At 33.9% G+C, this 288,358-nt stretch overlaps 1 protein-coding gene and 1 long non-coding RNA gene across 5 annotated transcripts; one reads left to right on the plus strand and one right to left on the minus strand.

The window, feature by feature from the left end:
• Positions 1-72,321: 72,321 nt before the first annotated feature.
• On the minus strand, positions 72,322-90,705 carry LOC116866986. Of its 2 annotated transcripts, none has more exons than XR_004382539.1 (4): positions 90,546-90,705; positions 89,158-89,343; positions 88,464-88,513; positions 72,322-72,332 (listed from the first exon to the last, which is right to left on the minus strand). It is a non-coding gene; the product is annotated as an uncharacterized LOC116866986 (long non-coding RNA). The 2 variants fall into 2 exon arrangements; XR_004382538.1 differs by having other exon boundaries at positions 89,158-89,358.
• A 1,095-nt stretch (positions 90,706-91,800) lies between these two features.
• Positions 91,801-241,907, plus strand: NOVA1 (NOVA alternative splicing regulator 1). 3 transcript variants are annotated; one of them, XM_032856220.1, is made up of 5 exons: positions 91,801-92,041; positions 93,782-93,925; positions 203,277-203,443; positions 213,611-213,682; positions 236,352-241,907. In XM_032856220.1, the coding sequence occupies exons 1-5, from the start codon at positions 91,906-91,908 to the stop codon at positions 237,354-237,356; spliced, it is 1,524 nt and encodes a 507-aa protein (XP_032712111.1). In that variant the 5' UTR covers positions 91,801-91,905; the 3' UTR covers positions 237,357-241,907. The 3 variants fall into 3 exon arrangements, with proteins under 3 accessions (XP_032712111.1, XP_032712112.1, XP_032712113.1); XM_032856221.1 differs by lacking the exon at positions 213,611-213,682; XM_032856222.1 differs by lacking the exons at positions 91,801-92,041; positions 93,782-93,925 and adding an exon at positions 139,198-139,293.
• Positions 241,908-288,358: the final 46,451 nt, after the last annotated feature.

Here is a 288,358-nt window from a genome sequence, read left to right on the forward strand (position 1 = left end):
CATTTGCAATGATGTAGATAGAGCTAGAGAGTATAAGCAAAATAAGACAGTCAGAAAAAGACAAATACCATACGATTTCACTCTTTTGTAGATTTTAAACAACACAACAAATAAGAGAAGGGAGAAAAAAATGAGACAAACCAAGAAACAGACTATAGAGAACAAACTGATGGTTGCCAGAGGAAGGTAAGTGGAAGTATAAGGGAAATAGGGGATGGGGATTAAAGTGTACACTTACCATGATGAAAAAAAAAAAAAGAAAATGATAAAAATTATAATTGTCGGGGGCGCCTGTGTGGCTCAGTGGGTTAAGCCCCTGCCTTCAGCTCAGGTCATGATCTTAAGGTCCTGGAATCAAGCCCTGCATCGGGCTCTCTGCTCAGCAGGGAGCCTGCTTCCCCCTCTCTCTCTCTGCCTGCCTCTCTGCCTACTTGTGATCTCTCCGTTAAATAAATAAAAATCTTAAAAAAAAAATTATAATTGTCATAATTTTATTAAATTGTATTTTCAAAATATAACCTTATACTGCAAGACAGTATAATAACAAGTAATGGTGAGATGTCATTTGTCATAAGACTGACAAAGATGAAAATACTACCAATAAACAGTGTGGGGAAACAGAGTTGCTGTAGTATAGAACATGAACATCTTTGTGGGGAACAACATGATGGCAGCAGTGAAATGTTAAATATAAATATTCTTTAATCCAACAAGCCCATTCCTAGAAGTTCATTCTAAATAGAGATTATAATATGGATGTAAAGATATACTCATAGTAGTGGTGCTTGCAATAGCAAAAAAAAAAAAAAAAACCAAAAAAACAAAAAAACAGCAACAACAAAAAATGGACCTAAATGTTTCATCAGTGAAACAGAGTTCATTAAATGGGATGGTCAGTATTCTTTAACAGTGGAGATGCCTTATTCATTGATATGTCTTAAGGAGATCTTCTTAAGAAAAATAAAATTTATATATACATTTATCATGTTTGTATATACATATGTATTTGCAAATGTGTGTATGTGTGTGTGAATTTTATTTTTCTTCTTTTATTATACCTTTTTGCATTTGCATTTTATACAATGAGCATATATTTACTTTTCTAAACAGATAGAGTAAAAAATAAAAAGAAACAAGATATTGTATTGTATACATGGAATCAAGAAGTAGAGAGAGAATGACCTGCTTCAAGGTTCACAGGTAGTTAACAACAGGACTAGTACTAAGGCTCAGCTTACTATGATACCTCAACCTGTATCCAAGGAATAATAGAAAGGTTTGAGTTTGTCCCCCATTAACATGCATTAATATACAAGATTACACTAAGCTATAACACTTCCATTTGAAAACAGATAAGAAAGAGTCAAAAGAGGGTAAAACAACCATAACATAAATCCTAGAGATCATCATTAATTCAACTTTGAATTTTTTTATATGATGATTATAAAATTCACTCTGTGCCTATTATATTAGCAAAACCTCATGTTGCTGATAGCCAGCAAAGGAACCTCAAATAATATAATATACAAAAAATATATATATAACATATAAATATTATATATTTGGTTATTAATATATAAGTATTATATATCAATATATAAATATAAATTAATATTATAAATTAATATGTAAATATTACATATTAATATAATATATAATATACATAATATATAAAAAGAAAAACATTATATAAAACACAAGAAGAAACTGAGGCTCAAGCTTGATTTCTTCAAGCTCACAATAAAATAGAATACCTGTAAAATTGGAATTATAATTGAAATGGCAATCAAAGGAGTATAGAACATATTATATCTATCAATAGTGCATGTTATTCAAAGACAAAAATTTATTAAGCATCTGAAGCTGCAACTCCAGCCTGTTAATGTTTATTGGTGTCACTCTTTTGCTTTTGTAGACAGTTCAACAACTGACAGTTCTACAATTTATCTTTATATCTTCTCTGTCTCCATACCAGCACCACAGAACACAAATGATTTATCTGCCTGAAGGAAAACCACTCTAAGTCCCAAATGCAGATACTCGGTTTAAAAGAAAAAAAAAAAAAAAAGGTAGGGACGCCTGGGTAGCTCAGTTGGGTAAGGTCATGATCACAGGGTCCTGAGATTGAGCTCATCAGTTCTGGGATGGAGCCTCATGTCAGACGCCCTGCTCAGTGGGGAGTCTGCTTCTCCCTCTGCTCCTCCCCACTGTTTGTACTCTCTCTCTCTCTCTCAAATAACTAGAGAAAATCTTTTTTTAAGTATCTTAATGTCATATTCCCTCTAAGACTTTTACCTGTGAGAATTTACAGGATCATGGCATACAATCAAAATAAATTAATACACACATTGGGGCGCCTGGGTGGCTCAGTGGGTTAAAGCCTCTGCCTTCAGCTCAGGTCATGATCCCAGAGTCGTGGGATCGAGCCCCATATCGACCCCATATCGGGCTCTCTGCTCAGCAGGGAGCCTGCTTCCTCCTCTCTCTCTCTCTGTCTGCCTGCCTCTCTGCCTAATTGTGATCTCTGTCAAATAAATAAATAAAATCTTTAAAAAAAATAAGTTAATACACATATTAACAAAGTTGAGATTTATAATTAAATAAAACAAAATTGCATTAAACAACACTAAAATAAAGTACCAGAAATACGACCAGATATTTAGGCATAACTGGGGCAAAAGCGATGCTAACAGTAAATTTTACTTTTACCTTACTAATGGCTCAGTTACCCTAACCTTGCCCAGACGTCACAGGATTTAACTCTGTGACTTAATAGAGTCAATGAAAGGTGGCTGCCAATACAAGAGTTTTCTCTGCCAGGATTTTGCCTCACTTGAACATACAGCCCAGGGAATCAGAAAGTCAGGGCAATGTTTACCTCGTTAGTCACAGGATGACTTGTGGGGGGTATTTAGAAATGAAATAAATCATCTGTGGCTCTCGCAGTAGAGGAGAGGAGATTCAAAAGTACGTCACAACTTACTCAGATCCATATACCAGGGAACACCTATGACTCAGTCTCCTGATTTGTCTAGAAAGGAGCACTAGGTATTCCTTAAGGTGACTAAACCCCTTGGATGATGTCTTAGCTTGGACTGCTATAAACAAAATGTCATAGAGTGGGTGGCTTTAACAACACATATTTATTTCTCACATTTCTGGAAGCTGGTAAGTCTAAGATCAAGGTATAAACAAATGCATTTTCTGCTGAGAGACCTCTTCTTTTGCAAACTGGTGTCTTTTCACATGGCAGAGCTAGGAGAAGAGCTCTTGTCTTCCTTCTCTTTAAAAGGACACTAATCCCATCATGACAGCCCTACACTCATGACCTCATCAGTATCTAAAAACCTCCCAAAGGTACCACCTCTAAATATCATCACACTGGGGAATGGACTTCAACATACACATTTGGGAGCCGAGGGAAGGACATAAACATTTAGTCTGTAATAGATTACAAGTGCATTCCCAATTGGTTATTGCATACCAATCAGAATGGTTTGTTTCCTGGGACACAAAACAATTTTGGTTGAGGGAGAGACTGGAAAGGAAAGCAGAGGTGCTTACTCCCTCAGACCTGGAAGAAATAACAAGGCTGTAAGTGCTTACTTCCAACACAAATGTTACCTAGGGATGACATAATCACAGTATAATTCAAGGGACAACAAGAAAGCTTCCCAACTATACTGTTTTCCCCACACAAATTCAAATAATCATTAGGTGGAAAGTAAACATTCCAGGAAAGGATTGGGGGAGGGGGATGATTACCAAACATTTCAACTTAGGTTGTGTTTACTCAGATTTTTCCCAATAGTTAAAATTCATGGGAGAGATTTTTGATGAAAGGGACTGAAGAAAGAAAAGGTAGTTTTGGATTGGGAATACTACAGAGAAAAGAAAGCATATGTACAGGGAGGTCACTGGGGAGCCAATGACAGACAATAGGAAAGCATGTATGTGAGGAATAGCGAGTGGCCAGAAGGAAGAAAGAAATGTGTGAGGGAAAATGTGAACTTTTAGATTCTACTGATTAGCCCAGCTCTCTCCCTGCATGAACTAAAGTGCTGCACTCACTGAACACTTGCAAAGAACCCAGCACCCAGAAACCTTGAGATGCACCATGGTGCAACATAACCAAGAACAGAAAAAAAAGTGGGGGGCGGGGGGACTTGGTTAGGACTCAGAAGACTATAAATCAATCTGGTGATTCTGGGATGTCATATTCCTTCTCTGGGGCCTTGTTTCCAAATTGCACTCTCTCAGGAAGGGTTTTTCAATCTTGGAACTACTTATATTTTTAATTAGATAATTGTTAGCTAGGGGAGGTTATCCTGTGCATTGTGGGATATGTAGAAGCATCCCTGGCCTTCACTCAGTAGATACATTAGCATTCCTCCAGTTATAACAACCAAAAATGTCTCCAAATGCTGCCAAATGTCCTGTTAAAAAACAGAGCCTCTCTCAGTTGAGAACCACTGCCCTGCTACTTATAATTTTTTCATTCTTTAATTGTATGTGTTTAATATGCCAAAGTAATATATAGTAAAGCAGTAAAGAGCATAACGTCTGTAGTCAGAGTACCTGGGGTAAAATCTCTCTTTACCACTTGGAAATTACTTTTGGCAACTTATTTAATTCGTTTGTAAAATGAGAACTGTAATAGCTACCTCAAAGTGTTCATTAGGGGATCAATGTATATAAAGTACCAAGAACAGCAAGTTCCTCTTTGCACACAATTTTATAAGTGTAGCCATTTTAATTATTATAGTCCCAATCTTTCACCTAAAACATTGGGCTGGTTGAGCAACTGCTTTCGGCTCAGGTCATGATCCTGGATCATGGGATCCGGGATCAGGTCCCACATCGGGTTCCCTTCTTGGTGGGGAGTCTGCTTCTTCCTCTGACCCTCTCCCCTCTCATGCTCTCTCTCTCTCAGATAAATAAATAAATTCTTTTTAAAAATAAAAATAAAAAATAAAGACACTGAATGCTTAAATTCTAATATAGCTGTTCAAATCCCCCTACCCCCTTCTATCCGGCTCTCTTGCTTTCACTCTCACTCTCGCTCTCTCTGTCCTTGCCAAACAGCTCTACAAAGGAAATGGAAAAACTGAGAGTAGAAACTTGTGAAATATAATTCTCCCAGCAATAAGGATTTTTATTGTCAATCTAAAAACAGCTGACACTGCCTGAAAGTAGGACCATAAAAATAAAATACAGCACACATCCTCCATTTGCCTACATTTGAAGGAAATGAGACATTCTCACAACTGTTATGGCAGTGAATGTTAGCACGTTTGGTAGTTTGCAACAATGGAAAAAGGGGGGCAGAGGGGGAGATCTCCTGAGCCTTAGGATACCTCCTTGCTTTTCAAACTGAAACAGCTTAATTTAAGAAGCTATACATTGAAAATACATCTTCATGATGAAAATGTAGTTCAGCTTCTTCATAGTTCTTACTCAAAAATCATTATCTGCTAGTTATAGGAACAGAGAAGAAACTCTTGCACTAAGATTGTTGAAGTCATTTCCTTTTCTACTGTCAACATTAAAATTCTTCAGAATCAAAGTTTTTTTATTCCCTCTCTTATTGGTCTCCCCAAATATTCCAAACCTTCACAACTCTTACCTCTACAGAAACCTTTATTTCTATTTCCCTGAAAAATGTAGTCAACTATGCATTAAGTGCATCAAGGTCCTGATTAGAAATGTATCTGTAATTCAGATATTCTCAGATTAGCTATTTCTTATCTCCTAAGGGACTGTGATCTATCAAATATTCTGTTTCTACCCAAACCTATACCCTCCTTCTTCTCACTGGACTCTTTTCTTCAGAATCCAAATCTGCATAATTTTTTCTAATCATAAACTTTTTCCTCTGAATGTCCCTCTAGATTCTCTCTGACTATTGCTCTATTTATGCATTCCTTCAGAGTTAACATCTTAAAGGAGTAATCTGTGCTCTTTTTCACAGCCTCATTACCAACATGGATCTACCCATTCTAACATAGCCTCCGATCCCATTCACTAAAATCATTGTTGGGGAGGTGAGTAACAAATCCTACATTTCCAAAATCTATATTCTTCATGTGACAAATCCAAAACAATTACCTGATGAGAATTATTAGGCTTTTCCTTCCCCAACCAAAGATGTATGGTTTTGCCCTGTTTCTCTTACCTTCCCTCTAAAGAAGATTCTTTCTTGCCAGATGGGTTTCTTTGGGATTTTATGACAGAGGATCAGGAAGGAAGAAGTAGGAATACAGGCTGAAAGGTAAAGAGCTAAAGATGTTGGCAGAAATTTGGGAGAACATTTTTTGAAAAGGTGCTATAAGAGCAGTCATACTGAGAGAAATAGATGAAACAGAATAAAGAATGTGATTATAAATTTACTCCATAATATTAGGCAAATAAATGGAAAACCAAGTTGTTTTGAAATTATTTTCCATAATGCTCATTTTTTTTTATTACGACATTTCTCAGAGAGTGGACAATTGTTACATTTATCATATCTGACTTTTCGTCATTTGACATGACCAATTAAACCTCCCTGAAGGTCTTGATTTTCTTCACTCCTATCACTTTTCTTCGATTTTTCTTTGACCTAGTTTTGTATCTCTAGCATCCTGATTAATACCATAAATGAACTTCTCTTCTCTCCTATCCAAAGAAGTCCACGATTGGAGACTGACCTAAATTCTCTCCCCTCTTCATTAAGCTACCCCACCCCTTGCAATGAGAATATACTTGTTATGAGCTGAACTGAATCCTCACAAAAGTCATATGTTTAGATACTAACCCCCAGTACCTGGGAATATGAATGTATTTGGAGACAAGGTCTTAAAAAAAATGGTGAAGTCAAAATGAGGTCCTCAGGGTGGGCCTTAATCCAAACTTACTGGTGTCATAAGAAGAAATTTAGACACACAGAAAGACACCAGGAGAAGGACCATGTTAGGGCACAGCAAGAAGCAAACACAGAAAAAAGACCATGTTAGGACACAAGAAAGCAGCCATCTACAAGCCAGAGAGAGACATCTTAGAATGAAAACAACCCTTGAACTTAAGGGTTTAGACTCCAAACTGTGAGAATATGTATTTGTTATTTAAGCCACCTAGTGTATGGCATTTTGTTACAGCAATCCTAATGATACAATACTTAAATATTTGTTTTGGTACTAGACCAAATAAAGATTAAGTTACTACTAAAGTCTGATTCTAATTCTGTATTCTGAAACAGACTTACACAATACTAAAGCTGAAACTTCTTAGAGAGAATTTAGTTGTCTTTTTTTTTTTTTTTCATTTTGGGGGTGTAGTAGTTTTTCATCTTCTGAGGATGACTAGATTCCTTTGTAACATTTATGCAAGCCAGAATCCCTTCCTCAGCATAGTGAACATGAGAACATATACATAACTTTGTGTAAATTTTATCTTATTTGGAACTGATTTTATTCTCATATGAATAAAATTTTTAATTTTTTTCTTATATGAATATTTTTTTTGAAATTTATGAATAAATAATTCTCTAATTTTTTCATGAAAAAATTAAAAGTCACTTTCTGAAATAAAAGACAATGACTTGTATTGGTTAAATAAAAAGAACACTAATCTGGCTCTATAGCAAATTTCAGTAAGAAACCTGATTTAAAAGTTTTAGTTTACTTTAATATATCAATATCTTGGATAGTCAACAGATTTATGACTTTGTTGTAGTTTGGGAGCAGGAGGAAGTGTAGCTTACTATATAAGACAGCACTGCCATATTACCAGAATTAGAATTAGAATAATTATTACTCTCTTTGCCAGTCAAGGATAGGACTGTATGAAGAAACAAAACACTTTCCAAGACCCTTTGAAGAAATTCTAGTCACATCATTTCCTCCAGTCAATAAGGTCACCTTTGGCAAGCACTGCATCACTGATCCTGCCTATTTCAATGAGAAAATAAAATAAATCCATATTTTGATGTTAAGGTCATTGAAGCAGGGGTAACTTTCAAAGAAGTTTTTCAGTACTTTGATATATTCAAAGATTTCTGCCAATGGATAAAATGACAGGACTGTCAGTCTCACCTCCAGGCTCTATAGAAGCACTAGGCCTGGAATTAGAAAGTTTGTATATTTGTCAACTCTGTCTACCTCTCATGGTATGGAAACATGGCCAAAAGAGCTCCTTCTTTTCAATATCATCCACAGGCAATGTAAGAATCTTAAATCAGAAGATCTGCCCTCCTTTCTTGATCCAAATCATCTGACAGTGAGCCAATCTACAAATACATTTTTCCCTGTCAACTTTTTTTGTGACTTGGGCTTTTTTGTTCTCTCAAAACAAAGAAACCTTCTGTTTAAAGTTTAGCCAAACACTTAAAAAGGCAGCAAACTTTTTGGTACTCAAAAACTTTATATTATGCTTGAATTTGTGACAATTTCTTGAAAAGACAATGACTGAAAAATCTGGCTTTGAAAAAAATGAATAATCTGACTTTGAAGAAATTGGCATCATTCATAATAAACAGAATTCTTTTTAAGATTGCTGACTGGGTCTTTGATATCAGTGCATCCTAATGTCAAAAAGCAATGAAAAGTCAAAATGATGTGGCTTCTTCAAAGTAGGAAATCCAGATGGTAGCCAAGCCTGTTGATGGTTGGGGTACTAAAAGCTAAGATGTTGGTTTTTGCCCCTAGTCAAAGGCTTTCTCATTGAAGAAATTCTCACCATTTTGAAAGTGTCTATGGTCTTTGACATTTTTAAAAGTAACTCAAAAAATTAGAACATTCTTTTTGATAGTTTTAGTTTGTACATAAATTAGAAAACCAGTGTTTGGTAGCACAGAAAAATAAAAGTAGTGTCATCTGATTTTATACTGAAAGGAAAATGGCACAGGTATAAATTCCTCTTACTTCAGGGTATCAGAAAAAATGTCAGCAAATCTGATGTGTATGATGTCATTTGTTAAAGATCCTGTTTCCATTTTCTTTTGTGGCTTCAATCACAAACAAACTAAAAAATTTCAAGAAGACTATGCCAAGTGTCTCCAGTTTTATGTAGCTTCTCGTTCTTAGCAATGTCATAAGTGAAATCTGACCTAGAGAAAACTATGTAAAGCCAAAAACCTCCTCCCAGTGTCAAAGAATCATGAGGAAAAAATCATCAGTAAAGAGACAGCATTGTGCTCATGGACAAGCTCTTCTCAACCACCAGGTAGTACTGGCCATTTTTCTCTCTCTGGCTCAGACTCCTGAAGCAACCAGAGGTAATGGTGTGACAGTGCTGCTTATGCCTATCCCGGCCATTTTGCCATTGTCCACATTATATATGATGTCCACCATTATGTGTCAAGGTATCTCCTCCTAATCTCAAGAAAATGATATCTGCACCAATTGGGTTCTTCTCATTGCAGAAGCTATTCGCATGGCCAGCAAGCCCAAAAAGCAATCCAAGGCAGGCCCATGTTCTCAGCTGAGGGAAATAAATCCTTACAGCCTTGCTCTAAGTTATACGTATGTTCTCAATACTGGCCAGAAACTTAGTGTATTCATTATTTACTTTCTCTCATAACTCCTATTGAAGTATAATCCTGCACAGATATACAGGAACCCTATGTTCTTCTGGATGTATTGTCAGGGCATTACATTTTCCCTAAAACTGACAAATTAGAGTTCATTTCTCTTGCTCTATAAATTAAACTGCTTTACGTTGTGAACTGCTAAATCAGACTTTGAAAAAATTTGTAACAGCATTTTTTTAGCTAGTTGAGCTGAAACTGAATAGCTAGTTGAATAGCTAGAAGGTAGAAGCTACACTGAGGTAATAGCTAGAAGCTACTAGTTAGTATAAAGTCTCCCTATGCTCTAGGTACTGGTATCCATTTATATGCATTAACAAGCATACAATATTTTTTTATTTTGTAACTGTACAAGGATGCAAAAACTTTGACTGGAGTCAGGGCATTAGAACAGAGGAGGACAGAGAGGGGATGACATGGCATTTACCCCCAAACTACTTTCTGTGATTACCTTGGAACTTCTATGGACAGAGAGAATGAGGCAGAATCTGACAATATATTTAGGTGTTGGACACAAGTAAAACTGCTTTGGATCCAGGTATCAGGATGGAGTACAGAGTAGGCAAAGAAACCAGTTCCCTTATGTATTAGTCAAGGTTCTCCAGAAAAACAGAAATAGTAGGGAATATTAAAAAAAAAATATATGTATATGGGGTGCCTGGGTGGCTCAGTGGGTTAAACCCTCTGCATTCAGCTCAGGTCATGATCCCAGGGTCCTGGGATCGAGCCCTACATCAGGCTCTCCACTCCACAGGGAGCCTGCTACCTCCTCTCTCTCTCTGCCTGCCTCTCTGCCTACTTGTGATCTCTGTCTGTCAAATAAACAAATAAAATCTTTAAAAAATATATATATATATATATTTAAATATATCCATATCAATTAAATATATGTATATATTTAATTATATATAAAATACTATTTTACATATATATGTATCTATATATATACATATATACATATACTATATATATATATGTATGTGTGTGTGTGTGTGTGTGTGTGTGTGTATGATGAAATATAAGGTATTGATTCACAGGGTTACAGAGGCAGAGAAGTCCCATTCTGCCATCTGACTGGAGAGGAATGCTGGTGGTATAATTAAAAGGCCTGAGAGCCAGAGTCAATGATGTAGATTCCAGTCTGAGTCTGAAGGCCTGAGAATCAGAAGCACCAAGCAAAGGAGAAGAGCAATGTCCTGGTTCAAGTAATCAGGTACTCAAGTAGTAAATTTAACCTTCCTTTGTCATTTTTTTCTACCCAGACCTTCAATGAATTTGATGATGTCCACCCACCTTAGGGAAGGCAATCTGCTTTTCTCTAAGTCCATCAGTTCAATTGCTAATATGTACTAGAAAAACCCTCAGACATATACACAGAAATAATGTTTGGGCTTCTGAGCATCTCATGGCCCAGTCAAGTAAACACATAAAATTAACCATCACACATGGAACTATGAATTGCTCAGGTGTCTTGAAGATTAGAAGTTTGGAATCAACTGAAACAGTAACTTTGACTTTATACCTGTGCCCTGGTGCTCTTATTCTGGGTACTGATAGCAGTGAAGTCTCTATAAGTAGTTCTGTAGAAAACAGAAAGTGAGAAATGAAGTAGAAGGAGCAGAGAACAAGGACACTGTGTCATGATAAATTCTTCTGATAGCTAACTTAGGACCCATGAGATATTGCTTCTAAAGGAAACTCAGAAATACATGGGAGACATTTTGAGGATGCTATTAGCAAGCACTCAATACAATGGGGATGCATCCCATTACACTTTAAAAAGAAAGTGCTATCTTACCTTATAGTCACATGCTGTTTGATCTAGAACATTAGGATTATATATACAGTACCATATAAGGTCTTGATTTAGCATACAGAAAGACAGGAATCAAAGAATCCTGAGCATAAACATAACTGAGGTGATTTAGAAAACAAGCAGGATAGTGTAGCCATACTGTTTATTCAAAAACAACTTCTTTTTTAGATTAAGACAAAATGATAATGCAAACAAATCATGAGCCAGTGATAATGAATAACACAATTTATTGCCCCTGAAGTTGAAATAAAGAAAAATAATCAAAAGATGACTTGAAGCCCACTAGGGTAACTAGGGTGTAATTGTTTACTTACATATTATAGAGTTATCTTTTCATAAACATTAAGCATTACCTTCATGATAGGTATGAATCACATACTGTATAGCAAGTAAAATTTATAATTATTTTAAGAATTCATGATATAAATATTGGACTTAGAATGAAAATAATATACATGTTCTGAAATACTGAAACAAAATGTTAGTACCATTTATTGTTTGATCCTATTTTCTTCTTTTTCTTATCTTCTGTCTTCTATCTTTTCTTCTATCTTGTTTTTCCACATATTATCATCAAAATATGTTTTGTTTCCCCAGCAATTTTTCAGCTACTTTGCCCCTAAACAGTAATAGTGACAGTCTTCATGAGTTTTTGAACAGTGCACTAGAGTTTCAGCACATAAAGAGATGAAGAAGTCAACAAAGAAGACTTGATACCCAATTTCTATTTGCTGGGTTCCAGTAAAGGCAAATCATTCTGCAGTGATTCTAATAAAATTACACTGTTCCCAACATCCTACAAAGTCCCTGCCCATACACACCACCACAGGCATCATCATTGCTTCCACATTGTCAAGTGGCGTAAGATTTTTTGTATAGGAGAAAGCTGTTCAAATGCTCAGAAAAGGCACTACAGGGCACCATGTATCTCACAGGTCACTTCAGGAGATTATTCTGGATAAGCCCCAATAACCTAAATGGTCCTTGGAGCAGCATCAAGTAGTTTTCAAGAGCTTATACTTCCTGCCAGTGACTTGAGTCAAGTTTTGGAACACCTCCCAAGGGCTTAGAAACCTCTAAGAAAAACCTCCCTTGTATTTGCCAGCTTTGTTTACAGTGCATTGATAAGCACTTGGGTATCAGTCTGTTATGAATTTGAATACATGTGCATTTCCCAATTGTTGGTCATTAAATGTGCCTTAATTTTGACTGCCAAGTTTACTGGCTTCCAAGTTCTAGGCCTGAATAAATTACTGGATTTAGTGACCCATTATTTAGAACAAATATTTATATATGTATGTATCTGCCAGGTTCTCACACCTATACAACACTGATACATTTCTAATATCTAAATATTAAAATTCATCTCATCCAGAACAAAGGCACACAGCTATTTCATAAGATGATGGCATGGCGGGGAGGGAAGAAGACTTGAGAGTTGGAATTTATACCATTGTGTTGCATCAGATCTAATATTATCAAAAAAGTTGTGGTTTCATGTTGTTTTAATATTTAGGGTTTTTTTTATTTGAAAAAAATTAAATGTACAAAAAGCTGCAAGAACTGCCACATGTCTTTCACCTAGAAGCCCCATTCAAGTGTCATCAACTATGTGACAGGATCTTAAATCTCCATCAGTCCAGGATGGCTGATGTGGGCCACTTCCAAATCAGTCACCTTCCTCAAGAAGGTTCCAACCCTGTTGTGTCATGCCTTTCAATCACCTTCTTCCTCTGGACCAACATCTCACACAAGGCCACTTCTGTGTTCAAGCCTTGACTCCTCCTCCCACAGCTACTTTCCTCACTCATTAGTTTAGACTGAATCATTTGCATGATACTATCTTCCTTTAAAGGGTGTCTAGTCCTGATCTGGCTGGCAGTTAAACTAGTGGCAGGTCTTCTTGATCATAAAGGGTTTGTTTTATTCTTTGTTAAAGAGGGCCTATTTTGGCTTTATCCTTAGTCCTGGAGTGTGTTCTTTATTTTCTAGCGGTTATTCCTAAAATAGGGCCTTTCTGCAGTACCGGCTACATGGATACGGTGTTTCCCAAGGTCCCTCACTCTAGCTAGTCATGAACACATGCCACTGTATAACCTTTGGTACCTCCCTTCAGCTATCAGCCCTGCAGCAGATGTTCTCAGCTAGCCACAGTCTTGCCCTGCACAGAGGCAGCAATATCCTCATAGAGGACTATGTCCTCTACGTCCCACTGCTGACTTCTGGAGCTCTACTCCATAAAGCTCTTCCTCTAACAAATTCTAGCTACTTGAGCAGTCTCAACTCTGATATCTACCTGTTCAGCTCAGTGACACTGGCTCTGCTCAGGATCCATCTCTGCTCTTTAATAGTGAAAGTGTTCAGGCAGAAAGACACAGTGAACCTGGAGTGCACTTTGTAGGTTTCCCTTTTTCCAAAGATTGGTACTGCCTATAGTACCATCCCAAAAATGGTGCATCATGGACTTCATCCAGTGTTGTAGCTGTTTACAGCAGGAGAGTAATCTTGCCACTAGTTATTCTGCTAGAAGAGGATCAAGTCTGCCGTTAAAGGCAAAATTAATTTAGTGAAAAATACAGTCAGATACACTAATCATAAATTAAATTGAAGGGTACGAATTTAGAATTATTTAAAGAGTCTTAGCAAAAGGGATGAGAAAATGCTTTTTAAAATATAAGTGAATTCGAATGACTACAGCAGTACTTTATTTAGTACAGCTATGTAGTTATGATTCTTCATAGTACTGATCAGCCAATATGGCAGAATTTACTCTCATGCAAATAAATGCTTAGCCCCTTTGCTGCAATTTCTAATCTCTTTCCTTTACTCCACAAAGGTCTCTTTTAGTGCTAATACATTCTATTACCTGAAGATACATTGATTATTGGGCAAAGAATAAGCAATCAAAGGTTATAGCATGGATTGCATTAACATGTCCTTGGAGCACCTGGGTGGCTCAGTCGGTTAAGCATCCATCTTTTTTTTTTTTTTCCAAGACAGAGAGGGCAAGTGGAGTTGGCAGGTGGCACAAAGGAAAAGGGATAGAGAGAATCTCAAGCAGGCTCCTCCACACTCAGTGCAGAGCCTGATGTTGGGCTTGATCTCACGACTCTGTGATCATGACCCGAGCTGAAATCAAGAGTCAGACACTTAACCAACTGAACTACCCAGGTGCCCCAAGAGCCTGACTCTTCATTTTGGCTCAGATCATGATCTCAGGGTTGTGAGATTGATCCTAGTGTCCAGATCCACACTAAGCAAGGAGCCTGCTTGAGATTCTCTCCAGCCCTCTCCCTCTGCCCCTCCCTGCCACTCTCTCTTTATAAATAAAGAAAAATAAAATAGAACAAGATAAAATAAAATAAAATAAAATAAATTAAATAAAATGCCAGTTTGACTATGAATCTATCAAGTGTGTTCTCCCATTGAGGTACATAATACATTAGTGCTAACAAAATCCATCAATAGAACAATTCTAAACAGTAATGGCAAAATCCACAAATAGAATAATTCTAAAAAATATAGAAACACAAAGTCATCAACCAATACACCCATAAATGCATCTTGATTGATTTGAATAAATGATGGTGTGGATGCAATTCCATACAGACCATGCCAAGTTAACTGTGACAGCATGGATTCACTTAGTGCTGCCATTTCCTGAAATGCATTCACACTTCTAAGTATGGTATAACTGGCTTATTATCAATGTATATCTTACTCTGAAATATCATCACTGAAGTCTATCAGACTTTTCAAGTGTACCTAAAAAAGGTAGTACAACTCATGGAAACTGATTACAATATTAAATTGTCATATACTTTATATTCATGCATAATTAGCTGGTTTTTAAACATCAAGTTAATCATATGCTATGGTTGAAATGGATATACTTGAGGCTTACCACTGGAAGAGAATGCCAAGGACTGGAAGAGTGATTACTGGGCAATTGCCCTAATTTGGCAAGTGGTGAGACATGTACGTCCTCTTACATACATATCCCCTACGATTTTCCTCAATGCAAGAAGCACTCTACATCTATAGCTCTGATTTTCCACACATTACAGAGAACAGAATGCATTATGGCAGGAGCTGACTTTTCTCTTATAGCCACATAAGATTCTCAACTAATTTCAAGTCTGGTAAAATAAAAGGGATCAAAACCACTTTTTTTCCAAGAGAGACAGATATTAGTGAAAACTAAACAGTTTTCACTGAGACCTAGTTTGGCAGAGAAGTCTTTGTCCCTCAACAGTACAGAATGTAAGCAACATGCAAAGCAGTCTCCTCAAAGACTATGGATGGTATCTCAGGAATTACAGTCAGCAGGATTCAATGAAAATCTGACTACAACGACTTACCAAAATATGGAATAATTTTTCTCATGTAATTAAGGTACATAAAAAGGTAATCCAGAATTGATTTAGCTGCTCAATAAAGTGTTCATGATCTGTAATAATGATGTTTATAAAAGAATTCCCACTTTCTACCATAAGAAAAGTGTTTTTTAAGTTAAGAGATGTGTTTGCCATTCTGTAATGAATTTAGAGTAGTATTTAAAAACACATGGAATAAAGCTGTTTATAAAAGTTGTACATGAAGAATACTTTGAGAACTATGTTATTTCAGGGAATGGATAGGATAGTTCTTCTGTAATGCAGTTAGAGAAGTATTTAAAAACACACATAATAAAAATGTTCTAAAAAGTGATAACTGCTTACTATAAAGAAAAAAGTGCTTTTTAAAGTTAAGGGGTGTATCTGGCACTCTGTAATGCATTCTGAGAGGTGTTTAAAAACACATTGCAGATATTTTTTAACTGTTCATGGCTGCAGGTCTTTTCTCAAATCGAAGGGTGGCTATTCTACCACCAAGTGTATGTGTATTCTAGGCAGAAAGAAAGAGGAAGAATAAAGGGCAAAAGACAAAAAAAGTCAAAGAAACAAGGCGTCCTTTCCCTTTTAAAGTAAAGCATTTCTTCAGAAACCTCTTCTCCCATATATAGCAACTTCTGAATGTATCTCTTTAGTCAAAATTATCACATGTTATTACAACTTTAAGATAAGTATTTCATTATATTAGATTCTGCCATTAAACAATGGAAGAATAGTTATTGAATAGGCAAGTAGTAATGTCCATCCTAGGGTCTTTTAAACATCACTTGTGTTATATTGGCTGTGTCTGATTTAACCTTATTTATCTCTGCAATATCAGTTGAAGTCTTGAATTTTATTAACTAACTATTCCAAGATCCAAACTGGTTATTCTGTGTCTTTACTTGGATATTAGAAAATAAAGATAAATTAAAAGCTATACATGATACAAAACTTTAAATAGGTCTGGCAATTTTTTTTTAAAGATTTTATTTATTTTTTGTCAGAGAGAGAGACAGTGCAAGCAAGGGGAGTGGCAGGCAGAGGGAGAAGTAGGATCCCTGCTGAGCAAGGAGCCCAATTCAGGACTCAATCCCAGGACCCCGGGATCACAACCTGAGCCAAAGGCTGATGCTTAACAAACTGAGCCAATCAGGGATCCCTGGCAATTATTAATAATAGTAAAAACAGTAGAGTACTGATTAATAATGACTTAATGATTATTAAAAGAATATTAAAAGTTTTTAAAATTATAGATTTTGTATATTAGCTATAAAACCATCTAAGCAAGGTAAGTCTTAATAGAGTGGTTTAAAATTTATATATACCCATATTGAACAAAGTAAAACCTTAGACATGTGAGCTAAAGTAACAATGGAATAAATACTGTGTCTTCAAAGCTCAATGTCACTGTCATAGGAATTAAAGTTAATGAGATTGCCCTAAAGAGAGCATGCCCAAGACTTCAACTAGACACAAAGCGACCAACCTTGGCTGAATCCTCTGAGGAAGCTGTTCTGTGCTGCAGAAAATTATTTTTGGAAAGAATTACTGCAGGTGAAATAGATGAGAAATGCTGTTTCCTGAGTTTATGGAAGCCTATAACTATCAATTCAAGTTGATCAATATATTTGTAGACTGCACACTGTATGTCACAGATACTGGATTATTTGGATAATCCTTTCTCTTACTCCATTGAGTGAAAAGCAACTAATTCTCTAAGGTCTTTTTCTGGGGAAACTTAAATATCAAGTAACCAGGCAGTTCATTTTAAGCAATTAAAATTAAAAATAAAATAACAGTTTGCAACATGATGGCACATTATAGTAAGTCTATTCTCAAAGAGAATCTAGCACCATAATCTAGAATTGTTTAAGAATTCTTTTTTTTTTTTAAAGATTTTATTTATTTATTTGACAGGCAGAGATCACAAGTAGGCAGAGAGGCAGGCAGAGAGAGGAAGGGAAGCAGGCTCCCTGCTGTGCAGAGAGCCCGATGTGGGGCTCGATCCCAGGACCCTGGGATCATGACCTGAGCCGAAGGCAGCGGCTTAGCCCACTGAGCCACTCAGGCGCCCCTTGTTTAAGAATTCTTAAGAAAAACATCTAAAATTACATAAGAAATTATTTTTTGTCAATAAATACAATGTTAAATCTGGAGAGTCAGCAGTACTCACTTATCTAAACCCTAAAATGAATCCAAGTATATCCTGAGGAATTCAGATAGGACAGGTGGATAAAATATAATATAATCTACTCTGCCTTATTTTTTTAATTCTCAAGGGAGGTGGTGAAGAGTAGGGACCCTTGATTTATTAACTAATAATAAAGCCCAGGACAGTTTTACAGATGGAAAAAAAGGTGAAAACTGTCTACAGAAGGATGATTCCAGGGAGAATCAACTTGATTCTCATCTTGACAGAAAATCTTATTTTGGTAGTACAATCCTGGTGCTGATTATAAAGAATCAGATTATCTCTGAAAGCCAGAATGAAAGATCAGGCTGAAAGCACAAGGTCTGGTAGATAATTTGCTTCAAAAGTTCAAAACTAACTCCCCTACTTCTTTCTGAAATTGTTTCTCCCTTACCTAGGAGGAATATAGATCAAGTTAGCTTATAGAGAGTTTGAACAACAGATCTATAGACCTAGGAACATCAGGCAAAATTATAGGGCAACATATGGTCATACTCAAAGCAAGGAATTAATGACATCCTCCATTCTGAACAAAGAGACCCTGTGGTCCTAATCTGCTGACAGCCAGATAAACCGCCAGAAAGGAAAAGGGAGGCTTCAGCTTTAAAAAATAAGCAACCCAAGAGAAAAGACATGTAGATCCTAACATTTAGATTCCCAATGACAGAGTCTAGTTCTCACCCAATAACCATATACTGCAGCTACCAAATAACTGCTGTTACTGTTATAATAACTGTTACTAATAACAAGTCTTAGTCACACACAAAATTTTCAAACAGCTATTTGGTGCCTTACTCCTAAAACTATCAGTTTAGTATCATCAGATATTCAAAGAAAGGTTAAAACATGAAAAACAAACTAAAACAAACAAAAAACAAAAGGAAGTTTAAGGAAGAAATAAAAAGTATAAGCAATTAATGACATCAGAGAGATAATAAAAACACTAAATCAAGAAAATAATAGTAGTAAGTTATGAGAAAAAACAGGAGGAACCTTACTTTATAAACACTGTGTTGCTAGCAGACTGGCTCTGCCTCTTGCTGGCCTTGAAGAAGCAACAGAAAACACAGATAGAAGAAAAAAGAATATAAAACATTCACCCTAGGGGACAAAAAGTCCTCTAAGAAATAAACGTATAAAACACAGTGTGGCATATCCATGATAATATTTACGGACATAATGATGTAAATTCTGAATGCTGACTCTATAAAACTTCCAAATTGAGAATGAGGGGATAAGTACATATTTGGTGTAAGAAAAATTTATAAGAAAACTAATTCATCATCTTCACAGTAGTAATAACAAAATTCGTTTTTGGATTTCTATACTCGGTGCAATCTCCAAGCACCAAGATACATTATTTCATACACTGATCATTTATTCATGCTTCTCAGCTTTCTGAGCAGTACTTCCTCTTGCCCTCTTCCCTGACTTTCCATATCTACCAAACCTAACACTGTCTTAGCCATGCCAGTCCTTTTTGACTACTCAGCTCCTGAAACTCCCCTGACTCCTTCCTTTACTAAAAAGGCTATGCATGAACATGCTGGGTGAAGCCCTATGAAGAGAACTAATCTAATCTCCCCAGTGAGAATGAAAGTATTTAGACCAAGAACACCAACCTCCTGGGCTTTTTGAAATAAAAATCAAAACTGCTACTAGTTAGAGTTACTGAATAAAACAGTGGGTTTTCCTGGAGGTGGAGACCTGCAGAGTTCCACTCAGGACAATACAACTTTGCTGAAGCTTCTGAGATTCTCCCCCAAATCCTAGCCACATCCCAATTAACTCTAGGACATCACTGGAGGGGGAGGAGAAGAGAGAGCTAAAATCAAAGTCATAGAAAAATAGTGAACAGAGATGCATTTTATAATAAAGTGTTTAATTTTCACTAATAAATTTTATTTTATAAAATCTGAACACTTTTACCTGTTTTATTTTTTAAACTATGTTCAAAATTCATGGAATAATATATAAAGCAAAATAAATATTGAAATGCCAAGATTATTGTTTTGCTTAAGTAGTGCAATCAATTCATAACAGGAAGCCAACAGATACTACCTAAAATTTTGTAAAAAAATTACTAGCCATAGAAACACACTATTTGCTAGAGCTCAGCAAGATGGCAGAGGAGTAAGAGACTTAAATTTCATGTGGTCCCAAGAATTGAGTTAGATAGTTATCAAACCATTCTGAACATCTACAAACTCAACAAGAGACCAAAGAAAAGAATAGCAGCAACTCTGTGAAGAGAAAAGTGACCACTTTCTGGAAGGTAGGATGTCCAGAGAAGTAAATCCAAGGCAATATTTAGGTAGATAGACCGAGGTGGAGGGGGGAGCCTCTGTCAGCTGGCTACCAGCAAGTGATAGAGCAGGGGAGCACAAAATCAGAACTTTTAGAAGTCAGCTCCACTGAGGGTCATTGCTCCAGTGGCTAAGTGTGGGGGGGGTGGAACACTTGCTGGGACAGTGTGATCTCAGGACCCTCCAGGTCACAGAAAGACGAGGGTGCCTGAGTGTGGCAGAGCTCCCAAGTATCAGAGCAGGGAAGCCAGATGCAAAGACGAAGCCAAGGAGTGGGCTCTCAGCTCAGGATTGCCATAAACCATGATCCTCAGCACAGTCGGACCACTACTTTTCAAGCAGGGACCCAAGAAGCGGCAGATCCAGGGAAACTCCTCTTCCTCCCCTGGGAGGAACAGTATAAGAGCGCACCTCTGGAATCACCTAAGTTTGGAAACTCTAAACAGGGTCATGTGCCAGAGAGAGAAATGCTCAGTCACAGGTCAGGTGAGCACGAAATGTGGCCAGAGACCAGTGAGACAGGGGTGAGACCACACTGAGGAGTGGGGACCTGAGTTCTCGGCTCCTCTGGGGCCAGAGACTGGGAGGTTGCCATTTTCATTCTCATGCTCTAAAGCTGTACAACGAGCTTTCAGGGAACAAAAGCTACCAAGAGCAAACCAGAGCAGATTACTTAGCCTGGCCCCTGGAAAGCACAGTGAAATTCCACCTCGGGCAAAGACATTTGGGAATCACTGCAACAGGCCCCTCCCCAAGAATATCAGAAAGAACATCCAGCCAAGGCTAAGTTTACTGGTCAATGAGAACTGCAAAAGTCCAGCACTAGGGAAATACAGCAAATAGAATTCATGGCTTTTTCCCCATGATTCTTTAGTCTTCCAAAGTTCATTTTTTCCATTTTTTTTAAATTTTTCTTCTTTCCTTTTTCAACCAATATCTTATCAATTACTTTTTTAAAAAACTTTCTTAATTTTCATCTTTACAATCATACTCTATCCCTTGATTGTATTTAACCTTATTTTTGTGTGTGTATTATACACACATATAATTTTTTTCTTTAAAATGTTGAGATGCAGTTTCTTCTAACAGACTAGAATATATCCTAAATCTACTGTAATGCTTTGTTCTATTCATCTGCCTGATCACATTCTCTCCTTTTGTTTTTTCTTAATTTTTCTTCTTTCTTTTTCAACCAACTTCTTATCAATTCCTTTTTTAAAATCTTTTTTAATTTTTATTTTTAGTCCTATTCCATTCTTTCATTGCATTTACCTTTTTTTTGTATAAAAAGTTTTTCTTTCTTTAAAATTTTGGAAGGCTGTTTCTCCTAACAGACCAAAACTCAACCAAAATCTTGTGTGTGGCTCTGTTCTACTCATCAACCTGATCATATTCTATTTTTTTTTCTCTTTTCCCCCAGGTTTCAGGCCTCTCCTGATTTGTTTAGTATATATTTTTCTGGGGGATTGTTACCCTTTTAGAATTTTGTACTCTCATTTATCTATTCTTCTCTGGACAAAATGACAAAACAGAAAAACTACCTCAAAAAAAAAAAAAAAGAACAAGAGGCAGTACCAACTGCCAGGAATCTAATCAACATGGACACCTAGTAAGATGTCAGAACTAAAGGTCAGAATGATGATTATAAAGATACTAGCTAGGCTTGAAAAAAATCACAGAAAATACTAGAGAATCCCTTTCTGAAGAAATAAAATCTAACCAAGTTGAAATCAAAAAGGCTATTAATGAGGTACAATAAAAAAATGAGGTTCTAACTGCTAGGATATAGGAGGCAGAAGAGGGAATTAGTGATAAGAGAAGACCAAAGGATGGAGAATAAATAAGCTGAGAAAGAGAGAGAGAGACAACTACTGGATCATGAGAGGAGAATTTGAGAGATAATTGATACCATAAGATGAAACAATATTAGAATAATTGGGATATCAGAAGAAGAAGAAGAAGGAGAGAGAGAGGGGCAGATGGTATATTGGAGCAAATTATAGTACAGAACTTCCCTAATTTGGGGACAGAGAGGCATCCAAATCCGGGATGTGCAGAGAATCCCCCTCAAAATCAATAAAAATAGGCAACACCCTGACACCTAATAGTAAAACTTACAAATCTCAGAGTCAAAGAGAAAAACCTGAAAGCAGGCGCGCCTGGGTGGCTCAGTGGGTTAAAGCCTCTGCCTTCAGCTCAGGTCATGATCCCAGGGTCCTGGGATCGAGCCCCACATCGGGCTCTCTGCTCAGCAGGGACCCTGCTTCCTCCTCTCTCTCTGCCTGCCTCTCTGCCTACTTGTGATCTCTGTCAAATAAATAAATTAAAAAAAAAAAAAACCTGAAAGCAGCTGGGAACAAGAGGTTTGTAACCTACAATAGTAGAAACATTAGATTGACGGCAGATCTAGCCACAGAGACCTGACAGGCCAGAAAGGACTGGCATGATAGATCCAGAGCACTAAATGAGAAAAATATGCAGCCAAGAATACTATATCCAGCTAGGCTGTCACTGAAAATAGGAGAGAGAAAACAAAACCTAAAAGAATTTGCAAACACTAAACCAGCCATACAAGACATACTGAAAAGGGTCCTCTAGGCAAAAAGAGAGCCGAAAAGAAACATAGACCAGAAAGAAAGACAGACAATATACAGTAAGTCACTTATACACAATACAATGGCACTAAATTCATATCTTTCAATAGTTACCCTGAATGTAAATGGGCCAAATGCCCAGTCAAAAGACACAGGGTATGAGATTGGATTAAAAAAACAAGACCCATCAATATGATGTCTTTAAGAGACTCATTTGAGACCGAAAGACATCTCTAGACTTGGAGTGAAGGGGTGGAAAACCATTTACCATGCTAATGGACATCAAAAGAAAACTGAAGTAGCAATCCTTATATCAGATAAATTAGATTTTAAGCCAAAGACCATAAGAGATGAGGAAGGACACTATATCATACTTAAAGGGTCTGTCCAACAAGAAGATATAACAATTTTAAATATCTATGCCCTTATCATGGGAGCAGTCAATTATATAAACTAATTAATAGCAAAATCAAAGAAACACATCAAAAATAATACAATAATAGTAGGGGACATTAACACCCCCTCACTGAAATGGACAGATCTAAGTAAAAGATCAATAAGAAAATACAGGCTTTAAATGACACACTGGACCAGATGGACATCACAGATACAGTCACAACATTCCATCCCAAAGCAACAGAATACACATTCTTCTCTAGAGCACATGGAACATTCTCCAGAATAGATCACTTACTGGGTCACAAGTCAGATCTCAAATGGTACCAAAAGTTTGCGATCATTCCCTGCATATTTTCGGACCACAAAGCTTTGAAACTATAACCCAACCACAAGAGGAAAGTTGGAAAGAACTCAAATACATGGAGGCTAAAGAGTATCCTCCTAAAGAATGAATGGCTCAACCATTCATTCATTTAAATTCACCTTTAGATGAATTTTAAAAATTCATGGAAATAAAAGAAAATGAAAACACAACTGTTCAAAATCTTTGGGACACAGCAAAGCAGTCCTAAGAGGAAAGTATTTAGCAATACAAGGCTTTCTCAAGAAACAAGAAGGTCTCAAGTACACAACCTAACCCTAAACCTAAAGGAGCTGGAGAAAGAACAGCAAAGAAAGCCTAAACCCAGCAGGAGAAGAGAAATCATAAAGAGCAGAGCAGAAATCAATGAAATAGAAACCAAAAGAACAGTAGAACAAATCAGTGAAACTAGGAGCTGGTTCTTTGAAAGAATTAATAAGGTTGATAAAACCCTGGCCAGACTTGTCAAAAAGAAAAGAAAAAGGACCCAAATAAATAAAATCATGAATGAAAGAGGAATGATCACAACCAACACCAATGAAATACAAACAATTATAAGAACATATTATGAACAACTATACACGAGCAAATTTGACAATCTGGAAGAAATGGATGTATTCCTAGAGACATATAAACTACCAAAACCTAACCAGGAAGAAATTGAACACTTGAACAGACCCATAACCAGGAAGGAAAATGAAGCAGTAATCAAAAATCTCCCAACAAACAAGAGCCCAGGGCCAGAGGGTTTCCCATGGGAATTCTGCCAAATATTTAAAGAAGAATTAATACCTATTCTCCTGAAATGGTTCCAGAAAATAGAAATGGAAGGAAAACTTACAAACTCATTTTATGAGGCCAGCATTACCTTGATCCCAAAACCAGACAAAGGCTTCATCAAAAAAATGAATTACAGACGAAGGTCTCTGAAAAACCTGGATGCAAAAATTCTCACCAAAATACTAGCCAATAGCATCCATCAGTACATTAAAAGGATTATTCACCACAACAAAGTGTGATTTAGTCCTGGACAGCTAGGTTAGTTCAACATCTGCAAATCAATCAATGTATTACAATACATTAATAAAAGAAAGAACAAGAAATAAATGATACTCTCAATAAATGCAGGAAAGGTGTTAGACAATGTACAGCACCCTTTCTTGATTAAAACTCTTCACAGTATAGGGATGAGGGTACCTACCTCAATATCATCAAAACCATCTATGAAAAACCCACAGAGAGTATCATTCTCAATGGGGAAAAACTGAGAACTCTTCTCCTAATGTCAGGAACATGGCAGGGCTGTCCACTATCACCACTGCTATTCAACACAGTACTAGAAGTTCTAGCCTCAGCAATCAGACAACAAAAAAGAAATGAAAACATTTGAATTAGCAAAGAAGTAGTCAAACCCTTTTTTTACACATAAAGTGTAAAACCCAGAAGACTCCACCCCAAACCTGCTAGAACTCATACAGGAATTCAGTAAAGTGTCAGGATAAAAAAAATCAATGCACAGAAATCAGTTGCATTTTTATATACCAACAAGACAGAGTAAAGAAATTAAGGAGTCAATCCCATTTACAGTTGTACCCAAAACCATAAGATACCTAGGAATAAACCTAACCAAAGAGGCAAAGAATTTGTACTCAGAAAATACCCATGAAAGAAATGGAGGAAGAGAGAAAGAAATGGAAAAACATTCCATGCTCATGGTTTGGAAGAACAAATACTGTGAAAATGTCTATGCTACCTAGAGCAATCTATGCATTTATTGCAATCCCTACCAAAATACCATCAATTTTTTTTCACAAAAATGGAACAAATAATCCTAAAATTTGTATGGAACCAGTAAAAACCCTGAATAACCAAAGGAAGGTTGAAAAAGAAAAACAAAGCTGGTGGCATAACAGTCCTGGACTTCAAGCTCTATTAAAAGCTGTAATCATCAGGACAGTATGGTACTGGCACAAAAGTTCAGTGGAACAGAATAGAAAGCCCAGAAATGGACCCTCAACTCAACTCTATGTTCAACTAGTCTTTGACAAAGCAGGAAAGAATGCCCAGTGGAAAAAAGACAGTCTCTTTAATAAATGGTGTTGGGAAAATTGGACAACCACATGCAAAAGAATGAAACTGGACCATTTCCTTACACCACACACAAAAATAGGCTCAAAAATGGATGACCTAAATGTGAGACAGGAACTCATCAAAATCCTTGAGAAGAACACAAGCAGCAACCTCTTTGACCTCAGTCACAGAAACTTATTCCTAGAGATATCACCAAAGGCAAGGATAACAGGGGGAAAAATGAAGTACTGGGATTTCATCAAAATTAAAAGATTTTGCACAACAAAGGAAACTGTCAACAAAACCAAAAGACAACTGACACAATGGGAAAAGATATTTGCAAATGACATATCAGATAAAGGGCTAGTATATATAATATATGAACAACTTACCAAACTCAACACCCAAAGAAAAAATAATCCAATCAAGAAATAGGCAAAAGACAGGAACAAGACATTTCTCCAAAGAAGCCATCCAAATGGCCAACAGACACATGAAAAAGTGCTCCATATCACTCAGCATCAGGGAAATACAAATCAAAACCACAATGAGATGCCCCTCACACCGGTCAGATGGCTAAAATTAACAAGTCAGGAAATGACAGATATTGACAAGGATGCGGAGAAACAAGAACCCTCCTACACTGTTGGTGGGAATGCAAGCTGGTGCAGCCACTCTGGAAAATGGATGGAAGTTCCTCAAAAAGTTGAAAATAGAGCTACCTACCAATTGCACTACTAGGTATTTACCCCAAGGACACAAATGTAGTGATCCGAAGGGGCATGTGCACCCCTGTTTACAGGAGCAATGCCTACAATAGCCAAACTATGGAAAGAGCCTAGATGTCCATGGACAAATGAACGGGTAAAGAGGATGTGGTATGTGTGTGTGTGTGTGTGTGTGTGTGTGTGTGTGTGTGTGTGTACACACAGGAATATTATGCAGCCATCAAAAGAAATGAAAGCTTGCCATTTGCAATGACATGGATGGAACTACAGGGTATTATGTTAAGTGAAATCAATTAATCAGAGGAAGACAATTATCATAAGATCTCACTGATATGCAGAACTTGAGAAATAAGGCAGAGGATCATAGGAGAAGAGAGGAAAAAATGAAACAAGACAAAACCAGAGAGGGAGACAAACCATAAGAGACTCTTAATCTCAGGAAATAAACAGAGGGTTGCTGGAGTGGAGGGGATTGGGAGGAATGATATGGCTAGGTGATAGACACTGGGGAAGGCATATGCTACGGTGAGTACTGTGAACTGTGTAAGACTGATAAATCACAGACCTGTACTCCTGAAACAAATAATACATTATATGTTAATAAGAAAGAAAGAAACAAACAAACAAACAAACACTATTTTGTATGCAAGCAAATACCAGAAGGATTTGAAAGTTACTTCTTTATTCTATAGGACATTGATGCCATATTTCTATATGATATGGACTCATACCATTTTTAACATGCATTTGAGGTTATAATAGTTAAAATGATGTGATATTGGCCTAGAAGTCAATACACATAATCTACTAGAGATATTTAAAGATTGTTACAAATGAAGTTTGTGAAAAAGCTGATTTTTCAGATGGACTAAGAAAGAACTGGTTAAATGACTGGCATACCTGGGTAGATACCGTTGTGTACAATCCTAGGCCTCACGTGCAAAACTAAGACAAAATATTCTCCATGTGGAAAATAAAATTACACGTTTTTAATAAGCAATGAGTAATGTTTTGTTGATCTTCAAATTTTCTATTAGTCAGTGAACAAAGCCTACTCACAGCACTAACGTAAACTCACATATCCCTCGTATTCTTCACATAGTCTCTCCCTCTTCTCTGCTTCTTTATTTTAAAAAATGAGATGAATAACTGCTGATAAAAGCAAGCTATATCATTTAATTTCATGGTACCCTATGTAGACCTGCCTTGAAAACGGCAAAGTACCTAAATGAGTGATTGTTATTAGAGTGATTATTGCTTAAAAGGACAAATTCATATAAAACCCTTAGGAGAAAAAGAATATTCTCAAGGTGTGTATGTGTGTGTGTGTACATGTGTGTACGTGTGTGGGCACACACACGTACACACATTTCTACTAACAATGTTCTGATTAGAATATATTGCATTTTTATAGTTCTATTTTAGAAATAACACATTCTAAGAATAAATTATTTTACTTCTAAGAAGTACTTGAATTCAACAGTAAGAAAATGAGCAACCCAATTAAAAAATAGGCAAAAGCTGTGAACAGACACTTCACCAAAAAAGATACAGATGGTAAATAAGCAAAGGAAAGGAGCTTAACGTAATGTCATTAGCAAATTGCAAATTAAAATAACGAGACATTATAATTTAAAAATAAGCAATTAAAAAAATAGGCAAAGGATCTGAACAGACACTTCACCAAAAAAGATACACAGATGGAAAATAAGCATATGAAATAATGCTGAACATCATATGTCATTAGGAAATTGCAAATTAAAATAACAATGAGATATTACACACCTGTTAAAATGGGCAAAATCTAAAACACAACACCAAGTGTTGGCAAGGTGTGGAATAACAAGAATTCTCCTTTACTGCTGGCAGGAATGCAGAATGGTATGGCCACTTTGAAAGACAAATGAGCAGTTTCTTACAAAACTAAACACCCTCCTACCATATGATTGGCAATAATGCTCCTTGGTGTGTCCTAAAAAGAGTTGAAACTTTGTGTCCACACAAAAATGTACACACAAATGTTTTATAGCAGCCTTATTCTTAATTATCAAGACCTGGAAACAATCAAGATGCCTTTTAGTAGGTGAATGGATAAATAAACTGTGGTACATCCAAACAATGGAATATTATTCAATACTAAAAAGAAGTGGGCTGTCAAGCTATGAAAAGACATAAAGGAAACGTGAATATGTATTACTAAGTGAAAGAAGCCAACTGAAAAGGCTATATACTGTATGACATAGCCTTTCACTGTACTTACATGACATAGCCAATATACTGTATAGTATAACCAACTATATCACATTCTGGAAAAGACAAAACTACAGAGCCAATAAAAGAGCTCAGTAGTTGCCAAGGACTGGGGAAAGGTAGGGTTAGATAGATGGAGCATAAAGGATTTTTAGAGCAAGTAAACTACTTCAATCATACTATACTGGAGAACAATTGTCATTATACATTTGTCCAACCGACAGAGTGTGCAACACCAAGAGTTAGCCCTACCGTAAAGTATGGACTTTGGGTGATAGTTATGTCATTGTAGGTTCTTCAGTTGTAACAAACGTAGCATACTGGAGCACAATTTTGATAGTAGGGGAAGTTGGGCATATGTGGAGGCAAAGAATATATGAGAAATCTCTGTAACTTCTGCTTAATTTTGCTGTGAAACTAACACTGCTCTAAACATAAAATCCTTTTTTAAAAATGTACTTGAGTTTCAAATATATATGTTTTAATTTGCTAGAAGCATAGAAGTGCATTTAAATTAAAAGCAACACACGGTAGACAATTTAGGGTGTTTTAGGATAGTTTTTTAAATAACATGACATTTAGAATCCTAAACATATTTGACTTTTATTCCTTGCAAAGTTCAACATTATAACAAATCCTTAAATGAATTGAGGAGACCACAGAAAGTATGTGAATGAAATTCATTGGTTTAGTGTATTTTGATTAGTTCAATTCCAAAAATTCCACAACAAAGGAGGTAAATCTGGGATATTATCAACACCATTATCTGCATAAATTAATTTCTGAAAAGAAAAAACCTTAAAATTAAGCCAACCTGTTCACTTAAGAGTTTCTAAATTAAAGGCTAAAAACTTGGAAAGTTAGTAAAACAGGCATACTTCATACCAGGAAAAAAAATCTACTTGAACAGCACATTAGTTGGGACATTTTCAATTTCAAATGACAGAATCCCAACTCAAACTAGTCTGGATTCAGAATCCAGAGTGCTCACCATTATACCATGGTACCACCATAACTCAAATTAGCTTAAGGAAAATAAAAGGAGTTGGGAAATTTATCCTGTTTCCTGGGAAGAATGGGATAAACCAGATTAGGTTAGGATTAGGTCTCTTCTTCCTTCTTCCTGTGTCCCCAGTCTTAATGCCTTCTTTCTCCTTCCAACTCCCACTTTTTGTTCTCCCCAACTTTACCTGTTTGTTTTATTCCCTCATTTTTTTTCTATTGAGGATTTGATTCTTCCAAGTAGGGGGAGGCATGGGCATAGCCTGCAGTTGACTCCATGCTCACAAATCCTGTTTTAGCCACATCAGAGGAGGGACAGAATATTTATTTCTCAGAGCCACTATGTAAAATTCCAATGAAGTAATCTGACTGAACTTGCTTGCACCATGTGCCCATCTCTAGGCCAAAATTATTAATTTCACTTGGCGTGGAAAGGAAAATGCCCCCAAATGAAGAGGGCAGAAATGAAAAAAAAGGGTGTGGAGGGAAATTAAGAAGACAACAGCTTGATTAATATATTTAATTTGATTGATTTTTATTATACATTTAAATTTTAAGAAGCTGTTTTAAAAATACTTTTATTTAGGACAAAAATTGTATTTTTATTGGGAAATCCAGACATAAGTATTCCTTAAGATAATCTAAAACCTGATAATGAAGATGTCCAGTACATTAGCCAATCAGATGACATCAAGTACTTCAGAAAGCATTTTCTTGAGGGGTGCCTGGGTGGCTCAGTCAGTTAACCCACTGCCTTTGGCTCAGGTCATGATCCAGAGTACTGGATTCAAGCCCTGCATAAGGCTCCCTGCTCAGCAGGGAGCCTGCTTCTCCCTCTGCCAATCCCCCTTGTCCTCTGTCTCTCTCACTCTCTCTCTCAAATAAAATCTTTTTTTTTTTTAAAGCATTTTCTTAAAAACAAAATGTGGCTAACATTGTCCTTTATTATTAACTATACCCTCCTGTCAAGATGAACTCTTTTTTTTTTAATTTCTTTAAAGATTTTATTTATTTGACAGATAGAGATCACAAGTAGGCAGAGAGGCAGGCAGAGAGAGAAAGGAGGAAGCAGGCTCCCTGCTGAGCAGAGAGCCTGATGTGGGGCCCTGGGATCATGACCTGAGCAGAAAGCAGAGGCTTTAACCCAGTGAGCCAACCAGGTGCCCCAAGATGACCTCCTTTTTGCACTGGTCTGTTTAGATTTTTAAAAAAAAATTTTTCACTTTGAGGCTATAATCAGTCTGTAGAGCTCTAAATGATTATTTACATGACAAGTGACTATGGATTAGATTTCAAAGTATTAACAGTATATTTGCATTAAAAATATTCTCCACATAAATAAAATTATTTTAACCTTACTTCTGAGATGAAACCAAAGTGAAATATTAAATAATTACCATACATTCCATGGATAATTCAGGTTTATAAAATTTTGTTTTCCACAATTGGATATCCTGGAGGTATGGAAGTTTGCCCCAATTTTTTTTCCCAAATTAATTAACATTCCTTGCCTTGTCTGACAGTCCAGAACTCAACATTATAGTAAATATTTACACATTAACAAAACCCTCATCTTCTTTAAAATAGCTATTTTCAGATGGAGTTCCCTAGAGTTTTTCTTTCATAGGAATGTTGATTGCAATAGGCTTCCGATAGTGTCTGCTCTGTTCAATTAGATCTGACTGAACATGACAAGAGAAGATGTAAAGTAAAATTAACCTTAAATTCAATGATTTCCCAAAGATCTGAAGAATACTGCTCCTCATAAATGTCTCCAAAATACTAATTCATAACTTAAGAAAACAAAGTGTAAGTTTGTTCCCAATAGCATTTCCATATCCGACCTCAGTAAAATTATAAACTCAGATAGCTCAGTGGCATCTCAAGTTCCAACAATGTCACCACTAACACAGCTCACAAATACCTTCCAATATCTTTCCACCCTGACTTTCCTGCAGTGCATTAACTATTCATGTATGTATACGGTAATGAGGTTTGGTAAAGAGTCCAGCAGTGGAGGAAGAAAGGAGATTTTAAAAGGATAATGCCTCTCATTATGTACAGTCTTTTACAGTGCTTTTGGTAACAATGAAATAAGAGAGAATACCAACTGCAATCAACTAGGAGCCCACACAGAGAGACTGAATTTACACATCCCAGTTATTCAAAAACTGAATTGAATTCAATATCTCTTGGGTCTGGGATCATAAATAACATCTGAAGAAGGATTTTTCCAGTATGGGGGAAGAACATTTTTTCTGTAAGTCCCTTACCTTGACCTTGCTATCCTAGGCCCCCAGTGGTTTGACTAATTTCTGGATACCTGATTGCCACTGTTAAATGCATTCTGTTTTCATCTGTTTTCACTTCAACTTCTTTGGTTACCTGGATGCAAATCCTACATTCTAGCCTGTGCCTGCATTTCTATTATTCATTCTCCTGATTTCATTGGTTGAAATATACATATTTCAATCCTGATTGAAATATAACTGATATTAAAATGTGTTTGCCTTTCTTGAGTATACAACAACTAATGGCAATAGGAAGAATACAGGGAGAAAGGCATCCTTCAATTAAACATTCTCTGTGGAGAGCCTAAAAATGATACTAATACTGCTAGACAATCAAAAGCTGTTTTATTGAGTGGTTGACTAATTATACCTAATTATTCAATTCTTTTATTATCTGAAACATTTCTATTTCTTTTTTTTTTTCCTGGTATCTACCTTTTTACCATTTCACTAAGTTGAAACATTAACATTCTTTAAATCAGTATCAACAATGAGATTTAGAATTTGTGAATTTCAGTGATTTGTGCACCACTGTCAAATCAAGAGTCAACGTTCTCTGAAAAAAATACCTAAACTCTAGATAGTTCTAAAAGATTTAAATATTTTATCATTCTAAAACTCTGGTTTTCAGGGGGTGTAGCAAGGAGAAAATGTATGCCAACTTTTTCTGAAAAATAGTGGGGAGCCAATTTATCAATGCCAGTGGCTAAAACATTTCTTTAAACTAGCATGATTTCCTTTTGGATAATTTGTACATTACATTTTCCATTCACCTATCTTTATCCTTATATGTGTTATTGTTTCTGGATGTTATTATATAAAATATCTGTTTCAGTGACTATTTAAAATTCAGGGGTATAATAATCAAAAACAATTTAATCCTTTAGCATTTAAACATTTTACTACACAACAAGAATACACAGCATTGAAAAAATGAGGATATCATTTTTATCCTGTTTTAATCTTATATCTTATCTATTCTTGTATCTTAAATCAGTTTTTTCTTATAGTTTAAGCTATTTGAGTTTGGCTGCTTTGTTCGGCAGGATTTTTTTCCAAGCTTTCTTTTTCAGTTGCTTTCCAAAGGTGCAAAAATAATCCTGTCACAACAGAGAAGAAGAGCTTATAAAGATGCTTTAAAAAACCTTATCACCAGGAAACAGTGCACAGTGTATTGTATAATATAGTGTCTTAAAATACTTCTGCTTACCTCCTCATTGATGCTGCTACAATATTTACATAACACTGCTAACTAATTCTTCATTATGTAGATTATTTATCCTTTCTCTTGGAGGCTGTCTTCCCAGCAACATTTAATATTATCGAAGTGAGGCATTGTTTTTATTCCTACCTGTTAAGCTGCAGTGTATCTCTTCTTAGTTCTGGGCTCCATTGGTGGGTCAGGATTCATGTTTATTGCTCCTTGGGGTAAGAAATGAAAAAGTAGGAGGAGGTTTGTGGCAGGACAGAGTCTTGACTAGCCATCAAGGCAAGTTGTTTATGGCTGCAGGATGGGTTATTTCAGAACCAGAAAAGAATAAAATAAAGGAACGGTTGTGGTTCAGAGGAACAGTTGTCCTGGGAGCAGAAAAGTAAAAGTGGAAACTAATATTTTATAAAATATTTTAACAAAAAGACACTTTAAGTACAAGGTGTCTCAGAGGCTAGGGAAAATTATTTGAAGCATTAAGTATTTTCAAGACTTTTTGTGTGGAATACATTTTCAAACCCTAGGCTAGATGTTTTTGTTAACATTTCATGTTGAAGAGTTGATTCACATCAGAAACAAAAAAAAATCATATTTCCATGTGACCAAGGAGAACTCCAAGGCAAACAGAATGTAGGCACTTGGCTCTACCTAGTTTCAATCTGAAGGTCAATCCAGATGGACAAGGTCTCTTAAGTTCCCTCTTTAACACTTCAATACTCTGTAAAGCCTAGTTTCCCATTAATCTTGCCACACATGTGTCTACCATTACAGCACAGTGCCTCAGGCTGAGATCACCTAGCTTCCAACACAGTTATTAGTCCCACTCCACCAAAAGTCACCTCAGCAAGCAGCAACCAATAATGTCTTGGGTCATACGCACACCCTAATCTCCTCGAGCTTAAATATACTGCTTCTCAAATACAGTCCTTCTCCAGCAGCTAGGGAAATGGAACCTAGAGGTCATTTCCAAGCTAGGTTTTTCCATGTGATTTCTACCAGTTCCCAAAACAGCCCCAAAGACAGATGTCTACACTCAGAGTTGCTGAACTGCCTTAGATTTGCTAGAAAGAAAAAAAATCCAGGTTAACATTTTTTTTTCTTAGTGGAAACAATAAACATCTAAATTTTAGAGGTTCTATAAACCTGTATAGTTTTATGTACTAAACCCAGCTGTGTATATATAAAGTAGCCATGCCCATGCACCCTTTTTCTCACCAAGTCAAACAATAAAATCAGGATCATTCTGCCAAATAAATGCAGTAGTCCTTCCAAAACGAAATTCATATGGTCATTTAATGAGCAAATTAGACCTCTTAATATGTGTAGCTAAACATTAAAGTTACGTGATAATTAAGGCCTTGACTATATATTACTAGAGTATGACATTTCCCTGTTTCTTATAAAAATAAAAAAACAAATATTTATTGACTAGTAGAAAATGACACTGAAATGTGGGGTTTCACAAAGTCACCTTCTCAGTAACACTATGAGTTGGATTTTACCCTCCCTTTAGACTGAGAAGAAAAACAGCCTCACAGAGAACAAGTGATTTCCCAAGGTTACTCAACCCCCTTAATGAGCTCTGATTCAGTTCTTCTATGTCCAGCCCCAGTATTATTTCCACTACTTGATGCTACAACTCTTTATTTGAAAATTTAATCATAAAGAATACTACATCATTAATCTACAAACATGTTTTCATTCCACCTTATAAAATATGCTGAGTATAAAATGCTGTCCTCTGTTAAACTGCATAACCTTGGCCAGGGCTAAGGTAATTCTGATCTACTGAAACAGACCTGATTAAAAACCTAGATCAGAATATAGAACTAAGAATTTGAAAAATAAATGTACATTTTAAAGCTCATGGTAAGTTCTGTTTTCAGTGAGAATGTTTTTCAATGATTTGTAATGGGAGTTTTTTAAATTACTTATTATAATAAAAATACTTGATTGTGCTTAGTAACTGTACATAAGCATATTTTAAAGCATTTAAAGAGGATGAACATGATTTAAGACTCCTTATACTAATTTCTGCCTGATGTAGAGGACTTATAACAGATGCATTAAGGAGATTTAATGAACTTCACAAGGATAAAACTTACAACAGAGCACTTTCTTTAATGCTGAATTTTAACTCTTATACAACACTAGTTTAAAAGTACATTAATGAGCTTTAAAAAAAAATCTAAGTAGATTTAACATGTTTAGGGTTTTACTTTTTTGTCTATCCATAATGCAGAAGGGTGTGTTGTCTCATAAATTTTGTTGAACTGTAGGTAAGTCATTTTTATGATCCTGTCAATAGCACTACATATTATATTGTGTGTTCAGTATGTGTTGAATAATAATTTTCACTTAGTTCCACAACTTATATGCAATACATTATTTTAACTTCTGAACCAAAGAATGGTATGCCAAAATGCTATTTGACAATGGAACATAACTGAATGACTACTATTCTGTTAAAAATAAAATTAATGAAAGGTACAGCCATTTCACAGCTACTATATTCATCTCTGCTGTTTGAGATTCTTAAGTGATTTAGGCTGTAATATAAATACAATACCTTTCATCCTTCCTCTGTGATCCCCAGTGGGCATTTGTTGGCCTTTCCTCTACTTAATATTAAGCAATCTACCACTGTTTATAAAGATCAAGGTAGGATGAGAAATGAAAGAGAAAGAAAAAAAAAGACAAGCTATGTTTTATAGTGTTTGGCTTTTTTTTTTAAATACAGGGTGAATCATTTTCCATAACAGTTACTCTAATTAGCAGGTCAATTATTTAACCCTAGCCCCCCTTTTTATCCTTTAAATTCTCATACTAGATTCTTGGCTACCTGAGACAATGGAAGTTTCAGGACTTGTGAATACCTTGGTCTTCCACTTATTTTTAGTTTAAAAATCCTTTTCAAAATTTTTGTTTGCTAACAACTCGGTTCAGATAGAGCCTCCACTCCCTGTATAATCCAATAAAAACAGCTTATGTGTGTTTAAAGTGCTTTTATACATATTATTAATACTCTTATCAATACATTTGATCTTCTAAGTCCAGAAAAATATTTAGAAAGTTTATATAACTTACATAAATGCCATCCATTTAACCACAATCCTGACTCTACCTTCCAATGGGAAGAACCCTAGTAGAAACACACGTAAAAAAAAAAAAAAAAAAAAAAAAACCTTGGAACTGTAGAAAAACAAAAAGGAACAAATGTACAAATGGCTTAGAATTAGGAAATGTTCCCAAGGCTGGCTGCTGACTTCCAGGAAACAAATTCCTAAAGAGTTTAACAGTTGGGGCGCCTGGGTGGCTCAGTGGGTTAAAGCCTCTGCCTTCGGCTCGGGTCGTGGTCACAGGGTCCTGAGATCGAGCCCCACATAGGGCTCTCTGCTCAGCGGGGAGCCTGCTTCCTCCTCTCTGCCTGCCTCTCTGCCTACTTGTGATCTCTGTCTGCCAAACAAATAAATAAAATCTTTAAAAAAAAAAAAAAGAGTTTAACAGTTACCCTACTCAAATGGACAAATTAGTCTCTAAATATTCTGAGCCTTGACGTCTTACCTGTATAAGGAAAATAATACCTGATATAGCTAAATCTACTTCGGTGTGCTTCCATTTCATTAAATCCAGATCTTCCTGAGCAATATGGAATTCTGTGTAGTTTTCTATTTAATTACTAGCATAAAAATATTGTCTTTATGCCATCTGGAGGATAATGAACAAAATCCAGTCCAATTTTAGAACCATAATCTAAACCTGCATTATTGGAATAAGTTACATAAAATATGAAAAAAAATGCAAAAACTTTGTTTTTAAGATGGCAAAAGAAGGGCATCTGAGTGGCTCAGTTGTTAAGCGTATGCCTTCGGCTCAGGTCGTGATCCCAGAGTCCTGGGATAGAGCCCTGCATCTGGTTCCCTGCTCAGCGGGATGCCTGCTTCTCCTTCTCCCACTCCTCCTGCTTGTGTTCCCTTTCTCCCTATCTGTGTCAAATAAATAAATGAAATCTTAAAAAAAAAAAAAAAAGATGGCAAAAGAAATATATGAGGTTATTTCCATAAAGAATATGATTTTTAAATGAAGAAAAACTAGGATGAAGAGAGATATTCAGAAATACACTGACATAACAGATTTTAATGACAAAGATCTCTCTCTTTCACTTTCTTTCTCTGTCCTCTAATTTTCCATAAGAACCCAGGAGCACAGAATTGATGATAACTCAAATCTCATGGCCACACTAATCAATGGATTGTGAAAAGGAAAAAGATCATTGAACTCACCTATAAAAAAGAACAAATACAAATGAGAGGAAAAAGGGGTATAACCAACAACAAATATGTAAGTAGCTAAGAAGTATAAGAGTGATTTTTAAAACGTCAATAACAAGAATGCAGTGAGGCTTTCCAAAAATTCTAAAGACACGGAAAGTAGGGTTTTGAAGTTATGTTCAGAGAAAATGAACTTGTTGCTTTAGAGTAACATTTTTATAATACATGACAAAGAAAAAGCTATACCACTCAACTTTTATTTTATTTCCATCTTCTCTATCAAAGATAGCAAAAATAATGTTAGTGACAGGAAACTGAAACCCAAGAAATATGACTGTAAGAAAGCAATTCTTTCCCTAAATGACTTTATATCTTTTGTCCCAGGCAAATTATATCCCAGGTTAAAAAAAGTAACTTTCAAATAAAATATACCGTTGAACTATTTCTTGAGGCATTGTGAATAATCATAAAGAGATAACCAAAATACTAAAGAAGGAAAAAAATGTTGTGATTTCTTTTTAAATTAAAAATTAAGGACTCAGCCATTAAAAAGGAATGAAATCTTGCCCATTTGCAACATGGAGGTATCTAGAGGGTATAATGCTCAATGAAGTGATTCGGAGAAAGACAAAGATATGATTTCACTCAGATGTGGAATCTAAAAAACAAAACAAACAAAAAACCAGACTCAAATATAGTAAACTCGTGGTTACTTGGGGGAGGTGGGTGACAGGATTGGTCAAAGAGTGAAGGGGATTAAGAGTACACTTACCCTGATAACCACCGAGTAATGTATAGAACTGTTAAATTGTTATATTATACATCTGCAACTGATATAACATTGTGTGTTAATTATACTTGAATAAAAAAATAAGTCAAAAAATTTAAAAATGGAAAAAAATCAAAGAATTCTGTGCTTTACTGGAGAGTCTGAAATTAATTCCACAGAAAGTTTCAGGAATTATTATTAAAATACGGTTTATGAACAATTGAAAACAAATGATCATTAGGAATTAACATGGGTTCACTAAACACAAATCATGCATGTCTCATTTCATTTTTCTGTTGACAGATTTAGCCCATTTATTTACCAGGTGATTTCTGGACACATATTCCAATTCAAGCAAATTATCAATTAGATATGACCTTAGATGATGTACTCATGAACAAGACAAAGAAATTATTCAATTCCATTATAATTTGCTACTGGTTTGAATGGTTGCACTAAAAATACATTATACATAACAATCTGGATTGACATTTTTAGTAGAACAGGATTTTGTTTTACGTTCCATTCTCATCAGATGTATCTGAGAAAAATATTACGTAAGATTGGATTGAACAGAGAATAGCAGTAGTGGCTAGAGGCCATGAGAATGTATCTCAAAGACTAACTACAGAAAGCCTAATTGACCAAGCACTTCTGATGCTGTGCTAAAATCCAACTGTGTGTTTGTGCTAAAGATACATCTGCCAAGGGCTGCTCCCAAACAACCACTGAGCCTCGCAGAGATACTGAAGCAAGTCTGTCACTGGAAGTGGGACTCCCTGACAGGTGATTTTGGCTCAAGGGCTCCCTAATGGCCTTGCTGAATCTTCCTTGTAATCCAGGATTAGATCTCCAATCATATTGAGGAAAAGACTAGTTAGATCGGCACCAAGGTTATACACATAGATCACTGGATTTCAGGTCTTGGCTCCAAAAGAAAATTACAGATTCTAAGTATGAGAGTTTGACATAATTCCAAGCTCTATTCAATGGAAAATGATAATAAGACTATATATCTAACTTCCACAGAAATGAAGGGCATCAGTAGATTCAATGGGAAAGACAAAAGCTAATAAATGAGGGAAATTTCAACATCTTTGACACTGTATTAATCTAAAAGTAGTTCATGTTTCTTCAAAAGACATCAATTTATAAGTAAAATAGGATACATAAAAATAGTTTGGTACAGCTTTTGAGAAAACACACATGCCCACACACTCCACTGATTTAAAGAAACTAGCCTTCCTTTCTTCTATCAGGAAATCTCAAGTTTCCCTTCCCCTTCCTCTCCTGTGTTGCATATAATGGATGGCTCCTTCTATTGCAGGCAACTCTTGTTGATGTGTGTTAGTGTGGCTCACCATCTGATCTGTAGAGGTCTTTATCTTATTTTTTTTTTTTTAACCAATCTGGTGGAATGTGACTTTCCATTATTTATGTTTTTAGGAAGGACCAAACGATGCTTTATTTTCTCATTCATGGATAGTCCTAGTGGGCTTGACCTGCCAGCTCTTGAGATATATATCGATAGCCCTGAACGCAGTTTAAGCTCTCAGGCTAGGAGCCAGAAAACATAATAAAAAACATTTTCAAAAAAACTGCTCAGCAAGCATTTGAAATTGGAATTCAGGTGAAACCATGCCAATGGATATAGATTAAAGAATTATTTGCATTAAAATAATAACTGAAGAATCAGAAGAGATATATTTAATGAGGCAGGAAGTGTACGAGAACACAGGGCCAAGACTGAATCTTAGAAAATGCCAGTGTAACTTAGGTTTGGGGACCTATTTGAGCCTCTCTACAGTAAAGCCCTTAAACCTTCCCATGGTCCCTACTAGTCCTCTGTGTTCTTCATCTCCTTCCATCTTTGCAGAAGCTCCCACAGACTCACCTTCTCCATTTGGTAGTTTCCACCACCATACCAACTCTCAGGATTCTGTTCATGTCAGCTACACAGTAGCACAGTCTTTCCAACTTTCCTAATTCCCTTTGAAAATTATACGGACCCTTATCTTTCTCCTCGGAGTCTTTCTCAGTGGCCACTATAATAAACCACAAACACACACAGAAATATAAACAACTGTGCATGTGCACATATGCACACATAAGGGATATCAAAAATGCAAAGGACAAGAAACACAAGCCATTAAAATGCAGTTTTTAATCTTTAATTGAACAAGTAGGGGTAAATAGGTGACTGATTATCTTCATTTAGCCCTGTTCTCATTTTTCCCAGAGATTAGACCCCATTACACATTCCTTCTTGCTTCATTGTTTTGGTTTTTGGGGTTTTTTTGTTGTTGTTGTTGTTGTTGTTTGGGTTTTTTTGCGAGAGAGGGGAAGAGCATGTGCACAAACAGGGGAGAGGGGCAGAGAGAGAGAAGCAAGCTCCCCACTCAGCAGGGAGCCCCAAGGATGTAGAGCTTGATCCCAGGACATGGGACTTGATCACAAGACCCTGGGATCATAACCTGAGCTGAGGGAGACGCTTAACTGAGACACCCAGGCGCCCCACATGGTTTATTGTCTTAATCCCTCTTTAGGAGACACCATTTCAGAAGTTCTCTTGTACTCAGCATAGTATTTTTCAAAGTCTTTTATCCATGATGCATATTAAGAAATACATTTTATATCATTGCCCAGCAAGCACATAGCTGAGTATGTATACATGTGTTTGAAATAATTCCTATCCTTACTGCAACAAATATTTTTTCTTCTACTTTTTGTTTGTTATTGGTTGATACTTGCTAAACTAATCTCATAGTCATCTACTAAACCTAAGAGTAGAGCCATGTTTTGAAAAATCCTGAGCCAAAGACCACAATCATGCTTGAAGATAAAAAATACATGGACAAGTAAAAGTGTTTGTTCCCTTTGTCTCAAAGGGGTCAGGGGCACTTCCCCGGGCAGGCCTCATCCGCAAGTCTTCTGCCCTGTTTAGCATTTTCATATATTTGTTCATAACTGAGTCTATGAAAAAAGGGTTGAAACTTCCGGTAAGAGGTATTCCTAATTACAAGAACACAGGATGAGGCCAAAGAATAATAGCCCTTCCTTCATATCTTTTCTCAAATGTCAGTTTCTCTATGAGGTCTTCTGTGGCCATTCCATCTAAAATCCAAAACTTTATAATGTGTATATTCCCATTCTCCTTCAATAGTTCTTTTTCCTTAGCAGTTGACACTATCTAATATTCTACACATTTAAAATACATACTTTATTTATGATCTGCTTCTCTAATACAATAGTAACTCTAGAGGGACAGATGCAAAGAAAAAGAATGTTTTTTTGAGAAAAACTTAGAAGCAAAGAAAGAATAAAACAAACATTTTTCCTGAACTCTCATTATCCAGGAGAGGTATGTCTAGGCCAGGTGTGGCTAGACTGCATACCCTATAGTAAACATGCAGAAGAGAGGAACCCTTATCCCCATAGTGCTCTATATGTTTACAGAGACAAGGAGAGAAAACAGCTTTGAATGTAACAATGGAAAATTCTGTTCAAGAAAGTAGCCTTCTAACTTTCTCTTAAAACCTACTAAACATTTCAAAGGAAAATTTTAAGGGAAAAGACACGATCAGACTTCCCTTTCAGAAAGTATACTTTATTATAGTGTGAAGTTGGTCAGACTAGCTATTAGCAGTTCCTCTTGTCACTCTCTGTACCTTCTGAGAAACTGGCTAAGTCTTCTCTAGGTTAAGGAATCTGGCTGGTCAAAACCTCAATAAATCTTAGGTAGTTCATGGAGACACTTGGCTCCAGCTGCTGTAAAGAATATGTGCTTGAGGGGCGCCTGGGTGGCTCAGTGGGTTAAGGCCTCTGCCTTCAGCTCAGGTCATGATCCCAGAGTCCTGGGATCGAACCCCTCATAGGGCTCTCTGCTCCTCGGGGAACCTGCTTCCTCCTCTCTCTCTGCCTTCTTCTCTCTCTGCCTGCCTCTCTGCCTACTTGTGATCTCTGTCTGTCAAATAAATAAATAAAATCTTTAAAAAAAAAAAAAGAATATGTGCTTGAGTGTTGCCGATGCAGTCATTATGCACAAGACAGAAAAAAAGAAAAAGGATTACAACATAATATTGTTTACTTTATTCCAATTTTTAAAATTATAGTAGACAAATCAGGAAAACTATTTTTACCTTGTAACTCTAAGGTGACTAATCAAAAATGTTTGCTATTTGGTATAGTTTGTTTTTTACAGGATTTTAATACAATATGATTCCTTTCTACAAGGACTCTAAGATATTAAAACACCGAAAAACCTTTCCTTCTCTTAACGCCAATTAGGAATTTTATGAGAACCTTGAATTTCTTAAATCTTCTCATTTGTAGATCAGCACTATTCAATATAGAATGTGAGGCACAAGTATATATGTTGTTTAAAACTTTTGTATACTACATTAAAAAAGAAACAAGTAAAATTAATTTAATAATATATCTTATGCATGCTAACATATCTGAAATATATCAGCATGTAATAAACATAAATAAATGAGATATTTTGTTTTTTTAATAGTCTTTAAAATCTTGTATTTAATATCTATAGCACATCTCAATTCAGAATAGACACATTTTAAGTGTTCAATTTGTCTCATAATGCTTGTCATTACCATATTGGACAGACACATTTCTAGATCTTTTTTTTGAGAGAAAACATTGATAAAATGAAAGCAGGAAAGCAACGTGTACTAAGTACCTACTGACAGCCAGACTATACCAGCAATTTTACATAGATTTAAAATTTAATACTCATAAGACCATGTGAGGTAGTTCTTAATACACTCACTTCAAATGAAAAAACTACCACTCAGGTTTAACAAATTTGTCGAAAGTCATCCAGCTTATAATAAGTCTATCTGGCCCCAAGATATCCTCTGGCCACTCTTCTTTTCTTTCTCAAAGCAGATTTCCCTACTAAACATTTTATTATTAATAAATACTTAAGCTAGAGTAATATTACCAAATGCCTAAATTGTTAACTATTAAGGCAAGGAAAGAGGAAACTGTATTCATCCTCTTTATTATTTCAAAGGAGCTACATACATTACCATTATATCATTCCAAAAATTTAATATTGGATTCACTGATTTGTGTATTTCAAGATATGTTTCTCACAGAGATCATAAATTTGGAATCTCTAAAATAATATTTAAAGACGATGCTTGTCAGCTTCAGTCATTATCAAATCAGTCCTTTTACAAACTGAACTTCTTGGTCTTGATTGTGAAGGGCATGTGAATATGGTCTGGCATGACTGAAGAAAATATGTGTGTTCTGATTTGCTGTGCATGAAAAATATTAATCCCACAACATGTAGGGCTATATTTACAAGGCATTGCAAATTGATGCTCTGCATATTTTAGTCACAGATAATTCTAACATAGCTGAATGTGAAATTGGCCATGCAGTATTAAGAAGAAAAAAGATAATTGTATTTATTTTGTTGTTTGAATTTGATACATACTACTAGTTAAGAATTGCTTTATTTTGATAACCTGTCACTGATTAAGAAAACAGAAGTTTTTATGAATTTATAAAATGTTCTATGCTCTGACTGAAAAACAAGAAAATAATTTCTTTCAAAAGTGTAAAATTCCAGATACTATTATTGTGAAAGAATAGATTTCAGAAAAAAGCTATTTTTGAAATAGAAATTGATTTAGTCCTACAGAAAAATGACACATGCATAAGAGATATAAAGATAATTTCATAAAAATATTCTATTTGAAATATTTTTAAGTTCTATCTATGATTTTAGCAAAACTGAAATGCAGTATGTATGTGTGTGTGTGTATATATATATCTGTGTGTGTGTATATATATATGTGTGTGAGTATACATATTAGATAGACAATTAAAATAAATAAAAACCAAAAAGAATGATCTTTACTTTTGATAACTTAATAAATCACTGACTAATGAAGAATTCATAATTTATTGGTGGACAGGAGTTCACTTTTTCTTGAAACACTACTAACTGTCTTTGGTTTCTTTTTAAATTTTTGATTATTTAAATATTTTCAATGTGTTGAGATAATGTTATCTCTAAACAGCATGGTTTATTGATAAGAATATAGGATTTAATCTGAAGCCCTGAATTTGAAATGATTTTTGGTTGTATACCAGTTTTTATCATGAAAATTAGATAATACAGAATTCCACATAACTATGTTTGTTTTACAAAAATGTGATTTTTTTTCAAATCAAATCACAATGCAGATGAAAGTGTTTAAATATTATTTTGAAATTTTATTTACTTTGGTTTGTATTTATAAGAAAATCCTGATTCACACAGAAAATCAGTTTCTAAAAGCAACAGTTTTGAATGGCATGCCTTGCAAATTCATGACCCATTTGATCATAATTGATACATAAACATGAAAGAGGATTCCTAAGAAATTATATCAAAGTTCAATTATTACAAATTATAATATAATAATGGTTAAGAGTATAACTTTTGAAGTCTGAAAGACCTGAGATTACAGTTCTGCCTCCTTCATGTAATTGTTTGACCTTGACCTCTTTAAACCATTTTTTGAGATGAAAATTAGACATACTAATCAGACCTACCCCATACGATATTAAGTAAGATGGTATTTACAAATGGATTAGTTTAAGTATGGCATATAATTAGAGTCATGTTAATTTTGAAAAACCATGGATAAATGGGCTCAAACAAATTTAAAGCTTCATAATGAAATACTCAGTTGTGTCATTTTTAAAAATTTGGTTAAATGCTAATTTTTTTAAAGTTTGCCCTCAAAATTTCAAAAAAATTTCTTCTTTCTATGGCAAATGACTTAGAAAGTAATAAATGTCCTTATATTCACATACAGTATAAAAACAAGTAAATGGAGAGCTCTGAAATATTTTTTCTCTTGTCCAATTGAATTGTAAAGATTTCTATGTTTGTCAGCCTATGAACTAGTCAAGTAACTTGTATGCACATTCCTGTAGTCTCTTAGCTTTATTTTCATACAATGTACTAATTGTATTTTCCTAGCTGCCTGTTAATCTAATACAATTGTTCCAATATAATAGAATGTCATTTAATAAGTTCATTTTTAGCATCAGATTCAAATTGTTTGCATACATTTTTTATAGCATTAAGCTGTTTCATTTATTCTGAAAGAATCTGAAAGCTTTGTTTTTATGCTTATTTTGTTTTGTTTCAAATAATGTAACTTGGCAGAGATTATAGAACTCTTTTCAAAATTTCACTGCATAAACACAGTGAGGATTTGAGTAATTTTTATTGCCATAAAAATGATCCCCAACAAAAATAATTTTAACTTTGTTGTCATGTTTTTTCTTTAAATTTCTAGTGATTTTGTAGAAGAATTTCTGGAATAATGTTTTATATAATGGCATAATGTTAATAAAGTACACGTTATTTCATCTGAAACCAAATCAAACTCACCATTAGTTTCTTTCCTTTTTTTCAATTTTTTACCAATAGTTTTAGTTTTAAGAGCAATTATATTTTATTTGAAAAAAGGTAATAAATTTATGAAAGAATACAAAGATTATAACACTATCATAAACAAAGAAGAATCCAAAATTTAAAGTAAGTGCTAAAACTATTTTAACACTATTTGTATGAGTCAGAGTGCTCCAAAAAATGCAATTTATAGGATGATTTATAGACATGTGCAGTCAAATGCTCTACCACTGAGCTATACCCCCTGATTTATAGACATGTTGAGAGAAAGAGAGATCACAATGAATTGGCTCCATGTTTATGGAGACTGACAAATTCAAGTATCTACAGGGAAAGCTAGCAAGCTCAGACTCAGAAGAGGGTACAGTATAGTTCCAGTGTGAAGGCAGGCAGGAGACCCAGGAAGAGTCTACGTATCAATCAGGCTTTCAATTAAAAGATGAGATCCCATTCACATTACATGGGATAATCTGCTTTCCTCAGTTGGCCCATTTAAATGCAATTGCATCCAAAAACACCCTCACACAAACACTCAAGATAATGTTTGACCAAGTATCTGCGCACCCCATGGCCCAGTCAAGTTGACAGAAGATTAAACATCACGCCATATTATACACAGAGTTTGTTATATCATTATTCACAAGTCCACAACAAAGTATTACCCTATGATTTGATCCTGCACTCACAGATTTGCCTGATCCTCGCCTGGCATTAAATTGAGTGCAAAGACATACACACATGCTATAATAGTTTTCTCCCTTTCACAGTTTACAATTCTTGGCATGCAAAAGTCTGAACCTTTTTGGTACCAGTGTAGCATTTAATTATGTTGCAATGACTCAATGAAAAGTTTCAAATATATGCACAGAGATGACAAACAAGCTTTTTCTGATACACATGAAAAATGAGTTAACCTGGCAAAGCAAGTTAACTGATGATCTCTCATGTTTTAAATTCAGCATACAACATCCTTGATAGATTGTACTCCTTTACTTTATAGTCAAAGTTATTTTCTATTAAATTTTTACTAACTTTCACAGAATCTGAGTCCCCTTTGTACTAATCCCTAGCAGCCATTTTTTGTTCTTATTTATGGGTCACAGATCATTACTCTGAGAAAGTAGCACATTGAACATCAACTCTGTAAAGTTCTGTAAAATATCCATGAGCCCATCCGGAAAGGAAGAATTTTCCACTTAATTTTCTACTTAGTTTAGAATAAGCATATTCTAAATTCTGGTAGGAATTTAAATAATCCTCCATTGACAGTTTGGGATTAAAAATAAGTACCTGTCTGGAATTCTTTCCTTTCTACCTATTTCCTGTTTTCCCTCCAGTAGTTGGGTTTCTGGGTATATTTGGTAAAATCATTGTGCCAAATCAACTGTCATACAGGAGCCCTCTCTGTCTCATAAATTTCCAGCTTCACACCCTATACTGGCAAGCAAAGTACGTCTGGACATATATACATTTTGCCATTTTAGTGTCCTTCAAAAGCACATCAATAGAAACATTTTTTTTGTCTCCCTTTAGAACACAAATTATATTCTTACCTGCTCAGCGTATTTTTTGGCCTTTGATTCTTACCTATGGCCTGAGTGAAATTCAATGAGACCTCTGACCTAGAAGGTCTCACTGCATTTTACTTAGAAGCAAATCAATTTGACATCTAAACCCAGAAGAGTTCTTATCCCTGGGCACCTTGTATGTGTATGTATGCAAAATTCTATAGGTATGTGCACGTATACACATTTTCCTGGGTAGAGTCTGTACCGTTCACTGAATCTTAACTATGTTCTTCATCCCAAATCAGTAAAGCCCTGAACCATTAGGAAGAACCAAGGTTCACCAATTTCCTTTTGTATTATGGTTCTCCAGCATTCTCCAGTAAAACAGAAACTCTGTGTGTGTGTGTGTGTGTGTGTGTGTGTGTGTGTGTGTGTAAAAGAGTGAGTGAAAGAGGGATTTTAAGCAACTGGCTCATGCAATACAGAGGATAGTAAGTCTGAAATTCACAGGGCAGGCTATGAGGCTGGGAATTCTGGCAAGAGCTGACATTGCAATCATGAGTTCAAAGGTAGTCTTTTTCTTTGGGAGACCTCAGTCTTTTCCCTTAAAGCCTTCAACTGATTGGATAAAGCCCACCCACATTTTAAGAGTGATTTGCTTTACTAAAAGTCTACTGATTTAAATGTTAATCACATCTAAAAAATGCCTTCATAGCACATCTAAGCAGGCATTTGATTTAAAAAAAAAATTGGGTACCACGGCCTACTCAAGTTGACATATAAAATTAATCATGATACCTTTTATGCCCAAGGGCACCTTTCTGGACACTGTCTTTTGATAGTAGTATCCTGACTCACAATAAACATTCAATAAATGTTAGCTTTGTATTTGCACATTTCAGCCTGCTCTTTGGCTTCAGATCTGTGAGGGGTCACCTACCATACCTTGGCTTAGAGTAGAATGGACTACAATTCTTTACCCTAACTGTCCTCTGAAAGCTTGTCTGAACCTCTTGACCTCTGTCCAAGAAGGATATCATGCATGCTATAAAACCTGTTTCCTATTGTGTAATGTCAATAAGATGAACTACTCAAGTTGAGAGATAAGTAGACAGAAAAAGACAAACAAAAATAGTCCATAATGAAAAACAGGAGTATAAGCAAAAAACAAAGAAACAAAATAAGGGGCAAATCCTTGCCTCTGTCCACCAAGTTACTCATTGATTTGCTTCCTGAAATAGGACAAAGTCATAGAACCATGAAGACCCAGCTTCCTAAAAAATTTACTGCCTAAATTTAAACTGGCTGATCACTGCTGTTTAACAATTCTGGTTTTAATTTACTCTTTATTCCGTATGAAAATAATTCTTAAGGTCAGGAAGGAGGTTAGGAGGAAAGAGATTACAGTTGAAACCATTTTCTTTAAGATGCATACATGCTATCTTTGGAGGACTTGCCCAACGTGGGGAAAATACTTGTAGTAATCACAGTTACAGTTATGGGTACATCATATTCCTCAGAGATGATATGCTGATAAATGTTTGAGACTACTTTTGTAGAAGAATCATACAAGTGTTGGGTGCCCAGGTGGCTTAGCCAGTTAAGCGTCTGAATCTTGATTTTGGCTCAGGTCACGATTTCAGGGTCCCCAAGTTGGGCTCTGTGCCCAGTGCAGAGTTTGCTTGTTCCCCACCACCACCACCATTTGGAATAATTAAATAAAATTTAAAAATAAAAAATAATCATAAAAATGTTTGTAGTTGGAAAGGGCCTCCAAGTTCATGATGTCCAATCTCATCATTTAACAATGAAATTATGACGTCCCAGAGAAATTCAGAGTCTTGCCATTGTCACTCAGCTATAAGAGCTATTTCAAGCCTTTTCTGTGTTTTTCAAGCTTCTTCTGGCTGCTATCCACTCCCAGTCCTTGTCTCCTGAAAAATCATCTTACAGTTTTCAAATTAGAACTACTATCTTCATTCTACCTTACCTCAGCTTTTTCTTGATATTCATTCATCTTCCCTTACTCCTCAGGAAAAAACCTCTCCCTGTTCCTTGTCACAGCTAACCCCAGTGAATAATCTTGGTCTTTCTCTCACCTCTCCACCCGCAAGACCTGAGAAGTTAAATATATGATCTGAGGATACCAGCACTTAAAACATCTTTTACTTATTTAAAGTTCTCTTTTCTGGTGTCTACTTTGATATTACTGAATCAGAATTTCTGAAATGAGGCCCAGAATTGTCATCTTTATCTAAATTCTCCAGATACTTCTTATGCACACTGAAGATTTGAGAAACATTGCTCTCTACTCTCTATCAATAATCACCTCTTTCTCTAACACATCCAGAAGCTTCCTCTTAACTGTCTTTGAAATGTGATGCTCATTCCTCAATATGGTCTACAAATTTCACTCAGAGATTACTTATAACCCCCTACCTGGGCACTAAAATGACCTTTTCCCAATCTCTATTCTTCCTGACCTCTTTACAACATAAAAGAATATTCACATCATAAAGCACCGAACTTCCAAAATTTCAAAAGTTGGCCAAAGACAAAGGAAAGAAAATATAACCACATGATTTATGTTCTTCCAGATGATGAAGAAGTAGAAGTAGAAGAGTCTACTCCAAAACAGGAATCATATGGGCTATATCAAACCACCATGATCTCAGTAGGTCTCAACGCAGTGTGAGCGACTTGCTCACTGAGGATAAGTCCAGTATTGAAAACTATCTTCTACAGGAAACGTGGTTTCTACATGAAATTCAACTATGTCTTATGGTGCTGGGAAGGAAGGATCTATTTCAATTTGTGGAAGAAAATAATTACTTGTGTTGAATTTTTATAGAAAAACTACGTGTCAACATCTAACATGACACTTATATGAAATAATTTTGACTTTACGTCATTTTCAACCTATGTCATGAAGAATTAAGTAGATACCATAGATAAGATAAAAATTCACTATATAACTAACTATATTCTTTATTAAACCATTTTATTCCTTAGCCTCAACAATATTCTCATCGGGTTTTCTCAGTTCTTTCTTGGATATTCCTGATTCCTTTCCCTAAATATGAAGGCATGCTTAACCCCATCTTTCTTCCTTTTGCCTTCACTTTCTCTAGATTCTTCCACTAATGGGTCCAATTGTAGAACAAGGCCATCACTTAGTTTCTAAATTAACTCCAACCAAGGGTAGAAGTCTTCTAGTAGCACCAATTCCACTAACTTAAGTAGATTTAATGCATTATAGAAATGATCCCTGAAAGTATAGTCTTTTAAGTAGATTTAAAATAAAGTTCGAGTTCCTAGGTAATGGATTCAAGTGACAAATGTCATAAATGCCAAGATGCTGTGTTGCTACCCCAAGTTTCCTTGGTATCTTTGAGATCCATTACTTTTTACTGGAGGATAAACTGCTAGTGCCTACATCATCTAGAAATGATAGAAAGTCTCTGTTCTCTCTTATGCTCACCTTGTCCATAGGTTTAAATTTCTGCCTTGAACTTCATTTGGTGGGCTGATTTGTTGGTCTAAGCTCTCCATTAGACACTATCAGCTTCTCTAATTTGAAGTTCTGTCAAATACTAAAGCTGAGAAACTGACCAAATGGCTGGTGAGACAGACCAAAGTCTAGAGATAGAGTTCCAGTGGATCCAGATATGGAGACTATGGTAGCTGAAAGTAAAAGAAATGGAGGGGCAGGGAAACTTACAGAAAGCTCTTATTTTACAAGAGGTTAGCCTTGAAGGCATTTCTCATTTCAACACTACTATCCAATATTAGACTGAACTTTAATAGTAACTTTTACAATTTATGATATGTTCTCACTTTTATTCAGAAAAGCACACATTTCTATGTTTGAAAATGTCAAAGAATCACTATGAAATTAGTTCTAATCGGATCCTTGCCATTAGTGAAGTGTGAATTCAGCAGCATTCAGAGGAAATGGTCTTCTGAACATAAAAGTTACTCTATCATGCTAAAAGATCATTGAAAACACTATTTTATAAGCCAAATTGATGGCAGCTATATTAACCAAAATATATTTGCAAAGGAAATGTTTAAGGAGTATAACTTTATTTCTACTAGACGAAAGTGCATGTATGTCTCCACTCATACATAAGCAGAAAAAAATTACAGAATATTTTATAGTTGGGAAGGACTTAATTATGTAGGCTAGAACTTTTATTTTATAGGTAAAAATACCAAGGCCTAGCAAAGGCAGAATAAATAACAAATCTAACAACCAGTTACTGGCATTACCAACTCTAGACCTCTTCTCCAGTGCTATTTCATTTATGCAACAGCTATCTGTTGAATACCTTCTCTGTGTTCTGGAACAATGATCAGTGGAAGGATCCTGTATACCAAAAGCCCACAGTGCAAGAGGAAAATCATAAATGCAAATAATACAAACAAAACAGCAACTCCTTCAGCCATGAATTACTATTCTCCCCATAATATTTAAATTAATTCACTTAAGCTCCTATCTTGTGTATGTTGGAAATCATAGCCTTCTTTCCCACCTACTGGCTTCTCAGAAAGTTTGTATTTCTCCCCTGTACTTTTGCTGCAATTTCCTGCTTTTGATGAATTGTCATTTTTATGTTTCATCTTTCCCAAAGCACCCATAAATGCAAGATCTTCATATTTATCTTACTTTCTAAAAAGTTGGGAACAGTAGAAGGGTATTAAGTGAGGACTACAGTTGTTAGGATCTGTTGGTTGTAATCAATAAAAGAAAAAAATAAACTCAAATAGTACTAAACTGTTCATTAATTCAATAAACAGTGTATTGATCCAGGCACTGGGGAATTAGTAATGAAAAAACAGTAAAAAAATCCCTGTTCTTGGGGAGATTTTTCTTGGGGGACAAAGATAAGCCAGCAAATAAATAAATATGTATATGCAGTGATCACACTAGAGATAAATTAGAGGAGAAAAGGGCACAGGCATTGCTTATTTATTTATTTATTTTAGTTTATCTGTTAAATAGGGGAGTCAAGGAAGAACTCGTTGAAAGTGACATTTCAAGAGAAACTTGAAGGAACTGAGAAGCAAGCCATGGGAACATCTGAAAGACAGGAGTTCTAAGCAGAGGAAACAGCAACACAGAAACACTGAACATGGCAGGTTTGAAGAAAAATAAGGAAGCCAGTGTGACAGACCAGGAAAGTAGCATATAAGTCTGGAATATAACTGAGGTCCATAACAGAAAGAGCTTCTTAGACCAATGAACGGACTTCAGCTTTTATAGATAGTGGAAGTTTATGACTGAAGACTGGCTTGGTTTAGCTTACAATTATCAAATATATGTTTACTGAATAAAGAAAAGGATGTCAAGAATAGAATCAAACAGGCATTTGGGAGGCATGGTTATAATGCAGGAGAGAGATAATGTGGATTTAGATTAGGATAGTAGTAACAAAAATAATGAAATGGTGAGATTCTAGATATATTTTATGGAAAAGTTGACAAAATTTGCTAATGGATTACATGTGGGTTGTAAGAGGAAAAGGGGAATAAGTGGGAGGACAAAGGTGTCTTTTAACAAAATTACAAAAAAATAGTAAAATCGATAGAAAAATTAGCAACAGAATCAACATACAGAAATCTGTTTTCTCTATACACTGATAATGAACTATCACAAAAAGAAAACTAAGAAAACAATCCCATTTACAAACGCATCAAAAAGAATAAAATATCTAGGAATAAGTTTAACCAAGGAGGTGAAAAACCTGTACTTTAACACCTGTAAAACATTGTTGAAAAACTGAAGACAGCGCACCTGGGTGGCTCAGTCATTAAGTATCTGCCTTCGGCTCATGTCATGATCCCAAGGTCCTGGAATGGAGCCCCATTTCGGGCTCCCTGCTCAGTGGAAAGCCTGCTTCTCCCTTTCCCACTCCCCCTGCTTGTATACCTGCCTTGCTGTCTCTCTCTCTGTCAAATAAATAAAATCTTAAAAAAAAAAAATACTGAAGACAACACACTAGATGGAAAGATACACCATGCTCATGGATTGGGAGAATACTGTTAAAATGTCCATACTACCCCAAATCTACAGATTCAATACAATATCTAGAACTAAAACAAACAATTCCCAAATTTGTATGAAACCACAAAAGACCCCAAACAGCCAAAGCAATCTTGAGAAAGATTAAAGCTACAGGTATCATATTCCTGGATTCCAAACTATACCATAATGCATAATCATACTAATACCATAATAGTAATAAAATCAGTATAGTTCTGGCACAAGAAGAGACACATAGATCAATGGAACAGAATACGGAGCCCAGAAATAAACCTATAATTATGTGGTCAATTAATCTGTAACAAAGGAGGAAAAAATATACAATGAGGAAAATAACAGTCTCTTCAATAAATGGTGTTGGGAAAACTTGGTAGCTATATGCAAAAGAATGAAAGTGAACCACTTTCTTATACCATATAAGAAAATAAATTTAAAATGAATTAACAACTTAAATCTAACACCCGAGGTCATAAAACTCCTAAAAGAAAAATAGGCAGTAAGCCCTTTGACATTGGCCTTACTGATATTTTTTGGATTTGTCTCCTCAGACAAAAACAACAAAAGCAAAAATAAATAAATGGGACTATATCAAACCAAAAAACCTTCACACAGCAAAGGAAACCATCAATAAAACAGGGAACCAACTAAATGGGAGAAGATATTTACCAATGACAGAGCCAAAAGGGGATTAACATCCAAATTACATAAAAAACTCCTAAAAGTCAATATCAAAATAAACAAACAAACAAAAAAATCTGAGTAAAAAAATGGGGAGAGAACCTGAAGAGACATTTTCCCAAAGAAGACATACAGATGGCCAAGCAGCACATGAAGCACATGCTTGTCATCACTAATCATCAGGTAGATGCAAATCAAAGCTACAATGAGGTATCACATTACACCTGTCAAAATGGGTATTATCAAAAAGACAAGAAATAACAAGTGTTGGCAAGGATGTAGACAAAAGGGGGCCCTCTTGCACTGCTGGTTGGGATGATTGGGATAGCCACTGCAGAAAACAATATGGAGGTTCCTAAAAAAAATTAAAGACAGAACTACCAAATGTCCACCAATGCCACTGCTGAGTGTTTATCTGAAGAAAATAAAAACACTAATTTGAAAAGACATATGCATTCTCTATTCATCGCAACATTATTTTCAATAGCCAAGAAATGGAAACAACCTAAATATCCATTGATAGATGAACAGATAAAGAAGATATGGTATATATGCACAATGGAATATTATTCAGTCATAAAAAGAATGAAATCTTGCCATTTCTGACAACATGGATCAACCTAGAGGATATGATGCAAAGTGAAATAAGTCAGAAAAAGACAAATACCGTATTTTTCTCATTTATGGAATCTAAAAAAACAAAAACCAAAACAAATGAATATACAAAACAAAACAGTAACAGACTGATAGATGCAGAAAACAAACTGATGGTTGCCAGAAGAGCGGTGAGGTGGGGGATGGACGAAATAAGTGAAGGGTATGAAGAGCTACAATCTTCCAATTATAAAATAAATAAGACACACAGATGTAATATACAGCAGGGAATATAGCCAATAATATTGTAACAACTTTGCATGGTGACAGCTGGTAAATGCATTTACTATGGTGACCAATTCATAGTTCATATAAATATTGGATCACTATGCTATACACTTGAAACTAATACAATATAGCATGTCAATTATTCAATCAAATAAATCAATAAATGAATAAATAAAATTAGTAATCCTATGGGAGTTTACTTGGAGGGTGGAGAATCAAGAGTTCAGTTTTATTCAATAAATGAGATTCATTGGGTCATCTAACTAGAAATCTATACCAGAGGTCTGGAAGGCTTCAAGATGAGTTTACATAGGTCATTTGATATTAGTGACTAAACCAAATCATCAAAGACTCATTTTTTTCTTTCCATTTTTCCATCTCTGTTATTCACAGTCACTGTCTCCCTAAGGATGACCTCCCATATGATCAAAGGATAACTGCCATCAGAAATTGGAACTACGTCTCCACATGCAGTAGGACAGGCAGGGCAATTCTCACAACCGAAAGACAAAAAGCCTTGAGGCGCTGCTGTATAGATCTTTCCTAAACGAAACCCCCTGCTCAGAAAATGTCTGTAAATGTTAACTGGATTAGGCCTACTTTACCTTTCAAACTAATCACCATCTAAATTGTATCATGAGATTACCTGATTGTTTAGACCAATCTGCTGTCAGTATTAGAGTAAGAGGAAAGGTTAATCTTACCTAAAACCAAAGGGTTGCTACATAATCAAGGAAGAGTGGAAGAGATGTAAAGACAGGCACAATGCCCATTATAAATGAACAAAAGAGCAAATGACTTAATATTAAATACTAGATGCAACCATTCTTACAAGCCCTTTGGCAACTATTCTGGGGAAATCTCACTGGCTGGGTTTTTTGTTGTTGTTGTTGCTGCTGTTGTTTGGTTTTTGTTTTGTTTTTTTACCTAGGTTCCCCAAAACAAAGAGTTCCAAAAATCTTTCTCCTATTTCCTCTTCATATAATTTCTCGGGCTCCCTAAACCCCTCTCCCTAGTGTTACCACCAGAATATTCAAAATCCCAATAACCTGTCACTTTATAATGTGAGAAATTAGTTTCATTCAAGTTGTGCATACATACCAATTCATTAAGGTGGCTGTTAAATGAAAGACTGTTCACTCCATGTATGAACTCCTTAGCACAACAGAAAAAATCTACAGAGGTTTTGAAAGTGGGTCTTTTTCCTTTAAACACATGCAGGTTTTTATTCATCCCCTATTAAGCTCTATGGGTGAGAGGAAGCAATATGGATCTTTTTAAATAGATATGAATTGCCTTTAGAAAACAGAATTAACATAACAGATAGGATTATTTATGTGTGTTTATCTGAGAACTTATTGTTTTTACTGTTTTAAATAGTTTACCCCTTTTTCACAATAATTATTCAGTGAATCAAGATCTCTAAGTAAGGTATGTACAAAGTGCTACAATAGCTAAGTAAAACAGGCATCTAATTCTGCCCAACATGGTGATAAGAATGGGTATTAAGTATCTTTTAAACAGTACTGAAGCTATTACAGTTTCCAAAAGACAAAACTGTATTCTAGAAAGATACTCCTAACAGTTACAGAGGAGCAATTAAGAGGATGATGAATAAAATGAGATGCCATACAGTCAGTTAGGAAGCTCCAACAATAGCCTAGTATAGATAGAATAAGGAACTGGTCCACAACACTGACAGATTGGAAAGAGGCCCCAGTTCAAAAATAGCTCGGAAATTGAATTATTATTATGCTGTCTCCCTAATAGTTCATATAAAACCCAGTATAGCAATATGGGGTGATAACTTTGGAAGCATAAAGACTGAATAAACAATTTGCTATTTTGCCACAATCTTTTGGAATTTGTTATTTTACCACCATTCTTTTTTCTTCCTTCATTAACGACACCTGAATTTTGCTTCTAGAGAAATACTCTTTTCCCATCAGATACAATCTGGTTAGAGAAATCAAGAGGATCTGTTTTCTTTTATTCTCCAGTTTAGACTAGTAAGATAGATCTTCTCTGAAATTTGTGAGAGTGGGAGTGGAAAGGAAGGAATAATGATGATCAGCTGATGATGCAACACCTGATAAGACAGTCTATCTGTTGTTACTACTAGAATTAAAAAAGCTGCCCTGGTTCTGATGGTTTCGATTTTTCAGATTTTAAGTAAGATATCCTTGTATCCCCCCTCCCTAGAAATTATTTTCTGCCTATGTAAGCTAGGATGGGTTTCTTCTATTCCTTACAACAAAAGCAGCTAAAACAAAAGTATGGTAAAAACAAATAAGCCAAAACATAACAGGGCTAATAATCCCAACCCCCTAGTACTTGGTCCAGTAGCTTTTACACCATGCCATGGTGCCTTTAAATATTCAACAAGAGAAAATGTTCTTCAGACATAAAAAATATAGTACCTAATGGAAATGTATTCTTTAACTCCAGAATAAATTACAAAGAAGGATATAATAACCAATTTAGATCCCATGAGACAATGGCAAAGAACAAACTGGATATTACACATGCTAGGACTTCATGACAGCACATCCTATCTTAGCCATTTCTGGAAAGTATATAAAAGTACTCAGTAAATATAACATAGTCCGGGGGTCTGGAAGTAATGGACCACATGCTAAGTGCTTGAACCTTATCATCAAAACAATCTGAGAATTTCTGTACTCTCCTTGTTGCTGCTACTGCAAAATTCTATCTTGTGGTTTGCGGGTGAATTCGGGAACCTTCAATCAAGACTTTAAACTGGAGGTTTTGCAAATAATAAGAAGCCTAGTTGAATAAATTGAAAATCATCTTCTTGGTTCACTGAATGTGCAAGAATAAAATTCAGTGGAACCAGGAAGCTCCTTTCTGCTCAGTTTGCCCCCAATTTCAGGTGATGATCAAACTCCTGTGACCATACCTTGATCTTTCTGACTTTTCCAAGATGAAGGAATTCTCTAATTTATCTTATAAGTGGGAATATGGCTCTTCCACAGTAAAATTCAAGCTGAAATTTATAATACAAAACTATTAGGAGGGGGGAAAAGATGAATCAAAGAGAAATGAACCAACAGGCTGAACAATCCTGAAAGCTGACACATATCCGTGCTGAAAACATTGGCAGATTGCCAGAAAGTTCGGAGGAAGATATTCAAGTTTAGAAGAGCTAACTGGAATGAGAAAAGTAGAGAAAAATCACAACAAAATGGGTAAAGGGAAAAAAATGTAAAATAATCATAGTTCAATTCAAGAAGACACTGACAATATCTCTGCATTAATAAGAAAAATACCAACAACAAAAAAGTAAAAGTTCTTCTTTTTCTGCTTGAAGAATTACTAAAAATGAAAATCTATTATAACTACGCAACAACTCTGACGATTTATCTTATTTAGTAGACCGTGGTCTAATCAACAAGACAAATAAAGAATATTGGTAAATAAAGTATAATTTCCTTAAGCCTCGCCATATATACATTTGGAAACTACAGGCCATGACCTTCCATTGATCTATTCTTCAAAGTTCCACCGGTAGAGGTGACCCTTTTGTTTTTCCGTGTAGTCATGTCATTTAGATTCCAAACAAACTGCAGAAAGGGTGACCACAATTTAATTCGTCCACTCATGAGCTGGGAACCCAAAGTTCTGATAACTGCCAGCAGGAGCTACAGACAACGAGGGTCTGTGTTCTCCGGCTTTCACAGTTCGCTCACAGACCCGCGGGCCTGGCAAGCTCAACGCAGGCGCCCAGCACAAGTAGGACTCCGAGGGACTACCGAACAGTGGGTGGTCCCTCCCCTCAAAGCTAGGAAAACCCAGCACCAATATGCAAAAGGAAAGTGAGAGCTAAAAACAAACCCAAGGAGAGGGGCAGTACAAACCTTCTCCGTGAGGTAGTCTCCACGGCAGTGCATGCCCCAAGAGCCCGCGCACTGGGCCTGAGTAGGCAAAACTGGCAAGGTTATTCGGCAGAGGCCGCAAGTGTCAGGACTCCTTGCGGCTGGAGTTGGCCTTGGCTTGGGTCTCGCTGTCCCCATATACTCTTCCAAGAGGTCCAAGCCCTCAGGGCTGTGGGGCACTCAGCGTTTACGAAGTACTTGTCCAGCATGATAGGCAGCTTTGCGCAGTCCGGCTCTGCATCTACCACAGTCGCCGGACTTGCTTCCGGGTCTGCGCAATCCGGGTCCTTGCCTTTGTTCTTTCCACTTCCGATACACCGAGGCATCCACCATGGTTCTGACAAGGCGCTGGGCTCGATAAGGAGGGAAGTGACGCCCAGGACAATCCTGACATTCTGGGTGGGGTTTCACCGCCCTGTCGGTGGCTCCCTGTTCTGAGGACCAACGGTAGAGGATGGAGGTGCAAATATCCTCCATCAGGTAAATGTTGGGGTGCCACATCTTGGTCAGGAACCAAAAGGTCGGAGGGGAGAAAAGGCAGTCGATGGGGAACTGGAGGCATATCTTGAAGTAGCCACCTTCGTAGTTGATATTCCAGGGCCCGGAGGTGGCCACTTCTCAGCTGTACATCTTCAACCAAAAGGTCACCCAGAAACCCTCGACCTCCTGCAGGCCCTTGAAGCAGCTGCGCCTTCTGCGAGCTGGGCGCTAGCAGTCTTAGCAGAGAACTGCGTGTCTTAACAACGAACGCACGGTGTCGGGACAGCAGAGCAGCATTTCTAGATTTTTTTTCTTTGTACAGCTAATGTATTTGAAAATGTTACAGAATAAATAATTTGACAAGGGATTTTGAATTAGTTGTGAAAAGCATCGAACAAAAGATAGCATTTATACACAGTAGATTGACCTAATAGTATAAAAAGCGGAAGATGAAGGAAACTTCCTTGATGACCAACTGGAAAGCATTTTGATTCCCTATGTATTGAATTTTCTCCATCTGTGAAAGAGAATTTTGTTTGTATGTTGCTCATCTGCATGACCATCTGTACAGAGGTGTAATGGTATGTTACAGATACAGCTTCACATTCTTTTGGCTTTCATTCCTTAAAACATTATTTTATAAGCTATGTAAAGTTACTTTAATAATTAAGCTATGTAAACTATAATACATATTCAGTTTATAGGTGCATTCAAAGTAGCAATAGTCTGAATGATCAAAATGGGATAGTAAAAATAACTTCTACATGAGAGAACTTTAAAAAATTCTTAGTCTGAAAACCTGAACTGACATGTGTTTCTTTTGTTAGACATTTAGACTTATTATGACCTAGTTCTAAATTTTTTGAACCTTTGCTTCAACGGCACATTTTGAATTGATCTTCTTTTTAAAGCATACTTCTATTCCCAAATACTCTCTAACATTGTTCTATCATATAAATGAATCTGCATGCAGTACTTAATAACTACTATCATCTGTGTAAGCATATGTCAGCGATCAGAAAAATGTGGGGTAACTAGAATTTACCATCCCTGCCAATTATATTTCTACAAGATATTGATGACCCATGCATCAAATCTATTCTTGTTGCATAAGAGGATCAATTTATTAGATAATTAAAATTATCTAATTTTAATTGAAAATTAGTTAGTTCCTTTGCAGTTTTTATTTTTATCATTGTTTGAAATGTGACATCTACTTAAGAAGATACTGTTTTAACATTTAGACCTATTTCTAACCTGGATAGAAAAGGTGTGATGAAATGGAGCAAAGTTCCTAGACTTAATTGAGCTTTTCCTGTTATAAAATATTAAAAAGACTACATTATTTTAATGACCAAAGCTTAATAAAGATACCTAACATTAAATATTTAAATAAATAACAACAACTTAATACCGCAGATACCTTCATCTGCAAGCAATCAGGGCTTAGTTCAACCATATAGGTGAGGAGACTCATTCATGTGTTAGGAATTTCTCCTGGTCCATAATCATTCCATACTTTGGATTTATGAAGGAAAAACCTTTCACTAACTATAGGCTTATCAGAGAAATGCTTTTTTTTTTCCTTAATTCTTCTAATGAATCCTATAGTAATTCCACCAAATGACGGTTTTCCAAGGTCGTAACAGAATATTGCAACATGTAAAATATGTGTTTTTTCAATGCTGTTTTTCTCCTCATTCATGGAATTACCTGAAATCATGCTTCTGTATATTTTTAATTCCGTCCCAAAAGCTCCTTCAGTTTGCAGTTATTTAATAATTAGTTTACATTGAGAGGGTCGTCTTTTCTAAAATCTGCAGTTGTATAACCAGATTGTCTTAAAGGTTTTTAACTAAATTGCCTGTGGGTCCCCTTTTTCCTTTCGATATGTTAAAATTACTCAAATTAGAAAGGATAGCTTGTTGTTACACAGGTATACAGACAAATACTCCAATAACGTGGGGTCTTATTAGCTGAGCAATACTGTTTGTGGAAAGTACCTACTTTTCCATTAATCCATGTGACTGTGCAAGTCACTTAACATCTATTGTTCTCATCTTCCTTCTTTATATAGAAGTTGAACAAGATGGTCCTTTGGGTTATGTTAAGCTGTAACATTTTACTCTCAAGAGCTCTATATTTGCTCTATATTACTCTCAAGAGCTCTATATTTGCTCTATATTTTAATCTTTATATGCCATTTTAATAATGTCTTATAGTTGGAATCCTAATGTATGTAACCTTTCAGACTATCTTCTTTCACTTAGCAATATACATTTAAGGATGGTTCATGTCTTTACCTGGATTGATAGCTCATTTCCCTACCACCAAATAATATTCCATTGTATGGATGTACCACAATTTGTTTATCATTCACCTGTTGAAAGATAACTTTGTTGCTTCCAGTTTTTTATAATTATGAATAAACCTACTAAAAACACTTGAGGATTTTTTATGGACATAAGTTTTCAAATCAGTTGGGTAAATACTTAGTATTGGAACTGTTATATATAGCAAGACTATATTTAGCTTTGTTTAAAGAAAAAAAAAAACTGCCAAAATGTCTTCGAAAGTGGGTGCACCATTTTACATTCCCACTAGCAATGAATGAGAGTTTCTGTTGCTCCATTTTCACAGTATTTGGTGTTGTCAGCTCTTTGGATTTTGACCATTCTAATAGGTGTGTACTAGTATCTCATTGTATTTTTAATTTGCATTACTCTGATAGCATATGAAATGGAACTACTTTTTTACATCTTATTTGCCATCATATATATTCTTTGGTGAGGTATCCAAATCTTTTGCTCATTTTTAAAATGAGTTATTTGTTTTCTTTTGTTTAAGCTGTTAGAATTCTTTGTATATTTTGGATACCAGTCCTACCCCTCATATTCAGGGTAAGGAAGACTGAATGGTACAGTTCAAATGGATAAGACTTACAAAGACTTACAAAAGACTTACACTATCTTCTTTGTAAGATAGATAAGATCTATCTTCTTTGTAAGATAGATCTTACTTAGATCTATCTACAAAGATAGATCTAAGTAAGGGTAGTGCTGGCAAGCATGATTCCAAAAGAGACAACAACCATCACAGAGATTTTTGTTCATGTAAGTTCATACAATCTCTTTCACTTTATATTACAAAAGAATGAAGCTGATGGAATAAAAAAGGTTAAAATTTAATTCTGAAAAACGTCCTAATCTTTCATTCTACTATTTTGCTATTTCTCCCCACATTCAAACTTATATAGGGGCTGTCATACAGCACCAAAATTTACATGGCACATGTAAACTTAGAAACTGTAAGTTTTAAGAAACTTGTAAGAACTAAGAAACATGTAAACATCATCTAAATCTATAAACTTTATTTCAAAATCAATTTACATAATATGTAAACAAACAGGCTTTCAATCAAAGTTTAATCAACTTATTATTAAATATTAATATAAAACTGACATTCCCTTTAATTTATTTAACTACTGATCAAGAAAACCCTTAATTTACTTTGTGGTTTCAAACCTCATTTGTCTTCTTTAAGTACGAGGATAATATTCCATAGAAAAAAGTTATAAAAGTCAATTTTGGAACATAATTTTACCATTAAGCTTACCTCAACTAGAAAAAGTGCATTTTCAACCAATTAAATCTAAAATAATATAGGTTCTTTTTAAAATTCATGTTAACCTTTTTAAAGATTTCAAATTCATTTAAAGATACTCTGACCCTATTATTTGGCAAAACAACAAAAAAAAGCCTTTGAAATATTTAAACTAATATTATTTTCTGATATAGGCATACATATTTTTGTCTTAGAAATAACTACCACTAAGGTAGTTATAAGGTAACCAGTTATAAGGTAACCAGATAATTTATCATCCAAAGTACAGTTTGTGAATAAGAAAGGACAGTAATAATGATAATAGTAGTAATGAGACAATGGGTATTAACTGAGTCTGTCTGGGCAAACATGGATAAAGGGCTAAGCCTAAACTTAATTTTAAAAATCTGAATCAAACATTAGCAAAAATACTCAAAAGTTTAAAAATACCTAATGTTAAATGGCACAAATAAAATAATCTGTCATTGATAGTGAATACTTAAGAAGCAATTTATTTAACAAACTGCTGATATTCAGCTTAGTGTAACAATTAGACAATCAATTTAATTTTAGCTTGTTAATAAAAGGTAGGAGACTAAATATAAGATAGAAAAATTTTTGTTTTTTTATGGAACTTTTTAAAACTATATTGAGGGGTGTCTGGCTGCTCAGTCAGTGCAGCATGTGACTCATGATCTCAGGGTCATGAATTCAAGTCCATGTCAGGAGTACAATTTATTTTTAATAAAAAATAAATAAATAAATAATTAATTAATTAATTAATTAATTAAAAATATACTGAAAATCTTTTAAAATGCTTTCCTTCTCCAAACTTCCCCACCTAACAAGTTCCTAAAAAATCAGCATTAAACATGATTTGCTTTTGTTTAAGGCCACATTTTTCAAAGTTGATTCAAAGCATATCAGACAGACTGTCAAACACTACTGGTTATGGGAGAACCCTAGGAACATGTCCTACTTTAGGGCTAAGACCTTTTGATACAGACATTTAACATTTGTTTTTCCTTTTATGGAAAGAAAATGAGATTAACAGACCATACTGCTTGCCTATTGTTTATAAGCAGGGGTAAGTCAAAGTACCTCTTTTCAGAGATAAGATAAATTTGAAAGAAGGAAGGAGAAAGAGCCATATTAGAAGATTTCTACTTAAACCTCCCATATTTATTTATTTATTAATATTTTTAAAGATTTTATTTATTTATTTTAGACAGCACATGCATGCACAAGCAGGGAGAGGGGCAGAGGAAGAGGGAAAGAATCTCAAGTAAACTCTGCTGAGCAAGGAGCCTGACAGCAGCTCAGTCCCATGACCCTGAGATCAGACCCGAATCAAAACCAGGAGTTGGATGCTTAACAGACTGAGCCACTCAGGCACCCCTATTTTCCATTTTTTTTAAGTAATCTTTACACCCAATGTGGGACTCAAACTCACAACCTCAAGATCGAGAGTTGCACGCTTTACTGACTGAGCTAGCCAGGTGTCCCTAAACCTCCTATATTTAGAAATCATGTCTGCTTGATTTCATAAAATGTGGGAGATACTTTCCCTTTTTATAGGAAATAAGGCAAAGGAATACTGATTTTCATAATAGATGCATGATAATCTGGGGATAGCAAGATAGAGATGTTACCAGTTAACAGAATCCAGAGGATGGAGCTGCAGGAGAAATTTTCCAGAGCGATGTAGCCCTCAATAGGGAAGAACAACTTGTATCTAGCAAGAAGAGAGCTGGGAAATGTTTTAATTAACTATTGCTGCATAACACAACACCCTAAAACTTAGTGGTTTAAAACAGCTATTTTATTATTGTTCATATTTCCATGGTTTCACTGGATGGTTTTTCCAATCCACATGATGTCAGGAAGGGCTACAGTCATTTGGAAGTTCAACTGGGCTGGAAAGTCCAAGATGGCTCTTTCGCATAGTTTCCAGTTGGTAATGGCTATTAACAAGACACTCAGTTAGATTCATCCACCAGAGTATTCTCCATCTGGCCTTTCCGTATAGATATGGCTTCTCAAAACATGGCTACTGGATTTTAAGGGGCAGGTAGTAGAACCTACATGTCATAGGTTGAACTCTCCAGAAGAAGATTATGAGAATTTTGGGGTACAGAATGTTTTGTTATTATTGATCCCAAGGCGGGGGGAGAGGAATGTGGTAGTGGGATTAGGCAAAGGAAAAAATCCAACTGTGATGCAATTGGTTAACCATATGTAGCACATCAGAGCAAAATGTGTAGCCCTTTATACCCTCTCTTTGTTTAGTCTTCAGGATAGGCATGACCTCAGGTGAGGCAGGTCTCTACAGCTGAGATAGATGCTGAAGGAGCTACACTTGATGTCTGTCTGCTGTCTTCATTCCTCACTGCTGAATAGCAAGTTCCTCTCTAAAGTAGGATCTGAGTGGCTCATCTTAGATCTGTCATACTATCAGTCCTCTTAAAGCCTGGGCTTATAAGTCCCAAAACAGTAACTTTACCAATTTCATGGCCATTTGATTGATCAAAATTGGTTATAAGGGCAGCCCATATTCAAGGAAAGGGGAAATAAATTCCACCACTTGAATTAGGAATAAAATGCATATAGAAAGAAAGGAGGAATTTGGAAATGCACTCCAGATTCTGCCTTCTGACTGTAATAATTCATGTACAAAGTATACTTAACACCTCCCAATACTGCCACAAATTACCATTCCTTTATTGCATCAGCTCATAGACAAAACTCTTATCACCTATATCAGAAAAAATGTAGATGAGGTAGACTCCTCAATCTTCTCAGGAGCACCTATGAACTAAAAACTGAAACACCTACATAATCATCTGCCCCATACACTCCTAATGTACAACAATGAGGAAAGCGCATGGTAGCCTACAATAGAAACCTTCATTCTAACAGTGTAAAACCTAAGGCAGATAGCAGTTACTTGCCCAAAGCAATTCTGAAATATAGCAGGACATGTCACCATTTCCTCCTTTCCTGTGGTAGAGAATGTTTTGGGTTTTGTTGTTGTTGTTGTTGTTGTTGTTGTTGTTTTAATGTTTCTTGATTAGGGACCATCTCTGCCCCCTGAGGATGGTTTTTCATGGCTATGCCTCCTGTCATCCTTACTTTTCCATAAGAAGTGCAATGTGTTGCTGCTAAGTAATTTTCTTAGCTGTGTCCTATTCATATGAGATTAAAAACACTGAGGTCCCTTTCCATTTTCCATTTCCATTCTACATCTGTCCCTTTTAGTCTAAGCTCTTAAAATTTCCATTAAAATGTTTGGACTTCCTATGTACCTAACATATTTTATGATAGATTTTTAAAGAAATAACCCTGTCTACTTTGGATTTAAAATCAGAATGCTATAGGAATAACACCTTTAAGATACTTGAAAATCCTTTTTTCTAGCTAAATGGGCTTATTAAGCACTATCTGAAGATTCTTAAAAACTTTATTGTCTATCTGAGGTCAACAAGGCAAGCCCTTAAGATTCTCAAAAGCCCTATTGTCTAGGAAGGTCTAAGGGACAAATCCTTAATCTCTCTGAAGGTTAAACAGTCTTTCAACTGGACCATTGAACAGATCTTCATGCAGTGGCTGTTTTTCTGGCAGCACTCTGGACTTGATCTTTGTTCCTGGTTTTAATTTGCCCTGAAAATCTCATATGGGCTGGAAGAGATGAATATGAGAATAATTTATGTTCTAACCCAGCAAATCCTTATTTGAAAGTCTTTCTTCTAGATCAGAGGTTGGTCATCTATGGCCCACAGGTCAAATACAGGCTGTCACCTACTTTGTCAATGAATTTTATTGTTGTTGTTTGAGCACAATTACACCCATTCACTTAAAATTTTCTGGTTCCAGTATTGTGTTGTAACTGCAGAGTTGAGTAGTTGCTACAGATGCCATATAGCCTAAAAAGCCTAAAATATTTACTATCTGGCCCATTAAAGAAAATGTTTGCTGACTTATACTCTAGATACTGCTTGAAAATTAAATGGTTTCTTCTCTAATTCATTCCACCCCATTAATGGTCATGTACACCTGAAGAAACCAGTTGACTCTAACAACTTTCTGTCTGGAAACATTCTGAGCCAAATACACAAGGTCATTAGATATATTTTCTCTCATATTACCACAATTGCAGCATTGTCAAACATTCTCCCTCTACAAAATAGGGCATAAATTCACCTTTGCTCCAGGCCAGATAGCAATTTCTGCACTGTCTTACAGCCTCCACTGACAATCTCTGTGACCTTTCTGACCCAAACCCACTACCTGGTCCCAAAGCCAATGCCACATGTTTTAGGCTTTTGTTACAGCAACACCTCACTTCTAGGTACCAATTTCTGTTTTGGTTATCTATTAACACAAAACAAACCATCCCAAAATTTAATGGCTTAAAATAACAACCATTTTATTATCTTTAATGATTGTATATGCTAACTTGGGTTAGACGGTTTCTTTTGCTCCTTAGGTCAGCTGGGGCTATAATCATCTGAGGGCTTAATTTAACCTATATGTCTAAGAAAGATGTATTTGTTATTTATTGCTATGTAATCTATTACTCCAAAACTTATTATTTAAGATAATGAAAAAGTATATTGCACAGTTTTTGTGGGTCAGGAATCTGGAAGCAGCTTAGCTGGGTGGTTCTGATTCTGGGTGGTTCTGGGTGGTTGACTTGATTACAGTCAAGTTGGCTGAATTGCAGTCATCTGAAGTCTGGTAGATCCACTTAAGTATTTGTAGGCAGGTTTCAGTTCCTCACCACAAAGGCCTCTCTATAGGCTGAAATGACAGCTGGCTTTTCCAACTGAGTGGTCTCTGAGAGGACCACCAATATGAAAAACACAGCGCAGTTTGTAATGTTGGAAATAACAGATCACTTCTATGATATTCAGTTGGGTCATATAAACCAGTACTGGTACAATGTGGGAGGGGTCTACATAAGAGTATGAATAACAGGAAAGCACCCTTATTGGGTGCCATCAGAGACTGGCTACCACAAAGATACACTCATATGGGTGTCAATTAGTGCCCAATATAACTAGAATGCCTTGGTTCTCATTTTTGTGATTCCTCCATCTATCTTGGGCTTCTCATACCATGGTGGCTGAGTTCCAGGAGGCAGCAAATAGAAGCTTCCAGTTCTCTTTGGTCTGAGTTTTGAAGTCTCAAATTGTCCTTCTGCTATATTCTATTTGTAGAAGCTAGTCATAGGCCATCTCAATTTCAAGGAAAGCAGCAATAAGCTCTAACTCTTGATATGAAGAGTGACATGTGTGTACAAGGAGGGGAGAAATTGTTGAGGGATATCTTTGAAGACTAGCTAACAGAAAATGAATACCCAATCTTATTTCCCTCCTGCCCTCCAACCTATGCAGAAGCTTCCCACTGGCCAATCCCAAACAGAAGTCAGAGGATATGGTCATCTATAAAATCAATCCCTAGATATCAGCCTTCTGCAAGCACAGAGAAGATTCTGAAGGAGTGAAAATAAAACTAGAAGGGCAAGTAGAAAATACCCATTGCAATCTTACATACAGAAGTTGTCCCATGCAAATAATATTTTTCAATAAATGTTGCTATTATTAAATAGGAAGTTTTCACTATCTATAAGTAACTTAGTGGACAGGATGGCTTTTATAAACAATCCTTTCCTCTTTGGTCTGGTTAATTGTAGGATCAGAAATCCTTCACCTTGAAAAATTTAACTCTATGTGGCATAAAAATGGGGAATCACATGAGTGTGGCAGACTATTCAAATTTCCATTCCCAGTTAAGAAGGATTTAGAATGAAAATATAATGTTCTTAGTGGGACTCCCCCCATAATATTTACATTGGTAACTTTTCCTTATGCTTATTAGTCTAATTTGTGTTCAGATTCACATTTTACCTCCCTGCTTGCAAGCCCCATTTAGCCTTTCAGTCTCCCCAGTTCTAATTCTGCAAACTTTGTACTACACCTCATATACTTTTAAAAAAGGACAGCTGGTCATTCATCTGTGCTTTTGGTGCTGACAGTATTTTTCATGACCATTTGAAAAACTAATGTTGTATGGATGGTTACCTGTCATCTTCAAGAATTAAAACCAAAAGTCAGCAGCATGGAATTTTGACATTCACTGCTAAAATCCAAGTAGGGAGATTGCATTTTTTTTACTCTGTTGAAGTCATCCTTCCTATGGATTTGTATGCCCCTGAAAAATTTTTCCATCATACAAAAAGCACTATTAAAGTGTTTTCATCATTTGTTATATGTCCAAACTTCCAACTTTCAAAAATCTATCTAATTGTCATCATTTTTTACCTCTTTCATTTAGCTAAATGTTTCTTATCATCACTTATAACCAAATAAGTGATGATCCAGATTGCCAATATATCCATCATTCACTAAAAAACCTCCATCAGTCAGAAGCTACAGTGTATTTTTAATATATTATTATAATACAGTATATGGTACTATTGCAGGTACCAGGTGTTTTGTAAACATTAATCTTCAAATAAACTGGTATGTCACTGCTATTCTATAAACATAAAAATGGAAATAGAGCTAATAAGTTAATTTCCCAGCATCTTGCAAAAATCAAAGAATTAGTATATACTCAATTTCTATGTCCTTGGACAACAAAATCAGACTTTTCTTAAGGAGTTATATAAGCCATTTATCAAAATATGATTCAACCTATTTTGGGGTCATTGTCAGGATCATTACTGATTACTTTTAAAATCATTTTGTCTATGAAATATAGAAGAAGTATATAAAATGTAAAAGGACAGGTTACAATGTAATAATAACATGAATACCCATATTTAAATCACTCAGGTTAAGAAATAGAATATTACCAGTTAAAATCTCTCTATTGCACCTCATTAAGTACATTTTACTTTCTCCTCCACTACCCAGAGGAAAAACCAGTATCCTAAATTTTGTATTAATCATTTCCCAAGTTACCTTTACATGAGTTTACAACCTATACATGAGTTGTAATACGACTTCTTTGTGCACAAAGTCAATAGAGCAAATGGCTAATAAATACAAATGTGTTGAATATTAGTAACACTATAGCAATCATAATGGGCTAGAACAATCTCCTAGATCTTAGTGGTTTAAACATCAAAGATTTATTTGTTGCTGGTGTTTTGTTTTCATCTTAGTTGGGGGTTGGGTAAGGAGAGTCTCTCTTCCTCACATCATCTTCCTTCAAGGGAAGGAAGTACCATGGAAGAGGGGAAAAACTTGCTCACTCACTCAAAGGTCTTAAAGCTTCCCACTTGAAAATGATACTGGTCATATACACACACTTAACTTCAAGGGAGTGGTACAATTTTAATATACACCCAGGAAGAGAATAAGAAATATCTATGAACAGTCTGAATGCTATTAATGATGACTATAAACTATTTTTAAGGTGATTGCTTCAGTTAACAAACCTACAAGACAGGATGAGAAATCTGTTGCTTCCATATTCTGCCAAGTGTGATATTGTCAGATATTAAGACTTTTCAGTCTGATAGGTATGAACTCTCTCACTGCAGTTTTAATTTGCATCTTTTTGGTTAGTAAGGAGATTGAGCATTTCACAACTAGACATATGGCTTGTATTTATACAAAATTCTTGTTTTGTAAAATTATTCTTATTATTTTGTCCATTTTTCTAGTAAGTAGTTCAAATTTTCTTCTTGTTTTTTATTCAATTATAATTAACACAGTGTTATATTAGATTCGAGTGTACAATATGATTCAACAATTCTATACATTAGTCAGTGCTCACTACGATAAATATACTAATCCCCTTTACTTATTTCACCCAACTCTATAGCCACCTTCCCTCTGATAATGACCAATTTATTTTCTATATTTAAGACTGTTACTTCATTTGTCCCTCTTTCTTTGTTTTGATTTTTAAATTCTATATGTTAATGAAATCATTTGGTGTTTATTTTTCTCTGACTTATTTCACTTAGCATAATATTCTCTAGATCCATCCATGTTGTTGCAAATGGCAAGATTTCATTCTTTTTTATGGCTGAGTAATAATGTGTGTGTGCGTGTGTGTGTGTGTGTGTGTGTGTATCTCACATATTCTTCATCCATTTATCTATCAGTGGACACTTAGGTTTCTTACATATCTTAGCTATTGTAAATTATTCTGCAATAAATGGGGGGTGCATATATCTTTTCAAATTAATGTTTTCATATTCTTTTGGTAAATACCCAGTGTGGAAATGGTGAATCATATGTTAATTCTGTTTTTATTTTTTTTTAAGATTTTACTTATTTGTTTGAGAGAGAGAAAGAATAAGAGAGAGAGAGAGCATGAGAAGGAGGAAGGTCTGAGGGAGAAGCAAACTCCCTGCTGAGCAGGGAGCTGGTGCGGGACTCAGTCCCAGGACTCCAAGATCATGACCTGAGCCAAAGGCAGTTGAGCCACCCAGGCACCCCTATTTTTAATTTTTTGAGGTACCTTCATACTGTTTCCCACAATGGCTGCACCATTTTGCACTCCTATCAATAATGCATGAGGGTACCTTTTCATCCACATCATCGACAACACTTGTTAATCTCTTGTGTGTTTTTTATTTTAGCGATCCTGACAGGTATGATGTGATAGCTCATTGTTTTGATTTGTATTTTTCTGATGATTAGTGATGTTGAGCATCTTTTCATTTGTCTATTGGCCATCTGTATGTCTTGTTTGGGAATATGTCTTTTCATGTCCTCTGCTCATTTTTTAATTGGGTTATTTGGTGGTTTTCAGTGTTGAGTTTTGTAAATTCTTTATGTATTTTGGATACTAACCATTTATTGTATATGTTATTTGCAAGTATCTTCTCCCATTCAGTTAGTTTTCTTTTTGTTTTTTTTGTTTTTTTTTTTAAAGATTTTATTTATTTATTTGACAAAGAGAGATCACAAGTAGACAGAGAGGCAGGCAGAGAGAGAGAGAGAGGGAAGCAGGCCCCCTGCTGAGCAGAGAGCCCGATGCGGGACTCGATCCCAGGACCCCGAGATCACAACGGGGTCACGACCTGAGCCGAAGGCAGCGGCTTAACCCACTGAGCCACCCAGGCGCCCCAGTTTTCTTTTTGTTTTATTGACGGTTTCCTTTATTGTGCAAAAGCTTTTTATTTTGATGGAGTCCCAATAGCTTAATTTTGCTTTTTTTCCCCTTGCCTCAGGAGACATATTCGGAAATATGAACCCATACAGAAATATGATGCATTTCTACACACTAATAATGAAATAGTGGAAAGAGAAATTAAGAAAACAATCCCAGGGATGCCTGAGTGGCTCAATTGGTTAAATGTCTGCCTTTGGCTAAGGTCATGATCCCAGGGTTCTGGGATCGAGTCCTACCTCAGGCTCCCAGCTCAATGGGAAGCCTGCTTCTCCTTCTGCCTCTGCTGCTCACCCTCCTTGTACTCTCTCTCTCTCTCACAAATAAAATAAAGCCTTTTTAAAAAATGAAGTCATTATCTTAAAAAAAAAATCCCATTTACAATTTCAGCAATAAGAATAAAATACCTAGGAATAAATTTAATCAAGGAGGTAAAAAGCCTGTACTCTAAAAACCCTAAAACACTGATGAAAGAAATTGAAGATGACATGAATAAATGGAAAGACATTCCATGCTCATGGATTGGGAGAACAAACATTGCTAAAATGTCCATCCTACCCAAAGCGACCTATAGGTTTAGTGCAATTCTGATAAAAAAAAAAAACACAGTATTTTTCACAGAACCAGAACAAATAATTGTAAAATTTGCATAAAGCCACAGAAGACTCTTAACTAGCCAAAGCAATCTTGAAGAGGACAAAAAAGGAGGTATCACAATCCCAGATTTCAAGATAAACTGCAAAGCTTAGTAATTAAAACAGTATGGCACTGGCAGAAAACAGACACATGGATCAATAGAACAGAGTTCAGAAATAAACCCATGCATGTATGGTTAATCAATCTATGACAATGAGGCAAGAATATACAATGGAAAAAAGACAGTCTCTTAAATGGTGTTGGGAAAACTGGATTGCTACATGGAAAAGAATGAAATTAGACCACCTTCTTATACCATATACAACAATAAACTCAAAATGGAATAAAGACCTAAATATGAAACCTGAAACCATAAAGTTCCTAAAAGAAAACATAGGCCATAAACTCTTTGACACCAACCACAGAAACATTTTTCCAAAAATGTTTAAATAGTGGCTTGGAGGAATATTTACATATTCTGGATGTTAATTATTTATTGGTTTTATGTGTTACAAATACTTCCTAAAACTCTCTGGCTTATGTTTTCCATCTCTTTAAAGTGTGTTTTTATGAGCAGACATTTTCTAAAATTAGGCAAATTTATTAATCCTTTATTTTATTATGTTTTTCATGTCTTATGTAAGAAATCTTCTCCTACCTGAAGAAATAAAGATATTCCACTATATTATCTCCTAAATGTTTCATAGCTTTGTCTCGTATCTATATGCATTTAATCCACCTAGAATTGGTTTTAGTGTATAGCATGATATAGAACTCCATTTTTACTTGGTTAGTTCCATATGTGTATGTATATGAGTCAGCCAGGTGGCTTTTAGTCTTCAGGGTGGGGGAGGGGCGAATGGATTTTGCCACCTAGAAGACATCTGACAATGTCTGGAGACAATTATCTTTATCACAATAGGAAAGAGGGTGCTTCTGGCATCAAGTGGGTAGAGATCAGGGTTGCCAATTTAAAAATCCTTCAATTCACTGGAGAAACCCCCTGCCCCCCAACATCAAAGAATTATCCTATCCCATTGTTAACAGTGTTGATATTGAGAAATTCTGGATTAGATTATTCCAGGGTTTATAAACAACCCCAAATCTTTCGACAATAAAGATTATTTCTCCCTCACATTCATGTCATTTGAGGATTGGCCAATGATGTATTCCCCAGCATGGATCATTGCCAATCTCATAGCAGAGGGGAAAAGGGAATGCACTCATAGCATATGTGCAGTGGTTCTACCAGAGGTGTCACATATCTCTTCCTCTCAAACTTTTTTGTACAAAGTCAGTGGCCTAAGTATCCAATGTAAGGAGTTAGGAAACAGGGCCAATTAAACCCAAACTAAATATAAGAAAATGGAGACAATTAAAAATAAGAATGAAACTCGGTGAAACAGAAAATAGTCAAACAATATAAAAAATAACTGAAAATCTGTATTTTGAAAGATCAATAAAACTGATAAATCATAGACACAAAAGAAAAAAAATAAAGACACAAATTACTAACATCAACGATGAAAGAGGGAACACCACAATAGATCCTAAAGATATTAAGAGGACAGTAGACAGGAGTGCCTAGGTGGCTCAGTCAGTTAAGTGTCTACCTTCAGCTCAGGTCATAACCCCAGAGTTCTGGGATCTATCCCAGTGTTAGACTCCCTGTTCAGTAGGGAATCTGCTTCTCCCTCTCCCTCTGCCCATCCCCCGCCCCCCACTCATGCTTGCTCTCTCTCTCTCTCTTTCTTAAATAAGTAAATAAAAATCATTAATTTAAAAAAGCAAAAACAGGACAGTAAGTAAATATTATGAACAATTTCATGTCAATAAATTCAACAACATAAACAAAATGAGCAAACTTCTTGAAATTCTAAATGTAATATAACAACAAATTTCAAAAGTCTGAACAGCTCTAGATCTCCCAAAAAAATTAATTCACAATCTTTTACAAAGAAACCTCCAGCTTTAGAGATAGATTCTACCAAACATTCAAGGATAAAAGTATGCCAACCATATAAAAACTCCTTCAGAACACTGAAAAAATAGGTATACTTCCAACATATTATATGAGGCAAGTATTACTCTGGTACTAAAACTAAAGATATTTTAGGTATCTATTACAGATATAACTGAAAGTTACAGGCCAATATAATTTATGAATATAAACACAAATATTAATATAATATTAGCAAATACATACATTATATATTTATATTCAACCTAGTAATAATTTTTTTCCTTTCTAGTTACTACTTAGTTCTTCTATGGTTGTTAACTAAGATAAAGGTAACGGAGGAGGATTTGAGGCACTCAGTTGTTATTTGTGCCTCTGTGAATGCCTGGAAAAAATGAAGTCAGAAAGGGAGGAGGTCAGGCTAGAGAATATAGATGAAGCAAGTAAAACTAGAAATAGGGAAAAGAATGGCCCAAACAGCACAAAGAAGGTGGCAATGGACATTTTGTTGACTCCTTTCTTATGCCCCCGAAAATAAATTCACCTTTTCCTCACAGATGAAATGTTAACTCTGGGGACATTATTGAGGATAAGGCACAACTGTAAAGTGTTGAGAGTTGTGTACTTGTGTTTAGGCAATTTATTATTTTAGGAATAGCAGTGGGTAGTGGTTTTGCAGTGGTTTATTGTCTTCTTTTTTAAGACCCCACTTAATTAATTGTGGTATTTAAAGACTAATATGGTTACTGATTAGAAAATTCATAAGGTATATTAGCAATTTGTTTATATGATAATCTCTCAATTTTGAAATCTCACAAACATGATAATTCAGTGCATTTCACTATTTTGACAGCATTGAAACTGATTAAAGACAATTTAGGTAATACAAACAAACACTTGGTGAAACAGACTGTCTCATTTCAGAGAACTGCAAAATGGGGTGAAAGGCAAGAAGCTTTTATTGGTTAAAGAATGAAAAACAAGAGAAAAATAGAAAATGTCTGATTGGCTGGGGCCACATACTCAACCTTGTTTAGCGTAAGAAGATCTAGAGTTGGCTTGGCATTTGGGGATTTGCTGACTGGATATACTGTGTTTTTGGTCAAGCAGAACATATATAGGGACAGAGAAGTTACATCAGTTTCAGTTTGCTTACGTGGCACTTCAGAGAGAAGCAGAAGAGGTATCATCTTGGGCCTAGAAATTTGTTTTAACAACAGTAACTGCTATTTTTGAAATTTAAATTGTGTATTAAGTATACTACCTAAAAATTTTTTTAACTTCATCTTTCATCCTTTTTAATTACAAAAGTAGTAGTAGCAACTGTGTGAATATAGTTTCTCATACTATATGGGCTATGGAACAAAACAGTAAATAGTACTTAAATCAAACCATTTAGCAAATGTGGAGGCTTGTGCATATTTAGCTTTAGGATGATTACAAGCACTGATCTTAAAATAGTAAAATAAGGGCTATCCATCATAATGTAGCTGGCTTAAATGTAGTAGAAACTTGTGGCACCTGGGTGGCTCAGTGGGTTAAGCCTCTGCTCTGCCTTCAGCTCAGGTCATGATCTCAGGGTCCTGGGATCGAGTCCCACATCAGGCTGTCTGCTTGGCAGGGAGCCTGCTTCCCCTCTCTCTCTGCCTGTCTCTCTGCTACTTGTGATCTCTCTCTCTCGCTCTGTCAAATAAAAAAAAAAAAAAATCTTAAAAAAAAAATGTAGTATGAACTTTACAAATTTGACTCTCCCTGAGTGGTTTGCATCTTCAACTGGTTCCAGATTTCTCTTTCAGAATTAAATATATTTTAAGAAAGGAGAAAGAGAAAAGGAAAAGAAAAATGATCCCAGTTTTAATCCTTTAAAAATCCCAGTTTACTAATCCTCTAAGTATTATTATCTTTTGCTAATTGGTTATTGAACAATATTTTGAAAACTGTATGCCTCCTATTATTTTTCCATAAGAGCTGAAACTCTGTATATACTTGATTTGAACTTTTGAGCTTTTAAATATTTTTATCATTTCACAGTCATGTTAATAAAATGTGTCAGTCACTAAATTTTAATACATTGGTGACCAGCAACACTTGTATTTGTGTAGTCATATTAACTTTTTTTGGTGGCATTTGCTTTAGTAAAAAGCTTTTTCTGGGATTTCTGAGTTACAAATTTATAAAGTTGTAAAATAATAAAATTATAAATGTGTAAAGCTATACATTTATAAAATAAATATTATAAAAAGAATTATACTATTGGCAGGAAAAATGTATTTTTTAAAAAATCTATTAATACCAGTTGCAACTTGTCTGTGTAAATTGGGATTTTCTTGCTACTCTGCCACCAAATAAAGAAATAAATCAGATGCTAAACCTGTTATTTACAACCTGTAATTTCAAATCTTTATATCACCAAATGGTTTAATTTTTCTCTATAATTAATTTTAAAATAAATTCTATAAATTTAATTCATATAGTAAATTTATATTACCAAAAGGTTCTTTCCTTCCATTTCATAAAAGGATTTTATATTTATTGGAAAAAGGATTCTACTTAAAATCACAACCTATATTATATATGTGTATATAGCTTAATTTTTATTTCCAGTGTTTGGATATCTGAACAGTTTTCTGTGTGTGAGGGTGGGATAGTTGAAGAATCATAATTATGATTTAATGCTGCTTACAAGGTTATAATGAAGATATTATGTTCATTTAATTGGCATTCAAATTCAAATTGAAAAATTATAGTGCTAATATTTTTCTGTATTATATCTGTGAAGAATATATAACTCAATGCCTGTCTGTTTGGACATATGCCAATAAAAGGTTGACATTCATTCACTTCAGAAGTCTTGAAGAAATCATACTAAATTTGGGTGATTAGAAATCCAAATTCTTAGTTATAAATCCAGAGGAAAAGTTTATTTGAATTCAATTATTATGAGTTCTAACAAATGGGAGTAAACATACTAGCTGAAATCCCAGGCAAGTAACATAATAAGTGAACTGGTCCTGTATGAGTGATGGTAACAAGGGCAAGGCCCCAAGTGCATGTCCTACCTAAAGGGACAATTGTTATTTAGCATTGGCCAGTCACTGCTTCATGGAAATGTGGGACCAGAATTATGAGAATATGTGATTTTTCAAAATGACACTACAAAGCATATATTTTTTACAACATGAAATCTATTTTTTATTTAAATTCAATTAGCCAACATATAGTACATCGTTAGTTGTAAATGTAGTGTTCAATGATTCATCAGAAGTCTTTATTTACTTTAAGTGTTGGCTCCCAAATGGAAATATAGTGCTGGCAAAACAAAATAAGGTAGTCAGTTTGTAACCTCTCAACTATATAAATCAAGCTCAATTATTTCAAATTTCAAAATCCATTTTGTATGAATTACAGCAATACATATAAGTCTGTATGACCAAAGAATACATTCACTATTTAAAACCACGTGAAGAATTCAGGCTTGCGCATAATATGTAAAGCTATAAATCTACTTAAACATTTATACATTTTTTTAAAAATATCTATTTCGGTACATTTTATTCTTCTACTTTCGGCTACCAGTAATATATTACAAATCTATAAGTGAATATTCTCCCCAAAAGTAATAGATTTAAACTTAACTATTTAACTCCTTAGAAAATAGAGGTGCATTTCCCTGACTTCTTAATCATATTTCATAGTGTTTTCAATGTAACCTTACAGAAAGTCAAAACTATAAGGATTCTTAAAAATAATTTAATAAAATCCTTTATGTTATGGATGAATAAGATCCAGAAAGGGGAAGTGCTTGTCCAATGTTACAGATCATTAATAGGAGAACCAACAATCCTTTCAAATAGCACAAAGTTAAGAAGTAATTTAATATTCCAAACTGAGATTATGAAAAGACTGAAGCACAAAGAGAGCATGTGAGGAAATGTAGCATATGTAGTAAGTTAAAATATACAATAGATACACACATACCTGGGCAAATTTTACTAGGAGGTCTAACTAAATAAGCTGTCTTATTTTTAGTGGACATTCACTAATATCTTTATGGTTGGCAAAAAATAGTTTCCCAATTTTAACTTGGAAAAGAATTCTGGATGGATGCCATTTGTGAGCATCTGGGGGAATTTCAAAAAGACTTGTGGCAGTGGACAGAGCTGGTGTCCTGACCCTCACTAGTAATTAAACTTAGTATTTGTCATTTATCTCTGTTTTGCAAATAAGCTGGGAACTCAGAGGTTTCTCATTGACAGAAAAATAGAAATTTAGTGGGTAGTTCAATATATAAAGGGTTTTAGAAACCGTAAAAGATGAGAACTCTGCTTCTGTCAGAAGAGCTGACAGGACTCAGACAGATTTCAGCAGGGAATGATGGCATTTTCTATCAAAACCACGGAGCCACTTGAGAGACCAAGACTAGATATGAGTTTAGCCAGTATGAATTTGCTCCCCATACTAAGTATCACACTTTATTTGTTCTAAAACAAACGAAATTATATTCCAAATCCATAACATCTAGAGTTGTATGAGATCGTATTTGTTGCATTAAATGGAAGGAGATATATATATATATATATATATTTTTTTTTTTTTGATGGGCAGCAAAGGAAGGTTTATTGAGGGATTTATTGAGCAATAGCAAAAGTGATAGTACAAAGCTCCCAAGGAGGGAGGGGACATGAAGAGGTTGCCCAAGGAGGTATTTTCTTTCCTAGGAATATCTAAGAATCTGGAGGATGTATAGTTAGTACCTGTCCAGGAACTGGGGACGTGGGGATATGGGCTGGTCTTTACATTATGACAGTTATTATCTCCTTATGCTTCATGATGCTGTTATTGCAGTTCATCTTCTGCTGTATGCTGGACACCGATTCACTGACAGGATCAATGCTTGCCATGATGACACCACTCATTGAGTGCAGGCTCAGCAGCAAAGACCTACGGCACTGCCCTGTAGGCTGCAATGCTAAGTGGTTAGTCTTTTCATAGCATCACTTGGTCATTCTCCATTAAGAGAGCTGCATATAAAATGTCATTTTATAACTCTCCCTGTCTCTCAGATAGAGTCACTTTCTCCTCCTCCATTCTCAGTACTAACATCTCCCTTCTTTTGAATGGGCTCTTTTGCCAGTTACCCAGCAAGTGTTGTATTAGGGACCTGAAACACAGAAACCTTTACATCCCCCCACTTAAGGCAAAAATTTCAGATTCAGAATACTAAACCTTGATTATCTTCTGATAGGAAAAAATTCTTTCATCCTTAAGAGTATCCTAGAGTATGCAAGGTGATACAAAGTAGATAACAGCCCAATAAATTCCTAACACACCAATTCAGGTAAAGGAGCACAGTTTCAAGATACAAGTAGCTTTATAGCTGGTCAGTAAAAATGATTCAGACAAAGACATATGATTGGGTCAGGGATTGGGTGGAAGGTTGTGTTAATAAAATAAGTAATTGCAGTCTTTGAAATTAGGGACAGGGAGCTGGAAATAAACCTGAATATTAAATTGAGAAATTTATTACCTAGCTGTGGGGATAATTCAAATCTATGTGCAGCTAATCACACCTGGATAAACATGCCACCATTAGCATATTTGAAGTAAGAAAAAGGGAAGCAAGCCCTGCTGTTCCATAAACATATACCAACTAAGCCAACTTACAGATAAATTTCAGTTTACAGGGAACACATTAAACTTTTATTTTTCTACACTTTCTGATTTTTCTCTTCTTAGTTTCCAAAAAGTTCTATTAGACAAAGTCCAGTTTTCCTCAGTTTAAGAGGCAAAATGTTTTGTGAGACCAAAGCCTAGGTATAAAGGAGATCTGAGTGTTCATGAAGTTTAGCATGATGGTAGTACCATTCATTGTGGCTTAGCACTATAAGATGAGTTAGTGGAACAAAGAGATGAAAATGTAGAATGGGAAACATTGGAACACAAATATGTATCCCTCATGTGGGATGATAGGGCTTCTGGAAAATTGAGGGTATAGAGAGTCATTTTGGAGGCTCTGAAATATACCATTGGTATGGATATTGATAATTCGGTTCAATCTAAAAGAGAATCTTACCATCTACTTCCTTATCTTTATCCTCCTATTTTATCTTCCTCCTTGGGTACAAATAAATAAGCTTTCCTAAATTTTAATAAAGAAAGAATTGCTAATATTTAGGTAATTAGAAAGTTATAACTGTGACCCTCTGGCTTCTCATGATTTCCATGATACATGACAAGAATAGTTAACATTGTGCTGGAACAACTGGATTTCCATATGTAAAAGAATGAATTTGGAACCCTACCTCACACCACATACAAAATTAACTCAAAATGAATCAGTGGCCTAAATATAAGGCATAAAATAATAGAACTCTTAGAAGAAAACATAGGAGTAAATCTTTATGACTTCAAATTTTGCAATTGAATCTTAGATATGACATCAAATAGCAGAAGCAAGAAAAGAAAAAAAAATAGGTAAGTTGGATTTCATCAAAATTGAACACTTTTGCAAATTGAAGGACAGTGTCAAAAAACTGAAAAGACAACTTACAAAATGAGAGAAAATATTTATAAATCAAATAAATGCTAAGGGACTAGTATCCAGAATATATGAAGAATTCCTACAACTCAACAAAAATTTAAAATGAGCAAAAGACTTAAATAGACATTTTTTTCAAATTAGATTATAAAGAATATTTGCACTATGAAATGCATAGTTTCTGAAAGGAAATGTAATATACTTTTCTTTAAATAGTATTTTTGACAGGAATTAAAAGCTAAACAGAAGCTATTGTGTGTGTGACCAGGGTGGGGGGGGGGGTTATGTGTGTGTACCATATTCTTTGTTCTACCATTGTAGAATAGCCACATAAATATGATAAATACGTTCTCATTTAGCAAGTAGGCTATATACTTTATGTTCAATAAGCATGTACTTTATGTTCAATAAACAGCATGCATATTATATTTTTAGTATAATGTGTTTGGGGTTCATCCATATTGTGCTTAAATAATATTCCATTGTGGATGATATATAGTATATGTTACATGAGTATAACACATTTTTTAATCCCTTCATTAGCTGGAGATTTGGGTTGCTTCTACTTTCTAGCTATTGTGAATAATACTTCTATTAGAACTCATGTAAAATTATTTGTTCGAACCCTGTTTTCTTTTGGATAACTACACATCTAGGAGTGGAATATCTGGATCATATGGGATTTCTTTGTTTAGCTTTTTGAGGAACAACCAAACAGGGTGGCTAAAATTCATAGGTAACAGAGTACTAAGAGGAAAGAACTCCACAGAAATAGACCTTTGGAAATAGGAAAGGGTCTCCTTGGGTCTTCAACTGAGTACCAATCAGAAGACACATCGGAGGGAACAACCTAAGGAAATGAGGTAACAGTGCCTGGTGCTCACGCAGAGCTGGAAATAGTTCCTGCTCCCTCTACTTGGAATGGAAAACCTCATAATTCACTGTAAATTAGCTAGAGTTAAGAGGGTTTTGCCTCAGTGGCGGGGCAAGATTAGCACTAGATTAGATGATCTGGTCCCACCTCATAAAGCAAGACCACAAAATACTGGATTGTTTCCAATAACCACATTCAAGGACAAAGCTCAAGGATATTTGTAGTAAAACAAAAATATCCAGCATACAACAAGGTAAAATTAATAATGCCTGATATCCCATAAAAATTAACAGACATGTAAAAAAGTAGGACAATGATTCATATTGAAGAGAAAAAAAAATCAAAACAACTTCAGAAATGACACATAATGCGGCCAATAAACAAAGATAGTAAAATAATAATTGTAACTGTATTCCATATGTTCAAGAATCTATAGGATTTATTCATCATATTAAGTGGATACTTAGAAGATATATAAAAAAGACCTAAACTTAATTGCTAGAGATGAAAGCTACAATACCTGAGATAGGAAGCCTAGTAAATTCTTACTTGATCATACAGGTGGAAAGTCTAAGTTTAGTGACCAGAAGTCTGACTTGAACCACCAAAACAAAGAGTCATGGCTCTTCAGTCAAATTCTGGACCTGAGGCAATTTACAAATCCAAGAAGGAGACCTTGAGAAAGGATCCTGCTATACTATAAAATTTTCATATCATGTGACAATGAGCTCATACTCAATGGAATTCACTGGTCTTACGTCCTCCACCATTCTGAAGCAGCTGGCTTGATAGCACTGTGGAATGCCCTTTTAAAAACTCAGTCATGGTATCAGCTAGGTGGCAATACCTTGTAATACTTGTAATACAATGTCCCTCAGGCTGCGGTCCATGCTCTAAATCAGACTTAGCGTATAGTGCTATTTCTCCCATAACCAGGATTTATAGATCCTTAAATTATAAATGCAAGGCGTGGAAAATGGGAGTGGCTCCTCTCACTATTGCCCTTGGTCTAGAGGTTTTAGTTTCAAAGCAAGGAAGGTATCCACCAGATGACACAATAATGAATGGATTGAACTAGAAGTTGAGACTGCCATCTGGCCACTTTGGGCAGCTCAAGCCTGTGAATCAACAGGATGAGAAAGTAGTACTGTGCTGGCTGCAGTGACTGATCCTGGATATCAAGGAAAATTGGGTGCTATTATACAATGAGGGTAAAGAAGATTTTGTTTGAAATACAGATCCCCTAGGGCATCTCTTTCATTCTCATATCCTTTGATTAAAGTCAGTGGAAAACTACAACTCAATTCACATAGGATTTCTAATACCCCCAGATCCTTCAGGAATTAAGATTTTGGTCATCCCACTTGGCAAAGAGCCACAACCAGGTGAGGTGCTTGCTGAGGGCAAAGGGAATACTGAAAAGATGGAAAAGGAAAGGAAGAACGTTGTGGAAGAGTAGAAATACCATCTATGATGATGTGACCATATGAGGAAGTGAGTACTATAATCATTATATTTATTTTCATGTGATTGTTTATATTATGTTCATGTGTTAATTAAATACTCATATTTCTCTCTTCTATCATGTAACTGTGTTAATAACAGTTACTATTTAAATTTTCATATTTAATTTACAGGATACCACAGGACTGGAAACATCACCCAAAGATTCTGTATCATGTCCTGGGAAAAGGACTAGCATGTTTTTAGTCTTATGTGGGATAGTTCATTCTGTATATCATTATTTTTATTATGTTATAAGTATGATTTTGCTATGTATTTCCTTGGTGATTGAAAATGCTTTAAGAAGCTGTGTATGGGTGCCAAGGAGAAAAGGAGTGGGCTATGATGGCTTTGCGATTTGTCAACTTAGTTAGGCTGAACTACATTTCTCAGAATTCCTTGCTAAGTTTCTAGCTAGGGTAGTCTGTGGGATATTCTTTTGTGAGAGTTGGAGGATAGAGAGGAAGTAACAGCCATTTTGCAGCATATACACAACTTCTCAGAGTTATTCAATCAAGCAATAGTCTAGGGCCTGATGTGAAGGGATTTGGGAGATATATTTAAGGTTTCAATTTTCAGTTAACCAAAAGGGAGATTACCATAGGTGAGTCTGGCTTATTAATCAGGCGGTAGGCATCAAAGCAACTAGGTCTCTGAAAATCAGAGACTTAAACAGCACAGTTGGGCCAAGCAGTTGCTCTCCTGTCCCCTTGTATCTTTTTTTCCTGAGCGCCCATCTGTGGACTTTGGGCTTCCTTGACAGAGCCCAAAATTGTGTGAACCAATTCCCTTAACATCACTATCACTATCTATCTGTGTGTGTGTGTGTGTGTGTGTGTGTGTGTGTATAAAATATAAATTTTAAAAATATATATCCTACTGGTCTGCTTCTCTGGTTGAAGCTTGACTTACATAGATTAAAAGCGATTTAAATAACATATGAACCCATCGTAATGCATTTATTTGGATAGAGGTTTAAACAAAATGTAAAAATATTATAAGACCATTGAGAAAATTTTAAAGACCATGGAGACAATATAAACACAGACCAGATATCTGATAATACTAAGGAGTTTTTGTCAATTATTTTCAATATAATAATGGTATTATATTGGATTTTTTAAGGTTTATAATGTTTTCAGAATAAAAACGTATTGACGGGGCGCCTGGGTGGCTCAGTGGGTTAAAGCCTCTGCCTTCGGCTCAGGTCATGATCCCAGGGTCCTGGGTTCGAGCCCCATATCGGGCTCTCTGCTCAGCAGGGAGTCTGCTTCCTCCTCTCTCTGTCTCTGCCTGCCTCTCTACTTGTGATCTGTCAAATAAATAAATAAAATCTTAAAAAAAAAAAAAAACGTATTGACAGGATTTCTTCAAATTAGTCTGAGAAAAAGGTTAAATTGAAACAACACTGATCAGGAGTTTACAGTATTGAAGGTCAGTATACAGTACCTGGGGTCCATTATACTGTATTATCTCCTTTTGAATAAGAATTTTCCCTTATAAAAATGGAAATTAAAAAAAATTTTTTTCTTAAAGCCTACAAATATTTGACCCTGAGAAGAAAAGGTTATGTGCATTTATTAAATTTTCTATCCCCACTACAGACATTAGATAGACTTGCTGTACCCAGTCTCCTATCTCTTCTATCACACACACACACACACACACACACACACCCCTCTTCTTTCTACACCATACACATCAAAACATCCGTATGTAAAATGTAGGTTGTATTAAGTAAGCCTTATACTTTCTCAGTTATATGAAATGAAACATGGATAAAATAATTTAGAATTACATGAAGCCAATTAGACACCCCTGACCTACCAAAGAAATGCTTACCTAGTGAAACCAAAAGGCTAAACAGCAAGGCAAAATCTAGCAAGGTAGCGTATGGTAATGTATTTTTGTTAATATACATGGATACCAATTTCTTCTTGTACTTATAAATCCTTGTAATATTATTATAAGACAATGGAACTTTTTATTATTCCACTGTAATATTATTCCACTGTAATAAACAGTGGAAATAGCAGATAACATTAGAAAGAAGCCTTGACTAGAGCTCATAAAACCTTGTCTGGAATTTAAGAAGGACTAAGGCTTATTTGAACAGCAGGAAGTACACACATCGGAATCTGAATAATCCATAAAGTAAGCAATTCCCTGATGCCATTTGTGGGTCTAATGGTTTATCGTCTGAAAATATATTTCACTATATTTATAGTGTCTCATTTATTATTTCTTCAATTCACTTCCTCTTGCCAGAGTAATGAAGAATCATCTGATCAAAATGGTTTTTTTCTACAGTAAAATGTGAAAAAATAAAATTTTAAATTCTATCCTACTACTTTTTACCTCTGTTCTTGAATTCTAGTCTTAGCTCTAGCTAAGAAAAATATAGGTAGGGAATAAAACATCATGAAGAGTAGAGGATGTAGGGATGTACTAATTTATTATACCACAATGTAATATAAGAGTGAACAATAATAAACATTTCTACTATCACACATGGGGAAATTGCCATATAAAAGAATCTGATGAACAAAAAAATTTTATGGTTTATAATTGGCAGGCTAAAAAAAAAAGTCAAAACTCTTGAGTATTATTAAAGTGACCATATAATTTACTGTTCAAATTGGGACAATTTTGAAAGTATTGATAATTGCCCGGTCACATGGCCTAAGCCAGGACCAGAGCAAATGGGAGACTCAGGATTACTCTAGGCATTACCAGAATAAAGTATGTGTAGATGAAGATATGCAAAAACAGAGAATAAATATATCAAATATATTCTTTACAGTTTACAGTATCAAGATTGTTTTCCTTGGCATATCATTTTCCACTGTGCCTACAGTACATCTTCAAATATGTGTACCATTAACAGATTTAAAGATCCTTGTAAAAGTACACAATATTTACCCTGATGTTCACAATTTTCTTTGTAAGATTCTATGGTCATAAGCATACTAAGATAGAAATTTGTTTTTAGAGATGTAGAAATATCTACCAACTCTCCCATTTACAGATTAAGAAAATGAAACTCAGAGCAGGTAAATAAGTTATTTAAAGCCACAAAATTAGTAGGTAGAAAAGTCACAACCAGATTATCAATTCAAGGTTCTTTTTATTTTAAACTTTTATTTTGAAATAATTTAAAGAAGAGTTCCAAAGATAAAAATTCCCCTGTTCCCCTCAGGCGGCTTCTCCTAATGTTTGCCTTTTGCATAACCATGTACCAATTATCACAAGTTTCTTTTCATTGCATCATGTAAAGTGTTAGTTCAGATTTAGTGTCTTTAAGTGCCAAAAGATGTATTTCATAATATTTAGAAAAATGCTCAAAAAACTATTGATCTATTACAAACCAAGGAAATGTACTCAGTGCCAAAGAATTTAGGATTCTTTCTAATATTAACATATCTCTTTATGTATTGAGATGAATATTAAGGCTTGGGAACTTTTTGGAATAATGCTAAAAACACATTTATGTTTCCATATAAATTAGGGTGAGCTTTCATAGACTGTTTCATAAATATAGTCATCAACAATGAATTTATGTGATTAAATACATAAAACCTGTTTGAATTTTTAAGAAGAGAAAGTTTAATAAATAATTTTTCTAAAAAGTGCAATCTTGGAAAGGCATTTCTAATCAATATGTCTATTTATAGAACTTGTTATACAAACCCAAGATGTGGGATTAGGTGATAAACTCTTCTGGTATATATTTGTTCCTGTTTTCTTTGTGCCTCATAGGATGAAAAAATAATCAGAATATGTACCATGTTTATATCTTAAAAAATCAAAAATGTGTTTTTTAATGTGTAGGGGCAGAATAGACTCCAGCTGTCAGAGAAAGTCAACAGAAAAAGATGCAGCTCTGGCAATTGGAAGACTAGCCAGCATGCATGCATTGAATTAATGCATCCTAGGAAAAGAACTCCATTAATGACTGAAGGGAGTTGGTGTATATATACCTGAGTTTTCTCACACTTTGAGTGGGCTAATTCTGAAGCTACTGTTTTAAATGGTTTCCCAGGAATCCCAGTAAGATTAAGCTCTTTTTGCTCACAATGAAACTTGCTTGGTAATTCACCCTTCATTGCCTTCCTTCCATTCCCTGTCTCACTTACCCAAATCCCTACTGTTTTCTGAAATCACTTTCTAAATACACTATTTGCACTTGAATACTTAAGTCAGGATCTGATTTTGGTAGAAGACAAACTCAGAAAAGTTTCCCAAAGCATAGGCTGAAGAGACACTCAAGTAGAGGGAGTATTATGTCCTATAGTTAGTAGGACTCATTGTGGGAAAGGCAGGAGGAAGGAGACAAATGGGTTTTGCAATCTTTGCGGACATCGACTATCTGTGTTTTCTCTAGAAAGCCAATCATTATTACTGAAAATAGATTATCTTATGTCCATGTTACTCTGATTAAAACATAGGAAAGAAAAAAACCTCTACTGAAAGCCAATAAAGACTAGGGATTTTGTTCTTCAGATTAATATAATTTTCTCTCAGAGTTGCTTATGTTCATAACTCATCAAGTAAGCAAGGAAGCACACACATTCTCTTGTATCTTATGGTGTTAGAAAATATTATTAAATTTGCACTGCCAATTGCTTGGTTAATTAAAAATAAAGTATTTCTTTTCAGAGAATTAAAAGGTCAAATATTTCTATTACATTTTTCAAAAAGTTCATTCAAACAGTTTATTTGTATCATAAGAGGTATAGCATACTATAAACTGGGAAATGATTTTTAAAATTTTTTTCAGTTTTATTAGAATAGATAAAATGTTTGTCTATTTAATAAGAGATAAAATGTTTATGTCTATTTAATCAGAATGATAGAGGTACACATAGTGTGAAATGGAGAAGTATGCTTTTTTAAAAAATAATAAAACATAATACAGAATGGATAATAAATTGTACTCTCTGATAACCTTCATTGACCAAATCAGATCATAGCTAACTGACCCTTAGATGTCTGACCAGGTCTTAAGATAGTCTCTGAAATTCCTGGCATATCAGAGTTAAATAAATTATTGGTAAGCATGCTATCCACATTTAAAATCATACCTTCTGCTCCTAGGCCCCATGGAATGGTAGGTAGTATTTAAATATTAAGTCTGAAGAAGGAAATAAGAGATGGGTCAAATAAAAATACAGTGTCATCTCTCAGGAAGCTTATGTCTCAGTAAGGCAATTTAACTTAGAAAGCTCATTTTCAATTTAACTTACACATGGCAATGATAGATATTTTCTAAAATATTTCAGAAATATTTTTAGAAATTTCTTAACATCAGTTTCCAACTCTCAGGCTTACCCCAATTCAGAAATACTTTATGCTGAATACTTTTGTCTGAGCTTTAATACAATACAGATTTGAACTATCTTCATTTTTGAATTATCTTTGTCCCTGGTCTTTTACTGTTTTAAAACAATTTAGTAGCAAATCCTAGCCCTCTTCTAATTTTTCATTTGAAAACATCCTTGCATATTTTTGGTACACTTCACAGAACACTTTGATTACACAATGTCTGCCATCAGCTTTTTCTATCTTGACTACCACATACTTATTCCAAACCCTGATTTTCTTTCATCACAGCTCCCTTGTGTTTTGTTTTTTGTTTTTTTTAAATCCAATTCCGTGTATAAATCCTCTTTATTTTGGTCATGAAGGCCATATCAGGGTTTCCTATTACATCATATATCAGATAAAATTCTGGACTTTTTAAAGGTTCACAGACCTTTACCAATATGTCTAACTTACCGGCTTTCCCTTTCTTTGAGGTCTCAGCATATCTTCTTCTCTGACTTGAGGAAAAGTGTTTTTCATACTCCAGATGAACTTTTATTCCCAAACCAAATGTTATTGTTTTCCCCTTGTTCAGTGGACTTTAATCTGTCTTTCATCACTTAAAAAGCGCCAGAAATCCCAATACCTCCTAGATGTTCCCTGCAATAAAGGATGCTATGAGAAAGGTTAGTATTCTTTTCCATTCCTTTCCCTGTCAGGAATTAAATTTTATTCTATTCTCTTTGGTTATTGCCTCAGATATCCAGGTATTCTTAGTTAGAATATCATGGAATTACAGTTAAATTCTTTATTATGCTAGCTTTTACTGAAGCTATCATTCAGGTTGAAGTGCTATAGTGAAAAGTAAGAGGAAGGAGCATCTTTGTTCTAGAAACCGAGCAACTATGTTTATACCTTTTCACATCTTAAAATACATTTCACATCTTACATTATCTCATTTGACTCATAAGACCTATGGGAAGTAGAGTTTCAGTCCCTGTTTTAAGTGCAAAGATGAAACTCTAGTGTACTGCAGTATTCAAGAGGGCAGACTTTGGAATCGGGAAGACTTAAGTTTGAATTATTGGGACAATATTTATACCTATGTGACTCTGAATTATTAATATTGCTAAACCTAAACTGCCTCATAAAATAGGGACAGTAATAACTATACGATATACTACACATAAAGAGCACCACATGTAAAATGGATTGCTTGGCACATGGCAAGCACTTAATAAATAGCCAACATGTTAAAGGATTTTCCCTACACTTTTAGAACATGACTGCAAGGACTTCAAACCAAGATTTCGGGCTCCGAAGCCCATGTTTTTCCATTATCCCTAACTGCTAGCACCCTAACTAATTAAACAACTAACTTGGTAGATGACCTTGAGAAAATAATTCACTGAATCAGTTTAGTGATCTGTAAGCTGAGTCTTTTCAGACTTTCAGAGTCTATCGTAGCTGTTATTCTTTTTCCGTAGCGTTGTACACTTGAGGTTCAGACTCCCTTATATACCCAAGATCTGTATAGTCATAAGCCGTGCACATTGCAACTAGTTTTATTCCTATATTCATACTTTCTTCAATAATTAGTTTTGTGTACACTCATTCAGCTGTTGCCTGCCTTTAGTCTGCCTTTTAGCGCCTCGTGAAGGGAAGACCCATATACCTAGCTTTATTTATACCCTTGCTTGTTCCCGAAAGGATTAAAGGCAGCGAGTAACACTGAAAAGTTCCCTAACGATGTTACACTGTGCCACTAATAAATACTCTTTTGATGAAACAACCCGTAGAAAACCGCCGATGAGTTGAGATGCTGTCTTTTACCTAACTCTTAAAAATAAAAACTAATGTACCTAGCTAGTAGTCCTGGAAGCATAAAGTTAAAGGTTCTTCCTTCAGCCTTGACGCTGTCTCCCCCGTTGTCAACGGTCACTCGAATGCCCTTCTCAGACTAGCCGAAACTGTCGCCGCTCCAGCCCCGGCTTAACCGAGATCCCACCCCGCCCCTTCATTCCCTCTCATACCTAAGTTTCCTGATTGGGACGGGGCCTGGAGAGCCTTTCTCACATTCCCATTTTATTGGCTAGCATGACTGTCAGTAATCTCTGCTTCCCGCCTTCTAGCCTAGCGCGTTTCTTAGACCCCTTGGTTTCTGCGACAAGCCGCTTACGTTTGCCTGAGCCGTGTTGCCGGGACCCGCGACCTTTCACCCCTCCCTTCCCACAGGAGCACCCCAGCCTCCATCCCCGGCGCGCGCCCCCGGGCACGCGCTTAGCCCGCGCACACACACGCACGCGCGTACACACTCACACATACACACCCTCCCCCGCCTCCGGCGGGGCCCCCTCCGCCCCCGCAGGCTGAGGCATCAGCGATGGGAGGCGGCGGCGGCGGCGGCGGCGCTGCTGAGAGGCAGGGACCCGAGCGCGAAGTGTGTGGGAGTCTACGAACTCAACCCCTCTCTACCCTCCCCTCGCAGCCATCCCCCTCCCTCCCCGCCAGCCCCCCCTACAAGCGGGAGAAATAATGAGCGAGACCGGGCGGCAGCAGCAGCATCGCCGAGCAGCCCAGGCAACGGCAGAACCGCTCCGGCAGCGGCGGCGGCGGCAGCACCAGCAGCGGGAGCGAGCGCAGCGCTAGCGCTGCGCGGGGATCGCCGCGCTCCTTCCCGGCTCCTGCCCTCCTCCGCCGCTCGCTCCTCTCTCCGCATCCACCTCCTTCCCCTCCTCCTGCTCATTCACTCTTTCCCTCACTCTCCCCTCCTCCTCGGCTTCTCCCCGCGCCCCGCCAGCCCTCGCGCTCTCCCACTCCCTCTGCCCGTCCTCCCCGCTCCCCTCCTCCCGCTCATTCACTCGCCCCTCTCCCTTCACTCTCTCCCCCTCTCTCCTTTCTTCTCCTTCTTTCACCCTCCGTCTCTCACACCCCCTCCATTCCCCTGTCTCCTTTCTGACACTGCACTGCAGCTGCTCCTCAGCCCTGCCCCCTCCCCAGTGAGAACAAACCAGCAACATAGCTTTTTTTTCCTAAAGAGATTTCTATTGATCCGATTAAAGAAAAAAAAAAAAAAACCTCAAGAAACCCCAAACGCAAAAAAAAAAAAAAAAAAAAAAAAAAAAAAAAAAAAAAAAAAAAAAAAGAAAGAAAAGAAAGAAAAAAAAAAGCCAAAACAAAAGGGAGAACCTTCTCCCCGTAGCAGCGGCAGGAACTGCAAACATGATGGCGGCAGCTCCCATCCAGCAGAACGGGACCCACACTGGGGTTCCCATAGACCTGGACCCGCCGGACTCGCGGAAAAGGCCGCTGGAAGCCCCCCCTGAAGCCGGCAGCACCAAGAGGACCAATACGGGCGGTGGGTATCGCTTCCACCTCCCCGCTGGCCCCATCCCCCGCCGCCCGCCCCTGCCTCCCTCCCTCCCGCCGGCCTCCCTCCCTCCCGCGGCCCGGACACCTCTAGCCCGAACCCGGCGGCTCCCGCGCCCCTGCCCCGCGCCCCCTCCCCTGCACCTGCCCGGCACCTCGCCGTCCCGGACACATTTCCATTTCTCTGTTTATCATTCATCAAAATGGCGACCGGTTTTTCGGAATAGACCTATCTTTCCATTTAATCGGTCTAAAGACTGACCATTTAAATATCCTAGACCTGGGCAAGGGGGTCCGTTAAAGAGGAGGAGGATGACCCCCGAGTGAGGTGATGGCCGCCCGAAGATGCGCGCTGCATTTAACAGTCTGATAAAATAAATAAATAAATGGCACTTGGGTAGCGGATAGCAAATGATTGGGGCACCGGAGAGTTTTCCTCTCTTCGTCCCCTTGCTTTGGGCCACAAGTAGTATGCAAAATCTTGATGAGTGCATGCTCTTACCGCACTTATATTGTCGTTGCAAATATCTCATTGATTTGTCTTCAGAGGTGTGCATACGAGGGTGGGGGTGTCTGGTACTCTGACTTGTTAGTTTAACATCCTGCGCTTCCTGGGAAGATGAGTTATAACGGGACCGCTATCGCTTCTTCATTTGCACTGGAGTCATCTTAACAATGCACCCAATGCATCGAGGCAGAGGTGAATTTATCTACAGCATGTACATTAGAAACGGATGGGGGTCTTGCGAATGGCACACCCGCAAAATTTGGAACGTTTATTCACATAAGGAAGCTGGATTTACCGGGGTGTTTCCTATTTAAGACTAGATCAGTTTGTCGGAAATTAAAGTTTATGGAGTTGGCTTTATTTTCTAAAACATTTCATTTCACTCTTTCTTGGTTCATCCACCCCCTCTGCTTTAAAAATTGTGGCTATTTTGGAGAAGTAACATAATCTGTTTGGTCACTTTTAAGTGTGTTTGATATAAATGACTCCTAAGCTTTTTAGTATTGGCAGAATTCTTCTTAAGGTCCTTTAATTAATGAGCTTAAACGAGATCATGGTAGACTAAGAAGTGCTAAAGAAATACACAGGATTAGTTAGATTTGCCAGTTCACATCACTTTGAGTTATTTCCTGGCAGTTATTACAGGCTTGGAATACACCCTACAGTTTGGGTGGATTATTTGGTAGGAGAAATGTTTGTTTTGCATACTTTAAGTAGGATATAGTCAATGGCTAATTGTAGTCCTTAGGTGTTTGCTAATGTCAAACAAATATAGCTCATCACTATTTACAGTCCTTTTACTTATTTATATTGGAATATGTTAAGCAAAGTTTTGTCATCATATAAGTCTCTGAAGTTTTGTTAAAGGGTCAGTTCATTTCATTTTACCATAGTAACCACAGATAGAATTGGAAGACTTCCATGTTTGGAATAACAACTGGAATTTAGTCATCAGTTTCTACAGTGCTGCAAAATGATAGAACATGTTTAGTTTTTAATTCCAAGTTTGAAAGTATAAATCCTACAAAATGGGAAACATTTTGTATCTCTTTATTTTTCTTTGTAATTAGCTTATTTTTGTTCTTTAAAAAATTTAACCCCATATTTCCTGCAGCTGTATGCCCAATGTTTTAATTGCTGTTTTTCCCTCTTGAGGGTGGAGAGGGGATACAAAGTTTGAAATTATCATGTTAACCAAGTATATTTCTTTGCATTTTTCAGAAGACGGCCAGTATTTTCTAAAGGTTCTCATACCTAGTTATGCTGCTGGATCTATAATTGGGAAGGGAGGACAGACAATTGTTCAGTTGCAAAAAGAAACTGGAGCCACCATCAAGCTGTCTAAGTCCAAAGATTTTTACCCAGGTAGGTGCAATGGTGAAGAGATTGTTTGATAAATCCCCAAGGAAAAAAAAGAGAAGATCTACCTGTGCTGTATGTTGTACTGAAAGAAATTCTTAATAGTATGACTTTATTTATATATTGTATTTGTGGAGAATTTTTAAAGTATATTTCTACTGTTGGTGTTATGTTTTGTTTCAATAATTGATATACTGTGTCTGATTTAGAACAATTATGAGATGAATCTTTTAGGTATTTCTAAATACTTCTTTCTAATTAGGAAAAAACTCTAAAATTTAAAGATAGAAACATGGACAGCTGGCATCAGGAAATAGGGTTCTTTTGAAGTTTTCAGACATCATTGTAATGACAATTAGTCTAGAGTGAATTCAGAAGAGGGGGTAGGAAGGCTTCTTAAAGAATGGACCATTTACTTCTAAATCCATTATGTACCTCTTTCTGCTTCACTGCTTTGTTTGTTGGCCCTGGAGTGAAGTAAAGAGGACAAGTGCTGCCTCTTCAGATTTTTAAAATACTGCCTTTTTAATGTAATTGTGATAAGGAAATATATTGTTATGTAAGAAGTAAAGTAATACTTCAAAATTTGTGTTATGAACAGCTGTATTAGACTAAAATATGTTAACAGTTGTGTGGTACTGTAACCTGCTGGAAAATGGCAAGTTTCCTAGGTGGTATAATTTTTTTTGTACTTTCAGTGTGTGTTTTTTATTTCAAATGTTATATAGTTCTGCGTGTTTTATCTTTTTCTTTTTTTACCATTTTGCTACTTAGGGTAAGGATTTTAAGTTTAACTAGAAAATCTGCATAATTGAATAGTATATCTCTTAGGTAAAACATTAACTGATTTGCTTTTACCCAGGTGTAGCTTCTGTCTTTTTTGTTTGTTTGTTTTTGGTTATTTTGTCTTTATGGCCATAAAAAATATTTATTCACTGCTGAGGGGACTGATACTGCTTTTTTTTTTTTTCCTGGTAGAAAAGAAAAGCTTATTTGCTTTCAATGATCTAATTTCAGTAAGAGTTCTTTAATAGAGGATTTCTTTTTCATAGCCAATTGATTGGTGGTAGAAAATGGACTATTATGCTAGATAAGGTTTTAGAATGGTCGACAGTATCATTTAGTTATACAAATTAAACGTAGTATATTTGGTAAACACTACAAATAGTAAACTAAAATGTAATGTATTAGATATGCTGCCCTTCGAAAGTTTGCTCCTGTGAGTGTAGTTTTGTAGATGGCTTTCCTTGTCTCTGAAACTTTCCTTATGCATTAAGAAAGTTTACTAACATATTCACATTTATGTGTTTAAAAGGTATATTATGATGAAAAAAATCAATGTGGAATTGTGAAAACCTTTTACAAATAAAAGCACTCAAAAGAGCTTGATTGCAGAATTAATAACGTGATAGTTCTAGGAAAAGAGCTGCAATGGTAAATTAAATTCACTGTCAATAGATGAAAATGAAATAGCTTTTTTGCATTAAACATGAGGTGGTATCAGATGTGCAGGGATGTTACAGAAAATTGGTGTTTATCAAGGATATTCCAAATAGTAAATTAAATGCCTTTTCATTTGAATATAGTTTATTTTCAGTGGGTTGGAAAGGGTGCATCGAGAATTGGATCTTTTGTTTTTAGTCCACTTAGTTATGCATATTTTTCTTATTACATTGAAATTGCTTATTTTATTTATAGTTAGTTCTGAGACACATTATTCATATACAGCAAGAATATCTGTTGGAAAAAATGGAAAACTGGAATGCGTTGAACAAAATTTTGTGTGTGTAGTGACGTAACCTGATCAAATGTGATTTGAAATGTCTGGATAAAAGAAGGCATATACGCTCTGCCTGTAACAGGTGGAAACCAAGCACACACTGGAATCAATTTTAAGGATAAAATAAAGCCTTATAATTAATAAGAAGCTGTATTAATTCTAAACACTTTTTATTTAAATATGATATTAACTAGGTTATTACCTGTTCAGACAGATATATCTCTCTTCTCCTGATAGACTTCAATTTTAATAGTCTTTCTGTTCACACTTGACCACAAGCCTGTGGAATTATCTAAGGTCCTGGTATTCTTCAAATAGAGCTACTTTCAACTTCTCGTACTCAGATATATTTAAGCAATACTTACCTGCTCATCTCAGACAAAGTAAAATATAGAACTGTGATTCATATCGCTGTGTTATAAGGACTTTCTTGTAGGATTATGCAGTAATTTATTTGGAAGCCCATTTTTTTGTTTCGTTTATGTATTTATGACTCCTATTTGATTAGAATGAATATGTTGATGTTTATTTCATGAAGAAATTTTCTGTTTCTCATTTGGTAGGACAGTTTATTTGGGGAAAATATACTTTATTTGTATAACCTAATGGATTTTCTCAAATTACCTAAGTTTTGAAACAGAATGTAATTGTATTCCAAAGGTTTAGTTAACATACTGATGTATCTAAGACAGATTTCCTTTAGGATATATAATGCAGAGTACAGACACACTTTGGGGCTATTTTAATGAATTTCAACTCAAATGTATGTCCATTGTTTTTATTGTAGCCAATATAGTCTACTCATATTTATCACATTTGTCTTTTTTTGTGTTTTTTGTTTGTTTGTTTTGTGCTCAGCTGTGTCGTTAAAATATCTTAAGCAACCTTGCTTTTTTGAGTAATTTTTAATACTTATGGTTGAAACCTAGAAAATATTTCGTACACATTAATTGGTATGATTTAGAATTTGTAGAACTGTATTTTATATTGTGTATTTCAACATGTCAGCATAAATAAAATAATTTGGGGAAATTGTATGGTGAGGATTGTAAAGTGCATTTTTAAATTACTGTAATCAGAAAGAAAAGATCTACGAGTGGACATGCTTTATTTTTTGCTGTGCTTTGTAACTCATTTTATCTTTTCAAAAATCTAAATCTTACAGAATACTACTTACTACCTGTGATTTATGAATATATCTTTTTTTCTTACTTGATTAAAACAGCTTATTTATTTGTATATCTTTTTTACAAATAGGTTGCCTAAAGTTGTTGCCTTGTAGTAAAAAACAGATTTCTCGTTTTGGGGAATATATTAATCAATGCATTTTCAGAATGGTGATAGTGTTCTCTTATTCTTTTATTTGGCATCTGAAGGTGTGTTTAGTTTTCATTAATAGATAGATTGATTTTATTTATTATAAATAATACATGGTTCAGGTAGATAATCCAAAAAACTTATTGAATACATTATTTGTTGGGAATAGTAAAGGATTTATAAAATGTATTTTTTCATATGTGTTTTAGGTTTTAGAACATTTCATAATGTACCTATTGTTATTTCATTGTATGACAGTAGAGATACTCATTATATCAAACAGAAATAATTCACTGTAATCTTAGCATATATTAATTTGTATCTTACACTGTTTCCATATTCATGGTTATAAAACTGGATCACAGTTGATGTAAAGCATTTACTTTTATGGTCCGTAAGTTAAAATTTGAATTTATATTCCTAGATTTATTATATCGTAATCTTAGCATTGTCCAACTTGGGTGTGTTTTTTTTTTTTTTAATCACAAGCCATTTATGTGGTAAAATTTTAAAACTCATGAAAAAACAGACTGTAACTCAAATACCCAACACTGCCTTAATTTTGACATGGGAAGAATTCAGTGACCCCCTTAACCTTTAGGCTCAGGACCGTATAGCATAAGACTGATCATTTTTTTGGGAAATCAGATGAGTTGATAAGGTTTTAAAATAGATCACTTCTTTTTGTTTATATTGTTGAAGGAAGAGTATTACGCTATTGGTGGTACAACAGGAATATTTTAGTTACAGCTTTTAAAAGTTGCAGTCTGAACACTTTGATCTAGATGCAAAGTATCTTCAAAATTTATTTATACATATTTTAAGGCAAAATTAGTAGATAAATAGAGTTGTAAAAAGGAAAAATAAAGTAGTATAATTTCTAGTATTGAGTTTAATACGATGGTTATCATTACACTGTGTTGTACCTTTGATTTTAGTGTGATCAAAGAGTTGCTGACACAGAATGTGTCTTCCTTTAAATCTTAAACTTGTAATATTTGTCACATTACCTGTTGTTGTGGGTTACTTTATATTTTGTCTCTTTATACCCTTAGTTGGTGGAGGAACCATAATTTTTCACTTAGACATTAATGTCTCTGAAAATTTACTGTTTTTTTAATATTTTGTTTCTCATTTGAAGCAATAGGAAATCTTAACATATGAAGGAATGTTACTGGCAAAGCACAATCTATGTTAAAATTGTAAACTCCAAAAGATACAATTTTGATACTTAATCATGTAAGCAAATATTTTGTACCATGGGACTTTTAGAAAAATTGAATTAGCATTAGAAATCTTAGGTATTCAATTTACTTGATTCTTTTTTATTTCATTCTGATGTTGTATCTTCTATTATTGACTTAGTAAGTTGTGGAACATTATTTACACTGTTGGTATTTTCATGAATTATAATGTACAATGTCACTTTGATATTTGCTATTTCAAGCCTTCTGGATTTTGGAAAAATAGCTCATTTAAATTTGTGACGTTGTGAGGAAATCGAATACGTCTAACAACATTGCCTTGCAAATATCCTCCCTAAAGGTTTCAGGAATAGTTTAGAAATAATGAACACAATTGGTGACATAGTTCAATATTTATATATGAGAGATGTTTTGTGTAATATACAAGAGGAAAAACAATCTGTGTCTTGGGAACTCTGAGGAGTATGTGGTGTCACTAAAAACCTGAGCAATAAACCACCCATTGAAAACTTGCTATTTTATAGCTATTTTGTTTTGTTTTGTTTTGCTCTGGCTTAAGAGAAATTTTAAACTTTTCAATAACACGAATAACACTTATTGAACACAATTACGCCACTTGTTACCTAAAATTCAGTACCTAATAAACTACTTTTTACCATGGAATTTAGTTTTAGTTGTTTTCAGTTTAGTGGAGCTGTTTTAAACCACTTTTATGAGCAAGTGCAGCTTTTTAAAATAAAATTGGGGGGACAAGGGTGGGAGATTTATGCTTGATTGCCATCTCATTTCCATCTTTGGATACAGCTCTAGCATAAAGTTAAACAACATCTGCAGAGATCTGACTGACAAACATCTCTCTGGGACTCATCATTGCAGCCTGCAGCAGGTGCATTCAGCTTGCAGTCCTTTCCAAAAGGAGGTTAGTTTGTTCTAACATTTATCAGTAGACCAGTGGGAGCAAGTGACTAGAGAGAAGAGGTTGGTTGTCACTTGTCCAGTGCTGGAATACTACAGGTAATTGGACTGGACTGGTGGGAACCGCAGCAGTGTGTGTCTCACATTGCACTGCAGCTGCTATGGAGCTTAATTAACCTGACCCTCAGAGACTGAAGTGTCATGGTATAAAACACAACATGCAAGAAATGAAGCAGTACTTTTCAGTACTTCCTGATGCTTGGGTTGGTGAAATTTCCATTTTCTTCATCTTGTTCTTAAAAGATATGGCATCGGCTTTTCTACTTTTTTTATATGGAGATATTTGAAACTAATATGATTTCTATGAATGTGATAGAATACACACACACATACACACAGATGATGTTTGTATAGAAATAGAAAGAAAACAATCTTAAGTCAGCAGTATCTAAATTTCCCTGTCCCACAAGTACATTTTCAAATCATGAGTGAGAAAAATAAATGGAAGTACATTGTAATTTTTTATTAGTGTTACCGTAGCTTAACATGTGTTTATTCTTATATGAGAAATAATCCATGTAAAATTAAGTTGTATCTTTTTAGCAAGCAAACTCTGCCGAATCCTTTGAAGTATTTCAACAAACAAGACAGGTATAGCATAAACACTCTAAAAAAATTAATCTGTCGTGTATTTCTCTTGTTTTAAATTTCTTAATCTATTTGAAAGACTGACTTCAGCATGCTTCCAAGACATATGTAGAAGTTTCGTATGTCTTCTAATAGTGTTTCCACTTATTTAGGGGTCTTGTGACAGTGCTATTTTATTAATTGCCCTTGAAGGAAACTAATTCCTAGCACAAAAATGTCTTTATATTAAATCTGGGAAGGTGCTATACTATTTTAAAATAGTTCTTAATTTAAAAGTATCATTTGGAATCTTGTGAAGGAGTTTTGTAGTTTTGACTTTCTTTTTTACTAATTTGAATTTTTTGGTCTTTATTGAATATAACCTGTCAATTACCAAGAGTAATTAAGTTCTGGAGTTTGTATAGGTTTTTTTTTTGCAACCTATATGCTTTTCTTGAAAGAATTTTTACCATTATTGCCAGTAACTATTTGATTCTGAAGTTACTGTTTGCAAGAAGTCTGTTAAAGCTTATTTTAATTAAATTATGAATAGTTAATAATTTACTGGTAATTACAGTAATCCTGGGAAATGAGATTAAAATAATCATCTCTGAAAGTTAAGAGAATCATTCCTATACTTTTAAACATTTTTCATTTTTGACACCTTGAATAATTATTTTCTTATCAATTCTTATCAATATAGAAATGATTCTTCAAAATTCCACATACATACTGCACTGTCATTTTTAAATTTTTGATAAAGAAAATAATTGAATGAAAATAAACATTTAAGACTAGAAAGTACAAAAAAGGAATATTACATACACTGACAAACTTTATGTACACTGACAAACTTTCTGAGATATTTTCAATATTCCCTGAGTTTCAAGCTACTATATGGATATCCTTTTCCATAACAAAACTTGATCATGAAAACACATCATAGCTACACTCCATCATTGATCTTTTGCTGCTTCCTGCAGGGCCTGTCATAGCATCGTTGACAGGACCAGATGAAAAATGAAATCAGTATCTTGAGTTTTTTAACAGCAAAATGATTCAGGTAAGATTATTTGGTGTGGAAAATAAACCTTTTTTTTTTTTTTTTAACCATTCCTAAACTAATTTTATTTAATAATTGATATTTAAAATTAATGTATTTTTCCTCTTTTCAAGATCTGTGTCCTACTGATGTTCAGTGGATTTGTAATTTACAATGAATTATATTCTGAACTCAGTAATTTTTAAAATTATAGACTATAGTGTTTTTTACTTTCCTTGTAAAACTGAACCAACCTTTTGAGGTTTTGAGGAATAATTTTTCTGTTTTAAAGGTTTTTAAGAACGTTTTTCCACTGAAGATTCCATAATTCCTTTGCAGGAGAAATTTTCACATAATGTCATAATGTACTTATTAATTAAATAGGCCTTCAAATCCTGTATTCCCTGTAGGAAATAATAAATGCTCTCAGTTGATTCAATTTTAAAAATCATTCTTATCTTAAAGAAGAAAGTTGTTTTCATTTAAATTGTTAATATTTTGCTACTCTAGGAATTAGATTCAGTGACTTTTTTTAAGATCTGTAATTTGGGGGAAGGGCAGAAAGAAAGGAATTGGGGTACATTTTGTTAACACTGAACATAGTGGGAATATGGTACAAGTTTTTGTTATATATTACTAAATATTTTAGAAGAATTATAACTTTTCAATTTTGGTTATATTCATTCTTGAAATAATGTTTTTGAAGGAGTTAGTATTAGAAGCAATTGAGTTTACTTGGAGACTGTTCATTCACATATTTAGTCTTAATTATTCTTTATTTAACTGTGCTTTTATTTTTCTAAGACTGTTTTTGTTTTAAAGTCATGGAAGTGGTTTTTAAAAAAAACTGGTGTGAAATCTGTTCGGAAGCTTTTTCTTGTTAATTATTATGTGTATTTATCAGATGCTTCCTATGAGCACAGGTGTAGGCAGCTCTTTGCTCATCAAGACTTAGAGATATTATGAAACATCTTTTTCTTTGTTAAAGGAATATGGGCATGTTTTACTTTTCCCTAAAAAGTTGTGCTTTAATTGTTGCTGTCTTCTTAAGTTTTAAGTTTTCCCTGTTATATGGCATCTCTGTCAAAGTCTTAATAAGGACACTTAGAAGTAGCAAAGAGACTTTCCATTTGAAGAGATTGGAAAAATCATGGAATTGTGGAACTAGATGAAAAAAATAGGTAGTAGATTTGATTTCTTCCAGAATCCCTATTTAACTAATGAGAAAACCAAGATACCAGGAGATTAAGTGATGTAACTTAATCCTGTAATTTTTAAATATGTTTTCTGAATTTGGGGTACAATTTTAATAGGTAATCCATTCTCTTCTTGTTTTGCTCCACTCTTTTTTTCCTCCCTCCCTTTTTGGATATGACCCTCAGAGGATATAGAGCTTTACTTTTTCTCTTTCCTAGTTTTAAAATGAATGTGCCCCCTCCCCCATTTTGAAAATTAAGTTGAAAGCTCATTATGTATTTTAGGACAATTTTTATTGTTGATTTGCTGTACTGTAGGGCCAAAGACGGGTTCTCTTTATCATTACCATACATTAAAAAAAAAAAAAAAGGATATGATAGATTATATTTGTTTAGAATATAGCCTGGTCATTTTCTGGTTTTCCATAATTATAGTTTGAAAATGTCAGTATTTTCAGGGTGATTTGATTTCTGCACTTCGTTATTTTTTTTCATTTGCAAAGTTTGTTTTCTCTTTCTTTCTGTCTTTTTTTTTCTTTTTCTTTTTCTCTTTCTTTCTTTTTTTTTTTTTGCTTGCTTCCATTGTTCCTTAGCTCAATTTTTAAAAATTTCTTTATTTTGGTTTAACAGATTATTGACCTTAATTTTTAAAAAATGTGTAGACTTTCTAATTCAAATTCTGTTTTCAAGGATATATGTATTTTCCATATTTTTATTACTTCTATAACAATTTCCTTATGTATTACTTATTTGCCTGGGTATTCATAACAGTTGGTTTAAAAGGACAAAATATTATGGTTAAAAAATATGCAACAGGCTAGTTGTAAGACAGTCTAAGTAAAAATGAAGATATACAATAGTTATTAATTTTAAAACGTTACCATTTTCTCTTTTTTTAAATTCATTTCACTAAATTGGTCTGCTTCTCAGTTAATTAGAGTTCTGATGATGTTTGCATTATATTGTAAACTTACAGACTACTTTTTAATACGATTATAAAAGTACTTAATGTGATTTCTGAGGATATATTTTTCTTCACAGCTTTAAAGTAAACCAAAAATCTTTTGTGATAGTCGTTACTTACATTGATTGCGTAACTAAGCTCCATTGGTGTGAAGGAATTTATGTCATCCTTCATGCCTGTTGCTGTATGTTCAGTCTACAGCTCAGTGTTATAAAGATAGGTGGTAATTAAATTTAAATGAATGTATGTATGAATGAACTAATGACTGATTTGAGGCTTCTTCTGTGACATGCTCATGCAATATCAATACAATGGTTGGAGAAGGCGTTTCGTTTTTAGTTTTTCATTGTATTTCTAATTTACCTTAATTGGGGGGTGGTGTGAATATATAAAGTCTGTATTTTAGATTAGTGAACTAATGAGTTCAAATATTGAAACAAACCAGAAATGGTCATAGAATTGTTAAAACAAGTATGGGCCAGGTATTAAGGAAGAAGAGTGTAGTGTGAGAAAGGAGTTTTGCTTTGTATTTAGCGTATTGGGAAACTCAAAATCCAGTATTGTGGAGAATATGTCAAGCCATCTTCAACAATGAAGATAACTTTTAAAATATTCTGACTTAAGCAACAAAAGTTTAATTAATATTTAGTAATCTTTGATTTTTCAGGGTATTTCAAGAAAAGTCATCAGCCAGCAGACTGTTCCTTACTTGCACAAGTAGCCACATGGCAGTAAATAAACTATAATGTAACATAACTGTAAAATCTTAAAATGTAGGTATTTCAGAGTACTCTTAGCAATAAAAATAAGTTCATGTCACCTAAGTCAGAATAAATATAACTAAAGTTACATAATTAAAAATATGATAAATAAATGTTTTATTTTTAATGTATTTTAATGTCTTTTCCAACACCTATAGTGGTGAAGTTAACATGTATGAATACATTATGATTATAGAAGCTAGGCTATTTAATTTTCTTACTTGTGAAGGAAAAATGTATATACAGCTGCATAGTAGCTTAGATTTTGATTGACTTAAATATCAAAGTGTTAGTATGTGTTGCTTTATTTGAAACTAGAATTTTAGGAAAGTTACTAAATTCAGGCTTCTTTAGTCTTTAAATACTTTTAAAACACTTTTTAAGCTTTAAAATTTAGAGAAATGCACAAAATATTAATGATCCTGTATTAGTACATTGAGTTCTGCTACAATAAACCAATGAAAACATGTAAGATTTGGTAGATAAACCTATTTAGTCTTATGTTTAGTCCCCTACATTTTTATAAATTCTTTTTTTTTTTAAAGCTGGTGGAGAACAGTTAAAATAGCTCTATTTTAGTGTTTCTTTGCCTGGCTGCTTCCCCTGCTACTACCATAGCCAGATTTTAACATTTTGTTCAATGTTTGTGTGCACCTTTCGGGTTAGAACTAGGCATACAATGCTCTGAAGATATTATTCTCAAGCAAGGAAGCAATAAGAAACAAGAGATGTAAATACCAGTTATAAAAAGGTTTAAAAAATGTGTAATGTTAGAATAGTGTCTTGAAGTTGAAACTCTATCTGTGACCAGATCTTAAGAGGAGGGGGTAGACTTCAAAGAAGACTTCAAAGAGGAGGGGTGTTTTGAGGGTTGGATTTAATTGGCTGGATGGACAAGAGTAGAAGGTCATTTGAGGCTGAGAGACAAAAATATATATCCATGTAGATATGAAAAATTCCTTTTCTATTCAGGGGTCCAAAAGTAGTTTGGTATTACTGGGTTAAAAAGTGGATTATTTTGGGGTGCCTGGGTGGCTCACTGGGTTAAGCAGCTGCCTTCGGCTCAGGTCATGATCTCAGCGTCCTGGGATCTAGTCCCACATTGGGCTCTCTGCTCAGCAGGGAGCCTGCTTCCCTCTCTCTCTGCCTGCTTCTCTGTCTACTTGTGATCTCTTTCTGTCAAATAAATAAATAAAATCTTAAAAAAAAAAAAAAGTGGATTATTTTGGGGCGGGGGAGGGGTGGATGGGGATAAGAAGATACTATAGATATTTGTACAGATAAGATAAAGTGTATTACGTGTGGAAAAGATAAAAGTTTGATTGAAAAATACTCAACTTGGATACATTTATTAGTAAGAATTATTTTAAAGAAGAAATATGTGTTGCATCTATAATATGACTGGCAGTGGTACTGTACTTAAAATTTATGTACCTATTTGTTTAAATGTAAACAGTGATTCTTGTATTTTGGAGAAGGATTACCTTAATTATCTATAAGTAGGGCGAGCAATAGGTTGAGGAGTATGACTTTCATCTTGGGCAATATAAGTAGAATTAAAAAGAAGACTAATTTGTTTAGGAAGGAAAAGACTAAGGGAAAGGTGAGGCAAGTAGGAATTCAGAAAAAAAGAGACGTTAAGAAATATGATTGTTGTCTTTTATGAAGCGATTATGTGCCAAGGGTAGAAGAAAAAAGGTATGGTGACCTAGTGAAGGACAATTGCCAGTGAAGAATGTTGCTGTGTTCAGGACCAGTATGGATAGAAATTTGTTTTTGACGTTTGTTCACTTTGACGTATCTTGTCTGTGCAGGTGCATTTGAAGTTAGTGACTTGAATGGCTTCTTTTACTGGTTTGCTTTTGAATCATAGCTGTTTAGAATCCTATATCTGATAAAACTTTCCTCATTTCTTAAATTACATGAATATGTAGGCCTTTTTAGCTCTCTTGGCATGTGAACAGATGTATTCACTTTTAATCTGAATAAAATTTGTGATTTACACAATGTATACTTTTTTTTAATGTGTGAATTTGATGTCATTGGAACACTAAAGTTTTGGTATGTGAGAGAGCATTGGTATGCATCAGGTCAATGAAAAAATGAAAATGAAAATTGGAACTTCTTATTCATTGTTAGTGGATTCTCTGTTATATAATTATTTTATTTAGGATTTCATCTGATTATTGAGATTCAACAGGATTCTCCATCATTGATAAATATTTATTTCGTATAGGAATCAGTCTTTTTTTTTTTTTAAGATTTTATTTATTTATTTGACAGAGAGGGAGGGAACACAAGCAGGGGGAGTGGAAGGAGGAGAAGGAGGCTCCCTGCTGAGCAGGAAGCCTGATGTGGGCTCAATCCCAGGACCCTGGGATCATGACCTGAGCCAAAGGTAGACAGCTGAGCCACCCAGGCGCCCATATAGGAATCAGTCTTAATCCATAGTCTATAAAAATCAGATTAATTTTAAAAAGGCTGAAAAATATGGCACTGTTTTTCCATTTAGAAAATGAGATTAAAAATCTATCTAGCATTTTATACTGATTTGTGAAATTATTGGCTAGTTCTGTAGAGAAACATTTAAAAATTGAACAGCTGAAGTGACATTAAGCACCAGATGGGAATTTCAAATAAAAATATTCACTGTAATCTTTATTTAAGTGCTATTCATAATTCAATAATACCAGTTGTGTAATTCATAGTTGAATTCCATACAAAAAGGAAGCACAAGCAAAGTCTCACAGCCTTCAAACTGATGTGCATATCATGGTATGATAGGACTCGTTCTTAAAAGGGATAAATAATATAGGTAAGACAACTGCATACATTTTTTTTTGCAGAGGCAGTATAATTCTCTTTGAGAAAAATTTTGAAGAAATTTTGGGTTTGTGAATTGTTTCAAAGATTTAACATCTTTTATGAATTCTGCCTTTAAAATGATACTCTATTTTGTATTTACTCACAGCTTCTATACTAGAAATTTCCATTCAGATTTTCTTTATGGTAATAATTTAAATTTCTTCTGAAGACTATACCTATTTTGTTTAAGAAAAGGTATGTTCTTCTGGAAGCTTTATCACATTTTTAACTACACTGGTGTATTTGACATCTAGTTTAAGAACTAGAATGACTCTGGATATGAAAACACAAACTGTGATAATAAGCTAGATATGCCATATGTGGCAGTTTACGTTGGCATATATCTCAAATGGCATGTTTAATGTACTGTATTACTAAGATTAGTAATTTTACAGTGGAAGGTTGCTACTTTTATTGTATAGTTTCATGCTGGTGGGCTTCGAATGCTGTAGACTCTTTACTTGATAAATCCCTGTTTTCAGCCCTTGTAGAAGTCTTTTCACTGTTGAAATGATCTACATGGGATCTGTGTTAGTAACTTACTTTCTGAAGTTTATGAAAGTTAATGAAAATATTGCAAATAGTATGTAGTTTGACAGATGATTATGAATGTGAATAGCTATCCTTATGTTGTATTTTGTTAAAGAATAATAATGCTATATGACAAAAAATGGTTTAGTAAAATAAATAGTTAAGAATCGAAAACAGTGTTTTTGTTTTTAGGAAATGTACATATGTTGATAGAGAAGGTTTGAGGTTCTCTAAAGTCTTGGCAGTGAAGCTATTTGAAGCAAACTGCAATAAATATTGCCCCTTTATGACAAAATACCCAACTTTCAAATCTTATTACAGCTTTTCTGAACATAATGTTTTTATTCGATTTTTTAAAATATTGATTTTATCAAAGATTTTTCTCAAGGCCCTTCAAATAATTTAGCAGACTGCATTAAAAATAAGTAGAAACTGCAATGTGATGGGGATAATTTAAATTTAGAGAGATAAATAATATAGGTAAATAATATGTACAATTTTTGGCCGCTCAAAATATGCAGGACAAATGCAGTTCTGCTTGAGGAAAATTTTAAGTTGGGGAAATGTTTCAAGTAACAGTTATCTAAATACAGTATCTTTTAAAGTGCCTGGCTCTGAATTTCTTTATGTATTTAAACTCTCTCTATTATTGTTAATGGGAAAAGTGATGATCCTGTTTTTAAAAGTCTAAAACCTTATAGCTAAAACTTATTTAATAAAACTAAGTAGTACATAAAAGTAGTTTGTTAATCATGGCTTAGTTACATCTTACATTCTATCACTTATTTCAATTCTTAAAATCTCAGGGTAGGTTCCTGTTTTTAGCAAGACTTTTTGTCTCTGTTTTATAGTTCAGGAAAAATAAGACGGTGAAACTTAAAATGATTTGTGATGTAAGAAGTTAATGAGGAACCTGTTTGTCTGCTGTTTGTTCTGTAACTCTTTACATCATATTACTTACAAACTTGAGTTCAGAAATACAGTATTCAAAATTTAGGTAAGAGTCACCCAACTGCCACATTGGTCCATCACTGGTAAATAACATATTTTTGATGACATAATAATTCTCCCTGTTCATCTAATAGGGAAATCTTAAAAATTTGAATTTTGCCATTAAAAGAAAAACTGTAATCAGCAAAATGGAGACATAAAAACAAGTTTTCTGGGGGCACCTGGATGGCTCAGATGGTTAAACATCTGCCTTTGGCTCAGGTCATGATCTCCAGGTCCTGGGATCAAGCTCCACATCTGGTTCCCAGCTCAGCTGGTATTCTACTTCTCCTTTTCCCTCCTCTCCCCCTGCTTGTGCTTTCTCTGTCTCTGTGTCTGTATCTCTCTCAAATGAATAAATTAAAAGAAGATAAAAGTCCACAGGTTTTCTGTCCTGACCAGACCTCTGTAAACATTGAATTTTGATATATTTTATGTACTTCTCCATCTACATATTTATATAAGATCTTTAATATAGTTTGAAATTTCACTTTATCTCTGAGATTATTTATGTGAAGTTATATAATTCTTAGTTTAACACTTTTTAAATCACATAACCAACATAGAGAACATAGGAACATAGGAAGGTGTGGTCAAATAACTATGACAATAGTTACTATAATCAAAATTTTTGTGAGGAAAATATGTTTTGGACATCACATGGTGAAGTTTATTAAGAAATTATCAAATCAGTTCAGTGCTTTTTAATGCCTTCTGGGTATGTAGGGTGGAGACCCCAAGGGAACATGTGGTAGAAGAACAGAGTTTATATCTGGTCTCTGACATTATAGCTATATGATTTTTGTCAAATCATTTAATATTCTTGGACCTATAATTTTCTCATCTGTGTGGAGATATTAGTACTCCTCACATGATTATAAGTTTTTGGTCCAGGCACCACAAAAGGGAAGATGTAAAAGTATGTCACATATTACTTGACATAATAAACATTTTATGATTTTTTTAATCTCTTCCTTCCCATGTTTGTTACATTTGATAACACTAAACATACAGCAGATATTTTAATGTAAAATAAATTACAAAAATATGGCCCTAAAAAGGAAAACATTGCTATAAGGATTTTTTCTTTCAAAAAATCGTTTTCATAATAACTGTTATTAAAATGCAGGCAATACAGAGAAAGTTAAAGCTAATTTCTCATCCCACTCTTTTAAGATAATTAATATAAATAACTTGGTATATATTCATTTAGACTTTATAAATGATTTTTTATATTTTTATACATTCAGTTCAATTTTTATATATATTCAGTTTTCACACATTCATATTTTAATAGATAATTACAAGTAGTATTCATTGCTACATATAGGAATGAGTTTTTAAACACATCACTTCTGTTGATTAATAGAATGTAGAACTTCTAAATACTCTGTTAGTTTCCTTCTATTTGTGACTGTGTTGGTATTTTATGTGAATACTTTTATATGCATAGCTTAAAAACGTGTTCTATGATACCCCTGAAGATACACAGAGCTTTATTGTTTGTTTTTTACCCATATCACTGACCTGAAAACTAAGGATATGAATTTATAATATTGAAGCATATCAAAATCTCATATAAAACATATAGGCTTCTTTGTATTTAAAGCTCTTGAAAATTAACATAATTTGTTAATCTCTCCTTTCTTCATCTTTGCACAAATATAAAACATTTAAAATATTGATCAGAGCTTTAATAAGAAATTAAGTAGCATATAGAATATTAAATACTTCTGTCATGATTTTTTTCAAGATACCAAGACTTCTGAAAATCCTTTCCCTATTAGTCAAAAAGAAAGTCATAGTGTATTAAATGATGAAGCTAGGTGTTTAATAATATAGGTGATTATTCATAAGACTTATTTTTCAGCTTTTTTTTTAAGCTTAAAAATTGTTCTAATTGTTTCTATAAAACACTTTAGTTCATGTTCCTGCAACTTCCATGAATGACCCAATAAAATTTAGTGGTATAGTTTTACTTAGAGTGTGTTTTGGGGTCATGGTTTATTACTTTCCATTTCTTAACAAGTACTCATATTTTCCATGACTCATCACAAAAATTCTTGCATGCCATTATGGTGAAAATTTTTTTATGATATGTCTATTTTGTTATAATCGGTGTATAAATTTAATGTATTCAAATGCCCATATTAAATATTTAAGATTTATTTAATGTCATAGCAAGAACAACTGTAGATACGATTTTTGTGTGTGTGAATGCGCCTTTAAGGACAATAAATGTAATTAAAATCATACTGATTCTTATTGCTTTGTGGGAAATATAAAATCTTAGTGAATATCTGCTATAGTATAGAGTAAATTCAATTTTATATTTAGAATATTACACCTTTGAATATGTAAGAATATTAAATGTTTTAGGAAAAGATAAAGTGAGAAACTTTTCTAAAGGTCATTTAATTCCAGAATAATTCAATATTGTGGACCTAATCTTTAGAGTGATGGATTTATTCTTAGATACTTAGGACATGAGTGTCTAAAGTCTGATTAGATTGAGAGTAATACTGAATGTTGGCAGTTTATATCTTCTATAAAATTTATAAACTTCTATAAATTAGTGTAGGGTAGAGATGACTGGGGCTTATCTTTGATTATATTAGCATACAGTTTTGGAAATTAGAGAAATTTGAGATAGTTTGTGAAAGCTGAAAATAGCCCAACTTCCTTGTCATTTAGAACATTTTCACTCTTCTTGGGAACTAAAGCAGCAGGCTACATAATATATGATGAATTTAAGTATTAAATCTGAAATTTCCTCTGTCATCCTGAGTGATGATCTGATGTCCTGTGTAACTGAGAAAATAGAGGTAATTAAAAGAAATTTCATGAGCTCCTACTGCCAGATCTGCCTAACTACATCAGTACCTACATAGTCTGTATTTTCTCTTATTCTGATAAACTCTCCCTGCACCTAGCAAAGGCTAATCCTCCACTTTTATTCTAGATTTCATTCCCTCATAGCTATTCAGGCATGTTTTAGCAATTGTTTTCCTTTCTTACATTATCACTGTACCAGTCAACAGCTGTTGACAGCGATCACTGTCTCCTCTTTGGAGCATTTCATTTTGCTTCCAGCACACCTCTGCCTCACTGATTGCAGCCTCAAATTTCCTTGGCTGCTTTCTTCTTCTTTTCCTGAGCTCAGTCCCTGGATTGCTCTCTACTTTTTTCTATACATATTTACTCCCTTGGTGATCCTATTCAGTGTCATGGCTTTAAATAACCATCTGTTCTTCCACGACTACCAAATGTTTATATCCATTTTGGACCTTTCACCTGATCTATAGACTAGTGATGTAGTTACCTACTTGATATCACTTGTATGTCTAATAAATATGTTAAAATTAAATACTCTCATTTTTCAAATACCTAAATTTAGTTCTCCCACTATCTTCTCCCTCTTAATTACAACTTCATCCTTACAGTTTCTAAGGCCAAAAATCTTGGAGTCATCCTTCATTTTCTTTCTTTCTGTCAAACTTTACATTTAATCCATTCTAATTTTGTTCAATATATGAAAGCCAACAACACATATTAGAAACACAAACAAATGTTGCAAAAACGCATTCTGCTCTGATTAGCCAGGATATGGATACTCTAAAAATCTCCAAACTCTGGAGATTGGCAGAAAGTAGCCAGTCCCAATTACTAGATTAACTAGACTGAAATTGTTTATAATTTCAAAAGATAAAGCAATGGGAAATCTAGATTCATGTTTCATTTTTTGTTACAGAGAAGTCTGTAGGAAAGAATCTGAATTCTAAGGAATATCAGTATCAGTATATCCATTATAGTAGCATAAATATATTATACCTGCAAAAGTTGATTTTCAAAGAATAAATATGAAGCAGTAGAATTAAGAAAACTCTAAATAATTCCAGTTCACTGGATTGTATCAAATTGAAATGTATTGATCCTTGAGGGCACAGTTAGCTTAAAATGCAAACTGTTAGGTGGCATATATACACATTGTGAATGTATACTGAACTACTTGGAATCTTGTGCTAAATCAAAATTTCATCTTTTTTGATGGTTATACATTAAATCATACACCTAAATAATAAATTATCTTAGTGGCAATTGTTTTTCTATAAAATATTTTGAGATACCTTTATGCTTGTCAGCTGGGAATTTCCTCATTTTACTGTCCATGAAAAATTATTCTAGTTAATGGACTTCATTTCCCTTCCTAATTTAAATCAATTAGTTTTTCCTTTACTATTTTGTGTTTTTTTGTTCTGAACTAAGTTATTAAAGGAAATTGCATTATTTCACACACAAGGAGAAAAAATAATTGAGTTTTTATAGCACCAATATATTTTTAATGAATAATTATGTAATCACAATTTTGACTTATTTTCTAATTATACATTTCATTGGTATATCTTACTGGCAAAAGATACTCGATCTATGGAAATAATCTGCCAGAATAAAGCAAAATCAATCTGGATACCTGTAAAATATATAGATGGTTCAGTAGAGGAAGTTGTTTAGTCACTGTTGTAAAAAAGGAAAACCGGTGGATTACAGGGGCAAGGACGTGTCTATGCAGTTGATTTCATTTTTAAGTTGAGCATTAAAATTTAATTTTGTGACTCAAAATTATACCTTAAGATTTATGACTTAAAACATTTTATTTTGGCATGCGTATTAATTACATGTTTCTTTCTTAAATCATCCCTTTTAGTGTTCATTTATGTGGGATGTGAGTTTGCACATCATTGTTACATACTATTTTGGAAATATCTATATTATGCTATTTTCATGCAGCTGATGGGGATTTTATACAGGTTTTTCCTGATTCAAAAATCCCATTTTCTTTTTACCATATCCTTTCATAATGTCAAAAAATCCTTTCAATGAAAGCAATTTTCCCATAGTTGACTTGTTTTTAAAGTTTTTTTTATTGAAATTTTATTTTTAAAGTGTTACTGCCTGATTGGCTTCAGCATACTCAGATCATGCTTTTAATTTTCATCCTTGCAAAATAGTTTTAAGGTTTGTCTCAGTATTGTGCAAATAAAGCATATTTAGACTATGGTTATGGTCATATTTATTAAGTTATATATGAGTAGGAAGTATAACTTTGGAATTTTAACATAATTCCTGATTCATAATTTTTCATATTATTTCTTTAAATTTGTTAACTAAGTTGAAAAAAACTTGTTAAATAAGTTAAAGATCTAAAGATTTATTTATTTATCCATGTGTTTAAGTAACAAATGTTTATTAAGTAGATTATGTAGTAGACATTTTGCTATGTACAGATATATTTAAGACTAGATCTCTTCTCAAGAGAGAAGATACACAGTGAAGCTGGAGTGTCAGGAAAGGACATCTTAGTCTATCAAATAATAAATAGAGGGCATCTTAGTCTATCAAATAATTTGGACTTTCATTTATTTTAAATCAGATTACATACAATGTGTTAAAACAATGTTCTAAATCACTAGTTATTACATATTCAAACCTACACTGATGATCAGAACTCCAAAATGGTAAGGGTATTTGCAGTTTTCAGAGAATTATTTAGTTAGAATTTACCTAGAAGGTACTTGATAATACAGTTAGGATTTTTTAATATAAAAAGCCATTTTGTTTGGAGTAGCTGGTTAACTCAAAAATTTTGAAATTATTAAGTAACTATTTTCTGATAATACTTTTCAGTTTTAAGTAGCCACTAATTCCTGTGGCTTAGTTTAAAGCTGGAATCCAAAGTTATTTGCTGCAAAATACAGTTTTATATTAAGACTGTTAAAGAGAAGGTTGTGTGTGAAAACTAACAGAATGAAATGATTTGAAATTAAAACTGGATGACATTTCCAAGGAAGCAATGAATGTGCTACACTCTACACTAATTATCATTGCTGTTCTACCTTTTCCAATTTTATGGTATCCATTTCTGTTCTTGAAAATCTTTAAAAACGTGCAATCCTTGTTTTCTTGAACTGTCAGTATTTAAGATATAAGTGATGTAGGGGTGCCTGGGTGGCTCAGTGGGTTAAAGCCTCTGCCTCCAGCTCAGGTCATGATTCCAGGGTCCTGGGATCGAGCCCCGCCTTAGGCTTTCTTCTCGGCAGGGAGCCTGCTCCCCCCCTCCCCCCGCCTGCCTCTCTGCCTACTTGTGATCTCTGCCTGTCAAATAAATAAATAAAATCTTTAAAAAGAACAAAAAAAGATATCAGTGATGTAGCTTAGCCTCATACTTCTACTGTCATCCACTTTATGTACTTTTGCCTGGAGTTGCTGAGCATCCCTACATGAAAGACTAAAATTGGACCAATTATTTCTCCTATTCAGTCTGACGTATTTCCAATTGAGCCAACTCTTGTTTTTATCCTTTCAGCTATCTCTGTTTAGCTTTTTTTTTTTTTAAAGATTTTATTTATTTATTTGACAGACAGAGATCACAAGTAGGCAGAGAGGCAGGCAGAGAGAGAGGAAGGGAAGCAGGCTCCCTGCTGAGCAGAGAGCCCGATGCGGGACTCGATCCCAGGACCCTGAGATCATGACCTGAGCCCAAGGCAGCGGCTTAACCCACTGAGCCACCCAGGCGCCCTCTGTTTAGCTTTCTATCCTGTGCCTACTTTTCAAACTTTTCATTTTTGTCAACCTAGAAATTCATCCCAGCACCTTCCTACTCTGTAAATGAACTTGCTTCAGGTTCCTTAGATCATCTTCAAGGACCTCCATCAGCTTCTTTTATACTTCTTATTACCCTATAACTTTGCCTTTAATCTTTGCCTGCACTTATCTCTTGAGCGGGAATTCTCTCTTCATCTGTGAGGCTGTATTTTATCCTGTTTCTTTTTACCTTTTTTAGACTCTGGTTATATTATCTCATTCTTTGGATCTTTTTATTTTTTCATTAGATCCTTCTTCTTTCTGACTTAGAAATATGCTCAGTTCTTATTTATCTTAAATTATAGAAAACTAAATCCTTTCTTTGATTCTGATAATTCTCTTTTGATTACTGCTTCCCTCCCCTCTGCAGATTTCTTGAAAGCATAATCTGTATGTTGAGTTTCAGTTTCCTCAGCATTGTGCTACTCCTGAAGTTACTCAGTTCTCTTAAAATTTTGTTATCTCTTGGTTCTTTGACTCACTGGACTAACTTTTTCAGTCATCTAGTCATCACCCTCTTAATCTAGTTAAGGGACCCTTCTTTTGTGCTCAGGAAGCATTCTGTACTTCTCATGTTCATTGTAATTGCAAATCTTGTCTAGCCCTAGTAGGTTACTAGCTCAATGACAATACAATCATATCACCTTTATATAAAGTTTTTCCCTAATATTTTAACATGGGTTCTTAAGTGAAAGTGTAGTTTCTTTTATCTGATTACCCACAGTATGTAGAGATCATTTCGTTGTTCTGCAACACCACGGGGGTCAAGGTACTCCCAAAAGAGGAACTGTCTGACCTTAGTTGTTTTCTATCCTCTTTAGAATGGAAAGTTACTTATTTTCTCCTTGTTCCCTTCTTTGAGTCCTAGTTTCCAGATCGCAGGCAATAGGAAAGGTATCATTAATCATTCTATTACATATATACCAAAGTCTTTTAATCCATATTAGTCTCTAAACCAAAATAACACATCACCAATCATTGCTTTTTACTTCACCAGTCTGTAAGTCAAGTCAGTGGGTTGGTAGAGAAGAAGGGAGATAACAAATTCTGTGACCCATCCAGTTCTACATTTATGTGGACATTAGACAATATTTTTGTTATCCATATTTATAATTTGTGAAAGGAACACTTGCACAGAATTTAAGAGGATTAAACAAGGGAGAACATAAATGATACATTGAGGGGTACCTGGGTAACTCAGTTGGTTAAGCATCTGCCTTTGGCTCAGGTCATGATCCCAGGGTCCTGAGATTGAGTCCCCACATCAGGCTCCCTGCTCAGTGGGGAGCCTAGTTCTTCCCCTTCTCCACACTTGTGCTCTATCTCTCAAATAAATAAATAAAATCTTTAAAAAAGGAAATAATAATTTGTATCTTTATTTTAGTGAGGTAGAAAAGTATTTCTTCCTGTTACCTTTTCTGGCATTTACATCCATAGATCCTTTAAGGTGAAGAACCAAGAATGGAAGGTATAAAGTCATTAAGTAATGAAAACACTGGACTCTTATTTAAGTATGTATTGAATCAGAATGTCAAAATTATTTGGGCTTGTTGAAAGGGAAGATCCACACAAAGAAGTAGTATACTATTAAAAGAAGTAAAGATTGGAAACAATCTGGGACTAGTTCTTTTCAGCTAGAAAATTGCTTCAGGCTATGCTCTCAAGTATTACAGTAATTGAAATTGGGTGTGGTAATTATTTGTTATTAATGGACAAGTTTTACATCTTCATTTTTGTCACTTTGAACTTTCTGATAGTGTGTAGATCTAGATCTGAGACTTATTCAGTTGCTTTCTGTGATAAATAGAATTGTCTAGATAAAGAAAGCAAGTAAGATTGAGAGGCACATGGAATTTTTAGAAACTACATTGGAAATGTTCTTTAACACTCAAATATATCAGTCTTACCCACTTCTTGGTCTTTGTTAATATTTTAATCATCTGGTTTTTTTGTCAAGAAATATGATTTAATAAATTGCATGCGAATGCAAACTATAATTCAAGCCTTTAAATAATTCAGATTTCTTGCTCATGTAATCAAAATGTTTGTGATTTGGGGAGGAAAATGGGGAAGAAATGAATTAAAATATGGCATGATATTCTATGTACAAGATACTTAGCTCAGTTCTTTAATTTCAGTTATTTTTCATTTCTAGAAGTGCTGTTTGATTCTTTTTCAGATCTCTTTGCTCGTATGTTTGTAAGACTGAATACTTATTTTAAATTCTGTGATAATTCTGCTGTCTCTAGTTTCTGCTGGCTCTCTGTCACGTAGCTGTGCTTCCTTGTGCACTTTGTAAATTTTTTATTGTTAATTTTTCTTAATCATTTATCTGGGAATTTTTTGAAACCTTGCATAAAGGTGGTACCCTTCAGAGTGGCTTTGCATGTACTTTTGTAAGATGCCTGTGGTCACTCCTACTTGGAACAACTTGACACTGAATTCAGGCTGAGACCTACTTGAAGGTATAAGTTCAGACTGAAAACTAGCTTGACGGTGGACTTGTAGTTATGAATTCCTAGAGATTTTTATTTCCCTCTTTTCAAGCATGTATGTTGGGGGAATTGTCATAGTGAAGAGATGATTCTGTTTAACACTTGCAATGATGGCATGACATATTGGTGTCAGGGTTATTGGGGACCCTCTTAGTAATCTTCCCACCTTGAACATACTCTATACTTTTTATCCTAATCTTCGTATACAGAAAGATAAAAAGATAGAAGCTCGGGTTACATTGGTTCATCAAATGTTTTCAAGATAAATATTCTCTCAAATGCTCTACTTTTTCCTCTGGGTTCCCACATTCATTTAGGTCTTGACTTCAATATTTATTACTTTCTTGCCAGCAAAAAATGCCACTGAATGATGTGTTAATATTTTTTCCCAATATATTTAGATGTTTCAGGCAGAAAGACTGGTCTGGCTATCTAACGTATTATATTGCCAAACATAAAAGTATGCTAGATTTTTTTTTTTTTACAAGATTATTTTACCTGTTTCCCCCAGGTACTCTGGTAGTCTTGTACATGGATTCTAACCATTTCAGAAATGAGGTTGCCTGACCTGAGTTATGCAGCTGGTAGCTGAAGATTACTCTACACAGATTGATCTGTCTGACTCCATAGTCCATGCTCTACATTGTATAGCACTGCCTACATATGGGTTTAGATTCTTCATCTACAAATATTTGTTCTACATAGCATTTATTTTGTTGATCATTGGTATTGTATATAAGGAAATAAAATCCTGAATTATTATCTACAAGGAGTTTTGAGAAAGAAAATTTAATAACAGTTACTGTACTATACTGTAGAGTTAGCAATATGTGTCAAACAGGTAATTAGTACACTGTGATTCCCTTAGGAAAAAAAAAATCTTTTCTATTTTCCCTAAATCTCTCCTGTTATTTCAATATTGTCTGCTTAGTTTTTTTTCCAACATCCCAGCAGATCCTTTCCTTATTGCCACCTTTTTCTTGACTTTCTGCTTTAGCAGTCCTATGAGTATTTTTGTTAGGATGTGTCACATAGTAAATATCAAGAGAGTCTTCTGGTGTTACAAATACAGGCAGAAATAAACATAATACGGTATTTGTTAAGCCTTTCTCAGTAAACACGCAGTAGTGCAGAAAGCTGTATCGATTACCAAATGGAAAACTTAAATTAAAAAAAGAAGTATTACTAGTTCATCTTGAGCAAGAAAAAAATTGCTTAAAATGTTATCAGATGTTTTGCATTTTGAGATAGCTACTTCAGATTTAATAGATTTGAGAAAATGGAAAGTTAATGAAGCAGAAGAGTGGAAGTGAAACAGGTATAAAATAACCGTCTACAAAATACAAGTGATCTTATTAACAGTTGTCCAGATTAGGTTACTCTAACCACTAGAAAACTATTCAAATCAAGCAAGACCTATGAATGTCATAGGATAATCCAAATAAGAGAAACTATAAATAAATTTTTCTGAAGACATTGTTTACAAGTTACATTTAAATGGATTATACTTATTTTAAATTAGATTTTTAAATTTAAATAAAAAATATATAGACTTTGGGGCACCTGCATAGCTCAGAATTCAAGCATCTGCCTTCAGCTCAGGTCATGATTCCAGGACTTCTGCTCAGCGAGGAGTCTCCTTCCCCTTCTCCCCTGGCTTTTGTTCCTTCCTTGCTGTCTCTCTCTGTGTGTCAAATAAATAGATAAAATCTTTTTAAAAAAGTATATAGACTTTTAAATAATAACTTAGCATCTTTTGTGAAGTTTATTAAAAGTGGGCTGGATTGATGGCAACTTTTTGTAGGAAATTAAACGGATTTTTTTTTTTTTCATTTTCTAGTTATTGAGCTCATCCTATGATTTCTAAGTACTGTTGAAGATTACTTTTGGGAGAGTGAAAGGAAAAAAATAGAATGTTTGTCTAAGGATTGGACTGGTTTCTTAGGGAAGACTTTAAAGGAGTATTTAGCCCTTTAAAAAGTATGTAAATGGATTTATTCTTTTTGCTTTTCTCATCTCTTATTATAATGATTTCTATTTTCTTATAATTTATATTGATAATGGAAATTACTAGTGTCAGTAAGAAATACCAAGTAAGAAAGAATAAATGCAGTGAGTCCTCTTTCTCAGTATCTGTTATTTACAGAACTATAATTTTTGTGTCCATTGTCTTGGTCAGATTATGGGATTAACTTTCTTATTAGTTAAAAGGAGAAATATTAGATGATAAAGGACAAAGTATAGCAAAATAATAACAATAGTAGTAATACAGCTGACTTTTCTTGAACGTTTACTGTTTATAAGGCCATATTCAGCATACTATGTACATAGTATTTGTTTTGCCCAATAACTTTTTGAAGTAGGGTCTATTCTTATAAATAGAAAACTGAAGCACAAAAGTTAAATCACTTTCCCTGGATAGTTAGCTATAACCATTGGAGCCAGACTAGATAGCATATGTATATAGCACTCTACATATGGTTGATTTTTAATGGTAATTCTTTTTCTGATGATGGTGAGTTAGACCTGGAATTTGAAGCTGATAAGTAGAATAGTTCTACTAAGAGTCTTCAAAATAGGTGTGATATTTTCTTAGAAATTGCAAATCTGTTAGTTACCCTGTGTCTAACCTTAAGCTCTGTTTAAATTCCTTAATCATGACATTTTTAAGATTTTGCTTAAATGCCCTGTAATGACCATAGAGCACTTTCTAAGTTATGTTTTTTTTCCTATATGGATGCCCATTTTGTAATGTCTTTATTTAAGAACTTTACCTTGGGTTTGCATTCTCACGCTCATTTTTTCCTCTGTCAAATTTTCTGCACCAATCAGGGATTAGATAAGAGTAAAAAGAAAACTAGTAAAAGAGACAATATGGTGGTCCTGGTTTTAAGTTAATTAATTTCATTTGTTAGTGATTCATTTTTATTATGTAGTTAGTTCATTTCCACACAGTATCATTTGGTCGTTACTATAAAGAGTACTCAATGCTAGATTACAAAAATGAATGAGCATGGTCTACCTTTTCTCTTTACTGTCTCTCCAGTCTCTTATCATGTTTTGGCCTTATATCACACTGAATTTTTGGTCTTTTATATGTGGAAGACAAGAAGTAATAAGATAGATATTGAATAAGTAGACAAGGAAACAAAAAGTTGGGGGAAAGGAAGAGGGGAGACCATGGTAGACTGTGGGAGCAGGTGTGCAAGCTCTGTTGTGCTAGGACCACAGCAGAGACAGTAGCACAGAAGGAAGCCACTGGAGGACAGAAAATAGAATGTCTTTGTAATCCTGGAAGAAGAAACGGTCTTAACAGACCTCAAGGGCAGCACTATAAAATAGTAAAACTCCCAGTAACAGGGTGATTCCACATCATCTTCTTTGGGGGTAGAGGATAAGTCAAATAGCTACCTAGATACTAAAAAGGATAATATTCAATTATTACAAAACTGTAGAGTCTAGGTACAGTAGGTATGGATGGAGAGCAAAGTCAAACAACTGTTGTGTTTTTTTCAAAACAGAGAGACCAAAGACAGATGTGAATTCTCTCAGCATGGACTTCTTAACGAAGTTGCAGAATTCCTACGGATTTCAGTAGCTCTTAAGTTTTACGTTGTACTATTTACACTAACTACCTTGCCACACAGTATAATTACTGACACTTGCAGTGTTGACCCTAATGCATCAGGAAATGTTTAAATTGTGTACCTCACATTTTAAGAAGTTAGGGATATGTGTGATATGCTTTAGAAAAATTTCCATAAATGCATTTAAAATTCAGGTATAGTAATTAAAGGTTTAACTTTTTTAAAAGTACTGTGTTGAAAAAAACACAGTCCCTACCTGAAATCAGCCTTGCATAGCTCATGTTTAATGGAGAGACCTTCAAGTAAATTTCATTGTGAGGGTTTTTAAATAATTTTGTCAAAAAGGACTTAAGGCATTTTACATAAATACAAATTGTTCATTAATGTAATTTTTTTTGAGGCGTAAATGACATATAACATGTGTATGAAAGGTTTAGCATTCTTATCCAGCAGAAACACTAAACCAGACATACGTATTGGACGTATTTTAATAACTAAAATAATCTTTTACCATATTGTTTATATATTACTAATAGGAGTAGTTATGGTCAGTTTTTTGTTAAACTTTTCACCTATTTAACTAACTTACTTATTCAATATATGAAAGAACAAGGGCTTTGAAATAAGGCATAACTGAGTATGAATTTCTGCCTTATCATTTGCCAACACTGTGATCTTTAAGCAAGTTGCTTGATCTCTTTGTTTTACAGTTTCCCAGTGTATACATGGATATGGTAGTATTTGTTGCAAGGAGCCATACTGAGTGATGGTGTATGTAAAAAAAAACTTTATCAGAATGCAGACTATCCCCTCAGTAACTGGTATGGTCTTAGTATAAAGCAGCATGTGGTTACAAAATGATGTAGGAATGGCTTCTTGATTTTTACATTACTTAGCTGTGCTTGAGGTTCTCCTTATTTACCAAAGAAGAATGACTTGGATCCACATAAAAATTATTGGTAAAGTTAATTGTAATCAAAATTGTGCAGCATTTCGTCCTTCAATACTCTGTAAATTAAAGTAACCATTGTAGGGGCGCCTGGGTGGCTCAGTCGATTAAAGCCTCTGCCTTCGACTCAGGTCATGGTCCCAGGGTCCTGAGATCAAGTCCTGCATCGGGCTCTCTGCTCGGCGGGGAGCCTGCTTCCCCATCTCTCTCTGCCTGACTCTCTGCCTACTTGAAATCTCTGTCAAATAAATTAAAAAAAAAAAATCTTAAAAAAAAAGTAGCCATTGTACATCATTTCTTCAGGCATGAATTTGAAATTGTGTAGTGAAAAACTTTGGGACTTTTGTTTTTAGAAAAGAATTATTATTCTACATCACATGTATGCCAATTCACTGCTTAAACATCTTCCATCAGAACTGAAAGTATATTACGGGTTTATATCCCAAGGGATTACAACAGAAAGGGTGAGAAGCAGCTGAGCAGGGAATTTAAGAATGAATGCTGACTAATTGTCCCATTTATGCTCCTTATTCACGGGCAACCAAATAGTTCTACTTTTAATTTTAGTCTTTATTCTTATACAACCAAAGAAACAGTAGGTTCTGTTTACAGAAAGTGCTCTACTTAAAAGCAGTTGCAGTTTCAGAGGAGAAAAAAGCATTAGAAGTTAGTAGGTCTTAGAGAAAGGGAGAAATTATGTGTAGTGATGTGACAGTACTATTAAATATTGAAAAACCTAGTCTCTGAAACTAAATTTCCTACTGAATTTGGAATTTTCTGTCTTGCATTCATTAGCCAGTCTATGCTCCAGCAATTTACTTAATCTGGGTTTGAGTTTTCTCATATGTAAAATAGTAATAGTAATAATACCCAGCTCACAGATTGTTGTGAGGATTATTTTAGTAAATATATATAAAGCATTTGGAATGAGCTTGACGTATTGTAATGTTCGTTACCATATTTAGTTAGGTTTAAAGTACTACTGCCTATAAAATAAACTATTACTTTATGTACCAAGAAAGTAAACAAATGTGGAAGAAAATGTGTCTTAGAATCAATGCATTATAATACTGTTATTAGATAGGTAAATTTAATAAACTTTTCATAATGTGATTCTTTCAAAGGCCATTTTTTCTTCTTCCATGTTATATTGTTATATTCCATGTTATAAAGTTTTATTTCATAGACTTTACCAGATATAATAGTGGTACTACTATTTTTAGGGGCAAAATAGCAAACAATGAATGGAAATACTTAGTTTATACATATATTGTTTTGTCAACTTATAATTTTTGTGGGAGAATTTTTATTTTAAATTTATAAGGTGAATATTTTTGGTATCTGGCATTACATTAATTTTTAAAGTTTATTTATTTATTTATTTTTAGTTATCTCTGCACGCAATGTGAGGCTTGAACTCACAACCTTAAAATCAAGATCTGCATGCTCTTCTGACTGAGGCAGCCAGGCACCCCAAGCATTCTATTAATTTTGAACACACTTTCATTTATCTCTAATATGCTCATAATAATATTTTGTTATGTTCTTTAGATCCTACAGAATGCTAAAGTGTTTTCTAAGTAATCAAAGACAATATATTGAGTTCAGTAGATTTATAATGCTACGTTAGAACATAGCAGTAATGATAACAGCCTCTGGGATCAATTTTCCTGGATTCAGATATGAACTCGTTCACTTACTAACTTCTCAAGTCACTTTGCCTCTCTGTGCCTTTATTTTCATATTTGTAAAATGGGAAAATTAATACTTCCTACCTCACAGAGTTGAAATGTATATGAAAAGTGCTTAGGACAGTAGCACTTAGTAAGTACAATATGCTTGCTAATGTTTTATGATAGTTTAATTTTGTGTTCTAAGTACTTTTTGAAGTTCTAATCAGTTTTATCAACTAGAGTCATTAGTAAACCATATTATTCTATATTTTGTTCTCTTTTATTCTTTTTCTTTAAAAAAAACTTTTATAATAAGGACAGACCGGGGGTATTCAGGACAGAGTATTCTGTCTACCCCAGAGGTCCTGGTGCAAGTATCATAATTGGTATATATAATAACACCTAATTATCAAGAAGGTGAGGAATGATATTTGATCACTCAAGAATATGTGTGGTAATTTTAAAAAAATCTCTTTAACAAATTGTGAAAAAAGGAAAGTTTTGTCATTTGAAGGTATAAGCTTCAATTCATGTCTGGATGTTTTTATGTGAAACAGTCCTGGTGCTGGATAATTTAGGTATTACTATGTTAAAATTTAGAAATTGATATCGATCCGGTATTATTTCACTTTTTAAGTAGGCAGTTTATCTAATTTACTTTCTTATGTTGATTTTAAAAACTTAACAACACGTGCACAAAGTTAAAAAGTAAAATAGTATTACAATACTTGAAACCAGATAAGGAACCCCGCTGTATCACTGCTTGCCATCTTCCATGGCCCTTTGCCCCAGAGGTAGTCACTCTGCACTCTTGGAGCTGTTTCTTAGGGCATTTCCATATTTTTAAATACTACTTTTAAACTGTTGTTTATTGATTTATCAATGTTTTCAGTATTAAATTCCTTTTTGATTAGTTGGAGATCATTCTCATATTTATGTCACTTCATTCTCTCATATACTTACGCAGTAATCACTCCATTTTCTCGACATACTTATTCAATAATTTAGCATTAAATTAGCACTAATATGTTTATAAATATTGCTCCTTTTTGAGTGAAGTGATACATTATAATTGTCTCCTTTCTCCTACAACTTTTCCTTTTTTCTGCAGTTAGTAATTACGTTGTTTTTATTTGCTCATTTTTTGTGTACCTACAGTTTTCCCCCTAAATATTTCAGCATGTTATATGCATATCAGTAATTTCTTTGAATGCTCAGATATGATTTGAAACACTGTATCAAATTTGTGTTTTTTTGTGGAGTCTTTTCATTCCATAATGGTATGTTCTCGATCTAGATTGGTTGCTTTCTGCTTCTACTATATAGTGTACATCTTGAGACTTTCTCTAGCTCTTGTCCCATGCTGGATCCATTATTTCCTGAATCCCATGCTCCTTCTCCCCATTTTCCTCTCTCTTTCTCTTTTTTTTTTTTTTTACAGAAATATATTTTATTTTTCAGATGCTTCTTGATAAAGGAGCCTTGGAAGTTTGATCATTTTAAAAAGATCTTCATCCCATCAACATTTTTTATTATTAGCTTACAATTACATAATTATAGCATAATTATAGTCTATAAAATAATTTTTCCTTAGAATTTTGAAGACACTGCTCCCATTCTCTTTTCTCTCCTTTTTTGTTTTCTCATTTCTTTGTATTCTACTTAGTAGGACATTTCCTAGACTTTCTGTTTAATTGAATATTTTATTTCAGCTATTTTTATTTTCTAAGTGTTCTCACTGTTTCTCTGATTATTCTTTTTTTTTTTTTTTACATAGCACATTGTTCTTACTTTATGGTATAATGATCACTTTTTTATGTGAATGAGGATAATTTTTTTAAGATTTCTTCTGCTCTTTGTATTGTATTTCCTTAGAGTACTTTATTTATATTGATTTAATCTTTCATGTTGAAGACTTTTCTGAAAGCCTTGACTTAATGAGGTCCTACAGATTTGGTTGGTAGCTGTATTTCTGGGGACAAGAATTCTTGCCTAGATGGCTTCATGAAGACGACTAAGCAAAGAGCCAGGATTTTTCTTGAAGGTGCCAGATTGTGGTATCTATGTGTCTATTCTCTGGGGTCTTAAATGTTGCCCAGTGAATCTGCAAATATTCTTTCTGGTTGGTTTACATCTACCTACTGACATGTAGGAACCAGTTCAAATCCAACTGACCCTTGTTTCTTGATTCTTACCTATGTTGTGCTTGTTAGTTCTAAGTCAAGAATATCTCTGTTCAAAACATTCAAACATCTGATCTTCTAGAAGTGAAAGACATGTGGAATAGGGTAGTTAGTGTGTGAAAATGTTCTCTATATAGACTTCTAGAGAATCCCTCAGTATTCACTGCTAAAATTACCTCTGCCTTTCTGGGGTTGCATTAGGCAAATTATCTTGATTGTATTATCCTGTTTTTCTGCCATTTAGTTTTCAGCTTCCTCTGCTGTGCTAAATAACTAGTCTTTCCCCTGAGTTGTTCATTTTTTGGAACCATGTTTAATTTCTCGTTTGCTATTGTCTTTTCTGCCATTTTCTTTGTCCTTTTGTTTTGCACTTGTTATTTTAGTGGAATTTCAGAAGGGAGTGTGCTGAATCTGCCATTCTTTTTTTTTTTTTTTTTTTTTTTTTGAGAGACAGAGATCACAAGTAGGCAGAGAGGCAGGAAGAGAGAGAGAGAGGAGGAAGCAGGCTCCCCACTAAGCAGAGAGCCCAATGTGCAGCTCGATCCCAGGACCCTGGGATCATGACCTGAGCCGAAGGCAGAAGCTTTAACCCACTGAGCCACCCAGGTGCCCCTGAATCTGCCATTCTTAACCATAATAGTAATATTATTAGTAGTAATAGTAATATTATTAGTAGTAATAAAAATAACTAGCATTAATCAAAATACTTTACCATGTGCTAGACTTGTCCTGAGTATTTTAATGTAGATTTTCATTTAATCTTCAAACAAATCCCATTAGGAAGACACTATTATTATCTTCATTTTATAGATGAGGGGACAAAATGATAAGTAATTTGACTAATAACACATGTCTAGTAAATGGCAGAAAGACTTGAATCTGGGAACTTACCTCTAAACTGAGATTGCTACTTTAGCATTATAGACCAGAAGTCTACAATACCTTCATAACATTTAGAGTTATTTAAACTAACATACATCTTAAAAATCACTTTAAATAAGGCAAATCACTGGAGTATTTAGAGGAAACCCTAGTTGTTTATAAATATGCTGCATATAGATACGCTCACAAGTATACATATAGACTTACTTATTGAATGAAGAGTAATTTTTCTGGTAACACAAAATTAATGTAAACTACTAATTTTCATTTACCACCATTTCTCCGAGTTTTTTTTTTTTTTAATGACATTTTCTGTCTGAACTAGGACACAATGTTCTACACACTAGGTATAACTAAATAAAATCAGAGGATCAATAAGTTTTATTATATTAAAACTTTTCTTTTCTTAAAAAAAAAACTTTTCCTTTCTTTAAAAATTTCAGGAAAAGTAGAAATATGATATTTGCAGGATTTAAAGATTATGAATAAATAAAACTTTTATTTTTTAAAAAATATTATGATCAAGCACTTGAAATTTAAAATAAACTTAATTCTACTTATAGTGTCACCAGCTAAAATAAACTTGATTCAATATAGTTTGTTTTTTCTTTTATAATAATAATGAATCATTTCTATTTGTGTGATTTTTCTATCCTTCTATTTCTTCAGTATAGACCGAAACCTATTGCCTTCCTGCTGAGGATATAATTTCTGAATCTAGGCGATGTACTGTCAGCACAGTGAAGCAGGAAATTATTCTCCTGTGTCAGCTGCTGCTGTTAAAGAATAAAGAAGGTTTGGGATAGGATGCAATTCTATTATCTCTACTCACAAATCTCATATGACATGCAAATAGATTTTAAATTCAAGAGAGTTCAAAGTATTTTGTGACAAGAGATACTCCCTGTTCACACTTCTTCCTCTGCTTCCTCTAAAAATCCCAAGTATATTTCAAAATTCCATGCTTTTTTTCTGCTTCAGTGGCAGCAGTCTCCAAACTTATTCACCTTGTTCAAGTAATAGAATATATGTAAGTTATATTCTTCAGAACATTGGGAACATTGGTATATTAACCTTAATAGAACAGCAGCAATAATAATAATAATAGCTAATAATTATATGAACTTTCTGTGAGCTAGGGACAGTTATAACTGCATGCTTTCTGTATATTAACTGAATTAATTCACATAATAATCCTGTGAGATAAAGTGATTTCCCAAAGCATATATGTATGTATGGTACATATATATGTGTTTGTGTGTGTATGAATATATACATATCAATAAATATATAGAGACATACATTAATTATATTACTTAATATATACACATATACATGAAAGGTATATATGCATATATACATATGTAAATATATATATATGTGCAAAATATATATATATATATTTTTGCTTATAAAATTAGAGGCAGAGATGGGATTTGCTCATAGTCTGCTGCCAAGGTCTCTCATAACTACCATGTTTTACTAATAGACTCTTCTAGGATAGGCACTTAGTGGGAGTTTCCAAATACTAAAAATTAGATAAAATCTCAAAATTTGGCAACTTTATCCCTTATTCTAATTTTACTGTGAATTGGGTAAAGACTGTTATTGCTTGATTTTTATCTCCAGAAACCTCAGGAAGTTATAAATCATTACTTTAGTGATAGTCTCTGTGCTGTGTCTTTACCTGGCTAGTTAACAAATTTATATTTTTTTATTCAATAAAGTTTTACTAAATTATCACAACAAATGATTTCAATATTATATTCCTTTAACTTTGTGATAGAGGAATCTGTAATACTCATTCTTTTTTATTTGAGGAAATTATGATTTAAGGACATGTATTATTAAATATGATAAAAATATATTATAGAAATTGTAAGGAGTTCTGAGAGATTCATGTACATTTTTGGCATCCTTAAATTAGGGGATGATCTTAGAGTCATGATAAAGTATAAATTCATTTTTAGTGTGACTATAAAATATAAATTTGGTATATGATCTCCTTTGAATATCATTCATGGATATTTAGATTTGGAAATGTCAATAGCAATTGATAATTAGAGTCTCAAATATAAACCTGTCTATATCATATAAAAATGGTATTAAAATTTATAGTTACCCCATATTTTAAAAAATCATTTTCAGTATCCTTCCCAGAATTATGGGAACCAATAGAGTATTTAATAAATGATGAAGTAAGATTAATTCTACATTGTTGGATCCAGACCAGATTTTATCTAATTATTCTCTTTAACACAGCTTCCAGGGTATTTTATATTTTCCTAAACTTGATGGTTATTTCTCATCTTATGAAAGACACACTAGAGTCCTATGTTACTGAAGAGTTTTAAAAATAAATAGAATATTGATTGCACAGAAGTATAGATGGATCTACAGATCTATACACTTTAGAAAAATAACTTTTTAAAAAAAATTTTAAAGGGTAGAGAACTATTTCTCTCATGGTGAAAATGCATGTCATGATTAATTTAAAATTCCCTTGTCCACTTAATTTTTCTGTTGTGTCCAAGTAAGACATGTAGTATGTAGCAGGGAGGAAAAACTTATTCTTGTGTTCTCTCTTTTTTTTCTTTTGTAATTTTATTTTATTTTTCAGTGTTCCAAGATTCATTGTTTATGCACCACACCCAGTGCTCCGTGCAATACATGCCCTCCTTAATACCCACCACCAGACTCACTTATCCCCCCACCCACATCCCCTCCAAAACCCTCAGTTTGTTTCTCAGAGTCCACAGTCTCTCATGGTTCATATTCTTTTAATCAGAAGTCTTCTATTTCATTTTGCTGAAACAATATCTCCTAGTTCCATCTTCATAACATCAGGTAAGCTAGGTAATTTTAGAATGATTAAAGTAAGTATAGCATGGATATTTTTAAAAATATAACCTCAAACTCTTGATACTGTTCTATCCATGACATTATCTGGGTTTCTGAAATTAAAATAGCACATTAAACCTAACAAAATGTCTTGGCCTATTTAAACCTTGTTTCCCAGATAGAGCTTTCCTATATATAGATAACAATTTTATTGAGTTTGTGGCATAAATTACCTTTATAAACATATAGCTTAATATGTGCTGAGATCCTACAAACTGGAAATATTACTTGTGTATGATGAAAGCAAGTTTGGTTAGCCGTATGTTTAAATTTATTTCTTACTTTGAATACATGAGATGCTGATTGTGCTCCTTCACTGTATTCCATTTCAAGTGAAATAACTTGAAAAAGAAGCTTCAGAATGAAAATGTTTTTTGTTAAGACTGTAAAAAATAGTTTTACAAAAAAAATGTCCGTGGAAAAATGAGGAACAAAAAAAGTTTTACCTTGGTAAGCTCATTTGCATATCATCCATCATTACAATGTTACCATTGTTTCTCTCCCTGTATTGCACTCAAATCACATACTTTAAAATTAGATATAATGTATCTCTTGCATAATTTACTTTCATGGCAACTGCTGAAAAAATAATATTGTCATCATTTGCATGATGGAATTTTAAGCCTACTTCTATTTCCATGTAATTATCTTAAACCTTCCAATTCTTGATTGTCTTAATATAACAACCACTTTTTTTTAAATTATCAGACTTCAATTTTTAGAATAGCTTTAGGCTTGCAGAAAAATTGAGTAGAAAGTCCAAGGAGTTGCCATTTACCCTTTTTTGCCCCATACCTTTCCTGTATCCCCAGAACACTGTTTCTCCTATAATTAAGATCTTGCTTTAATAGAGTAACAATTGGGGGCGCCTGGGTGGCTCAGTGGGTTGGGCCGCTGCCTTCGGCTCGGGTCATGATCTCAGGGTCCTGGGATCAAGCCCCACGTCCGGCTCTCTGCTCAGCAGGGAGTCTGCCTCCTCCTCTCTCTCTCTGCCTGTCTCTCTGCCTACTTGGGATCTCTGTCTGTTAAATAAATAAATAAAATCTTTAAAAAAAAAATAGAGTAACAATTGTTACAATTTATGTACCAATATTTGTACATTAGTAACTGAAGTCTATAGTTTCCATTAAAATTTGCTTTGTATTTTTACCAATATATAGTGGTATGTATCCACTATTACAGTATCATACAGAACAATTTCACTCTCCTAAATACCCTCTATGTTCCACCTATTCATCCCTCCCTCTCTCCCCATGCATTTCTGGCAGTCACTGATTGTTTTACTGGCTTTATAGTTTTGCCTTTTCCAGAATATCATGTATTAGAAATCATACGGATTGGCTTTTTTTTTTCATTTTGCAATGTACATTTAAGGTTTATTTGTTTTTTATATCTTTTTTTTAAATTTAATTTAATTTTATTTTTTATAAACATATAATATATTTTTATCCCCAGGGGTACAGGTCTGTGAATCACCAGGTTTACACACTTCCCAGCACTCACCATAGCACATACCCTCCCCAATGTCCATAACCCCACCCCCCCAACCCCCCTCCCCCCAGCAACCCTCAGTTTGTTTTGTGAGATTAAGAGTCACTTATGGTTTGTCTCCCTCCCAATCCCATCTTGTTTCATTTATTCTTCTCCTACCCCCTTTGATGCCATGATAACTCATTTCTTTCTGTCACTGAATAATATTCCATAATATGGTTATACCACAATTTATTAATTCATTCACCTGTTGAAGAACATTTTGATTGCTTCTAAGTTTTGGCAATTATGAAGAAGGCTGCTATAAACATTTGTGTGTAGATTTTTGTGTGGACATGAGTTTTCAACCCATTTGTGTAAATATCAAGGAGTGTGATTGCTCGCTTATGTGGTAAGAGTATGTTTAGATTGAAAGAAACTGCCCAATGTTTTCCAAAATGACTGAACCACTTTTCATTGCACTAGCAATGAATAAGAGGTTCTGTTGTTCTACATCCTTGTTAGCATTTGCTGATATCAAGTGTTTTGGATTTTAGCCATTCTAATAGGTATGTAGTAGTATCTCATTGTTTTTTTAATTTCTAATTCTCTAATGACATATTGTTCTGAGCTGAATTATGCCTGCCAACCCAAATTCATATTTTGAAGTCCTGACCCCAGTACCTCAAAATATGATCTTATTTGGAGATAGGGTCTTCACAGAATTAATAAAGATAAAGTGAAGTTATTATCGTGGGTCCTAATACAGTATGACTGGTGTCCTTATAAAAAGGGAAAATTTGCACACAGAGATATGCATACAGGAAGCATTCCATGGAAACATGAAGACTGCCATCTATAAACCAAGGATTGAGGCCTGGAATTTGATCATTCCCTCACAGCCCTCAGAAGGAACCAACCCTGCTAACACCTTGATTTTGGACTTAGAGCCTCCAAAATTGTGAGACAATTAATTTCTATTGCTTAAGCCATCCTGTTTGTGGTACATTGTTATGGCAGCCCTAACAAGCTAATACACATACAATGTTTAGCATCTTTCCATATGCTTACATGCCATATGTAAGGTATCTTTAGGGAGATATCTGTTAAGATCTTTTGCCCATTTTTTTGTTGTTGTTTCCTCATTGGTGGATTTTAAGAGTTCTTTGTATTCATTCATTCATTCGTTCATTCATTCATTTTTGTATATTTGAATGTGTGTTTTGCACACTCTCTTCCTAACTGGCTTGTTTTTTAATTCTCTTAACAGTGTTTTTTTTTTTTTTTTTTTTTTGCAGAGAAGAAGTTTTAATTTGAATGAATTCCAATTTAGGTTTGTTTTGGGTTTTTTTTTTTAAAGATTTTATTTATTTATTTGACAGAGATCACAAGTAGGCAGAGAGGCAGGCAGAGAGAGAGGAGGAAGCAGGCTCCCTGCTGAGCAGAGAGCCTGATGCGGGGCTTGATCCCAGGACCCTGGGATCACCACCTGAGCAGAAGGCAGAGGCTCTTACCCACTGAGCCACCCAGGCGCCCCTAGTTTTTTATTCTTCTATGGATTATGGTTTTGTATTGTGTCTAAAAAGTCATTGTCAATACCAAAGTCACCAAGATATTTTCCTATGTTATATTCTAGGAGTTTTATTGCTTTGTCTTGATTCATTTTGAGCTGATTTTTATGGAAGTTTTATTATCTGCATCCAGAATCTTTTTTTTTCCCATGTGTATATCCACTTGTGCCAGCATCCTTTGTTGAAAATGTTATCCTTTCTTCATTGAATTTTGTTTGCTCCTTTGTCAAAGATTGGTTGATTATATTCATTTGCATTTTTTTCTGTTCTCTTCCAGTGATCAATTTGTTCTTTAACTAATACCATAGTATCCTAATTACTGTGGCTTTTTTAGTAAGTCTTGAATTTCGGTAGTAATCAGTCTTCCAACTGTATTCTTCCCCCTTAATATTGTATTGACAATCTGGCTAATATTATTTACTAACAGTGAACTAACATGTGAGTTTGGATGACTTGAGCTTGTATGATTTTTCTTACTTTGCAGTAAGTAAATTTAATTTATAATCTATAATATTTATTCTTATATTCTGTTAAGAAGTAAACTAGAAAACAGGTACAAATATAGAACTTAGTTTTGTAATTTTGACTCACATTATTTTCTTTTCATTATGTTGTATCTCTGAGAAGGACTGACTGGTAAAATATATGTTGAAAATGCATGACATAGTTTAGGAAGATGAAAGAGTATAAAATAAATGGGAACTTTACATAAATAACCTCAATGTAATGGGATCCTGAATTCTTTAAAAATGTGACATTTAAACAGAGATAAGGTTATGTATAATTTAGTCATGTAAAATGCTGATACTCCTTAATTTATTTTAAAGGATATATTTGAGTTTTTAGGAAATTCCCATTAAATTTTAAATACTAAATGACTGGAAAGAACATGATTCTGTTTGAGGGAAATTCCTAAGTTATTGAGCTATGAGTCAGAGCAGACTATTCTCTAAAACTATGTTTTAAATTACTCCATTGTGAAGGTTGAAAGTATTCCTTTAAAACAATAAACATTTTAATCTTTTTTTTTTTTTCTTTCCTTCTTGCTTTTTCCTTCACTAGAGCCTTTTTGTTCTACAAGCTTTTAAGTTTGGGGTCTTTTTTAGGAGATTTTTACTTTTTAGGTTCTATACAACCTAGTATTTGTTAGTTTTTGTAATAAGGTCTACAATTTTTTATAAATGTTCAAAGTATTTAATTTTTATATAAGGGGGAAATCTAAGGAAGTCCTCATAAAATGCATGTAGTTCTGTCATTACCAGGTGTTCTTAAGAATAAGAAATAAGACTGATAACGCAGGCATTTAGCCTGATATTGGTAGATATTTTAAAAAGTCAGAATCACTTACTAGCTCATTGGTGCTATTTCATAATACAATATGAATTGAGATGGAGAATTAAGTGGGGTTGGAAACATAGAATGGTTCTATTTTTTCTTCAGTAGCACCTTTGTTTATGATTGATAAGTCACTTTGTTTCTTTACTCATCTCAAGAAAGTGTCATAACTTTTTGGGCACTTCAGAAAATTAGTTTACTCTGACTCTAATCTACTAAAGTCAGTTTAATCTGACTAGTTTGAATTTTAACCTCAGAGCCCAATTTACAACTCAGATTTTCCCCTTCTACTCAGTGCCACTTAGGCTTTTCTAGACATTGGAGTATAGAAAGAGTTGTATCTAGTCATTCAGTCTGTTGGCAGACTGAAAAAGAGATCACTTTCTGGAAATGGAATGGAAAGTAATCTGCTTTTTCATTTAAATTCCTATTTCTCCTCCGGGGTTCTGATACCTAGAGGAGAGAGCTGAAAGGGGGAGAACTTTTGTTTTTCTTTTTTCCTATGTCTGCCCCTCTGCTGAACACTGATTAGACGGTATGCCTTCCGTAGGGGAAGAGAGACAAATACTGACTTTCTGATGCAGCACATGTTTAAAACTTGCTTTGAGGGTAAGATATTTTTGGAGTGTCACACCATCCAGTTCTGGCTTATCTTCTACTCTTTCTCAGTTTCTACGTCTCCAGTGTACTCCCAGCCTCTGGCTGCTAGGATCCCCATTGTCTGGAGGCTCGCAGTTAAACATTATTTGCTATTACAGACAGTGACTCTGGTGACTCTGGTTTGCCCTATCCTGCTTTCCAATTTGAGGGTTCCCCCCCACTCCTCAAATAAGGCTGGGGAAAGGGAGTGGGCATGGGATGGTAAGCAAGTGTAAATGCAAGTAGTCCAAATGAGAAATAATATAACAGTCTTCCCTCTTGCCAGTCTTTTGAACCCCCTCTTACTAGATTTGGATTCTTTGACAAAACACTGTCTGACAACATTAAGAAAGTGAAGCAAACTCTAAAGCTGGTTGACTCACTCAAATGGAACAAAGGTAGGCAGTTCTGGGGTAAAAAGGAACTGAGGAAAGTAAACGTTTCAGTTATGGAGGAGCAGTTGGTTCTCACATGTTTGGTCGGAGTTCTGAATTTTAAATGTGATTGATGATTTTTTGTTCTTAGTGTTGAGTTCTGATTACCAATCGCACCTCATATTGTTATGTAAATTTTATCATAGTTTTGCTAGTATAGTTGAACCAGCCAGGGGTATATCTTCCAAGACCACCAGTGGATGCCTAAAACCACAGATAGTAGTGAACCCTATGTATACTGCTTTTTCCCATACATACACAGCTATGATAAAGTTTAATTTATAAATTAGACACAGCAAGAGATTAAAAAGAATAACTAATAATAAAATTGCATAATTATAATGGTATACTTGATAAATATTATATGAATATGGTCTATCTCAAAATATTTTACTGTACTGAGCTCAACTATCTTGTGATGTAAGATGATAAAACACCTGTGTGACAAGAAGTAAGGTTAGTGAGAGGCATCGTGAGCAGCGTTAGGCTACTGTTGACCTTCTGATGATATTAGAAGGAGGATCAAATGCTCCTGGAAAACAGTTGACCAAGGGTAACTGAAACTGCAGAAGGTGGAACTGTGGATAAGGGGGGACTGCTTTATTTCCATTCTTGCTGGCTACCATCAGTTCTACCACAGCAGCTCTTGTGGCCCTTACAAAAGATTAAACAGGTTCTATCACTCCCCCAGTCAAAACACTCGGTTTTGTGGGGTTTTGTTGTTGCTGTTTTTTTAACAATTCAAAGGCCTTATGTATGGTCTACGAGGTTCTGTGTGATCTGACACCAGGTTAAAAATTTAATCACTTGTTCCTGTCTCAGAACTTTGCCCTTAATTGTCTTTTCTGTGTAGTGTTCTTACCCCAGATAGTCTGTGGACTCCTGTCATTTCATTCTTTGTTCGCATAATGCTGCTTCCTTAGGGTTTCTCTGACTAGTCTGTTAAAATAGTATGCTTGTCAGTCTGTTCCTATTACTTGCTTTTTTTTGTTTGTTTGTTTATACCTGAAGCATTTTTCAAACTTTTTATTATAATCTAATAGTTTATTTATTATCTGTTTCCTTCATTAGCAAGTAATCTTTGAAAGGGCAAGTTATTGGCTCCTTTGTTCAGTGCTTTACTTAGTGTCTTAAATGGAACCTGACTCCTAGGAAGACAATTTTTTTGTTGAGTGAGTAAACAAATGAAGGAATGCTAGTTTCCATACTCAAACTTTAGAAATAGCTTTATCTCACAATTTTTACTCTCCTAGTGTTTTTACATAGTAAGACATTTTTGTTTTTTATAGGTTATTATTACTAATTATATATTCCCATTGTTGTCATCCCAGTTGAACCATCCACACCTCAGTTCATCTTCCATGCTGCTGCTAGAATGATTTTTGTAAAATGCTTCTCAAGATGCCACCCTTTGGAATAAACTACTCTAAAATTCTTTAGCCTAATTGGGCCTGTGCCTGTTGTCCTTCTCCTCACTGACGTCTGCATGTACTGCCTATTCTACTCCTATTCTTTGTGTTGCAGTACTCTAAATGCTTTAATATGCTTCTCTCTTACTCCTATACCTTTACGTAAAGGCTTTTCCCTTTTTATCTTACTGCTATATATTTTATTAGTGTGTGAATACATAAAATGTAACTCCTGTTGTGAGAAGACTCTAGAAAATTTAAAATGATTGGGAACCAACTAGATAGTTGCATTGTATCCTGCTAATTTGTACGTACGTAAGCAAACCTTTCCATTTCTTCACTGAGAATCTTTTAATACATGGTAAAAGTTCCTTTGTCATTTTTGATGAGTATTTAAAAGTTGCTACAGTCTTGAAGAGCTTCATAAACACTTTTTGTAATGCTCTTCTTAATACTGTGAACTTATTTTAAGGGTATGGCTAATCTACAGATGTCATAACTCAAAGATTCTTTTTAAAGGATATGTATGTATGATTGTATATTGAATCATTTACCTTCAGAAAGACACACTGAAAGGTATAGGGAAGATGATTTATGAAAGTAAGTGTATTGTTTGTAAAACCTCTTCAGAAAATGTGATCCCTTGATAGGTTCTTCAAATTTAGAATTTTTTATTTGTATTTTTTTTTAAGATTTTATTTATTTGACAGAGAGAGAGAGAGATAGAGTGTGAGCACACACACAGGCAGTGGGGAGTGGCAGGTAGAGGGAGAAGCAGGCTCCCTGCTAAGCAATGAGCCTGAAATGCAGGATTCTATCCCAGGACTCTGGGATCATGAAATGAGCTGAAGGCAGAGGCTTAACTGACTTAGCCACCCAGGCACTCCTGTTTGTATATTATTGTGAGAATGAGAGGAGATACTGATAAAGGAAATGAAATTATTTCATATAAACAATTAAAGCTGAATATTTTCCATATCTGAACCTGTTCAAAGTAAGTACAATGTCATAGCAGACCAGTGTGACTTTATGGGAAATGTAGACTATAGGAATAAAGAGCAGTGTTCCAAAACGTGTATTTAACATTTTTGTATCTAAGATAATATAGAAATACATAGCTTGTGACATTAGTTTCTTTTAGAAGATAGAGCTAAATATCAGTAGAAGACACATCTAAATAAAACTAGTATGAAGTTAAGTAGCAATAAACAAAGAGGGGACACTATAAGGAAGTTTTAGTTGTTTGAGATAGCTTTTTTGAATAATTATTACTATTACTGATAATAATAGGTCAAGTATTGTACCATGTATTTATGTGGATTACTTCATTTAGTTGTTGAAATATTCCTGTATCTGTTACTGATAATACAAAACAAGAAACAGCTGCTCAGAGTTAGACATTTAGTTTAAATGATGACTGCTGCCTACTCCATTGGGTGTTTTCATTTCACTTATCAGTAGTTCTTAAATTTTAGAGGGGAAGTCACAGAACTTTTTGAGAACCTCACTAAAGCTTATGGCCCACTTGCCCTAGAAAAGTGTGCTTGTGGGCTCATATAATATGTCTTTATTTTAGCTTGCTGTTTTGCAGAATTCCTAGATTATCTAAATCCCATACTTGGACTCCAGATTAGGAATCTCTGATCAGTGCCTTCTTTTAATAAAGAGACTGACAAACGCTATATATTTTTTCTTCCTCTACTACCTCTTGTCACTTAAGGGAATTGGTATTTATTTACACTATGCCTTATTCTAGAGAGAATTTAAGGAAGCTGAGAGGAAACTATCAACTATAACTCTACTGAATATATGCCAAATTAAATACATAAATTCTGTTATGGCAAGTGAGACTCAGAAGTTTGATGGATAGGATGCTTTTTAATCATCAGATTTGTTGGGCTTTGCTTCAGAGCACCCTCAGTCTGTTTCACGAATCTAAATGTGAATATTTTGAAGTAATGTAAACTGTTACTTCTTCAGAGTAGTATAAACATAATAGCTGAACCTAGAGATAAAAAAAACTTGAAAGATAGTGCCTTCCAGCATTGTGATTGATTCAATGATATTTCTCAGAAATTAATTTTTTAATTTGGGTGTTGTTGTAGTAAAAGTAGGGTGGTAATAATTTTCTGTGTTAATGAATTCAAGTTATTGTGCACTTAGTTAACTCATTAGTAGGACTGCATTTAGATTATAACTCTGTGTGACTCTGGAGAAGAAAAGTTGTCGTTTCATTTTAGTTCACTTTTACAGCTCCAGTATGTGAAAAATAAACTTAACCATTGCTAGTTATTGGAAGACTAGTTATTTCAAATAATTGTTTTTTTTATATAAAGTAACTTAAAATTTCAGAATGGGGTTCCTTACCTTTTTAAGATATTTATCTTAATATGCTTCACTTATGCTTCAATTCTGATATCTTACCTATTTTGTTTTTTCCCCACTGAATTGTCATCTAAAAAAAAAAAAAAAGCATTAAATTAGCTGACCAGAGTGAAGAATCTTATTGTATATATTTTCTTGGTTTTATTAGGTAAATTACTACAGAAATAATGTTATGAATCAGTATACAATGTTTGGGTTTAATTTTTCAACGTATGTGTTTAACGTTGACTTATAGTGACACTGTGAATTGAAAAATGTATTTCTACTTTTTTCTTCGATCATTCTTAACATCGAATTTTTAAATGAATGGTAGCCCATCTATGTAGGGCTCTTGTGACTGAATGATGTATTCTGTTTTGCTGTGGCACAGTTTTTGGACAGCCACTTTTGTTGTTAAATATTTTCATTTTCTATAGTACTTTTCATCCCTGTATATATGTACAGGAGTCACTTCACCCACCACCGAATTGCAGCCACTTCTGAGGTGGAACGCAGCAACTGTTTAACAGCGCACTTTCCCCTAGGTGCTGACAGCTGCAGAAGAAATTGTACATGGTCCTGTACAGAAGGTATTTCTCCACTGTGCCATCTGCAGAGTGAAACTGACTAGGAGTACTACATAGACTGTAAGTTTCTTGTGTACCCGTCCTAGACTGGAAAACCCAATAAGAGAATAACAGATAACTGGGAAGCATCATTTAAAAATGTATTGAGGTCACTTACACTTAGTGCTGCTCTCCCTGGCTCTAAATTTTATTTTAAGGTCATCTAATTTGTGATTGGTACTAAATTTAATAACAAACAAATGGATGCACTCCTTGGCAATTATTTTATTCTAAAAGCATATGAAACTAAAGTGCTTTTATAAATACTTCACTTTTAATGAAGCTTAAAAGAATCAATTTATTTTTAAATATTTTCAAATAACTGAACCAATATTATCTAAGATTTTAGAGCTGTGTTCTTAAAGTAACAAATCTACTTAAAATTCAACAGGAACATCCTAATTAGCTTTGCTTACAATGTTTCATGTCTTAGTCTTAATACTTTCATTCTTGGGTGAAAGATTTGCAACAAAGCCAGTTTATAATGAACCTAGTTTTGATTCTTTGTTTTAGAAGCACTAAAGAAAAGATTTTTTTTTTTTTTTTATATTGAAACAAAGCTTGGGAGAGAAGAAACAGTAAATATTTAAACTTTCACTTAATGTATTTTAGTCTTTCTCTCCCATTTCATTTTTTAATGATTTTCTTTTTCCTTTTGTAAAAGCATTTTAATCAGAGTGCCATCTTTAGTAACAGTTTGGCCTGTTTATGCCTTATAGGATAAGGAAACTGCTATGTCTGTTGTTAAACAGTATGATATGGATTGTTATATTTCATTGTTTTGCTTTTCAGGTCAATAGTATGACTCACTATCTGGCTTTTTGTGTGTGTGTGTGCATCTGTAGCCATTTCTATGGCAAGAAATTAGGATCTCTTAGTCTTTGCAGAGTCTTAATTATATGAAATACAGTGTCATTTGTTTTAGGTAACTTTAAATTATATCATAATTTAAATGATATTTGTGTACATCTCTATGCCTATAGATTCTCAGTGAAAGCAGATAAAAGCTTCTCTGGGCCACAGTTTACTTACTTGTAAAATGAGGTGGGTGGAAGAAATTATATCCACAGAGCCTTTCTTTATGTGTTTTCTGTTTTCTGTTTAACTCAGGGGCAGAATTCTGTGCATTCAGAATTGTACCTTATATTATGTAACTAAGATATTTTGGTGCAAGTAACTTTGGTCTAGTTAGAATATTATTTGTGATAATTAAATGCCAAGTGGTGGTCATTTAAAGTCAAAAGAAGAGGTATGTTTTGTTACCAAGATTTTTAACTATCTCTAATTTTATAGTAGAGTTACCCTACTTTTTTGAAATAATTTTTTTGAGAGTAAACAAAATTCTCAATATCTTATTCATCTGGTAATTTTTTTAAAAACTAGGCTTTATTTGCTTCAAAGTAGAATTCAGTTAAATATTACCAAAATCTAACTTTTTAATGAGATTTTCCCTCTTACTTAGACTTGATACTTCATTCAGCAGTTAAAGCACTAAAAAAGTAAAATTTACTATTTTGAAGACTATCATTTAGACATCATGTAATCTACTTGTTATATCTAGCAAGAAGGTATTTTGTCAGTATATGTAATATTTGATTTGCTATAATTGGTTCTTTTGCATTTTCTACAGTGTAATTGTAAGTATTGCTTAGTCTCATTTATCTTATTAAATGAAGTTATTATATTTGACAGGATAGACCATATGCTTTATATACTGAATTGATGAAAAAGTGCAATTCATACCTATTGTGCATATCTCAGTATATATTTTTCACTTACACAGAATTGTTACATATTATGCCTTTTGTGGATGATGTAAGTTTAACAACTTATAGATTAAATTTTTAACCATATGGATCTTACACTTTAATATACTTCCAACGTATGTTATTTGGTAAAGGGAATTAGATGGAAACTGCATTTTTATTGAATATACTTGTGTATTATATGAATTTAATGAACATGTACTACTTGTATAATCAAAAATAAAGGAAAATGTTGGTATTTCATTTAAATTGTATATTTGGAGCATTTGTTTATTTAGAAATTATCTTCATCACATAAAGTATCTTATAGATACTTAATATCTCTCTTTGATTGTTCTTTTTCTCAAGGAGGGCTCTTCGTCTTATTATGGAGGACCAGAATTGTGACTGGGCTTATTATATAATTTATATTCATTTAATAATTTTGGAATTGAGCAATATAGATCAAGAGTAATTAAATCTTAAATCTGTATTTTTTAATCTTTCCCTAGTATAATCATTTGATTGAAATAAGAAAAATGAAACAAATACATAGATAAAATGACTTTTTAATACTTAATAATATGTACTTAAACCTCTAGTAGTAATGTTCTGGCAATGCCTAGCTTTCAGTTGGAGGCTTTAAAAAGAAATATAGCACCAACTGAAGAAATAGTGAAACTGATGAGAAAATAAAAGATAAGGAAATGTATTTTAAGTGTAGATTTTACTTAATTAAAACTAATTTTAAGGAACGTATATTTTCATATAGAGTTTAAATCCATATTTTAAAATTCTCAATTACTCTTAGTTTTATAAAATATACACTCTTATCTTTTCAGTTAGAGGCATAGATTTATATTCATCCTGAACAGGTTTCTACAAAACTATTTGTCTTGTCAAATTTGTCTGAACAGATTCTTGTCATGTGATAAGGAAATGAAACACTTTCAGATATTTTATTGTGAATAATGGGGAGTTGATTTTGCAATTTAACATTAGGTGGACAATTACTTTTACACTAAATGGTTCATATTTGGGTTACTTTATTTAATGAACTTTAGTATTCAGGGATTATTTTCTAACATCCCAAACATAATTTATGTCCATAGAACAATACTTGCAGTTTGAATTTATATACTTCAGATATAAATGTGAAGTTTGTTTTTTTTTTTTAAATAACAGGCCAGTCATATGAAGATAATAAATTCATATAATTATGTCAGTGTTATTTTTGTTTTATATACCAACTAATTCCTGCCATTTTTATGAATTCTATAGTATTTCCCATATAAATTTAATTACTTGAAAATTTTAAAAGTATAAAAGTCTGTATAAAGGAATACTTAATGCCACAAATCTCTTTATCTTTAATACTAAGTTAACATTTATTACTTACAATTTGCCTTTAACTCTGAAATTTCTGTGTGTTGTAAGTGAAGTGTGTGTCTGTGTGTGTGTGTGTGTGTGTGTGTGTGTAATGTTCCCAGTATATTTTCTGAAGCATGGCCTGGAATCCTGACTGCTACTTTATAGCTACTTAATAAGGTATAAATTTCTTAAGAACTGTAAGGGGTTTTTTTTTTTTTTTAATCTGTTAATAAGAAATCATTACACCTACCTCACAGGGTTGTTGTGAGGAAAACCAATAAAACATATGTGAAAGAGTGCTTTGCATATGTCAGATATGCAGTATATAAAAAATGAGTGTTACTAAAACTTCAGTGGACCTCATTTTTATCTTATGATAAAATCTAAATTCTGTGCATGTGATCTGGCTCCCCACTTATGTCCTCAAACTTATTTCTATCCTTGCAAACTGCATGTATTGATTAATTAATATTCAACGCTTTGCAGTCCCTAGAATATGTTGTTTTCTTTGGGCCATTGCCTGAAGCTGTCTTTCCAAACACTCACACACCCCTTTATCCATAGGCCACTGTCATCTGTATAATTCAACTTGATCCTTCAGGTCTAACTTTTCAGATTTCGCCTTAACCAAGATGTTTCTTCTATATTTATAGAAAAGATGTTAAACTCCACAGTAATCATATCAAAATTATGGCCTTTTGGGACTCTTGGGTGGCTCAGTCAGCTAAGCATCAGACTCCTGATTTTGGCTCAGGTTGTGATCCTAGGGTAGTGAGATCGAGCCCCACATGTGGTTCAGCACTCAGTGGGGAATCTGCTTGAGATTCTCTCTCTCTCTCTCTCTCAAATAAATAAATCTTTAAAAAAAAATTACAGCCTTTTAAAATCAACTAGTTTGCTCACCATCTATCATTCCTAATGGATTTTTTAGGAGGTGAACTCAACCAGGATACAATTTGAAGGTTACTTTATTCTTCCCTGTCACTATACCTGAAATCCCACCCTGAAGATTTCTTTTCTGCCCCTTGATACATGCTGCTCAAGTGATTTTTTTTCTCTGCTCTTGCTCTTCTTCCTCCTCTTTCTCTCTTGTTCTTTGCATTCTCTCTTTAATTCCTTCTTTGTTCAGTCCCTGGTATTTCAAAACACACTTACTTTTCAGGTAATTTTTTTTAAAAAAAGCTAAGAAATTAAAGTTCAAAACCTCATTCAATGTGAAAATTTTTCCTTATATCAGGTTTGTTCAAGGAAGCCTTAAAAACCAGAGTGGGGACATGCCAAGTAGTAGACATTTGTATTAATTTCTTTTGCCATAGTATTTCTCCTATTTCTTGTTCTACTCCTGGGTCTTTTAAAGTCTGAGGTTGGAAATAGAGAAGAACTAATTGGTAGTAAAGGAGTAAAGGTATAGTGAAAATGTAACTTTCTTTTTCTCCTCTGAGTTTATCAAAGACTCCCCAATTTTAGTTCCTGGTTGCAACTGATACTTCCTTTTTTGTCTTCTTTTGACTATTATCCATAGTTTTCTGACTTTCTAGTCTGCTTCAGACCTCTCTCTTCTGGAATTATCTTGTTCCCTTTGCAGTCTGTGTAGAATTCCTTTAAAAATGGCTCAATGCTAGTTCCTTTCCCAGGGGTCCTAACCTGTCCCATTGGAAAATACAGTTCTTTACAAATTCTTAAGTGTTGACCATTTGTAATGTAGTACCCCCAGACTAAAGGCAACTTAACCTCTTGCTTATAGATTATTTTTAGGCCAAAGTCCAGTTCCTGTGTCATTCCTTAAATGTCCTGTTCTAATGGTCATAGGGTTAACTCTGAGTGAATCACTCTTCTATTTCTTCCTTAAACAATATAAGCTCCTCTCCTCCAATATATACTTATATTTTTTTATGTGAATGATGGACCAAACAATGCCTGAGCAATTTTTGGCCACATTTTTCCAAATGTTGCATAGATGATCTGTTATCTCAGTTCTAGTACTTAGAACCTGTTGTTCTCAACTTTGGATCCTAACTGAAACAGAGAAAACAGACAAACAAAAAAATCCCTTTTTAATATCCTGTTACATGATCTAAACTGAGGCCATAATGGGCAGCTTGCATTTCTATAAATTTCTATGAACATTCATCCATTTCTATATTTCCATGCCTTGTGTTTGGCTATTCTGTGAGTTTGGATATACTTTTTCATCATGATGGAATTTTTCCCAGTCTTTGATGCCCAGTTTAAGGGAAGTGTTATTGGTCTTTGCAGTTAGAATAAATCCTTTCTTACAGTATTCTCACAAATACTTTGTGTAAATTGTTATTGTATCACCTATAAATTTGTCACTCTGACTAGATTGTGAGCATTTTTGAGACAGCCACTGACTTATTGGTGAACCCCTTACCACCTACTCTCTATGATGTGCTCCATACATTATTTGCTAAATGAATAAATCTCTTCCAAACACTGAGATTGAAGTTTGTAAAATTATTGTTGAATAATTAATACTTATATTCTTAATTATTTCTGTCCCGATTTTTCAAAAAATATTTGAGGGGGCAAGAATTATATTTTATGCCTCTAATTTTTTTTTTTTTTTAATCCCAGTGACATTGCTCTTTATCTATTTTTAGACACGTTCCTTTTAGGTTTTAGTTCCTTTTTGGACTCACTTTTGTCCATTTCTCCCTGCATTCTTTATTTTTCTTCCTTGTTTTATTACAGTTGATGGATATAACTATGGTAAGTGAAGATAACCAGGTATTCCAAGCAGGTTCAGTGTTCAGGTTGAAAGTTTAAAAAAAAAAAAAAAAAAGTAAATACGGCAGATTTCAGGATTAGTTGAATTTCAAGCAGTATAGATACCAGGAATTGTAATCTGTGTGATTATTTGTTTGAAGTCATATTGCTTATACCAGTAGATTTTTGTGCATATGTTTTCATAAGAAGGAACAAAGTATAAAAGATGGCCAAGTGATTGATTCTCAGTTTTAGGTATCCAGAAACACTGTTTATTCCTGTTAGTTACCCCACTCCTGAACCACTGTAGTTAATTTACCTCACAAAATTAGTAAAATTAATTATTATTGTATTTTTCACTTAGTTTAAGGTGAATATCGTTAAATACAGACGTTTGATGTTAAGAAGAACAAAGTTCTATTTTTCGAAGTTTTTGTGAGCGTATTTGGGAAAACTTAAAATCCAGGAGAATTTCCAGGAAGCATCTGGTATGGACCAGTTATCAAATAGGAAAATTAATGTTAAAAAATAAAGTTTTCAAAATATATCATCTCAAATGTAGTTTGCTTTAAATATTTGCTAGTCCATTTTCTTTTCCTGTTAAGAGGCTCTTTCTGTTTTTCAGTTGTGGTTTTGTGTAAGACTTTAATTTAGAATCCCTCTTTTAGTGGTCAAGTAAAATGTTAAAAAAATAAATATTATAAACAGAAAATTTCATCAAAACCTAGTTCTTTATTTTATACTTAAACCTAGGTAGTGTTCCTATGCAAAATACATTACTTATATTACAGATATAAGTACACATAATAAGGAAATTGTCCAGGGGTGCCTGGTGGCTCAGTCGGTTAAATGGCTGACTTGTGATTTTGGCTCAGGCCATAATCTCAGGGTCCTGGGATTCAGCCGGGTGTGGTCATTAGGTTCTGTGCTCAGTAGGGAGTATGCTTGAGGATTCTCTTTCTCTTTCTCTGGAATAAATAAATAATCTTTAAAAAATGGAATTTGCTATGCAGCCATCAAAAAAACCGAAATCTTAACGTTTGCAACAACGTGGGTGGAACTAGAGGGTATTATGCCAAGTGAAATAAGTCAATCAGAGAAAGAAAAGTATATGATCTGTCCGATGTGAGGAATTTGAGAGGCAAGTTTGGGGGTTGGGGGGGTTGGGAGGAAAAAATGAAATAAGATAGGACCGGGGAGGGAGACAAACCATAAGACACTCTTAATCTCAGGAAACAAACTGAGGGTTGCTAGAGGGGAAGGGGGTGGGAGAGATAGGGTGACTGAGTGATGGACATTGGGGAGGGTATGTGCTATGGTGAGTGCTGTGAATTATGTAAGACTGATGATTCACAAATCTGTACCACTGAAACAAATAATACATTATATGGTAATAAAAAAATAAAAAATAGAAATTGGTCATTAATTGATATTTCTTTTTCTTTGCTTCTCTCTGAGATTTTAGCTCCACGTTTTCCCCCTATGCTTCAGGTTATGACAGATTCAGCATGTCTGAAACCAAAATAAATCTTTATTTCTCAATTCTCATTCTGCCTCCCAGCTCAATCATTCTTGCTTAGGACTTCACCATATACCTTGTCACCCAGGGTCAAAATAATACCACTCTCTCCTCTCCTTTGACATGAATGTCATCCTACTTATTTCCAGATCTTAATTATTTTGCTTTTAATGTGTGTCTGGAATCAGTATGCTTCATTCTATATCCATTGATAAACTCTAGTTCCTTATTTATCACTTGCCAAGATTCGTGTACTAGATTTATCTTTCTGTTTATATTAAATTTTTCTTGAAGATGGGAACGTCATTTTTATTCACCTTTGTGCTTTCCATGGAGTATAGTCTCAGTAAATCTTTTTTAGTTTTACTCAACTAATTGTGAAGTTGTTGATTCCTTGTATTTAAGCCTTAAAATTTTTGAATGGATTGCTAAAGCACAGAGCAGTGCCACAGTAAAAATTAATCATACATTATTCCAACTTGATGATACTCCTATTAGAGTTAACACTACCAGGAAAAGTGCTTTAAGTGAATTCTGAATAATCTATTGAGTACATTTGGCGTGGTCCTAATTATGTGAAAACAGATTTTCTTGACAATATGCTAGTATAGATGATGATTTGTGGGGTTTTGCTGTAACTAAACAAAGTTCAGGTTTTGTTCTCTTTGATCCCATTTAAAAAATATCATTATATGCCTATGCCATCTTGAGAATGTAATTTTAACAGAAGTCTTGGTTACTTCGCTTTTTACATTAGTCCCTTTGTACCTCTTTCAGAGGTATGTAATCCAAATGGGAAGCAAGCTTCTTCTACAATCTTGCAAAAATCTTCAGCCTAACTACTAGTCCCACAGGTGGATCTGATTGATCCTAGTATGCGGAGATGGCGACTCCTAAAAGGAATAACTGTGTTACAGGCTGTTTTAGTGCTTCTTGTGCTAGAACTTTATAGAGAATTTATTTTTCCCTTTTGCCTCTTCTCATTGTAGTCTTTGAAAATAATCACTGGTTTCTGGAAATTTACATTATGAAGATGCTGTCATTTCAGATTTGATTGAATTTGAATATGTGCTTATTCTGATTATTTTTAGAGTGTTTTGTAAAATTATTGGAATGAATGTTAGTGTTATACAGAAATAAGATGACCTTTTAAATGTGTTCTCAAAAATATTTTCAGTTTATAATTTTGATTATTTTGATCAGTATGTTCCTATTTCTTCTTTATTCCTCTCCTGTTTCTTTTAGTGTGTGTGTGTGTGTGTGTGTGTGTACATACCTTTATCCAGATCTATCATCTCTAGCTATACACATACATGTGTGTACAAAGAACTTTTAATTTTATAAATTCACCTTTTTATATTCTCATATCTCAATTATTTATTTGAAATGATAAATTTTCCAGTTTAATTTTACTTTTGCTATATAAGTCTAGATAGATTTTTTTAATCTATTTTCAAGGTTTATGTATATATTAATTATAGCACAAGTTGCTTTTATACGCTATGTATTATATGATACTTATGGTTTTCCTGACACTGAATAAGTTAGATATAATTAACATTTTGTTATTTGTATAATATTCAATTATTTTTACTCTTCCTTCATTCAGTAAGTGTTTATTTAGGGATACTGTGTGCTAGGCACTGTCCTGCATGCTGGAAATGTAGGAAGTCTTTGCTCTTAATGGAGATTTTATTTTGTTGCTGAAGAGGCAAAGAAACACTAAATAAATACATAATTTTAAATAGGCATAGGTACTGGGAAGGTAATAAATGCATATGATAAAAAATGTTGAGGTGGAATATACTTTAGCTAGGATAGCAAGACGAAGCATCCAAGATGGGACATTTGAGTTGAGCTCTAAATGATTAGAAGGAAGAAAATCACATTCCCAGAATCAGAAATAGCAAGGGCAAAGGTCTTTGGATCTGAGTGAGTTTGGCATGTTGAAAAAAAAAACAGAATGTTGTATGTGTTGAATGTTGTTGGGAGGGGAAGTGGGTGAGAGCGTGGCGGAGGTGAGATCTTTGAAATAATTCAGGGACCAGATCAAAGGGGCCATAGTAAGAAGTTGAAATTGTATTATAGTTACCATGTGTTGACATTGAGTACTAGAGTTTTATGATGATTTGCACAGAGGACATCTCTCTTATTGCTGTGTGGAAGATAAACAAGGAAAAGGAGTTAGGGTCTAAGAGAGGTAATTATTAGGAGATTTATTGCAGTAGGCCTAGAAATTATGATGTCTAGGATTAGGGCTTTTGGCAGTAGAAATAATGACAGGATGTTTTAGAGGAGCACTGGTAGAATTTGTGAATAGATTAGAAATGGTGTAATCAGCAATATCAGAAATAATTAAACATGAAATATTTTTTGAAGATATAATTTAGTGGACTTGGACTTTGCTATGGTAAAAATGTACCATAATTTATTTAAATTATACTCTATTTTGATTATTTTTTCTTACTTTTTGTTAGCATAAATAACATTAATGTTTCATCATTTTCTCACCTCACTGTCATTGTGTATAAATAATGATTTCTGATGGCTTGTCAGTTTGAAAGGTAGAAAATTATATTTCTTACTAGCTAGATTGAAATTTTAATGTGTGTATTAACAGGTGATGGTTTTCCAGTTGTGAATTGTTTCTGGCCTTGTTTATTTTGAGATGTTATTTACCTTATTGATTTGAAAGGTCACATTAACTATAGAGATCTAAACATCCCAACATTATTGGGACTTGAGGTTTTTAAATTTATCTTATGTTAGTCTCACCCATGTCCCTTATGCTCTAGACACTTCAGATTTCTGTGTAGATTTCTGTGTAGATTTCTCAAACACGCTAACCTCTTTCTTGCCTCATGGAATTTGCACTTGTGATTCTCTATTTTCTGAATCCCTCTTCTGCCAGTCTTCACATGGTTGACTGTCTTGTCATTCATGCTTCAGCTCAAATGTTACCTCTTTAGAGGAGCTGTTCCTAACATAATATTCCTTCTTAGACCTTTCACATTCTGCCACATTACTGCCTCTGTTGTGCTGCTTTTTTAACCCCCAGGCTTTTTAGTCTTCATAGCACTTACCACTGTTTGTAGTTATTCATTACTTACTTATTACCTGTTGTTTCCAATGAGAATGGAAGATACATGAGGGCAAGTGTCTACTTATTGTTTACTGCTGTGCCCTCTAAGGCTAGAATATTGTTGGGCAGTAGTATGTAATTAGTATATATTGTCAAGTGGATGATATAAGGATGTTAGCTGTTTGTCTCATATAGTTGTGATTTTCTCCTTTTGTCAACTGCCTTCATTCTTGTTCATGGCACTTTTTATATGAAGAATTTTCTGTTTTCACAGAGTCAAATCAATGACTTTTTTTGTTTGTTTTTGTTTGCTTTTGTTTTTGTTTTGTATGTGACCTTTTCATTGCTTTAGAAAGAAAAGAAAAACTTCCCAATATGGAGACATTCCATTTTCCTGTATTCTAATTAAAATGTTTCTGGATATAAAGTTACTTACTTTCATGAATTAAGGAAGGTATTAAAGATAAAAATAGGTCTTATAAATGTGTTTCTGTTACGTCTAATCTTTTTGCACATTTATTTATAAAATAAAGTTCAAACTATATAGAGAGCTTTTCATCTTTTTTCATTTAACATTGTATCCTATCCATTATTTAGATGATACATTTTCATTGTTCACAACTGTAATTTTTTTAAGGTCTGTAGAGTATTCCGTCTTAGGCATTTATTATAATATATTTAATCAGTCTCTTATACTTGTTTCAATCTTTTTTTTTTGATATAAATAACAGTACATAGTATTGTATTTAAGTCTTTGTGTTCATTTATGATTGTGTTCATTATGATTCATTTATGATAGTTCTCTTATAAATTGTTAAACATAGAACAATGGATTTACTGGGTCATAGGAGTACATGAAGTATATTAAGACATTTAAAGATTCTGAGGACCCTGGGTGGCTCAGTCAGTTAAGCGTCTCCCTTCGGCTCAGGTCATGATCTCAGGGTCCTGGGATCCAGCTCTACAATGGGCTTCCTGCTCAGCGGGGAGTCTGCTTCTCCCTCTCCTTCTACCCCTACCCCACATTTGTGCTCTTGCATTCTCTCTCTCAACTAAATAAATAAAATCTTAAAAAAAAAAAATTAGAAGCCAAATTAAGAGAAGCCAAATTAGAAGCCAAATTAAGAAAACTTAAGTAAGTTTACACTCCTAGTAGTAGTGTATGGTTGTGTCTTTCTTATCCAGTGTTCCAATTCCCAATAATTATGTGCTTTTAAAATCTTGGCCCATTCCTCCCCATCTGTGCCCCCACCAAATTATGTAAAAAAATTATGGTGTTTTTCACATACAAAATTTAGTATTTTTTAATGGTCATATCTATCATATTTTCCCTTTTCCTTTCATGTCCTTAAAATAACTTTCTTCCTTCTGTGGTTAAGTATATGATTACTTATGGTTTGAGCTAATATTTTACTTTGTTATTCTCTAATTTATATAGAATTTGTTTTAAGATATTTGAGAGAAAAAGTTCTCCCTGTATTTTCTCTAAGTAATAATTCAGTTATGCTAGCCATATAAATTAAAGTAATCACATATACTGTTTTGATGCAAAATTTCTATGTATTCCTGGGATTTGGGGGAACAAGTTATTTATTCTCATCCATTGTTATAATAATTCTTATGTTACTTATTATTGCTTTGTAGTATCTTTACATTTTGAGTTATCTACTGGGATAATAATTCCCTGATTCTATTATATTTTAACAACTATTCTAGGATATTATTCCGTTTCTTTTTACTTATGAATTTAAAATTCATTTTGCCAAATATCCTTTCCAAGTAAGGTATTCTTGTTTTCTGTGTTAGTGAAATTGTGTTAAAACTATTAACTGGTCAAAAGCAAAACAAAACAGGCAAACAAAAAATCTATTAGCTTATTTGTGCAAGATAGTCTTACAATATCTAGGATTTCATATATGAACTGAGATTTTTTCTTTTCTGTCTCAGGAAAATTTTTCTTTATAGATGTCCAACTCATTTCATTTAAGATCATTCTTAGTTGTTTAATTTAAAGTCATTGCTATTTGCTATTTTATATCTTTATTTCTTTATTTTTTTAACTGTTATTGTAGTTCATGTATTAGTTTTCTGTGGTCACATGACAGTTACCACAAATTTTTGTGTCTTAAAGCAGCCCAGATTTGTTCTCTTACAGTTTTAGTTGCCAAAAGTCCAAAATCAGTTTTACTGGGCTAAAGTTAAAGTATTGAAGGGCTGGTTCCTTTTGGAGGCTGCAGGGGAGAGCCCCTTTCTTTGTTCTAGCTTCTGAAGGCTGCTTGTTTTCCTTGGCTTGTGAGCCCCTCCTTGAACCGCTACAAAATCTTGGCTTCTGTCATCACATCTACTTCCTTCTTTGACCTTCTTGTCTCCCCCTTATAAGAACCCTTTTACTTATATTTACAACCATCTTGGGTACTCTAGGATAATCTCCCTGTCTGAAGATTTAACTGAATTACATCTGCAAGTTTCCTTTGCCATATAAGAGAATATTCACAAGTTCTAGGAATTAACATATGGATATTATTTGAGAGGCCATTATTCAGCCTACCACATACAGGAAAATTATTAAATTTAAGTACCATTTTGCTTTTTTCTATTTTATTGAACTATTACATTAAGTATGGTGGCATTTAGTTCATTTTCTAAACAGTCATAAAATCATAAGTAATCATAACTTGTTTTACGTAGTAACCTTATGCCTCTTATTTCTATTTCTGTCTTATTGCTGCTTTCAATTTTTAATGTAAATGCCTAAGATATTTTCCTTTTAACTATCATATTTACTGTTAGTTTAGGGTAGATACATATTTTTTAACATAGGTCAGTAATTTGTTCATTGTTCATTATCTTCCTACTCCCTGGTCTTTTGACATATTTGTGTTATATTTATGTACAGCTGAATATTAACCCACACTTGAATTTCTGGATTAAGGTACATTTTACTATAGTATATCAATTTTTCAATAGTGTTGGATCTAATTTACCAGTTCTTTATGATATTTTCATTGTTTATATTAACAAGTGTGATTTATTTATGTGTGGTTGGTTTTGTGTTTGAGTTGCTTTTCCATTTGGAATATGAGAATTATGTTACTTAAAATTAATTTGAAGGTGCTCTATTTTTCTCTATCAATTGGAATAGTTTTTAAGTTTGGTTTTTTGTTTTTTTTTTAGATTTTATTTATTTATTTGACAGACAGGGATCACAAGTAGGCAGAGAGGCAGGCAGAGAGAGAGGAGGAAACAGGCTGCTTGCGGAGCAGAGAGCCTGATGCGGGGCTCCGTCCCAGGACCCTGGGATCATGACCTGAGCCAAAGGCAGAGGCTTTAACCCACTGAGCCACCCAGGTGCCCCAGTTTTTAAGTTTTTATAGCATAAAAATTGCTTGAAGTTTGAAGTTTGAAGATCATTTAAAGTTTGAAAGATCACATAAAGCAATTTGAGCTCAGAGCTTATTTGATTGTAATTCTTGGACAGACTTTTAAGTTTCTTTGGTTATTTAATTTTTGTTGGAGTCAATTTTGAAAATTTACATGGTTCCCAGTGACTTGTCCATTCTGTCAAGATTTTAAAGGAATATTTGTCATTCTTACTCTGTATTAAGCATTGTGCTAGGTTCTATACATGCAAAACTAAAGAATATAAAATTCTTAATCTCAGGAAGCATATCATAGTGAGAAGAAAGTTAATTTTGCTAGGAGGAAGCAAAAGAAATAATAAAGAAGAAATTAACACTTAAACAGAACTTCTGATAAAGATTTCATCATGAATGCAAGTAGCGGGAACCAGGGCCATAAAGAGTTGAATACAAGAAGGATTGAGAGAATTACAAATAGATCATTACAGCTAAAATTTAGGTCTGGCCAGGAAGGAATAATGGATAGGAATTAGGAGCTATATTGTAGCTTATTCCTGAATTTGTACTTTTTCCTGTAGACAGTCTGTTAATAATGTTAATTCTGGGTTTTTCATCAACAGATCCATGTTTTTAAAAGATTAGTCCGCTGGCAACATGAAGGACTCTACTGAAGCCAGTGGGAAGGTTACAAACAGGTTAGCCATTGCATTACGACAAAAGAAACAAGTTCCTCCTGAAATAGTGATGTAAGTAGAGATGGAAAGGAAGAATATAGATGGGAAAAGTGCTAATAGAATAGAATCATCAAAGACTTGTTTATTGGTGCATACAGTACATGAGAGAAAAGTTAAGATTGCACCCAGCTTTTGCCAAGTATATTTGGGGTTGAAGAAGATGTTTGCCTTATCTTTATTTTAGAAGCTGTAGCTCTGATTTAATTTGAAAGGCTTCTTATGTTGTTAGTAGGCTAACTACCACTAGTGTGAAAAGTTAGAACAGGAAAACCAATGTCTGAATCATACATATTTTGTTAGAAACCAAGGTTATCCACTAGAAACAGTATGTCTTAGTAGTTAGCCAGGAGAAAAGAAATAGATATCCTAGTAAGATTTCTGAACCATATAGCATGAAGGGTGATCTAAAAAAATCACATTTTATTTAGTAATGTTTTCTGTAAATCTTTATCTGGAAAAATGAAATCTTACATTGTGTAGCGTTGTATCTGCTTTTGTTTTGCATGTTTTTGAAGTTCATCCCTGTTGTTGTATACATAAATAATTTATCCCTTCTTATTGTTGAGGAGTAGTTATTGTTTGAATATGTAGTGGGTTTTTTTCATTCAGGGGTTGATGGACATTTAAGTTGCTTTCAGTTTTTGACTATTAGAATAAAAGTGCTATGAACATTTGAGTTCAAGTCTTTGTGCAGACAGATGTTTTCATTTCTCTTGAATAAATACTTAAAAATAGAATATCTGGATTGTATAGAATATTAAACTTCATAAGAAACTGCCAGTATTCTAAAGAGGTCGTGCCATTTTACATTCCTACCGCCAATATATGAGCATTTTAGTTGGTCCATATCCTCACTAGTGCATGGTAGTGTCAGTCTTTTAAAATTTTTGCCATTATAAATTGTACGTAGTTGTATCACATTGTGGTTTTAATTTGCACTTCCCTAGTAGGTTTTCTCATTTTCATTGACCATTGATATATTTTCTTTTGTCAGCTGTCTCTTCAATTCTTTTGCCTGTGTTTATAGTATTATTTTCTTCTTCAAGTTACAAGAGTTCTTTATATATTCTGGATACAAGTTCTTTCTCAGATACATGTGTCATGAATAGTTTTTTCCACATATGGGTTATCTTTTCATTTATTCATTTGTGCCTTGAAAGGCAGAAATTATTACAATTTTCATGAAGTTCAGTTTATAAATGTCTTTTATATTTTTTGCTTTTTGTGTCTTAAGAAACTTTTGCAAATGTCAAGTTTTCATCTGTGTTTTCTCCTAGCAGTCTTATTATTTAACTTTTTAGAAATGTTTTGAGTTAATAGTTGACCATGGTATGAAAACAAATTTGATTAGTAAGTGTGTTTAATAGAAGGCTGGAAGAGATATCTCCACACATGTGAGAAGCTTTGAATATAGAGAATTGAGTAGGCAGATTTTCTTTTGAATTTAAAGATAGATTTGGTATTGGTTCGTGTAAGAAATACTATTCTAGCTGCTGTGCCCATCCAACAAATAAAAGGGTGCTTTTTCTGTCTTGAATGAATTTGTACATATAAATACCTTATCATTGTTCTTATCAGATATAAAATATTCAGTAAATATTGTTGGGTGCCATTATTGCTAGTATTGTTATGGTTATATTCAAACTTAAGGAAGTTTAATGAAGATGATATTTAGATGAGGTAGATGTGGATTCTAATATCTATTAACACATAGTGGGCATACGTTTTTATGTTTTATGTTTTTGCTCCTCTGCCCCCAACAGAGAGCTTAATTATTAATGGGTACCAATAAATATATACCAGGAATTATTTTAATCATCTCTTTCAATTGTATGGGTAATTCATGAATATTTTGTTTTGAAAAGTTCAAATAATATTGATGTAGAATAAATAGTGAAATACCTTCTTAACTACTCCTTTGGTCTTCTCCCAGAGAACTGTTAAAGATTCAATGTATTTCTTTTCTGATTATTTTTAATATATTTTTATTAACAAATGCTTTACATAGGTATACACATTTGTAGGGTTTTTTAAAAATACAAACTTGAAATAAGCATGCTATACTTGCTTTTTTTTAATCTTAGCAACATGTCTGATAAATCTTTTCATGCTGATACCTTCACTCATTTTTACTTCTGGATAGTATTTAACAGAAAGAATATACCATAGTTCATATTTCTTTGAGGCATGTAGCAGACAGAAAGGGCAAGGGCAACACTTGACTGCAAAATCTACTGGTAAACATAAAATGAGCTACTTTTAGATTCAGTTTATTACTAACATAGACAACAAAGGGAGATCCTTTTTACATTCCCAGGTTCTTGTCCCACACAATAAAAAGACAACATGAAAACAAAAGATGCTGGATGACCGCGGTATGAGTAATGGGATACCCCATTACTGAGGAGCCAATTCTAACTGCAGCTAAATACTTACTTGTGTATAGCTATCCCCTAAGGGGTTGAGGGTTGGGAAGGATGAGGTAGGAAACCTTATAGCTAGCTCATCAGAACCTGCAAAGATATGAGAAATTATCTCATGATAGCGTCCCTGATGGATAGGGAGGTGAGTTGGGGGTGGCCTTAGAGCAGCTCCTCATAAGCCTCCCATTTTCCATGTTCCAAAAAGATTACAACACATTCTGGAAAGATGTGCTTTAGCTGCATTTAAAAACATTGCCAGCGTGACCTGTAAGTATACCTTCACAGATTCCAGGGCATTATGATGGAGCCATTCCCCTACAACTCCTGCTCCCAGCCTTTCCACATTCAGATAACAAATCTCAAGAGCTTTAACCACATTATCAGACACTTCCCTTAATTGTTCTTATATGGGCTTAGGTTAAATGACTTCCAATGGGGCAATCAGCACTTTTTGGAAGATAGACCTCAGCCAGTCTCATCCATAGTCAAGCCAGTTAAATATGTCATTAATCCAAGTGCAGCAAGAGGTGCTGGCAATCACACATACCCCACTTTAGCCAGCAGGGAGTCCAGCGTATGGCAGTTTTTCATCACTGCTTGGCCTAGAGAGTTTAGAATAATCAGCTATAATCTGAGAAACATGCAAAGAGTTTGTCTTCTCTTAAGTAGCAGAAGGAGACCACAAGTTATCAACAATAATAGAATTAGGCTAAATAGAATCATAATAGTGTCCAGAAAGTTAATCTTATTCTACTCCCTGTTCACTCCTGAAGTCAGCAGTTTCTGGGAAGTTTCTGAGAGTTCATAATGTTCTCTGGTGGTCAAGTTAAAAGTGGTAGCTGTGAAAGTATGTGCTCTGTGGATAAAGGCTGAGGGAATGTTTTCCCCTCTCTAGCCCTGGACCACTGCTGTCTAAGTTGTTCACTTTTCCATAGTCAAGGTTGTTGTTTTCCTTCCGTGGCCATGTGATTCAGTCTCTGCTGCGTGATTGGTCCCATCAGCAATCGCTTCACCCTTTATCTGATTCTCCCTTATGTCTTACTCATACTATAAGGTCTAGACTCAACGGTAGGTGGTTTACCAGGAAGGTGTCTAATACAGTCAGTGCTCTGCAGTATCCTCAACAGGAGAGGAGACCTTTATAGTGTATTTGGCAAGATTACACAGTTCTAGTGTCCCTGGCTATATGCATTAAAATTCCCTTTTCTACTTGACTGTGAAACCTCTCTGTCTGGACATATGTGTCAGGCTTCCTAAGCCTCATGTGCTAGAATCACAAGGCTTTGTTTTTTCAACCTGTTCTGAATTGTAGATGAATTACTATGCCCTGGACAATAGTATATCCTGGTGGCTGTGGTTCTTACCTGGGCAGTGCAGATCTGATCAGCTTGTTGATTTTATTTATGTTCATCCTCAAAGAGTTCTTTCCCAAGGGCATTCTCATAGATCATGAATAGGGAGTGTGGGTCTCGCACAATCTGCAACCGTAATATTGCACTCCACACAGACGGGGATTTGATTATCTAATTGTCCCACTGCCAGGCCCCAGAGCCATTGAAAATGTTACAAACATTGATGGCTATTTTCCAGGGTAAGCAACACAGCTCATGTCTTTACCCAGTGAATAGAATTCCCTTTTCCATGCTGAGTTTTAAATAATTTTCTATAGGACTGCACAGTTGCAACACTCAATACCCTCCATTGGATTTTAACATATCCGATTCCTGTGTGAACCAGATCTAGGCATTCTTAGGAACCTCAAAGCACTTTTTAGCCTTCCCATGCTCTCTCAGGTTTAATACAGACTCTGCATCTGGGATAGCCGCATTCTAGCGATGAGTAGCCACTTTTTTATGTAGCTGGTATATCTGATTTTATTTTTTTTAGGCAAACAAGGAATTTATTTTATTTTATTTTTATTTACTTTTTAAAATTTTTTAATTTTTTAAGTTTATTTTCAGTGTACCAGAATTCATAGTTTATGCACCACACCCAGTGCACATACAATATGTGCCCTCCATAATACCCACCACCAGCCTCACCCACCTTCCCACCTCCCTCCCCTTCAAAACCTCAGATTGTTTTTCAGAGTCCATAGTCTCTCATGGTTCATCTCCCCCTCCAATTACCCTCAATTCCCTTCTTGTCTCCATCTCCCCATGTCCTCCGTGTTATTTCTTATGCTCCACAAATAAGTGAAACCTTATGATAATGGACTCTCTCTTCTTGACTTATTTCACTCAGCATAATCTCTTCCAGTCCCATCCATGTTGATACAAAAGTTGGGTATTCATCCTTTCTGATGGAGGCATAATGCTCCATAGTGTATATGGACCACATCTTCCTTATCCATTTGTCCGTTGAAGGGCATCTTCGTTCCTTCCACAGTTTGGTGACTATAGCCATTGCTGCTATAAACATTGGGGGGCAGACAGCCCTTCTTTTTACTACATCTATATCTTTAGGGTAAATACCTAGTAGTGCAATTACGGGGTCATAGAGAAGCTCTATTTTTAATTTCTTAAGGAATCTCCACACTATTTTCCTAAGTGGCTGCACTAACTTGCATTCCCACCAACAGTGTAAGAGGGTTCCCCTTTCTCCACATCCTCTCCAATACCACGTTGTTTACTATCTTGTTAATTTTGGCCATTCTAACTAGTTTAAGGTGGTATCTCAATGTGGTTTTGATTTGAATCTCCCTGATGGCTAGTGATGATGAACATTTTTTCATGTGTCTGATAGCCATTTGTATGTCTGCATTGGAGAAGTGTCTGTTCAGAAACAAAGAATTTTTTATTTTATTTTATTTTAATTCCAGTATAGTTAACATACAGTGTTTTATTAGCTTCTGGTATACAATATGGTGTTTCAACAATTCCATACATCACTCAGTGCTCATCACAAGTGCACTCCTTAATCCCCATCACCTATTTCACCCATCCCCCCATCTACTTCCCTCTGGTAACCCTGAGTGTGTGCTCTGTAGTTAAGAGTCTCATTTTTAGTTTGTCTCTCTCTCTCTCTCTCTCGCTCTCTTTTATTTTTTCCCTTTACTCATTTGTTTTGTTTCTTAAATTCCACATAGGAGTGAAATCATATGGTATTTGTCTGATTTTCTTTAGTAAGATAAAATCTGTGTTATTCATTTGCAAGAGCACTGTCTTGAAAGTAGGTTTGTCCATAAATTATTTTAGATCTTTTGAAGAGAGAAGGTATTGTTAAAAAATAAAGACAAATTGCTTTTAGTTCTCTTCCTCTAGACTGTAAATTCATTTGTATTTTTGTATGTAAATTTTTTGTATGTAAAATTTTGTATGTAAAAATTGTATGTAAACATACAATTTTCACCATCCAGTATTAGTGTTAGTTTCAGATACAGTGTAGCTAATTACAGAGGAATATGAGTAACTATGTATAGTTCATTTGCTAATAAAGTGAGTAAGCATGTATGTTTTTTCTAATCTTAAAAATGTAACAAATTATTCCCTCCTCACTATGAGAGGGACAGATACAAATTAACTTTGTCAGATTATCACAAGCGCTAAAGAAATGCATGACTATAAAGCACTTAGTATTTGTGTAGGCAGTAAATGCTCAGTAAGTGCTGACTGGAAAAAATATAAAAAATTTTTGAATAATAAAAATGTTTGTTTTCTTTTTAAGAATATTTTAAGTTGTACTATAACTTTTAAATAAATTTAGGTGTTTTGGTCTACTTCTATAGTTATCTCAGTTTAAAAATTATGCCAAGAATTTTTTTATTTCTTCCTTTGAAAAGACACAGAGTGTTTATATGGGTTTCTAAGCAACACCAGCTTTGAAATTGTAAGGATGACTGAATACAAAAGTAACTGATCCAAATTTGTTATACTTTTGGTATTTAGTAATTGATGAAAAACAGAACCATGTTAGTCATCAATAAACCCCACCCAGTTTGCAGGGTTAAAAATATATTCTTATGTTGAACATTTCTCAAATTTGAGTTGTTTACTGAGCAATATTAGGATTGATTTCTCAGTATTGTCAGTTAACTCATTTATTAGCACATTAAGAGGATTTCTTAAGTTAGAATGCAGTTTTTTTTTTTTTAAGATTTTATTTATTTGACAGAGAGAAAGAGATCATAAGTAGGCAGAGGCAGGCAGAGAGAGAGAGGGGAGGTAGCAGGCTCCCTGCGGAGCAGAGAGCCCGACATGGAGCTCGATCCCAGGACCCTGAGATCATGACCTGAGCCGAAGGCAGAGGCTTTAACCCACTGAGCCACCCCAGGTGCCCCTAGAATGCAGTTTTTTATTTAAACTGAACTTTTAACTTAAAAAAAAAAAGTAAGAATTGTATAATTTCCAATACATATTACAATGTAAACTAAAACTACCAGGTGGAAAGAATGTCTTATAGTTTACATTATGTTAGTAACACTTTGAATTTTAGAATCTGAATTTAAAGAACATTTATTATTGTCCATAATAATTTATGTCAAATGAATTTTGAGTCTCCCCAAGACAAATACATTAACATTTTTCTTTATGGGCTACTAAGCAGAAAAAGAGTGGAGGCAAAAATTCTGCAGAAACAAAGAAGGAGGCAGATTTAAGAGATGAAAAGGCTAAGGGACTTTTAACAGGAATATGCTATAATGAACTTTAGAGAGAGAGCTTTGAATATTAGAGGTTGCTTACTGCATGTTAATCCAGTATTAAGAATATGAAATTATTACAAGTGGAAGCCCATGGAACTGTAGTTTTTAGCAAAAAGCTTTTGATTGCTTTACATATATATTCCCATTAGTGATTTGTTTTGATGTTTATGAGAAGTATGGTTTTATGAATTAGGTATACTTTGATCCCAGGTGGTTGTTAATCAGATATACATTTACTGACGTAAATCATTAAGGTAGTAAGAGAAGAAAAGAGAAAATGAGGACTTATTATGATTATGAGGACTTATGAGCAGAAATGATACCATAGTGGGAGAATGTGATTTCATTTTCTAATAACTTTGCAAATAACTTTCAGACATGTAACTGTAATATGAAGTGTGTCATAGTCATTTAATGAAAGTGTGATAAGACAGAAGTGTTTTTACAAAGATTGTCACAGAACCGTTTCTAAATTTTGGTTTTTTCCTTCATTTGGCATTTCCTTCAAATGCCCTACTGTTATATAAATATAATAGTAGGGCATTTGAGTCTTAAGAAACTTCCTTTTTATATGAGAAATGGAGGAGAAGTTAGCAAAGTTATTTGTCGACTACAGGAAAAAGCTCTTGTAGGAATTGGCCACATCTATTTTAATGTTTGTAGCTGATACATCCTACAAAATAAGTTGGCTGATAATAAAAGTACAATAATTGCTAATGTAAAACAGACAAATGTTTTTCTCATTACATAGCACTGGACAGATGTATTTTGGTAAAAGAATGGAAATTATTAACAAAACTAAGATGCTCATGAATGTGTTACTTTGAAGTAATCATGTGTTAACTCATGTAAATATTTTATCTCCAAAAATGTATATGTGAAATGATTTTTTTCTTGTTCTTTTATTTTTGCATTATACTTTCAAGTGCAGATGGGACTAATTGCAGCTTATTACATTTTCAATAGTAATATTTCTGTTAAAAGAATTATTAATGTACTACTAAAATTGTAAAACATCCTCTACACTGTTAAAATATTCATTTCTCTGTTATATTTTTAAATACTTCCTCTAACTTTAAAGTTTCACTTTTTATTTAATGATTACTTGAGTTATTCCCTTGGATGTCTTCTTGGGTCTCCCATATATATATATATATACAAAACCACATTAAAGAAAACATTTCACTTCATTGATTCCATCACATTTTGCATAAGAAAAAGTGTTCCAAATACACCTTGAAGAACTTATTGGATATTCAGAGATATTCTCTATTATTGCTCCAGAAGATGACCTATGATTATTAAGTCATTTTGGCTGCTTTAATAAGTTGACCAAAGAAGACCCTCTGCCTCTTCCTGTGATTTGACAGAAGTAAAATACGTGATGTCATTTTAATATTGAGTGATTAATATTATTAATATTAATGTTGAGTAAAATTATAGTGGCACATGTCCTTTGAGTCATTTTTATGGTGAACTTATGTTAGTTTATCTGAATTCATAAAGCCCTTTAACAACACCAACAAATACAGGTGAAAGTCTTTCTGCAGTGTGACTTATAGTCACTGGTAAGAAGCAGTCTGTTTTATTCTCCAGAGATATTTGATCTTACAGGCATCAGATCCACAGACTGCTTTCCACCATGTTCAAACTAATTAAGCTGTGATCACTAGGTTTCAGAAACCCTTTTTTGGAGACTTGGTTTTATTTATACCAGGGGTTGGTAGACTTTGATCTGTGAGTCAAAACTGGCCCACCGTGTTATTTTCTCCAGTCTACAAGCTAAGAATGGTTTAAAATCTTAAGTGGTTGGGGTGCCTGGGTGGTACAGTTGGTTAAGCCTCTGGCTCTTCGTTTGGCCTCAGGTCATGACATCAAGGTCAAGAGATTGAGCCCCACATTGAGCACCTCTTCTTCTGCCTCTCCACCCCCCCTAAAATAAATAAGTAAATCTTTAAAAAAAAAAAGTCATTCAAAAAAACATTTTAAAGTAGTATTTCAAGAAACTGAAAATTATATGAAATTCAAATTTCAGTATTTTAAATACAAATTTATTAGAACATAACCACACTGCATTGTCTGTGGCTGTTTTCATGCTACATGGCAGTTGAGTTGTTGCAACAGAGATCACATATGGTACTCTCATCACTTCTCACTACTTCTCCATGCACTACGGATCATAGCAACACTGTAATAACTCAGCAGTGTTTGTTGTACTACAGCATTTTACTTGTTTGTTTTGACCAATGCATATCCATAATGTCAAAACAAGGAAAGAAGAGAAATGTGAACTTCAAGTGTTGTACTTTTAAGGCATCATGGGGTGTGAATTATTTTGTTACAAATTAGGTCACATAGCATTGTGTTATTATGCAGTAACACAATAGCTGTGTTAAAAGAGTAAATGTCCACATTAACAGATTATGCACTTATCAGAACATTCCCAACACTCTAAAAAGCAATAGTTAGAAAAGTTTTAAATAGAGTATCTTATTTATGAAAACTAAAAGTGAAATGAGGTTGCCACCAAAGTAAGTTTATGAGTAGTTAATTTGTTAGTCAAGCAAAGAAAGCATTTCCCAATGGTAAGTAAATTAAAACATGTCCAGAGAAAATAAATTATTCAAGGAGTTAATTTCAGTTTTTATTGAAGGAATTAATGTGGTTGATGAGTAATATTCTGTTAATAGACTGTGAGACTATTTTGAGAGAAGTTGGGAAAACATCAGTTCATGACAACTTTAAGCACAACATGGTAAGATGTATTATTACTGATGGTAGTAAAAAATATGTTTATAAATATATAAGGCTTATGGAAATGTGTTGAGAACCTGTGCTTATTCATTGTATTACTAAATCAGCAAATACCTTATAGAATATATTTGAATCTATTATGTGTTATCAAGCCAGTAATTTCAGTGGTCGACTTCCTTCACTCTCTTAGACTTCATCATTGTCCATTCTATGAATTTTATTAGAAATAAAAGATGACTATCCTACTTTGCCCTACCACATAGCATAGTTCAGTAACTTAGTGATAAAGTTCATTGAGGTTTATTGAGCTCAGACCAATGTGGAAATCTTAGTGACTGAGAAAAATGACTTGACCCTCAACCACTGTTAGTGACATTAAATAGCTGTGAAAATTAGCTTTTGATGTAGACTTGATAATGTTTGTAATGAATTCAACCCAAGATTACATGGCAAAACCACAGTTCTGTGCAAGACATAAAGTTGCAGTAAAGTTATTCCTACAGTAAGTTTTTGGATCGCAAGTATGTCTTTTCTGTGCTACTAACAATTAAAATAAGAAGTGAAATCTCCATTCTCACACAGATTTGCAGCAGATGTATTTTCTGAGTTCAAACCATACTTCCCGCAACATCTTTCAGATCTCAATGCAATGTAGAGTAGATTTCCATATTTCAAAACCTATTTAACTGTGCAGTTGAGCTTCCACTTAATCTTCAATAGGCAATGATTAATCTGTAATGTAATGACATGCTCAAAGCAAATTTTAAGAGAAAAATCTATTAGAATTCTATAAATTCCTCCTAAGTAATGGCCATGCCCCCAAAATATCATATGCTCCTGGATTGATATCAGTATTTGGCAGTACCTATCTGTGTGAAAAGGCATTTCATTTTCCAAAACGAAGTATGTAAAATCTCATTCTAGATTGACATTAACAGATGAACATTTGCAAGTGATTTAATAAAAACCCTGAATTTAAACCTTAATTAAGAAAAATGTTATTCCCCTACCTCCCAACAAAGAATTTTATTAGATCTGTATGTTGTTCTCCACTGTGTTGCTGTTAGTAGTAGCAATATTGTTATAATTTGAATTTTGCCAATACAAAATTGTGGAAATCTGTTTGCTCTTGTAGTAGTACCTACATAATATTCTTGATTTTACTCTCGACCTGCAAAGACTAAAGTGTTTACTCCTTAACTCATTGTAGAAAAAATTTACCAATTCCTGCTCTAACATGCCTAAGTTCACTTATTAGGTTTTTTGTACTATATCTTGATTACTTACCTTTTAAGAGAAAGATAAAGAGTAAAATAAAAAGAAAAATCATGATTTATAAAGAATGAAATATTTATGCAAACACTGACGACTTAAAAACCAAACAGTCAAATCTGATACATAAGGAAAAGCAACAATCTACTAGTATCTTCATACCATTTAATGCCAACAAACAAAATCAAATGTGTGCAGCCCAGACCAAAGGAAAACACTTCTGAGCTGTAGGTCATGGGTCTGTTTTGTTTCTTTCTGTTCCATAAGAGCAATTGGTTAAATAACTATTCAATCCTTATATCATTTTTTACTTTTTGATACTAATTTTGCTAACATTACTTTGAGTTTATGGATAATTTATGGGTTTTATGTGTTAGAATAATAAGTCCAGTAAACTGATTATAAGGCAAACAATATACAATCTTGGCAGTTTTGGTTTTTTTTTTAAGACTTTATTTGACAGAGAGATCACAAATAGGCAGAGCAGAAGGCAGAGAGCTTGCTGAGCAGAGAGCCCGATACGGGGCTTGATGTGGGGCTCCATGTGGGGCTTGATGCGGGGCTCGATCCCAGGACCCTGAGATCATAATCTGAGCTGAAGGCAGAGGCTTAACCCACTGAGCCACCCAGGAGCCCCAATCTTGGCAGTTTTGAAACTAATTCTACTACTAGGAAATTTAGAAGGCCTGTCATTTTTCCTTTACACATTTTTCAGTTTGTGACCTGAAATTCTGAATTATCTCAAATGGACATTGAATTTCAAATCATATTCTTTGGAAAATCAGTATTTTTTACTACTTTTCTCAGAACTACTTTGGGATCAAACTTTCTTTAGTTTGTTTGTCTTTGTATATACATAAAATTTACCAAATGTAGTGTTAGACTTTAGGGTTCTATACCAGGGAGCTCTAACCTTACCATTGTCAGAGCATGTTTGAAAATTTCATTAAGGGAATTGAGTTTTACATCAAAGAATTATACATTTTTGGGGCTGGAAGGGTCTAGAGATCAATTTGGAAGGCTTTTCTGTTTCTTGGATGAGAAAATGTATTTCTTATTCCTGGTTCTGTATCTAATTATTTAAAGAATAGGAATTAAGTTTAAGTCATACAAGTCTCGTTCTGTTAAATACAGTTGATGCTCTTTATTCATGGATTCCATATTTGCAAATTTGCCCACCTGTTAAATTTTTGGTAAACCGAGCATTAATACTCACAGGGCTTTCAGTATCATTTGTAGACTTGCTGGGAGCGCTAAAAAATTAGGTCACCTGGCACACACATTCACAGCTTACGTCAAATAAGGCAACGCTTTGCCTTCTTGTTTCAGCTTTCATATTCTAAACAAGTGTACTTTTCACAGTTTAGTGCTACATCTTTCACAATTTTGTGCTTTTCGCTGGTGATTACACTGTTTAAAATGGCCTCAAGCACGGTGCTGAGTGCTATCTAAGCTGTCTAGTGTTTCTCAGTGCAGGAGGTCTGTGTTGTACTTTGCAGAAATAATACGCCATGATGGGTAATCTTTATCCAGGCATGACTTACAGGACCATTGACTCCAAGTTCAATGTTTATGAATCAACAATATATACTAAATAAGGTTTCCTAAGCAGAAACACTGATAAAACACAGTTATATATTGAAGGTTGATCAAAATGTGTGACCACAGGCTCTCAGAAACCTAAGCCTGTATTTGCCTGAAGAGTTCTAGTTCATTGTTCCCTGTTTTAATGTTTGGGGTGACTGTGTGGATAATAACTACAGCAAATAGTGAGAATTGACTCCATATGCATATCAAGAGAAATTTAACCCATTCATTAATTCATGAAGTTTACCATAATGTTTTTCTTCCCAAGACCATGCTGATGGGGAAGTAAATTAAGAAAAAACATTTCCCCTTCTGTTACTTATTTCAGAAAATATGTTTTCTTGTGTTGTTTTCCAGATAATTACTTGTTCCTCTTAAGGTCATATAGCTTTTGTTTTTATTAGCCATAGGGTGATGCTAGGAATCCAGGGGGAAAGAAACTGAGTCATACAAATCTGTTACCATCACTAGAAAAACAATTCAAAGTACCTATTAAGGAAGACATATTTTATTTTAGTCCTTCATTTTTGGAGTTTGTTACCACTCCTCACCCTCCTTTAGTTATTTGGCCTTTTCTTCCTATTTTTTTTTTTTCATATATGTTAACAGCCTAATTTTTCTAAAACAAATTTGAATGACATCATTGATCTCAGAACTCATACATCAAATCCAAAATCCTTTGTCTGAACTTCACAGCCCCTTATAATCTAGTCCTGTTCTACCTATCCTTAATCTGTCCTATTTATTCTCTAATGCACATCATTTGCTACTATCTCAATAATCGTCTCACTGTTTTTCTTCATTTGCGCTCTATACTCACATCTGCTTTCATTCCTGCCATCTTTTCCGATCCTTCAGAAGATTCACAGATTGTAAGATGATTGGTTCATGTATGAATGTAACTTAAAAATTCTAATCTGATTGCTTGGGCATTGACAATGTATTTTACTTTTAAAATTCTACATTATATAGTTGTTGGATGAACTATAATATGTTCTAAGTATAGTATTAGAATATTTTACATGAAAAGATGAATAAATCATTTAGGTTAAAAATATGGTAATATCTTAAAAGGAGAAAATGTTTTCTTGTTAATGTATCCATTACAAAATTTTGATACTAATTTCAGTATTGAACATACCTATTTATTTCCATAGACAGCCCTATAGAAATACAAAATGTTAGATTTTAAACAAATATGAAAAAATATGAAATGTAGTACTCATATTTTACAAATGAGAAATTTTAGCAGTAGTTCCTTATTTCCAAATATAATTAAAAAGATGAGAGTTGATCTTCTTATACCAATATGTTTATTATAAAGCAAGAAATAGAGTGAAATTTCAAAAAATTTGTTATGTCATAAAAGTAATAAAAACAGGTGGTTATTAATGAAGGAGGGCTTGTAAAACAAGCTGACACCTGCAATCTAATTTATAGAATAATGACAACTCCATTATTTTAAAATGCTTTTACCATAATTATTATAGTTTGTAAGTGTACTTATTTATAGACAATTTGGACAACAGAAAACTATAGAAAGGAAAACAAAATTCTATAATCCCAACACAAATACTGGTAAAGTTTTAACTGTTTTCTTCTGTGTCAGATTTATCTTTTTATCCTTTTCTCTAAATAATTGTGATTCTCAGATTACTTTTTTATTCACATATCATAAGCTGCATAATATTCTACCTAACATAATTTGTCAACCATTGATCTGTTGTTGAAAATTAAAGTTCAGTATATTTTGTTACATTGTTTATGAACTCCTTCCCCCCATAAATATTTGCATTTCTGAATATTTCTTTGTAGAGATTCCCATAAGGAGGATTAGAGAGCCAAATAATATGAAAACGTAAAGCTCCTAACTTGTATTGTCAAATAACTTTCTAAAAACATAGACCTTTAACTCTTGAATATATCTAGAATGTAAGGTGTTCTGTGGTAAAACTTGCAGATCCACTTTTTTTCTTTCTCAAATAGCTTTTCCTATTTCATTTTTACAGAAATAGTCTGAGTTCCTATTTGTTTATAACACCTTATCATAGACATAATTTATTTTCCAGAGTATGTTTCAGGCTTTTTTTCTTCTGACTCATTTTTGTTGGTGATGATGGTGGATAAATACCAAAATATTCTAATTACTATAGATTTAGACTTGACAGGATAATGTATACTCTCATCTGTATCCTATTTCAAAAAACATGAAATTGTGCCTTTTTTCTTAATGAGCATTAAAATCACCTTTTCAATTTCCAAGATCAAGTCCAATGGGAATTTTTTTTTTTAATTTCTAAGCTTAACGAAATTGGGAATAAGTGCAGTCAGAATATGAAATTGCAAATAAAAACTCAGTTACTTAATTTTTATCATGAAACTATTTTAAGAAATCAATTATTTCGCAAAACATTGTTCATTAATTTTAATGTTTATTATCATTTATGATACTTGTTACTTGGGAAAATTGTGATTTTATTTATGGTAATACTATTAAGATTTTGTAAATGTCTACATTTAGTTAAATAAGTAGTTTGGTGTTTTTTTTTTAAGTTCTTACTCTATTCACCACAACCAAAGTGAACCACTAATGAAAATTTTTATCAGAATTAAAATATCTTTATATAAAATGTTTCTTCACTTTGGAATAAGCATATTTAAGAATATTTCATTACAAAATAATATTATGATTTATTATTAATTTGAAATAAGTTATTTAACATACAGTATTGGATTTATGCCATGTTTATGATAGCGATTAAAACTTGGGAATGCATTTAACTGTATAGTCTCATTTATAAGTGACATTTCATCAGAATAGTTGGTGTTTTTCCAGTCCTGTTTCCAGCCCAGATTTTGCATATTTGTTTCAACAGACATTTCCTGAGAATTAAAAAAAAAATGCATAATATCTTTTTTTTTTTTTTAAGATTTTATTTACTTGACAGAGAGATACAGTGAGAGAGGGAACACAAGCCGGGGGAGTGGGAGAGGCAGAGGCAGGCCTTCTGCTGAACAGGGAGCCTAATGCGAGGCTCGATCCCAGGACCCTGAGATCATGACTTGAGCCGAAGGCAGATACTTAACCACTGAGCCACCCAGACGCCCCACAAAAATGCATAGTATCTTTATTCTGAAATTGAGGAAGAAGAAACTGGTAATAGTTTGCAAACTTATTTGAGTTCAAAGGATATACTTGTTGATACAGACTAGTGACTTACATACAATCATACAACATGGTATGTATAACCTATTTATGAGTACAATTTTCAGACATGTATTATTGATGGTAAAAGTAGCCTTTCAATTTTAGCTGGAAAGTGACAAAGAGTAAATTTGGTATTTATAATAAAATTAATTACAACTATTAAAGTATCTTAGTCAGCATTCTGAGGTACATATTCCATTTAGTCTTTTTTTTTTAATTGGCCTCCTTGCTCCTTGACTCCAATAGTGATTCTCCTACCCCAGAACATAAACAATGAATCTTGGAACACTCCATCAAAAACTATTTTACGTATTTTATGTATTTTATGGTGACTAACATAACACAATTTAAAAAAAAAAAAAAAGAAGGAACAGGCAGTACAAAAGTTCATTTAGTCTTTTCAACTTACAATTTTGTATTCTTTCAACCATAGTATACAGCCTTTAGTAATTCTTACATTAAACAAATATTTAATGAGCACTTACATATCCAGGTACTTGAAATAAAACAATAGGACAAGACCTGTAGGGAACCTGGGTGGCTCAGTCAGTTAAGCATCCACCTTCAGCTCAGGTCATGATTCCAAGGTCCTAAAATCCAGTCCTGCGTTGGGAATCCCTGCTCAGCAGGGAGCCTACTTATCTCTCTGCCTGCCCCACCCCTCATGCTTCCTCTGCTCCTATGAAACTTGCATTCTAGTGGCCAAGAAAACCAATAAACATCTAAATTACTAACATTATTTGAAAAGGTGAAGGAAGCTTTGTAGTTAAACTGAATAGCAAAGATCTGTCTGAGGACTGGTATTTTTGAAGAAATAAGCCATACAAAGATGATTGGGGAAAGAACATTCTTGCAAAAAGAACTAGGGTTTGCAAGAAGGCCAGTGTAGCTGCAGCATACAGGGCAAATGGTGGGGGGGGGGGGTGTGGAGATTAAGATATAAAATAAGATCTAAAATCAGAGAAGTAGACAGTGGCCAAAACATGAGCGGCATTGTAACCCCAGTAAGGAGTTTGGATTTTATTCTGAATACACAAGGGCTGTGACCAGGAAAATGATGTGGTCTTCATTTTTTTTTAAACATAATAAAGGCACAGTTAAATGACTTACATTGCCAGATACCCAGACCCACTGAGACAGTGTTGTATGCGTCGGGATAGATGTAGCCCAAAAGAATAGAAAAATCTGTTTAATAAGGAGACCAGGTACAAACTCCAACTATATAGTTAGTTCATTTGTGACAAAGGTGACCCTTTAGTGCAATTTTGGAAAATATAGTCTAGGTTAATTGAGTAACCAAATAGGAAAAAATATATATGTTGGCTCCCACCTCACACTATTGTTAAAAATAAATTACAAATAGATTGCTGATATAAATTTAATTTAAGAAGATAAGGGTGTTGGGGAAAAGCACAGAACATCTTTATGACCTTAAAGTAGGTAAATGTTTCTGAAATAGGACATAAGCTCTAACCATAAAGGAGGAAATGATATATTTGAACCTTTACTAAAATTAAGAATTTCTATTCATCAATAGGTATCCTTAACAGTAAACAGACAAGCCAAAAAAGGAGGACATATATTTGCAATACATATATCTGAAGAGGACTTATATTTAGAGCATGCAAAAAATGCTTTCAAGTCAAAAAGAAGCAGCTACAACCTAGTAAAAAATGGGCCAAACAATTGAATAGGAATTTCACAAAAGAGAATATCCTAATGGTCAATAAACTCCTTAAAAGAGGACGAATCCATTAGTTATGATACCATTGTACATTCACCAGAATGACTAAAGTGAAGAAGACTGACAATACTATGTGTAGACAAGCATATGGATTAACTGTAAGTTTTATAAACTGCTAAGAGTGTCAATTGGTACAACTCGTTGGAAAATCATTTGAGACTATCTCATAAAGCTGAACATATACTTATCACATGACCTTGTACTTCTATCCCTACAGCAGAAATGTGTACCTATATTCACCAAAAAATATATAAAAATATTCACAATAACATTATTAGCAATAGCCCTGAACTAGTACTTAAAACCTCTTCAACAGTAGAGTATAAAAATAAATTCTGTTAAACTCACACAATGGGATACATAACAGCAGTAAGAATGAGTTAACTACAAATACAATGTGACTGAATCTTACAAATGCAATATTGAAACAAACCAAACTAAAAGAGTTAATGCCATCTGATTCCATTTATATATAGCTCAAAATCAAACAACTAATCTCTGATAATAGCAGTCAGAGATAATTAATGGTTAGTTTTGGGGAGAGCAGTTAGTGTTGGAGCAAGGTGCAGTGGGACAGCTTTTAATGCCCTATTTCTTGATCCGGATGCTGGTTACATGGATACGTTTTTGAAAATTTAAGATGTATACTGGTGGCTTTTCACCTTATGTACACATATATACATATCCCAATAAGTGTTGAAATAGCAAATAATATAAGTAGACATTTATAAATGTGAGGAGAGAAACGTTCAGACTTTGCAAGGTGTTCCAAGGAACAACCATGATGTATTTTTCTTTACAGATAAAAGTATTGCAATAATTGTCATGGGAAAGTAAATAATTTAACTAACACTTGTTTTTTTCTTTTGTCATTCATTCTTTATCATGCTTTTAATAGAAAGAGGATGCATGTTCATGATCTCATACTATTATAAAACTGTAAAATAACTTTGAGTGGCCCAGTCCATAAAACGTCTGGCTCTTGTTTTTGGCTCAGGCCTGATCTCCAGGTGGTGAGATCAAGCAGGCATAAGGTTCTGTGCTCAGTGCAGAGTCTGCTTGAGTTTCTCTCTTCATCTCTCTTTGTCCCTCACCACTGTGAGTCATTGTGCGTGCTCTCTCTCTAAAATAAATATTTTAAATAAATAAATAAATCTTTGTAGAGACATTGGAAAGAAGAGTTAAATAGATGGTGAAAATAAAGGGGAAAATTATTAGCTATAAGTAGAAGGATTGGTAACATGGAAACTTTTATTTTGATTTGATACTCTTTTTTTGTTTTAATTTAAATTCCAGTTAGCTAACATACAAGGTTATATTAGTTTCCAAGTGTATTATTTAGTGATTCAATAATTCGATTCATCACCCAGTGCTCATGATTTGATACTCTTTTGAAAGAAAAAGGCAAGGTAACTACTTATGTCAGCTGTCACATGAATATACACATTCCTTTATTAAGATTGAAAGAATGAACGTTAAATATTATCTATTTATAAATATACAGTGTCATAATTTTAAGCATTTTACCTAGTATTATATTAATAAGTCAATGCTTATCTGTTGGAGAATTCCATTCTTTTATTTAATCTAAATATTTTGTTGTAATTATGTAAAATAATGATCTGTGACAGTACATGTACATCATAACTGTGAACATGTATGACAGTTTTCCCTCATGGATATCATGCCTGAAAAACTGTGTTTAATAGAGTTGATATATAAAACTTGTATTTATTTATTTTAATATTGACAAAATTCAGATAATGTGAGAGATCTATATGTTGTTGCCTGTGTTTAAACTGATGACAAACTTTTAGCTATATGATTTTGGTATAATTTGTTTAGGTATTTAGTGTTTAACTGATCCTGATTCCATGAATTTTTTTAATTTGAAGCTATTTTGTTTAGAATTTTAAAAATAAATGATTTATATTAATATTAATCTAGAGCTATCTTTTAAACATTTTAATTCTGTATTGAATATTATATTAATAAATTATTAGAATATTTGGTTTAAAGTAATGCAATAATATATTATACTATTTTAATAATGGCATTAGCTCTTCTGAGAGATTTACTAGTGGCAAATGCTATCTGTTGTGTCTATATTAAGTATAACTTAAGTGTAATTTATATATTAACATATTATGAACAGCCTGATAGTTTCAGATTTGAACTTATCAAGCACAAAAACTGATGAATTTGTAGTTTCTTTTAATAATAGTGTCATTTGGGGCACCTGGGTGGCTCAGTGGGTTAGAGCCTCTGCCTTCGGCTCAGGTCATGATCCCAGAGTCCTGGGATCGAGCCCCGCATTGGGCTTTCTGCTCATCAGGGAGCCTGCTTCCTCCTCTCTCTCTGCCTGTTTCTCTGCCTACTTGTGATCTCCGTCTGTCAAATCAATAAATAAAATCTTAAAAAAAAATAATAGTGTCATTTCCAGTTCCCCAATTATTGAGAATACTTTTCATTTGTTTCAGTACAAGTATCAGTATTTTTACCCTGACTTCTTATTAACAAGTAATATTTGTAGAAGGGGAATGAAAATTTTAAAATATCTGTGTACTTTTCTTCCATTGTTGGTGTTTTATTTCACAAGCAGCATTTTGTGTTCATTCATTGTTCAGAAGCACTGACATTTTCTTCTGGATTTATTGCCATTTATACTGCCTGTTTCCATGACAACAGGTTTTCTCATGCATGCTTCCAGATGATTTTTTAAAAATCAGATTCCTTATTTTAATATGTTAATAATTTTTTAAAGTTTTGCCAAATGGTTAACTAAGTGTGTTCCTGCTTTGTTTCAAAAAATTAAATTTAATGCCAACGGTAGCATTTGAGACCTTTTTATACTATCTTATTTCTAGAAAATTACTCATTCTGTGTTATTTTCTAACAAATTCCTTAAATAAAATCTTTAAATTGAACATCTTTCATTAAACTTCACCAGAAGTAATTTGAGTCTATTATCTTTTAAAACATAAAAGTAAAACGTCCTTCCTATTAAATGCTAAATCAATCTTGTAAGAGCATAAAGGATCAGTTTCTGTTAATTGTTAAAATAGGGAAGGCAAAGTGCAATAGAACATTATATACAGTTCCCAGTGTCCTTTTTTGGTTTTACAGAGGGAAAGTTTAGACCAATCTGTAATTTTAGCCTTTGTATATACTTTTTTGGATGTTGAAAGCAGTAGACCTTATTGACTGGTGGACATTATATTAATGTAATGTAGACATTTTTTAAGTACTTTTTATGCACTTGAAAATTAGTTGTAGGTAAAATCATCCTGGAAGGATAAAGTATAAATCATTTTGTAATGATTTATAATGTAATGTAATTACATAATGTAATGTAATTTTATAATATAAAATTTCAATTACCATCCTATACTTTGTAAATTGGAAGTAAATAGTGTTTTTGATACCTCTTCAAATAAAATCTGCTAGTGAGAACTACACACACATACTATTCTGCTTTGTAAATCATGACATATCTAGAGAAAGTAAAACCACAATTTTAAGAACTTTGCTATTGGATAAATACATTTATTATTATGTTGTATTGTGTGCATACTATAGCTCTTTATAATCTTGAAAGCTTTTAATACAGACATTTAAAGAGTATGATTAAGTTTATTATTATTAGGTAATTATTATTATTATTATTAATTTATTATTAAGTAATATCAATTTACGTAATTAATATTGCATAATTTAAAACACTAGAAATTTAATAATTTGATTTTTTAATATATGCAATTTATTTCCACTTTCAAAAATGTCATTATCTATGTAGTTTATCCCCTGCATAAACATTCATAATGCTTATATGTGAAGGTATACTAATTGCCTATATTTATTTTGCTTGTCTGATAACAGTTATGGTGAATGAGATATGGTGGCAGGCAAAATTTGCATTGCTTCATTCAAATTTTCCATAACTTCTGAGCACAAATTAGTCATTTGCAGTTGGAATAATCAGTTAATTGTTGCACACAAAATATTACCTTTATTTAAATTTAAGGAAATATTGTAGAGTGAGAAATGTAGAACTTGTACTAATGCCTAGGCATCATCTCATAAATTTTGTGCAAAATATCATTTGATTTTAAGTCTCCCTTTTTTGTTTTTTATTTTAGTTTTTAATTTATTTTTAAAAGTTAGGCATGTTTTACTTTGTAGCTTTACATTTTTCTTACTGTTTTGATATCTTAGTTAAAAGTGTCACTTATCTTTTCACAACCTTCTAAAACAAAGCTTTTTAACCTGGTCTGTAAAAAATTGCATCTTTAATTTTATTGACCTCCATCTGAAATTTAGGATTTCTGGCAATTATAAATTTAGGCCACAAGCCACCATATTATTGGTGATATCTGTGATATCAGTGCTGATAGAAAACCTGATACTTTAACATCATATTACAACTGTTGAAGGTAACTAGAAATGAATGTAATTCTCAGTTAATATTTATTAAAAAAAACAAAAACAAAAACAAGCTGTGAGCTGAATTTGGCCTGTAGATTAGAGTCTACTGACCTCTGCTTTAGACTGTTTTTCCTCAGAATCACTTTCTCCCCCAGTATCCCAATTTTTGCTTTCTGCTCCTTTATACTTAGAAGTACTTCTGTGAAAAAGTATGAAGAGCATTTCCTAAGTAATGCAAATAATAGAACTGACTTTGCTTATTAATTCATAAACTTGACCTTAAGTCTTAACTAAGTATTTTGTAGAATTCTGGAATAGTTTCCCAATGATATGAAGTAAAGTATATATTCAGGTTTAAAGCTCATTGTATTCTTTTTTTTTTTTTTTTTTGAGAGAGAGATTGAATCTTAAGGAGGCTCCCTGACACCGGGCTTGATCTCAACCACCCCAAGATCATGACCTGAACTGAAATCAAGAGTTGGATGCTTAACCAACTGAGCCACACAGGCACCCCCAGTGTATTCTTTTTTTAAATGACTTTACGTTATATAGGCAAGAATATAGACTGTGGAACAGAAGTTGGAACAGAATGAAATCCTCCATGAAATGGTGTTCTTTAGTCAAGCAAGTTTGAAAATGCTAGAACTGTATTTCCCCCAAGAATTCATGATGTGCAATATTGAGTTAAATGTGCAGAAAGCCAATAAACAATTCTGTTTAATGATGTTTACACCTGTACTATATTTACTACACTGCTAAACTATGAAAGCTTCTGTCAGTCAAAATCTCAACCTTTATCTTCTTCCTTTCCTCCTTTCTCTCTCCACACACACTTAAAAAACCTATCGGTATAATTTGGGACACTCCTCTTTAAATAAATTAATACTCTATCTATAAACTCAGTATGAATGAATTAAAATATAAAATATACTTGAAAATGTAATAAGAATAGATGTATTTTGTTTTAGTTATTGATTTTATGTGGCTAGAAAATATACAAAGAGATATGTATTCTCTCTGACTTCATGAAATAATGTAAAATACCTTTTTTGAGAATTAAGGATATTAGTTTGCCATACTTTTTGTACATCTGAGCAACTTAGCTATGCATGTTGCTCAGAATTGTTGATATTAGTAAATACTTGGTTAGGGCACCTGGGTGGCTCAGTCGGTTAAGCATTTGGCTAGGGCACCTGGGTGGCTCAGTTGGTTAAGCATCTGTCCTGGACTCAGCTTGTGATCCCAGGGTCCTGCTCCTTGAGGAGCCTGCTTCTCCATCTCCCTCTGCCTGCCCTTCCCCCTGCTGGTGCTCTTTTTCTCTCCCTCAAATAAATAAATAAAATCTTAAAAAAGAAAAGAAAAGAAAGAAAACATTCTGTTAGATAAAAATAAATCCTAGTGCGAAATTCTTTACTCCTTGATTTATTTAACAGTATTAGTTGGACATTTTCAATATGCCAGATACTATGCTAGATGCTAGTTTCTTGAGACCTTTTTCTTAATGAGGACATTATCAAGATAGTTAAAAGTACATGTACAATGTAGTATGTTGTTTTCTTACAGACTTTGTATTCTGAAAATATTATTTCCTTATATAATCTTGTTTATTGAATCACTGAACCAATGATAATCTGTGTGGTTTGTCTATTTATAATTATACATCAATGTGAAATGCTGTTTGAAAATTACATTTATTTAAAAAATACACTTATCATGGTGAACATTGAGTAATGTATGGATTGTTGAGTCATTATGCTGTGTGCCTGAAACTAATATAACACTATATGTCAACTATATTTCAATAAGTAGTAAAAAAAAAAACTTTAACTGTAATTTTGTCAAAATGATTTGCAGTCTTATTAATGAAAATGTGAAATAAATCTGTAACTGACATGTAGTCTTATATTTTATGTTTAATTCAGCATCAAGAAATGAAAGACTTTTAGTGAAATGTATATGAAACCTTTATGTCCACATATTCATTTTGCCATTAGTTTGTTCATGTTCAGATAAAGCAGATAAAGCATGCTGACTCTTGATTTAGACACTTTCACTTTATCCTTAATTCATTTTTTCTTTTAAATACTACTCACTCTCTCCTCCAATATTTTTTTTTCTTTCTGCCAAGTATGTGGGAGCTTTTTAAAAGAAAATATGTTTCTTTGGCGTCTATAATTTTTAACTTTCCTTTTATTACTAGTTCACTTTACTCTATTTTTTTATTTGCACTTACATAGATAATTTTATATTATTAACTGAAATCTTTCAGAAGTTTCCTTGTATCCAGGAAATTAATATTCACAATGATATGAAAAGATCTGTGGTTACAAAGGCTTTAATTGCTGGTTTTATCTAAGAATATAACAATCCTATCCTACTTGTGTTCGATGAGCACCAAGATTCATCAACAGAAGTTTTTGTAACCTACATACAATTTGTAAATACTTAGGAAATTATATACTAATTCCTTAAGAATATTACACTTTATGTTCAATAAAAGAGCAAAATATTATTTTTAGAAAGAAGGTAAGAATGCTATATTCATCTTTGTAAGAGAAACCAAACAATAACCTTATTTCTTGCCAGTCAGTACCCTATTAGTTATTAATTAACATTATTAAATTAATATGAACACATAGATATTTGGTCTTATTTTATGTAGAATTTTATTCCTTTCACTAGCTTCATTTCTTTATCAAAGGAATGAATTTTCATCACGGATGTTTTATGTGGTACTATTAGGGCAGTACATTTATGACGGTATACATTTATGTGTTGATTTTGTTTCTGGCTCTTCTGGTGTAGAGGTTAGTATGATGCCCCTGTGGTTGTAGTATAATGGAGAAACAGCAGAAAACATATTCTTTTGCTGGGGGGGGGGTTAATTTATTTATTTGACAGACAGAGAGCACAAGTTAGGCTGAGAGGCAGGCTCCCCGCTGAGCAGAGAGTCTGATGCGGCGCTCTATCCCAGGACCCTGGGATCACCACCTGAATGGAAGGCAGAGGCTTTAACCCACTGAGCCACCCAGGCGCCGCCAGAAAACATATTCTTGTTGAATATGTTCCTTGGTTATTTAGAATATTAGTTTGACCTGACAAAGCAATGAACGTAACATGATTTTAATATGAGGTGAACCAAAGCTATTTAAAAATGTATGTTTCCAAAGGATAGAATTCATGAAATTCAATAAAAATAATGAAATATGATGGTTAAGCAAAGATTTTGTAGCATCTGTTATTTTAGTTTCAAAATTTATTTTGGACAACTTCATGAAAAACGCTTTTTAAAAATTTGAATCAAGTCAGGATGGCTCTCTTTACCCATAATCTATAAAAAGTAACAGCCTAATGGTGAACAAAAGGCTGCATAGTTGGAAACACTTCAGTTAGCCATTCAGATCTGTTAACCACTCTGACAGGATTTGCAGAAATCATCAGATATGCCTTTTAGAGCCTAGTTTTGCCATTAATCTATTTTTTCAAGTTGATAAAATATATATATTCCACTGAGGTATTCTTTTGCAGTCATCCCAGTTAAGTAGGTGTTCCCCTTATTTGAGTGTTAAATAGCTTTCTGAAACTTTGGAAATTGCACTAAACTCTTGTTTATTATAATATTAAAATAGATGTAACTTATGTTAAATCAATATTTAAGGGATTTCACATTTCTAATGGTATTTACTTTAGCACATAGCAACCAGGATACCTTCAGTTAAGACATCGGGAACTGCTAGTTGGGACATTCATCACAACACTGACTTGGAACTCTAAGGCATCTCAAATCAATGATACACACAAATAATCTCTTGCAACATGTCAAGTAATCTTTTTTTTTTTTTTTTTTTGCATAATGAAGTTTGTTTTTAGGGTTTTTTTAATTTAAATTTTGTTAACATGCAGTTAAACAATATTGGTTTCTGGAGTAGAATTCAGTGATTCATCACTTACAACACCGAGTGCTCATCACAACAAATGCCCTCCTTAACGCCCATCACCCATCTAGCCCATCCTCCACCCACCTTTCTCCATCACCCCTCAGTTTGTTCTCATCGTTAAGAGTCTCTTATGGTTTGTTTCCCTCGCTCCTTTTTTTCTTTTCCCCCTTTCTTAAATTCCACATATGAGTGAGATCATATGGTATTTGTCTTTCTCTAACTGACCTATTTCACTTAGCATAAAACACTGTAGCTCCATCCACGTCCTTGCAGATGGCAAGATTTCATTCTTGTTGATGACTGACTAATTCTCTATTGTGTGTATATGTCACATCTTTATTTATTCATCAGTTAATGGACATGTTTGTTGTCTCTGTTGTTGTTTCTCCCTCATTTGGATATTGATAATGCTGCTGTAAACATTAGGGTGTATATACCCCTTCTGTATTTTTATATCCTTGGGATGAATATCTAGTAGTGCAATTGCTGGATCATAATGTAGTTCTACTTTTAACTTTTTGAGGAACCTCCAAATTATTCTCCAGAGTGGCTGCACTGGTTTGCATTCCCACCAACAGTGCAAGAGGTTCCCCTTTCTCCACATCCTTGCCAAGACCTGTTGTTTCTTGTGTTGTTAATCTTTTTTTTTTTTTTTTTTTTTTTTTGAGAGAGAGAAAGGGGTGGTGGAGTGGGGCAGAGGGAGAGGCAGGCTCCATGAACAGTGCTGAGTCCAACATGGGTCTCCATCTCACAACCCAGAGATTGTGACCTGAGCAGAAATCAAGAGTGGACGCTTAACCAACTTAGCCACCCAGGTGCCCCTCTTGTGTTGTTATTTTAGCTATTCTGACAGGTGAAAAATGATATCTCATCATGGTTTTGATTTGTATTTCCCTGACGATGAGTGATGTTCAAGTAGCCTTTTTATATGAACAATCGTTGGATTAGGACAAAAATGAAATTCAGGAAATTTCAGATAACTATTGGCTGATTAACATATTCCAGATTTTTATTTTATTTAGTATTTAATATCTATCTAATACAAATATGATTATGTTGACAGGCCTTAAAGGACAGTTGCTTATCTTTCTATCTGCAGAGACCATTCAGTTCAAGGTCAGCAACGGGTCAGGATTTTTTTTTATCAGTGACGACTAGAGGACTCATGAGAGATGAAAGGAACTATGGTTTAAATCCAGCAATGCAGCAAGCCTTACTTAAGCATGAAAAGTTCTTGGATTTCTTAAAGAAAATTTCTTCCCCAAGTCTATTTTGCTGATGTTGAATTTACTTCCCTTTATGAACTCCAGATCCAAATTATTCTTCTAAGGCCTCTGAAATCGTTTTAAGCTCTCAAAGATTACCTAGCCTAATTCAAAAATGCCATAAATTCCTAACCTGTAAAAATGATTAGCTAATGAAAGACTAGAGTTTATTCAGGTATTAGTAACACAGCTTTGGCCTGAGAGTGAGATTTCTAAGAATGAGATTTGTTTTCTGAGAAATGATAAATAACTTGGTGTTTTTTACTTTTATTTTTATTTTTTTTTAAGATTTTATTTATTTATTTGACAGACAGAGATCACAAGTAGGCAGAGAGGCAGGCAGAGAAAGAGGAGGAAGCAGGCTCCCCTCTGAGCAGAGAGCCCGATGCGGGGCTCGATCCTAGGACCCAGGACCCTCGGATCATGACCTGAGCTGAGGGCAGAGGCTTTAATCCACTGAGCCACCCAGGGGCCCCAACTTTGTGTTTTTTAGAGGACTGTAATTACTATAATGTAAATGTTATTTTCTCTCTAACTTTTTTTAATCTGATAGCATTATTTATTTATTTTATTAATATTGATTGCTTAGGCTAGTGTGTTTTAGATGGTCATCTATTTTTATGTACAACTGATTTAAAATTTTGTTTTTAATTTCACCAGATGTCTAATTTTTTTTAAGGTTTTATTTATTTATTTGACAGAGAGAGATCACAAGTAGACAGACAGGCAGCCAGAGAGAGTGGGGGGGAAGCAGGCTGCCCGCCGAGCAGAGAGCCTGATGCAGGGCTCGATCCCAGGACCCTGAGATCACGACCCAAGCCAAAGACAGAGGCTTAACCCACTGAACCACCCAGGCGGCCCCACTAGATGTTTAATTTTTAAGATCTTAAAGTATTTTAATACAAATGAAACAAGGAAAAAGATTTTTCAAAGATTGTTTAAACTTCAGTCCTATTTTTCTAAATGAATTATAAACTATAAAATCAAAGTATTTCTAACAGTATGTTTTAATTATTTACTATGGTGTCATTTTATTAATATGTAGTATGAATCTCAAAAACACTTGAATATTATGGGAAAATTTTAAGAAACAGTTGAGTAAAATAAGAAAAATTTAAACCAAATCATACTGTTGAGAGATTACTTTCTTTTTTTTTTTTTAAGATTTTATTTATTTATTTGACAGACAGAGACCACAAGTAGGCAGAGAGGCAGGCAGAGAGTGAGAGGGAAGCAGGCTCCCCGCTGAACAGAGAGCCTGATGCAGGGCTCCATCCCAGGATCCTGAGATCATTACCAGAGCTCAAGGCAGAGGCTTTAACCCACTGAGCCACCCAGTGCCTCAAGAGATTACTTTTAAAATTTGGTATCCAGTATATTATTTCATACTTTCACTCATGCATATATATGTGTGTATTTTATATATTTTTAATAAAATGAGATTATGCTTGGTAGAAGTGAATTAAAGCTATGTTCAGTTTACTCTTCAGCTCATTCATAAATTTCATATCAACACAGTTCAGCTGTTGTTATTTTTCTCAAATATGTAGTGATCCCTACGTTCTATACTTTACATATGAGGTTGCCTATTAGCCTCTCAGAGTAGGATTTACTACAGACCTTCCTTCGGTATGTCTGTAGTCATCTCTTTTACTTGAGAATGTCTAGTCAAGCACTCCCTGCATCTCCAGCCAAAGTTTCTGTAGTCACTGCTACCACGTAACCTCCGAAGCCCATTTTTCTACTCCTTGGGACAAGTAGAGAAAGGGATTAATTCCCTCCTACGCATATTTCAAAGAATTATGCTATCTCTTGCTCTACTAACCCTCCCATACTTCTATTTGCTGCCTAAGAGTTTGAATAGCTTCTGTTTTCTGTGAGTCTGGGGCTGTGTTTTACATTTTCTACTCCACTCATCATCATTTGCTCATTCAGCAGTTATTTGTTGGATATTGACTGTGTGTATAGGGCACACTGCAAAGCACTGAAGAGACAGTAGTGGGAAGTTGTACAAGACCATTGTCCTTAAGGGAAAAGAAAGAATTGAACAAATAATGAAAAGCATCGGTAATATTTTACAAAAACATAATGTAGTACTAGAGTGAAAAGGGGTATATACATAAGGATGAAGAGGACCTGCTTTGGTAAGAATGGCCATCTTCCTTACTCAGGAATTTTTCAGAAACTCTGGTCCAATAAGATAACTTTCTATGATTTTCTATGATTTTGAGACCAGGAAAAAAAGAATGCTGAAGTATCTCTCCTTAAGCTACATCTACTTTTGTTTAATATGCAAAGATCACTGAAAAAATTTGGAAATCAGTTTTTTGTTAACTTTGGTTACCTTTTGTGTATATAAATAATGTGTATAAAAACTGTAAGCCACTAAAATAAATACCTATTGGGGCGCCTGGGTGGCTCAGTGAGTTAAAGCCTATCTACCTTCTGCTCAGGTCCTGATCCCAGGATCCTGGTCTCCAGCCTCGCATCTGGGCTCTCTGCTCAGCGGAGAGCCTGCTTCCCTTTCTCCCTCTCTGCCTGCCTCTGCCTACTTGTGATCTCTGTCTGTCAAATAAAATAAATAAAATCTTTTAAAAATAAATAAATAAATACCTATTTAATGGAAATAAAATATTTTGAATATTTTCATAATGTCCACATGTAAGCAGCATGGTACAGTTTTAGGCTGTGTTATGGACAATGAGATAGTTAGTTGACATTGACCTGACATTAGAAAAGCCAACTGACATTCTACAAGTGAGTTATGCATAGTATGTAAGATATGAGTTGTTTATAGTAATGATTAACTTACACTTTTATCTAGATATTAAATGGCTAGTATGCCTTCTAAAAAGTTCGGGTATAAAAAATTTCATGTTATGCAATCCCTTAATTCCATTAAAAGATTACTCTCACTAAACATTGAACAACTGTTTAAACGTATTATTAAAGAGGTACCAAACATGCCCAAGGCACTCCATGTTTTGGTTTGTTCCTGCTAATTATGTTGTCTGATTTTTTTTTTCTCATTTAATTCATCTTGAACCTCTTTCCATACAAGTAAATAAAATGTCTTGATTATAAATTTAATTATGGTTTATCATGATTAATCACAATTTACTTAACCAAATTCCTGTTGTTGAACTGTAATATTTTTGCCATTAGAAAAATGTTGTTATGAACAACTCTGTATTTGCATCTGTGTATTTTTTCGGTTGTTTCATGTAAATTTAAAAATTCATAAATGAGATTATTAGGTCATAATATTCTTGATACTTGTTGCTAACCTGCCTTCCAGAGTGTACCAATCTGTAATTCCAGCAGGATTATTTATACTAGAGTACCCGTTCCTACATATCCGTACCAAACCTTTATAATTATTTTGCCAATTAGAACTATATAGTAGGATGTGATTGCTTTGCTTTTTTGAATACAGTGAACTAAATATTTTTTTCATTTGATAAGCAAATCAGACTTTCCTCACTTCCTTCCTTTGGTTTCTCTTTCTCTGGCATGATTATGATATAAGGATATATTTGCATATGACTGAGTGTGCATTATGTATGTGTGTGTTTCAAGAGAGTAAATGAAATGGCCATTCGTGTACCTACTTCATTTTTCTGGTCGATGTTTATCTTTTCCTTAAGGATTTTCAAAATACTTCATATATTAAGGAATATTGTATTATATATATATATAAGGAATATTATATCAATCCAATATTATCACATGTTGCCGATTCCCCCAGTTTGATCTTAGCCTTCTAAATTTGTTTCATATCTACAGAAGTAGTAAATTATATGTTAAACTCTTTTGGAGAGAATGTATGGAAATAGGGACTTTTATACATTGTTGATGAGAGACTAAGGGAGACTAAGCAGACATGGAAAGAAATATGATTTACAATCCTTGATTGATGTTCAATTAAGGGGAGTAACAGCTAGGAAAAACATTGTTTAATGTAACACTTTATTTATATAGAACTAAATGATGTATCTTTGATTCTAAAATGTCATTGTAAGAACAATAGCACAAAACTTGAAGGCAGTATTATCATTGTATGTATCGTATTTCAAGTAAGGTGAAATGGTGAGTTTTTTTAGAATTTACTAGGAAACTATAGTTGTTACAACCATTTAATTAACAAAATATAATTATTTATATTTGAACTTTGCTGCACAGTAAATTTTAAATTTTTGACTCTCCAGTTTCTGCAATATAGCTAACTAACTGTACATAGTATTTTTTTTATTTTCTAGAAACATTACCTTCAAAATCAATTATGTTTATAACTTGTAATAAAATTTACACTTGGGTAAATGATATTCTAAATTACTGTCTTCTTTTGAAAATATGGTCTTAGCAAGTTAAAAAATTGAGTATCATGTAATGCTGACTGTTTTGCACTGAAATACAATGGAAAGTGGTATAAAATGAATTTAAATTTTTTTTTTTTTTTTGCTCTACTATGGCTTTAATAGCAGGGATGATTACTTGCAAATGAACAGCTGCATCTTTAGCACCACAAGCTTAAATTAAGGTCCCAAAGTCCCATAGGTTTTACATTCCATGACATGTTAGCAAGAAACTTACAAATATAGAAAGGCTCATGTTCTAAGATAGAACACAATTTATATAATATCCATGATTAGCAAAGCATATAAAATTCAGATCAACAGTAAGCTGTATGAGAGAAATAGGAAATGATGAAAGAGAAAAAAAGGAAGAAGAAAGAAACTATTTGGTTTCTGTTAAAGTTGAATAACCGTAAAAACAAACTTTTCATCACAGTAACAGTGTAGAAGAAATTGATTTAGTTTATATTTTTACTCTGACCAACTGATTATTTTGAATTTCTCATTTCGTTCTAATCTGAAATATCTTCACATAGCTCTTGTAATACTTAATGATATAAACTAGGCCATGTGAATTTTTCCCTTATTTTCATTTTTATAAATGAGAAAAGAATGACTGAATGCTTTCAATTCATCATAAGCAAACACTTCAAGTTAAGGTTTGGTTATTTTAATAGCTGCAGTCTTTTATAACAGCATAGTAAATATTTTGTTCTGCTCAAATAATGACTAAACTTTAAAATGTTTTATCAAGTATAGTGTCAATTTTGCTTGAAGTTTACTGAAAATGAGAATGAAGAACTCTCAATACAAAAAAAGGATTGTACCTGATTGTTTACCAATACCTATGTCTTTTTCTTAATAAGGTAATAATTAAAAAATGAACTTCGTAGTTGGATTAACAAGAAACTACAGTAATCTGGCCACTCTTTCCCTATACTTAAAAATTATGTCAAAATTCAAAACAAATCTATTGATTATTTCAGTTAGGCATACTTCTAGTAAATTTTTCATTAAAATAACCTTAACAGTTGGCATTCATCAGCCCTTCATATTGGGTTGTACACAATATATGTATTTGCAATATGGGATTTGTATACCTGTTCATATGCTATTAAAGCAACATGTAGCTCCTCTTTCCTAGCACTTGTAAACTAGATGTCATATGGCCTCTTTATTTGCTCTATCCCTAGATACACTAGCAAAATAAGATGATTATCTTAGCAATATCTAGACAATTGTAATTGAATTTATTTCCAATCTTAAATTGATATTATATCTTCCTTTTTTAAACATCTTGTCCTTATTTTTACAAATAATAGTGAATGGCTTTTTTTAAATTATAAGGTGAGCCCTTCAAATATGAATTTGATTTGTGACATTTTAGTGTTGGAGAGCATGTTCTGCAAAATATTGCTTGCTTGGGTAGGATGTTAACAGGTATTACAAGCATAAAGCTGCTATGGATAAATAAATTTATAAAAAGTTAAGTGGGGTTCTTTATTGTAGGACTTCATATTTTAATATGCTAACATGTATTATGAATCATTCAGAGAGGAGGTTATTATACGCAGTTTTTCCCCTTAAAAGTATTGGACCAGAAATTCCTGTTTTTCATGGAGCATATTGTAGGGCAAGTGTTATGTAAAATTTACTTAGAGAAGTGCTAGACTAGCATTTGGGGGTTTTAATGCTTTAAAAAATCTTGTATCTTCCTCTTCAACTTATCTTTAAAAAAGGTGATTGTATAACACAATTATGTTTTTTTTTTCTTTTAAGAAATACTTCTCACGATTCCTGAATTTTCTTGAGGTGGCAACTTCAAAACTTTTACCAATGCAGTCATATTATTCAACTCATAATATATCTGTTTTTCTTATAAATATTTTCTGTGATCACAGAAATATCTTTCTGTGATGGGTTCTTCCTTTCGTTCCATTTTCATCTCTTTTCATATTTCATTTGAACTTTTTTCCCAACTCCGTGGAGCTACTTACATGGGACATCATGGTTCTGACAAACCTTTGGTTCTCAAACTTCTTTACCTTAACACATGTAGTTCTCTCTTTTGGAATAGCCCTTTCTTACTTCATATCTGCTGGGGAACTCTTCCTTCATATGACTTAGAACTCAGATTGAGAACTACTCAGTAAAGCTTTACTGAGCTAATTAATACCTGCCATCTATTTATACCTCCATTTAGTCACTTATTAGAGCAGGAGTATTTATTAAGTATTTGACACACATACATGTATGCAGGATGCTGTGGGCAAGCTTGGAATGGATAAGTTGTGTATACCTCTTCTGCTAACATGGTATCTGAGGAACATAGGAGTGCATAAAATCATGTGTATTTTCTCCAGACTAAGTGTATTCAAAGTCCTTGTAAATTTTTTTACAGCTACACACTATTGTACCCATGAAGTTTCTATATAACTTTGTTATTTTCCTTTTTTTGAGTTACAGGTAAAGAATAGTAGCCTAGCTTTAAAGTTTCCTATCAGTAGGGCCTTTCTCCCTTGTGTTATTAGAAATTGGACACAGAAGAAAAGTCAGTCTGTGGTGTCTTACACGTTCACATTGTTTTATGTATAGTTCTAGGTTGTTGGTCTCTAATTTTAAATATGCTGGAACAATTTGTAAGAAGACTGTATGTTTATTCCTTTTAAATGTTTACTCCTTTTAAATCAGTTCACAGAAAATTTCTTAATATTCCCAGGTTTAACCTGTCAGGGCTCTTTTGTAGATCTTATTCAGAAATAAGATTTTCATAAAGTATTCAGAAACATTTACTCCTAATGTCAAATTTGTATTGTGTTCATTCGTGTTTCTGTGGTATTTCAGCTTGGTGTAATACACTATATTTGCTTAGAACATATGCAGACACCTATAATTTTGATTCAACAAAAGAAAAAGACCAGGGATAGTTTTACTCTAATAAAATTATTTTACTCTTAAGGTTAATACATGGGCATTTATTTTCAGATATTTGGATTGATTATAGATGCTTATAAAATAATGATTCCATTGGGTCTGTTAGAGACTTATTGAATAAATAAATGTTTTTTTGGCCCTTAAATTTAAAGTCAGATGTTCTCAGATTTTTACATAGAAATGGTCATGATCAATACATTAAAACTTTAATTTAGCTTTCAATAAATGTAGCAGAATTTGATCGAATAGTTTAATTGAAAAAAAGACATTTATTTTTTTTCCTAGTAGTGGGTAGTTTTGGTATTCTAGGTGCCAAACTTAAAATGTCCTGCTTTGATATGCAACAGTATCATACGCCTTATTTTGTGGCCAGGATTTGATATTTTATCACTATAATTATCAAGTTTAATTGGAATGTTTCAACTATACTCTTTATTTGGCTAGTGCTGAGAATTGGTTTACTAGGATCTTTTTCCTTGATAAAGCCCTTTATAAAATTACCTGTGGAAATGAGTGTCCCTTGGAAGGAATAATCATAAGACATTGAGCTGAGTTCCTATCCATTGATGTTTCTAAAAGAATGGGTAAGAAGAACGTATCTTTTGAAATAAAAATGTATGGTGGATGTATTTGTTTATAGATTTTAGTAGGAAACCATGTATGATAGTGACCCTCAGTAAATAGAAAATAGTCCAATAATGATCCTTTATTATACTTGGTTCTGTTGGTAGTTCATTTGTTTAATTCTTCTCTGTACATATTTTCCCTCTTTTGATATTTATAATAGAGTTTAATGTAATCAGTATGGATCAATAAAATCTTACTGTAATGTGGTTTATCAAAGGCCCCAATTTTAATTCATTAAATAAATAATTCTTTATTAATAGTCTGCTAAGTTTTGGGCTGGGGATATAGCTGAGAACAAAACAGCCAGGGTTTCTGTCCTCTTTGACCTTTTGTTCTAATTGGGAGAGGCAACAATGAAGTAAACAAATAATAACAAACAAGAATTTCAGAAAGTGATAAGAATTATGGAGAAAGTAAAGAACTTAAAGTGAATGAGAGTGAGCTATTTCGTAGATGTTAAGTGAGAACTCTTTTTGATGTGGTGTCACTGAACCATGGTCTTAATGTGAGAAAGGGGCCGCTATAAGAACAGACAGAGGAAAAATGCTCTTAAGGTAGAAGTCAGTAGGAAAAAAAGGCCTAAGTGAGAATAAGCCTTGGCATGTTCCAGTGACTAAAAAAGACCCAGCTCCCTGGAGTGAAGAAAAAGAGAGGGAAAGTAATATGAGATGAGGATTGAGAACTAAGCGGAGGCCAAATCATGATTGGTTTTGAAAGCCAGAGTAAAATTTGGATTTAGCTCCAAGATGAGAATACACTGATTTTAAACTGGTAAATGATATATGATTTGCATATTTAAGAAATTACTTTGAGCAAGGAGTGGATTTATAGAGATGCAAGGAGTGAAACAGCCTGTCCTGTTTAGAGACAGTGATGGCTTGGACTAGGGAGGTGTCAGTAGAGAGTGAATTCATAATATATTTTTATGGTATTTACAACCATGGAACTAAAATAGTTAATGTAGCAAGAGTATAGCAACCAGAAAGCCAAAGGAAGAAAGTGTTTGCATAAGGCAGAAATGGTTAACTGAGGCTACTGTATGGAGAGGAAAGATAAAATATCTTAATACTATACCATTTACTATTTGTCTTCATTGCTATAATTTACCAACATCCCTATCATTCATTCTGCCTTGTTGACTGAAAACTTTAGCATCTGATTTACTATCTACCTTCATACCTGTACTCCTGTTCAGTCTTTGTTTCCAAAAACTTTGAGAGAAAAATGTAATGGCAAAGACAGCAAAGGAGTGGCAAAGTGGAGCAATGAAAAGATCTAAATAGTTTGTGGCCCTGACTGACTGACCTGGGATTTGCCCCAGTTGAGAGTGTTCCGTGGGATCTAAAGAACTAAAGGAACAGACAAATTTAATCAAGGGGTGAAACTAGAAGGAACATTCATAGAGGTTTGGGATATGGAGTATGTGTTGAAACTGAAGTAACAGAGGGCACATTGAAGAGGTTTAGGGGACAGAAAAAAGGTAGGGAATTGGGTCAGATTTAGAGACACAGAGAAGAGTATTAGTGTAGACTATTAGCAGAGACTTCTGCTGGTAACTTAGATATATAGGAAATGAGGAATGGAAATCTCTACTAGGAAGATGAACAGCTAAAAGTTTAGTCCCGTTTTTATTATTTTAAAGGTCTTATACCACTGACCATTCTTTTCTGCTCCTTAAAATGATATATTGTTCTTTAATGGGAGAGGAGCAGGAGTAGTGAGATACTGAGGTGTGGTAGCCACTGGACAGGGGAACAGTTGACTCAAACTGAAGGAAACTCAAGGACTTATTTACAGGGGCAGGTTAATGAGTAAAAGCAGGAGACCAGAAACTACATAGAAAGTGAACAGGAAACCAAAAAACTGAATCCCTTCTAAAAGAAAGGAGGCCAGAGGAAAGAAATCCAGTCATCTGTCCTCACATGGGTCAGAAGCCAGTGGGTGACCAGGAGTCCAAGGATCTGTCTTCAAGTGGATTAGAAGTCAAGAGGACTGTCCAAGGAGTCAGGAGGTTTAAGTCTATGGAGACTTTAGTATTCCTATGATAGTGCATGAATATATCTTGACAAGGAATCACTCTTACATTCAGGTAATATCTAGCCTGAGATTTCTCCTGTTGATAAACCTTATTCATAACCTTTTAGTAATTCAGAGTAAGAGAGACAAAGTTAGGAGATGGGCATATATGATAACAGGAATTGGAATTACAGAAAATTATTCTTATAGAAACACAGTTTTGCCATTTCTAGGACATATTTTTGAAACTAAGAATATAATGGGTAAGTCAATTAATTTTAGTTCATCATGTCACAGAAACTCATCTGAACAGTAGCTTCCTGTTTTGAGCTACAGTCAAACTGGTGTTAGATGTAGTCTCTATTTTCGTATCTCAACTTTAGCCCTTATAACTCTAATATAGTCTGATATTCTTTAGTTTTTAATTCTTTAACACTCTGTCAAAAACATGAATTGACAACATACTCCATTGTCTTTTCACAACAGAGAATATGAAAGTAATTTTTAACAAATTGAAGAACTTTGAAAAACTTCTGAGCCTCACCTTCAGCCTCCAAATACATTGTGGCGTGCTGCAGCCACTTATTTAAATAAGAGATTTGTCTACTTATTCTCAACATTATGGTCATAGCAAAACTATCATGCACAGTGAGAGCATATAGATTAGCAGGGTGTCTTAGTAGAAAGTTTGTATTTTCTTTCTTAATAAAATATTGCCTTTTTTTTTCAACATGATAAAAGACATTTATGGAATCCAGAGCTAACATTACATTCAATAGTGAAACTCTGAAAGCTTTAATCCTGAGATGAAGAACAAGACAAGGATACCCGTTTTCATCACCATTATTCAACATTGTACTGGTAGTTCTAGCCAGAATGATTGAACAGGGAAAGATTTTAAAAGGCATCCAAATTGGAAAGGAGGAAGTAAAATTATCTCTTTTCACAGATGACATGATCCTATATATATGTGTATTCCAAAGAATCTGTAAAAAACTACTAGAACTAATAAATTCAGCAAAGTTATAGGGTCTAAAGATCAACACACAAAAATCAATGTATTTGGGGGCACCTGGGTGGCTCAGTGGGTTAAGCCTCTGCCTTCAGCTCAGGTCATGAACTCAGGGTCCTGGGATTGAGCCCCACATTGGGCTCTCCACTCAGCAGGGAGCCTAATTCCCCTCCCTCTCTGCCTGACTCTCCGCCTACTTGTGATCTCTCTCTCTGGCAAATAAATAAATAAAATCTTTAAAAAAAATCAATGTATTTGTGTACAACAGCAATGAGCAATTCCAAAAGGAAATTAAAAAAAACAATTTCATGTGCTCTAGCATCTAAAAGAATAAAATACCTGGAGATAAGTTTCTAAATAAGTGTAAAATCATCCAGTGTTCATTGGTACAAAGACTTAATATTGTTAGGATGCCAATACTACCCAAAGGAATCTACAAATTCAATTAACTCTCTATTAAAATTCCTACAGCCTTTTTTTACACAAATGGAAATCACTGTCTTCAAATTCATATGGAATTTCAAGGGGCCTTGAATATCTAAAACAATCTTGAAAAAGTACAAAGTTGGTAATTCACTCTTCCAGTTTCAAACATTACTATGAAGCTACAGTAATCAGAACATTGTGATACTTATATAGGGATAGACATAAAGACTAATGGAATAAACCTATATACATGAAGGTATTTGTAAATCATATATATATATATATATAAGGCTTAGGATATATAAAGAACTAAAACTCCACAACAAAAAGACAAAAACCATATTATGGGAAAAGGGGGTGAATAGGCATATCTCCACAGAGAATATACAAATGGTCAATAAGCAATGACCATTTGTATATTTAGTAATAAACATTATTAATCATTAGAGGAATGCAAATCAATTATACAAGTGATGGCTAGTTATTAAAAATAAAGAAAAAATAGATGTTAGTGAGGAGATGGAGAAATCGGAGTCCTTATACATCAAATGGTGGGATCATCTGGTGCATCATGGTGCATCATCTGTGGGAAACAGTTAAGCTCTTCCTCAAAAATCTACGTATAGAATTGCCATATTGCCCAGCAATTCCACTCCTAGATATATACCCCAAAGAACTGAAGACATAGACTCAAGCAGATACCTGTACATTAATGTTAATTGCAGCAGTATTCACAATAGTCAAAATTCGGAAACAACCCAAGTGTCCATCAACAGATGAACAGATGAACAAAAGTGATATATAGACATAGGGGAAATTATTTAGCCATAGAAAGGAATGAAGTTTTCATATATTCTATAGCATAACTGAAAAAAATATGTCAAGTGAAATAAGTAAGATAAAGGGGAAATAGTGTATGATTCTACTTATATCAAATATTTAGAATAGCAAATTCATAAAAACAACAAAGATTAGTGGTTACTAAGGAATGTGGGGAAGAAGTGATAGGGATTTATTTCTTAATGGTTACACACTTTCTGTTTGAGATGATAAAAAAAATTAGAAATAGTGGTGATATTTGTACAGCCTTGTGGATCAATCAGTGCCACTAAATTGTATAATTAGAAATGGTTTAAATGGCAAATCTTGTTATATGTAACTTACCACAATTTAAAATATTTTGCTGTTTTATATCATCTCAATACAAGTTAAACTGCTCAAAATTAATACCTTTTTAAGAAAATAATCCTCTTTAATGAAGGATTCCATATACTCTTAAAACTTTTATCATTTTCCCAAACTTTACAAATTTACCTTCCCATATTCCTTCCCCCAGAAAGTTAATGGGTCACAATTCTTCATGCTTCCTCTACATTCATTTGATATAGTGCATGTGAGCAACAGTATGACATTTGTTATCTTTCACTAACTTGAATAATTTACTCCCTCTTAAAACCTATGCAAATGTGGACCTTGACTTTGTATTTGATTTATAAGCTCCTGATAAAGATGGAATCTTTTTCAGAATAACTCTGTTTTTAAAGAAAATATGGAATGAGGTCACTGGTTATACTTGGTAATGCATAAATCTATATTGCATCTCAAAGTGATAATTTATATGTTAGGAACAGGACTGTCGCCAGAGATGTTCATTTTGTTGCTCTCAGCTTGCATCAGCAACACTTCGATTTTTTAGAATGCTGCATGTCCACTGGTATGTTTCTTTCTTTACCTTCAAATGACTTTGATTAGCCATGCATGCTACCACTGGTCACGCCTCTGAGTTTCTAAGCTTAGTTTGATATCACATGTTTGTTCTAGCCTGTTTTTCCAGCTTCCAAGCATGGTCCGCAAACTTCTGCAAGTGGATTCCTATTACTACATAAGGAATAGCTAAAAAAATCTAAGTGCAATTTTTCTGATAGCAAAAATTTATGAATACAAAATAAATGTCAAAAATGGTGACAGTAATTGGTAATGGAAGGAAAATCAGGCAGTCTGTTTTACATATACATATAAAAACATAAACTTTTAATAGAACTTAGTCATGGCAGTTTTATATTCCTGTAATCATGATGGAAGTTAAAAAGTAGTAATACTAACCAAACTAGGATGCTAGGTCTGAATTTAAAAGCACAAACCTTTGCTAAGAATGAATGAACAACTAGTCATCATTATAATTGTTGGTAGGGCCTTTTGCGTAGCCTCAGAATTTAAAAACTACAGGTGAATTACAATATTTATGAGAACAATTGCAATTGTTACTTTGAATTTTCAGATAGGTCTACTTTCCAAACTTGGGGTTCTTCAGAAGTTAGTGTCTCCTGTGCTCCTGATGCCACTTTATGGGAATGTCTGTAAATGACCATGCCATTTGCATGGATGGGACAGAATGAGTAAACAAGAAGCTGGAGATGTACTCTAATTCCCATTCATTCTCTTATCTTAAATAATTTGAAGAATGAGTATTTTCAGATTTTTCTTTAACATATACTTTCATTCTTTGGCTTGACTAAGAATAAATCAGTGTTAAAGCATGCTCTGTAAACAGAATCAAGCCTTTGCTACATTGTAACTAAAGCATGTTATAATGGCCCTTTTCAAATTTTTACAGTTTAGAAGTAGAGACTTGATTGTATGGAGAGTTAATCGCCTGAAGGAGAAAAGCAATTATTACTTTTTATCATAAGATGTCAATTCCTATGATTTCCTTTTTTTAAAAAAGCCTCTTCTTGAGATAGTATATTTTTTCCTTAGAATTGTAGGGTAGGAGGAAGCATTATCAAATGTGCCTAACTATACAATGGTATAAAAGCTGCAATTACAAATTGAACTTACTTTTTATAGCAATTTTCCTAGGTGTTTTTGTTGATTTGAAAAGTTATTTTAAAAAATTTGCTAACAGTCCACACAGTTATTAACCATCTCCTGTGGTTTCTGTTCTCTGTAAGAAAGGTCAAATCACTTATTTCATTTTATGGAATAAATCTGTGAAGTGTTTCTAATGGTATGACTCAGTGTATGTAAAAAAATTATCAGACTTGGATGAAAATTATTTTCCATCATCACGCTATAACATATGTGACTTTCCTAAACGGATGTAATTTGGTAGCTGGCCTAACATTACATGTTCAGAAGGTATATGGTATTTGACAAAACCTACGTCTCTCTGCATTTGTTAGTTATGTGTCCATGGCCCAACTACTTCAAGGTAGTATTATCTGCTCTGGTTATTGTGAATATTAAATGACATAGTATATAATAAATAATATACAAGTATATTAATAATATATTAAATACATGTATTATTACACATATTTTTATAAAAGTCATAAGATGGTTTGTAAATTTAACTAAGTATAATCAACATTTAAAGCACTCATCTTACAATAATAATCTGAGATACATATTGTAAAATTGCTTAAAATTTTAAGTTAGTTCTTCCCAGTGAGTACAGGGACATGGAAAAGAAAGCAAACCAAAGGAAAAGATGTATGGTTGTGAACTTCAGAGGAGACCATTGAATGGCTTCATTTCTTGAAATTGCTAAAGTATATATTTTCCCCTGAAAGAATGTAATACTACATTTCTATACCTACCAGACCTTTAAATATCCTTAAGTGGGGCTTTTGCTGGTGTAATTACCTTAAATACCCTTAAATGGGACTTTTCCTGATGTAATTACAGTAATAAATATGGAATGCATATAAGTCAACTATTTATAAAGGCTTTAATAGGAATAGATGTTGCTTATATATAGGTCATTGTAGAAGATACATATTAAAGACATGGCAACATTATCTGTTGAAAGGTATAATATTAAAAGCATGTATTTTCAAGTATTAAAATCTTTCAACAGTTTTAATTTGTTAAATTTATCATTACTATTACTGTTATTTACTACTTTTAAAATAATTTACATTTTGTTCTGTCTAACCTGAAATTTGTATAACATGTTAGTACAAGTGATGGGTAATCTGTAGTATATTATTAATATTTAAACTGAAGGAAAGGTAACAAGCTACTGCTTCTGCTTTTTTTTAACCACAAAAACATGCAAGTAATTAAATTACCATGATTATAGATTGAAAATAGTGAAATACTCCTTGAAGTGGCTTTATTCATTTAAAAAAAATGATACACTCTGTTTCAGTTTTATTGAAGTGTAGTTGACATAATATGTTATATTAGTTTCAGGTGTAAAACGTAGTGATTCAGCAATTCTGTTCAATACCCAGTACTCATCACAATAAGTGTAGTCACCCTCTGTCACCATACAGTGTTATTATGGTAGTATTGACCATGTTCCCTATGCTGTACATTTCATAACTGTGATTTATTTATTTTATAACTGGGAGTTTGTAACTTTTAATCCCCCCATTTCACCCATCCCCCACCCATTTCCCCTCAGGCAACCATCAGTTTGTTTTCTGTATTTATGATTCTATTTATGCTTTTTAAAAAAATTTTTTATTAAGAATAAAGAATAAGAATAAATTGACTTTATTGATTTATAAGAATAAATTGACTTACATAAATCTTGGGATTACCACTTTATTACTGCCCAGAACTATATAGTTGAGTCCAAGTTATTATGGAAGTGTTAAATATATTTGAATTATATAATAAATTGGGAGATATTTCTTAAAATGCTAAAGACTAAATGTTATGTTGAAAAAATTGAAACTTTATTCAGAATATATGCTGCCCAGAATAAGTAATTTCTCAGTCCTATAAGAAGCTCTTATCTTACTGTAAAAATTATCAAAACATGTCATGCTTTATTCTAAATATGTTTTTGCCTATTGCAAAGTTAATTGGCACTTCCACTTTCTCAAGTCCTTTTCAAGGCCAAAATCATTGTCAGTAGGTTATCCTAGAATTATTAATATTCTACTGGATTTTTATATTGGTTTTTCATTTTGAGAGGTTTCACTGTCATTCATCCAACCAGATTGCTTACTTTAGATTGATAGTGGTATTTCCTAAAGAATTATATATTTGCATTCTTATCATAAAATACTAGGATATATCTCAGTAATAATATAAACCAATACATTTTCTTAACAAACAAAATGTTCACTAATTTTCATTACAGTTGACAATTGGAAATATGTGGGTCAAATCATTAGTATATGCCCATTATTCTAGACTAGATTCATTCTAATGGACATGAAAATGTATAACTTACTATACTTTTTGAAATCATTTCCCCAGATATATCTGTTTTATACACATTAACAGATCTTAGAAACCCAAAGAAGGTAACTAGTTTGTTAGACATTTTATGAATAAATAGTTCTTAAAACCAATCACATATGTTTTCATTATACAGATAAGAACATTTAGAGTCACTTTTTCATTTACTCAAAAAATAATTCTTTTTTTTAAATTTTTTTCAGTGTTCCAAAATTCATTGTTTATGCACCACACCCAGTGCTCCATGCAATACATGCCCTCCATAATACTCACCACCAGGGTCACCCCACCCTCCACCCTCCTCCCCTCCAAAACCCTCAATTTGTTTCTCAGAGTCCACAGTCTCTCATGATTTGTCTCCCCCTCCAATTCCCCCCAGCTCACTTCTCTTTTCCATCTCCCGATGTCTTCCATGTTATCCCTTAGGCTCCACAAGTAAGTGAAACCATGTGATAATTGACTCTCTCTGCTTGACTTATTTCACTCCACATAATCTCCTCCAGTCCCGTCCATGTTGATACAAAAGGTGGATATTCATTCTTTTTGATGGAGACATAATACTCCATTGTATATATGGACCATATCTTCCTTATCCATTTGTCCATTGAAGGGCGTCTTGGTTCTTTCCACAGTTTGGTGACTGTGGCCATTGCTGCTATGACCATTGAGGTACAGATGGCCCTTCTTTTCACTACATAAGTATCTTTGGGGTAAATACCCAGTGGTGCAATTGTAGGGTCATAGGGAAGCTCTATTTTTAATTTCTTAAGGAAATCTCCACACTGTTTTCCAAAGTGACTGCAACAACTTGCATTCCCACCAACAGAGTAAGCATGCACAGTATACCTACCAGGCACTATTCTAGATACTTGAGGATGTAGTAGTGAACATACAGACAAGGTCCTTAATTTTTATCTTTACTCATATTGTTATTGTTCCCCAATTTTCTCCATAGCATGAATTCATTTTGTATTCTCTCTATATATTTTATATGTTTTATTTATTTATATTTGTTTTATGTATAGTGTCTATATGAACTAGGATATGAACTTCATGAACACAGAAGGATTTGTCTGGTCACTCGGCTTCTAGTATAGTACCTAAAATTTAGTAGGTACTTAATAGATTTTTGCCAAATGAATGAATTGAATAAAATGAGGACAAGGAGTGTGTGATATCCTGAAAGCTAAGCAAAATGTTTTTAGAACCAAATGGTCAACTGTGTCAAATGCTGCTGATGGGTTGAATAACATAAAGACATGAAGACTGGATTTATCCAGGTGTAGCTATGATGAATGATTTGTATGGGGTGAGGGACAAAAGCCATATTAGAGTGCATTCAAGAGAAATGGAAATGGTGAAGAAGCAAAAAGAAAATATTTTTTTAGATATCTATATCTATAGATAGATGATAGATAGATAGATAGATAGATAGATATCATTCAAGGAATTTGAGGGATAAGGAAATTAAGCTGTAACTGGAGAGATGAGTATGAGGCCAAGGAAGCCTTTGAAATGTTTTTCTTATATTTTGAAAATTCCAAATTTACAATAAAAGAGTATACAGTGAACCCCCTTATGCCCTTCACATATACCAACAATATCAAGATTTTTGTTGACTTATTTTATTTACTCATTTTTGTTGTTGCTGCAGAAATATTTTGAAGTGAATTCCAGTCATTTTAGCTGTATATATTCCAGTATGCATCTAAAAAAAAAAAAGAAAAGAAAAAAAATAGAAGTTTTTTTACACAACCTGATGCCATAATCACACCTGCTTAAATTAACAGTAATTCCTTGATACTAATACCTAGTTCTTATCATATTGCCACAATTGTTTAAAATAAAAGTTTTTTGATTCTAAGTCCAGTCAAATTCTAATTTATATTTGATCATTATATCTCTAAAGGTTCTTCTAGTCTAGAGTACTGTCCCTCTTTATTGATGAAGCAAGATCAATTGATCTGTAGACTGTCTTACATTCTTGATTTGTATCTTGGCTTCTTCATTGTGTCATTTTATTTATTTTTCTGTTTACAATATTATTGTAAACTGTAATGTAGTGTAAATGTTTAATTAGACTTCTTCATCTACTTTGGGAAACATACTTCATAACCGGTGCCGTGTGTGTCATATTTTGTCACATCAAGAGACATGTTGTTCACTCTCATTCTTTCTTATGCTAATGGTGATCAGTGAAGTCAATTGGTGACTGCCTTATGTTTCCATTCAAAATTACCCATTAACTTTTCATCTTATGATTTGATGATCTTGGCCTAATTCAGTTATTTCACTTACTTTGCCAGAGGGTAATTTCTTAATTCTGTCATCAAGGAGGGATCTTTAAAAATTGAATAAATTGCATTTCTGCTGATGGAAATGATCTAATAGATAAGGAAAAATCACAATGTTAGGAAGAACGCCAATACAGGAAAAAATGGCAAAGTTGGTAGGTAAGAAAGAATAGAGTCCACTGCATAAGTGATTAGGAAATACCTCAGGTAGGAGCAGGAACAGTCTAAGTGACTTACTTATTCAAGGTTACAGTAGCACAAAGTAAGTATATTTTATTAAATTTCTATCAGAATTTTTCTATAGAATCTTTTTGATAATTGTACCTAACTTTAGAAACATGCATTTTCAATTTATGATATTGTATGTGAAATTAATACTGAAACCATTTTAAATTTCACCGCCTATATTTGACATTGACCCTACTTGTTAGAGTTTTTCTAATTTCTTCCTCAAAAGTGCATTTTTAAATTAATGTGTCTTATACATCTATATATTTACATCATAAAAAATGTGGGCATATACTTTTATGCAATTGTTTTTCAGCTTTTGTTGCTAGTCTGTTGCGAAGAGAAATAAATGCTACTACTAAACAAATAAAATGATAAATAACTGGCAGTTTAGTTTAGCCACTAATGGAGCCTAAAAGTCTTTAAAATGACAAAAACAGCAACTTTTATGATTTATAGATGCATTTTCGTTACACAGTTTTGTCATATACTTGACAGTTTTCTCTCTTGGTGACTTTCTCCTAAAAATTATAGTTTTGTGTCATTGGAGTGAAAAGGCCATTAGAGTTCAATAGAAGAATTTGACAGCATCTCTTCTGAGGCTTGCAACAATTCCATTGGTGGATGTACAATCTCTTTCCCTTTTTTTAAATAGTAGTAGTTCTAATGATAGTGATATAATTTATTCTCAAAGAATACCTACTACAAATTTGAACCTATGAACTATCTCCAAATTGTCTCTTATATGCTATATGAAATTCAGTTTTAGACAATCATATTTCTTTATGGCTCAGTGATTTCCATTTACTACCTGTTGGTCTCTACACTCTGAAGAGTATTGTCACTTTTGGGGGGTTACTGTATTGTCTGCCATGATATGTACTGTATTAAATTAGAATTTTAAAAGCAGGAAGCATAATCTCCTCCAGTAGATTATCCTAGAATTATTAATATTCTCTTCAGTTATGTAAAATGTAGAACTCTTAATAAACTAAAATGTTCACTTGAGCCAAACAGAATGAAACAGATTACATATAGTCTCTTCAGTTACATAGTGCCATGTTATTGTTTTTTCAGAATCCCTGTTGAGGTTGAGCTGATTTCCTTTCCTGCTTTGGCATCCCCAAAAGAGCACTCTGTATTTGTCTCCAAAAGCAGGAATGTAATATGATGTTTTATTTTGTCTCCTGACTTTGATAGAACATAATGCATGAGCTACATTGACCAATTATTATTATACTTTCTAATCATTTACTGGACAGTTAATACAACCTTGTATAGATTATCCCTATAAACTAGATCATTTTACCCAAGAACCACAGAGATACAGCTAAATAGATAAGGATGAAGAAAAGCTGATTTGGAGAATCAGGAAATATTAAACCCTCAAATTCACACGATATTTTTCAGATTCTCTTCATCTTTACAAATGATATACTTGCTCTCTACTGAAATATATTGTACAACTTAAGAAACTAAGTTTTTCATTGACTTGAATCTTCTTTGTTTAAAACATGAAGGTTGAATTTAGGTGTATCCGTATAATATTTATTACTCTTTAAAATTTTGTCCTTTTTGTAGAAGTAAGTATGAGAATCTTTTATTGTTCTTCTAAAAATTCTAAACTACTAGAAAAAATGGTTCATTGAGGTAGTTAATCCTTAAGGCAATATAAACCCCTTATGGTTATTTTAATGTTGGTAGCTTTGCAAATTTGTCCTTCCAAATGTACTTGGAAAATGTTTTATAGAGTGGTTTAGAATTTTTAAACTGTATTACCAAAAAGAAATGTGTTAAGTACTTGGGAGTTTTCATATTAATTAAGAAGCAAATATTTTATAAATTTAGAAATAATCTTTTGATTTTTTTTGATAACTGTTTGGTAAAGAAATACTTCTAAGAAGTGAGTTTATATGTTGTGTTGGGATGTTGAGTTTAATACCAAGCTGCTGTAATGAGGCTCAGGATAGTCTGAAAACTAATCTTTTTTTGCCTTAAAGTTTATCTATAATGTATAAAATGAGTTATAGGACCTCTGTATTAGATCCAACCAATTTCATTTTAGTCTTGTCAATTATCCATAAATTTCAAATTTCATAAGCTATTTTTTTAAGATTTTATTTATTTATTTATTTGAGAGAGAGGAAGAGGGACAAGCTGGCTCCACGCTGAGCATAGAGCCTGACACGGGATTTGATCTCATTATCCTGACGACCTGAGCCAAAACCAAGTCAGATGCTTGACTGACTGAGCTACCCAGGCACTCCATAAACTATTTTAAAATTTTGTTCTTAACTCTGATATTCTGTCTTACTATTAAAATTACAAAATAAAGGCAGTGTTTACTCATTTATCTAATAAATATTTATTGTGCACCTGTTATGTACCAGGGACTGTTAAAGACTTTGGGGAAACTATGGCACAAAACAAAACAAGTTAATCTATCCTCTGAGAGCTTGCATTCTAGTAAAAAAGTTAAAAATAAACAAATATACAATATCAGGTAGGGTTGTTGCTGTGATTAAGAGCACGGTACGTGATTAGAGGGTGGTAGAAATGAAGAAATTTACCTACTATGTAAACTTCCCAAGACTTCCTCTACCCACCAATTTAAATGCTCTTTTCACTCAAGATCATTCATATGTGCCATTCATGTAGGTAGGTACAGCCATTATTTTTAATATCATACATTTAAATAATTTCTGGCCTGATGTTAGTTTAGTTTTTCAACCTTAAGATCTCCTCTCTGAAAGCTAGGTCCATTGATCTTCATCTATATTTTATCAGTTTTTAACCCTAAGTGTTTTTGTAAGTGCTCAGCAAATACTTTCTATGTCAATGAATGAACGATATGCTCAGAACATCTTAAGGTCTCTGGCTGTACTGGAAACCCAAGGCCATTTTTGAGACAATTAGAAAAGACTGAGTTAAAAAAAAAAAAAGGTAGAAAGTAACATTTATGTATGTATTCATTCTGTTTGGCTCAAGTGAACATTTTAGTTTATTAAGAGTTCTACATTTTACATTATTTTATTGGCCTAATTCTATCATCCTTTTTCATAGTTTTTGAAAAAAAAAAAGAAGGAAAGTTTTCTGAAAATTAATCTTTTATCCACAGGTACTACTGAAAGAGTATGCTTGATCCAGGGAACAGTTGAAGCACTGAATGCAGTTCATGGATTCATTGCAGAAAAAATTCGAGAAATGCCCCAAAATGTGGCCAAGACAGAACCAGTCAGTATTCTACAACCCCAAACCACCGTTAATCCAGATCGCATCAAACAAGTGAGTGTTTAGTTGGGAAATCAAAGAGAAATATCCACAGCATAGTTTGAATTCCTTATAAAAGAAGCTTTAACGTCTTAGCATATCAAGTTTTTCTTTTCCTAGGCATATTTAATATATATCAAAGTTGCCATTTTATTTACTTAAAGACTATCAGAGTCTCTTTCTTAGTTGATCAGTTGATTTATTGATTGATTGAATATCTCATTTTTTTTAGTGTTACACTAAGGAGCAATTATGTGGCTCATTTCTTTTGTCATTGCCTTTTAAAGAATTTATAGGCACAAATTTGATTAATTTATAGGAATTTAATCTATTTAAAATTACATTCAATTTTTAAATAAAGTATACAAATTGAAATGAAACTATATCCTCAAATTTCAAATACCATATTTTAGTAAAATTTGTAGTCTTTAGTATAGTTATTAGCCATATAAACTCCTGTTTTGTTAATTTGTTATATTCAACATTTTTTTATATAAAATATGTATAAGTAAATTTTTGTACCTAGCAAATAGTCCTTTGTTAACAAAACAGCTATTATGTTCTGTATAACTTAACTACTTATATATATATGTCGTTAAGGGCCAATGTTCATTTTTAATGTGTGAGATTTTCTGTAACAAAAATTTTACTTGATAAAAGACAATGTGAGTTTTTAAGATTGAATGATGGCTGACATGAGAAAAACGACATTCTTTAATGTTAAATTAGGTGAATTCTTACCCATAAACTCTTTAGATTCTCAAATTTTTTGATACCTCATGAATGTGATTATTGTTTCTGCATTTGCTCTTTTATGATTAGCTACTCAGTTTGTGATCATATTATCAATAGACTATGCCTTCAAAAGAAATGTATTATTATTCATTAATTCACAGAATATTTAATTTACAGAATTTTATGTTCATTGTAATAAATTTGAAATGTAGCTCAAAATCTTATTAATTTCATGTTTCTGAATTGAGAAAAAAATTTATACTAAACAATATTATGAATATACTATAATTTTACCAATATATAGATAAAAATAAGACTAATTAATCATATACAAACATAAGAATTAATAATTAGGTAATATATTTCCAAATTATAGGTTAATAGTCAAATTTCTTTTAATTACCATTGAAATTTCTATTAATTACCATTAAAAATTTTTCCTATGTTTTATCAGACAGCTGTTATCCCATATAAGATTGTTCATTTTATACTCCTTGTCACTGTCAAGATGGTTCAATTTGTGTACCCTTCACAATTTTTCAAGGACATATCTTTTAATTTACGCATGACAGAATGTAAATAATTTAGAGATCTAAACATCAGTAGATTTTTTTAATTCTTCACAGCCATTTATAGTTTTGAAATGTTTAGTTTAGCTATGCTAACTGAATACAAGGAATATTTTTAAAACTGACCCCAGGACTCTCTGGAGGTGGTCAGATTCTAAAACTATGAGTTTAGTTAAAGACCTCTTTGTTAAAATCACCTGGGGCTGAGAATTTACAGAATTGGCACTAAAGTGTAGGATTTATTGACTTTCTACCTTACTCCAGCCTATTACTTCTCTCTTTTCTTTTATAACTTCTGTGAGAAAACTTCAAGCATTTAGAGATAAGAGCGAACATCTTGATTTTTTTTAAAAGTAAAATATACAGTATAGTTTGAGTAGTATGATATCACTGGTGGGATATTTAGGACAATGATATGAATTATTATTTATTATTTTTATAATAATAGGTAGCACCATCAAATAATGGAATATGAATAATTGTTATAATTCTGATTTTCTCTATGCAATATGAAATTTGAAGGCTACTTTATATCTAGTACCAATATAGATTGATGAAAACCAGAATTTGAAAATGTTTGGTTTATTTTTACTTGCCTTATTCAGATAATGTTATTTAAATTTAAGATAAGTGTTAAAAAATAATAGTGATTGATTGACTTTGTGTATTTGCATTCTTTTGTAAGCCTTGTAGATATTGATGGAATTAAAATTATTGTTGGTTTTAATATTTTCATGTAATAATAATGAATACAATTAGAGTATCATTTAAAATCATCAAACAAGTACACTAAATCTAGTAGGACAATATATTTAACCCTTAAACCCTTTATTTATAAATGTAAAAATTGAAAAATTTACTCGAAAAATCTGGAAAAAGATCAAAAATATTTCCAAGATTATTATAGATCAACAGAGTTTTATATGTTCTAAGTTTTCTATTTTAACAATGTAAGATTTTTTTTGTTGGGTTATTCTCCAAATAGTCAAGCATATAAATTTAAATGACCACAATTTTATTTCTGAAAATGCTGGTTGTCCATTATCAAATAATATGTCCAAACTTAAATTCTCTAGAATGTATAAAAACATTTCATATGATATTTATATATGGTGTAGGCTATACCACATAAATTCACAGTAAGATTTCTTTTTAATGGTGGTCTTTCCTTTAACTGATAACATTTATCGCTACTTTGGGCTTTATTTAGTACTGAAGTTAATTTTAAAAACAATTTCTTTAAAACATCTTCTTAGAATTGTATTTTAGTTAAATTGTACAAAGAATAAAATTAGAATTTCAAAAAATGAGAGTGCTAGAAAATATAACTTCTGCACAGAAATGAATTCATGTTGAATATGAAATTACAGATTTTCTTAATGTTTATTACCACATGTCTGTTGTTTTTTATGATTGATAATTTTAAGGTCTTGCTTCCTAAAAACATATAATTTATGTGTAACTTGGACTTAAAATAGGAAATCAAAGTTAGTTCTAAACAAATAAAAGTTGCTTTAAAAGTTACAATTTCAAATCATATATTATGGACTTTTAACAGAATGTTATATTCTGAATTATGTAATCTAGTTACCATTGGTAACTGAATAAATTGCATGAACCAGAACATTCTGCCCAAATGAAACCTACCCTATTGACTGAATGAGTGCTCAAACATAGTTTCTTAAGAAAATAATGCAAACTGGTCTTGCAGGTCTTTCATATAGTGGAATGATGAAATGTAGCATGACACCATTATACCCAACCTCAGATGTTAGATGTTGTTCCTCTCAAATGTTTTTTGTTGTTATTTTTTTATTTCAAAAATATTTATTTGCTAATAGAGGGATTCTAATACTTTATATATTCAAATGATAATAGTAATAATTAACAGGTATTGAATAATCAAAATATTGTAGTCTCTGTTCTATAACTCTAATTAGTATTATTAAGGTTGCTGTTGTTATGATGATGATGATGATGATGATGAAATACCTAATACCATTGTGCTTATTTTACGAGTCAGTATGCTAAGAAATTAATATGCAGCAAAAGCCAGTAATCCAAAGTTAAACATATTAATTACAACATAGAACATACTATTTCTTATTTTCAGGACACACAAATAGCAGAGACATTCAGTGATCTTCAAATGATTTAAACCCTGTTTGTAGGAGTTCTGAACTCATTCCTGGAGCATGTCTTCAGCCCAGATTATTTAGTACACACATCCATTTCCACCTTTTTATATTTTGACCATGATACTTTTGTCCCCGCCTGGGATTACTGAAACTTTTCTTCTTTTAAGTCCCTCAAACCCTCCTCTAAATATGGTTGTCTGTATATAATGAGTCAATACAATAAACTCTAAAACAAGGTAGAAACCATAAATCAGTGATATAGTTAGCATCTGTTAACTTCTTTTGTCTGTTACAGATTTTCAGCAGTGTTTTTCCCCTTTTGGCTCAAATGTATTTTTAAGAAAAGACACAGTAAGAGCAAAGCAGTTATAAGCATTTAGAGCATTCTCTTATGTTTAAAAAAGTCGAATGAAAATATCAGAAATGTTAACTTAGTCAAAGAATTTTGCTTCTGTCATAAAAAATTGGCAAATATAGCACATAATGTGTTCATTATTCATCCATTCTGTCATGAATTTATTAAATTCCTTCTTACTGAATTGCAAGATATATTAACTTGTAGCCCTTGCTCTCTAAAACTAGTTTGGGAGAGATCATAAATGATTAAAATAATTTATAAAAATGTCAAACTGTATTATATACCAAAACTACAGTATAAACAATGTACTATAAAAGTTCAAGAGCGTGTGAAAGAAATGTAGGCTGGAGTGACAGTTGGTCTTATAAAATAGGTGAAGATTTGAACTGGGCCTTGAAGATTATATAGGAATTTCCTAATTAGAGGAGAAGAAGGCAAAAAGCTTATTATAGGCATGTGAAACAATATGGATTTGAGGAGAAAGATATAATGGTTGAATAGTAAGGAGACTGTCGTGACAGAAATGAAACATGTGGGTTGGAATTTAGAGGAAACTAATGTTAGATAGGTAGGATGGGACCAGATAATAGAGAGCCTTGGGTGTCTGGCCAAGGGGCATTCTATAGACTATGGATACTTCCTAATATTTCCCAAAAGAGCTCTTTTAATTTCTCTGGAAAGTTAGAACAAAAGGAGGCACCTCTGCATTTTGTTCCCTTTTGTGCTAAAAATCCAGACTGACTCTTAGGGTTCCTGTGAGTTCAACTGTTGGTAGGAGAAGAGAACTATGACAATTAGGTGAGTGATCTACTATACAGATCTTTAGGTTTGAAGGTTTGTAAGATAATATTTTCTAAACTTCTTTCATGTAACGCTCACAAGTCTAAGGAGTGTTAAGCTTTGTCAGGCTAAATAAATAAATAAAGGTTTGGTAGTCAAGAATGAAGGATGAGTAATGTAATAGCGCTATCTATGATGTTTATTCTGTTTCTGTGCCAGCCATTGTGCTATGCACTTTACATGTATTATCACATTTTTTCCATCTTCATAAAAACCTATGAAGCAGGGAAAGAGTAAAGAATCCATGTTATACTTATGGAAGCTGATGTTTAAAGGAATTGAGTAGCTTATCCAAGGAAATTTAACTGGTAATTGATCTTAAGACTGGGCTATAGGGCCTCCAATTCTGAGCAATGCTGATAAAATGAAATCCAAAAGATTTCTCTCTGGGGACTTCTCAATATCTGGAATAAGTTTTTCCGAGAAGGGAACCTCATTTAAAATGGAATGTCTTGGGTCAGGGTAAAGTTAAGAGACTAGGCAATATTTTAAGCAGATGACAAACACCTAATCTCTTTTGGTACTGAAGTTGAGACAAATACCTGAAGCTGAAAGATATTTCGAAGTAAAATCTGTAAGGCCTTGAGACTGATTTGTTGTAGTTCCAAAATGGTGAGAAAAGAATGATAAATGATTATATATATAGGATTTGATCCAAGCAGAATGGTGAAGCCTAGAAAGCAGTAAGTGAATTTTAGTTAGGCGCTTGTTTGAGATAGTATTTTTATGTGTTGCCGACAGATGGAGTAAGTTGTAAGTAGCATGCTTTTCTCTTGAAGTAGTCTTTTATAGAAATACAGGTAAGAATATAAAACTGAAAATGTAGATCCTTAATTACATTTGAGGAGATAATTCACTTACCATCTTTGTAGTAGGAGAGGGGGTAAAAAGAAGCAAAGAATGAGATAAAGAAGCAGTTACCAGAAAAAGTAAGTCAGAAGCATTATAGTATAGTAATTCAGTGCATGGGATCTGGAGCAGGACTGCTCAGGTTCAATTCCTGGCTTTTTAATTTACCAGCTATGTAACCTTGAGTGAGTTGTTTTGCTTCTCTGTACCTCAACTTCTTTACCTATAACATGGGACTAGTAATAATAATCTATTTCATAGGGATATTGTATTAACTGAGTAAAACTATACCTGGTTCTTAGTAAGTGCTCTTTATTAATCATAAAGATAAAAGGAATCAGTAATACTCTCTGTGATAAAATAAGGAGAGAAAGTTTAAGGAAAGACACTAAAAAGTTTCAAAACCAGAAAAAAAGAAAAGAATAATTTTTTTAAGTAGGAAATTATTGGAGAATTAAAGGCCACTGTTAATTACATGGTGAGAGCAAAATCATTATTTCGTACTAATATTATTTCCTAAAAGTGACCAGTCCAGTTAGGTAAAGAAAGAAAATGGTATGAAGGGAAAAAATGCTGATTTGGAATTTTGGATATATATAGGAGTTAAATACAAGTTAGATAAGGGAGGCTCCCATAACCCCTGCTACTCAAGAGGGAATGGCTTGTGTTAAAGAATAAAAAGGAGCTTGAAAAGATAGAGAAATTAGAGATGAGATTGCTATGAGGGAAGAAGATGTCTCAGGAGTAGTAGAAAGTTAATATTTAAGGTGTTAAGGTCCTACTCTATGGAGGGTGGGAGGTCTAAGTATACAATTTTGTCTATAATGAAAAGAAAAGGAAGATGGAGAAAAAAAGTGTTTTGGAAAATGGAAAAAATTCAAATGTAGTCAATTGCAGTGAGTAAGGAAGTTCGTTCTGAAAAATCATGATTTCTTTCAGGTAATAAAGATTATCAGTTGAAAGGTAAATAAAATACATGGGAATAGACAGTTGATAAAAAGGATAAAGGTACAAAATAGCAATTATGAGGAAAATAAGCTATAGAATACAAATAAATTCTGAAAAACCTGGGTAGATTGGACAGCATGAGTTTCTATTAGCGCGGAGGGGTTTCAGATAGTTCAGACATTGGAAGAAGAGGAGGATACTTGTTACAATGAAAAACCTAAGATGTCAGTTACATAGTAACATATTTTATCCTTTTTTTAAATAAAGCACTATACTGATTTATTTAACAGAACTCGAAACACAGGTTTGGGAAGGTGATTACTTCACTAATATTACTCAGCTAGTAATAGATTTTTAATTACAATTGAGAGTTGTTGTTTATTGCTGGTCTCACTATACCTATAAATATCAGAGGTTCTTGACAGTTTGTTACTGTAGATTTGCTTGGAGGTAAGCTGCATATATTATAGAGTTTATTTATAACAATATTTTCTGGTCCAGCAAAACTGTCACTTGTTAACAAGAGTGCATTTTACAATTTGTAATTACTTTCTAGTTCTTATTCCCAGAAGCCTACTTATATCCACATTTAACTAAATGTCTATTGTCAAATCATTAATATTTTTAAACTATTTCAAAGGATCCACTATTTTGAAGTTGTAAAATACTTTAAATTTTTCTGCAATAAGTAATTCAGCCTTCAATCTTTAAAGCAGAATTCTTAAACAATGAATACGTGTAAATAAAAACATATTACACTTTTCATTTGAAAGATAAAATCGTGCTAAAAAATGACTGTCCTTCACAATCACTATTTCATAAATGTAAAGAAAGCATTTTAAAGGAGAATGTACTTCGTTCATTTTTTATAATAAATATTTTAATATACTGTTGCTTATATGGATATTCAGTTACCTCTTCATGATGCGTAACAGAAATTTTACTAAATGATTTTTAACCTGAAACCACAAATTTTTAATCTGTGTAGTAAGTAGGAGTAAATGCTTTGTTTATAAGATACAGGGAAACAAATCTATCATATACTTATATTGTACCTTGAACTATTTCTTATGGATTCTTTGGTTCTATTTCTGTTGTTAAGAAAACTATCAAGGCTGTTTCATTAATCTAATTAATAAACATTTTAAATTAAAGGTACTATTTTAATATATTTATATTTATCTGTTTTTTAGACCAATTTTTTGTAGCTAATACTTTAAAAAAATACACCAAAATGAAAACTTTCTGGAATCCTTCTATTGTTATAAATTATATTAGTTAAGGGAGAAGAAGATATTTTGTGTTTAAAGTATCTATATGAATAATAGCTTCAAAACTCATCATGTGTTTATTTCATTATATGTTCATTATTTTAGGAATTTAAATGAAGAAAATATATTTAGAGACAATTTATTGTGATATTTGATAATCTTATCCCTTGAAGTTCAAGTTTATATAATTTTCACCAATTTATTTGAAATATTAAACTTTAATTTCTTATCAGATTATGATGCTTTAATAAGCAAATTTTTAATGATTTAAACTCTTACTATTTTGCCTGAAGTTTAAACTTACTGTTTTTTGTTTCTGTGAGGAATAAATAGCATCAGAATTATTAAGGGGATGTTGATGATTACGAGTTGTATCAGTTACTAATAATACATGTCCAGTATTTCATATATATGCCAAGCAAAAAGAAAGGGATTGAATAAATCGACAGAACATAATATTAATCTAGGTGACTACAAATTCTGAACCACTTGATATTGATACTTTTTCCACATCATTCTTTGCAGTGTTTTAATACCTTATTGAGAATTTATATCCAGGGCAATGTGGATGTCCTGGTGAACCTATCACTCTTCAGGTGGATTTTACCTGATGGAAATACAAGAACCCAACACATACTTAGTGCTTCTGGAGGTTAATGAACTTAAATTCTAACCTGTTTGGGGAGAAATGACCTCTAGGTTTATTTCATATCTGTTTCATCAGCAACCTCATAATCTGAAATAAGTACAGAACAGATTTTTAAATGTATGTTAACTACTCCCAGTAATTCTCTGTGATAACGGTCGTAACCAGAGGTGGGAAAATAAAATCTTTACCGCTTATCGTATAGTAGCATAAAGTCAATAATATATATTCCAGCATAGAATTGCATGAAAAGAAAATATTAGAGCAGTTTTTAATAACTGAAAATGAAAGTCTCTCTGGAGAAATCATGGGAATTTAGTACGAAGAGTGAAAATAGAAAGCAAAGTTTTGAAGATTTTGTTTCTTCTTTTATGAGGTTTTTATTTCTGAATGTAGCTCCTGTCCCCTTTTTAAATACGATTTAATAAAAACCTTGGTATTACTCAACACTAAGTCTAGTTTTCCTCAAAGTATTTTAGGTTTTAACTTAGAAGAACCAGGAATCACTTGAGGAGTGGACTATGTATAACATGATTTGTTGTTAGAACCAATCTTACTTTGTTACGGGAGAACAGTAAGTTAAGTAGAAGCCTGTGAATTTCCTATCCTTTCGTTTATGCTTAACTGCTTTGTTCTACTCAAATCAGAACTTTTGAAATCTCAAATGAAGAGATGTGATTTTATAAAGTAATTTTATCTGCTTTTGCTCACATTGCTGAACCTTTAAAGTTATGCTTTTGCTCATATCTGAGTAATTTTGATGCATATTTATGAATATAAAACAAAATGTCCGCACAGAATAGTGTCTATACTATAAAACTACCCCATTTCACCTATTAGGAAATATTATCTATTGAGGGTGCTACTTAAGCAATGCTATTTGCTAAGTGAAAATATATTTTTTAAAAAAAGTTTAACTTCTTATACTTCAAGGTTATTCTATTGGACTTGAGAAGTTTTTTAAAATATATTAATTGATTGTTCAACAAGTAGATTATGGTCTTGTACAACATATTTTATATATAGTATGTAGAAGCATTTCAGAATGAAGTGGACAATAAATATGATTCCTAATTTTTTGTGCTTATTTTCAACACAGGCTGATAATGCTACAATACATTTATATTAAATATTTAGTCTTCAACATAAATGATAAAAATATTATGGCAATTTGTTAAAATGCTGTTAGTTACCTGTTTATTAATATGAGGTTAATGTTTACATTTTCAGACGGGCTCTAAATTTGTTAAAAATTAATATTTTAGAAGATAATGTGATTTAAGAACTCAGAACTGCAAATTTAGTTGCTTTTAAGTATGGATCCCTAAATTCATGTGGAATCAACTTGTTGGTGATGTTCAACATATTAAGTAGGTGGATGCTTTTATGCCAAAGTAAACTTCATTTCACCACTTCTTCCAATCCCCGACTGTATTCATTGATAGGAAAATGACTCTTTCAGTTTTACTCATTGAATTTCTTGAATTTTTGTTTGACATCTCTTTTCCCCCAAAACAAAAAAGAGGGAAAGAAAAGAGACTACTATTCATGAATATGGTCAGGATACCTTTAATACTCATGTGAATTTTTATCAGTCACCATCATGATTTCAAGTCATGAATTTATTTTTACATGCTTATGCATGCATATTTACATGCATTAGTTACTTAATTGATCTTAAATTCCATTAAATTTGAATGAGTAGGAGAAAAATTTGTTCATAGGATTTTGTTCTCGTTATATTACATTTTATTTTATTTTGTTTTATTTAAATAATCAGTTTAAGGCTTTTAAAGGTTGATTTGCTCCTGAACTGCTTTGTTCCCAGACATTGCCATCTTCCCCAACTACCACCAAGTCCTCTCCATCTGATCCCATGACCACCTCCAGAGCTAATCAGGTACAGTATCATCCTGTCATCTACACCATACTTTTCACGGGTGATTGCCTGCACACTGGAGAAAAAGATAATGGTGGGTTAAGGATGTATTCGTTCATTCACATATGTGCACCATAATCAGATTCCAAATAACCTGAAAAAGAAATATCAATTATTCCTGAAAATTTCTATGCATTTTTTAACTTTAGATAACAAAAATATATTCAGAAGGTAGACTACTTGAATTTGGGATTTTTCCCTTAAAATTATGACTTTATGGAGCTCTGTGGGTTATTCATTGAGTCACTGTTTATAATCTTTATTATTTATTCTTCTTAGAATTATTGGTATATAAGTTAAAAGTATCATATATGTAAAAAAATGTATAAATAAGACTTATTGAGCAAAGGTATATCTTTAAAAGTGAATGCATTTTCATTTGTTTTTTATTTCAGACATGCCTTACTATGTAAACAATTTTCAACTTTCAGTGAAAAACATTTCTAGCATTCCAAAAGTAACTGAAAATTGGTGTTTGTGATAATTTTATTTGTTTTACAAATTAGGAAATGGTATATTCTTCTAGTTTAGTATGACCATTTTCTTTGGTGGAGTGGCAGACTTTGCAATCAGAAATATATTAGTTTGATTTGATGATTGTTTTGGTACTGAATATTTGTAGGTCATTTTTCAAATATGTAGTTATTTTTAGCACATTTGAGTAAATCATCTAAAATATTTTATGTAATTCAGAGCCATACTGTATTTGACAAATGTTGAAAATATATTCATTAAAATGATTAAACACATTTTCATTTTGTCTGAGTTGAGATTCATTTAGGTGAGAGATGTTATTTTCTTTAATATTTCTACTTTTTCACTTAATACAGGCCTTATGGGATTATTAAGTTATTAAATAAAAGCTTATCTTTTTAAATATTTTTCATATAGTTGACCAATAAATTATTAACTTTGAACTATATTTGCTAACTACGTTAAATTTACCTTTTGCATGTAATCCAATCTAAGACTGTCAGAATAATTTTGCTTATTTATTGAGTTTAATAGTTTACAACCTCAGGAAAAATGTTAAAATAATAATTAGAAGCAAAGTAGGAGATTGATTTTCATTTTATGCAGTAGCATTCCCTTTAGACAAAACTATAACACTCACATTTTAGTCCCAATAACTTGGTTAAAATACTACATTATCTCTAGTGATGAATCCCAGCACTTCTCGTTGAAGGAAATGATACAATGTAAAGTGAGAACAAAGCTTGTAATATTAATGCATGAGATTAAAAAGTGTTTATACATTTTCACTCTATATACCTTATCTCTTAAGTGAACCTTAATTACATGATATAGAAAACTATTGGGATAACAACTAACTTTATTTTTTAATTATTTCTCTTATACTTTATCATTCTTTACTTTCTAAACAAAAACAAGACAAATGAGTGCAGCAGCAATAAAAACAAAACTAATGATTTTTCTGAATGAACAACGTAAAATATCCTAGATCTGGAAAGAAAAACTCTCTCAGTAATTTTGTCTTTGAAATTAGATTTGTATTTTCTTTTGTTTAGTTTTATGTGCATGTGAATTTCTGTTAAATCATTTCTTAAAAAGGCTAGTTTATAAAGTCTACTAATATTTTAACCCTCTAGATATGTTACTGTGTCCACCTCTGCCAATTCTTTTTCTAATATATGAAATAGTAATTCATTGTGGTTTTGTACTTCTTCCATTATATGCAGTTATATTTGTTAAATATATTTTATTTATATTCTGGTTTCTTCTGTTTTTATACAAACAAGCATAATATCTCCTGGATAACATGAGGCAAGATATACAAGAAGAACAAAATAAGATTCTTAAATTTATTAAAGGAATTATAGTCATTGTCCATCATTTTATTAGTAGTTTGTGATCATTTTATTCCCTCAGTATTTCCCAGTGGATTCAGATTCACACTATATTAGCTTAGATCTGTAAAAGTAATCAAGATAGAAGAATGGGTTGTAATATAATCATCTTAAAGTCTCCACAATTAAAATGAACTTTTAAACCCGTAAGAAAATTATTTTTATGTGTTACAGCTAATATGATACCCTCTGCTCTTAAAACTATAAACTTTTTCCTTGTGAACTTTTATAAAACAATATAAAATATGTCCATACAACTGTTTGTGTTATTTTCATCAATAACAGCTAAATGAGATATGATTGAGTTCTATTTCCAGAATAAATAGTTTGTCTATGTTATAGTGATGTCACATTATCACAGTAGTGTGATAAAAAGGTCTAAGGGACTATTAATATTCAGAAAACCCAAAAGTAAAAAGCACGGAAAATATACCAAAGAGTAAGTTTTATTGCAGTTTCAACATTAAAACCTTTTCTATTCTTTTAAAAATGATTACGTGTTTCAGTACATACTAAATTTTACTTTTTCTACCCTCATGTTTCTACGGGTTAGACTATTTCCACAGGTCAGAGTGGCAGACTGTAACTACAGTAGTGTGGGTCTATAATAATTTCCCACTGAAAACTGAAGGACTCTCGTAAAGAGAAGTCCTCCAGAATGGTGGTTATAAGTCAAGACTGGTGCCAAATTGCCTATGATCAAATCCTTGTTCTGGCACTTACTTGCTGAGTAAATTGGGTTTCAGTTTCTCCTTTTGGAAATTCAAATAATAGTAACATCTTCATAGGGTTGAAGAAGGAAATAAATTTATTGTTCTTGAACAGTACAGCATCTAGAATGTAATGTTAACCATAAATGTTAGGTTATGTTTATTTTATTTTTTTCTGAAGTATCTTTCAAGTGATATGAAAAAGAAAGAGTATTTTTTAAGACAGTAAATGGCATAGCATAGAGCTTTTGAAAACTGAGTTTCCCCTCTAAAGAAGAATTCTAAGGTATTAGTGTTGCTGAGTTTTTAGCTCCAAAATATTTATGTAAGCAGAGACTCTGTATTCTTTTTCTAGATAGTTTAAACTGCTCTACAGTTATTTTCTTCACTAGTGAGAGTATAAAGTTGTATGTTGTCTAATGATAAAGCAAACTGCTATTACTTCCCTAATAAGAAGAAAACGTTAGTTTTACAACTTGGACTTTTTTTTTTTTTTTTTGCATGTGTCACATATTGCAAGGTACAACTTTGAAATTTCTTATATATGGAATTTTAAGTATGAAGTAAATATAAAGATATAATAAATATAATTAGATTCTTTAAGCAATGTGTTTTCAAAAACCTTAAAAACAAAATAAAAACATTGAGTTGGGTTTGATCATCATTTCTAAGTTATTGATACTAAATTTTTCAGTCACTTCCAAATTCAACAAAATTGTTTTGCTAATCAGTCAGTGGTGCTAAAAATTAAATTCCAGCTTTAATTTTAGGTTCCTGGTTGTTAGCTCTCCTGGAAGTCTACTCAAATTTCATGAAGAGAAAAAGAAAAAATAATGATTGCAAAAATATGTAATTTATAGACATTTGCTTATTTACTGATGAATTTGAAATTATTTACTAAGATGTAATAAAATGTGAAAGTAGGTGACTCTTATTTAGCACCCTTGCTGTGGTTACAGAAAAACACAGGCAAAACTCAGCTGGTCTTTCTTTAAATTCATGACTGTAGATCTCAACTAGACCTTTAATTCTTTCAGTCATAAGCCCATTCACTTTTTTACTTTGTAGATGGCTATTTCGTTAGTTCTCTTAACCCCTGTGTTGGTTTACTTTTGCTGTGTAACAAATTATGCAGTGAATCAAACAGCACCCATTTATTATCTTATAGTTTCCATAGGTCAAGAATGCAGGCACTTCTTCACCGATTTCTTTGTTCATGGTCTCACAAAACTGCAAAAAGTACTGGAAGAAGTGCATTCTCATCTAGAAGCTTGACTGGAGCCTAACCTAATCCCCTTTTAAGTGGATCCAGGTTGATGGTAGCATTCAGTTCCCTGCAGTTGTATGGCTGAGGGTGCTGACTTCTTACTGTCTATTGGCAAGAGGCAACCTCAGATTCTAGAGGCTGCCCAAGTTCCCTGCAGTATGACACTCTCTCCAGGGGGCACTTTGACCATGGCTGGTTACATCTTGCAAAGCCAGCAGGAGAATCTTTCTTCAGTGTGTGCTACAAGATGGAGTCTTATATATTGAACCTAATTACAGGAATGACTTCTCACCTCCTTCGCCATACAACATAACTTAATCACAGTACTGACCTTCCGTCTTTCTGACACATTCTGTTGATTAGAACCAAGTCACAATTTTCACCCACGTTCAAATGGAGAGAATTGCACAAAAAGTAGCACCAAGGAGGCAGAGATCATGGGGCTATCTAAGAATTCCCATAACAGACCCTACAATATCTCTTACTCCATCCCCATTCCCAACTGATGACCTTACTTCCTACTTCACTGAGCCAGTATTTAAACCCACATATTCTACATTCTCAGCTATTATCTTATCATCTCCTACCAAAAGCCAGTAATTTCAGTTGCACGTTAAATCTCATCTTTCTTCCTTTACTCAAGGACATCCCTTCAGCAGTTCTTCCTTCTTCTTTATCTTTCAAGTTTTTTGCCTCTGTGGAATCATTCCCATCAGCATACATATATGTTTTTTTCTCCCATCTTAAAAGACAAAACAAAACTTCTTTCAATCCCACTTCCCCCACCAACTAATGCCCCATCCTTATACTCCTTTGTAGCAAAATTCACAAATTATTTTCTCTACTTTTTTTCCAGTATCTCTCTTCCTGTTCTTTCTTAAATCCACTTCAGCAAGATTTTTTTCCTCCACCATTCCACCAACACTGTGTTTGCCAACGACATCAATGATGACCACACTGCTAATTCCAGTTGTCTGTTCTCAGTCCACATGTTACTTGGCCTATCAACAATATTTGTCATAATTTATCACTTCCATTTCCTTGGTGTGCCTTCTTTACTTGGCTTCCAGGATACTGCACACTCATGATTTGTCTCCTGCATTAGATCATGTGCTTTGTCTCAGCATCCTTTGCTAGTTCCTCCCCTCATCCCACTTACTGTTGGGAGTGCTCCACATCTTAATATTTGAAATGACATCTGGATTTATACTTTCCTTTCTCCTTGTCTAATACCATTGCTTTCATATGCTGATAACCTGTAAAATTTATGTCTTTAGTGTGATATGGGTTTCTTATGAACCAATGAAACTTAGCCCTTAAGATTTCTCACCTGCTCAAGCTTATGACAAGACACTGTACCTAGTTTGTGTTCATAATTTTGAATGCATTTCCCAAAGATGTCTCTTAAAATTGTATGATTCAGTTTCCACCTAACTTAGGTTCATACTTATCTCTAATCCAGGTCTCACAGTGAAACTATAGACTGTATTCAGTTTCCTGTGCAGCAGTTTTCACTTGCATATCTAATAGACTTCTAAAATTCAGCAATCCAAAAACTACCCCAAACCTGTTCCATCTATATCAGCATTTACCATCTTAGTGGAAGACAGTGCCATACATCCACTTGCTCAGAACAGAAGTCTTGGATTCACCCTCATCTTTTTTCTTTTGTACTCCCAAGTCCAGTCCCTATAAAAAATAATAGTGACTTTACCTTTAAAAAAGTGTGTAGAATCTTAATCACTTCTCATTACATCTGCTGTTACCCTAAATCAAGCCTGAATTATTGCAACAGCTTCCATATATGGTTTCCTACCTTTCTACCTTTGCTCTCCATAAAGTCTGTATTCCTTCTAAAATGTGTCAGGTTTTTTTTTTTTTTTTCCTTTGCCTATACCTGTAATAGTTTCCCATTTCACTCATTAAAACCCAAAATCCCTAATGACACCCATTAACTTGCAAGATCTGGCCCTCACCACAATACCTCTTTCACTTCATTTCCTACCTCACCTCCCCACTCACTCTGCCCCAGGCCAAACTGACCTGCTTGCTTTTCATTGCAGGCATTAGGCATGTTCTCCCCTCAGCAGTTATCTCTTGCTTTTCTCTCTGCATGAAGTCCTTCACCTTAGAGATCTACTTGACGAACACCTTAATTGCCATCCAGTCTTAGTTCAAAATAAACCTACTTAATAAGGCCTATCTGACCACCCTATATAATACTGCAAACTGGCCTCCCTCTTCTCCCAGTACTCCTGTGGTTTTTCCCCATCACCTCATAGAATACCAGATACTTTGTGTATTGTCATATTTGCTGTGTATCGTCTCTCTCACTTTCCTAGAAAGTAAGTTGCATGAGAACAGGGATCTTTGTTTTATTCTCTCATGTATCAGAAGCAGTAATCTGGAACTTAATGGGTTCTCAATAAATATTTGTTGAATGACTAGTAATAGGAGGAGAGCAGGCTTACAGCCTGTATGTTTAAAACTTAATTTTTGAAGATCTCTTCAAATGAAATTTTGAATATAAGTTCTCCAAAAATATAAACCAACTGGATAAAGGGTGTTTTTAAAATTTTTATTACTTAAGTTTGGTTGACATACAATGTTAAATTACTTTAAGGTGTGCAACATGGTGAATTCAACAATTCTATGAAAAGCGTAGTTACTGTCTGTCACCACGTTATTACAATATGATTGACCCTGTTCCCGATGCTGTGCTTTTCATCTCTGTGACTTATTTATTTTATAACTGGAGGTCTGTAACTCTTAATCCTCTTCACTTATTGCACCTATCCTTCCGCCCCTCCTTTTTGGCAACACCAGTTAGTTCTCTGTGTTTATGTGTTTCTGTATTGAATAAAGAGGTTAATAAGTTAAAGTGACAAAGCCTTCTTCATTAGACTTCTGTGTTACTCAGAACACAGTTTGAAAGCCAGTCAAGCTCTTATCTCTTATCTCAAGAATTGTCATAATTCTCTACCAAAATATCAAAATTAATTTTCATTTCCTTCAGCATGTGTGTGTCTCTGAGATGTCAAGGTAGTGTTCCTTAGAAGTGTGTTTGAGAAAGTTCTAGAAAAATAGTGAAATCCAAATGTTCTTTTTAAGTGAACTTACTAATTTTATTATATACATTAAGAGTTTAAGTACTTTACTACTAGGAAGAGCTTTATGAAATGCTAGTATTTTAAAAAATTGCTAATATTTGAGGGCAATTTCTTGGTGTATATCATATACATATCTAAATCTTCAAAATTTCCCAAGAATAAACTGAACCAAAAAGGCATAGAATCCCTATTAAGAGAATGTACAATTTCCAGATAAGTACATAAAACACTTCCTTAATGAATAGACTTAAAAAAAATTTGGAAGAGATGATTAAAAATATCAATACTTTAAAATGCAAATGTATTGTAATTTTCATTTTCTTCCAAGTTTTTTTAGTTTTCTAGGAGAGAGAAACAAAGGCAAGTGATTTTAATATCCATATGAAAAACAAGTACCTAAGAATTACCATAAGGCTATTATTAATAAAAGAATTATCAAGAAAAATATTTTGTGGGATAACATACTTCACTCTATTAAAATTTACCATAAAACTATCATAATAAAAGGAATGGTATTAACACATAGATATAGTTAGTGAAACATAATAGAGATTTCAGGAATCTAAGTACATACGGAAATTTACTGTATTTTATTATACATTAAGAAAGGTAGTATCATTTAGGCAGTAAGAGAACGGTGATCTGGAGTCATAATTCATGGCTTCAAATCAAATCTTTGCCACTTCCTAATTTTTTGATTTGCGCAAACATTCTTAACTTTGCCATTTGTGTTTCTCATTGTAAAATGTGGGTAACAACAGTGCCTAGCTTGTAGAGTTGTCATGATCCCTAAATTGAATGAATACATGAAAAGCATTTAGAACACTTTCTGGTCCTGGGTAATATTTAAGTGTCATTTTAATTCATTTTAGAAAAGGATTTTTTATTTAATAAATGGTGCTGGTATACTTGACTACTCACCTGAAAGAAAATAAATTTAGACCTCTACCCTGTACAATATGCAAAAATAAATTTCAATGAATTCAAGATTGAAACTGTAAATTATAGTGTTTGAAATAAAGTTGAGGATAGCTTTCTTAAGCAAGAAGAAAACCCAAAACAAAGGAATAAGTTAAGATTTGGGATATAAATACTTTATATTTTTGGTATAGCAGACTACACCATTAGTAAGCAAAAATAGCAGTATCTTTGGAAAAATATACATTGCACACATGTAACAATGAATTAATAACTCTACAGGGAACTCCTATATAGGGGGGAAAAAGGGAGAAAAATAGGCCGATTATGAAAAGGGTCTTTATGGAAACAGAAATAGAAATATCCAATGAACATATGAAAACATATTTAACCTCACTAGGCATCAGGGAAATATGAATCAATATCACAACATTCTACTTTTTTTTTTAACAAATAGATAAAATTCTATGTGTGTTAGTAATACATATACTTTGGGAACACAACGTGTGTGTGTGTGCATGTGTATTTATAAATTAAAAGTGCTGACACAGATATGGGAAATAATCATTCTTATACAATGTTGATATAAGTAAGAAATGCTACAAAATTGGAGTGTTTGAGAATTTATCCAGTAAAACCTAATGCACCAATATACAGGAATATAGAGACAAAGGATGTATATTACAATATTATTTGCAGTGGCAAAACTTAGGAAAAAGCCTGACCTCTTTAACAGGAGAGCAACTGAATAAATTACGGTATTGCAGAATATTATGTGGTAAAGCTATTAAAAATAATGAGTTAAAACCTCATACTTTGGCCTAGAATAGTGTTCATAATATATTACCTAAAGAATATTAAGCTTCTAAGAAACATATGGCCCTATGTTTAATAGTCAAAAAACATCTTGTGTGTGTGTATCATCAGGGTGATAAGGATTATGAACATTATTAACGTTTTTGTTTTCTCTCTACTTTGTTTTTAAAATGTTAACTAAGAGAATGTAAAACAAGATGGAGAAAATAATGCCTTCAGTTGTGACTTATACTGTGTTTTAAAGAATAGAAAGTGGGAATTTCCCAAAAGGAAGATTGGACCATCTTTGACATTATATATTTGTTTGAGCTACTTGGCTCCTTCTTTTGATAGTCGTGGAATGCTTTATTGAGGAGTTTCAAGAAGGATCCCGAGAGAGGGTTCAGGCCTATAGAAGGCACTTATTAACTAGCAAATGAAATGACAACTGTTTCATGTTTTAAAGTTATGTCAAATTAAATTGTGTAATATTTATAATATTTTTCTTCATTCTTTCTTAATTAATCCGTCAAAGGTTCTCATTCCTAGCTTCACATCAAAACTACCTATGGAGGTATTTATTTAATAGGTCTAGCACAAGATTGGGCATGTATGTTAAAAAAAATTAGAGAAATGTTTTCTGAAGTTGTTTACCATATGAAAACTGCATATTAGTTGACTAAAATGATTATGATTACGTACAATATTAACACTGTTTCATCTCTCAAACTTTAATTATGAAAACTTTTTTCATGAAATAACACACTTTATTTGAAAAATATTAAAGAAAAGTATTTGATTTGTGCAGAAGCTTAAGGGTAGGTGTTAGGTTTAGCTTTGAGAACAGTAGAGTTTACTAACTAGTACAGTTTAAATCTATGAAAGGTTATTATACAAAGGATAGTTATCTTTTCAGATAGCATTAGTAGTCTTTGATGATTCCCAGGTTTGGTCAGGAGTTCTCTTACTTTGGATATCTTTATATACAGATTAAGTGGTATTCTTTTAAAATTGTTTAGCGATATTCTTGCCCAAAATTGTGGAAAAGGGTTAAATCAGTGCTTCCTGACCATATTTGTTCCATTGCAAACTTCTAAGTTTGCTAATTTACTATGCTATAGATAGTGTGTTCTTCACACCCAGTGATGAGAATCAGAGGATCTGCCTGAGAACAAGGATGGCTGCTGAAAGCACATAATTTATATTTTTATAACATGTCATATGGAAAATACCAGATTATATGACCTTCCAAAGTCACTTTTGATTTCATATGAAGATATATTCATGTTTATGGGAAATCTAGGGCTTTTCACCTATTTTAATTGAAGACAGTGGTACTCTTCAGGGGAAAAGAATGGATAGTCACTCTGTAATGTTGCTTATTTTACATACTGTAGATAAATCAGGCATTGGCTCCTAAGTAGGCAGGCTTGCAATACTCTGTCTTTCTGGACTGCCTACTAGGTAAAGGTGATTTGTGTATTTCATCAACATTTTCCTTGCAGTCTTGGTTTTAGTAGTTCTTATACCACAGTATGTTCTCAAGACAGAACATTATACATGTCTTTATATAACCAAAACCCTGATTACTCTTTGCTCCAGATGTGTATTCGTCCTTCTGCTGTATGTGTGTTTGTGTGTGTGTGTACAGTTAAATAGATTTTTCCCTCATCTTTCAAATAAAGCCATTTAACCATATAAAAGGGGTAGTTATCGTTTATTTTCAACATTTTAATTTTCTTTTTTAAAATGCTTGGAAATAGGAATCAATGTCTTTGCATTTTCTTTTAAAGAATAGTTTTGCCAGATGAGAGAATTTGACTCCTGCTCACAATAGAATAAAAAATTGTTTCTCATTGTTGACTTTTCTAATTTTTTTTTTGTCTTTGATTAGGGAACATTCTAGGAAATAATAAGTTGATCTTATTAAAAACATCTTTTCTTCTGAACTTAATACCTTTATAATTCATTTTATTAAGTGTTTATTTACCTATTGGTTTTTTCCTTCAATTAGATGATGCAGTTTTTAAGTTACTCTTTAAAAATATTTCTGGAAAAGGAAGTCTTCTATCTCATTAACTAACTGTGAATTGTTTCTAGTCAAATAATGGAAGTTATAAAATTAATGTATTTTTATTTATGATTCATTAAATAGTAGAAGTAAACTACTTCAGTCTTGTATAGGGAAAAAGCTTAGCTTTGTGACTAATAATACAGTTTGTTAAATTACAGACATTCTTCTGTAACCTTTTATTTAGTTAATATTTGTTTATCCCAAGTGTTAATTAAATAAGAATAATCTATGAGATTTTCATTTTCTTAACAATAGTCATTTGTGATAATAAATTATCAAATTTTACTAGTAAGATACTGAAATGCAAACTTATTTGTTTTTAAAAAATAAGTATTTTCTTCAGAAAAATTATTGGTAAAATTAAATATAAGAAATGTATTAGCAAGATTAGAAAATCTAAAATACCTACAAGCACCTATATTTGACTTCAAAGATATCTTTCAAAATATCTTAAGTCTTATAAAAATATGGCACATCAATCTTTTCACCTAAGTAATAATTTTAATGGTAAAAATGGCTTAATCAAAAATTTATAAAAACAAAATTTAAAACCCAAATTATAAAGGTTCCTTTTATATTATATTAATTATATTATAATATAATATAATAAATTAATAATATAATATAAAATAATATATAATAATATAATTATAATATAATATAATTATAACATAATTATATTAATTTTGATTAATTATCTAGTTACATAAGTTTAAGTAGAGATTGATTTTTAAACATAGTTGAGACATTTACTTCTAAAAATATCTCATTAGTTTGGTTACATCATAGAGTGTCAAATAAATCCATGAATAAACTCAGAATTTTAAAAATCTTTGAATTCCAAAATTACCTTTGTGGTCTTCATAAACAAGCATTTATTTTAATTACATGAATCTTATTTAAAACTATGATTTTAAGTTTCCTTATTAAAATTTAAAAGTATATTCTAAATCCCCTGTCATCTCGCAACTAATATTATAATATAAATTTAAATATTTGGTAGTATTTATGATACCACCAAACTGTAAGTTTCATAAAGTGAGGCCTTATCCTTTTTATTTACTTCTATAAAATCACCAACATCTGGAACAGTACTTGGCACACAATAAACACTAAAAAGAAATTACGTAGTGAATACTGGAAATCTACTAAAACTATTTTAAACAAATTATTTATTCTGCTCTTGCAAGATTTATTTATTCAGCAGCCTAGTTTGGGAGTAATTTTTTAATTTCCTTTTGTTACACTGCTTTTAAAATATTAAAATAAGACAAAGTTTATATGGTAAGGTGAAAAAAGCTCACCTGAAATTCGATTTCTTTTATTACCTTCATTTCAGTTTTACCTGCATATAATTTTACACTATTTAATCCAAGTCTATGTAACATATTTATATATATTTTAGAATTTTGTGTCATTTTCCACAATATTTTATAATTGCATGTAGTACCTGTGCACTGCTCTGTGTGTAAATTTTCTGTGTTTTGGGTTATTTCCCAGAAGGAACCCAAAAGGAGAGAAACTAAAGATTATGTTCATTTTACAACTTAATATGTACTACAATGTGATTTCTAAAAGGTAATACATACTGCCACACATTTTTTAAAAGAAAAAGATTAGCAAACCATTCGTGGTTCACTTTTTTTTATTGATTAATTTTGCTGATCTACCTTGAATATCTTTGATTGATTTTAGCAGCTTAATATTTTCTTGTCAAACACAGTTCTTTACTGTTCACTATTTAATGAATTGTTACTCACTTTTTTGGTCCCCTAGGCTACGTTATCCATACCTGTTGCTTTAAATAACTATCTCTATGTTAACTCTCAAATTTCCTCTGATCTCCAGACCCATAGCCAATCATCTACTCAATATCAACATTTAAATGTCTGATGGTGATTTCAAACTTAAAATATCCAAAATAGAATTCTTGATTCCTTCTACCCTTATTTCTCATCCCTTTTCATTAACCACTTCCATGAACACAGCCTCTACTTTAATGTTCATAGCTATTTTTCACTTTTTGAATGGATATTAAATCCTTTAAAATATTAAATTAAAAACATTAGTTTTCATATTAAAACCTCAAATATTTCAAATACATTTTTTCACTAATCAGAATTAAGAACACTAAACATTTATCTTATTACATATATTCTGAAAGAGATTGTCTAAGATGAGATGGTTTAAAATAATAACAGAAAAAAGACAAAAAAAAGACACAAAAAAAGGGGTGTATTGTCTGTCATTCTCTCTCATATCCAGCAGCCAAAAGGGCAAGTAAAATAAGGCCCTTTGAAAAAAGATACAAAATGAAGTACAATCTTCACAAAACTTTTAGAGTTAATTATTCTGAGGTAAAAATGTAATTGCTTGAAGCAAGGCAAACGATAGGAGGTAATTGCATCAATTATAAATTGTGATTATGACTCAGTAGAAACTGTCATTTGAGTCATAGTATTGATCCAGTTCATAACTTAATCAAGTAAACAGAGGTATATTTGTATTCTGGACTTTTACAACCAGTTTGGCTACACTTTTTTATAGTTAAGAAGCCACAAAACCTTAGTGAGTAAGAAACTACAAAATATCATAGGAAAAACATAGTACATCAATGAAAATTTAAGAAAAAGGCATATAGTGCATGTTTAATATTTAACTATTATAATATTAGTGATTTTTTTCTCATTTTTTTTACTATTTTCAAAGTATATCTTTTTTCTTGTATTTGTTTTTTTTTTTTAATGTTTCAAGGTTTATTTAAATTCCAGTTAGTTAACATTGGGTATAATATTCATTTCAGGTGTACAGTATAGTGATTAGACATCACTATAGTGATTCCCATACAACTTGCTTATCACAAGAGCACTCCTTAATCTCCATCTCCTATTTTACTCATCCCCCCTGCACCTAGCCACTTGCCCTCTGGTAACCATCAGTTTATTCTCCCTAGTTAAGAGTCTGTTAATTGGTTTGCTGCCTCTCTCTTTTTTTCCCCTTTGTTTGTTTTTGTTTCTTAATTCCACATATGAGTGAGATCAGATTTGTTTTTCTCTGATTTTACTTCACTTCACTCTAGCTCCATCCGTGTCATTGCAAGTGGCAAAATTTCATTCTTTTTTATGGCTGAGTAGTATTCCATTGTATATCTATGCCACATCTTCTTTATTTTTCATCAGTTGATGGACCCATGGGCTGGTTCCATAATTTAGCCATTGTAGATAATGCTGTTATAAATATCAGGGTGCATGAGTCATTTGAATTAGTATTTTTGTATTCTTTGCATAAATACCTAGTAGTGCAATTACTGGATTGTAGGGTAATTCTATTTTTAACTCTTTGAGGAACCTCCGTACTGCTTTCCACAGTGGCTTTACCAGCTTAGCTTGCATTCCCACCAACAGTGTAGGAGGGTTCCCCTTTCTTTGCATTTTTGCCAATACCTGTTTTTTCTTGTGTTGTTGATTTTAGCCATTCCTGACAGGTGTGAGGTGATATCTTTTTGTAGTTTTGATTTGTAATTTCCTCATGGTCAGTGATGTTGACCATCTTTTCATGTGTCTGTTCATCTGTGTGTCTTCTTTGGAAACTTGTCTGTTCATGTCTTCTGCCCATTTTATAATTTGATTATTTGCTTTTAAAGTTTTGAGTTTGATAAGTTCTTTATAGATTTTTGGATACTAACCCTTGGATATTTCATTTGCAAATATCTTCTCCCTTAAGTTGTCTTTTAGTTTTGTTGTTTCCTTTGCCATACAGAAGTTTTTTATTTTGATGAGGCCCCCAGTAGTTTATTTTTGCCTTTGTTCCCCTTGCCTGGAGAGATGTATCTAGAAAGAAATTGCTGTGGCCAATGTCAAAGAGGTTACTGCCTGTGTTCTCCTTTAGGATTTTTATGGTTTCTTGTCTCACATTTAGGTCTTTTTATCCCTTTTTAATTCATTTTTGTGTATGGTGTAAGAAAGTGGAATAATTTCTTTCTTTCCATGTTGCTGTCCAGTTTTCCAACACCATATTTATAAATTACCAGAGCAGGAAGAAATAGAAAACTTGGACAGACCAATAACCAACAAAGAAATTTAATCAGTAGTCAAAAAACTCCCGAACAAACAAAAATCGAGGGCCAGATGACTTCACAGGTGAATTCTACCAAGTATTTAAAGAAGAGTTAGTTCCTGTTCCTCTCAAACTATTCCAAAAAAAATAGAAAAGGAAGCAAAACTTCCAAATTCATTCTATGAGGCAATATCACCCCTATACAAAAACCAGATAAAGACTCCACTAAAAACAGGTCAATATCCCTGATGAACATGGATGCAGAAATCCGCAACAAAATACTAGAAACCAAATCCAACAATGCATTAAAAAAATTCACCATGATCAAATGGGATTTATTCCTGGGTTGCGAGGGTGGATCAATATTCACAAATCAATCAACGTGATACACCACATTAATAAAAAAGGATAAGAGCCATATCATTTTCAATAGATGCAGAAAAAGCACTTGACAAAGTACAACACCCATTCATAATGTTAGTGGTTTTTTAAATGACCATAAGTCTGTGTTACTGGTTTCAGTAATTTTATGATAAGATTAAAACATACATACATTTATCTTTTGTATTTCATTATGGTTGCAATATAATCTTTGAGTTATTTTTTTACAGTCTTGAGTTTTGGGGGGGTTTTTTGTTTTGTTTTGTTTTTGTTTTTTTTACGCTTACCCTGCCATAAATTGACAGAGAATGGGATCCAGCAACTCATGGTCCTTTTGACTTGGTTCTCGCAAAATGTGCTTCTCTGGGTTGGGCAGGCTGGCACTTCCAGTGAACCCAAGTACCTTTCTCTTTGGCTTCCCTCTTTTTCTGATCATTTTCCTTTACATGCTTGAGGAAGCTATCTTGACTCTTTGAGTGTTTACTATGCTCAATACGTGCATTAATTCTCTTGGCAAGAGTCTTGTCCTTATTTGTTTACAGAAGTGCCAACAGCCTGCTGGGTAACACTGTAGACTCTTACAGTTTTGCCATGGTAACATTTGTGGGGCATTCCTTTTTGAACAGTGCCCATTTCCTTGATGTCCACAATATCTCTATTTAGTTCTTATTAATCTACATTTTTGGATTTTATTTTTTAAAGTTATCCAATTGATAACATCAACTAAGTGCAAATAATAAATACAAAATTAAATAAGATAATGCCCATCAGGAAGATAAAATTTTGTAACAGAGGTAAATATCTGTTCTATGCTAATATAAGGCAGCATTGGATAAGTAATATAATAAATGTAGAAAGTATTTTGACACTTTGGTTTTCAGGAACCAGGATTGAGTTTCCAAACTATACTGCATTTGAACTGTTCTGACAGGACATGTAAGATTTCACAAGGCAAAACTGTATGTATTTTCAGGGAAAGAACAGTGTGGGAATATAGGTAGATAACATTTCAGTCATTTGGACCAAATGTATAAATAACAAAGCAAAGACATGGAAAAATGACTAATATAGAGTAAATCCAAGAACTAGAAGGTAGTTTGGATTCAGCATGGTATACCAGTCTTAAAAGATGAAGCTGGGAAGACAATTCAGGCACAGGATACAGAGAATTTGCAATGTCTATGTAAGGATTCTAGATACTTCAGTGGGTAACTGAATGGTGGAGTTGTCACTGACATCTGTTGAGCAGGGTTTTTTATGATGCTAAAATAAAAACTCTTCATCCATAATCTTATCAAGTTTTCTGATTTTATAGATGTTGCAACTGAAATGGCGATTTTGACAAAGGTCACACAGCAGAGCCGGGGTGAGAGCCTGTATCTTCAAACTGCCTATTCTAGATTCTTTTTATAATACCATGCATTTCTTTGGATAGGATAAAGCAGTAGGTTTGGGCAAGAAGCATTTCAGGGAGAAAAAAATAAAATAGTACATAACAGGATATAGAGATCTAGGGAGCAAGAAAAGGCACAGATGGCTTCCAGGTTTGAAACCTGGTGTTGGCAGTGGTGAGGGAAGGACTGGTGAAGATACATAAGAAAAGACAGCATGGTATTTTACAATAATATTATGCATGCTTATGAAAACTGTTGCCTTTGATTTGATTATCAAAAGTGAGTAGATTAATCAGACTAGTAGAGAGAGGAGTTGCTTTTTTGTTCTCTTTGTATACTTGTATTCATGTAGCAATCCTGTACATATTTTATCATATCAGTACTTTTCAGAAAGGAAGATATTTATGTATATAAAATCTATAATCAAAAGAAAAGTTTTGAATTTACTTTGGTCCTCAGTTCAATATAGATCCCCAAAATGACATACGCATCTTTGTTGGACACTACAAAATGGTGCCTCAGTAGCCTAAGTTGTAATACATTAGGGAAGTGATAGAGATTTATTTTGTTAGATCATGTTGGGTATATTTTGGTAAAAGGTAAATTAAGGAATCCGCTTGTGTTTCTTTACTGGAGCTATAATGTTTTGACTTAGAGCATCAAGAGATACAACAAAGTGTCCATATTTCTTTTGGATAGGCAAATAATATAGGATAATAACAAGAATGTAAAACCTTTTTCTAATATACTACTTGCCTGGTTATAAATTATAGAAGTCCAATGCAAAGTGGCTTAAAAAGGGAACTATATTGATCTGTGCTAGCTTTAGACGTGGTTAGATTCAGATGCCAAAATGCTGTCAGAATTTTTTCCCTTTCTGTAGACTCCTTTTTTCTAGGTTAAATTTATTTTCAGGCAGGTTCTTCCTCTTCCCATAGGGTGGCAAGATAGTCACTAGGAATGTCCGGGTTGTGCTCTACTAGATTAGAAACACAGGTATCTCTGTCCCAGCGGTTTTACCAAATTCTCAGGTTAACTCATTGGACCATCCTGGACCACATCCACAATCCCAAATCAGTAACTGCCAAAGGTGTGGAAATTGTGATGTGTCAGGCTCTGTTAGGTCTCCACTCCTAGAGCATTGGAAGGTTGTCGGCCTTACCTAAAGCACATGTACTAAGAGTGGGAGAGGGTGTTTCCCAAAGGAAAATTAGGGTCTGTTGCCAGTAGAAGGAAGATCAGTATGGCTGAATAAATGACAGAATAAATGAAAGCTATCCACTATTGCTAGGCATTGCTTTATAAAAGTCCCTGCATATGTGGTATATAATATAGCAGCCCTTAAATAGTCCATACTGTCAATTGAGATATCTTAAATTATAATGGAACTTATTTTGAATTTATATGAAAGTATGGATTTATGAAATAATTAAATAATTTTCCTGCCATGATGATGAAAAATTATGATTATAGACACTTTCATTGCTTTATAAGACCATAATGAGTTATACTTCTTATTTGGAAAAGGAGTAAATTTGTTTTGCTTAATATTTATTTTTAATCAGAAACATGTCAACATTAAAGCCTACCTATTTGATATTTTTAATACTTTTCATAGGATACCCATAGAGGTTCTTCTTTGGCTGCACATAGAGAAATAGTCATTTTACTACTTTTTTTCTGAAAAGCAGTTGATACTAGTAAAATTAGCATAATTATATTGTTAATCTTCTCTTATAATTATAAATCTAGGAATAGGGAAAATGTAAGTAAACATTTTTTTCTTTAAAAACAGTACTTAAGCACATGATCACTATTAAAATGAGTTTAGGTGTGAAAGGAAACTCTCCAACATAGAGATAACAGGTCAAACTTACAGGAATGTCTGATAAATAAAGAACAGAATACTTAGAGAACAAAGATGTGAAAGATATTTAGACACATAATAATCATTGTCTTTCAAAGATTTTCTTACTTACCCCTTCTACTTCCAGTTAGGCTTTGTGTCTACTTTGTCCTCTTCAACTACTTATATATCAGCACTTTTTTAAGACTTCACTGCACTGTTAAATTTACACATCTTTTTCTACAACTAATCTAAAAGTTCCTTATAGGCAGGAGCAGTGTCATATATATCCTTTATTCCTAACTCCCAACACAGGGCCTGGACCACTCAGTAAGCATTCCTTAAATGACTGAACTGATGGTAGCAACTGTAGAGCATAGTTCTGAAAACTGATTTGTAGCTGTCAACAGCTTATCTGATTTAGTTGGTGTGTGTTAACCAAATAATTTATATGCTGTTTAGGATAAAGGTTTTTTTAATTCCCTCAATTCCTTAGAAATAGTATACAAATACTTATTTGAGTATGTGAATAGACTTCACCAATGAAAATGAAGCCATACATATAACTAAAATTTGCTATTTATCATCTCATTGGGAAAGCAAACATATTAGTGCACAGACTTTTTCTTTGGTAAATACCATATTCCTATGTCTAAGGAATAAACAAGTAGCCATCTTGTGTAATTTTCCACCCTTCCTTTCCCTCCCCTCTCCCACCCAGTATTCAGTAGCCCATTATCTCCAAGCTTCCACACTGATGCCTCACTTCTTGGCTCTGACCTGATACAGAAGATGGAGATAGAACACTACTTTTTCTAAGATACTATGCATATGGGTCAACTTTTCTTTTTGTCTCTGAAAACTTTTCAGAGAGTTTTCTTTCCTGATTTGCGTCCGTCCATATTAGATTAAGTGAAAAAATAGATACATATTTTTTTAAGTCTTCAAGAAAAAAAGTATAAATCTGAGAGGTTTTCATTTCCTTGGGTCAAAAATAAAAGTTGGTGACATGTTCTCTTGTCTAGACTATTAAGTTTTTACATTTAAAAAAAATTTTATTTAATAACTTGTTATATTTGTATTTTCTTTAATTTTTTAATTTAATATCTGAGATCAGTAACCTTATGCAGAATTATTACTATCCAAAGTTAAGAAGTGCTACTGTGAATCTTAATATGCAGTCAGTAATGTTTTCTCTTAAATCGTGACCCACGTTTATGTAGTTATATGTGGACAAATGTAAATTCTACCAATAAAAATTGGGAACCACATCAGTATTTTGTAAAATAGCAATTATGGCTGACAGTAATTTATAGAAGATTATTTCAAATAGTTAAAAATAAAATCCAGCGAATAGTACTTATTACATGAAGATATCTTTTGTGTGTGTAGTCTGATGGTAATTTGAATTAGAAGCACATCTTTAATATAAAGATAGATGGCATGGTATAGTTTTTCAGTTTTCAAAGTGACAGATTTTTTGGAAGATGCTTACAGTTATGAGAAGTTCACACACCATTTCTGAACTATGTGTTGTTTCAGAATTTTTTTTTGAATGTTGAAAAGAAAAGAAAAGGGAAAACAAGAAAAGAAAGGAGAAACTAATGTGCAATAATAGCAATGCTGTGCACACATCAGCAACTTCTTTTGGAAGAATAGAACTAGTACTAACGGTTTTTACAAAAAAGCTGTGTATGCAGTAAATATGGTATGAGACTGGTGTGCAGAGTAGTATAAATTAATATCATCTTCACACATCTCATAGAAACTTCAGGTGATTTTAGAATGGATGTTATAAATTTATATATGTCGTTGCTTTTTATTGACAGTCTATAGGATAGTTCCCATAGTTGACCTTTCATGTGCTCTTCTCTTCTTGGGTTATAATCATGAGGTAATCATTACATTGGGCAAAACAATAGCGATATTAGAATTTAAAATAATTTAAGAACAGCTCTTAAGAAAGTTTTGGTCAATTAATGGAGACGTGAGTTGGGGGAAATCAGAAGTGGTAATGAACCAGGAGAGACTGTGGACTCTGAGAAACAAACAGGGTTTTGGAGGGGAGGGGCTGGGGAATTCGGAGGGCCTGGTGGTAGGTATTAAGGAGGGCACATATTGTATGGAGCACTGGGTGTGCTGCATAAACAATGAATCTTGGAACACTGAAAAAATAAAATTTTTTAAAAAAGTTACGAATTTCCCAATATTTTGTGGGAAATTAGTATTACTACATAAAAAATTAGTGTATTTTTCTTCATAAAAAGTATGTTAAAACATAAAAAGTATGTTAAAAACCACAGCTTGCCAATATATAAATGTTTTCAACTATATAAAAATGTTCTGATTTTGGAAAGAAGTACTTATTTATAAAATATAATCATATTTAGCATTCTGATATTTAAATCCTTAAAAGTAAATTTTCTCAATACTCATGTGTACAAGATAAAATGTAAAGATGATTCTAATTCATCTTTATAATTAGTGTAAGGAATAATCATGGTTTAACTTTCTAATTATAATACTTTAACATACTGCAGCATTTCAGAACAAATAATTTTCTACAAAAAAGTCTGTGAACAAAATTAATAAATTAACATGTTTTTAAAAATTATTTCTCATCCTACTTCTTAAAACTGAATGCACTTAATCAGGAGGAATATGAAGGATATATTTGATATTCCTAAAAAATGTTTCTAGAAAATTTAAATTGTTTTCAATAAAATGAAATTATTTTATAGACAAATTGGAATGAAAGAAAATCCTGTTCCTATAAATTATATATGTGGCAAGAAAACTTTGTGTGTGTGTGTGTATATGTGTGTTAATACATATAAATATATTTATGAGGTGACACAGTCTAGAATTCGAATTTATACTTCAAGTGGTTTCTACCTTGAAGAGCAAAATTGCCAGAAATGCATGGCTCTATTTCTTTAAAATATTTTTACCAAATCTCTGTTTTAAAGATAGCATGGCAATACGTGCTAAAAACTAGCTAATGAAATTTTCATAGAATATCTCATCTAAATTCCTGCTCAGATTTCAACAAGTTACTTCAGCCTGCCCATTTTAATATCCAGAACAAGGAAAGCAATTACTTTAGTGCTTTGTCAGTGACACAACCCTCCCAGTTTTTTATCTACTGAGTCATAAAACAGTGCCATGTGTATCTTTGTGCTACCAAAATAAAATTTTTAATATTTATATTTTAATTTCAGGGGTTATGGAAAATACCTTACTGATTTTATCCTTTTTACAATAGTATTTGACTATAATTAAATAAATCCAAATAGTCTAGGTTTTGTGAATGGATATTTCAATACAAATTAGTTAAAATGCCTCTATTCATATGGTCACATTGTATCGTAATTATTCCTGTGACTCCAGTAAATTTTCAGTAACCTTTGATAATATGGTTATAAGCCCTATTTTTTAAAATGTAGCTACGGCTGCCAAAAAAGAGAATAGTCATTTTACAAATTTAAGTAGAACATCCCGGCAATATCATACTCAAATCATTGTTCACCTCCCTAAAGTGATTGAAATTTTTTATATTAATTATCTGTTATTTTTATAAAGTTATGTATTGTGTGTCAGTTTAGTCCAAAAATCAAAATACCACTAGTAATAATCTTTTTGCTCTCTGAAAATATTAGTCATGAAACAAGTAAGGTTTGAATAACACAAAAATTGCTAGGTGATAAGGAACATGAAATTAATTTTCTAAAGGGACTCGAGCTAGAACTTTACTACTTTTATCTTTACTAACTTTGCGTCATAATCCTCTACTCTTTGTTTTTATACGTTTTAGACCAAAGGTATTCTTAAAGCTACACTAGGTGAAGAGTATCAACAGTATTTTTATTTTGGAGCTATATAAAAATGTTACCATTGGTGTATAGTTATGATATCCTTTCTTTAGAACATACTAATTTCTTAAAACTTCCATGGCGATGCACAAGGACTCCAGGAAAATTTTTAATATTTTAAACTGAAAATTGCTTTTGCTTTTGGACATTCTGCTTTTACAAGATAATTGTATTAAAATGCGATAAAAGTCACTTTAGAAGTTGTGATATTTCTATCTTTCATAACTTACGTTTAAACTAATTTTCAATTTGTTATTTTACTTTTTTAGCATAGCAAAGTAATATAATGTGTATGCGCAAAACAGAAGTATTATTTATACGTATTTTTTTTAATTACAGGTAAAGATTATAGTTCCCAACAGCACAGCAGGTCTGATAATAGGGAAGGGAGGTGCTACTGTGAAGGCTATAATGGAGCAGTCAGGGGCTTGGGTGCAGCTTTCCCAGAAACCTGATGGGATCAACTTGCAAGAGAGGGTTGTCACTGTGAGTGGAGAACCTGAACAAAACCGAAAAGCTGTTGAACTTATCATCCAGAAGATACAAGAGGATCCACAGAGTGGCAGCTGTCTCAATATCAGTTATGCCAATGTTACAGGTCCAGTGGCAAATTCCAATCCAACCGGATCTCCTTATGCAAACACTGCTGAAGTGTTACCAACTGCTGCCGCAGCCGCAGGGCTCTTAGGACATGCTAACCTTGCTGGCGTTGCAGCCTTTCCAGCAGTCTTATCTGGCTTCACAGGCAATGACCTGGTGGCCATCACCTCTGCACTTAATACTTTAGCCAGCTACGGATATAATCTCAACACATTAGGTTTAGGTCTCAGTCAAGCAGCAGCAACAGGGGCCTTGGCTGCAGCAGCTGCCAGTGCCAACCCAGCAGCAGCAGCAGCCAATTTGTTGGCCACCTATGCCAGTGAAGCCTCAGCCAGTGGCAGCACAGCTGGTGGTACGGCGGGGACATTTGCATTAGGTAGCCTGGCTGCTGCTACTGCTGCAACCAATGGATATTTTGGAGCTGCTTCTCCCCTAGCTGCCAGTGCCATTCTAGGAACAGAAAAATCCACAGATGGATCAAAGGATGTAGTTGAAATAGCAGTGCCAGAAAACTTAGTTGGTGCAATACTTGGCAAAGGAGGGAAAACATTAGTGGAATACCAGGAGTTGACTGGTGCAAGGATACAGATCTCCAAAAAAGGAGAATTCGTACCTGGCACAAGGAATCGGAAGGTAACCATTACTGGAACACCAGCTGCAACACAGGCTGCTCAGTATTTAATTACACAAAGGATCACATATGAGCAAGGAGTGCGGGCTGCCAATCCTCAGAAAGTGGGTTGAGTGCCCCAATTATACATCAGATTGTTTTAACCCCTCCTTTACCCCATTTTCAAGAAGGATGTACTGTACTTTGCAGAAGTGAAGTTTTTCTGTTATTAATATATAATTATGCAAATGAATGCGACTATGTTGACAATGTGTATATGTAAATAATATGTGTTTTACCAGATGTTTCATAGAAAGAATTTTTTCTTGATCTGTTTTGTTCTCTATACTTTGCTTGTGTATATTTGTCAGAGGTGTTTCTAGTGTAAGATTTAAGCCTGCCATTTTACCAGCATTATTGTAGTTTAATGATTGAATGTAGACAGGGATATGCGTATAGTTTTCAGTATTAGTTCTAGATAACACTAAATTAACTACTGTTAGGTTGAGTATGGTGGGGTCAGTGACCTAAAATGGAGTGAGGCCAAAGCACTGTCATGTAAGTCTTACTTCCTGCTTAGGGCACAGTGAAGTAGGAAACAATATTTTGAAAATAAGTTTTAAATTTAAAATGATCAAAAAGCAATATAGTTGCATAAAAGCACTGTAAAATATTTAAAAGGTTAAAACTGTGGAAAATTATATTGGTAAGTTTACAGATCAATAAAAGCACCTGTTCTCCATCTGAACTAGACAATGGAAATAATGCTGCATGCTGGCCATGGCCCATTCTTCATCATTTGTAAGTTCAACAAAAGTTCTCACATGGAGTCCCACCTCTTCAGAGGTTTGTACATTTGTTTTTAAGCACTGAATTCACTACTGATCCCATCGCCTGGCCAGTAGAACAGTCATTACTCCATTAACATCCTCACTGTTTAGACACATAACTGTGGTACAGTGTATTGGAAATTTTATAAACAAAAGTGAAAGTGCCAACAAATTATTGATAGCTGATAATGTTTCATTATCTGCAACTGCTTGATAAGTATGTTGCATTTTAAGAGCTTATAATTGTGTATAATTTGTTAACACTAGAAACCTATTAGTATTGTGAATGTAGATTTTACTGTGAAGCTATCTGTGATTTAGCTGTTTGCTCCCATGATGGAGTCTTTGCAGCATGGCGCTAGCAGCCAATGCAGTTTCTAATACTCGGTAATTTGCATGTTTTGTGGAGCATTTTTATGTCACCAACCAGACAGTATTTCCTGCATGCTTATTTAGAAGAGGCAGTTTATCTTGAGAGGTAGTGTGATCTACCTTTGTCAGGCTTTTTGACAGGTCATTTCAAAGTAAGCCTTTGTTCCCAAGACCCAACAACTGTCACCCTCTTCTGTACCTCTCCTGAGTGCCAACTGTCCAGGCCATTTGACACACCATCTGTTAACCTCTGAGTTTGCCCACTCAAGGCCACTCATAGGGGCATCCATCCCCAAGCACCTCCTCATGCTGTGCATGCAGTCTTAAATTCAATGGACAAAAATAAAATGCTGGCTACCTCTGGATCATCTGGCTGAGCAACTGAATTACAAAAGAGAATTACTTCCATCTCAACTTCAACCCATTGGTTACGTCCATCCTAGCAAGCTAAATGGCATCCCAGCTGCTCCTTTCTGTGCAACCAATTAAAGAACAATGAGTGTGATGCTCCATGTCTGAATTTCGTCCAGCCTCTCTCTGAACTGTGATCTTTGTCCTCATGAACTTTCCCTTTTGTTCATTGAACTATATGGACTCTTCATTTCATATTGATTTACTGTGCAATTTACTTTTGGACATTGAGAACTTGAAATTATTTCCTGATCCCTTCCCCTTCCACTATTAATAATTCATTTCTGTCAAACTGTAAGAGTAGATTCATTTTTTTTTTTAGTTTTTAACATTGGACTGTTATTTCATTTAGAGTTCTCTATCTCTAAATATTTATTTAGAGAATGATTTTAAAAGGGAATGATATGCTTGTTTAAATGAAAGAGAAAAGCTGTAGTAAACTGTGTTAATTGGTAATGACTATTTATCGTCGATACTCTGTAGCTGTGTAAGTTTTGACAAATAGTGTATCTCGTGGAATCAGTGGTTAGCATTGCCGCTATTATATTTACTCATTTTATCATTATAAATGTGCTTAGTTCATCATGTAGCATCACTTGTCTCCCGTCTCATTTTTTCCTTGCATGTCACAAGTCTCAGATCATTTATAATACATTAACAGTAAATAATATCTATGTAAATTTCTTTCACCGTGCTGTCTCAGAGTCAGCAGTGAACAAAGGCAAAGATTGGGGCCCCACTTAGTTGGAAAAGAGAAAGGAAGTGATATAGGATGTGTATTAGAAGCATTTCAAATGTTGGGTCTTTAAAATGTTTTGTTCAGTCGTAGCAAATCTTCAGCCTTTTATTTCAAAATTCCAGTAGTCCACTGTGGAGCCCATGCATTTCATCTGGAATTTAATGTTACTTTGAAGCCAAACCATTTAAAAAATTATGTGTATTTATTAGCTAGTATTGCTGAAAATGCACTCAGTTCAATTTTAATTGTAAATGGGAATTTTAAACTTTTGCTAGTTGGCATGGTTATATGTTAGTTAAATCTGAAAGCTAAATTGAAGATATTTACATTTTAATTTATGGTAACAGATAAGGGTTTGTGTGCATTATGTGTAAATCAGCTTTATGCTGTCTAAAAACTTATTCTCTGAAATTTATAGACCATGTAGAATTGATTTGTGATGTGATGCTTTAATTTACTGGAAGAAAATTAGTATGGCTTCAGACTGCCACAGGTAGGCATGTAACAATGGCTGTTCAGCTATACTGATCCAAAATGGAGAAAACTGATGATACAAGGGCCAAACATCTTATGAAATGCAACTATTTATAGACTTGTTTTGCTATAGGGAGGCTGGTGAACATGCTGAATACGAATTACCTCAGTTCTGCAGCTTTCTATGTCTTTTTAATGCATTCTGTTTCAGGGTCACTTTCAATCAATATTTCATTTACTTACTGAGATTGAATGGGCGCTCTGAGACACAGTGTGCTGTTTATCATACAGATTGGACACCTCATTCTAGATCCAAGATCTTTTCCTCAACACTGGGAGCTGTCCTTTCAGCACCACAAAATTACTGCTTGAAGTTGCATTGCAATTTTTTTTTTTTCCTTTATCACTGGGAGCTTTTCTTTCAGCACCACAACATTGCACCTAGACTTTTTAAACGGCTGCCTTCCTCTTTGCACTGAAGACCAATTTCGTCTGCACTTCCAGTTATTGCTATTACCTGTAGGACTTTCAATCCTACTTCACCTCACCCACCCCACTCCTGAAACAGTTAAATGTATCTATTTCTGTGGAAGTCATTTTCTCATTGAATGATCAGAAACAAAGATAAATTCTAACCTGTAACGGCTCATTTCGACTCATTGCTTACAATAGATCTAAGCTCTTTTTTCTGCTTATTCGACTCCTTCCAGCTTCCCATCACATCTGTAACAAACTTTTAAAATTATATTGCCACACCACCATGCACAGCCTACCTGCACAGTAGAGATAGATTATTCCATCGTATTCAGATGGTTAACAGAGGTTAGCAAGTCCTGTATTATATATTTATATCGCTTTCTAAGAAAGTGCATATTAATGTTTACTTTAAGAATGTGTAAATGGTGCTATCAAGAATCTGATAAATTTTATCCCAGTTTTTTGTGTACCACTTCTAATGTATGAGATTTATTTTTCTATTGGAAAAAAAATAAACAGTATGAAAGCATTAAATTGGTAGATTTTAGTAATTTAACAATGAATGGAACCCCTATGTTACAGGCCCTATCTTTCCTTGGAAATTTTAATGGTGGTAATAGATTTCAACAAAGGTACTGATAATCACATTTTTTTAATCCATTCTTATATTGCATTCTTGATTCATGTGCTGATTCCTCACTGAGTCCTTAAGTAAATTTTACTTACTGTAAGTCTTCTCCAAGAAGGGAATTCTTGCTTTCCAAGGCAGCAATTGAAAGAGATAAAAATATAATTTAATACTCTTTACATCACAGACACGATTTGAGACCAGTTACTCTGTTAGTAGGAGAAATTCATCACTCATTAAATACAGGGCAAGCATGGCTATCCATAATAATTTTGGGTGCAATGCAGTCTTAGAAATTTAATGTACACACATTATTTAAATGATGCAAACAGCCATATGAAATTGCACATGATTAGAAAGCAGAATGAACTCATTTTGCCTCCTGCTTGGTTTCTCATAAACATGAATACATAATATTGTTATGCACTGTTGTTCATAGATGTCTTATTACATGAAGGGTAAGTATCATATTACTTTAATGGGTTATTTTTGGAATTCTGCATGTTATTTTTTGTTTCATCAGATATGTGCCCCAATAAAATAACATTTTTTTTCCAAAAAACTGAAAGTATTAGAAAACTTGTCATGTTAATTTTGAAAAAAAAAATGAAGTGTAGTACATATTACTAGATAGGATGTCATTCCACTGGTCTATATATTAAAAAAAACTGTTCTTGAAAATTGAAGCATTACCTTGTGTAATTAATAAAGTAATCAAATCAGATTTGTAAATAAAATATTGTTTAAATCTAAAGTATTCAATATTTTGATTAGATTATTTTTTTAAGGAAAAATATTTAACGTGTATGTGCTGAATTTTTTTTTAAATAGTTTTTTATAATTGCAATGGAAGGGCAATTGTCTCATTACAAGTGGTACAGAAGCCAATACTTGGGTTACCATAGATATATAAACAAGTAAAAACTGTGGAACAAGTTTTAAGTTCATTTTGGAAAAAAAAAACCAGTTCTGTAGAAATGCATATTTGTATTTGTTTCTCTAATAAATCTGCAAATAGCTTTAAACACAAATTAGTTTTAATTATTTAAATTATGAGTTCTCTTAAGTAATTTAACATCTGTTTTGCCTTACATTTGTGAAAACATTGTCTCATGGAAATTAATAGAGACCTATTGTGAAAAACAAGGTAGGTCTGCATTTATTTGAAAAGGTCAGGTATTTAGCATTCAAGTATGTTTACCTCTATGAAATGATTAAAGAATTTTTACAAAAAACACTTCTCAGCCGCTCCCCAATCACATCATTTTGGCTACTCCCCAAAATTAAAAGGCCAATTTGTATCAGCTTTAATTCAGTACCAAAGAAAACAGCAAAAAATAAGAGATCACATGTTCAAATGGTTGATAATAAAAAAGATTATTTGATACAGATAATTGACTTCTTTATATTTAGCAATGAAGAAATTTGAATTCTTCTGAACTGCAGTGCCTCAATCTTCTTTAATGTGATTTACATATTGTGATTAAAATTGTTATATAAATTACATATATTTCCCTTGAATTGTGACCTTATAATAATTTATGTTGAAAATGTTTTAGGGTAAAATACAGTCTCTATTTCTGTTTTAAATCATATAGAGTCCCCATTTTTGAAAAACTGTTTTGTAGATGATAAATATACTAGATGTGTATCTATCTATCTATATATTTTTTTTTAATTGTTATTCTGCTTGAGCAGAAATGTCAAGCTTTTGATTAAGGACTCAATTGAGTATTCCAATTCTGCTCAAACTACAAAGAGCATTCAAATTATAATGACTTTACCAAATTAATTTTATTAGTAATAAAATGTTTATGGAGATCTGGCTTATGAAAACTTAAGGCATTTTCTAAGATTGTCATTCATTAGCTTATCCAATTTTATAGCTTTAGATCAATAACAAAAATAGTATTTCTGTCAATATTTAAGATGGTGGATAATTATATCTTTTGTACTTGTAAGAAATTATTGTAAACTAAATTTCAAAATGACTTCTCAAAATTTCCACACTTTTAATGTTATGTCAGTTTTTTAAAATATTCATATATATCAAGTCTTTAATAGATAAAGTAATGTATTAACAATATTTCAATATGTTTACCAAAACAGATAGATTTTATCACTTTATGTTGTTTATATATTTTACATTGCCTATTTTACAATATAAATGCTGAGAAAGTTTCTGATTACAGGAAACCCATATACTTGTAGTGAGACCAATTCATGCTGAACTTTTTTATTGTAAAATAAACCATTACTTTTAGGACTTAAGGCAGAGATAAGAATCGAATTGTAATTTTTAAAAATATTAGCAGGGTACAAATTAACCTATCTCACTTTTAAAAATAAAGAGGAAACCAAACAAACCATTTTGAGTCCAATAAATCAAAGCCTAGCCACCATGTTTTCCAAAATATCTTAGAATAAAAAGTAAAAACTCCCCCTAGTCAGTTCTGTACAGGATGTATTTGCGGGGTTCACGTTGTCAGTAAAAGTATTTGTTAGTAAATTCACCACTTAAGTGACACAACTCTTAGAAGTTTTTAACATTTCTATCTAACATCAAAATTATATGTGGGGTTTCTTTTCTCGGGGCAGGGGGAATGTTTATGCCTAGGCAGATAGAGGATAGAAGCAATTATCAGAACTGTTTGCATTCAAACTACTTGTTTTATAAAAAATTATTTGGAAGGCCAAATTCTCAATTAGCTAGTTTCAAGGAGATTTCCCCACTGCTTTGCCAATAGAGAGAAAACCTTTGAGGTTGAACTTCTCTGAAGTTTGACTTCATGAATTCTAGAAAATGTTACTTCTGTATACACTAGAAAGGCTTAATCTAAATTAGAGAACTTTATAAAATTCATTTTTAATATTCAATCTCATGAGACATTTTACATATTCTAGCAGATAGCTAAATATAACCATTGTTCATTGTCTTAACATGATTATAATTTCAAAGCTTTAAATAATCACCGATGTTATTTTTGAACATAAAAATTCAGTGAAATTTTAAAATCCCTTTTTAGGACTTTTAAATTTTTCTTGTAACCTGTCTTATTCAGGAACTACTTCATTTAAGATAATTTAATTGAATAGCTTTAAAAAAATCACATATTTCTTTCATTGGCAACTCAATTTGTTTTTAGTTTATGCATTAACTTTTATTATTTAGAATAGTTTTCTCTTTCCATTAAAGATATTTGAAGATTGGTTAGAAGATTATAATGGTGTGCTTTTTTTTTTTTTAACTTTCTGGAAAGAAAAATAGATACTGATGGAACAAGTCACCCTCAGTATGCCAACAAACATTGAATCTGTTAGGCGTTAGTTTTCATGTGCATTTTTTCACTGAACGAAGTCAAGTATTCTAAATACCTAGCTCATGCAAAAACGGGGGGAGGTGGTATAAGGAGGCAAAGCACTGGAGAACCAGTTTTTTGAAGAGTGGTAGAATAATCAAATTAGAGACTAGAGCCAACAAAGGATACCTCATTCTGAGACCTTGACATTGCTTAAGCATACAGAGGTTGATGACAATGTGAGGTTATCTCTGTTATGCATTTTCATATTTGGTGGCTTTGTCCTATTCAGTATTATTTTCAAATAATTGCTATAGTGAAAAATAAAGATAAACACTAATTAAATTATCAATGAAGTGACATGTGAAATATAATGATACTGAATAAAAGTTATTACATTATATTGGTACTACTGCCCAGGTATCTTCATTATATCAGATATTTACAGATTTACACACACTTTCTGGTTATTTTCTGTCTTCATTCATATCTGCATCACTTTTTATCCTGACATGAAGAAATCATGGAGAAGAGAGACCTACACGAATTTTTAAATCTTAAAAAGTGTTATATTTAAGAGTACAAAATTGATAACAAAAAGTGCAGATACAAAATTCCTATTTTTCTGAATAGTAAGTTATAACAATTGTGATTGTATACTCTGTATAAACTGATTCTGATTTTGAAATTGAGAGTACATTATTTTTGCCAACAGTAAGAATGCCATCATTTGTCTGATAAAATAGCAAGAGTGGTATAATTAAGCTAATCATGCCTTTTTATATCATTTCAAACATTTAAGACAAAGTTACAGTTAAAGCATAATATTAGTTATGATATTTTCCTTATTAGCACAAACTCTATTGCCACTAACCCTTAAGTATATTTAAAAGGTTGAACTTCTAAAATTAAATAAAAAGGAGACAAGAATTTTTCTCCCAAGTATTATTGGGACAAGTATTTTCAAAACAATTGCCCAATATAGTGACATTATAATAATTAATGTTTATATTATCTTCTTTTATATACATAACATACTTTTATTTTTTATTCTCACAATATTTTAAGGTATAGATATTAATCTCATCCCTATATCTTAGAAAATGGAATAATATAAACTGCTGAGTCTCAAGCCACTAAGATAAAATGAATAAATTGAGGTTTTATCCCATTTTACTGAGAACATAGATTTCAAATTTATAAATTAAAATTATGAAGAAAATGTATTAGAAAGTCATTGAACACTACATCAAAAACTAAGGATGTACTACTTTATGTTGGCTAATTGAATTTAAATAAAAAAATAGTAACTTTAACACAAGTTAGTTTTTGTTTCCAAAAAGTTTCAATAGTCTGAAACTTTCACATAAAGCAAAATATTCTAGTAAGTGTGTTTCCATTTAAATGTAGCTTTAGGGCTGTCACAGTATATTTTGCCTCTTGGGGATACCTTAAAAGTGGAGAAATAAAACCATAAGCTTTATGAGAACTAAAACATTTTATGGGAATAACACATTTAAGCAATTGGAATAACATTGTAGGGATATATGGAATTATTTGGGATAAATGTGTATCTCTTCATCTGTCCAATGCATGATTACTTTTGTGGCTTTAGAGAAAATTTATATTCTTTCATTTTGAGTGCTCACAAGATGCAATTTACTACAGAGTTTCAAAGCTATTTCTAAGTACTATTGTTGGTCAACTTTGTTCTTAGAAGTTTTTTTAAAAAGTTTTCACTTAGTGTATTATTTCAATTAAGAAATATAAATTATTTCAAACTATCAAATAATACACATGATGTAGAAGAATCAAATGATGGAAAAATTAATAACATTTACACGGATAGTTTGTCTTCTAAATCTGTGGGGAGGAAAGAGAGTTAATAATATACATTCAGAAAGTGTTTTAATTTATTTAGGAAGTACACATGTTAAAGCTAAAAGAATTGATCCACATTAATATTGAATAAGTAACACATAATTGGAAAAATAAATGACTTCATTTGGAAGTTATATCTCAGTTTCTTTCAAGAGGCATGAGGGTACTAGTTTCTTGACAATTCTGTCAGGAATCTATATTTTCAAGTATTCATTTATAGGAAGCATTTTGTCATTTTTTTAGTTTATTAAATTCTTATGTACTAAATTATAAAGATTATTGTATAAAAATATATTATTAATGTGTTCTTATAAATAAAGTTAAGTGTTCTAAAAAGTTCAGAAATGACATTTTATGAGAGGCTAGTTTTAAAATGGATCTAAAGAAATTTTTTTTAAATTTTAGAATAACAATTCGTGGTGTATTATTTGTTGTCCTTTCTCTTTCTGAGAGGCAGGAAAGTTAAAAATATGTGGCAATCTCCATAGCTGGTGTTAACTGATCATTAATAGTTCATCATTTTTTTCTAGTATCCTTAATGGTCAAATACATTCTTGATATATTTCATCTTTCCTTATTTATTCAATTATCAAAATAGTTGTGAGAATCAAATTAACTCTATCATAGACAATTTTATCATCACATTTAACATACCCAGAGATACTTATTTCTTTGTTGAATAAGTACAACACTTAAAATTTCAAGTCCTAGAAATGGCTGAATTGTTTTAAAAGGATTATTTTGTTCACACATTCCTTATAGCAAGTTTTTTTTTTAATTTCTGAAACAGAATTAAAGGATAAGAATTAATATTAAAGGAATGAAAAGATATTTCCTAACTTTTTCATTGAATGATGATGCTGTTTTCCAGTTAGAAAACCACCTTTGTATATTAGCTATTAAAAATAAATTTATGTTCATTTTCATAGGTCTTCAGGAAAAGCAAAAGTATATTCTCACTGAAAATGCTCCTAATAAAACATTCTGTTTGCCTTACACTTTAGAGTGATAGGAAAACGTTAGGATTAGTGTGGCCATTCTGTAAATGGATAATTATTTTCTCTAGAATAATAATTATTAATCAATAGCATGTCCTACTAGGAAAATTACCATTATTTAAATCTCAAAACAATTATTTCCTGAACCTTGTTCTCCAAATGAAAAGTCAGATAAATTATTTTATTAGATCTTGCAATTTTTATTCTACTCTAAAGCAGAATCTGTGCTGTCCTAAGCAAGAAGTTTGGTTAGTCTATCCTAGTAGGAATTGAAATTAATTCTCTAGAATAAATGATATCCAAAATGAAACATGGTAAAGAATTTAAGAGTTATAGATATGGTGTCTATAATTTCAAATAAAAGCAGTAAATGCCAGTGCTCTTATTTTTATATTTTTATAATTAGTTTTGTGACTCTTCTTAAGAAGTTAAGTTTTTATTGTCAGAAGTTTTAACTGAAGAACATCAGCTAGAGAATATAAATCCAACAGAACTTGATATAGAGGAGAAAGGTCTTAGAGTAGACAAAAAGGGATTTGAATCTTAGTCTCACTCCTATTACTGAACATTTTGTAAATGCCAATATCATGTATAGAACATGGAGATCACAATTATTCCAGGATATAAAAATTAAATGAGATATTTCTTTTAAATACCTAATTCTCAGTGCCTAAATTCAGCCTCAAGGAGACAAGACAGTTGACAAATATCAGTTGCTTCTAAAACTACAGGGGAACAAATTTATAAGGTAGTAAAATTTAAATCAGAGCTTGGTAAAATTTGTGAATACACTTTACAAAATATATGAGCATGAAGGAAACTAAGATGAAGACCTAAATTTGAAAACTTAGATCTCATATAAACATGCCTACATACAATACAAACACAAGAGTCATATATTTGCTCATACCCATTTATTTGTTAAAATTCCATCTGGATGATCCCATATACATATTATAACAGATTTTTATTATCATTGATAGAAATGCCCATATTGACTAAAAAAAACCCAACTGCAATATCCTAAATTAATCAAAGAGTAGAAAAAAATTATTATATAAAGATGTAGATTTTTTTTATTCTGGATTATTAATTCAATAAAATTAGAATCCTAATTACAGGTACAAGGGAATGTTTATGAACACTCAAGGAAACAGTTTTTATCTTATTTTTCTTTGCCTATGCATAAACTTCAATGAATAAATGGTAGAAAGTTCACTCTTGTGATATTCTAAAAGCTTATTATAGAAAATACTCACATTTGATAAAAAGACCTGCTGAAATGACATGAACACTGACAGTTAATGACTTTGAGACAGTAAGTTCAGTGAACTGACAAGTTTATCAAATTGTTTATTAATAGTCTTATTTTAATTTAAATCTTTCATAAACCTCTCCCCCTCAAAAAAACCTGCTGCTTTATTATGTCATATAAATAAAATAATGAATAATGAAGAGCTAAAAATTCATCAATAATTGTACTATGTTTCATGTTAATAAAATCTGACTAGTAATATTTCAACAAAAGGTTTTATGTGCTTAGTACTTAGTGGTTTATATTTCAAATGAATAACTTCCCTATAAATTATTTTTATTTATTAATATTTTATCTTTAGTGAACTTAGTATACGATAAAATAAAAACCACCAACAACCTTTAATTTAAAATGTCTAGTGCACATGCCTTCCTAAAAGTAAAAGGAAATTTGGTTCAGAAAACTATTAAAATAATAAGTACCTATTTCTAAGAAAGAACTCTTTGAAAGCTAATGAAAGGATTCTGAGGTATAGAAAAATTGTAAGGTAGCAGATAAAAATCAAGTCATTAAAAGATTGCAAATGGTCAAAGGAAAGTCACACAACAAGGAAAATGAGAGGAATTTTTGGCAGTCTTTGTGGGGTATATTTTGTGGAATAATTTTATCCATACTGCATTCCACAGAGTGTATTTACTGTTTACATAGATAATTTAGGGTTTTACTAAGTCAGGAGATTCCCACATTTTTACAATAAGATAAAAACTATCCCCTAAAATTTACAAAGTGCTTTGACACTGAATCAATTTTAATTTTTTTTTCTTTACAGTAACTCCTTGAAAATGGCAGAACTGGCATCAAGTTTAATGTTTTTTCCTTAAGCTATGATAAGAATTTACCCAATTTCAATAATGGGGAGAAAGGCAGAGCAGGCATAACTGTTTATTCACTGCAGGAATTTTAATACACACCACTTTGTATGTTGAGGTATTCAAAGGTAGCTCTTGGGCAGTTAAAAATCCCATATTGGAATATTAAAATTATGGGCAGGTTCTTCACCAGCATAAAAACAGAAAGTGAGAGGTAATTAGGACAATCCCACAGGAAAAACTGGAACTTCAATTAGTATTAAGCGGGCTTATAAATCCTCAAAATGTCCGTAATTTTAGTGATAATTAGTTGTGGAATATTTAAAACTCTAATGGAAAAATATTTTTAAAACACTCATTGCCCCATCTAACGTAAACAATCAATACCTTTGCTGAAATTGGCTCTTAAGTTTAGTTACCATATTTGGGTAAGAAGCAATCATCATTATGCATATGATTTGGTATACAGGCAAAGATTCAGCGTCTTTTTTCCGCTAAAATGTGTTCAGTTTTATTATGGACATAATATGTTACTAGCTTTGTAGAAATTTGATTACAAAATTAAATGATGTAAAGATGTTTTTGAAAAGCGTTCAAAATGGAAAGTCAAGGACACAGATTTGCTTTTCCACTCTGGGCAAGAATTATTCACTGTAAATGATGATGTCTCAAGCACTATATAGAGGTTAACCAAAATGATATTCAGCATAACTTATTACATAAGAGCCTAGCTCTCCTGGGTAAAAGTAAAGTATATTTACTGCCATTAAAATGTTTCCTAAGACCAACGGTAATGGGAAAGAAGCAAACATTAGGAACATGAGAAAAGGACAAGATGTATATCCAAGCATAAGCAAGGCATTGTTAATAACTCTTGATATGAAAGCAATGAGATTTTAATAATTAAGCAGTTTTTCATTCTTATTAAATTGAAATATGAGCCATAGTAATCTCAGAGAATTTTGCTTGCTATGGTCTTAAAAGCATTAAATTGAATATTGTGATAAATGTTCAAAATGCACTGTTTTTCAAATGGTAAGAAAGGGTTTCTGAATAAAAACAAGTCTATGAATATACAGTTAATGGAGAAAAAAGGAAATGAATTATTCTCAAATTAAACCATGAAGCCTAACTTATTTAAGCTTATTACTATTTTTGGTGTGTAAGAAGCAATGGTAATCATCTTAATCATTTTGGATAGGTGATTATATTCATTAAGAAGACAGAAAAAGAAAATGAATATTCTACAACCTAGATATAAGAATTGACACTTCAAAATTATTTCTCAATGCCTGAATGTAATATGGTGACCAGTTCTTATTATCATTGCCAACAAAGATAGTTCTAAAACATAATGTACTTTCAAAGGTGATTTATATAATACAATATGGAACTCTAAACAGTCTATAATGAGTGCAATAAAAATGAACTACAGATAGTGACCCAAATAAAGGATTACCATACCAAATATTATTAAGAGGCAACTTTGAAAGTAAAATATATTTTTTAACTCTATGAAATTTTAACCATGATTTTAAAGGGGAGAGGTGAATTTGAAGGAATTTCCTTATTTGTGACTCAGAACCCTTTGCTATCTCAGTCTTTGGGTATTTCAAATAGAAATTCTCAATGTAAAGCTTAGAGACACTTCCTTTGATTCACGAGAAATATTTTTCACTTCAAAAGCATAAGAGGATAATAGCATTTCAATCCAAAGACCTATGTTTACTGATCTAATTAAAGGGTTTTTAAAAATTTTCATTTACCAAATATATTAAAGTTATATGTCAAGTTGGTTACTACACAATATAAGGAAACCCCTTTTATTATACCTTTTGTTATTATAGCAGAAGAGCCATACATAAACACATACAGGAAAAGAATAATCCAACTTTATTTTTCTTGCTGTTAGTTTTCTCTAACTTCTCTGTCTGAACATGGTATGAACATTCACTAGAGAAAATTGCATATACATGAAAAATATGAAATATGAGCCTGGCATATTGAGAGAAACAGCAGTTCCACACTGTGGGCAGTGAGAAGACTGAAGATAATCTTCGGGATCGTACAACAAAGAGGAAGATGACAGTACCACCTCACATTTGCATTTTATTTCACGAAGTGCAGTTATCTTGTATCATCTCTCATAACACTCCTTTAAAGTAGCAAAATTCACCAAAATTAAACAATATGAAAATTTAAAGTGCATATCACATATCGTAGATTTTTTTTAAAACATCAAACAAAAAAATTACACTTTCAAAATCTAGCCCATAAATTGGGTTCGCTCAAATTTATGCACTGTTATCAGCTTTACACTGTTTTTAGAGAAAACTTTCCAGGAAAACCTTCGATAAGAAAAGAATGAAATTTTCTTTTGTTTATAATATGTCTTGACTTTAGTACTATTGAAGTTAAAATATCAGAAGAACTAAATTAACAGATAGGAAAGCTTTACGCCAGCTAGTCTCTCCCCTTAGTATAAAGACTGAAGAATGTACCTGAAAAATAAACACAAACAATCCCATACAGCACATTCTTCCCCCCAATATTTAAGCCTACAATGGGTTGTGTATTGATGAAATTCAAGGAGTAATAGGTAAGCTTGTTTTTTATCTTTTATCATTTTATCTTTTATCATTCAAAATTTTTAAACAAAGAATATTTCTCTTGACCTATTCACAAATTTCATTTCTAAATTGGTAAAGTTATTTGGAATTTGGAATTTTTGTGTCCTGGCTTTCAGCATAACCAAGAAAGATAATAAAAACTAAGAAAAAAATTGCTTTTACCATTTTTATTTTTTATAAAATGTCATAAATTTTGTTTGACTTTGAAATAAAAAGCAAAAAAATTGCTTTGTGTAAATTCTTAATGTGAATATCAACATTTAAAATATACTGATTCTTATATATACCCTTACATTGTAGTATATAGTATCACTCAAGAATAAGTTTCCTTGTATTTCTGTCAAAGACAAAAAAAAAATCTAATCTTAAGTATGAATCTTTACATATATATTTATGTAAAGTTCTGACAACATATATGCTGAATACCTGACAATTAAGCCCAAATCTTTGAGGGTCCGTTAACCTTTAGTGTGCATGAAGAATATGACACATTATTCAGGGACAATGGCATAACAATATTTAAATGTGTAATGTATTAAAATTTTAACCTGTTTGGTGCCTACTTAGATCAGCAGCTCCCCAAAATAATCCAGAATCTGAGAAGGTAAGTTAAAGTGTACTCGGATTATGTACTCTTTATGTCCTAGTGTTCTTTATGGAGGTCTGACTTTCAAGCAATGAGTAAATATACCCACCACTGACATAATAAAATTTTAAATGGCCATTTGATGTTACATATTTCATATAGCACAATTAAGTAAATTAAGACATAGAAAGTAGGAAATGGGCAGTGTAACACCCACTATATAAACTTTAATTATACCTCTTTTAAGATGTTTTCCTTTTTGCATTAAATAAGCCCAGATTTGGGGGCATGGCAGCTGACTTCAAGAAGTGTGACTGGTTGAGGCCCAGCTCCACCCTTTTGACCCCACTGTGGTCTTAAATGTTTTTCCTGCTGAATGATACGGTGAAGCATAGTAGGATGATATCTCCAGCCTGGGTGTAAAGCAACTGACTGCTAATCAAATTTACACTTAAAACTTTCTAAGAGCTCTTATTTTCAGGTGAGGAGATGCTGGAGGTTGCTTATTGCTTATAGACTATAAAATGACTATATAAAATTAAACAATGCCACAAATAGAAAACTCCTGCCGCCTATAGACATAGTTCAAAATCCACATTATGCACAAACAGATATGGCTGTTCTCTTCCCAGACATGAAGATGATCAACTCTCTTATAAAAACTACATGAATATAATTGTGATATTATCCATATATTTCTCAACAACACTGTCATTGATTAGATGTGAAAATAAAATGAGAAATGACTGGATCAAATACTACTTGATGGCAGCATCAAACCAATGCACATCTATGATGGTAAGTTTTTACACTAACATTATTAAAACACCCAGGACACAAAAACCCAATACTAAAAATCTGCTTCTAGGACCAGACTACACAATTTTGATTCTACAAATTATGTAAGCATCCACATTCAGATTCAAAGTAAAAAAACCAACCCTAAGGAAACATGAAATCACCTTCACCTATGTGTCATTTCTGAAGCTACCTTCAAACCACAATCCAACATTACAATCAAGTTATTCAAGTTCAATTCCTCAGACCAACTAAAAATGAACATATGTTTAGTTCCTGAAACAAGGGCTTACATTTTTTTCTCATATTAAATACTATCTTCCAACTTTGAAAAAAGACTTAAGGATTCAAGAAATATCCCTTTGTTTCCCGAAAAGGAATCAGAAATTTCAAAAAAATAAGAAGTTACATTTTAAAAGGTTCATATCTTTACAATGCTTTCCCCAAAAAAGATAGCTACAAAACTAAGTATGATAAAAATTCGCACCAAATAAGATTTTTTTTCCTTTAGCATATATTCTCTTGTTTAAAGAAAGTGAAGTCTCAGGGTAGGTTAATGATAATAAAAGCAGCTTGCATTTTAGTTGCAATTTTGTCACATCAAAATATAGGGCATTTACATTTGCTGAGTAAGTCTTCCCAGTGTCACATATGGAAGTCCCATTATTCACTTAAGTATTTTTTGAGCATCTACTGTGTGTCTCTCTATAAGGCACGACAGATTCTAGATGGAACAAGACAGATAAGTACCCTCATGACAGAGCTAACATTTCAGTGGGGAAATAAAAAACTAAACCATGAAGATAACAAAAGAGGGTAAAGGAAGAGAAAATCTTATGGGAAAGAGGTGGAGAGGGATTACTTTCTTATTTTTTATTTCTTTATTTATATGACAGAGAGAGAGAGAGAGAGAGAGAGAGACAGCCAGAGAGGGAACACAAGCAGGGGGAGTGGGAGAGGGAGAAGCAGGCTTCCTGCCGAGCAGGGAGCCCAATGTGGGCCTCGATCTCAGGACCCTGGGATCACGACCTGAGCCAAAGGCAGATGCCTAACAACTGAGCCACCCAGGCACCCCAAGAGGGATTGCTTTAGACAGGGAGTTGGAGAAGGCCAGTTGAAGAAAGCAATACCTCCTTTATGGAGTCGTTCAATCTGTCTTATGAGTTAGAAAGAGCCAGAGGAGGTTAAATTATTCCCTATCTTTAGATGAACACAGAAATGCATAGTAGAGACTGCTTATTTTATCTATTATCTTCATTCTTTAATTCAATAAACATTATGTGTCTGCAATATGCCCAGAGTTGGGATAGGTTTTGGGTTTATTAAGATGAAAAAGAAATAGATACTGCCCTGACATTAGAGAAAACATAAAGGGAGACCAAAGATTGTATATATAGATATACATATATATATTATATATAATATATAATAGTTATATATATATTATATATAATATATAATAGTATATATATTATAACACTTGATATAATAGAAATTTATATATATAAATATATAATATAATAGATAGATACAATAGAAATAAGATCTTTACAAATGATATGATCTTTACAAATGATAAAATCTTTACAAAATGCATGGGAAAACACAAAAGGAAGACCCTAGTAGGTGAAGTGACCATGTAGACTTCTATTTTATTTTATTTTATTTTATTTTATTTTATTTCATTTCATTTATTGCCGATTAGTTAGTGATCACATGGGCAAACACATGAGAGAGTCGTGACTTGAAATCAGGTTTTCTGTTCCTCAGTGAAGCTTGTTTCTTAGTAATCCATTCCACATCCATAAATCTAATTGGGGAAAATTTCATGTTGATATAATGCCTCTATATAAGGGAGCCTGTTTTTAACATTTATTAAGGCATATCGTAATCCAGAAATGACTGAAAAAGAATTTGAAAAGAAAAATTTAATGTTCTTATGTTAAGAGATCAGAATTTAAAAAAGAAAAATTTCCTGTACATTAATATATCAACTACTACATTTGAGGTATTTCCACAATCAGTCTTTCAGTGGTATAACCTGATCTGTAGTCTGTTCTAATATTCATGAAACCCAGGTACACACTGAGAAGAATAATTACATTTTCTAAAGCTAGATAGAATGGGGAGTGGAGGCAGCTTTTACACATTGAAACAGATAGTTATAATTTAAATTATCTATGTTTTTAGAAAGAAATGTCTTACTTTCAAAAGTCAACAATACTATAACACACCAGCCATAAGACTGTGAACAATTAAACACAGACTCAGGGCTAGCAGGGACCTTAAGTAAGAGCTTCATTTAGGAGTATATGAAGTAGGCAGAGGCCTTTGAGTATGAATTAAAGAATCAATGGTCTACTGATCCAAAATACCTTTTTCTCCTTTTTCCCTATCACAGACCCCCCCCACGTAACACAGTTTTGGGTAGGCTAAAATGCCATTGATGATCTCTGTTAACAATGCAAGTTTATTAGAAAAGGCACATTAAGTCATTCTCATCATTATGGGAATTAATTCATTCTATTGGCCCTAATGAAGGCAGAGATTTGAATAAACAGAATCTGAAGAACTTAAACCAAGAGAAATGGCTAAAAAGTAAATAAGCATAGTATTGCCAAAACAAAGATCTTGCAAAGGAACAACGAGATGTGGAGGCCGGCTATAATCTTTTTTAAAACTGGTCAGGGTTTCGAAATGTGAGGCCAGAATGCCATTAGAGAAGGAGCAGTGAAAGATATTGGAGAGGCAACAGCACTGCTCACCTTCTTCATGGGATGCCTCCTCCTATGTTTCTCGATTCTTACTTCACTTCCTTCTTTCAAATCTTTCCCTTATCTGCTCCTTTCCTACTCTCCTACTTCCTGTTTACCATATATCTGTTCTTCCTTTATCTATCTCTTTTCATTCTCTTCAATCAAGAATGTTGCCAGTGAAAAGATGGAAGCTCAAGTTGGTGTCCTGTATCAGAACTCAGCTTAGCCTGATGACTGGCAAAGCAGAGGGCAATGCTGGTTGCCAGTCAGAACCCACTCAAATAATGAAACCGCCTATAATGAACCTTCCCCTCATTTCTCAGTAATAAATCTGGCTGCACACAAGAGGCCATTGCAGTTGGAAGGAAGAAAGAAACTATATTAATCAGTGACTATATAATTTATTTTCCATACCAGGCTGCAAGTCAAAGATGAGCTATTAATAATTAACAATGTTACAAAACACTTAACCAGTTCTAGTAAACTGGAATACACATATAAAGTCACACCAGCCAGTAGCTGCCAAGAGTCAGCTTTGAATCACACTCACAGAGACAAAAGAGAACCACTCTGGTCCCCAAAGTGAAGGCCTAAGAATATAAAACAGACCATTGAGGTCAAATAAAAGAACAGAGAGAAAATGCTTGCCTTCTCTTTATTGCAGTAACAACAGTTTGCCTTTGCAAAATAAGTATTTCATAATAGGATAAAGATTTGAACAAGTATATCTTAAAAACACTGATAGGAAATATATCTACTTCATAAGAACATCTCCAAATGTAAAAACTGTCAGGTTCTGGATTTTTTAGATGGTGATTATTGTTTTGATAAATAAATCCTAAATAAAGGAACACCCTTCTAGCATCCATTGAGCTTATGTCACAGCCAACATCCATATTTGGGAATAGAAGGAATTTAAATTAGGATTCTACCATATTCTATTTTACTGCATTCCTGTTGACTTTGGAACAACTGGTGAGGAAACCCAATGAAAAAAATATTCCCACCCCTCTGAGTTACTCTTAGGATTATGGTGGTGAGACATGCCTAATGAATTTACTCATAGTGAGGAGCCTGCACATAGCCTCTAGAATCGAGTTTAAATTTCTAGCACACACGGACCCAATGGCTCCAGTTACCTTCTACAACTACGTCAGGTCCCCTGGTACATCCAGTCTTTTCTGACTCTTAACCCCTGGAATATCTTATGAGAGAATGGCCTTTCTTTTCTTTTGTCCTACTATCCTCACCCACCCTTATTTGTTTATCTTGTCTTCAAATAACATGATTTGGGGGGCACCTGGGTGGCACAGTCAGTTAAGAGTCAGACTATTGGTTTTGGCTCAGGTTGTGATTTCAGAGTCCTGAGAGGAAGCCCCAGGTCAGGCTCCGCACTCAGTGGAGAGTCTGCAGGAGATTCTCTCTCCCTCTACCCCTCCCCCTCATGCTGTCTTTCTTTCTTTCTAAAATAAATAAACATATCTTTAAAAAAAAATAACATATTTTTTTAAAAAACTCATCAGCATTGAAATGTGATATAGGAAATTTCCAAAGAAAGTCTTCATCAAAATTAACTAATAATCCATAATTAAAGTCTTAGTAAGGAAAGGTAAGGAGGCTTAGGTTGGAGGAGGGATGACTGGCAATATCTTGGTAACCAGCTCTAACTTTAGAAGGTCAGGCAGGTGAGTTCCTAAGCAATTGTATTCTATTTCTCTTAAAATGGAACAAATTAGAATAGTCTTAAATTTTAAAAAGAAGTTACCTGGTCAAGGAAACGGATTCACTCAGAAATATGCAGTACTATGATTTTTATCATAAATTACTTCTTGTGGAATATTTTAAGAATATAGAAGTCATATTTTCTTCTGAGTTATCATAAGGACAGATTTTCCATGGCAGCAAAATGGTGTAGTGGCTTTCTAAATTTTATTCTCAAGAAGATCTTCTGGCATCCTGATAATTTTTCAGTCTCCTCATATTGAATTTAACACAAAATTAAGAAATTAAAGTATCTGCAAAGAAGTCACTTCCAAACAAGTTTTCTTCTAGAGGATTATTTCCAACCATCAGTCTATCACTCAACAAAAATCTCGTGAGCACATAAATATAGCAATATTTCTCCTTAAAGACAGCATCCATTTCTCTGCTGAGTTTTGCACATAATAAGTATTCTATTAATATTTAATGAATGAAGTGTTGAGAAGTGTGAAGACATATCTAGAAGGAGAAAAGAGGCATATTTGTCTTAGGACAGATTAGACTCCATTGTGTGTTTTATAATCTTGGACTAAGTTTATTCACATGAGAATATTTTATAGTTGACATTTCTTGTTGGTTTACACCTCATATTATAATAATTCATTTATATTCACAACCAATCCTCTACTTAGAGTACAAATAATCCTGGAATCAGGTGTGACTGGTTTTTAGTGTTCTAATTATATAATGCAAAATTCTTGGCAAACACTATGGCAGAATTCAGGCTTATTCTAGTATTGCTAACGAGTACAACAGTATGTACTTCCTCTGTCCCATCAAGATTTTCCTGGTCCTTAAATTACCATTCTTTCATTAAAGATTTTTTTTTTAGTTAGAAAAATAACATAATGATATACAGCCACAAAATTTTAGAGTTAGAAAAGAGCATTTTAAAACATATTATTAAAAGAACATATGTCAAAGGAGTGAATGATTTTGCAGATGAGGAAACTGATAACAGTTTGAGATAAAATAATTTGCCAAAGATGGCATGGCTTGTTCTAGAAATAGAAAAAAAGGCAGATTACCTTTAGAATAGGGCTTAATACAAAATCTGGTGATTCTTCCTACCATACTACTTTGTCCAAACTTGACTTCCAATTTCTATTATGTAGCTTTTGGCTCACAGACCTGAGAAAAAAACTTCAGGACAGCCCCTTCTTATATGTTACTGGAAGAAGTCAACAAAGTTTTGATTTATCTTAAAATGAAAGGTAATGTATACAATTAACTGCCTTTCAGGGATATCACCAAAATAAGTGAGGTAGAATTAGAAATATTTAATCTGTGTTAGTTGTGAAGAGGCCAGGAAGACAAAAACAACAACCAACCCAACCATGTACAGTGTTGCATTTGCCTGTAATGTGTTATATTTCTTTTTACATTGTGTTTAGGAGGATAACATTTTCTTGCAACTGATAGCAACAGAGCCCTAGAAGCCAGGTAGCAATTAAGCTGCTACTATAAACAAGTCAAAGAATGGCCAAGACTTGCACACACAGATTTTCAAAAGAGTGAATAGGCTGCTTCTGAATGCTTTTCCATGAACACCAAGGCACTGACATTGTGAGTAGTAACTACAGGTACCTGTCTGACCTATGCACTAAAGTGGATCAGATTTGGGTACTCCCTAGCATTTAAATCTAACTTACCAGTTCATCAAATGTGATTGATTTCTTGTCAGCCTAATGAAGTATTAGCTTTCATTTTCCTTATTCATTAGCTTATGTAAACTCCTGCCAAAGACCTCTTATAGGCTGTACTTTGCTAATGCATGAAACTAAGGTCTCCTGATGCATTTTTTGCTTCCCAAGAGAGAGTCCACTTCTTGGTATTATAGTTCATTACCTTTTCAATCATATTGTCTTGTCTAGAATGCATGATTCACAGTGCAGGATCCACGTTTTGGTGCAGACTTTATATATATGTGAAATATATATATGAAATATATATATACCTACCTGTTTATATAACATATATAATATATACATATACATATATACATACATACCTATTTGCTGGGAAATCAATCGTACATAAAAATTACATGTTCGAACTCCTTTTATAGTCATTGAATTTCAAGCCAAAGTACATTTTACATAATGAAATACATGTCTCTCACTTCACTCCCTGCCTCCTTAAAATTGTAAGTCCCTTGGTAACAAGTTTCTTCCCTCAAAACCTTAATTCCTGAATATCCTCAATCATATTTAGAATATAAATTATTGTTAAGCCTCACTAACTTGCCCATAATGATTTTATTTTTTGTCATCAATTTAATCCATTAGATTTTGAATTTAATTTTTAAGAAATGTTGGAAGAATAACATTGTAAAAACAAACATAAGAAACCGACCATGTGTTGTAGGAATCATTCCTTTTTCTGTCCTCTCATGAATAAGAAAAGAAATGCAAACCTCATTGTGAATAACAACTAGTTTATCTGGTTGGTTGTCTATCTGGCAATCTTTAGTTGCCATAGTATTTCAATCAGTGGAAAACTCCTTCTTCTCTCTATACACACATTGTCACAATTGTGCATCTCAGGCGAGGCGCAGAACCTCAGAGAACAGCAGCGTTTATTATGAGTTAATTTGTACCTCTCCCTACCCTTGAGCCTCTCAGTTTTGTCTTGTTCAGATCAATTATAAAGAATGAACTGTATTTTTTTAAAAAACATATTTTTTAATGTCCTTTCTCGGCAAAATGGATTTCTTATCCAGACTACATCATGCATGTATCAACACCATACCAAAAGAAGTTACGGGAAGCTTCACGAAGTAAGACCTTCATAGTGTAATCAAATTCATATCATATATTTTCTTCTCATGCATGAAAGACCTGAGACCAAGGCTCTGTGGACCTTGGGATCTTTTCATGAGAAAGTATAGGTATATTTTTCTTGGGCTAAGTAGTAAACTCATGGAAGAGCATCTATTCTGAGGATTACAGTCTAGGAATAAAAACAGGCTAAGAAGTGAAAAATATGGCTGATAAATCCTGATGACGAAGGGATGCTTAGAGTGCTTATAGTCTATGTCAGATCTTAGGAGGTAAATCATATAAAAAATAATTACACACTCCCTTAAAATGACCACCAACTTTTGACCACCAACTTTTGAACACCCTCAGGTAGGATACCCTATCTCATTCATCTCCCTAGCCCCAGAAATAATGGTGACCTTAACATGGAGCTAATGCTTAAATTAATAAATTAAACAGTCAAATGGATGAATAAATGAGTGAATGAATGGATGAACAAATAAAACTTATTTACCGGGGTTTTAAAAAAGAATAAAAGAATTTTACTGAATCTAGCCAGACGGCTAATTGGTCTGACAGCAACGGCAGTTATTTTGTTCTATGGCCAAGAACATGGAGGATACAACGGAAAGAATGAGTATGTTTAGAAATAAAAGAGACAAATAAAAGAAACAAAAACAAAAGTTTAAAGGCATTTAAGCCAATTATGTCATATCAAAAGAGAAGTTAAAATATTCAAATTCACACTAACTACATGAAAATCTTCCCGTATGGGGGAGGAAACAGATCCAGGTTTCAGAATTCATGTTGGACTAATAGAACCCAAACAAAACACACAATGGGACAACAGATTTTTTTTTCCACCCCTATATGTGGCTTATAAAAAGCAAGTCACCCCAAAAGAGAAAGTGACTTGCTTTCTGCAGTTTTAACTGCAGTTTAACTGCAATTTTAAACTCCAGTTAGTGGTTTTACTTTATTATGTAACCATTCAGGAAAATAAATTGTATTGTTTACAAAATGTTTAGCATTCTCCAAGCAACACAATAAACAAGGAATTAAAAAAAATAGATGTCAACAAGTAAATGTTAAATCTTACACCATGTAACATCTCAATAATTGTACATGTTGATGGGAGCAGCAATAAACACAGTCCATCTGTCACATTCCGCTTAATCTGTTCACAGAGTGGAAGCCTCTGTGAAAACCCACTTTCCTCTCAAAGCTGTCAGAAGGAAATTAGGCATGTATTCCTGCCCCAACTCAGCCAGTGGCCACATGACAGTCACCAAATTATTTAGCTTCTCCAAGCTTTCAAAGCCTGGTCTCTATAAAATGAGAGTCTAATTGATTTCTAAGATGCCTTCCAGCTCTAGACAGTATTTCATGTTTTAGTTATAGAAATTAATTTTAAAGCCATAATGCTTACCTACAGATTTAAATAGAGTTACCAAAAATGACTAGCCTTTTCTCTTCATTTTAGATTTCATCGTGTAAATTTGTTACTAATTCATCTGTAGTCCAAATTTACCATTGAGCCATTCCCATCTCTCTTTTGGGCCTTTGAGTCCTGGATGAAGTAGCCTATCATTTATCTACTTCACCCTGAAATTTCCCCTCCTTCATTGATTCCAAGCCTAGTTTCTCAAGGGGAAGTTAAAAAAAAGAAAAAAAAAAAGCTGGGATATATTGAATTCCTACTAGCAAATTTTTAACTCTGGTCCTAATATTTATCAGGGCTTCTGCCTGTAGAGCCATTGCTGCTTTTATTAACAGCATGTCTCAGAGAGATAAACAATTGAGAATTCATATTTCAGAACTATTATAATTCTGTTTCATTGATATTAACTTCAAAGTAGTAAGCATTATTATCCTCATAGACATCATCATCACCATCATCACTGTGGCTATCACTCTCTGCAAATCCCACTTTATTTTCATTGATGTCTAAGAAGATATGCAGTTTGGGCAAAAGCCAGGGCTCTTTTCTTGTAACATCATTCCCTTTTTGGGAACCATGTGCCCTCTGAAAAATGAGTGGGAAATCAAATAATCATTTGTCTTTGGTTTTGGCATGTGACTGTCCTTAATCTGCTATGATACAAATATAAAAACAAACAAACAAACAAACCTCATCTCAAGCAAGTCAGGTCACATTATCCCACTTGGAGGACTTAACCCAGATATTTTCTTAAGTATCTGAATATGACAGTATATAACCCTCTCTTTCCACTAAAGGAAGAGCTACAGAGATTGGGATTGAGCCATACTGTTTCCTGTAACTGCTTCCTGATTTTAAAGCATCAGGCAAATTGAGAAAAAAGAATAAAGAGAAGTTTATTAACTCCTCCTTTCCCTTCTAATTGTACTGACTGTACTTTTGAACAGAACTACCTTTGGCAACACACCAAATTTAGACTTCATCTGATTCAGAAATTCACCAAGACCAGTCTTGGTTGAGTTTTTCCAAAACCATCTCAAAAGCCAACTTTAGAATTTACATCTCAGCTGTTGATCTGACTTCCAGTCTCACTCATTTTACCAAGGCCTCCATGATTATTATTGGAGATGTGACTGTCTGAGTGACATGATCTCAGGGACTCCATGGAAACCAGCCATTCAAAAGATCTCTCAGCCCCTGCTGATACTGTATGGAGTTTTGCTTCTTTAATAAGAGTGTTATCCTTATAAAAATACAATGAAATAAGAAGAGAATATGAAATAAAAGGCATAAAGAATTGAAAGAGAACAATAATTCAGCCTCCTTCCTTCATATTCTCCTAATGGTTAATAATTCTAGAAGTTGTCAGTTATTTAATCCTTAGTGTACATATGTTGCCCAACTAGACAGCAACTTTCTTAAAGATAGAGAGAATGTCTCATTAATTGTACCAAGGCCTGACCCTTTCTTTTTCTAATTCTCTTTTCCTCGACTAACCAAGAGGTGTGTTGACATATACCTGGCATTCTGTAAATGATACAATTGGATCCAATTAAGTGCAATTCAGTTTTTGTTTCTATTCAGCCCAGATTTTCAGCCAGTACCTCAATAACAAAGAATGTGAAATGGTCTTAAACTTATTTCAGAGATGAATAATTAAAGAGGTAATCTGATACACTTTGTTATTGCTAGCCAACCCTTGGCACTAACTCCAAAATTTCTTCTATGGTTAGTGAGAACTATCTTCTTTATTCAACTATTAGTTTTCCCTGAGGCATAATCTATTCTGAGAAACTCTGAGTACTTTACAGTTCACAAAGTTTTCTTGGACACTGCTTTTAGGATTTCACTGATAGAAGAATATCAGGTCGTATATCTTCTGAGTGTGCCCACAGATGCCCTATAGAAAGAAAATAGTGTACCCCCAATTTTATGTTATTGGCTGACAAATATAAATTTCCTTTAATTCGGGTTTAGATATTATTTCTTTCAAGAAAAAAGTCACTAAGAAGGAATATTGAAAATATAGTTTTTAAATATAAATATAGCTGTAAATTTATCACTCCCTTTAACATAAATGTGGGCATATTTTCAAATATTAGAATCCGGCAAGACTCAATATCAAAAAGAGAGTCCATTTCTTTGACTTTCCTGCTCATATCTTTTTAATCTACATCTTTTACTTTTAGCATCCATTTCCATAATCCCCACTTAACATTGATCTGAGATGTCTGATCCTTTCTTTTTATATAAGAAGGAAGACTTAATATAACCAACTTCACTCTTGCTGATAGAGTGAGGTTCTCACTAATTGGGCTCACCTAAACTTTTAACAATCTACTTGGAGAAAATTTAATTGATAATTAAGAGCAATTCAGATCATCACCCCAAAGGACTTTTAAAAAAATACATGAAAAGCATACGGCTCTTCGCTTGGATTAAAAGAAAGACAAAAAGAGATTTTTTTTTAATTAGGTACACAATTAGGTAGAAAGACAATCTTGATTACTTAAATCAAAGCTTACTGTGTTACCTAGATGAATGAAATCTATTACATGAAGGCCTCTTTCATGGTTAAATTAGCTTTTACACACTAATACTGATCATGCCACCTGCAGGAACAACATTACATGTGATTATTATTGTTTACCCAAACACTTAGTGCAAATATCACAGACTGTCCCCCTTAGAGGAAGGCCAATTAGACCCTTCTTGTTTTCCAACAGTAAATATACAACACACAACCAGGCACCTCAGCGAATAGATAAGTGATCCTTACCCTTCATATACTCTACTCCTCAAAGGGACTTATAGCAGTATCATTTGTCTCTTTGTAAACTTACTGCATTCTTCAGCTCACAAAACTACATGTAAAATATTATGTGTGTGTATTTATATTCACTTTCTTGAAAGAGGGTATGAAGCTTTCACCAGATTCTCCAAGGAGTTGATGACCACAGATGTTGAAGAATCACTTCCCTCTGTGAGCACGTACCAGGAGTGGGTCAGAAGAGCGATACGGCTGCATCATGTTGGCCAGAACACAGTGGAAGTCCTTCTCCCTAAACTGTTGCTCCTCAGACTTTATAAATCACTGAAATTTTTAAATCAGCATGTCCAAAATTGAGTCTAAGATTCCGAATTTCTAACGAGCTCCCAGGGGTTACTAATGCTATTCGTCTGTGGATAGCACTTTGAGTAGCAAGGTCTGTGCTTTGTGTCACATACCCCCTTATTCAGTCATAGGCTAATCAAAGGCAAACACTTACTGGGCATGTATTTATGCTTTATTGTGCTGGTGTTGTAGTAATAGAGAAGACATATAATCTTTGCATGAAAATGTTCACAATCTAAGTGCAAATTTAAGTGAAATGAACATAAATCAGCAATTTATATCAGATTGGATATAATTAAGCATGAAATTTTGTGGTGTAAATTGTATGTTCTTAAGGGTCTAAATTAAAGGAAAGAAGAGCATAACTTCTAGAGAGAAGAGTTAATGGGAGAGAGGTAGAATTTGATCTTGAACTTGAAGTTACATACAACTTATGGTCAGGAAAAGAAAGACAGTTCAAAGGAGACCAATAACTAGCTCCAGAAGTGAATTTGGGACAGTGAGAAGAGTAACCTAATTCAATTTAGTCTGGAGATGGAGTAGAACAGAAAGCTAGCTAATAAGAATAAAGTATTTAGGACTTGCTATAATTATGTACATTATTTCTCACATAAAAGTTGAGCCACATTGCGTAATACCTAGTTAATTTTTAACATATCAGTTCACGTGGAAAAGAATAAGGAAGTTTTTCAATTATGCATGTAATAACCATGGCCCATTTGAAAGACGAAAGATAAAGCATTAACAATGAAATCATAAAGGGCATGATGACCTTGCTGTTGTCAACTATAGTAACTGTCTCCATTCATTGCTTTTCTTTATTTTACTCACACTATTTTCTAAAATGTGTCAGAAACATTTCAGAGAAATAAATTGTGAGCTCTACAACATTAAATTGCACAGACCTTTCTATTCAAAGGGTTAAAAATAATTTGGGGAGCTTATGAAAACTTTCACAAGAAGAGTTTGCATTCATGATTTCCTGAAGTGAATGTGATACAGGGAATGAACACATCTTGGTTCTAGGCTTGCTTTTCCACTAAGTGGCTCATATTTCTTAAGCTGTAAAATAAACAGGCTGAATAGGTGGTCCCTGAGATACTATAAAAATCTAAAACCATGAGATGGTATCACTTAATGGTGTTTTCTAATATTTTAAAGCATTATTGATGGGCCATTCATACCAAAAACAGACACCAGAGGGTCTGCTGAGTAAACAAGGTAAAATTTCTATTTTTTTCCATCTCTACAACACAGCCAAGAAGAACATCCATGAATGAAAAATTCTAAGAAGAGTTTCCAGGAGTAGTGAGATCTCTGCTTCCACTCAAAAGGAGAAAAAATATATATACATCAGGTCATGAGTAGACTTCAGATAAATGCCTGATTGCTTTCACAGGAAATCCAAATCTGGCAAGGTTCTAGATTATTTTGCTCACCGTGTGTGGCTGTGTATACATGAGTTGCATTAGGCGCAAAGGTGACCTTCCTGTCTATGTGTGTTTAAGTGTGTCCCCTGCTTAAAACTAGGAACCAGAATTATCTCTCCAGTCTACAAAGTGTCTCACATAGAGGATGTTTTCCCAGGTAGCTCTCCTTAAGCACAACCTCATCATCACCGATGATGACCCATCAATTGGTAAGGATGAGAAATACAGATTTTGGTGATTTTGAAAGATAGGTTTAGTAGCACAAGGCTTTGCTGTTTCTCACTAGTGGACCTAGAAAAATCAGGAGACAGCACATGCCAGTGGGCTTCTGAGCAAAATAAGGGAGAAATCCAAAATGCATAGGAATGTATCCACATGTGGGGAAATCCTGGACGCAGAAATTAAGGTCACTCACTTCAGTTTTGCCAGCCTCAGATTTGCATCCATCTCTGAATGGAGGGGATGAAAGTAATCAAGTGTCTTTGCACAGATGTGTAGAATAAGTGCAAAGAAATATGCAGCTAAGGAATACAGGACTGTCAGGCACCTAGTTCTGCAGCCTGTGGGAAGATGGATTTTTTTTTTTTTTTTTTTACCAAAATCTCTGTTGTGCTATTAATTAACCTTTGTTAGGGTTGGCTTCGTATTCATTTGGGTTCAGGAGAAAGGAATGTACTCATGGGTGGCTTGCCCTTTGTAATCTGTTTACCGTTTTTATTGCTATTTCAAAGAACATTATGCAAAACGGAACTATAAAAAAAGCAAGATCCAAGAGGGTGGATCTGTTGCCCTGAGATTCTGCCCAGCACAGTCCAGCACCTGGCCACAAGCCAATTGACGTCAGCTATAATATTTGACCTCACTGGGAGCCCGGCCAGTGAAAAAAACTGTCAGATAAGCTCCAGAATTTACTAAGAATTTGGTCAGAGAAGTGTTCTCTGGGCAAGAGCTGTTTCTCCTCTTCCTCTGCATCCCACAGAGATGATCGGAGCCCAGAGCCTGCTTTGATGTCAGTAAGAACTTGGCAACCTGATCAGTTTCATGGGGAGCAGAATAAGACAAGCAAGAAGCATAGCGAGGAGCCCCTGCCAACTATGAAAATTTCTAAAACGTAACTGAAGCACACACAGAGATGCAATACACAGCACTCACACAATTTGCAGATGAGAAATGAGATCAATATAATATCAGTATCTTTGCCTCTTCCAATGCACAGATTCCATCTATTTTATAGCAGAATATGATTGGAAATGAATCCATTCTGCTTCACCAAAAAAAGAAAGAAAATAATTCTTACTTCAGGTAGACAGAGTGAAGGAGGAGTAAGAAAAAAAAGTGTTGTAGACCTATTAGGAATGCAGTGCCTGCTTTCATTCTTATTTAATATTTCTTAAAGCTATAAAATTGTATTACATTAATGAAACGTACAGGCCAAGTTATAACTGCAGCTAATGTGGTTACCTCTCACTGTGCAAGAATGCACTCAGAAAAGCTGCTGACCCATCACATGCCTTTCAGCCCTACTTTTCATGACCCTGGGTGGTTTAGGAACACTGTACGTGTCACAAGGTGACTGGGGCCCCACTGTCTACAGAGAGTTCTTCAGTTGCACAGGAATGGCCCAGCCTCAGGCTTTAATGTTAATATAGCCAGGCCTTGTTTAGAACCAGCCTCATAAGCACTAATTTGTTAAGAAATTAGGAATAACCATTTCATGTCTCTTTCAGCTGGATCCCTCCTGTCCCTACCTCTCCCACAAAAGACACAGCCACTTCTATGGTGCAGTAAAAGGATAAAATCATTGCAAATGGAAGTTTACAATGAGGCAAGGGGGAAACGCTAGAGGGTCTTAAGTATCAGGCAGAAAGTAAACACTACCCTGGAGAAAGTGATTTTTTCACTGAAAGAAGTGGAAAGTGGCATTCTGAAAAGATTAACAGGAAATCTGCATGGAAGATTGCTTCAGAAAGAGGAGGGAATGAGAGACCAGTTTTGAAGCAATTACCCTAGACGGATAGGTGAGGTGGTAAGGATCTGCAGGAGGTAAAAGCAGTGAGAATGGAAATGAGGTCAGCATTCAAAGGATGTTGTGTGAAGACTTACTGATGATAGTAACAGCTAACACGAATGTGGCACTTACTATACTTCTAAGTATTTTATGCACATTATGCAGATTTAATTCTCTTACCTCTGTGACATAAACGCTGTTAGGATGAAAGACAGGTACGGAACGCTGAAGAAACCTGCCACCATCACACAGGTAGTTAGCAATGGAGATGAGAGCTGAACCCAGGTAGTCTAAGTCCACAGTCCCTGATGTTAACCCCTGTACCATACACACTTTACTGCCCTTCTTGGTAGTCATCCCCATGTGCTCTTTTAAGCTTTATGTGGTGGCATGAATAGGTAATATCAATTATTTCACAGAAAGTTGAGTGTTGAGGGGCAACATTTATCCTTACTATGGTAAAGCACTTGGCTCCCAGTTAGTGTATCATTCCCCCTGGAGAAATGCAGGGTAGAACAAGCACTTCCTGACTTTCTCATTTAATGGAGAAACCAATGTTTGCAGAGAATTAGTGATTTTCCAGAAGAGCCAGCTCCTTCTCCAGAGTTGAGAAATACTGACCACTTCCAAGACACTTTCTTTTCATCTGCACCCCTGCAGATGATAAAGAGGAAATATCCACCAAAGACAAATTAAACATTTTATTTACTTGTGATATGGCAGGTTCCCTGGAACCAGGACCGAATCATAATAGTTTACCCCTAAGGAATCCATTTCTATTCTTGCCCGATACTTGCATCCTAAAAGCACTGTTATTAAGTTGATTTGTTAACTTCTATTTTATTTTTCATATTAACTTCTATTTTATTTTTCATACAAAAAAATGAACAAACAAAGAAGCCTAAAGCAAAATTCCCCCTCTCTTTTAATAAGTGACTCTGGTCCATTGTGGTTTGCTGAGTATCTGGTTAAGTCTATAAGAAAGGCAGAAAAACCTGGGAATGAAATCACCAAAACCCCTAATTCATTCACTTTGGATGTTCCATGAAATTGGTGAATTTATAATATATTCCATTTTTGTCTTAACCTGGTTTGGATTTACTTGCAACCCAAAGTACTAATTAATTCAGACTGACTTACTGACATGACTCTCTTGACCTGGCCCGCATTTGCAAGAAGAGAATCTGACATATCTCATTCAGGTCAACAAGAACCTAGTGCCCTAGGTGCCCTCGTGCATTCTTGGGCCAAAAGCTTCATCTATAGGGTAAAAATTCAGAACATGAAGACAGAGCTGTTCAGAGGCAGCCCTCACACAGTGAAGATACCGATGGGTGTGGCCTAAGAGCAGAGCAGAGTTCATTACTAAGGAAATGAAGTCATTCTTGGTTAATGAAGAGGCACATCAGGAACATAAAAGTTGTCCAGCTTTGGGACCCATGAAAAGCCAAGGGGCATGAACAAGTAGGGAAAGAGCAGTTTAGGCTTACTACTGCTCAAAGCACATTTGCATAGTCTCTGCCCTCAAGGAGCATTTAACCCAGTTGAATTGGGCAGAAAGGAATTTTTAAGAGTTACCTAGCCCTTCCCTCAGACTGTAGGCAGAGCTACTTATTCTGTTATACAGAGAAACCCTTTTTACCTCAGCACTGGGTAAGATCACTTCCACAGAGGAAAGATGAAAATGACACATATGTGTGTGTGCGTAAATGTACATACACCGGTGCTTAAATGTAAATACCCCTCACCTCTTCCACAATAAATTTAAGTGGTTTACGAGGATATATAAAATATAAACACGATGATGTCACAGTTACCCTGTTAGAGTCTGGAGTTGAACTACCTGGGTTCATATCCTAGCTCTACCCTGACCTCGGATCTTAGAAAGTGACTTACTCTCTCTGCATCAGTTTCCTCATCAGTATAATGAAGATAATAATAGTCATTATTAATAACTAGTACTGATACTAGTACTTATTATAGCAGCTATGACATAGGGTTTTCCTTATTTTAATTAAGATAACCCATATAAGACACTTAGTACAGTGATTGGTACTTAGACTCTGCCCTCCACATGTTTGTTTTTACTATCAAGAGCCTATCTTTAAACAAATGTCAATTCCACCCCCCCAATAGCTAGAGGAAATATTAATATGCACAGCCCTTTTGTTCCCTTATATATAAAAAAGGGGACAATTATTACTAGTATTTTGGAAGAATTAAATTAGTGCTACATATTGAGCTCTTAGCATATATCCTTGCAGATAGTAAGCACACAATAAATGGAAGTTGTTATTATAAACATTATTATTATTATTATTATAAAATGGTACAATTTAAAAGCAGGGGTAAAAAATAAAGAATAATATGGATGGAGACATAAAACTAAGCTTGGAAATGTGCCGAAATGTATTTACAGTGTCTGCATATGAGTATACCATAAAACTGGATCTAAGTTTTCTGTTGTCACCATAAAAATGGAATTTACACAATCACTGTGTAAATCACAATTGTATTTATTCAACAAGAAGTAATCATTACAGAAGGTGGAAGCACCCTGGTTACTAAGACTTGGGAGTCATTTCTCGGAGGGGCCCTCATAAAGAGTAGACTGTGTAGAGCAGAACACACTTATCATGACAGCATCCTTCCCATAGACATTTTCTTGTGCAGTGTGATAGCATCACACCAAAGCATAATTCAGCAAAATAATTCTATAGGGACAGAGGGTGGTGGCAATGGGCCATGCTTCAAGTACCTAGCTCCTTTTGAATCCTATTTAATCCCAAGGAAACTGGATAATCTGGAAGAATTTATTCATAATGAACTTCACATTCTATAGGCAAGCCTTCCTAAGTAGTGTCTTCCTCAACTGAACTTTTAATTACCATTGAGCAATAAGATTAAATAGGCAGACAGAGAGAGAGAGAGAGAGAGAGAGAGGAAGTAGTATTTTACAACCTATTGTGGAGACCATATAGTTAGTTTCCCTCATCAACTAATTCTAATAGTCAACAAGTCATCATGAAGAAAGTCTAAGTTGAATTCCTTTAAAAGAGTATAAGCCCATTGCATACTTCTCCATCCTCAGAGAAGATGGAGAACATCTGGTCCATATTACCTAGAGAATGACATATTATGTACTTGGAGATAACTCAAAGTTTCCTTCTGGTCATTTTGATACATATGGCATCCATAAGTTGCTGTTGCTTGGATGGATCAAAAAAGTTGTGGCTCATCATAAATACTCATACTTTGGAAGATGAACTCATCCTATTAAATATGATTCACACAGATTGAGACAAAATATTTGCCTGAGAGTAAAGGCAAAAGCACACATACTCTCTCCCAGATAAAGTAATGAACAGTTTATTCAATCATAGGTACTGCATCTGGAAAGCAAAGCTCTAAAGAGTTGTAGCAAATACATATCTGTAAGAAGAGCTAGAAATAATTCTTCTTAAGCAAACATTATAACTGAGCATGTTAAACTCTGTTAAGCTTAGTTCAAGCTTGCCTAACAGTGTTTACCTTGGGGCTGGATGTATTAAATTCTGAGATGCAACTCAAGTCAACAATTCAAATTCTAAAAGATCATGCTTAAAATCGATGTTCTCTTTTTATAATATAATTTTTCAAATTATTTTTGATTGTCTTGCAGATTTCTAGTAACCACTAGCTGAAAATGTGATGAACTTTAGGTGTTCACAGCTGAAAAAGAAGTGTGATCTCAATACGCCTATCAATTTGCTATGTAATAAGGCAACATTGGGTGGACCTTTTCAATTTTAGAAAAATGAGTCTAATTTCCATGAGACAATTTGAGGCACATAGGCTTTTACCTGTCAGACATAAGTGCAGGGGGGAAATTGCTATTCTGGTTTGCCCCATGCAATGACAGTAAGGAACACACTTCACATGTACCTCACTGACTACAAGCTTAGGTTTGTAGAGGTGTCCTACTCTTCTTTGCAAGGCAAAGCAGAAGGCAACAATGATTGAGCTTCAAAATGAAAAAGAGACATAAACAGGAAAGAAGTCTCCAATATTTTACCTACAGATAAAATAGCTTTACTACAGGTAAAAAATAGTTTTTTCTTCAGCATGGAAAGGATAGTTCTGATGCTTTCTCATGCTCCATCCACTCTGTCAAGTGCTCCAAAATGTCCAGATTCATTTCTGGCACAAACTCAGGTTGAAAGTGTTAGAGATGGTATCCCAAAATCCAATATCGTTTGCCTGCTTTGGAGACAGGGTCACAGTTACTTGGATTTCCTGGACCTGAGCATATGTATGTATATTTTGAAGGACATATACAGAAAAGTGTTTTTTGTTTTTGTGGATTTTTTTGTATTTTTAATTTTTTTTTCTTTTGTATTTGTGTGTGGTTGTCATGCAAATCATTTAGCGGGTCATAAAAACCCTTCTTTGTCAAACAAACATTTTAGCTTTTATTAAAATCCTAGTTTTTTATGGGTATTTGTGACTTGTGTTGGGTAAGGTAAAACGTGGATATACAAGCAGCCTTCACATTGTTAGAAATGAGACTCGCAAGTATTTTTTCCAAGTAACATCTGAAATTATAATAATGTCTTTCTCAAGATTTTGTCCAATTCCATCTCTGTCTATATTCTTTCTTCCCTTGAATTACAATTATAGATAATTAGGAAAAATGAACATATAATTTTTTTCTCTAAATAGCTGTAAGAGACTATGAAAATCTATAATTATTTTCTAAGAAAAAAAGGTAAATACAGAAAGAGAAAACAGGAATTTCCAGTATCATCTTAGTCAGAAATAGTTAATTTTATCAGGTAAGTGAATTCTACCCAATTTTGGGAAATGGCCAATAGATGAACATGAAGAAATGAGATCTGGGGCACCTGGTGGTTCAGTCGGTTAAGCATCTGCCTTCAGCTCAGGTCATGATGTCAGGGTCCTGGAATGAAGTCCCTGCTTGTCATCACTGTCAGTCATCAGGCGCACTGCTCAGCTGGGAGTCTGCTTCTCCCTCTCCTTTTGCTCCTCCTCCATGCTACTCTGTGCGTGTGCACACTCACTCTCTCTCAAATAAATAAAATCTTAAACAAAACAAAATAAAACAAAACAAAACAAAACGAAGAAATCAGATCTGGTCAGAGAATCTGAATCTAAGAATGGCACATTTAGTGCTAATGGGTATTTAACAAATACTTCCCCTTCCAGTCATCTATTGCTGCTCAACAAACCATCCATATACTTAGCGACTAAAGACAACAATATTTCATTTTTTCTCGCAATTCTCTCACTCACATGGCTGCAGTCATTTGGCAGCTTCACTGGGGCTGGAAGGTCCAAGATGGCCTCTCACAAGTCTGGCAGTTGGTGCTGGCTGTTGGCTGGGACATGTCATTTGGCCTCCAAGTGGGCTAAACTGGTCTTCTTCATAGCCTGGTGTAGTCTTTGGGTTCTAAGATGGTGAAAAAAGAAGCAGTAAGGCTTATCAAGATCTGAGGTCTAGAATTTGCACTTCATCATTTCTGCCACTTACTGGTCAAGGAAAAATAACATGTTCGGTTGATTTAAGGAGTTGGGAAATAGATCCTACCTCTTTTTTAACCCTGTAACCCTCTTCACCTATTTTGTCCTTCATCCCTTCCCTCTTGATGGAAGAAGGAACAACAACCATCATAATTAGAGGTCATTATTCTAACAATCCACAACACTTCTGAATCACATATTTGATCAAAATAAAATGGATTCTAAAAAACAATTATTTTGGAGGTTTTGCTTTCTCATCCCATAATATGAACACTAGTAGGTGCTCTGTCTACCCAATACTCAGCACTTAGCAGAAGCTCAATGAATTTTTGTTGAATAAATGAAAGAAGAAATAGTGATATATAGTCCAATTATAAATACAAAAAGTCAAGTAAAAGATACACCTGAAAAGCAGTTTTTAAATTCTTCACCAAGAGTTTCAATTAGACTTCTAGTATATCTATGAGTATACCTGTAAGATTTCCTAGGTTTTTAAATCTTGAGAGAATGATGTAAAAACATGTGGCTAATTGAGAAAATATTTACAAAAATGGCAGTAATATTCCTTTGAGTCAGTCAGGGCAATGGGATGTGACTGGGAATAGTAGAGCCCAAGATGGTGTTTCTTCCTAGACAGCTATGATATTATGAAATTAGATTGTCCTTGATGCTCAGACTCCTACTCATTACCAAAGGCTGGTTTCTCAGGAGTCAAGTCTGTAAACCACCTACTGTCCTCTCAGGAATTTCCTTTCCTACTTAATTTTGTTACTCCCTGATGCTTGCAACTGAGCATTGGCTGATACAGGGAATCACATGTTTTTATGTTTTCTTCATTTAATTCAACCCTTCAAACTGATTTTAAAGTGAATCAAATGGATAAGTTCAATGAATAGCTGAAATTCTACCTATATAATTTTGAAATCTTCACATCAGGAATTAATAGAATATAATGAGTTTTCTGAAGGATGAAGTATTTTCTGGAGGATTTCTTTTGACCAGAGTTGGCCAGCTTATGAAAAGGAGCTATTGCATCCATATGTACTTTTGGAGATTTGGGGGTACCAAGCACTAACATATCAGCCTCAGTAGGGTCCTTTAAATGAGAAGAGATAAAAGGAAACCAGATGAGATCAAAGCATTTGCTACATTACTCAAAGAAGAAGGCCCAGTCATTAAAAAGTACTGCATCTTCTTACACAAAATGCAACACAGGTTTGCACAGCAGAGAAAAGTCAGATTCTGAAGCTAGACCACTAGGGTGCAAATTTTTGATTCTGCCACTTAATAGCTGTGTGACTTTGACAGAGTCACTTCACGTCACTATACTTCACTTGTCTTATCTGAAACTCTATAGTCAATGGTTGCATAAAAGTTAAAGCACTTAATATTTGCAAAGCACATATGATCAGCACTCTGTTGTCACTACATGTGTTACAAAATAACTAATGCCGAAGTGAATGCTGCAGAACTGTACCGCATCTTATACAATTGTATCTAATCTCAAAACATGCCATAAATTACTACTATGACAAAAACCTCTCCCTTTTTTCATAGGTATGAAAGTCAGGCATTAACACAGAATGAAGTTCTCACTCAAAATCTATAGGGTAAAGCATTCATTCATTCATTCACTCAAACACAACATAGTGAGGGTCTGCTATGTGCCAATCACTATGCTACCCCTTGGCATGGAAAGCAAATTCAGAGTCACTATATTCAAGGAAGTTTCAGTTAGAATCACTTAAATGTCCTTACCCTCAAATAGTTGAGATAATAAAAAAAAAACACAAGTGAGAAATCTATCTACTCCCTGATGACCATCTAAATCAGGGGTTGGCAAGTTGTTGATTTTTTCTGTAAGGAACCAGAGTAAATATTTTCATCTTTGTGGGACTTATGGTGTCTCTTTGCTATAACCATTCTACTCTGCCACGGTAGCACGTAAGCAGCCACAGACAATACGTAAATGACAGACAAAGACAGAGAGAGGACCAGACTGGGCTCACAGGCCACCGTGTGCCAATTCCTACTCTAAAGACTTATGATTGCCATTTTTATTAAAGAGTTAGTTACTCCTGAATCCTAGAAGCAAAAAAACTCACCATCCACTTTTATTTATTGACACACTCTTCTTTAAGCCTTTGTCATTTAGAACAGCTACAAGAACAGAAGAAAGGAGAAAGAAGCAAAAACCTACGAATGCTCTTTCAAGGTTTCTACGGTACATACTGAGCAGGCAAAATTTCAAATTCTGAGTTGCACATTTCAATGTGTTGCTAATCATGATTAATTCCTTTTGTATTCATTGTAGGAAAATTAATCATGATTAATTAATTTGGTATGAATGTGGATATAACATTTAATTTCTCCCAAATTTCTGGGGAGACTATTTCAATGAATAATTGAACAAAAATGAGTTGTTGAAGAAAGGGAACAGAAAGTTTGCAGTGCCAACCACAAAATGCAAGATGAAACAGTATAATTGGCACTGTTTTAATGATATATTAATAAGTGACGGGTTCAGTAGGATATAAACACAGTATATGTGTCTCTTAGTAATACCTTATACTGAATGAATTTTTGTAGGAATACAAGAATTCCCTCCAGAGCTAGGGAATGACACATCTCAGGTTCCGGCAAAATTGTTGCTGACCCTCTACTCCTCACCTCTGATCCATTTTCCAGAATTTCTGACAGAGTGACATTTCTCAATCATAACAGAGAAATATTCTCAGTTGAAACTATTGATGTCTGAAATTGTTTCTCTATACTTTTTTTTTTTTAAGCAAGGTCAAAACAACAATTTGTCATCCTCTTTTTCTCTGTCTAATATGCATAGATTAGTGTCTTGGCAGAGTATCAATTAGTGGAAAAATGATATCATTAATTGATCTTGCCTTCCCTTCCTGGTGCCAAATCAATGTTTCAGCTTTTAAAAAAGCATCCCTTTTTTTCTAGGTGATATCACACATTATACCAAGAATTACCATATGGCAAAAATAAAATAAAGTAAAAAACAGAGACTGAGACAAACCATAAAGACTCTTAAGAGTAGGAAGCAAACTGAGGATTGTTGGAGGGGAGAGAGATGGAGGGATGGGGTAACTGGGTAAAGGGCATTAAGGAGGGCACGTGATGTAATGAGCACTGGGTGTTATATGCAGCTGATGAATCCCTAAATTCTAGCCCTGAAGCTAATAATACACTACATGTGAACTAAATTGAAATTAAATATAAAATTTAAAAAAAGAACGACCATATGGCACAGATTGAGGGTTGCAAAATATGAAATGGGTACAAACTAAATTCTATTACAATACCCCAAATCAACCACATTCTCTTGCTAACTTTAACTGTAAATGTTATTTTATTCCTTACCATTTTCTGCTCCCATTGGTGACATCTTAAGACCGAGCTTACTGAAAAGCTTAAAAACAGAAAATGAAAAGGTTTGGACTGTAAAATCACAGGACAAACAATTGTAATCAAGCAAGGAAAAAATTCTATTTCCTTCTCTGCCTCCCCTCCTCCCTCCCTCCTTCTTTCCTTCCTTCCTTCCATCTTGTATTCCTTCCTCCTTTCTCCCCCTCCTCCTTCTTCTTCTTCCTCTTCAAAAAATCAACTTGCCTTCCCTGCGACATAGCTTCACTAGAACATACTGCTCACATTCTGAGGCCACCATGCAACTTAGGCTATTGTCACCTCTATAAGAACCAGCCCAAGTGTGGACGCCTCAAATTTCTCTAGGTTGATTCAGTTGCTCTTGTGTACCCTTGGGTATATTACTCTTATCTCCATATACTACCCACCAGGTTGGATGGCAATTGATATTTACCTATTTACCTGCATTTTAAGGCTGTGAGCTCCTTGAGGACAGATTCGACACGTGATTCATTATTGCATCCCCTCTCCTAGTTTTGTGTCTAGTACACAGCCTGACACATGATCTAGTATGTGCTCAACATATGTTTTTTGAGATGATGTCCTCATATCCTGGGCACTGGTTTGACTTCCTTCCCTTTGTCTTCTCTTTACATTGATTATCCCTACCCCCCCCCCCCAATCTATGGTTTACAGAATGGAAGATTTCTCAAAAGCATTTCAATTTTCAGTTTAAAAATCTGCAGCAGTTTGATATTTTATATTATCAGAAAGCCTATGTTGCTCAGTCTTTTGCTATCTATCACTTAATCTCACCAAAAAACTCCTAACTGTTATACCCAAAAGAATAGGCACATGGTTCCTTCTCCCCCATTCCATCCCCAGATGATTGATTTCTCTGCTTTTACACTTTAGCTTTTCTTTTCCAATTCTGAGCTATTTCCTACTAAAAATACAAAATATAACAAACCAACAACAGGAATAAGAAAACTGCTCAAACTTTCTGTTCTGGGACTCTTCCATTGTTTCTTATCTTACAAATAATTTTTGCTTACTATCCCTGCTTCAATTCTACCTTGTGTGTGCTCTTTTTGTAAAAAAAGATTTTGTTTGTATATTTGAGAGAGACAGAGCACATGAGTCTGGGGTAGGGACAGAGGGAGAGGAGCAAGCAGACAGCTCTGAGCGCTGGGCTGAAGGAGGGGCTCGGACATGCACAGGGCTCCATGCCAGGACCCGCGGGAACGTCAGACACTTAACCCGCTGAGCCACGCAGACGCCCCTGCCTTGTGTGTGCTCTTAAATCCACTGCATAGGTGTATCTTTTGCTTCCTTAACCCTATTACATATTCCTTAATTGACATACAAGCAAGAAATTTGTTGTTGCTAGTTCTTCTGAACTAGTTTTGGGGGCAAAACATCTATCTTCCTCATTCTCGTCTGGTGGTGTAGGGGAGATTGACCCACCCCCAGCTCCAGAAGTATACTCTGATTTGTCCACTTCCCTTGGCCAAGGGAGTGGCTCAAGAATGGGAATATAATCTTATCATACTCAAGGAGTTAATAGAATATATTTCTTGGGACTCAGGGAAAAGGAGCATCTCTCTTTTCTGAGAGTTAAAAAGCAGTCTTTCTTTTCTGGTTGACATGTTGAAGACATGCCATCTAAAACCAGTGAGGAGGCATTCTGGTATTTTGTGAAACAGCTAGAGCTGTTGTGCCCAATGGAACCCCCATTTATGAAAGACAAGGGGTGGATAGATTGCAAGAAATTATGCTCTTGGTGGTATCATTTAAACTGCAGGAGCAAGCTTCCACTGAAGCCAACCTCTGGCTTTTCCAGTATATGAGACAATAAATTCTCTTTATTGTTTGAGCCATTTTGCATTGGGTTTGCTGCCACTGAAAACAAGGCTCCTTATCGATGTGGACAGCATGGACTGTGAGTCAGCACAGACCTGTATTTGAATCCTGACTGCATCCTATTATATCCTGAACAGTCAGTTAAACTCAGAGTCTCTGTCCTGGTTTTCCCATCTGAAAATGGACATAACATCAGTTTTGCAGGGTTTATATAACAATAAGATATCTATAAATCTCCTGGCTCATGAGGGGTTCAACCAATATCAGCTGCTGTTATCATCAGCTATCAATTCACACTAATCTACAAGTCCTAGTGTTTTACACATTTATGGGCAATGCAGTTGACAGCAATGATTGTTAAAAACACACATGCACACATTTGTACATGTACATCTATGACGTGTGTGTGCACGTATACACACACCTATCAGTATTCTGTACCACATGTGTGGAATGAGTCATGATTCACCAGAGGTAGGTGGCGAGTAGCTATTTGCAAAGCTGGATTATAAATCTCTGATTTAATAAACCTTTCTAGAGCCACAGAGTTTTATTCCCACTCGACGAAGATCTGTGGAGCTCTTACCAACTTGTGACAAGAGGCTATTTTTCCCCACTTTGATGAGCTCATACTATTGCTGGGCTGTATCTTGTAAATCGGGGGAAATCATCATACAAATTTTTCTGGAGGAATTGGATATGTCAGCTGATCTCTGCCCCATTAATTTCCAGTTGCTCATTTTACACAGATTATATTAGTTCCTCCCTGGGGTTGGAGCTGAAGGCAGAATGAGGGAGAATGTGGGAGGGAGGAGAGGTTAATGGAAAGCTATACTATGTTTTCTTGTTTTTTGCAGCTACAGTAGGAATAGAAGGAAACATCTTACCATGGATATGTGGTTCAGAAATATTTCCACTGGGGAGGCTAGACTTTCCTCTAGAAATCAAGAGACCCAACCTTGGTTTTTAGCTCTTAGTGGGAATATAGCAAAAACAAGCTTAATCCTCTGTTTCCAAAAGGAGGGAAATGCAGCCACTGTTTTCCTAGTGATGGACCAGCACCTATGAGTGGAAAGCAGTATCACAAGTGCTTAGGGGCAGATGGTTGATTGCACAATCATCTAGAACCAGGACCCGCTAAGTGTTTACCATCCAGAGATGTGAATGAGGACAAGGTGCTGGGGACGTAACTCCAGGTTTATCTGATGGCTTGTCAGCAAATGCTGTAACATTTTCATCACCCAGGCTGACAAGTTTTGCCGAATCAGGAAATAACTTGTTTTGAGGCGTGCAGATGTCTGTGTGTGTCTTGTAAACAATCTCGGGGGTGGGGGAATGAGACAACAAAGGGCAGCTTTGCAGATCACAGCCCAGGATGATTGCTTGACAGGTCTGTGCCAACTCTGCTGGCGAACAAATAAAAATGAGCCATTCCCCTTCTCTGAGGACTCTGTATTTTTAAAGGGGGATAATAAATGCAAAGCTGTGTGAAGCCTGGCTGGGGGAAATGTGAAATCCATCTTCCATCATTTGCATAACATAATCAGCAGTGCTCTGATAATCGGGCAGGGGGAGGTAGTCGGAACATGTGTTCCATAGAGAGGTCCTGGAGCAGACCCCAAAGTGCCTGCTGCACGTTCCTGAGCTTGACCCCAGGGCACTAGCACCTTAAGACACTCACCCTCTCTAGGATTGAAGATCCCTGGAGCTGGCATCCTGTCCTCACAGGTGCCTCCACTATAAGCAATGACCACACAACAGTGAGTTCTGCCTCTATTACCCATTTCTGTCCCTTGAAAGAAGCTGATATTTGTCCAACTCATAACCATGTGCATGGTGACATGACTGAGTGGGAGCATTTCACACTATTTCTTGCTTTGTGCATGAATGACTCATTTTTCAGGGATGTAGCTCTGGCCATTTCAGAAGGTGTCTCGAGACTGAGGTAATTCATATCATTGTAATTCTCCAGCATGAAGTGCTACAGGGTCCACTTTGCATTAATGTTTCCATGGCAATCAGATACTTGACATTTTATTTAAACTATTAATCTAGAATGGCTCACCAGCCTATGAAAGGAAAATCAAAACCCATGATTTCACTTCTGGAACCAATACTAAACCAATAGGTAAGGTGCATAATAAACTTTCAGTTTCAGAAATCCATAGTTGCTACAGGTACTAAACACATCACGAAATATAAGCTCACCCGGGTTGTTCCCTTTGAGGCTCTCCTTTTGTTACTTACATTCAAAAGAAATCACCAGGGCAGGGCTTCTGAAGGTCTGCATTCCCCCACCCCTTGCCAAGGCCCTCCCTACCAGCCTCTGCACACTGCAACTCTAGAGTCAATTCAAACTGCATATGATTAAAAGATGGAAATATCCCCCATGGACATTGGGCAATTTATTTGTGAAAAAGATTTAATGAAGAATTTCAAAGCAGCCAGTGCCCTACAAAGAAAGCTCATTTGTGAATCTCTATGTTCTCTCTGCTGCCCTGAGAGCATCTGAGGGGAGGAGGAGGAACTGGGGCCCCGCAGCTATTGCCAAGTGTATCACATGTGAGTGTCTCAAGATATAAATATTCCCAGGCAGCCAAAGGCATTAGAACAGGCTGTTTTTAGATGGTCACCTCTAGTCTGGGCCTCCGTTGGCCAATTTGGGAGAAAGGCTGTCTGCCTTCAGTTTCCAGAAGGTCCTTCCTGCTCACTTCAGGATCCCAGCCTCTAATGGTATCCTCCAAACCTGGATATCCCAAGACAAAGCCCCATCTGTCCTGCAAGATCTCTGCTTTTTGCACTATCACCAAATCACCTTGTCTCACCTTACTATCATTTAGTATTTGGATCCCAGCACACTCATAGGATAATGGGTAAGAAAGGAGAGTAAAATCCAGTTTCCTGGAACATTTAGGCTTCAGAGTAAAAGGAATCTGAATTCAAAGCCTCCCTTACCAGCTGTCTGATCTTGGACATATTATTTAAACTCCTTGAGCCTTAGGCATCTCACATGTAATGTGGAAAAAATAATTTCTCACTTAGGGAGCTCTTTGGTATGTGTGGCCTTAATAAGATTATGAATATAATACTCTTAAGTGCACTTAAAAATACCAGTTATTATTTGTAGCAGAGGAAATCCAATGACACAACATCTTAATCCAAACACATAAATTCTAATGGAGAATTGACTGGACCCACCTTCCCACATACAAGGGAGGACTGGTCAAGGGGATGTCTTTCAGGGATCTCACAAACACATCAAAGAAGTGTTATCTACAATTCAATGTAATTCCAATCAAAATCCCTGCAGAATTTTTGTAGAAATTGATAAACTGACTCTAAAATTGATACAGAAATGCAAATGACCTAGAATAATCAAAGCAGTCTCAAGGGGGAAAAAAAGAGCAAAGCAAGACTTAAACTGTCTGATTTCAAGATTTACTATAAAGCTACAGTAATCGAGAATGGTACCGGCATCAACATGTAGATCAATAGCACAGAATAGAGCACCCACCAATTAACCCATACCTAGTCATTTGACTTTTGACAGAGATGCCAAAGCAAGACAATGGAAAACGTCTTTTTAATAAATGTTCCTGGAACAATTGGATATCCATATGGAAAAACCAACAAAAAAACCATGAACCCCCATCCTACTTTAAACCATACACAAAGATTAATTCAAAATAGAACATAGCTAAAGTAAGAGCTTTTAGATAAAACACAGAGGAATATCTTCATGAGTTGGGGATAAAAAAAGGTTTCTTAGGTCACAGAAAAGAATAAAAAGTAGGTAAATTTGACTACATCAAAATTAACAACTTCTCATCTGCTTATTAAGGAATTCATTCAAGAAAATAAATAGGTAAGGCACAGACAGGGAGAAAGTGTTTGCAAAACATATCTGACAAAGGACTATCCAGGGTATATAGAAAAATCATATGCTTCAATAATAAAAACGCCAACAACTCAATAGAAAATAAACAGAATGTTTGAAAACTTGTCCAAAAGAGATACAAAGTGGTCCATAAGCACATTAAAAAAGTGCTCAACATGATTAGACATTAGAGAAATAAAAATTAAAGCCACAAGAAGATACTAGTAAACATCCATGAGAATAGCTAAAATTGAAAACACCGACGGCAGCAAGTGTTGGCAAGGCTATAAAGGAACTCATATATTGTGGGTAGGAAAATTATGCAATCACTTCGGTAAAAATTCTGTAAATTTCACATACCACCAAACATATGTTCAACCTTACCCATAATCCATGATTCCATGCCTGGGTATTCCCCTAAGAGAAATGAAAATTGTGTTCACAAAAATACCTGTACAAGAATGTTCAAGGAAGCTTCATTTGTAAAAGCCCCAAACTGGGACTAACCTGGGTATCTATCAACAGGAGAATGGGTAATCAAACTATGGTGTATTCATGTAATGGAAAGGTACTCAGCAGGAAGAAGAGATAATAACTTGTATATGCAACAACATCGACAAATCTCAAAAACATCATTTTGAGGGGAAGAAGCCATACACAAAAGAAAAATACTGTATGATTCCATTCACATGAAATTCTGGAATAAGTAAAGCTAATCTATGGTAGAAAATACTATAATAGGGGTGTCTGGGTGCCTCAGTCAGTTAAGCGTCTGCCTTTGGCTGAGGTCATGATCCCGGGATCCTGGGATTGAGTCCCTTGTAGGGCTCCCTCCTCAGGGGGTAGCCTGCTTCTTCCTCTCCCTGTGCTTCTGCCTCCCACCCCTCACCATCCACTTGTGTTCTCTCTCACTCACTCACTCTCTCTCTCTCAAATAAATAAATAAAATCTAATAAAAAAAGAGAAAATACTATAATAGTTATTGGAGCTGAGGATTAACTATTAAGAGGCATGGATACTATTTTTATCTATAGCAATTTGGATAATGTGTACATTTATTAAAAATTCATGAAAGTCTCTTAAAAGTCATACATTTCATGAGCAATGAGCTTTACACCAAAAGAAAACCTTTAAACAAATATAGAATTTTAGTTAATAATAAACATGCTGAAATGTCTGGAGGAATTTTATTGCTATCTGCAGTTTGCTTTGAAAGGTGACAAAAATCTCGTGGTTGTAAGTATATCCAGAACAATGGCTAAAATAATACCTATGTGATGAAGTAAGCACAATGAAGTGTGAATGGTAGAATCTGGAGGGTGATCACGATAAAATTCCTTCATACGTATGTTTCAAATTTTCCAAAATAAAATGCAGGGGAAAGTATTACTGCTTCAGTTCCCTTGCAGTTACTCAAAGAACTCTCAAAAGGCAGTTTCTACATTATGTGCTTTGGTCTTTAGATGGATTAAATTCTATTTATCATTTATTCAACAAAGAATGGGGGTGGTGCTCTGTTCTACCGCGGGCACTAGGCTTGACACTGGAGTTCCAGGCGTGAATGGGATAGTTGTAGACTTTGCCCATGGAGCTCACATTCTAATAGGTACCAATATTTAAGGAGCAGTTAAGACTATAACAAATAGTGATCTGTCATGAAAAGAATCAACCACGGCTGAGACTGAGGAGGCCAAGGGGACAATCCATCTTGCAGAGGATGGTCACGGAGGCTCTTTGCAGAGGTAGGAGAAGAACAATCCAGTAGAAGGTATGAGGTGTGCATGACCCCGGCCATCCTCAAACAGCTGAAAGACTACTGAGACTGACGAGGGAGTGGAATACAAAAGGGAGACGGGGAGTCAGACAGAACAGGATCAGGGGGACTCATAGCTCATTGAAAGGAGTCTTAGTCTAACGCAAGGGGAAGGCACTGGAGATTTTAAAATCAGAGGATGATGTAATCAGATTCATGGTTTAAAATCATTGTCCTGGTTATGGTGAGTAAGCACTAGACAGAGTGCTAGAGTCCAGATGGAGAGACCAGTTGGAGAGACTGGCTGAGAGACGACAGGGGCCTGGGCTAAGACGGTGGCTGTGGGAATGGAAGGAAGTGGATTGACTAGCAATGTGTTCTGGTTGGGGGCTGAACATGCCTATTTTTGTCCTCTGTTTCTCTGCTGAGTTATACATACATACCTGTATAAAAGCAGAAAGCAGTTTCTTAACTAAATGCCATAACTGTGCCCTGAAGTCAGGATGGAAATGAGTTGGTAAAAAGTTTTTCAGTCCTTGCAGAAAGCAGAACAGAAAAGTGCAGGTGAGGCATCTTCCACTCATTTTCCAAATCCACAGTGCTGGTGTGTTTTTTTGTCATACTATTACCACGTTAGTGGACTGTACGTTAAGATCTTTTAAAAATTAGTTGAAGTCTTGTTTGTGTCTATGTGGGCTAAATTAAGAGGAGCTTCTAAAATCCTCAATATTATTTCAGTGAGGCTCTGCTAAAGACCACTGCCACTGGAGAAAATAGGAGTCTTTTTGGGTTGTGTTTAAACTAATCCTCCAGATTGCTTGTCAGTCTGGATTAATCAAAATCATCAGATAACTACTTAGTAGCGTTCCACTGCGCACACACAGAAGCAGTCATAGTATTTCATCTTTAAAAAATTATAAAATAAAACATCATGGCAATCTGGCTCACACATCTGTCACCACACTGTTTGCCAGGGCTAATTTGGCTCATTTGGTTAAGTTAGCTGGCCAGGCAGCACCCCTACATCGTTCACATTTCATCTTCTACTCTTGGGAGCCGCTCTGAGGACAATCTTCTCTGATGGAGAGGCTTACGTAGGTGTTCTTCCCTTTGAGACCTCTAAATAGTATTTCTAAAACTGACTTTATGGGGCACCTGGTGTCTCAGTGGGTTAAGCACCTGCTTTTGGCTCGGGTCATCATCCCACGGTCCTGAGATCCAGCCTCACATCGGGCTCCCTGCTCAGAGGGGACTTTGCTTCTCCCTCTGCCTTTCCCCCTGCTCGTGCTTTTTCTCTCTCTCTCAAATAATTAAATAAAATCTTTTAATAAATAAATAAAAATAAAACTGGCTTTGTCATAGTTCGAATCAAAGGTTGACTAGTGTTTACATACAAGGAACTGAACTGCAATTCTGTTTACCCTTCTGTTGTGAGAAGTATTCATGTTTGGTTGAAGTGAAAAACCTCTGTCCTAATTGGGTATGTCAGGAAAGGAAGATGTCCCCAGGCTAGATATGCAAACTTGTTTTCATTAGGTAATTGGCGCTGGAGTCTTAACAAAGGTAAAATAACCTTTTCTCAAACACGCAAATGATCACTCTTAATATAACATGCAAACAAAAGTCTAATTCATGGATGTACATACTAAACCTTTATGCCTCACTATTCCTTTCTATGGGCCCAATATACTTTTATGCAAAGCACAGCCTGATATCTCAAGGCATGCCTGATATTAAATTTCTTATAGAGAAAGAAGCTAGCTACCAAGTCCTGTTGTCTACATAGCAGGACACTATTAGCCTTCCCTGGGAAGAGTCTGTGCAGGAGAGTTGTTCCTCTGACAAAATACAATGGATTTGCTTTGAAACATCTGGTCTCCCTTGTACCCAGGACACCCATAGGCTGGATGGTTTAGCTGGGGTTTGGAGAAAACTGGTCCATGCCGGGACTGGACAAAAGTCTTTGGTTTCCTCTTCCTTGTGGTCCAGATGAGCCAGCAAAGGTCATCCCTCCTCCACTGTGCTTGTGTTCAAGGAAACTGCCAAGTTAAGAAAGAACGGGGACCATCAAGCAGGACTTCCGGGACTTTCATTTTTAACCTGAGTCGAAAACACGGGGACTTTCAGACCTTACTGGTAACCCTTTAAACTGAAGTCAAAGGGTTCAAAAAGAAAAGGAGAGTCTATGAAATATATACTAAAGGCAGAAACCACAGTGAGAAAGGGAAGTAATATGTGATTTGGGATAGATGCCTTTGACATATTCATTGATCTCGGTGACTTGCAGAGTGCTGATAGCACTCTGGCCCCAGGGTGAGGCGCCTTGCCAGCTTCCAGATCAAAGGAGCGCCTAGGTGCTGAATCCCTGGCGTACTCCCAAGCAAAAGTGCCTGGAGCCACATTTGCTAATTACAGGTTGTGTTCTGCTGTTTCCAAACAGGGTGAAAGTGACAGAAGTTTAACTGTGAATAATTACACACTTGAATAAGTATGTGATTAGCACTATTTGTTGTGGTTGGGACTGGAGTGACGGGACAAGAATGGAGTGATTGCATTATTTACAGCTTAATTGTAGACAAGTAATTACTTATGTAAGCTGGTGGTGTGGGGTCAGAGAGGACCTGCAGAAGAATGTAGATGATCTGAAATTCAGCTTCTCAAACCAGTCACCCTGCCCCCATCCCTTCCGAGTGTGATAAAGAGAATGAACTATGCATTTCTTGAATGAAATGCTTTGGAATGTTAAATGTCTTGTTCAGTCTAAGCAAAGGAGCAGCAGAGACATTTTAAATCTAAGCTTTGAAAGCAATAAATCACAAATGCCACCTAGTGGTTCTTAGTATCCAGTGGCTGCATTATCTGTAGAGTGTAGCCATACTCGTGTTCCGGGGATGATTTTTCTAGTGGAGGAGGAGGGCGTTCCTGGTGTGGGGACCGAGGTGAATGCACCAGGGCTCAAAGGCCGTCACTCCATCGCCAGGCTCTCTGCCCACCCCTGCCTGCCTCTCCCCATGCAGCCTTAAAACCTCTCTACTCAGATCAAATATTGCCCTCCCTTACTCCATTGTAACTTCTAGAGGTACAGTAGAAATCTGACTGCAAATCACTTTATAGTTTTATTTTCCCCAAGCCACTAAAATAATAAATGAGAAGTCAATAGTTTTCCTGATTTGGGAGTAGACTCATGGTTATGTTTCCTTGGCTGCCACTTCTCATTCA

The sequence above is a fragment of the Lontra canadensis genome, unplaced genomic scaffold (assembly GCF_010015895.1).
Source record: "Lontra canadensis isolate GAN:19392208 unplaced genomic scaffold, GSC_riverotter_1.0 scaffold12, whole genome shotgun sequence".
Classification (NCBI taxonomy): Eukaryota; Metazoa; Chordata; class Mammalia; order Carnivora; family Mustelidae; genus Lontra; species Lontra canadensis.

Excerpts from the sequence above, each read along its gene's own strand:
- NOVA1 (XM_032856220.1), top strand. The coding sequence starts at position 91,906 with ATGATGGCGGCAGCTCCCATCCAGCAGAACGGGACCCACACTGGGGTT. Across the intron at positions 203,444-213,610 it reads ATCCAGATCGCATCAAACAA|ACATTGCCATCTTCCCCAAC; the intron begins GTGAGTGTTTAG and ends CTTTGTTCCCAG. Across the intron at positions 213,683-236,351 it reads CCACCTCCAGAGCTAATCAG|GTAAAGATTATAGTTCCCAA; the intron begins GTACAGTATCAT and ends TTTTAATTACAG.